Source organism: Cnephaeus nilssonii (genome assembly GCF_951640355.1).
Source record: "Cnephaeus nilssonii genome assembly, chromosome: 7".
NCBI lineage: Eukaryota > Metazoa > Chordata > Mammalia > Chiroptera > Vespertilionidae > Cnephaeus > Cnephaeus nilssonii.
The window spans coordinates 1967235-2193170 of NC_137078.1; the positions used below are offsets into that span (position 1 = coordinate 1967235).

General features: G+C 41.2%; 1 protein-coding gene across 5 annotated transcripts; it reads right to left on the reverse strand.

Moving 5' to 3' along the window:
* Window positions 1-767: 767 nt before the first annotated feature.
* PLS1 (plastin 1) lies at window positions 768-223512 on the reverse strand. Of its 5 annotated transcripts, XM_079777350.1 has the most exons (17): window positions 223441-223495; window positions 217414-217541; window positions 126635-126737; window positions 118047-118210; window positions 115922-116051; window positions 107152-107284; window positions 92363-92444; window positions 80525-80690; window positions 80301-80443; window positions 69173-69268; window positions 60924-61119; window positions 55875-55953; window positions 51689-51803; window positions 33204-33337; window positions 32631-32754; window positions 4009-4133; window positions 768-2498 (listed from the first exon to the last, which is right to left on the reverse strand). In XM_079777350.1, the coding sequence occupies exons 3-17, from the start codon at window positions 126702-126704 to the stop codon at window positions 2363-2365; spliced, it is 1893 nt and encodes a 630-aa protein (XP_079633476.1). In that variant the 5' UTR covers window positions 126705-126737; window positions 217414-217541; window positions 223441-223495; the 3' UTR covers window positions 768-2362. The 5 variants fall into 5 exon arrangements, with proteins under 5 accessions (XP_079633476.1, XP_079633475.1, XP_079633474.1 ...); XM_079777349.1 differs by lacking the exon at window positions 217414-217541 and having other exon boundaries at window positions 126635-126733; window positions 223437-223512; XM_079777348.1 differs by lacking the exons at window positions 217414-217541; window positions 223441-223495 and adding an exon at window positions 168822-168941.
* Between the last annotated feature and the right edge of the window lie 2424 nt (window positions 223513-225936).

The window sequence follows — 225936 nt, forward strand, 5'->3', positions numbered from 1 at the left end:
TATCCTTATTTTCCAGACTAGAGGCCCAGTGCTCAAAATTCATGCACAGGTAGGGTCCCTAGGCCTGGCCAGCGATCAGGGCCAATCAGGGCCTTCCAGCTGCCAACTGGGGCCTCCCTTCCCTGGCTGCCCAACTCCTAGACTCCCGGTCGAACTCTCAAGGGGACAATTTGTATATTAGGCTTTTGCTGGAAGCCACTACTTGCTGATAGTGTCACAAGAGTGCACCAAGGAATGCAGAAGGCCAATGGACCTTGGGTGTTAGCAGGACTGACACTAAGCACCTTGTCTGTTGAGATAGTGGTGGCTCAAGACAATTCCCTAACCTGATAATCCTCTTACTGTTTACCAAACTTTACCCTTGATATGCCTGTATGCATTGCTAAAGGGAAAATGTGTATTCAAGTAAATAAATAGCGGACTAGGCCAGAAGTCGGTGTTTCTCCTCAAGAAAGAGGTCTCCACCTGGCCCCCAATGCCTTTTTTGTGTGTGATATTCACTTTTTTTTATTATCTAAAGTTTTACATATGTCTTCTTTTTTCCCAATTGACCACCCCCCTAGCCATTCCCACCCTGGGCAAGCCCCCACCACCCCAGTGTCCAATGCCTTCTAAATTCATATGTCTTGTATAGCATTTTCATTTGTGTGTTGGCCCCTCCTTCAGATCCTGAACTCTGCTGCGAAGGTTGCGGCAGGCTTTTATATATATAAATTTTCAGGGTTATATATTTTTATGTAAATACAATAAATGCTGACACATTTGTACATACACAGAATTTTTATTAAATATACTTTGTGAGAAAAAGAACACCCTGAAGTGCTAACTTTCATGTAAATCAGATAACTTAGTAAATATATGGCGAAAAAAATCAAAAGGGGAAACATGATTTAAATAATCTCACAAAAGAGCAAGAACATATCTTAATCATCATATAGGAAAAAAACATCAAAATATAAAAGGAAAGGAAATCTCTCTTATAGAAGAATATACTTCATAGTTCCACCTGTTCATAATTCCAGTGAAAATCTTACCAATATGTATATTTTAATCAATGGTAAAAGGGAAGTTAGACTTCTCATTCATACTGACATAAAGTGACAGTATTTTTGTTGCACAGCAGTTTCACTGGTACTGACAGTGGAAGATGAAGAAAGCAGATTTCTGAATTCAACTGTTAGTAAAGAATCTTTCCACTCCTAAAAAATCAGACAAAAATAGGTCTCAGACTTAGTTGTTCCTAAGCAACACAAGCATTTACCAAACATTGCCAACTTGTAGGAGGCTGCAGAAAAAAACGTGAAAATGCTCTATGTTAAAAAATACTTTGTGTTACTTTCTGCTAAAGAGATTCAGTTGGCATGTTCTAGATTATTTAGGGCTTCAGTAGAGATCAAAATTAGCATCTGTAACATGAAGCTAACATTATAGCATCAACATATTTTGAAATCCTCTAGCCAAAGTTTGGCTCTAAATATCTGGAAGAAGTCAGTCACAAATATCCATATGCACATCAAAAATGAATATTTCTAAAAGAAATTTTCATGTACCAAATAGTTGCAAACTGAAAAGTACACACAGTGGGGGCACAATAAATACTTATTGGTTGGCTGACTCACCAATTATACATACCGTTTAAGAAAACCCAGATAATTCGGTGCAAAATATATACATACACAGACATATTTCCCTAATAACATTTTGCCAATATATATATGCTGCCTGTCATTACCTAACAAGCATATATAAAGTATCAATGGAGTTGAAATTAAGTTTTAAGTAAAAAGCTCTGGCTTCTTACATAAGAGAATGAACTTTGGGATTTCTTCAGGAGTTCTCATATATTAAAAAAAATTAATGTTGCTAGAACAATACTTGTCACTTAAAAGTTTTAGACAATATAGAAATTTACAGAAAAGTTAGTTTAGACCACTGCACATAGAGGGAAAAAACAAAGTGATGAAACTGAATTATGACTTTTAATGCAGTTATAATCAAATTTAACACAAATCAAAACACATTTCACAGGACTTGCAAAAAATTTTGTATTGATCTTTTAGAACCATTAAAAAGATTAAATTAGTCTTGTTTTAATGAGACTTTCCAGAAATGAAAATAATTTAATTGCGAAATATCAGCTTGATGATGAACATATTCTAAGTATCTACTAGTAAATTAATTGTGTTATCCAAAAAGGTTGACAAATTCTAATTAGTATGAATAGGATATTGAATTCATTAATGAATTTTACAATTGTTTTGAGCATATAAGTAATCTCTGCTTTTATACCTACTACATTTCAGAATTCTGTAAACTGTGAGGCATTCCATGTGTTAATGTGGCAGAAAATCATATTAAATGTTTATTTTATTCTGTTTAGTCCTTTTCCCATTAAGCATGCAAACACCGTCATGACCATCTTTGGCTTTACTTCTACAAGGTCGTCAGGTAAGGCATATATCCTGGCACCAATCTTTCGAGCAACTGAAATGGCATATCTTGAAAAAAACAAGAAAAATATATTGGTATTTGATATCTACTGTGTTTTCTTTATTATATATATATATATATGCCTAAGTGACTGGCTGGTAGCTATGACACACAATGACCACCAGGGGGCAAACGCTCAATGCATGAGCTGCCGAGCAACAGCAACTTTGCAGAGTGCCCTCTCTCACTCTGGGACCCTTTGGGTAAGGTGACCAGACGTCCCGCTTTTGACAGGACAGTCCCGATTTTTAACAATTTGTCCCGCGTCCCGCGGCGTTTTTAAAAAGTCCCGATTTTTGGAAAGAATGCACGACAAGCTAGGGAACGGCGGGAGAACGGGAAGGGAATATACGGTTTTCGGCGGCCATCTGGCTATTTAGCCAGGATATGAGTTTTATATTATTTTTGTTAATTTTATAATGTTAAACTGTAATAATAACAAATAATTGTTGAGAACTGATTATCGAGAACTGCTTATCAAAGTTCGCATTGTTGATCAGTTGTTAGAATTCGACCACCATTGTTTGGACTTAATGAACAATGGCATTTTGGGGGATTGGCAACGACGAAAACATTTTGTAACTGTCTCTCAGACGATACACATTGTACTGCGTGCTAGTAAGCTAGTTAAACAAGTGATGTCATTACAAATCAGCTATTCAGATAATTAGGGAAGTAATTTATTTATTTCATAAATACATAAATTTTCTCTAATTTAGCAGACAGTACTCGTATTATTTATATTTTATAGTGGCGGCAAAAAGTCTAGCGCCGGCCTTGAAAGTGACACTTACGGCAAATTCATGACCTTTTAAACAATGACAGCAATCTACTAAAAAAAATTCACTCAAATGAGAAATATGCCAAAGAATAAAATAATACTATACATAATTTTTTATTTATTATATTTGTAAATTGTACTTATGTTGAAATTTTAAAAAAATATATTACAATACTAATTTTGCATTCTATGAAAATTTTTGTTGCTCCATATAGACCAAATTTTTAATCAACCCCCCCCCCCACCACCACCACCACCACCACCACCAGTCAATGGTGTCCCGCTTTACCAATGTTAAAATCTGGTCACCTTAGACTGCCAGTTTTGGCCCTATCCCTGCAGACCAGGCCAAGCGCCCCCACCTGCCTGAGGGACCCCACTCACTCCACAGACGCCCTTTAAGCTCTGGCACTGCCCCAGGTGCGGCTGGCCAGAGAGGGACCATGGGAGGTTGGCTCCAGGGTGTGTCAGGCCCGTCTCACCGCCGGCCACCTTCTAATTAACTTTTTGTCAATGTGCACGAATCTATGCACATAGATATGCATATAGTATGTTAATAAAAGAACGAAATATTTTATGATTTAACTTTACAAAAAAGTTAAGTTTGAGTAGTTAAATCATATTACCTATACAAGTTGTATTTAAAAATGTGAATCTTAAAGATATATTAACCTTACCTGTATGGATTTAAGAATTTAAAGAGCCACTATGTTCTAATACAAACAATAAAAGCTTACTTAGCATTGTTCAGCTTGTCCTCATCAGAGAAGTCTTCTCTCTTTATCATTTCTTGCCGAACTGCATTTGGTGCAATGGCATCTATTAAGTCTAGGACAGGTAAACTAGTGCTAATAGATTTGTCCTAGAAAATAAAGAATAGATGAAAATTCGTATCAAACCAGAAGATCATGACCATAAAACTGAAAGCAATTTATAAACTTTCTTTACACTCAACATTCAGCTTCTCTGCAACCAGCACACATCACAAATCATTAAAAATACACTTTCCCTCCCATCTTTACAGAGCTTACATTGTAGAGAGCTATCATCTTCCTGAAGTTGTGGATGTGACAATTACAAAAGTATGCTAACTACAGTATTCATTCTGTATAAAATAAACAACATTTGAAATGAATGGAGATGAATTTTAAATAGTTTTGCAAATTCTAACAACCCTATATAATAAAGAGGTAATATGCAAATTAACCCACAAGCCATCACAAGATGGCTGCGCCCACAGCGGAGGTGGGGTTCCTGTAACCAGCAATCAGCAGGGACCTGAGGCTGCATGGCGCTGGGCCGGGGGACATGAGCCTGCGCCCCCACGCCCAGTGGGGCATGACTGGGGACCTCAGGCTGTGCCCCCCGCCCGGCAGGGCTTGACGGGGGACCTCAGGCCGTGGCCACTGCCCGGCAGGGCTTGATGGGGGACCTCAAGGCGTGCCCCCTGCCCTGGTGCCAGGCCAGGGGGGGACCTGAGGCTACACCCCCCGCCTCGGTGCCCAGCCGGGAGACCTAAGGAGACCTCAGGCCACTCCCCCTGCCTGGCGGGGCTTGACAGTTGACCTCAGGACATGCCCCCTGCCCAGCTGGGCTTGATGGGGGACCTCAGGCTGCGACCCCCGCCCAGCAGGGCTTGATGGGGGACCTCAGGCTGCGACCCCCGCCCAGCAGGGCTTGATGGGGGACCTCAGGCTGCGACCCCCGCCCTAGGCCAGGGGACCTGAGGCTGTACCCCTCGTCGGGCAGGGCTTGACAGGGTTGGGGCTGGCCGGGTATGGATCTCGCCCAATGGGGCGGGCGGGGGGGGGGCCGGCTGGGTCTGGGTCTCATGTAATTTTGAGGCAAGCACAGGTGGGTGGGAACTTGACTCCGGGTCCCGCAGCGCACCCCAGACTCTGACAGGAGGAAGGTTTTCATATACATTTTACTAATTTTCTTTCATCTCTGACACTTCTATTATAGAGAAAGGGCAAATAGCAATCCTATCTAATAATAGACAAATATGCAAATTGACCATACCTCCGACACACCCACAAGCCACACCCACCATCCAATCAGAACGAGTATGCAAATTAACCCAAACCAAGATGGCTACAGCCACAGAGAGCAAGGTTTCCTAGGTAACAGAGGAAGCCAAGCTTTCTGCCAGCCGATGCAGGCCTAAGCCTCCACTCAAGCTACAAAGTTTCAATTATAGAAGGTAAACAAATTCAAACAAATGGCGGCAGAATGGAGCTTGAGAGAGCAGGCCAGGGTTGCTGCCGGCAACAGGGGAAGCAAAGCTTTCTGCACACCCTGGCCGGGCTCACCCGCTTAGGGCAACAAAGTTTCAATTATAACCCCAACACAAATGGCTACCAGCCTCGGAGGGAGCCCCAGGCTTGGCTCCACTCCAGGCTACAAAGTTTCAATTGTAGAAGGAAAATAAATTCCAGATACCAGGGCCTCTGCTTGGGTTGCCAGGGGGCGTGGCCCGCCCGCAAACCACCACAGGCCCCTCGCTCAGGCCGCCCCACGCCCCAAGGGAACCCCACCCTGATCAGGGACATCCTTCAGGGCAAACCAACTGGCCCCCACCCCTGTACCAGGCCTCTATCCTATCTAATAAAAGAGTACTATACAGATTGATCACCACTGCAACACACAATATAGCTGCCCCCATGTGGTCAAAGATCCTGCCCCCATGTGGACACAAAATGGCCACCACAAGGTGGCCAGCAGGAGAGGGCAGTTGGGAGGCACCAGGCCTGCAAGAGAGGGCAGTTGGAGGTGATCAACCCTGCAGGAGAGGGCAGTTAGGGGTAACCAGGCCGGCAGAGGAGGGAAGTTGGGGGCAACCAGGCTGGCAGCAGAGTGGTTAGGGGGTGATCAGGCTGGCAGGCAGAAGCGGTTAGGGGCAATCAGGAAGGCAGGCAGGCAAGCAGTTGGGAGCCAGCAGTCCTGGATTGTGAGAGGGAGGGCCTAAACGGGCAGTCGGACATCCCTCCAGGAGTCCCATATTGGAGAGGGTACAGGCTGGGCTGAGGGACAACCCCCCTCTGTGCACGAATTTCGTGCACCGGGCCTCTAGTATTAAAATATTTCCTCTAATTAATTCCCTTTTAATGTGCACAAATTTCATGCACTGGGCCACTAGTAATATATATTTTTAGACAACAAAGGGCAACAAAGTTTCAATTATAACCCCAACACAAATGGCTACCAGCCTCGGAGGGAGCCCCAGGCTTGGCTCCACTCCAGGCTACAAAGTTTCAATTGTAGAAGGAAAATAAATTCCAGATACCAGGGCCTCTGCTTGGGTTGCCATGAATTCCTAAGCCTTCACTTAATTTTTTCAAAAGGAAAAATGATAATGGAAAGGAACTAACATTTACAAAAGCATTTTTCTTGTTGTTTTACATGTTTAGCTTATTTAATCCTTTTAACAAACTGGTATTCAAGAAATTATAATATCTCTTTTAAAGAGAAAGAATATAAAGTTCATAGAGCTCCAGTGACTTTTCCACATAACCAGTAAGTACAGAATTGCTATTTGAATCCATAACTGTCCCTCTCAAGATTCTCTTCATTGTTGACGTTACCTCCAAGACAAACTAAAAAGGGATAACTAAGTTTTAATGACTAGAGCATTGCAGTTGAAGTTAGAAATCCTGGTCTGAATTTATTTTACCACTTACCAATACAAATTATCTGTTCTGTCTCTCAGCTTGAATGGTGGCCACTGTTTTTTGCCTACCCAAAATCCATTCCTTACTACTTTCTCCATCCTAACAAAACTCACATTTTTGCTGTTACCTCCCACACATGGACATGTGCTCCAAGGAAGGCTGATCCCATCCACAGTTCCAGAGGTGTCCTGAATTAGTCTAGGCCATGCATTCTGAGGTTGGGGTGATCAAGTTACTCTTTTATGTATAAAGCAGACATACAGTAATATCTATGTTCTTAAAATGGGGAAGGGGTGTTTAGGAAGAAAATGTCTAAGAAGACTCCTTGAGTGAATAATAAAACACATTGAAAAATACTAGTCTAAGCCACATTGATTAATTTGGGTTTAATTTAATTTAATGTGAGGCCCTTACTATTCGGAGAGAATTATGAAAAGCCAGCAAACCCTCCTCCTGGATGTGAATGAGAGGATAACACCTCTGTAGCCAGAAGCTATCCTATAACCAAGAGGAGAACCAGCTTTAGGGTGAAGTTGGCACTTTAGATGGCAAAGAATGGATGGACAAAAACTTGAGTCCTGAATGACATTCTTCAGTGACTGGTTCAACCAACCTTGAAGTCAGTCCTACACCTCTGGATTTCTGCTCTTGTTCTGTATCTTTTCCTTTGGCTTAAATCACTTTAAACTTGATTTCTGTTACCTGAAGTCAAAATTATTCTTTCCAAATTACTACAATGGGAATGTCACAGGAATCCTAGGAATATTAAGATTATACGCATACGAGCCTAACCAATGGTTAAGTTCAACAGGGGGTGGGGGCATCCGTGGGGAGGGGTGTGGGATGGGAATGGGGGGATGAGGACAAATATGTGACATCTTAATCAATAAAGAAATTTAAAAAAAAGATTATATATGTGAAAGCCTCCAGTATAGTTTCTAGCCAAAAGTCATTCTTAATAAATGTTTCATAAAACAATTTGAAGCATGTGAAACAGAGTAACTGCCTGCTCTCTTTGGGTCATGATCTATGAGCCACTGCATTTATTAATTTTATAAAAGTTTATATTCTTCATTTTCAGGAATGCTTATTATATGAAACACTTCGGGGGGGGGGTAGAAGTAGAGGGATAAAAATAGAGTTCTTCAGTCTATTTCTTGGTGGTAACTTGGATCTGTTTTTGTCATCTTCTCTATTTCTGAAAAATTCTCACACCTGTTTTCTCAATGTGTATTCTGCAAACTACCTAGATAAACATCACCTGAGGTGCTTGTTAGAAGCACAAATTTATCCCTATCCTCAAATTAATGAGTCTGTAGATGGGGCGAGAAACCTACACTTTTTAAAAAAAATTTCTTTATTGATTAAGGTATCACATATTTGTCCTCATCCCTCCAGAAATCTACAATTTTAATAAGCTTTCTAGATGTACATTGTTCTACTTCCTAAAATTAAACTTAACACTTATATAACCCTATTACATAAAAAGCCAGGGTCTATCACTACCTAAACGACAGATGGATGACAAAACACCAGGCTAGGGTCCCAGCCGGCACAGCGGGCATCAGTCCTGGGTCCTGACTGGCGCAACGGGAGTCAGTCCTGGGTCCCAGCTGCCCATGGCATGGTGGCAGGAGGCAGCTATGGGTACCAGACACCCGCAGCACAGCAGTGGGATGGAGCTGTGGGAACAGGAGCATGCTACCATTGGACTGGCCTCTAGGTACCTCCCCCCGACCACAAGCTCCAGGGAACCAGAGCCATGCTGCCATCGGACTGGCCTCTTGGTTTATACCCTCAGCATGCAGGCTCTGGGTAACCAAATCCATGCTGCGATTTGGGAATCTTGGTCCCTCCCGCTGCCCACAGGCTCCGGTGAACCGGAGCCATGCTGCAATCAGACTGGCCTCTTAGTCCCACCGCCCCTCGGCCCGTAGGCCTGGGTAACCAGAGCCATGCTACAATGGGACTGGACCCTACCCGAGGGGTTGCGGATTGTGAGAGTATGCAGTCTGGGCTGAGAACTCCCTCTCCCCTCAAGTGCACAAATTTTCATGCATCGGGCCTCTAGTCCTATATAATAAAAGGCTAATATGCAAATCAACTCAATGGCAGAATGACTGGTCATTATGTTGTGCACTGACCACCAGAGGGCAGACGCTCAATGCAGGATCTGCCCCCTGGTGGTCAGTGCACCAGAAGCCAGGCTCATGGCAAGTGAGCACAGCAGTGTTGGCAGGAGCCTCTCCCACATCCATGACAGCACTAAGGATGTCCGACTGATGGGTGAGGCCTGCTCCCCCATGGAAGCAGGCCTCACCCATCAGTTGGACATCCCCCAAGGGATCCCGGACTGTGAGAGGGCACAGGCCAGGCTGAGGGATCCCCCTCACTGAGTGCACAAATTTTGTGTACCAGCCCTCTAGTTCTATAATAAAATTATAATTTCTATGTGCTTTCTTTTCATAATATTTCTGTGGTGATTCAAAAACAGACAAGTGGAGAGATCCAAGATGGCTGCCAATGGGATGGTTGGCTGCAAGATAGTGTGTGAGTGAGAGAACGAAGTAAGAGTGTGTGGATATGCGGGGGTGTCTGTATTTGTCAGTGAGGGACAGCTATAATTCACAGGCCTGGTGGGAACTGGAAGACCAAACTCCCCTGGCTGGGCAGCCTCTACTGTTGGTGAAATCTCTCCTGGAGTGGCTGGCTCTGCCACAGAGACCACACCATCTTGAAAGGGAGACTGGCTGTGATAGGGAGACCAGCTGTGATCAGAAGCCCAGCCTTACCTTCAACCGGGAGACCTCGGATACTTCCCAGGACCTTACAACCACAATGCCCAGGGACTAGCTGCCTCAGCTGCAAACCCACGAACACTGGAATTCCAACCTCCCCAACCGCGGGCTGTCCAGAGGGAGACAAAGTGGCGCCAAAAATGTGGACAGGCCCTGTGCCTTCTCACAGAGCAGATAGAACAACTGAATTCAACAACAACCACCTGGAACTGGCAAATTAAACACAGCTGGTGAGGCAACGCACGGACAGAAAGGTCAGATATCACCTAAAGAAAGGTGAGATTTGGGATCAAGGCGGGAGGGAGAAACACGTGCAGCGGGAACTAGAGTCTCAGAGGAAGGCTGTGCCCCACAAAGTCCGCAACCAATGGGATCGGTGTAGCCCTTGAATGTGGAAGGGGGTTCACAGGGCTGCTGGCAGAAGGGAACTCTAGATATTAAACCAAAGCTGGACTGGGCCCAGAAAGGCAGCGTGAAGGAAAAAAAGTCACGCATAGTGCAGGGGAAAAAGATGTGAGTCTGCATGCCTCTTCTGGCCATTTTTTTAAAAAATCCTTATTTTTGCTTGCTAAGTACAGTACATAGGATCTTCCAATTAAAAACACTCACCGAGAGAAGAGGAACCAAGATGGCGGCAAAGTTAAACAACTAAACTGCCGCCTCGCACAACAATTTCAAAAATACAACTAAAAAACAAAACGTCTACCACCCAGAACCACGGGAAAGCTGGCTGAGTGGTAGATTTACAACTAAGAAGAGAAGGGAGCACAAACGCTGGAGAGCTGAGGTACGGAGGCACGCGCGAAGCGGGCTGGCGGCGGGCGACTGGGCGCACGGCTTTTCTTCAAACCGAAGGGAGACAAACTCCCGATCACTCTGAACTCCAGTTTCTGGGGACACGCGGGGGACCCAGACACCTACGGGGAGAAGCTGGACTCTCGGCCATCGGTCGGAGAGTGAGAGTGACTTTTCTGCAGAGGTGCGCCCAGCAATCAGGGTTTGCTGCGCTGGAGCACAGGACACGGGGACTTGGAAATGCGGAAAGGCAGAGACGGCTGAAGGCAGCCATAGCCGTTGGCCACGCCCCAGCCTAGTGACATCCTGAGACCCTGCCCCGCCCTAAGACCCCGCCCCGCACATTCTACAAACCTGCCCAGGCTCCACACAGCGGCTTTTACATATAAATGGCCTGTTCTGTGGCAGCTTATCCAAATAAATTGCAGCTCCCATCAGACTGCTCCAAAACCGCCCAAGCAAAGAGGAGAAAACTGTAGCTCTTGCTGTTGCTCCTGCTGGGAGGCCTCAGACCTGCACCCCATTGGAGATCCAGACACTAGGGTATCTAGTGGTTGGTGTGGACGACACCAGATTTCAACCACTCTCATAAGGGACACATTCAAGAGGCAGACTCAGTGAGCACCAAAGCCCTACTGTGTCTCCAGAACAGCAATTCTTCCTTTATAGACACAGCAGGTCCTCACAGCCAATTGGCCTGGAGGTCAATTCCTCCCAGTGTACCAACAGCAATCAAGGCTTTTAACTACACCAAGACTTTCCACTCAGCCCACAAAGGGGTGTACCAAGAACGACCACCCAGGGTGATTGGGGAAGCTGAGCTACCGGCCCATATAGGTCACTGACCACACAAAGCCACTCCATCAACACAGGGAGGCAGCCAAAATGCGAAGACACCAAAGTATGTCATGAGTAGGCGAGATGGAGGAAAGCAAACTAATAGACGACATGGTGTTCAGAACCACATTTATAAGGTTACTCAAGAATCTTCTAAAAACCACTGAGAAACTTGAAGAGACCTTCAAGGACCTTAATGAGAATACCAAAAAAATGGAAAAGGACCAGTCAGAAATTATGCATACACTGTCTGAAATAAAGAATATACAGACACTCAACTGTAGACCACCATACCCGAAGAGTCAAACCAAAGATCTGGAATATGAGGAAGAAAAAAACACCCAACCAGAGAGGCGGAAAGAAAGAAGAATCCAAAAGTGTGAGGATAGCGTAAGGAGCCTCTGGGATGGCTTTAAGCGTACCAATATCCGAATTTTTGGGGTGCCAGAAGAAGAGAGAGAGCAAGATACTGAAAACCAATTTGAAGAAATAATGACTGAAAACTTCCCCCACCTGGTGAAAGAAATAGACTTACAAGTTCAGGAAGCACACAGAACCCCAAACAGAAGGAATCCACAGAGGACCACACCAAGACACATCATAATTAAAATGCCAAGGGCAAAAGACAAAGAGAGAATCTTACAAGCAGCAAGAGAAAAACAGTTAGTTACTTACAAGGGAGCACCCATACGATTATCAGCTGATATCTCAACAGAAACTATGCAGGCCAGACGGGAATGGCAAGAAATATTCAAAGTGATGAATAGCAAGAACCTACAACCAAGACTACTCTACCCAGCAAAGCTATCATTCAGAATTGAAGGTCAGATAAAGAGCTTCACAGATAAGAAAAAGCTAAAGGAGTTCATCACCACCAAACCAGTATTATATGAAATGCTGAAAGGTATTCTTTAAAAAGAGGAAAAAGAAGAAAATAGTAAAGATAAAAATTATGAACAACAAATATATATCTATCAACAAGTGATCCTAAAAATCAAGTGAATTAAAAATCTGAGGAACAGAATAAACTGGTGAACATAATAGAATCAGAGGCATAGAATGGGAGTGGATTGATAATTCTCAGGGGGAAAGGGGTGTCTGGGGCGGGTGTACAGGAAGAGACTGGACAAAATCATACACCTATGGATGAGGACAATGGGGGGGAGAGGTAAGGGCAGAAGGGGGGTGGGAACCGGGTGGCGGGGAGATATGGGGGGGAAAAAGGAGAAACAATTGTAATAATCTGAACAATAAAGATTTATTTAAAAAAAAGAACAGAGCTCAACACAGTAAATATTTTGTAAGTTTCTGTAGAAAGCATGAATAAATGAATAACAAAATGAAAAAAATAAATAAATAAAAATTAAAAAAAATAAAAACACTCACCGAGACTGCAGGGGAAAGTTGTTTTTGTGGAAACTGGGGATCAGAGTTAAGAGAGATGAACAGAAAACCAGCTCTGGGCCCTGGCCGGTTTGGCTCAGTGGATAGAGCGTCGGCCTGTGGACTGAAGGGTCCCAGGTTCGATTCCGGTCAAGGGCATGTACCTTGGTTGCGGGCACATCCCCCGTAGGGGGTGTGCAGGAGGCAGCTGATCGATGTTTCTCTCTCATCGATGTTTCTAACTCTCTATCCCTCTCCCTTCCTCTCTGTAAAAACATCAATAAAATATATTTAAAAAAATAAAAAGTAGGTTAAAAAAAAAAAAAAAGAAAGAAAACCAGCTCTGGGGCAGTCTGTCCTTCCAACCCAGTATTAAGTGCGGCAGGAAAACCAAAATCTAAATACGGGGTAGAGAGGCCTTTTAGCCCCATATATTAAGACAGAAACACTGCCACCCAGGGGTTGTATCAGAAATTGATTCTTGTGTGTAAATACAACTAACAGCAGGCTTAGAACCAAAGAGAACAGACAGATCCGCCTGGTTGAAAACAGGATTGTGGCTTATGACACAGAGGAGTGGTGAATCACAGGGAACTTCAATACTGTGCTGACTACCAGAAAGGAAAGACATGCCAAGCAGAATCATAGAGGAAGTAAATGACCTTCAGTACTTCACATTTTTATTTTACTTAACCCTTTGCACTCGCTTGCTTGTTCCTCGAGCTGCTACCGATGCTAACCGTGTCGAGTCACACTCGACATCCGAGTGCAAAAGATTAAGAAACTAAATTTCTTTTTCTCTCACTTGATTTTACCTTGTTTATTATATTGTTAATTTTAACTATTATTATTATTAATATTACTTTAACCTTTTTAAAATTTTATTTGATGTTTTTCTTTATTTTATTTTATTTTGGGATTAGTGTTCTACATTGTATTTTTATTTTCCCTTTAGCATTATTTTACTCTATCTCAAATTTTCCTTTATGCCAACACTCTCTTCCTCACTTTTCCTCTTTTTTTGTCCTGTTTCTCATACCCTTTTCCTGCTTTAGTTTTCCTCTATCCTTTCTTTTTACTCCTTGTGAAAAATTGATCTTATTCATATATCTAATTTCTTCTACCCTGCTCTAAGCCCATACACACTTGTCTCTTCTCTTTCTTTTTTTTTTTTTAATATATTTTATTGATTTTTTACAGAGAGGAAGAGAGAGGGATAGAGAGTTAGAAACATTGATCAGCTGCCTCCTGCACACCTCCTATTGGGGATGTGCCTGCAACCAAGGTACATGCCCTTGACCGGAATTGAACCCAGGACCTTTCAGTCCACAGGCTGACGCTCTATCCACTGAGCCAAACCAGTTAGGACATATTCTCTTTCTTCACTATCCAATATTTTTTGCCGTTTTCTTTCTGTATTGTTGCTGTTGTTTGCTTGATTGTTGGTTAGTTTTTGTTTGTTTGTTTTTGCTTCTGTTTTTCCTCTCCTCACTTGTTCTTTTCCTCTACTAATAACTAATTCCAATCACCAATCAATAGCTACTCTCTATTCTCCTTTTCCAATAGCAAATAAATACATAGATAGATAGATTAAAGGAGGTGGTGGATTCTACATATATACTACAGGCCCAGTGCATGAAATTCATGCACGGGGGAGGAGGTGTCCCTCAGCCCAGCCTGTACCCCCTCCAATCTGGGAACCCTTGAGGGATGTCCGACTGCCCGTTTAGGCCCGCCAGTGGGATCGGGCCTAAACGGGCAGTCAGACATCCCTCTCACAATCCAGGACTGCTGGTTCGCAATGGTTCACCTGCCTGCCTTCTGGTTGCCTCTAACTGCTTCTGCCTGCCAGCCTGATCACCCCCTAACCACTCCCCTGCCAGCCTGATTGATGTGTAACTGCTCCCTGCCAGCCTGATTGCCCCTAACTGCCCTCCCCGGCAGGCCTGGTCCCGCCAAACTGCTCTTCCCGGCAGGCCTCGGTCCCCCACAAATGCCCTTCCCTTCAGGTCCAGTCGCCCCCAATTTCCCACCTCTGCTGGCCTGGTCACCCTTAACTGCCCTTCCCTGCAGTCTTGATCACCACCAACTGCCCTCCCTTGAAGGCCTGGTCCCTCCCAACTGCCCTTCCCTGCTGGCCTGATCGCCCACAACTGCCCTCCCTTGCAGGCCTGGTCCCTCCCAACTGCCCTCCCCTGCTGGCCATCTCTGGCAGCCACTTTTGTCCACATGGGGGCAGCCACTTTTGACCACATGGGGGCAGCCATCTTGTGTGTTGGAGTGATGGTCAATTTGCATATTACTTTTATTATATAAGATAGAGGCCTGCCACATGGGAGGGGGCCAGCTGGTTTGCCCTGAAGGGTGTCCTGGATCAGGGTGGGAGTTCCCTTGAAGCATGGGGTGGCCTGGGCAATGGGCCTGTGGTGGTTTGCAGGCCAGCCACGTCCCCTGGAGACCCAAGCGGTGGCCCTGGTATCTGGGATTTATTTATCTTCTATAATTGAATCTTTGTAGCCTTGAGTAAAGGCCTGGGCCAGCGAGGGTGTGCAGGAAGCTTGGATTCCTCCATTGCCGGGGAAACCCAAGCCTCCTGTTCACTCCATGGACGCAGCCATTTTTGTTGGGATTTATCTTCTATAATTGAAACTTTGTAGCCTTGAGCGAAGGCCAGGGCTGCGGGAGCTCGGCTTCCTCCATTGCTGAGGAAACCCAAGCATCCTGCTCGCTCCATGGCCACAGCCATCTTGGTTGGGTTAATTTGCATACTCGCTCCTGATTGGCTGGTGGGCGTGGCTTGTGGGTATATTGGATGTACAGTCAATTTGTATATTACTCTTTTATTAGATAGGATATAGTGGCCCTGTGCACAAATACATGTGTGAGTAGCTTGCAGCCACTTGCTTCAGCTGGCCACCCTGCCCACTGCCACTGTAGCTCTCTGCTGCACGTAGCTCATTGCCCCACACTCCTGTAGCTCTCAGTGGCTTGTAGCTTGCTGCACCACCCTCCTGTAGCTCTTCCCTGCTTTTAGCTTGCTGTCCCACCCTCCTGGTGAACGCTCATTACGTGTCATGGCATAATGACCATTTGCATATTACCTATTTATTATATAGGATATATACTACATAAATATATACATATTTTTACTTTTGTACTTTGTTTTCTACTTATCTTCTTATATACTCATTTTCTTTCTACCTCCTCTATATTGAACTGTGGCTATTTCCCTATTCATTCAATTGCTTGACCTTACATTCTGGAAATAAATTCTGCCTCCTCAGATTCATCTGGGTGTTTGTTGTTTCCATTTCTTGGATTAGTTGTTTGTAGTTTGCATTAATCTCTGGGTGTTTGTTGTTTGCATTTTTTTATTAGTTGTTGTTTTATTGGAGTTTTCTCCCCATATACATATATTTTCCACCATCCTTTGTTCTTCTCTTTATTTTCTGACATTTTTTCCTTTTCTCAATATCATTTTTTCACTCTTCTATTGCCTAATTCTCTTTTCTTTGGTGGTCATTTTTATTTGGGGGCATTATTATCATGAAGACATTTCTGTTTAGTGCCCTGTGTGCTTTGTCTTGTTGTATTTTGTGCCATTAAGTCAACAGAGGAGAGAGAGAGCTACATAACCAGACATCCTGAGAGGAATGAAAATGTGGAGGCAAAGAAACAGCCCACATACGAAAGGGGCATCACCAGAAAAGGAAGTAAACAAAATGGAGGCAAGAAACATGACAGAGAAAGAATTCGGAGCAATGGTCATAAGGTTGCTGAAAAGGATGGAACACAAATTTAACAATATGTGTAAGAACCAAGATGAAATGAAGAAGAACCAAGAAGAAATGAAAAATGGCATTTCTGCAATTAAGAACTCACTAGAAAGCATCAACAGTAGACTAGAAGTGGAGGACTACATCAGTGAGCTAGAAGACAAGATAGGAAAAAATACCCAAGAAAAGCAGCATCTAGGAAAAAAAAAAAGCTTAAAAAGCAGGAGAGCCTAAAGAAACTTTGGGACAAGACAAAACGAAAAAACATCTGCATCTTAGGGGTGCCAGAAGGAGAGGAAACTGAGCAAGGATTAGAAAACCTGTTTAAGGAAATAATGACAGAAAACATCCCTGATATTGGGAAGAAAAAACACACACAAGTCCAAGAAGCTCAGAGTTACAAACAAGAAGAACCCCAAAAGACCGGCAACAAGACACATTTTAATTAAATTGGCAAACACCAACGACAAAGTAAGAATCTTAAAAGCAGCCAGAGAGAGACAGAAAGTTACCTACAAAGGATCTCCCATCAGACTATCGACTGATTTCTGAACAGAAACACATCAGGACAGAAGGGAATGGAATAAAATATACAAAGTCATGCAAAGGAAGGGTCTGAATCCAAGAATACTATACCTAGCAAGACTATCAGTCAAAATTGAGGGAGAAATTAGGAGCTTCACAGACAGAAAAGGACTAAGGGAGTTTATCATCACCAAACCAGCAATTCAAGAAATGCTAAAGGGTCTGCTGTAAAAAGAATAAATAGTAAATGAAGAAGAAACACAGGCATAAAGAATAAAAATAGCAACAAACAAGTGCCTATCAATAACTTCAAATGTAAATGCACTAAATGCCACAATCAAAAGTTATAGGGTAGCTGAGTGGGTAAGAAAACATGACTATATATCTTCTGTCTGTAGGAAACCCATCTCCGAACAAAGGACTCACACAGACTGATGGTGAAGGGATGGAAAAAGGTTTTTCAGACGAAATAAAAAAATAATAAAAAAGGTGGGGTAGCAATACTTATATTTCACAAATTAGATCTCAAAGTGAAGGTCATGACAAGAGATAAGAAGGCCACTGCATAATACTAAAGGGAGCAATTCAACAAGAAGATATAACTCTGGTAAATATATATGCACCCAATACAGGAGCACGCAAATAAGTTTTAAAAAAAAACTTATGGAGGATATCAAGGGAGGGATTGACAGCAATACAGTAATAGTAGGAGACTTTAATACCCCACTATCACCATGTGACAAATCCTCTAAACAAAAAATCAGCAAAGAAACATTAATCCTAAATGACTCACAATATCAGATGGAATTAATTGACATCTTCAGAACATTTCACCCCAAATCCATAGAATATACATTCTTCTCAAGTGCACAAGGGTCATTTTCAGAGATAGACCACATATTGGGACACAGGCAAAGACTCTTCAAATTTAAGAAGATAGAAATCATATGAAGCATCTTCTCAGATCACAATGACATAAAACTACAAATCAATTACAATAAAAACAATAAAAAATATCAAACACTTGGAGGCTAAATAGCATGCTATTAAACAATGATTTGGTTACCAAAAAGATCAAAGAAGAAATAAAAAGCATCATGGCAACAAATGACAATGAAAACATGACAACCCAAAATCTATTGAACACAGTGAAAGCAGTCTTCCAGGCCTATCTAAAAAAAAAAAAAAAAAAAGAAACTGTGGTAATAAATTATATAAGCCTACAACTCAAAGATGTGGAAAGAGAGCAACAAGAAAACTCCAGCATAAGCAAAAAGAAGGAAATAATAAAGAGCACAGATAAATGACATAGAGACCAAAAAAAAAAAAAAAAAAAAAAGATAAACAAAACCAAGAGTTGGTTCTTTGAAAGGATAAAGAAGATTTATCAAACTCTAGCCAGGCTCACCAAGAATCAAAGAGAGAGGACCCAAATAAACAAAATCCAAAATGAAAGAGGTGAGGTAACAACCAATCCCACAGAAATACAAACATTTATGAAAAAATAGTATGAACAACTCTATTCCAACAAGATGGACAACCTAGATGAAATAGACATATTCTTAGAAAAAAAATACAAACTCCAAAAACTCAATCAAGAAGGATAAAAAACAAACAAACAAACAAACAAAAAAAACATTGGAATAGGCCGATAACTACTGAAAAAATTGAAGTAGTGATAAAAAATCTGCGGCAAACAAAGCCCTGGTACAGACAGCTTCACAGGGGAGTTCTACGAAGCATTCAAAGAAGAACTAAAACCTATCCTCCTCAGACTATTCCAAAAAATTCAAGAGGCAGGTACACTTCCAATCTCTTTTTATGAAGCCAGCATTACCCTAATCCCAAATCCAGACAAAGACAACCCAAAAAGAGAGAGAGAGAGAGAATTACAGGGCAATATCCTTGATGATAATAGATGCTAAAATCCTCAACATAATTCTAGCAAATCAGATTCAGCAATACATTAGAAAGATCATACACCATGACCAAGTGGGGTTTACCCCAGGGATGCAAGGCTGGTACAATATCCACAAATCAATAAATGTGACACATCACATAAACAAACTGAGAGACAAAAATCACATAATCATATCAATCGATGCAGAAAAAGCTTTTGACAAAATCCAACATTCTTTCTGGGTAAAAACTCTCAGCAAAGTGGGAATAGAGGAATCAACTCCACATAATAACAGCCATAGATGACAAACCTACAGCCAAAAATGGGCAAAAACTAAACTCATTTCCCCTAAGAACGAGAACAAGATGAGGATGACCACTTTCACCACTCCTGTTCGATATAGTACTGGAAGTGCTAGCCATAGCTCTCAGACAAGAAGAAAAAATAAAAGGTATCCAAATTGGAAAAGAAGAAGTAAAATTGTCTTTATTCGCAGATGACATGATATTGTAAATAGAAAACTCTAAAGACTCCATAAAAAAAAAACCTAGATCTAATAAATGAATTTGGCAATGTAGCAGGATACAAAATTAATACCCAGAAATCTATGGCCTTTTTATACACCAATAATGAATTCACAGAAATAGAAGTGAGAAAAAAAATCCCATTTACCATTGCACCAAAAAATTTAAGATACATAGGAATAAACTTAACTAAGGACATAAAAGACCTGTACTCAGAAAACTACAGGACATTAAAAAAGAGATAGAGGAAGACATAAACAAGTGGAAGAACATACCATGTTCATGTTGGTAGAATCAACATCATTAAAATATCCATACTACCCAAAGCAATCTACAGATTCAATGCAATCCCTATTGGAAACCACCGGCGTATTGCAAAGATCTAGAACAAACTATCCAAAAACTTACCTGGAATAAAAAAAAAAAAAAGACTCGGAACAGCCGCAGCAATCCTGAGAAAGAATAACAAAGTTGGAGGGATCACAATATCAAGCTATATTACCAAGCCACAGTTCAAAAAACTGCCTGATACTGGCACAAGAACAGCTATATAGACCAATGGAACAGAACAGAGAGTCCAGAAATAGACCCAAGCCATTATGCTCAATTAATATTTGACAAAGGAAGCAAGAACATACAATGGAATCAAGACAGTGTATTCAATAAATTGTGCTGGATAATTTGGTTAGATACATGCAAAAAATGAAACTAGATCACGAACTTACACCATATACAAAAACAAACTTAAAATTGCTAAGGGACTTGAATGTAAGATGGGAAACCATAAAAATCCTACAAGACTCCATAGGCAACAAAATAGCAGACATATGTTGCAGCAATATCTTTACAGACACAGCTCCTAGGGCAATGAAGACTAAGGAGGAAATAAACAAATGGGACTACATCAAAATAAAAAGCTTCTGCACAGCAAAAGAAACCATCAACAAAACAACAAGAAAGCCCACTGCATGGGAGAACATATTTACCAATGATGTTTTGATAAGTGTTTAATCTCCAAAATTTACAGAGAACTCATACAACTTAACAAAAGGAAGATAAACTGTCCAATCAAAAAATGGGCAAAGGACCTAAATAGACACTTTTTGAAAGAGGACATACAGAAGGCCAAGAGACATATGAAAATATGCTCAAAGTCACGAATCATCCAAGAAATGCAAATAAAAACAATGCGGTACCATCTCACACCTGTCAGAATGGCTATCAGCAACAAATCAACAAATGACAAGTGCTGGCGAGGATGCAGAGAAAAAGAAACCCTCCTGCACTGCTGGTGGGAATGCAGACTGGTGCAGCCACTGTGGAAGACAGTATGGTGTTTCCTCAAAAAGTTAAAAATGGAACTCCCATTTGACCCAGTAATCCCACTTCTAGGACTATATCTTAAGAATCTAGAAACACCAAAAGAAATGATATATGCACACCTATGTTCATAGTAGCACAATTTACAAATCTTTACAAAGATTTGGAAACAGCTTAAATGCCCATCAGCAGATGAGTAGATTAAAAAACTGTGGTACATCTACACAATGGAATACTATCCTATCTAATAAAGACAGAATATGTCAACTGATCGTCACGCTGCGACAAAGATGGAGGCGCCCACAGCCAATAAGGAGGGGATATGCAAATTGACGTGACAAAGATGGTAGATGCCGGGCTGGAGCATTCCGCCCCACCCCAGCCACTCCAGGCCTCTGGGCAGTGCTTGCACAGGCACAGAGTGGCCGGGGCAGGCGGGATGCCTACTATGGAGGGTGGTGAGGGGTGGAGTGAGCCACAGGAGGGAGGCGGGGCTGGAGCATAGGCAAAAGGCAGCTCCGGCCAGAGCGAAGGTAGAAGGTGGTGGCCAGAGTGAAGACCTGGGTCCCGGGTGCTGGAGAGAAGCCAGTGCCAACAGCCAGGGGAAGGAAGGCCTATTCTTGCACGAATCTTCTTGCATTGGGCCTGTAGTACTGCTATAAAAAAGAAGGAACTTTTACCCTTTGCAAAAGCATGGATATAACTGGAAATCATTATGCTAAGTGAAATAAGCCAGTCAGAGAAAGATAAATATCATATGATCTCACTCATATGTGGGATATAATGATCAAAGAATAGATCCAGAGATAAAAGGTGTGGGGATGGTTAGAGAGCAATCAAAGGACTTGTATGCATGCATATTAGCATAACCAATGGACACAGGCACTGGGGTGGGGGGGCTTCCCCAGGGTGGGAATTGCTGGGGGGGGGTCAATTGGGATAAAAGAAGACATATGTAAAACTTTAGACAATAAAAAAATACAGGTAAAAAAAGAAATAAAAAAATAGACAAGTGGCTTAATTGTGCTATATTTTGATTACTTATTTACATATTTATGATTTTTTTTAGGTTTGGGAAAAATTGTTTTAATTTGTTTTTTAGCTTTCTGTGGTATAACTGACAAAGTTGTAAGATATTTAAAGTGTAAATCTTGATGATAAACATTGTGAAAGAATTCCTCCTACCTAGTTAATTAACACATCCAGTACCTCACATATTTCTCTCTCTCTCTCTCTCTCTCTCTCTCTCTCTCTCTCTCTCTCTCTCCACACACACTAATAAAAGAGAAAATGCAAATTGACTGTGCCTTCGCGATGCCCACCAGCCAATCAGGAGTATGCAAATCAACCCAACAAAGAAGGTGGGTTAATTTGCACACATAGGCGCTGAGTGGCCTGGGTGGGACATTTGCGTCATCGCCATGGCGACAATGCAGGCATTCCGTACTGCCTTGGTCACTCGGGGCCTCTGGGCAGCATGGGAAGGTGGAAAGGCGGCTCCAGGCTGGAGCGAAGGTGGTGCCGGCAGCCAGGGGAAGGAAGGCCCATTCTTGCATGAATCTTCATGTATCGGGCCTCATATATATATATATATATATATATATATATATATATATATATATGTGTGTGTGTGTGTGTGTGTGTGTGTGTGTGTGTGTATACATTATATACAGAGAATATAGGTACTATCTATCTAATAATAGAGTAATATGCAAATCATCACTCCGCTACACTCACAAGCCACGCCCACCAGCCACGCCCCAAACACGCCCACCATTCAATCTGAGTGAGTATGCAATTAAACTGAAAACATGGCGGCAGCCCCGCCCCCCAGCCTCTCCAGGTCTCTGGGAGTTGGAGAAGTCAGGCGCCAGCGCCTGAGGCTGGCTGCAGCCACAGAGACCAAGAAGCCGCCTGCCCCATGATCCCAGGCTGCAGCCAGCCTCAGAAGCCTCATGTCCACCTGCCCAACGTCCTGGGGAGACGGAGAAACTGGGCCCCAGCGCCTGAGGCTGGGTGCGGCCATGGAGACCAAGAAGCCACCTGCCCCATGATCCCAGGCCTCAGCCAGCCTCAGAAGCCTTAGGTCCGCCTGCCTCACATCCACCTGCCCCACGTCCTGGGAAGACGGAGAAACCGGGCCCTGCGCCTGAGGCTGGGTGCGGCTGGGAGACGAAGAAGCTGCCCGTCCCATGATCCTAGGCTGCAGCCAGCCTCAGAAGCCTCAGGTCCGCCTGCCCCATGTCCTGGGGAGACGGTTTGGAGAAACTGGGCCTCAGCGCCTGAGGCTGGCTGCAGCCACGGAGACCAAGAAGCTGCCTGCCCCGTGATCTCAGGCCTCAGCCAGCTGGAGAAGCGGTTCACCCCACGTCCTGGGGGAGACAAGAAACCAGGTGCCAGTGCCTGAGGCTGGCTGCAGCCCGGGAGATGAAGAAGCCGCCTGCCCTGTGATCCCAGGCTGCAGCCAGCAGCAGAAACCTCAGGTCCGCCTGCCCCACCTCCTGGGGGAGACTGAGAAACCCGGCCTCAGCGCCTGAGGCTGGCTGCGACCTAGGAGATAAAGAAGCCACCTGCCCCGTGATCCCAAGCTGCAGCCAGCTGGAGAAGCCGCCCTCCCCACGTCCTGGGGGAGACAAGAAACCGGGTGCCAGTACCTGAGGGTGGATGCGATCTGGGAGATGAAGAAGCCACTTGCCCTATGATCCCAGGCTACAGTCAGCTGGAGAAGCTGCCCACCCCATGTCCACCCGCCCCACGTCCTGGGAGAGATGGAGAAACCGGGCACCAGTACCTGAGGCTGGCTGCAGCCCGGGAGATGGAGAAGCCGCCCACCCTGCGGTCCTGGGCACCAGTACCTGTGGCTGGCTGCAGCCCGGGAGATGGAGAAGCCGCCCACCCTGCGGTCCTGGGCACCAGTACCTGTGGCTGGCTGTGGCCTGGGAGACAGTGAAGCTGCCCACCCTGCGGTCCTGGGCACCAGCACCTGCGGCTGGCTGCAGCCCGGGAGATGGAGAAGCCGCCCACCCTGTGGTCCTGGGCACCAGCACCTGCGGCTGGCTACAGCCTGGTAGATGGAGAAGCTGCCCACCCTGCAGTCCTGGGCGCCAGCACTTGCAGCTGCAGCACAGGCGAAGCCCCCTGTCCACCATCCCCTAAGGCTGCAGCCAGCCTGGGCGCCTATGGCTGACCAGAGGGAGGGAAGCCCGGATCCTGGGTGCCTGTGGTCAGCTGGAGTAGGGAATCCTGGGTACCAGGTGTGGGCCGAGGCAGAGGTAGTTAGGGGCAATCAAGCCAGCAGGGGAGCAGTTAGGGACAATCAGGCTGGTAGGCAGAAGCAGTTAGGGGCAATCAGGCAGGCAGGTGAGCAGTTAGGATTCAGCAGTTCTGAATTGTGAGAGGGATGTCCAACTGCTGGTTATCCCATGAGGGGTCCCAGATTGGAGAGGGTGCAGGCCAGGCTGAGGGACACACTCCCCGCTGCCCCCCCCCCGTGCACGAATTTCGTGCACCGGGCCTCTAGTTAATATATACACACATATATATGATGAAAACATGTAAGATCTACTCTCAGAAAATTTTAATTATACAATACTAGTGGCCCGGTGCATGAAATTTGTTCATGCACGGGGGAATGTCCCTCAGCCTGGCCTGCACCCTCTTCAATCTGGGACACCTCGAAGGATGTCCTACTGCCAGTTTACAAGCATCAGGCCTAAACCGGCAGTCAGACATCCCTCTCGCAATCTGGGACTGCTGGCTCCTAACCGCTCACCTGCCTGCCTGCCTGCCTGATTACCCCTAACCACTCTGCCTGCTGGCCTGCTCACCCCCAAATGTCCCCTCCATCAGCCTTATCACCCCCAACTTCCCCCCTGCCAGCCTGCTCACCCCCAAGTGCCCCCCTGCTGGCCTGCTTTCTCCCACCTTCCATCCCCACTGGCTTGCTTACCCCCAACTGCCCCCCTGCTGGCCTGCTCACTCCAAACTGCCCCCCCGCTGTCCTGATTACCTCCAAATGACCCCCACTGATGGCCTGCTAGTCCTCAACTGGCCCCCTGCTGATCTGCTTACCCCCAACCGTACCGCCCCCCACCAGCCTGATCACCCACAAATGCCATCCCATCCTGGCCTGATCACCCACAACTGCCCTCCCCTCTTGGCCTCTAACTGCCTCTACCTCAGCCCTGCCACCATGGCTTTGTCCAGAAGAACATCCAGAAGGTCTCCTGGATGGTCTCCCAGTTTAATTAGCGTATTACCCTTTTATTAGTATAGATAGAGGCTTGGTGCACGGGTGGGGGCCGGCTGGTTTGCCCTGATGGGTGTCCCGGATCAGGGTGGGGGTTCCCTTGGGGCATGGGGTGGCCTGAGTGAGGGGCCTGTGGTGGTTTGCAGGCCAGCCACGCCCCCATGGGGTGAGGGTCCCTGCTGGGGGGCATGGCCAGCCTAGGTGAGGGGCTGAAGGCTATTTTCAAGCTGGCCACACCCCCTTCAGGGTAGGGGGTCCCTCTGGGGTGCCTGGCCAGCCTGGGTGAAGGGCTGATGGCTATTTGCAGGCTGGCCAAGCCCCCCAGCGAGGACCCTCACCCCATGAGGGTGTGGCCAGCCTGGGTGAGGGGCTGATGGCTGTTTGCAGGCTGGCCAAGCCCCCCAGCAGGGACCCTCACCCTATGGGGGTGTGGCCAGCCTGGGTAAGGGGCTGAGGGCCATTTTCAGGCTGGCCACACCCCTCCACGACCCAGCCCGTCCTTTTTTTTTTTTTCAGTGCCTCCTTTAGTGGAGGCCAAAGCTGGCTGGAAACAGGTATCTGGGATTTATTTATCTTCTATAATTGAAACTTTGTAGCCTTGAGCAATGGCCAGGGCGGGCAGGAAGCTTGGCTTCCTCCATCGCCAGGGGAACCCAAGCCTCCTGCTCACTCCAGCTCTCTGGCCACCACCATCTTTGTTGGGTTAATTTGCATACTTGCTCCTGATTGGCTGGTGGGCGTAGTGGAGGTACGATCAATTTGCATCATTCTCTTTTATTAGTGTAGATAGTGTTAACTATAGTCACCATGCTATACATTAGATCCCCAGATTGTATTCATCTTATAACTGAAAGTTTACACTTTCTGTGGTATTTTAAATATTTCTTTACTTAGATATAGGAAGCAAGGATTTTTTCAACATATTTCCCTATGATTCTCCTTAGGAAAAAGTTTTATTGAATTGAATGAAAATTTAACTTTTGAAGATAGGCATATCAGATCCTTTACCTCCCTATTTCCAAGAAAACAGGTCTATCTTCAAACTCCTCTGATTTGTATATTACTAGTGAAAAACATTTTACTTTTGCAAAGGGAGTAGGGGTTATAGTAAAACCCTAAGTTTAGTATATAAATACATTCTCATAATTTTTCCTTCCATATTCCTTACCTTAATCATAAATAAGTTACTTAAACAAAAGTAATTTGTAGAATCTTAAAGATAACTAGCCTAGAGTTTGTCTTGATTTTCAAGATAATGAATTATACTGTCACTTTTTCTAATTTGATATACACTCCTATTAGGACAATTCCAGTCTATTGTTCTTCCTGTCATTTTTTTAAATAAAAGTGGAAAAAGAATGATGTGGCTACCAGAGTTCCCTGAAAAGCTCAACAGGAATCTTTCCACATGTGATACCCTTTATATGTTGGCAGTACTAATAGCCTAGTAATTCCCATTTACAGAGCCCTTACTATGTGCCACATACTACTGAGCACTTTACATTTGTTAACTTGTTTAGTTTGTCAACAAACTCAGAAGATAGGTACTATTAATATCTCCATTTTAAATATGGGAAAATTGAGGCATAGAGAAATTAATTATTTGCTGAAGGTCATGCAGATACCACATGGTAAGCAAGAAGTAAATTCAGCTTTATTCATCAAGAGATGTAGTCAGCTGCTAGTTTAAACTGCTAAGGTTTTCATAAAACACATGCCCTTCTCTGGTGCTCCCTATTTCACTTAGCTCATTTCTGCAGTATTAATGACACCTCATAGTATTTGAGTTTTCTTTTTTGCCTCTTTGCCTGAACAGTGAGCTCTTTGAGGACCACAGAAACTATGTAGTTACAGAGGCCACCTGACAGGGTAAGCTTTTTATTTTTAAATTTAATAAATCTTTATTGTTCAGATTATTACAATTGTTCCTCTTATTCCCCCATAGCTCCCCTCCACACTCTTCCCACCCTACCCTCTGCCTGTACCCTCCCATTGTCCTCATCCATAGGTGTACGCTTTTTGTCCAGTCTCTTCCCGCACCTCCCACATCCCTTTCCCCCTGAGAATTGTAAGTCCACTCCCTTTCTTTGCCCTTGATTCTATTATATTCACCAGTTATTCTGTTCATCAAATTTTTTATTCACTTGATTTTTAGATTCACTTGTTGATAGATAAGTATTTGTTGTTCATAATTTTTATCTTTACCTTTTTCTTCTTCTTCCTCTTCTTAAAGAATACCTTTCAGCATTTCATATAATACTGGTTTGGTGGTGATGAACTCCTTTAGCTTTTTCTTATCTGTGAAGCTCTTCATCTGCCCTTCAATTTTAAATGATAGCTTTACTCGGTAGAGTAATGTTGGTTGTAGGTTCTTGCTATTCATCACTTTGAATATTTCTTGCCACTCCCTTCTGGCCTGCATAGCTTCTGTTGAGAAGTCAGCTGACAGTTGTATGGGTGCTCCCTTGTAAGTAACTAACTGTTTTTCTCTTGCTGCTTGTAAGATTCTCTCTTTGTCTTTTGCCCTTGGCATTTTAATTATGATGTGTCTTGGTGTGGTCCTCTGTGGATTCCTTCTGTTTGGGGTTCTGTGTGCTTCCTGACTTGTAAGTCTATTTCTTTCACCAGGTGGGGGAAGTTTTCAGTCATTATTTCTTCAAATAAGTTTTCAGTATCTTGCTCTCTCTCTCTTCTTCTGGCACCCCCATAATTTGGATGTTGGTACGCTTGAAGTTGTCCCAGAGGCTCCTTACACTATCTTCATATTTTTGGATTCTTTTTGCTTTTTGCTTTTCCGGAGGAGTGTTTTTTTGCTTCTTTGTATTTCAAATATTTGACTTGGTTCTTGCGATCCTCTAGTCTGCTGTTAGATCTCTGTATAATATTTTTTTTTTCAGTCAGTGTATGTTTAATTTCTAGTTGGTCCTTTTTCATATCCTTGAGGGTCTCACTAAATTTATCGGCCTTTTCTAGAAAATTCTTGAAAAACCTTATAACCGTGGTTTTGAACTCTATTTCCAGTCATTTGATTTCCTCCATTTCTTTCATTTGTGATCTGTTTCTTTGTCTCCGCATTTTCGCTGCTTCCCTGAGTTGATAGAGTGGCTGTGTGTGCTAGGTGTCCTATAGGGCCCAGTGGCTCAGCCTCCCCAGTTACCTGAGGTAGACACTCTTGGTGCACCACATTGTGGGCTGTGTGTACAGTCTTGTTGTAGTTAAGCCTTGATTGTTGTTGGTGTCACTGGGAGGAATTGACCTTCAGGCCAATTGGCTGTGAGGATCAGCTGTGCCTACACTAGGAGAACTTTTGTGCTGGAGACACCCTTATGAGACAAGACTTGCAAAAGCCTCTGTGCTCAGCTTAGATGGGGCGGAGTCTGAGGGCGAAGCAGACAGCATTGGTTTCCCTGTCAGCCCTGCCCTAAGAGGCCTCTGGGTCTTAGAGTCACAAGGTAATCGCGGCAGAGAGAAAGCCGCCCTCGAGTTTCGCCTGCTGCCAGACAGTCCAGTTTTCCCCCAAATGAGTCTGGGTCCCCAGAGTCTAGCCCAGAACTGGAGTTCAGCGCAGTCGGGAGCTTTTGTCTCCCTCCCGCTTGAAAAAGCCAGCCGCGTACTCAGTTACCAGTCCTCTCTGTGCACGCGCATCTCCATACCTCAGCCTTTTGCAGTTCCTCTGAGTCTCAATTTGCTTTTCTCCTTCCTTCTAGTTGTAGAATTTGCACTCAGCCAGCTTTCCTGTGGTTCTGGATGATGTCCGTTTTGTCTTTTAGTTGTAGTTTTGAAATTGTTGTGCGAGGCAGCAGTTTAGGTGTTTACCTACGCCGCATTTGGTTTCTCTGACAGGGTAAGCTTTGAATACAGGGGTGGCCAAATGTAGGTGTACAGTTGTTATATAGACAAAGGCATGAAGGTTATGATTATTACCATAGATTTATTAACTCAAATGAATATCACAATGCAACTGTATAGCTACTTTTGCCCACCTCTGTATTTATGAAATGAATGAGCAGTATGTCACACAGCTAACTAGCTGAGCCAAAACTCCATAGCTTGGTTTTCGTCCTGCAGTTAGACATGTCTGGGTGTAAAATCCAGTTATTCATCTTTACTGCTGTACTAGAGGCTCAGTGCACAAATTCATCCACCAGTGGGGTCCTTCAGCCTGGCCTGTGGGACCAGGCCAAAACCAGCTCTCCAACATCCCCTGAGGGATCCTGGATTGCGAGAGGGCGCAGGCCAAGCCAAGGGACCCCACGGGTGCACGATCAGGGCTGAGGAGGGATGTGGGAGGTTGGCCAGCCGGGGAGGGACCGTGGAAGGGCTCCATGTCCAGCCCATCTCGCTCAGTCCCAATCAGCTGGACCCCAGCAGCAAGCTCACCTACATGTCGAAGCGCATGCCCCCTGGTGGTCAGTGCATGTCATAGTGACTGGTCGACCGGTTGACTGTCCCCTGGTGGTCAGTACATGTCATAGTGACTGGTCGACCGGTTGACTGTCCCCTGGTGGTCAGTACATGTCATAGTGACTGGTCGACCGGTTGACTGTCCCCTGGTGGTCAGTGCACGTCATAGCGAGCAGTTGAGTGGCCTTAGCATATCATTAGCATATTACACTTTCATTGGGTGAATGGACAAACAGACACTTAGAATATTAGGCTTTTACTATATAGGACGACAGTGGACAAGTTATTTAATTTTTCTAATGCTCATCATTTTGTTTATAGTTGTGAAAAAAAGAAATAATGTGTAAAGTGTTTAACATTATGACACCTAAGACTCAATAAGTGGCAATTATGATTATTATTATTGGCTAATATACCACCTCCTGATAATCTTTGTGAGGGAAAATTACTTAACTAAAAGGGTAAACTTGACTTTTCTGAAATTTCTAGGAATAGCACTGACTTAATTATGGTTCTTACTAGTACCACTTATGGCTTTCAATTATAATGCCTTCTACAGTTGGCAAAAACCTCTCCAATTCCAACTATTTTTAGCATTCACTATTGAATTTCTCAACTATTTACAATCTAGAGTTTTATGTTAAGCAGCTACTAAATGCCAGGCACTTTCACAGTATGTTTCTGCCACCTCAGTGTTAAGTAAAACCATACTCTGAAGTCGACTTTTCTCAATGAATTCTCTCCTTTAAAGAGTTTGTGTGCACCCATTCTCAACCATTTCTTCTATTCAACTGATCACCAAATATGTATTCCTGGTTGTTATTTTTTAAGTTTTTATTGATAGAGGAAGGGAAAGGAAGAGAGAGAGATAGAAACATCAATGATGACAGAGAATACCCCCTACTGGGAATTAAGCCCACAACCAGGGCATGTGCCCTGACCAGGAATGGAACCGTGACCTCCAGATTCGTAGGTCAATGCTCAACCACTGAGCAACACCGGCCAGGCTGTATTTACAGTTTTGACATCTCCTTTCATCCAGCTCCTCACTTCCTGAAAATTACCTCAAATTCAACAAGCTTAAAACTGAATTCATCTTCTTTTCCAGAAAGCAGCTGAACTTCATGACATCCCCATTTTTGTTATACTTTGTTTTCCATTTACCCAGGCCCCCAAATCAGGAGTTTTAACCTCTGTCTCTCTTCAGTGTTCTCCTAAATCAAGAAGCCAAATCATACCTGTTCTTTTACAATAGCAAACACTATTCATTCTTAACATTCCCAGTGACCCATCCTACCTCCAAATCCTTCACTCATACCTGAGTTCAGCCTCAGTTTCTTATATATTGTCCTTGGATTTAAACTATTCTTCCTCCAGTCATCTGCTCACCACATGCAGAACAGTATTCCTAAAATAGTCACTCTTCTTACATTACTGCCCTTACCAATATCCTTTATTAAGGCCAGATTCCTCCACAAAGTTAACCCAGACTATATCTTGCATTGTATCCCTTAGGAACCTTCTTCTCTAGCCAAATTATTTCTCCTAACCTTCTCAGACTTGTCTTTATTCAAGATGGACCTCTTCTAGCTTGTTACACCACTCTTGTTCTCCACCAATTCAAATCCCTCCTCTCCATGGTGCTAAAATCAAATCCAACTTTCTCCATCACTCTTCACTGACCATTCAGTTGGAAATGATCAGTTAGATTTATCCATAATAGTAGTTGCATTAATTAATGACTATAATATCATTACCTTCTCAGTTATACAAATTTGCCTTCCAAATAAATGGCAAACACTCTGAGGGCCAAATAATTTCTTATATTCTATATCTTCTTCTTTGCCTAGAAATGTTACTGGTAATAGCTCAATAAATATTTATTAATTTGTTGCTAAATGTTTCCTTACTGTATTTTATTTGGTTATACAAAAGCTTATTATTTTTCATAAATTAAAGTATAAAACATTAAGTTAGAGTATAACAATTTTAATGAGTGACTGTCAATTAGAGAATTTTACATGTCTCCTTTTCCTATTTTACATTTCTATGTCTAAAATATATAAAGACAAATCATGGATTGAAATTTTTTTTTTAAATAAGCAACAATAACAACTCAATGTCATTAGTTCCTTTCAAGATGGAAAAGAAAAAACACACTTGAACCACAGGACTCAGGCAACATCTCTGCCAACATCCAGCTATCCTATTAAAACCACTTTGGGGCTCAGTTTAGGTCAAGATGAGAAGATAGAATTTATCAATTTCTGACATTTCTTCTGTTCTACAATGTTGTTAAACATATAGAGCAAAGGCAAAGAATAGAATAAAGAAGGGTAGATAAGTCTTAGGAGAACTTAGGGATTCTTCTGTTTGTACTCTTTTTTTACTACTAAAATACAAATTGCTGATTTTTCACTTATAATGAAATCACAAACCCAAGGCTCACTGAATGAATGGGTACAAGCAGACAAGCTTAGTTGTAGCTAACATCAGGTTGCATGCAAAAGCAAAACAATGGAAATGCATGACAATTAGTGAGTATGCATGTGCAAATTACATTTTGAGTGCTTTATGAATCATCCACAAATGCTTGGAAGTGAGCAGTAAGTGCCATTATGAAGCCACATGGCAAGATTTTCTTTTCCTACCAGTTTTTTCAATTCCCACTTGAACTGGTTTGGCTGGCTCTGTTATGTCTTGGTAATGATGTCACTACAATTCTGAGACTGCTGCTAGGGAGCACAAAACATTACATATCCTATATAAACAATGGATTTTTAGCTTTCTTTTTCATCTGACAATTGGATTTTATTGCTCTATTCTATTTCTTTTTAAGATTAGATAATCAGAATTTGATAACATTAACCTGCATTTATACTCAATAGGACAACCAATCAAAAATATAAGAATTCAAACTGTATTAAAAATATAAGAATTCAAACTGTATAGCATAAGCTCCTTTATAAGGGCAAAAACTATAATGTGTACAAATCTGTAGCAAACTGCACAGTTTTGGTTTACACATGACAAATAATTAGTATGCCTAAGCTTACAAATTGTGATCCTGAGATATAACATTAATGTGATCCTGAAACTAAACCAATGTAATTCTCAATGAAGTTTCTTCCTACATTTAATTTCTTAGCAAAAATTTTAAAAATAGCTTTTGATTACCTTGAAGCTGGAAATAGAAGTATTTTTGTTTGCACTTTTAAGAGTCTGATTGACCCATTTAATTATAATTTCATCATTGACTTTTTCACCTTCTCCAAGATCTAATAACACATTCAATGTGTACCTGTAACAGAAAAGATGTATATTTGGGACTGAAAGTGGTGAAATTTGCTTCCATATCACTTATATAAATATTTAGATAAATATTTAAGAAATATTCAGTTCTAATAAGTATTTTTAATTTTAGTCTGGTTTTTGCACTTAATTACAATCCAAAGTTACAAAGCTCAGTAATGAGAAACAAAAACTACTATATGGTATTTAAAACACAATTAAAACAACTCCATACAAGGCACTTTTTAAGAGACATTAAGAATAGTGATTGTTTCTAGAGATTTATCCACTATTTTAAAAAAAGATTTACAAAGTATATAGTATCAATAGTAAATCATTTAAAAATTAATATTTTGTAGTATATTTATTCTGTTTATTCTTCCAAATGAACTAAAACTTTAGTTCAAAGGATTTTTTTAAAGAAATTCACAGTGTTGGTACAAACATTTCAATCTTTACCTTCTCATTAGCTGCCATACCAATGCCAGTGTCAGTGTTGAATTCCCTTCATTTAGGTCCTGCCCAGCAATACCAACCAAGGAGAATTTGGCCTTATTCTTCCCAAGTTCCACTGCATAGTTACAATTTTCAATCTATAAGTAAGTAAAAGTTTTGGTATAAAAACAAATTTTAAAGTCATCTGAAAGATAGCTATGATGACACCTTAAATTTATATTACAGACTTTCATCTCATAATAATGCAGTGAAATTAAGAAATTAATTATTCCAACTTTATAGTTGAAGATATCAAAAGCACTGAGGGGTTAATCTAGATAAACAACTGTCTAGAAAATTTTAAGATCCTCTCTTACCTTAAAAGTCTTGACTGTCCAAGATTATACAGCTTATTAATGGCAGATCTTTGACTAAAAACCTAGCTTTCCTGCATTCCATTAATAAAGGTAAAAAATATAGTTCTGCCTAAATTTAAAATCAAGGAAAAGAGAAGAAGAAATTGTTTCATTAGGAGTCTAAGTCATCTCCAATATTTTTAATCTAGATCTTTCTCATCCTCTGAAATTCCCCTTTAAGCCCACTTTCTTGAGCAAAAGCTTAACCTTAACTGTACCAGCTGATGATAATCTATCCCATGTTTAACTCCCAATACTTCTTATTTTGAAATGTTTATGTATCATCATATACTTATACTTAGCATTTGATGTACTTTCTTTGCTAACCATAGCATAAGCTCCTTTATAAGGGCAAAAACTATAATGTGTACAAATCTGTATCATACTCTTCCCTAACCCAGGCCAGGACCCAGCACAGTGCCCTGCCTACAGTAAGAATCTGATTAATGAACACCAAGTAAATTATTTACACACACACACACACACACACACACACACACACACACACACTAATAAAAGAGAAATATGCAAATTGACTGTCACTTCACAATGCCCACCAGCCAATCAAGAGTGGGTATGCAAATTAACCTGACAAATATGGTGGCGGGCCCGCCCCCCAGCTGCTCCAGGCCTCTAGGCAGCACACATGCAGGCGTGCAGCGGCCAGGCGGGGCAGGATGCCTGCTATGAGGGGGAGGGCAGGGAGCAGAGGGACCTACAGGAGCAGCGCTCCAGCTGGAGTGAAGACTGAAGGCTCCAGCCAGAGCGAAGACTGAAGACTCTGGCCAGAGCGAAGGCTTGGGTCCCAGGTGCTGGAGGAAAACTGGAGCCAGCAGCCAGGGGAAGGAAGGCCTATTGCATGAATCTTCACGCAACGGGCCTCTAGTCTTATCTAATAAAGACGAAATATGCAAATTGACCGTAACTCCATGACAAAGATGGGGGTGCCCACAGCCAATAAGGAGGGAATATGCAAATTGATGCAACAAGGCGAGAGGCGGAAGGCGGCTCTGGTGGAGCAAAGGTGGAAAGGCGGCTCCGGGTCAGAGCGAAGGCGGTGCCGGCAGCCAGGAGAAGGAAGGCCTATTCTTGCACGAATCTTCGTGCATTGGGCCTCTTGTATATAATAAAGAGCTAATATGTTAATTAGACTGAACGGCAGAACGACCATCTGGATGACCTTCTGGACAAAGCCAGGGCTGCGAGGGCCAAGCCCCTTGCTTGAATTTCGTGCATCGGGTCTCTAGTATATATCTATCTATGTAATAGAAGAAAATGCAAATTAGCCAGGACACCATAATGTCACGACCAAACAACAGGGACCTCAGGCTGCACCCCCAGCCCCGTGGGGCTTGACAGGGGACCTCAGGCTGTGCCCCTTGCCCAGCGGGGCTTGACAGGAGACCTGAGACTGTGCACTTCACCTGGCACCAGGCCGGGGGACTTGAGATTGTGCCCCCCACCCGGCAGGGCTTGACAGGAAACTCAGGTTGTGCCGAGTCTGTCTCCTGCATTTTCAAAGTGTGTGCGGGTGGTGGGTGGGGACTTGACTCTAGGTCCCACAGCACACACCAGACTCTGACAGGAGGGAGATTTTCATATACATTTTACTAATTTTCTTTCATCTCTGACACTTCTATTATAGAGAAAGGGCAAATAGCAATATTAAAATATTTCCTCTAATTAATTTCCTTTTAATGTACACAAATTTTGTGCACCAGGCCACTAGTATGTGTGAGTGTATATGTGTGTGTGTGTGTGTATGTAATACATGTAATATATATAGTAATATATATAGTAATATATATAGTAATATATATAGTAATATATATAGTAATATATATATAAAATAATTTATAGATATACAAATTCTTATGAAGTTGAGTCTTTATTCTCAAACCAAATTGTAAGCTCTTATAGTCTTACTAGAGGCCCAGTGCACAAAATTCGTGCATGGGGGGGTCCCCTCAGACCAGCCTGCACTCTCTCCAATCTAGGACACCCCTCTCACAATCCAGGACCACTGGCTCCTAACTGTTCACCTGCCTGCCTGCCTGATAACCCCTAATTGCCTCCCTGAGGGCTTGGTCACCCACAACTGCCCCTCCCTACTGGCCTGGTCACCCAAAACTGCCCCCTGCCGGCCTTGTTGCCCCTAACTCTACCCCCTGCCAGCCTGGTTGCCCCTTACTGCCGCCCCCTGCTGGCCTGGTCACCCCCAACTACCCCCCGCCAACCTGTTTGCCCCTCACTGCCCCCCCCCCACCAGCCAGGTCACCCACACAGCCTGCTGCTCAATCGTTTGGTCAATCTTCACTAACCCCCCTGTCGGCCTGGTTGCCCCATGCATCCTGCTGCTCAGTCGTTTGGTCAACACTCACTAACCCCCTGCTGGCCTGGTCACCTGACGCAGCCTGTTTGGTTGTCTTGGTTGTGATGGTCGCTTAGGCTTTTATATAGTATATAGACTTGAGGCCTGGTACACAAAAATTCGTGCACTCAGGGGGGTCCCTCAGCCCAGCCTGCACCCTCTCACAATTCGGAACCCTTCAGACAGGGTCCCTAGGCCTGGCCTGAGATCAGGGCCTATCGGGGCTTTCCTTCCCCAGGCTGCAGGCAGCTGGTCCCACCCCCGCCACTGCCACTGCTTGCCATCTGTGCAGCGCTGCCCCTCCTCCCCTGCCACTGGTGGCCTCCCTCTGCAGGCGACAGGCTGGGGTGCAATGGCTTGGTTGGCCTGGGCCTCCCTCTTTCTTTGCTGGAGGGCAGGTCCAGCCCTACGAGGGGCTGTCTGCCTACCTGATCACCCCTACACTCTGTCTTCCTGCCTGATTGCCCCTATCCATTTGCTTGGGGGCCATCTGCCTACCTGCTCACCCCTAACTGCTGGCCTGCCTACCTGATCTCCCCTAACCACTTGCCTGCCTACCTGATCACCCCTAAACCCTCTGCCTGCCTGCCTGATTGCCCCTTAATGCTTGCTTGGGGTGAGGCCAGCACTGACTTCCGGTTGGTCAGCCTCCGATAGTTACTGGTCATTACCACCCAGGGTTTTTATATATTAGGATAATGTATCACCAGTACTAAAAAAGTATGTACTAAATACTTTTCAGAATAAAGTAAACTTTAGTTAAGAAATATAGTATAACTGGCTTCTCCTGATTTTCTTTCCCAAATTAGTTGAAACCTCATTGGAAAACATTTCAACCTAAGACACACAGATGTTTTTTGTATGAATAAGAAAACATTTCCAGAAAAGATGAGAAAGGGACTGTAGGAAGTGGTTATAGGGTTAAGCCTCGGACTGACCTGCTGGCAAAGTCACAAACAAGTCCCAGCTTGGAGGGCTCAGTCCTCTAAGCATAATTAAGCTTGATCTTGTGACTGCTCCCTAGATCTTTCCTGGGTAGCTAGTGGGCTGTGGGAGGTGCAGCAAGTGCTGTCAAAACAAGTGAAACTTACAACAACATTGTAGATTACCTTGTTTGTCCCTGATTATAAATAAAGCACCAGCTTTGCAGTCTGGATTTGTTCTGTGGCCTCAGCCAGGCACAGAAAGATCCACCCAGGCTCCCAGCTTCATGAATCTATTTCTGTGTCTTGTTTTCTTTATTTCTATTATTTTCTCAATCCCTGGCCACCTCTATTTAGGACCAGTTCATTCATCTCTCTTTCTGCACGGGATGCGGAAAAGGGAGATCCCTGCCATGTCTGGCCCCCGCCACATCAGGCCCCCGCAAGGGACCACACAATAATAGAATTTGCACAAATAAATGGGTATTGTTCTTTAAAAAAGAGAATTTAAATTCCCAAAAGTCAGTGTGTTTTAAATAAAAATGCAAGAAGTTCTTTTGAACCTGCTGTAATATCTGCTTGGTTCCCTTAATAAGTTAAATAAAATAAAATCTTTGATATGTATTCATTTTTTGGAAATAAATAATATTCCAATATTCTTTATTTTTCCTACTAGTCATATTACATTATAAATTTAGTCTGCCTACTAGAAGTATATGCTATAGAAATGCACAGATTTTAAAAAATGAAACAGATTCCTAATTTAAGGAAAATAGCATCAGAGCTCTGATTATGTATCAGTGTGAACAAGGGAGATAAAAACCAGCATATTTTTTGACTGACACCCATTTCATTAGGAGACTTTTTCAGCAAATTGTAATAAGCACTTAAATATAAAATGTGTTTCAATGAAAAGCCATTTGTTTTATAGTTTGACCAAAATTCCTGAGAGGAATAAGGGTGAGAAAGAAGATCAGAATTACTAGTCTAGAGGTCTAAGAAACTGGATATGACTGACAATGAAAGGAAAACTAGAAATGGATGCCAGCATAAGGGAAAAGATCTGTTCTATTTTTGGGCAACATGTGATTTCAAATTTGGCAAAAAAACTTAATGTTTGAAAACAAAACTAAAGAAAGAATAAGAAATTAGATTCCTAGAGGTAAACCAGGTTTATGGTAGCCTTTAACACTCTAAAAATGAATCTGCTCTCTGACGATATAAATGTACAAAGTGCAGAGCACTGGGGAAGAACTGGGCCTTGGGAAACCACTAGAGCTGTCAGGCTAAAAGATGAAGACCCTGTTAAAGATAAGGATGAACAGAATAAATGATTACTAAGCAATTCAAATACTTTAGACAAAAATAAAGCTTAAATCATTTGGAAAATGAGAAAAGTTACACAATGGGATGCAGGATTCCAAGGAAAAAGAAACACTGAAGAAATAATGAAGGACTTATTTTTTAAACATACTAAATTTATTTCAAGCCTTATGCTTAATTCTATAAACAGCTAGTATTTGTTAAAATAAGCACCCCCACCCTGACCAGTTTGGCTCAGTGCATGGAGCATTGGCCTGCAGACTGAAGGGTCCCGGGTTCAATTCTGGTTGGGGGCATGTGCCTTGGTTGTGGGCACATCCCCAGTGGAGGGTGTGCAGGAGGCAGCTGGTCAATGTTTCTCTCTCATCGATGTCTCTAACACTATATCCCTCTCCCTTCCTCTCTGAAAAAAAATCAATAAAAATATATTTTTAAAAAAGAAGCACCCCACTTATGATTCATTTGTGACACTTTATGCTTAACTTAAAAAATTCCAGGTATAATGACTGGTTCAATTTTTGTTTTCCTGTTATATTTTGCATCTAAAAATTTTATTTAAGTGAAATAAGCCATTCAGAGAAAAATAAGTATCACATGATCTTACTCATATGTAGAATCTAATGAACAACGTAAACTCATGAACAAAAATAGATAAAGAGATATAGAAGCATCTAACAGACTGTCAAACCTCAGAGGGAAGGCAGAGGAAGGTGGGTAGTTGGGTAGAGATAAACCAATGAACTTGTATGCATATATGCATAATCCATGGGCACAGACAATCCTATATAATAAAAGAGCTAATATGCAAATTGACTGTCACTCCAACACACAAGATGGCCGCCCCATGTGGTCAAAGATGGCTGCCCTCATGTAGACACAAGATGGCTGCCACAAGATGGCCGGCAAGGGAGGGCAGTTGGGGGTGATTAGGGCTGCAGGGGAGTGCAGTTAGGGGTACCCAGGCCTGCAGGGGAGGACAGTTGGGGGGGACCAGGCTGGCAAGAGAGGGCAGTTAGGGGTGACCGGGGGCGACCAGGCCTGCAGGGGAGGACAGTTAGGGGCAATTGGGCCAGGAGGGGAGGGCAGTTAGGGGCGACCAGGCTGGCAAGGGAGGGCAGTTAGGGGTGACCAGGATGGCAGAGGACGGCAGTTGGGGGCAACCAGGCCTGCAGGGGAGGACAGTTAGGGGAGACCAGGCCTGCAGGTGAGGGTAGTTAGGGGTGACTAGGCCAGCAGGGGAGGGCAGTAAGGGGCAAATGGGCCAGGAGGGAAGCAGTTGGGTGTTGATCAGGCTGGCAGGAGAGTGGTTAGGGGGTGATCAGGCTGGCAGGCAGAAGCAGTTAGGGACAATCAGGCAGGCAGGCAGGAAGGCGAGTGGTTGAGAGCCAGCAGTCCTGGATTTTGAGCGGGATGTCCCAGATTGGAGAGGGTGCATGCTGGGCTGAGGGACACACACACTTCCCCCACCTCCCCCACCCCATTCACAAATTTTGTGCACCAGGCCTCTAGTAGGCTGATGAAGGTCAATGGAAGGGAAAGGGGGATATATGTAATACTTTCAACAATAAAGATTTTTTAAAAATACATGCAAAAAATAAAATAAAAATTTTACATAAAAAATCTTATGTAAAATTAGTTAACAAATTTTCTGAATTCTACTTCCATGATTAGAACCATGCACAAATCAAATAAAGTTTAAAATTTAGGCGAGTCAAACCACTAGAAATACTGAAAAATATGAATATATATCATTACCATTATGACACATTTCCTTTTTGTCTTATTTTTAAAAATAGTTTTTTAAAGTATAAAGACTATAAATACAGTATATATTGATTCTAGAAATCTCAAGAAGTCCTTTTTGAATGCATGTCTCTGTGTGTATTTTAAACAAATTTGATTCATACATATATATGCCATATTTTATCCTGCTCATTTCCATGTCACTATTAGTAAAATACTAAAAATGCTATTTAGAAAAAAAAATATTTTTTTTATTGATTTCAGAGAGGAAGGGAGAGGGAGAGAGAGTTAAACATCAATGATGATGAGAGAGAATCATTAATCCACTTCCTCCTGCAGGATCACCCCTGCTACCTGGGCATGTGCCCTTGATCAGAATCAAACCTGGGACCTTTCTGTCCACAAGCCAATGCTCTATCCACTGAGCCAAATTGGCTAAGGCCTAAAAATGCTCTTTTTAATGGTACATCTTACTTCATTTTACCCTAATTTATTAACCCATTATGGAACAATTACATTGTTTTCATTTTTTGCTCTGTAATATTGCTATGACGAATATTTTGGCACAAAACTTCTTGTCTTTCTGATTGTTTCATAATGATAGATAACAAATGAAATTGTTAAATTAAAGGACTTTTTGAAGATTACTGATGATGTATTACTAAACTGAATCCAGAAAGTTTATGCACTAACACTGGGTGCAGTGCATTCCAAATGTTTCTTATTTTAAATTGCATTTCTCTATTGTGGATGAAAAATATTGATGTGTATTACCCATCTTACTTCTTGTTTTGTAAATAGTTCACTCATATTCTTCACTATCCCATTTTGCTATTATAATTTTAGTAACAGCAATCAAGTTCTAGATATTGGTTTGTATTAACTATTTATATATTAATGACTAGAGGCACAGGTAGGGTTCCTAGGCCTGGCTGGTGATCAGGGCCAATCAGGTTTCTCACCTCCCCTCCTCCTCCTTCTCTCACTCCCTCAGCGCCCCGAAGCCTACGCTGGTCTCTGGCCATGTTCTGTGCCGCTGCCTAGTGGTCAACGCACATCATAGCAAGTGATCAAACTCAGTCTCCCGGTCGAACTCCCAAGGGGATACTTTGCATATTAGACTATATATATATATATATATATATATATATATATATATATATATATAAATATATTAACTATTTGTCATATTTGTTGCAAATATGTTTCCAAGTTTTATTTTTGCTTTTTAATTTTGCTTATGGTGTTCATTTTTATACTAGAGGCCAAGTGCATGAATTGGTGCACAGGTGGAGTCTGGCCGGCCCGCCCTGATGGGGGCCCATTGGGCTGGGCTGGTGGTGGGGAGCGGCCACGAACGGTTGGCCGGCAGCACCCCCACCCTGATTGGGGTGTTTGGGGCTGATTGGGTCCCGGATCAGGCTGGTTGGCTGCCATAGTGCACGTCATAGCCATTCCTGTCATTCTGGTCGTTCCGCCATTCTGGTCATTGGGTTTTTATAAATAGATATATAAGTTTAAAATTTATATGTAATCTAATCTACTATATATTTTTTCTTCAAAATGCCTTTATCATTCCAAGAGTAGATAATAATTCACCTTTTTTTATTTGTCTGTACATGTGGACTTTAATTATTTAAAAATGCACAAAAAATAGCACATTCCTTCGAGTCATAAATGTTAGGCACAACCTTCAATTATATTTTTATACTAAATTCTTCTTTCAAAGCTTTAATGAGATTTATTTTTTATATTCTAATTACATATACATTCAGTATTTTTAAATAGTTTCAGGTGTAGCCTGGTCAGTGTGGTTCAGTGATTGAGTGTCAAACTATGAATCAGGAAGTCATAGTTCAATTCCCAGTCAGGGCACATGCCTGTATTGGAGGCTTCATCCCCAGTAGCGGGTGTGCAGGAGGTAGTCAATCAATGATTCTCATCACTGATGTTTATACCTCTTTCCCTCTCCCATCCTCTCTGAAATCAATAAAAATATCCTACTCAAAAAGGCAAATAATCCTCTCCACTAATAATTACAGGGTAAAACATGATGGTTGTTAAGAGTATTAAATTTGACAGTAAAATAGTAGTCAAGTTTTCAGACTAATTTAAATTGGCCAATCAAAATAAGCAAATACTCTAGAAAAATCAATTGTACTGGACAAAAAAAGCTGTTCCTAACTAAAATTTTTATTGGTAGTTCATCTCATGGTAAAATTGCGTAACATATAATGAACCTAAAGCAGTCACATTTTAGTGCAAAAAAGTAAAATTTAAAAGCTATCAAGATTACAGCATAAAATTTCCAAAAGCTTCCCAATATTTAAACCAAAAAAGGGGGGATAGTAGAAGAATATCATGTAAGGAAAAATATCCTGTAAGTAAATTACATCTAGAAAATTTTTACTTTAGAAAATTAACTTTCATTTGTAATGCTAACAGCAAGACACCCAGGTAAAACATACATGGTGTCAAAACAAGCCAAAGGAAAATCGTTTGGGCAAAAAAATGAAAAAGGATCGCAAGTCAAATTTATAGAAAATATTTCTTTATTAACTTTTGGTCGAGAATATGTTTGTATATTTTCAGAAAACAATTCCAAGACCATGTGGATTCCTACAACAGAGAGGAATTGACAGGAGTGCTCCAGCCATGAAGACAGAAGAGAAGCAGTCCAGAGATGAAAGACGCTGACCATGCCTTGCCATACTAGCAGTAAGCAGATGTGCGTCACTGCAGATTGCCCAGGACCAAACCAGAGAGGGTCGGACCTGCATTACCACCATTTGTCCACCATCCAGAACTGAAATATCATTGCTGTTATGAACACATAAACAACTGTTGGACATAGAAATCGGGACTCAAAAGAACTGTTGGCCCAGAAAGAAACTCACTATAGACTGATTCATTTGCCTCTCAGCATAACCATTATTGCTTGTCTCATTTTCGGTTCCTATAAGTGTATTCCTAGTGTCACATGAGCTCACTCATCTAGGGGAAAAGATGAACAACATAGACTGAAGAACAAGAACAGCATTGATCAGACTGTCAGACCTCAGAGGGAAGGTAGGGGAGGGTGGGGACAAGAGAGATAGATCAACCAAAGGACTTGTGTGCTTGCATATGAGCCTAATCAGTGATCACGGACAACAGGGAAAGGGGGGCATGCATGTGGGGGGGGTTGGGTAGGAAATGGGGGGGGTTGGGTAGGAAATGGGGGGGGGGGGTTGATGACAAATATGTGATACCTTAATCAATAAAGTAATTTAAAAAATAAAATAAAAAATAAAAATAAATAAATAAAACTCAGGAGATTTCAATATATATATATTTCAAAAAATAGTTTCAAGTGTATAGCATATTTAATAACAATTTTTGACCATGTGTCTTATATATACCTCTTAAAAACATCAGTTTAACCACCACATAGCAGTTGGCTTAATCAAAAGAATTTGCCAACCCCTGCCAACTGTCCTACATCACGTCTAAGTAATTAAATTCTTTGACAATCATACACTTTACAGTGTCCCCCCTGATATTTGTATACTCAATGGGCACCATACATAGTTGTGGCAATATTTTTTATTATATTCTCTATGCTGTACTTTACATCCCTATTACTATTCTGTAACTACCAATTTCTATTTCTTAATCCTTTCACCTCTTTCACCCAGTCCTCAAATCCCCTTTCCCTCTGACAATCACTAGTCCAGTCTCTGTGTTTATGAGTCTGCTTCAACTTTGTTCATTTTTTTTGTTCTTTAATTTCTACATATAAGTGAACACATGTGGAACACATCTGACTGACTTAGTTCACTAAACATAATACCCTCTAGGTCCATCCATACTGTTCAAATGGTATAATTGCATTATTTTTTATGAATGAGTGGTAGTCCATTGCATAAATGTACCACATATTTTTTAACTATTTATATATTGATGGGCACTTGAGTTTCTTCCAAATCTTGGCTATTGTAAATAACACTTAAATGAACATAAGGGGGCATGTATTCTTTCAGATTAGTGTTTGGGGTTTCTTCAGATAAATACCCAGAAGTGGAATTGCTGGGTCATAAAGCAATTCCATTTTTAATTATTTGAGGACCCTCCATACTGTTTTCCATAGTGGCTGCACCAATCTGCATTCCCACCAACAGTGCACAAGGTTCCCTTTCCTCCATATCCTAACACTTGTTGTTTGTCTCATTCATCTGTTTTTAAGTGTTATTTATTATATTTAACCCTTTAAGTTTTTACTTTGAACATTTGGAATTTATTTTGGTGTATGATATATGGTGAAGATGAAATAATTAGTTGTCGTGGCATCATTTTTTGGATGATCCCTCCTTTCCCTACCGATTTTAGCCAGCACCGTATCATACATTAACTACATGTATTTTAGGATGGGTTTCTAAGCTACTCTAATCCATTCCATTCTTTTTTTGTATTTGCTCAATTAGGGTGGAAGATTTGTGGTTGTTTATTATATTATTCTCTGATTTTTGTTGTAGTTTTATTTTTCTTCTTTTGTTTAATTCATTCCATTCTTATATATGTATTAAATACTATTTCAATTACTTTAGCTTTATAATAATTTAAAAAATATTTTCTAAGAGCTCTTCCCTCAATATCCTTAAAAATATTTTTAAAAAGATTTAGGTCTTTTTTTTTATTAAATTGTTATTGTTGAAAGTATTACATATGTCCCCTTTTCCCCCATTGACCTCTTCTAGCCAACCCCTGTCCCCTGCCCCAGGAATTCACCACCTTATTGTCTGTGTCCATGTGTTATGCATACTTGCATACAAGTTCTTTGGTTAATCTCTTTCCACCCATCCACCCTCTGAGATTTCACAGATTGTTCCATGCTACTATGTCTCTAGATATATTTGTTCATTAGATTCCAGATATGAGTGAGATGTGACACTTATCTTTCTCTGACTGGCTTATTTTGCTCAGCATAATACTCTCCAGGTCTCTCCACACTGTTGCAAATGGTAAGAGTTCCTTCTTTTTTGCTGCTGCATAGTATTCCATGGTATAAATGTACCACAGCTTTTTTTTTATCAACTCATCTGCTGATGGGCACTTGCGCTGTTTGCAGATTTAGCTATTTTAAAATGTGCTGCTGTGAACATAGGGGTGCATACATTCTTTCTGATTGGTGTTTCAGGTCTCTTAGGTTATATTCCAAGAAGTGAGATCACTGGGTCAAATGGCAGTTCCATATTTAATTTTTGAAGAAACTCTATACTGTTTTCCACAGTGGCTGCAGCAGTCTGCATTCCCACCAGCAGTGCACTAGAGTTCCCTTTTCTCCACATCCTCTCCAGCACTTGTCATTTGTTGACTTCTTAGTGACAGCCATTCTAACAGGTGTGAGGTGATACTTCATTATCATTGTAATTTACAACTCTCTGATGATCACTGACTTGGAGCATTTTCATATGTCTCTTGGCCATCTGAAAGTCTGCTTTGGAGACTATTTAGGTCCTGTGCCCATTTTTAAATTGGATTGTTTGTCTTCTTTTTGTTAAGTTGTATGCGTTCTTTGTATATTTTGGATATTAAATTTTATCAAATGTATCATTGCCAAATAAGTTCTCCCATGGAGTGGGCTCCCTTTTCATTTTGTTGATGGTTTCTTTCGCTGTGCAGAAGCTTTTCATTTTGATGTAGTCCCATTTGTTTATTTTCTCCTTTGCCCTGGGAAATGTATCCATAAACATATTGCTAGGAAAGATGTCTGAAATTTTGCTGCCTATGGTTTCTTCTAGGATTTTTATGGTTTCATGACTTACATTTCAGTCTTTTATCCATTTGAGTTTATTCTTGTGTGTGGTGTTAAGTTGGTGGTCTAGTTTCCCTTTTGTGCATGTTTCTGTCCAATTTTTCCAACTTATTGAAGAGACTATCTTGACTCCACTGTATGTTCTTGCCTCCTTTGTTAAATATTAATTGAGCATAATGACTTGGGTTGATATCTGGGGTCTCTGTTCTCTTCCATTGATCTATATGCCTGTTCTTGTGCCAGTACCAGGCTGTTTTGAGTACAGTGGCTTTGAAGTATAACTTGATATCTGGTATTGTGATCCCTCCCACTTTGTTCTTCTTTCTCAAGATTACTGGAACTACTTGGGGTCTTTTTTGGTTCCATATAAATTTTTGGAGTATTTGTTATAGATCTGTGAAATATGCTGTTGGTATTTTAAAATGGATTGCACTGAATCTGTAGATTTCTTTGGGTAGTATGGACATTTTAATAATGATATTTCTACCAATCCATGAACACAGTATATTCTTCCACTTATTTAGTATCTTTCTCTATCTCTTTTCAACATCCTGTAGTTTCCCAAGTACAAGTCTTTTACCTCCTTGATTAAATTTATTTCTAAGTATTTTCATTTCTTTGTAACAATGGTAAATAGAATTGCTTGTTTAGCTTTTCTTTCTGGAAATTCATTATTGTTGCATAAAAATGCCATAGATTTCTGGATGGTAATTTTGTATCCTGCTACATTGCCAAATTCCTTTATTAAACCCAGTGGTATTTTGGTGTAGTCTTTAGGGTTTTCTACGTACAATATCATGTCATCTGTGAATAATGACAGTTTTACTTCCTCCTTTCCAATTTGAATGCCTTTTATTTCTTCTTCTTGTCTGAGAATATGCAATATGCAAATTGACCGTGCCTCCACTACACCCACAAGCCACGCCCACCAGCCAATCAGGAGCAAGTATGTAAATTAAGCCAACCAAGATGGCTACGGCCACAGAGAGAGCTGGAAGCTTGGGTTCTCCTGGCAATGGAGAAAGCCAAGCTTTCCACCTGCCCTGGCTTGCCTTGGCCTCTGCTTAAGGCTAAAAAGTTTCAATTATAGAAGATAAATAAATCCCAACAAAAATGGTGGCAGCCACGGAGCTGGAGAGAGCAGGAGGCTCGAGTTGCCGCCGGCGAAGGAGGAAGCCAAGTTTCTGCAGCCCTGGTATGCCTTGGCCTCCGCTTAAGGCTACAAAAGTTTCAATTATAGAAGATAAATAAATCCCAGATACCAGGGCCTCCGCTTGGATCACCAGGGGGACGTGGCTGACCTGAAACCACCACAGGCCCCTCGCCCAGGCCACCCCACATTCCAAGGGAACCCCCACTCTGATCTGGGACACCCTTCAGGGCAAACCAGCCAGCCTCCACCCATGCACCAGGCCTCTGTCCTATATAATCCTCCTATCTAATAAAAGAATAATATGCAAATTGACCATCACTCCAACACACAAGATGGCCAGCAGGGAAGGGCAGTTGGGAGGGACCAGGCCTGCAAGGGAGGGCAGTTGGGGGTGATCAAGCCTGCAGGGGAGGGTAGTTAGGGGTGACCCGGCCTTCAGGGGAGGGCAGTTAGGGGCAAACAGGCTGGCAGGGGAGCAGTTAGGCATCAATCAGGCTGGCAGGGGAATGGTTAGGGGGTGATCAGGCTGGCAGGCAGAAGCGGTTAGGGGCAATCAGGAAGGAAGGAAGGCGAACAATTGGGAGCCAGCAGTCCTGGATTGTAAAAGGGATGTCCATTATTGGAGAGGGTGCAGGCTGGGCTGAAGGACACCCCCCCATGCACAAATTTCGTGCACCGGGCCTCCAGTGTTAAATAAGAGTGGTGAAAGAGGACATCCCTGTCTTATTCCTGTTCTTAAGGGAAACACTTTTAGTTTTTGCCCATTGAATATGATGTTTACTGTAGGATTGTTATATATGCCTTTATTATGTTGAGGTATGATCCCTCTATTCCCACCTTGCTGAGAGTTTTTATCAAAAAAAGAGTGTTGGATTTTGTCAAATGCTTTTTCTGCGTCTATGAAAATGATCATGTGGTTTTCATCTTTCAATTTGTTTATGTGATGTATCACATTTATTGGTTTATGAATATTGTACCACCCTTGCATCCCTGGAATAAATCTCACTTGGTCATGGTGTATGATCTTGTTACTATATTGCTGGGTCTGATTAGCTAGAATTTTGTTGAGGATTTTAGCATCTATGTTTATCAGGGATATTGGCCTATTGTTCTCTTTCTTTGTAGTGAATTTATCTGGTTTTGGAATTAGGATAATGCTGGTTTCATAGAAAGAATTTGGAAGTGTTCCTTCCTCTTGGATTTTTGGAATAGTTTGAGGAGTATAGATGTTAGTTCTTCTTTGAAAGTTTGGTAAAACTCCCCTGGGAAGCCATCCGGAACAGGGCTTTTGTTTGCTTGGAGTTCTTTTTTTATTTTTATTACTGCTTCTATTTCATCAGTTGTTATTGGCCTATTTGGGCTTTCTGATTCTTCCCGATTCAGTTTTGGAAGATTGTATTTTTTTAGGAATTAATCCATTTCATCCACATTGTCCAGCTTATTGGTATATGGTTGTTCATAGTATTTTCTTACAATCCTTTGTATTCTGTGGTGTCAGTTGTTATTTCACTGCTTTTATTTCTGATTTTATTTGGGTCCTCTCTCTTTGTTTCTTGAGGAATAAGGCTATCAGTTCATCAATCTTATTTATCTTTTCAAAGAACCAACTCTTGGTTTCATTGATTTTTTTTAGTTTCTATATCATTTATATCTGCTCTAAACGTTACTTCCTTCCCTCTACTTAATCTGTTTTTTTTTTTCTTGTTGTTCTCTAATTCTTTAAGTTGTAGGGTTAAACAGTTTATTAATAATTTTTCTTGTTTTTTGAAGTAGGCCAGTAGTGCTATGAACTTCCCTCTCAGGACTGCTTTTACTGTGTCCCAGAAATTTGGGGTTATTGTGTTCTTTTCATTTATTTCCAGGAAGTTTTTTTATTTCTTTCTTGATCTCATTGGTAACCCATTCATTGTTTAATAACATGCTATTTAGCCTCCATGTGTTTGAATGTTTTTGTGTGTTTTTACTGTAGTTGATTTCTAATTTCATTCCATTGTGATCTGAGAAGATGCTTTATGTGATTCAATCTTCTTGAACTTGTAGAGACCTCTTTTGTGTTTTAACATGTGGCCTATCTTTGAAATGACACATGTGCACTTGAGAAGAATGTATATTCTGCAGCTTTGCCATGAGATGTTCTATAAATATCAATCAAATCATTGTGATCTAGTGTGTCATTTAAAGTCACTATTTCCTGCTGAAACTGGTTTGGCTCAGTGGATAGAGCGTCGGCCTGCGGACTCAAGGGTCCCAGGTTCGATTCCGGTCAAGGGTATGTACCTTGGTTGCGGGCACATCCCCAGTAGGGGGTGTGCAAAAGGCAGCTGATAGATGTTTCTCTCTCATCGATGTTTCTAACTCTCTATCCCTCTCTCTTCCTCTCTGTAAAAAATCAATAAAATACATTAAAAAAAATAAAAAATAAAAAAATAAAGTCACTATTTCCTTGTTAATTTTTTGTCTGGAAGATCTATCCAGTGAAGTCAGCGGGTGTTGAAGTCCCCTACTATGACTATATTGCTGTCCATCTCTTCCTTAATGTCCTCTAGAAGTTTTTATAATATATTTAGGTGCTCCTATAATAAGTGCATACATGTTTGCCATGGTTATATCCTCTTGTTGGATCGATCCCTTTAGTATTATGTAGTGACCTTTATTTTCTGTTATGCTGTAGGCCTGTTTATTCTTCTAGAGGAACTTTAGAATTACACTATAAATTGCATCCCCCAACACACGCATAATAATCTGGCCACTCAGTGTATATCCTATATAATAAAAGGCTAATATGCAAATTGTCCTCTCGACCAGGAGTTCGACGAGCAGGCAGGCTGGCCAACCGCCCATGTCCCCTACCTTTAGCCAGGCTGGCCAGACCCTCACCCATGCACAAATTCATGCACTGGGCCTCTAACATGCACACACACACACATACACACACTGAGTGGCCAGATTATTATGCTTTCAGAGATCATAATAATCTGGCCACTCAGTGTAAATGCACATGTATATACAAAAGGAGAATTCTTAAAATTCCAACTGGAATTATTTTCTACCTAAAATTTAAATTGAAAATATTTAATATCTTTATAATATTTATTCTTTCCAGCCAGGAATATGGTTATATTTCCATTTAGTCAGCTAGAGATAGTTTTTAAACCATAAGAAAGAAGATAAATTTCATAACAGCCATGTTGATAAGTTATAGCAATTTGAGTCCATTTATTATTTTTAGATATTTATAGTGTTCACACCATTTTAAGTGAAAGAATAAAGTGAAATGAAATTACAAACATTTAAAAATCTTAAAAGCAAATCAACCAACACAAGAACTGGCGAGGATGTGGAGAAAAGTGCACTGCTGGTGGGAATGCAGACTGGTGCAGTCACTGTGGAGAACAGGATGGAGTTTCCTCAAAAAAGTAAAAATAAAACTGCCAGTTGACCCAATGATCCCACTTCTGGGTATTTACCCAAAGAAACCCAAAACACTAATTCAAAGGAATATATGCACCTTTAAGGTCATTGCAGTGTTATTTACAATATCCAAGATTTGGAAGCTGCCCAGGTGCCCATCAGTAAATGAGTGGATAAAAAAGTTATGATATATTTACAGAATGGAATACTAATTGGCTATAAAAAACAAGGCAGTCTTACCCTTTATGACAGCATGGGTGGATTTGGAAAGTATGCAAAGTGAAATAAGCCAATCAGAGAAAGACAGGTACCATATGATTTCACTTTTATGTGGAATCCAATGAATAAAATAAACTAACAAATATTTTTAAAAGTCTTAAAAGCAAATGAGCCTGATACAGAAGATAGAAAGGAAAAGCAAAAACAAAACCAAAGCTGAATATTAAAGTAGCACTTCAACAGAACAAACAAGAACTTAGATCAAGGACCCCACACATCCCCCATTTGCGGAAGGAGAATAGTGGAGCTGAGCACTTCTCTTTATTATTCATCTGCCAGATATTCTCCTACCAACTGTAATCAAGTTATTGCCCTGCTCAAAAATATTCAATGGCTTCCCACTGCTTACAATTTAAAATTCAAACTCTTTAATCTGACATTCAAGGCTCTGGCTGCAATCCAAACTTTTAGTGTTCACATCCACTTCTCACCTATCAGAAGATGCCCAGAAATACTTTATACTTTTCCCATTTCTATTCCTCTTCCTAATACTCAGCCCCTGCTCCAGTCTCCTGACAAAATTCTGTCCTTTCTTCAAAGAATAACTCAAAAACCACCTTCTACATGAACCCTCACATGACATGTGCAGCCTGTAGTGCTTTATTCCTTAGAAATCATAACACTCACCTCTGTGTAGATTGTGCCATATCGTGGTTATTTGTGCACATATCTCCCTAACTTCCTTAAGGCTTCCTGAGGGCCTACTCCCTGCCTTGCACTATTTTATATCTTGCATTGCCCTGTACAAGTAATCAATAAATATATGTTGAAAAAATTTTACCAAAAAGCAGTAAAGATTTGGCAAGTTCTGGCGATTATAAAATAGAAATGCATTTATGATTGCTCTCAAAGAACATTAAGCACTACGACTTGCTGAAGACAAATGATCTATAAGGTGTCTCTGCATGGGGAAACTGCTTTCATCGTTCCAAACACTTATTAAAGCACCCTTGTGAAAACGCTTTTCAGCTTCATACATTTGGTTTGACTCAGAACTGTGGGAACAGATCATACTTTACTAAGCTTTGAAAAAGTTGAAATCCTCTGTTTTATATCAGGATAATAAAAACATATCCATGATCATTATTTCATTCACCTTCTTCATGTTCCCTCCAAGGGCAGGGTACGGAGGCTTGTTGACACGGCTCCAGTTGACTGGCACGCGAATCATTTCATAGAGCTGGAAGATCACTAGAGCATCTGCAAGATCACTAAAATAGGAGGAAAATAATATGAAGGAGGAGGAAATGCTGGTACTACCTAGTTTTATTAAGCACACTGAAGATGGGCTTATGTCTTTAAAAATACAACAGGCTCAATTAATGCTTAAAGAACAACAGGTTACATCATTTGACCCAGAACTTCTAATCTAGATATCTGTCCAAAATTTTTTCATTAATGTTTACAAACATAATATGCACAAGGACATTTATTGCCATAGCATTTATACATTTGGAAACAAATTTAATACCAGCCAGTAGAGGGCTGTTGAATAAACTATTCATATCATGGACTCCTGGGCTACCATAAGACATAATAAGGTAGATTTCTATGTACTCACATGAAAAGCTTTACAAGACATATTACATTAAAAAGCAAGTGGCAGAACACTGCATACTTTATTAGTTACTAAATTTATTTTAAAAATTAAGAGTATTTAAATACTTATATGTGCTATTGACTGTTAAAAGTGATTATCTCTGGGCAGGAAAGAAAGAATATGGAAAGGGAAAGGGACAGATGATCATGTTTTGTTTTATTCTACATATTTCCTGAAACTTGTTCAGTGGGAATGGAGTCCATATGTTGCTTATGTATTATGATTTTTTAAACTTTTAAAAATAATTACAGAAAAATCACAATAGCTACTCAGTAGGCAGTTGTTCATCTATATATATAAAAGTCTAAGTGACTGGACTGGCCAACCAGCTGGTAGCTATGACATGCATTGACCACCAGGGGGTAGATGCTCAACTCAGGAGCGGAAACCACAGGCATGGAAACATGGAACAGACTGATGAATCTGGCCTGGCCTGCATCCTCTCGCAATCCAGGACCCCTCGGGTGATGTCAGACTGCTGGTTTCAGGGTTTTAGCCTGATCCCCGCAGGCCAGGCAGAGGGACCCCACCAGTGCATGAATCCATGCACCAGGCCTCTAGTGTTAAATAATAAGGGTTAAGAGGAAGGAATTTGCCCTGGGCAGTGTTACTCAGTTGATTAGAGCAAGTTCAATTCCTGGTCAGGGCACATGCAGGAGGCAGCCGATCAATGTTTCTGTCTCACATCCATATTTCTCTCTCCTTTCCTCCCTCTAAAATAAATGAAAAAGCATGTCCTCAGATGAGGATTTAAAAAAAAAAAAAGGAACTTATGAGCAAGTAGGAGTTACTGAAGAATAGTACTACTTTAGATTCAGAAAAACATATTCTCCTCAGATGCTCAAAGTATGTTCATCAAGTCTGTTTTCAATTCTGTATGCTAAGGACACACACAAAAAAGCAATTGATCTTAAACTTGCTAGGTCTGTGATGTGTAATGTGGCTTTTCTCTCTCAATAGCTGTTCACTGAGATATGTTTAGCTAAGATTCATAATAAAGTTACTTTGCATCTGTGAGCACACATGCAATGCCTGTAAAGGGGCTTGGCCCTGTGCTGAGCAATGGAGGGAGTCTATGATGAAGGTAATTAAGAGTTGATTAGGTTACCTATTAGCACACGGAGAATTTTGCAATAAAAAAATCATTAAAGTTATTTGTATAACTTCTGGAATCTCACCTATTTCATGATTTTCCTTTTAACTTAAAATGAAATTCTTATTTCTATGTAGTATGGTATTATTATTATTCATATTTTGCAAATAGAGAAACTGAAACCCGAGGCATGTGGCCCACCGGCCACGAGTTTGACATGTTTGGTGTACACCCTTGGTCTCTCTCCAATAACTCACTTTAAAAACTTGGCACTGTCTGGGAAAAATAATTTGCTTTGGTAAATAACTTTAAGTGCTGTGTTATTACCATTGCTGTCAACTGGTTGATCAGCCTTTATATATATAAAAATATGTTACACAAACACACACAGCTCTCCTTTATAGCAGGAAGCAGTCTTTCCTTTATCTTCAAGGGAGGTGATACATGCATTATGGGGACAAAGTGGCATGGATGGTGTGCCTTAGTGGGATAGCTGCTTGTTGGCAGAGTGTTTGTGTGTGCATCTGTGTGTATATGTGTGTGAATGTGTGCGTGTATGTGTGTATATAGGTGTGCACTGCACCCATGATGGTGTGGGTTTTTCCCCCTTAATGTCACTGCTGAGAACACATCTGTATGGGTAGTTGCTACTATCCATTGTCAAGCTAGGAGTTTAGTGGTGTTTGGTATAATTTCTGGGCACAAATTTATCAGCACAGTGGGTGTTGGGGTTAGCTTTTCGGCAGGTGTCCATTAAGCAGATGGTGCTCCACTGCACTAAGGAAAGATGTAGTTTTGCCCAAGAAGAACTACTGCACTCTCAGCAGCAGATCAAAGGGATGTTCATTCCAAGCCACTCCAGACCAGAAACTGTAGTGGGGACAGTCTACAGGAGACCAGAGGGAGGGAGACCATGGAGAATCACCCTGTCACACTTGAGCCATTGGCTGGGTGCAGCCACTTGTCATGCCGATGTCCATCCAAATTGGGCCCACTCTGCATGTCGTCACCATAAAAGGTAGAGCATGTGACATGAATGCATTGTGGGTGGGAAGCTTGTTGTTACTGATCATCCCCCTGGCAGAGGAGTGAGTAGACCTCACAGGTTGGCATAAACACAAACCCCAGAGAGGGTCTTGAAAGGAAAGTAACTGTTTACTTCTCCCATCTTTTCTCCCTGTTACCTCCGGCTTCTGGCTGAGTGGTGTCCCTGTAGGAGCGCACTGACCACCAGGGGGCACTCCTGCGTTGAGCGTCTGCCCCCTGGTGGTCAGTGCGTGTCATTGCCACCGGTCGTTCTGCCATTTTGTTAACTTGCATATTAGGGTTTTATTACAGAGGATTCTGAACTGGAGATTAATGTCAAAAAGACCAAGATCACTGGCTGAGGATTTATGACTGAGTAATTTCTGCTTCTTGGTATATATTCAAAATATTATTTAAAATCTAAAACCATTAGTGCCTTATTATGGTAATGACTTTGATGTGATAGACTCACATTTGATAAACTCTTAAGTGCATGTAAATTCAGTTAAATTACAAGATATAAGCTATTTAGACCAGAACTCCTATAATAGTAGCAGGGCAGTGAAGGTCTCAAATACTGGAAGGGAGGAGCAGCTAGATCTTTATGGATATTCGAAGGAATGTCTATAGTATATAATTAAGAGAAAAGAATAATAGGTCTAGCCCTATGGTTAGAGCATTAGCCTACTGAAGGTCTCTGGTTCAATTCCCAGTCAAGGGCACGAATCTGGGTTGCAGGTTTCATCCCCAGTCAGGGTGTGTGTGGGTGGCAACCAACTGATGTGTTTCTCTCACATCGATATTTCTCTCTCTCTCTCTCTCTCTCTCTCTCTCTCTCTCTCTCTCTCTTCCCCCTCCCTCTCTTCCACTCTTCCTTCCACTCTTTCTAAAAATCAATGGGAAAAAATATCCTGTGATTATCCTAAATTTTTTTTAACTTAGCATATACATATTTGTATATGAATTTTTAAAAGTCTGGAGGAATGAATACCAAACTGTATGCAACCTTGGTAGGTAGGATGAGACTTTTATTTTTTATTTTAGTAACTTAAAATATGGTATTTTATTTTGTTTTTACAATGAGCATGTATTTCTATTTTAATTAAAAAGTAAATATAAAGCCCTAGCTCATTGGGCTCAGTGTACAGAGCATCGACCGACCAAAGGGTCTCGGGTTTGATTCCAATCAAGGGCACATACATTGGTTGCAGGCTCCTCCCCAGCCTGGGCCCTGGTCAGGGCACATACAGGAGGCAACTAATCAATGTGTTTCTCTCATACCAATGTTTCTCTGTCTTTCCTTCCCTCTAAAAATATCAATGGAAAAAAATCCTCAGGTGAGAATTAACAACAAAATTATAACTAATATTATATTATCTTTTAAAAAATACTATACTTTTCTTTTAAAATCCATTTCATTGCCAATTCCCAGCATTCTGAAACTCTAAACGTTGGCTAAAATTCTTGTGATTTTTATAAATGCTCTCATGTAAACATACCTAGAGCTTGAAACTAGAAAAATTGGACCCTTGCCATGAAGCTGAAACACAGTAAAATGTTTACCTGTACAAATGATTAATGTAAGGGGTTACCCCCAAGGAATTCATCCAGTTTCGAAATGTCCTTTCTTCCTTGCTCTCTCCTAGAGTAGACACAAGTTCACACTGATGATTCAGGACAAAAGGAATCAAGAACCACATTTTAAACCCTTCAAGCAGATATAAACTGGCCATACATACTTTGCCATGGTTCCTATGACACCACAAAATTTTTAGGCAAAAAAAATCTCTTATTGCCAAAGTCCCTTTTCTCTCTCTGTCTAGACAGCCTCTATTTGCTCTAAATTTTCCATCTAGTATTTTTTATTGATGTCTGTGAATTACTGAGCTGTGGGTTTCTCTGTCCAGAAAATTAATAAACTACAGATGTGTGGTCATATCCATGGTTAGAATTACATGCAACGTGATTGGCTAAAATTAAGAAAAGAAAATCTTTTAGCAGTCAGGGTAATATCAGCACATTAAACAGAAATAGAAAAGTTGTACTGTTTCCCAAGCTGTATTACTACATTTGTACAAATAGCGTTTTACACAGAAAAGTTACTGGGCATACAAACCTACATTTTAATTACACCAGATAGCAACGAAGGAGATGGGATTAGAGGTCATATAAAAACAAGCAACGAGGGGGATGTAACTGCTTTACAGGCTTCTTGAGTTTAGACTGTTCCTATTGAAAATACATAAGGGACACAGCCCCACACAGGGTGCTAAGAGAATGACACATTTCATCATAGTAAGTCCATAGACCTCAAAGATCACCTTGAGAAGCAACTCCTGCAGGCATTATTATTTAAGCTGTGATTACCTAAATTACCTGAGCATTCCCTTCACAGCAGTGTTTATATCATTTATAAGGAAAATGTGGGATATCATGTGACACAAAAGGAGCAGAGAGAGAAGTGTGCCCTCCTGGTCATTTTTGCCTTCTAGTCATCCCCTTAATGAAAATGGTCCTCAGTGACTTGAAAATTATTGTTTGTCTTTCAGCAAAGTTAGGGAGACAATGGAATAGTCTGGCCTGCATCTCACCACCAGACTCCTGAAAAACGAAACCTTTACAGTACGCCTCACATCACTTCTATACCAGAGACAAGTTCAAGCCACTCTCTAGACTTTGTCTCAGGTGAGATTCCCAGGACAATTTGGCCTATAAATCTACAACCATCTGAGTGAGCTCCAGGAGCCAATTTCTATAGAGCCAGCCCTGCAGTCATCTTCAGACTAAGTCACACAGACAGTAAAAACCTGCATATCCAGAGGAGAAATCAAAACCTTGTAAAGTCTAAAGCAGTCTGTTTTTTGTGCCAACTGTTCAGGAAATAATCTTCCTGCTGTACTTTCATGTGGTTTTCAATGCCATTACCTAACGGCTTTCCCAGAGTCTGTTTGAATTCTTGTTCTGTTAAATTATGTAACCATATAATTAGTTGTCTAAAATTTTCCCCCTCTTGTATGCATAAAAGGTAACTGATTATTCTGTTGTATCTGCCACTACAAATTTATAATAACCTATATGAGAACCTTTTTAAAAAGAACCAAGTTAATCTAAATATGTCTAGAAATTATGCTTGCCTTATTTTATAGGAGTTATTAAACAGTTGCAAATTACATATCTGAATTTTCCCCAAAGTAACATAAATACAAACAAATAATCAATAGCTTGATGCATGTGACTTGGGTTTATGTTTTAGTTTTTTCTCCATTACAATCTGTTATTTATCTGTATATAAATATTTTTCTAGTAGATAATTTTTATATTATTTCCACCTCTGAAAATCCAAGTTATGTTTTAAAATAAAACATTAGTAGTGTACCAATTGTTTAATTTTTAATTAGAATAATATCTAAATTTAGCTGAACCTGGTAATTTAGTGTATTCTATTTAAAAAGACACTAAGCTTGTATCTTGACTGAAAGTGTAAGTTTCAGAGGTTCACATTTCTTCCTATTATTCTCAACTAATTATATCATTATTATTTTAATTTTTGATACCTGGAAGGTAAAATAGATTTTTAAGAGAGCACTTATTTATCTAATACCATTTCAAGTTGTCTTGGTAAATAAATGCTCAAAGCCAGCAGTGCTATGCATTTGTGCAAGAGCCATAGTAAAGCATCACAAAAACATATGTATTCCAGATTGTAGATGACTAAAGCAATCTCAAAAGTAAAATCTTAATTGCTGATAGAAAAGATATAAAAAAAACTATAAAAAATTATTTTCATTTTCATAATCAAACTAACATCTGCAATTGAATTTTCATGAAAAATAACAAATATATTAAAAATAGTCTAGTAAGAGGAAAAGGAATTGATATATTTAACACTCACAAGCTGTGTAAGTGGTTTCTTTCTCTCTCTACCTGACCATTATTGAGTACATACTGTTTGCTAAATTCTTTCATGAAAAGTCATTTTTAATTATGTGATTCTTCACAATAAGTATTACTGGTCTTGTTTTATATGTGAGAAAACCAAGACTCACAGAGATCACTCAGATGTTTAATGGTGGAACTATGATTGAACAAAGTATAATTCTGTGGCCCTACGTATTTTCTATCATTACAAATGAGTTCTGACATGGTCTCTCTATACACAGCCTATGTATTTGGCACAATTTAATATGGAGATTTAATATTTAGTTGGCCTTTTAATTTTCTTTAATTCTATATAGATAAAATTCTTTGCCAATGAGGACATACTAATATATGAATATGGGATGTGATAAGGTCAAGCTTCAAACTTCATAAGGATCTATACACACAAATTTACAGAGAAAAAATTCCAATGACAGTAAAGTCAAATACATTTTGGCAGATGTATCAGGACATACATATATTCTAAGTAAAGATTATTGATAAATATTTCCCATGGTATCTTCTTATATAGTAAACTAGAGGCCTGGTGCATGAAATTCATGCACTCGGGGCGGGGGGGTGGAGAGTCCCCCTCAGCCCGGCCTGCACCCTCTCGCAGTCCGGGAGCCCTTGAGGGATGTCTGACTGATGGCTTAGGCCCGCTCCCCGCCTAAGCCGTCAGTTGGACATCCTTAGTGCTGCTGCGGAGGTGGGAAAGGTGTGCAGCAGTGAGCCAGGCTTCTGGCTGAGCAGCGCTCCCCCTGTGGGAGCGCACTGACCACCAGGGGGAAGCTCTGGTATTGAGCATCTGCCCCCTGGTGGTCAGTGCATGTCATAGTGACCAGTCGTCCTGCCGTTCGGTCGATTTGCATATTAGCATTTTATTATATAGGATACTAATGGAAATATTTAGCAATCTGATTCACACTGAAAAATTCCAAAAACATGCTGAACACTAGCAAAAGAATTCAAACATTACAAATAGGAGAACAAGCAAATTGGAAAAGATATCTAGCAAGAATTTGATGACTATAAAAAGCAGATCATTTTTAATATGCCACTCTAAACAATGCCTTCTAATGTAAGACACAAAGGAATTTTGAAATTTTCCAAACTCATAAAAACTTAGCAGTCTTCCTTTTTATTTAATTTTTTAAAATTCTAATTTATTATATATTCCTCTGCTGAAAATTCTATAGTTTAATCTATTTTCCCTCTTAGTTATGTAAGTAGAGAAGATAGTCATTTTATTTTACTGGACCTCAGGAAGAGTGAATTCAATTAATCATATTCTTCAAATAATATATTTGTTAACTCTGAAACTTCTCCCATTAATTAAAACAACTGTAATTATAAAGTGACAAAGACATTGGAACTCTGGTTGTGGCAGTCAAAGAGAAAAAGATCATGAAACTGATTTCTCCTTCTGTCTCAGGAAGGGAGAAGGAAGTAACATGGGTGCTGTGAGTGAATGAACACTGAATCATCAAATTCTCTCCACCAAGAATCCCTACTTGAGCACTACCTTCTCCAAAACAGGTCAACTAGTGGGAATATTTTAGGATTGGCCCTTCAGACAACTGCCACCACTTTTTTACTTTTTGTTGGTACTAAGGTGGGTTTTGGTATGCATGAGTGAGAGGGTGAAAATGGGAGAAGAAAAGAAGAGAGACTGGAAAACAGAAGAGGAGAAAGAACAAGATATTGATAATGTATTTGTCATTATGACAATTCATATATTATAAGCTTCAATGACATTCAGTAAATGAAACATAGCAAAATAATACAAAATAATCTGTTACAGAACCTAAATAGATCCTTTCAAAAATAACTTGTGATACAAGATGTTTGTTTATAGGAGAGAGATAAAGGCTTTGCATCAAGTCATGAAATCCAATTGTCAATATTGATTTCTAATGTGCTTACAACTATACTCCCACCATTACAGAGGGCAAATTAGGTGGAGAATTTACATAACCAACCCTTGCTCTGCCATTCAAATCAAGCTTCGTTTGTGTTTCTTGCTTATTATCATTCATTCTTTAGGCATATTAAGACTGAAAAAAACACAGCATGAACAATGCAAAAAAATAAATACCAACCCAGATAGAAAGAATAAATGGTATTAATAAAAAGAACATTCAGAATTCATATGTAGAGAGTATAGGAAAGTACTAAATACAGTACCTACATTAGGAGGAGTCAAATCTGCATTTCATGAAGCAAAACAGGAAAGTAATATAAATTATGAGACAGATAACAATAGCCTACACACAAGACAAGTAATGAATGATGTAAACTTTTTCATGTACAGTAAAAACATTAAAAAGAGAACAAAACTGTAGCTTTCAACGGAGAAAACAAGCTACAAATAATTATTTTTTTCCCATAGATAATTCAATGTTCATATTCACGGTGGAGTTATGTTATGTGGTCATTTAAGAAATATTTTTAATGTATGATAGTTTTCACTAACATCTTATAGAGAAATGACAGACAAATAAGATTTACCTCATACTTTCTTTTAACCAAAACCAACAACCACTTTCTTTAATTTTAACTTTTTAATGGATACACATGCCTATCAACAGTAAACTATGTCTCCCACCACACTCTCCTACCTCTGAGAGTGAAATAAGTCAATACCACAGGAAGATACATACAATGAATCAATTAAAGGCAGAAAGAACATACCTTCCAATAAATTCATATCGATGTCATTATTTTCAGGCTTGTGTAGGCATGGGTATGTGTTAAATAGATTAGCTACAAAAGCTAAATTAAGTTTAGGATTGCCTGAAACCACATCTGCAGGAGTAACAAACTGTCTGCAGCCCAGTTTATCTGCTTCTTGAAGCATGAATCCAGCACGCTTCATGTCATTTTTCTCCTAAACAATAAAATAAAATAAAAATGGTCAAGATTAAACTTTTTTTTATTGATTTTTTACAGAGAGGAAGGGAGAGGGATAGAGAGTAAAAACATTGATGAGAGAGAAACATCTATAAGCTGCCTCCTGCACACCCGCTACTGGGGATGTGCCTGCAACCAAGGTACATGCCCTTGACCAGAATCAAACCTAGGACCCTTCAGTCCACAGGCTGATGCTCTATCCACTGAGCCAAAACGGTTAGGGCAAGATTAAACTTTTAATTGGCATAACCTTTTATTATTATACATATTTATAGGCAATTACTTTTCTGGAAAATATTTATATATATAAAAGCCTAAACAACTGTCCCACAGTTTGACCATCTGACCAGAAGCTATGATGCTCAATGACCACACCACCAGGGGACAGACGCTCAATGCAGGAGCTGCTGAGCTGTGGTGACTTGGCAGCTGCAGTTCTCGTGTGTTGCACCTGGAACCAGAGAGGAGGGAGTCCGATTCCGGCGTGCATCACCCGAGAAACACCCTCTCACAATCCAGGACCCCTCGGGGGATGTTGGGCTTAGGGAATCTGTGCACTGGGCCTATAGTTGTAAATAAAGCTGCTATGAACATAGGGGTCATATAATCTTTTCGATTGGTGTTTTGAGATTCTTAGGATAAATACCCAGAAGTGGGACTGCTGGGTCAAAAGGCAGTTTCATTTTTCATTTTTTTGAAGAAATCCCATACTGTTTTCCAAAGTAGTTAAATTAGTCTGCTTTCCCAACAACAGTGAAATAGGGTTCTCTTTTCTCTACATCCTCGCCATCACTTGTTGTTTGTTGATTTGTTTTAATCAATCTGGCAGGATACCTCATTGTGGTTTTAATTTGTGTTTCTCTAATGACCTTGAGCATTTTTTCATGGCTGTTGGTCATCTGTATGTCCACTCTAGAGAAGTGTCTATTCAGATCCATTGTCCATTTTTAAAAAATATATTTTTTTATTGATTTCAGAGAGGAAGGGAGAGGGAGAGAGAAACATCAATGATGAGAGAAAATCACTGATTGCCTCCTACACACTCCCTACTGGGGATCGAGCCTACAACCCAGGCATGTGCCCTTGACCAGAATTGAACCCAGGATGCTGGGGTTAAGTACAGTAGTTAGCATAATAAATGTAAGAAGTTTGTCAGAAGGCTGATGGACAACTTCAGCAGGGCTGAAGACCTGCATATTATTACCTGCTGCCAAACAGCTGAGGGCAATTGCCCTAATCTGATGGTACTTTATTGTTTACCAAACCTTACCTTTGATATGTATATCTGCTTTGGTAAAGGGCAAAACAGGTTAATAAAAAGCCACGGGTCTGGAAATTCAGGGAGCTTAGTCACTAGAGCTGTTTCCGTCTGGATCCCCCCAAATGCCTTCCAAATTTATATTTCTTGTCTAGTCTCTATTCATTTATGTGCAGCCCTTCTCCATATTCCTGAACCCTTGCTGCTAAGAGACTGCAGCATTTATGGCGCCTCAATGAGGGACATCTGGAGAAGAAGATTATTTGCCTGAGCAAAGGAAGAGGACCGCTGGTAAAGGTGGGGGTCACCGAAAATTCGATGGGGAAATTCACTATGTGTAAAGCTTGTACCAGCTTTGGAATTCAAGATCCAAAGAGAGTAAGGACGTCTTTTTCCAGCCAGGCAATAATGGGGAAGAATTTGATTAAAAGGCAAAATTATAAAGAAATTAAAATGTCAAAAGGTATTCTTAAATCAGGCTCAAGGTAAAAGAGTGCTGTTGTCATCTTTAACTATATGGGGTCTTATTCAAATTGCAAAATATCCAATTTGTATTGGGGATCAAAAGTGTTTAAAACTAAAAAGGCCCCGGATCCTCAGCCTCTGATGTGGAGAGACTGGGCAGCTAGAGAGGGTAGACCTGTTAACACTCTCGCAAGGACACTCTGATGCTTTGTTTAAAAATTACCATATGATGCCTTGGGACAGGCAGAGTTTAGGTAAAATAACTTTAGAGGCCAATCAATGCTGTGAAAAGCAAGATAAGATAAGATCTGTGAACAATAAGCTGAGATCTAGGTTACATCCTGGCTGTAAGTACCAGGCAAATATAAAACATCTGAAAAGATTCAGGAAAAGAACTTTGATTTATTAAGTCTTGTCTATATGTTATCTGTTGAATGTAGTTTTTTCTGTCATTTTTGTTTGGTTTTAATGTGTTTATTGTTAGTTTATTAAGCATGCCTTTAATTTAATTCAGTAAGAAATGTAGCCAGACCATTTACTGAATTTCCCCAAAGCAAACAGGATGTGGGGGTGGGGAGAAAGAATATGAGCAGTACAAGTGGCTAAGGGTGTCCTAGTAGACAATGGAAGGTAGAGATAAAATTTAGCAGAATTCAAGGGAGATGTTTGAGATTTCTGTACTCATAAAGAGAAAAAGGTTGGTTTAAGAGAAAAGCATGATCCATCCAATCTTGGGTGGCTTATTAAACTGAGCTCAATTTCTTTGCAGAGGTTATAGAATAAACCCACACTACTTTTCTCAAAAAGATGGCAACAATGACCCATGAAAAAAATTATAGGCTGTGTTTAAGCAATAAGATTGGTGTTTCCATAATAAAGGGTAGTTTTTGAATAATAATAGACCAAATTTCTCACAGACAATAAGTTATCTCTGTTACAGAATTTGCCAAAGTAAATGCCTTAGATAATAACAATTGGCTTTAAAATATCAAAATTATTTAAACATCCTACCTAATAATAGACAAATATGCAAATTGACCATACCTCCAACACATCCACAAGCCACACCCACCATCCAATCAGAGCAAGTATGCAAATTAACCCAAACCAAGATGGCTACAGCCACAGAGAGCAAGGTTTCTTAGGTAACAGAGGAAGCCAAGCTTTCCGCCTGCCCTTGCCAGGCCTAAGCCTCCACTCAAGCTACAAAGTTTCAATTATAGAAGGTAAACAAATTCAAACAAATGGCGACAGAATGGAGCTTGAGAGAGCAGGCCAGGGTTGCTGCCAGCAACAGGGGAAGCAAAGCTTTCTGCACACCCTGGCCGGTCCCACCCGCTTAAGGCAACAAAGTTTCAATTATAACCCCAACGGAAATGGCTGCCAGCCCCGGAGGGAGCCCCAGGCTTGGCTGCGCTCCAGGCTACAAAGTTTCAATTGTAGAAGGAAAATAAATTCCAGATACCAGGGCCTCTGCTTGGGTTGCCAGGGGGCGTGGCCGGCCTGCAAACCACCACAGGCCTTTTGCTCAGGCCGCCCCATGCCCCAAGGGAACCCCCACCTGATCCGGGACACCCTTCAGGGTAAACCAGCTGGCCCCCACCCCTGTACCAGGCCTCTATCCTATCTAATAAAAGAGTAATATACAGATTGATCATCACTGCAACACACAATATAGCTGCCCCCATGTGGTCAAAGATCCTGCCCCCATGTGGACACAGATGGCCACCACAAGATGGCCAGCAGGAGAGGGCAGTTGGGAGGCACCTGGCCTGCAAGGGAGGGCAGTTGAGAAGGACCAGGCCTGCAATGGAGGGCAGTTGGAGGTGATCAACCCTGCAGGAGAGGGCAGTTAGGGGTGACCAGGCCAGCAGAGGGGGGAAGTTGGGGGCAAACAGGCTGGCAGCAGAGTGGTTAGGGGGTGATCAGGCTGGCAGGCAGAAGCGGTTAGGGGCAATCAGGAAGGCAGGCAGGCAAGCAGTTGGGAGCCAGCAGTCCTGGATTGTGAGAGGGATGTCCGATCCCACTGGGCCTAAACGGGCAGTCGGACATCCCTTGAGGGGTCCCATATTGGAGAGAGTTACAGGCTGGGCTGAGGGACAACCCCCCTCCGTGCATGAATTTTGTGCACCGGGCCTCTAGTGGATAAATAATGTTACTAAGATGAAGGATTTGTAGTGAAGCTTTTCAGTTATAATTATAGGTATATTGATAGTGGGGGTTCGCTCCTTGTTGAAGGAGGGGGCTGGTCCCAAGGCAGCAACCTCTAAGGAAAGAATGTGGCGATTTTACATTTAAATAGCAACAGGTTTGCTTCCAAAGTTGTTGGCAACTTAAAATTTTGGAGTTTACTAAATTAACCCTTTGCACTTGGATGTCGAGTGTGACTCGACACGGTTAGCAGAATAAAGGAATAAAAAAAAGCAAGCGAGTGCAAAGGGTTTAATAATAAAAACTTATTAAACATCTAGGTATTTTGAAAACACAAAATACTGAAATGTTAAAATATGAGTTTGCCTCATATGAAAAATCCAGAGGATAGAATTGAATCTATTAAATAAATATGTCTTGTATTTTATTTTATTTTTTAATAAATCCTTATTGTTCAGATTATTACAGGTATTCCTCTTTTTTCCCCCTCATAGCTCCCCTCCACCTGATTCCCCACCCCACTCCATGCCCTCACCCCCGACCACTGTCTTCATCCATAGGTGTAAAATTTTTGTCCAATCTGTTCCTGCACCCCTCAAACCCCCGTCCCTGTGAGAAATATCAGTCCACTCCCTTTCTATGTCCCTGATTCTCCAGCCCCAGATAGCAGTGGCCCCAAGCAACACGCTGATGAGACAGAGGAAAAACAGTCCAGAGATGGGGATGGTGAAAACGCCTTGCCATACTAGCAGTCATTAGTTGTGCATCACTGCAGGTTGCCCAGGACCAAGCCAAAAAAGGTCAGACCTGCATTGTCAATGCTAACCATCCAGAACTAGAGTATCATTGCTGTCATGTCACAGGGGACAGTGATTGAAAGGGAACCCATCTGTTTGACAGTCATTTGAAAGGGGACTCAAAGAACTGTTGGCCCAGAAAGAAACTTATTGCAGACTGATTCCTTTGATGCCTGTCAGCAATTTAAAAGGACATGAAAGAACTCAATCCTTCCCATTGAATATAAAAATCTTAAAAGGACCTGAGCTCTGTAAATGGCATACATTCTTGTTAAATTTATTAAACCAAAAAAGGGGGATATGCTGGAGGCTAAGTACAGTAGTCAGCATAATAAATGCGAGAAGTTCGTCAGAAGGCTGATGGACAGTTTCAGCAGGGCTGAAGATCTGCATATTATTACCTGCTGCCAAACAGCTGAGGGTAATTCCCCTAACCCAGTGGTCAGCAAACTGTGGCTTGCGAGCCACATGCGGCTCTTTGGCCCCTTGAGTGTGGCTCTTCCACAAAATACCACGTGCGGGCGCGCACGTACAGTGCAATTAAAACTTCGTGGCCCATGCGCAGAAGTCGGTTTTCGGCCTGAGCGAGTCTATTTTGAAGAAGTGGCATTAGAAGAAGTGGGGGTGTCGGTCACATGTGGCTCGCGAGCCGCAGTTTGCCGACCACTGCCCTAACCTAATGGTCCTTTATTGTTTACCAAACCTCACCTTTGATATGTATATCTGCTTTGCTAAAGGGCAAAACATTAATAAAAAGCCGTGGGTCTCGAGATTTGGGGAGCTTAGTCACTAGAGTTAAGTTTCCATCTGGCTCCCCCAAAATGCCTTCCAAATCTATATTTCTTATCTAGTCTCTATTCATTTATGTGCAGCCCTTCTCCAGATTCCTGAACCCTTGCTACAAAAAGACTGCAGCACCAGGACCCTTCAGTCTGTAAGTCGATGCTCTCTCCACTGAGCCAAACTGGCTAGGGCCCATTGCTCATTTTTAAATAGGATTGTTTGTCTTCCTTGTGTTGAGTTGTATAGATTCTTTATATATCATTGGCAAATATGCTCTCCCATACAATGGGCTCTCTCTTCATTTTGTTGATGGTTTCCTTTGTTGTGAAGAAAATTTTAGTCGGATGTCAATTCATTTGTTTATTTATTTTTTCCTGTGTTTCCCTTTCCCTTGGAGACATATCTAAGTGTCTTTATATTTTAGAAATACACGTTAAAATATTTATCGATGAAAAGATATGATATCCACTCTGGCTGGTTTGCTCAGTGGTTAGAGTGTCAGCCCAAGGATCGAAGGGTTGCAGGTTTGATTCTCAGTCAAGGGCACATACCTCAATTGCAGGTTTAATACCTGACCTGGGGAGGATACATGAGAGAGGCAACCAATCGATGTGTCTCTCTCACATCAATGTCTCTCTCACTTCCCTTCCTTCCCCTCTCTAAAAAATCAATGGAAAAATATTCTTAGGGGAGGATTAACATATAAATAAACAAACAAACAAATAAATAAATCCTATATAATAAAGAGGTAATATGCAAATTGACCATCATTCCAAAACACAAGATGGCCACCCCCATGTGGTCAAAGATGGCCACCCCGATGTGGACACAAGATGGCCTGCAGGGGAGGACAGTTGGGGGTACCCAGGCCTGCAGGGGAGGGCAGTTTATGGGTGACCAGGCCTGCAGGGGAGGGCAGTTAGGGGCGATCAGATCTTCAGGGGAGGGCAGTTTGGGGCAACCAGATCAGCAGGGGAGGGCAGTTAGGGGCGACCAGGATGGCAAGGGAGCAGTTATGCATCAATCAGGCTGGCAGGGGAGTGGTTAGGGGGTGATAAGGCTGGCAGGCAGAAGCGGTTAGGGGCAATCAGGAAGGCAGGCAGGCGAGCATTTGGGAGCCAGCAGTCCTGGATTGTGAGAGGGATGTCCGACTGCTCATTCAGGCCCAATACCAACAGGATAGGGCCTAAACAGGCAGTCAGACATCCCTAGAGGGGTCCCAGATTGGAGAGGGTGTAGGCTGGGCTGAGGCACATACTCCCTCCCGCCCCCCCTCCCTCCCCCCCCCCCCCCCCCGTGCACTGGGCCTCTAGTAAATAAATAAAATAAAGGACATAATGTCTAGGATTTGCTTCAAAATAATATGGGAGAGGAAGGAAATAGGCAGATGATAAAAGTGACAAAAGATTGACCATGAGCTGATAGTTGTGGAACTTTGGGGATGGACACAGGATAGATAGTTCAGTATACTCTGTTCACTTATGAATATGTTTGAAATTTTACATGCTTTTCTAAGTTCCTAATATTTTGACTCGAACTAATTTGCTAATTTGCATCCTATATAATAATAGTGTAGTATGCAAATTGTCCCCTCGACTGGAAGTTCTTCTGGGAGTTCGACCAGGGAGTGGGGCCAGCTGGGGGAAAGGAGGGAGGCCCCAGCTGGTGCCGCCAGCATCTAGGGACCCTATCAGTGCACAAATTTTGTGCACTGGGCTTCTAGTAGTTTTATAATACTAAGTTTCTTAGATGTTTCATTATAATAATGTGAAATATAATTAAGTGATGACTTAAGTTGCCTTTAAAACGACATATTGTGGATATTATACTTTAAATACTTAATAGATTTTCATACAAACTATAGTCTGATTTTAATGTTTAGATAGAACCATCTCTAGTATTTAAAACTTATGCTAAAAGAATGGGCTTCCTAGGAATTGTGTTAGATAGATCAGGGTCTGTATCAGCCCTTCCTATATCATAAATACTAGAACTGTCAACCTTTATTTTGTGTATTTACAAATATAAGTTGGAAGAATTGATAATCAATTAATTGATCAGTGATCTCAAAATGGCTTGTTGCTACCTTTCCTAGTGCACAGTGATAGTCACAAAAACACTCTGTGAGTTCCGGTTGTGTTGCACCAGGGAAAGTAGAAGTAGGATTGATTCCACACATACTCAAGGTTGGAATTATGCAATTCCCTTTCTTTATGACAACCAGATGACTTAGCATGGAGATTTGGAACTTATGGCATAAAAGAGTTCTGAAGATTAAGCTTTAATGTAGGGCTGAGGACTCCACATGGAATGTTGCCTATTGGGAATTGTACTCTAAATTTGACTATACTCACTCATCAAATTCAGGGACTCGGGGTGAGGAAAATGGGGAGTTATTATTGGGTACAGATTTCACTATGGGGTGATAAAAAAAGTTCTAGATATGGTTAGTGTTGATGATTGCACACCATGGGAACATACTTAATGTCACTGAATTGTACACTTAAAATGCTTAAAATGGTAAAATTTATCTTAAGCTTATTTAACCAAAATTTTAAAAATTAAAAACTACTCACATTAAATCCTGAAAGATCAATGGCAATGGCAGGTCCATCATCCCTGTCACCTTTAGGTGCAATCTGATTAAGTAGATGAAAATAGGCTCTTGAATCCTTCAAGAAAAGAAATGAAATAGAATTTTTAAAATGAATAAAATCATCGTTGGATTTAGGGAAAAGTGCTCAAACTGAAGAAATAGTCCTCATCTCAAAGAATGGAATAATAACTATTAACTTTACTTATTATTTTATACGTTCCTCAATCACTGCTATTTTGCACTTCAGAGCTTCTAGCAACAATATTCACTATACTGGAATACCCTTCCCCACCTTTTGCATTTGTTTACACCACCAAGCATCAGCATCAGTTAAGATCAGGGTTAAGTATTACCTTTCGGAAGGCTTCCCTAGATTCTCTTAGAATGTGACCACATTGTAATAAATTATCCAATGAAGTCATATCCAAAGATGGCTATTATAATTCTTCCCTGTGCATATATATAGCTCCTCCCATTAAAAGGCAGAGTCTATTTGCACTCCCCTTTTACTTAGTCTGTACTTGTGACTTGCTTTGACCAATAGAATGCAGTTAAAGTGGTGTGCTGGGGCTCCAAGCACAGCCTGAAGAGCTTCTGCGTGGGTCCTCTTGAACTCAGCTTCCACATAACAAGTCCAAAGACTGACAGCCAAGCAAGCCAGGTGAAAAGGCCTCTCAGAAAAGCAATGATTCACTAGACACGTGATTGGTGCCCTTGCCCCATTCTGGGCCAGCCCAACTCTCAGCTGAATGCAGTTAGTGATCCCAACCAGAACCATCTGAAGCAGAATCACCCAACCAAGCTGCATTAACCCACAGAATCCTGAGAAAAAACAGGTTGTTATTTAAGTTATTAAATTTCAAGTGCTTGTTATACAGCAGTATCTAGATCACTGAAAAATCCATCTACTAGATATTTCTCTCACTGTGTAATTGAGTAAACTTCAAGAGCTAGCTCTTTGCAACACCCCCTGCCTGGCATCATGTTCCACAGGAGGGGTTTAATAAATACCTGATTAACTAAGTTTTAAAAGAAAAGAGCCCCCTACAGCCAGGGGAATGGTGGAACTCCCCTGGGGAGCCCCAGTGCTTCTCCTCCAGCTGCTGTGATCTGCGGGACTGCAGCCTCCAGGACAGGAGCCCAGCACCCTCTGGCCAGGCCTGCACCCATGGAGGGCTGGCTTGCTGGGCAGATTGTTTTTAATCCTTTTGTAAAAACTCTGGGATTCCAGAGGGCGGTACGTATGCCTGCTCAGAATTTTGGCCCTACACAAAGTAACTGTGGCGAGCAGTGATGGTACAGGAGCATGGGCGCTGACCCTACAGTGCACCATGAGGAGTGTGTGGGGAACACAGCCAAAAGCAGGCCGCCTGAACTAGAGGGCAGGGACTGTCAGACCACGGCTATTACTGTACACTAGCACTTCCCAGAGAGGGGTGGCCTCCCTACCACAGAAAGGAATTCTTTGCAGCCACAGCTGACTTGGTGGTGGTAGTGGTAGGGGATTTTAAGAGTTAAGATGAGCAAGTTCCATTTCTGACGGTTGGTAATAAAACAAGAGCCCATCAGTGGAATGTTACATATGTGGAAATGCTAAAATGCGCTAATGTTGACTAAGTATTTTTTATTTAATGACGGAAATTCGAGCCAGAGAGATGGAAGACAGAAAAGAATAGAAAAAAGAAAAGGAAAAGTTTAGTCATGAGAATAAGAGAAAGATGCTACATTTTATAAGCATTTCCATTAATTGAGCATTTCCATTGAAGGCTCAATTGACTGAAAATATTTTAATATTTTGAAAACTGTTATGTGTCACTAAAAGTGTGAATTGGAACTAGACTAAAACTCAAATTCATTTAAAAAAATAAATTTATGTGGCTTCACCAAGAAGCAAAGCTCAACTAATTTCACAATCTCCTACATTTATCGTGGTCCTGAATTTAATACATAAGCTTGTGTTTTGAGGGCAGTCTTCCTTAAACTGTTAAAGAGGCGAGCTGTGTGGGGAATGGTAAGAAAGACTACTTCTTCTGGTTTATTAAAAGCTTTAATTTTACATCACTTAAAAATGTAGTTCTTCTACTATCTTGAAAATAACAATTGTGAACATGATAGTTAAACTGTATTTTTAACCATTATTATACAAAATATTGAAGAAAACTTATGAGCATGGTTGTTGCATATAGTTAAAGTGAGAGTAATTCATTGTTCACCTGTATTAATTACCTGGTGATTAACATAGAAAAGTGGTACAAACTTCTACATGGAAAATTTGATTATGCCTTAATTTAGAAACTGAAAAATACCAAGTTACTCATTCTAGGTATATCCTCATTGGTGCCATGGTCTCATTGCCCATGTGTCCTGGTGAGAGAATATATGCCTAGTATGAAGTACAACTTTTGTGTAGAAGATTCCTCAGAACTAACTGTCTGCTAGCAGTCTGTCCAACTTTAAAATATGTGCTGTACTGCCCTAACCGGTTTGGCTCAGTGGATAGAGCGTTGGCCTGCAGGCTGAAAGGTCCCAGGTTCAATTCCGGTCCTGGGCATGTACCTTGGTTGCAAGCACATCCCCAGTAGGAGGTGTGCAGGAGGCAGCTGATCGATGTTTCTCTCTTATCAATGTTTCTACCTCTCTATCCCTCTCCCTTCTTCTCTATAAAAAATCAATAGCATATATTTTTTTAAAATATGTTCTGTACTCCAGTTCCTACAAGTAAGGTTCCAGAGCTCCTGATTGCTTTTAATTAACTATACAACAGTTTAAAATAAAAGGCCAACATATACTTGTAATATAATTTTAGACTATGAGTATTCAACACCAGTTATGTGTCAGTGAACCCTCTCTTTTGTTAAGATGCTAGTCCCTGGAAATCCCTTTCTGCAAGTGATAAGCATGTGTGGGGGGTTTTTATCTCTTTGGAGCAGGCACAGGAAAAACATCAATAGTGTTAATGCATTTGGGGAACACTTTGGGAAAATATTCATGCTTGCCACCTGTTCATTTTTAAATTCATATGCAAGAGGTTACAGATTGGCAATACAAGAATTGTTAGGAGTATTTTCAGTCTGTGTTCATAATGAAGAAGAGTGTAGCTGCATTTTCCTAAAATTAACATCAAACAATCAAACCTGAGTGTCGTGCAGAAAACATGTTCAGTGTACACAAACCAAATATTAGGCTGTGTCATCTTGTGTGGTGCACCTACTGGGAGAATTCTAGGACAAAATTTGGGAACATAATTTCAGTGGAAAATCTGCCACTGTCAGATTTCTCTTCTTTGGAATGAAGCAAAGACAGTTGATTCACAGAGTTTTCTTTCTTTTTGTTCAGTTCCAATTTCAATAAGTCAAAGATGTGTTTGGGCATTCCAGGTAATAGATGTGTATATAAATATATAAAAGCATATATGCTTTTAAGAAACACAACTCTTTAGATATTATACCTAGCCTATAATGTTAAATATTTGTCCTTAAAGGGTTTGAGGTGTATGTCTTCCATTTCATATTTTTCACAGGCTATGGCATGTGCAGAATTAAAGTACCAATGTAAGACTGTCCCTGTGGACCCAGCGATTACATGTGAACTCATCCAATCTACTTTAACCAGGGCCCTACCACTAACATTATGATTTTGCTTTGAGACCTTTCCTCTCCTGGGCACTGAAGTGCTATAGAGCCAGCTGGCAAAGACACATCACATGTCTTATGCTGAAGCCACTACCTGATTGTTTATTTGCAATTTGAGCCAGTTAAAGAACAGTAAACTTCCTTTAAAAAAAAAAGAGAGAGCAATTCCAAAATGATGGCAGAATAAGTGGAAGCTACACTGACACTTTCCCAGAACCAAAATGGAAATACAACTAAAATACAGAAAAACGACACTGAAAAAATCAACTAGCTGGAGAGAACCCTGATGACCAAGGACAGAAAGTGGAGACCACATAGAGATTGGTAGGAAGTGCAGAGATGCAAAAAGACTGGCCGGGCTTCCATAGATAGCAGCTGAAGTCCTGGTGGAATATATCAGCTGTGGTGGGGAGAAGGGTGGGGTTCCCACTGAGAACTCTGGGGTATAAACCCCAAGCTGGGATCCCTAGCACAAAGCACCAGAACAGTAAGGTGCCCACAGAACATCTGGCTGTGAAAAGCAAAGGGTTGCTGTCTGCCAGCCAGAGATGGCTAAAAATGCAGGCACCTTCTTAAAGGGCCAATGCACAAAATTTCATGTGCAGCCACTCACCCTGTGCTCCAGCAGAGGGAGGGCAGAGTGGACTAGAGCTGTGTGAGGAGAGTCCAGGGTTGAGGGCTCTGGGGTGGGAGCTCAAAGAGCAACCACCCCAGTTTCCTGCGCTGAGTCATTCCCTCATGCTGCAGAGGACAACTTTCTCCCTCAGACCTTTGTTATACAGGTGGTTTTTGCCTGAGGGAAGGCAGTTGCCCCATCCTGTTGGAAGAACTCTCACCCCACCCTGTGGTTGATATCCCGAGACTAATCAAGGCTGATAACAATCAGACTGCAGTCAGAAGAGCCTCTCTGGAGGGTTGAGTCTTTGCCTGATCTTCTGGGTCTGGAGCTAGCAAAAGCAGACACTGGTGCACATCTTGGTCCTTTCCACAGTCACCCAGACCCAGCAGAGGGAGCCACAAGCTGTGGATTGCTGATAGGGTACTCAGGGCCAGTCACAAACAGCGTCTTTCACTGTCCTGAACTAGGGATTCAAAGTCATAGCAGATCTACCTAATACACAGACACAAACCCAAACAGGCAGCCAAAATGGGGAAATAAAAAAAGCCCGAAATGAAAGAACAAGAAAATTCTCCAGAAGAAGAGCTAAATGAAATGGAGATAAGATCAAACATAGAGTTCAGAATAATGATGTCAAATATACTCAACAGCATGAGAAAAGATACAGAAATTATGAAGAATGACATAGCCCTAACAAAGAACACAGTGGAAGGAATATCGAGCAGATTAGAAGCTGAGAATGGGATCAGTGAATTACAAGACAGGGTAGAAAAAATCAGTCAATCAGAGAACCAAAAAGAAAAAACAAGAGGACAGCATAAGGGAGCTGTGGGATAACATGAACATAACAATATTTGCATAAAAGTTGTGCCAGAAGTGAAAGAAAGAGACTAAGGGATAGAGAACGTGTTTGAAGAAATAATGGCAGAAAACTCACCTAACCTGGTGAAGGAAAAAGTCACACAAGTTCAGGAGGCACAGAGAACCCCAAGCAAGAAGAACCCAAACAGGCCCACACCCAGACACATCATAATTAAAATGCCAAAATTAAAGACAGAGAGGCTCTTAAAGGCAGCAAGAGAAAAGCAAACTGTTACCGACAAAGGGGCTCCCATAAGGCTGTCAGATGATTTCTCATCAGAAACTCTATAGGCCAGCCCAGCTGGCATGGCTCAGTGGTTGAGCATCCACTTATGAAGCAGGAGGTCATGGTTTGATTCCTGGTCAAAACACATGCCCAGGTTGTGGGCTCAATCCCTATTGCAGGGAGTGCAGGAGGAAGCTGGTCAATAATTCTATCTCATCATTGATGTTTCTATCTCTCTCCCCCTCTGCTTTCCATTCTGAAACCAATAAAAACATATTTTTTTAAATTAAAGAAAAAAACTGTACAGCCAGAGGGAATGGCATGAAGTATTCAAGGTAATAAACAGCAAGGATCTGAAACCAAGGTTACAATAACCAGCAAGGTTATCATTCAAAATAGACAGTGAAATATAGAGCTCCCAGACAAACAAAGGCTAACGGAGTTTATCACCATCAAACCAGCACTGCAAAAAAAAAAAAAAAATGCTAAAGGGACTACTGTAATGAGAAGGAGAGAGAAACATAGGCATAAAGAATTAAAATGACAATAAATAAGTATCTATCAATAATAACCTTAAATGTAAGTGTATTAAATATCTCAATAAAAAGATACTTGGTAACTGAATGATACAAACATAAGCCAATTATATCCTGTCAACAAGAAACCCAGCTCAGAACAAAAGACTCACATAGGATAAGAGTGAAGGGATGGAAAAAATGTTTCCATGCAAATGGAAAAGAAATAAAATCTGGGGTAGCAATACTCATATCTGACAAAATAGACTTCAAAATGAAGGCCATCACAAGAGACAATAAAGGTCACTAATTAATACTAAAGAGATCAACCCAACAAGAAGATATAACCGTGGTAACCATATATACACCTGATATAGGAGCACCTAAATATATATAAAAATCTTCTAAAGGACTTTAAGGAAGAGATCAGCAATAATACAATCATGGTAGAGAACTTTAACACCCCACTGACTTCACTGGATAGATCTTCCAGACAAAAAATTTACAAGGAAACAGTGACTCTAAAAGACACACTGGATCAGATGGATTTAATTGACATTTATGGAACATTTCACCCCAAAGCAGCAGAATATACATTCTTCTCAAGTGCACATGGATTATTCTCAAAGATAGACCACATGTTAGGACACAAAACAAGTCTCTACAAGTTCAAGAAGATTGAATCATATAAAGCATATTCTCAGATCACAATGGAATGAAATTAGAAATCAACTACAGTAAAAACACACAAAAACATTCAAACACATGGAGGCTAAATAGCATGTTATTAAACAATGAATGGGTTACCAATGAGATCAAGAAATAAATAAAAAAACTTCCTGGAAATAAATGAAAAGAACACAATAACCCCAAATTTCTGGGACACAGTAAAAGCAGTCCTGAGAGGGAAGTTCATAGCACTACTGGCCTACTTCAAAAAACAAGAAAAATTATTAATAAACTGTTTAACCCTACAACTTAAAGAATTAGAAAGAGAAAAACAAGAAAAGCCCAGAGAAAGTAGAGGAAGGAAATAATGATTAGAGCAAAAATAAATGACATAGAAACAAACAAAAATCAATGAAACCAAGAGTTGATTCTTTGAAAAGATAAAAAAGACTGATGAACCATTAGCCAGAATTACCAAGAAACAAAGAGAGAGGACCCAAATAAGTAAAATCAGAAATGAAAGTGGAGAAGTAACAACTGACACCAGAGAAATACAAAGGATTGTAAGAAAATACTATGAATATGCCAACAAGCTGGATGATGTGGATGAAATGGACAAATTCCTGAAAAAATACCAACTTCCAAAACTGAATCAGGAAGGACCAGAAAAACTGAATAGGCCAATAACAACTAATGAAATAGAAACACTAATAAAATAAAAAAAACTCCAAGCAAACAAAAGCCCTGGTCCAGATGGCTTCACAGGGAAGTTTTACCAATCATTCAAAGAAGAACTAACACCTATCTTCCTCAAACTATTCTAAAATATCCAAGAGAAAGGAACACTTCCAAGTTCTTTTTACTAAGCCAGCATTATCCTAATTCCAAAACCATATACAAGCACTACCAAAAATGAGAACTGCAGGCAAATATCCTGAATGAACATAGATGATAAAATCCTCAACAAAATATTAGCAAATCATATCCAGCAATATATTACAAATATCATACACCATGACCAAGTGGGATTTATTCCAGGGATGCAAGGGTGGTACAATATTCACAAATCAATAAACATGATATATCACATAAACAAATTGAAAGACAAAAATCACATGATCATATCAATAAACACAGAAAAAGCATTCGACAAAATCCAACACTCTTTTTTGATAAAAACTCTCAGAAAAGTGGGAATAGAGAGAGTATATCTCAACATAATAAATGCCATACATGACAATCCTACAGCGAACATCATATTCAATGGGCAAAAACTAGAAGTGTTTCCTTTAAGAACAGGAACAGGACAGGGGTGTCCGCTTTCAACACTCTTATTCAACACAGTACTGGAAGTGCTAGCCACAGTGACCAGACAAGAAAAAGAAACAAAAGGCATCCAAATTGGAAAGGAGGAAGTAAAACTGTCATTAATTGCAGATGACATCATATTGTACATAGAAAACCCCAAAGATTCTACCAAAAAATCTACTGGATTTAATAAAGAAATCTGGCAATGTAGCAGGATGCAAAATTACCATCTAGAAATCTATGGCATTTTTATACAACAATAATGAATTCTCAGAAAAAGAAACTAAACAAACAATCCATTTACCATTGCAACAACAAAATATTAAGATACTTAGGAATAAACTTAAATAAGGAAGTAAAAGACTTATATTCTGAAAACTACAGGATGTTGAAAAGAGAGAGAGAGGAAGTGGAAGAATATACTGTGTTCATGGATTCGTAGAAATATCAGTATTAAAATGTCCATACTACCCAAAGAAATCTATGGATTCAATGCAATCACTAAAATAGTAAAAGCACAATACACAGATCTATGACAAATACTCCAAAAATTTATATGGAACCAAAAAAGTCCCTGAATAGTTGCAGCAAACTTGAGAAAAAAGAACAAAGTGGGAGGGATCACAATACCAGATATCAAGTTATACTACAAAGTCACTGTACTCAAAACAGCCTGCTACTGTCACAAGAACAGGCATATAGATCAATGGAAGAGAACAGAGACCCCAGATATCAACCCAAGTCATTATGCTCAATTAATATTTAACAAAGGAGGCAAGAACATACAGTGGAGTCAAGATAGTCTCTTCAATAAGTGGTGTTGGGAAAATTGGACAGAAACATGCACAAAAGTGAAACTAGACCACCAACTTACACCATACACAAGAATAAACTCAAAATGGGTTAAAGACTTAAATATAAGTTGCAAAAGTATAAAAATCCTATAAGAAACCATAAGCAGCAAAATTTCAGACATTTTTCATAGCAATAAGTCTACCTATACATCTCCTAGGGCAAAGAAAACTATGGAGAAAATAAATAAATGGGACTACATCAAAATGAAAAGTTTTTGCACAGCAAAAGAAACCATCAACAACATGAAAAGGGAGCCCACTCTACGGGAGAACATATTTGGCAATGATACATCTGATAAAATTTAATATCCAAAATATATAAGGAACTCATACAACTTAACAATAGGAAGACAATCCAATTAAAAATGGGCAAAGGACCTAAATAGACATTTCTCCAAAGTGTACATACAGGTGGCCAATTGACATATGAAAAAATGCTCAAAGCCACTGATCATCAAAGAGATGGAAATTAAAACGATAATGAGGCATCATGTCACACCTCTCAGAATGGCTACCATCAACAAATCAACAAGTGGTTACAAGTGCTGGTGAGGATGTGGAGAAAAGGAACCCTAATTGACTACTGGTGGGAATGCAGACTGCTGCAGCCACTATGGAAAACAATATGGAGTTTCATCAAAAAATTAACTATGGAAATGCCATTTGACCCAGTGATCCCACTTCTAGGAGTATATGATAAGAGTCCCAAAACACCAATCAGAAAGAATGTATGCACCCCTATGTTCAGACCAGCACAATTTACAATAGCTAAGATCTGGAAACAGTCCAAGTGCCCATCAGTAGATGAGTGGATAAAAAAGCTGTGGTACATTTACACCATGGAATACTATGCTGCAGTAAAAAGCGAGAATCTTTTACCTTTGAGACAGTATGGAGGGACCTGGAGAGTATTATGCTAAATGAAATAAGCCATTCAGAGAAATACAAGTCTCACTTATATGTGAAATCTAATGAACAAAATAAATGGATGAATGGAGTGGATCCAGAGACATAGAAGCATGGAATAGACTATGGAATCTCAAAGGGAAGGAGGAGAAGGGCGGGTGGGTGGGAAGAGATCAACCAAAGAACTTGTATGCATATATGCATAACCCATGGACACAGACAATAGGGTGGTGAAAGCCTGTGGTAGGGGATGGGGATGGGCTAGAATGGGTCAATGGGGGAAAAACAGGGACATATGTAATATTTTCAACAATAAAGATTTAATTTAAAAATTATTAATATAATGACTAAATTGAAAAAAATTGTGACAAATATTTAAAAAGTATCACATTTGTATGTTAAAGACATGACATTAAATTGGGGTTAGACTTGCTGAACTAAGCTCACCTGTCATACAAAATAAAGTTTGTAGAAATACCAAAAGAAAAAGAGAGAGCCCCCCAAATAAAATTTTAAATGAGCATATTTTAGATGAAAGCAGAGAAACACAATGTCACTTCAAAGAGAGATTGTCATCTAGGCCATTATGGCAAAAACATAACCTGACTGAAGGTGTTAATAAATCTAAAGAGAAAATATGAGTTAATGTTAACACTGATTAGTCTTAAAAACTAACACAAAAAAAAGCATAGAGAAGAGTCATAGAGACCCAAGTTGGCAATGCCTGTCTAGGCAGTGACAATGAGAGTTATTATTTGGTAGATTGAATGTTACAGTTTCCTTGACAATGGTCTCCCAATAGGGAGGGAAGTGTTTCCAGCTACTGTGGTTGAGAGACCTACCTGAAGACCTCCTTTTGCCTACTGATTCTCTGTGCCCTCAGATAATTTGTTTTCCTATTAGCTGGGTATTGGCAAAGTGGCAGTAAGAGTGTTGAACTGGTTAGGCCCACAGGGGCCTCTAGTCCATCAAACAGATGTAATTCTCAGACTGACATTCACTTTATAATTTAGTCTATCTGTGTAATATAAAATAGAGAGAATGCTTTAATCTGCTAAGGAGTATCTCCTTCATTTCATAGCCAGTTTATTTATTATTAAAAGCCAATAAACCAATTATTTTGAAATATAAGATTTTGTGATTATAATTTTCAGAGAAATGCAAAATTTAATTTCTTAAACTGTGCCCTTGTGAATTAAATTTCAATTCAAATTTAAGTCCGTATTTCTCTTTTAAAAAATACAGTTTTATTGCTTTCAGAGAGGAAAGGAGAGAAAGAAAGATAGAAAAATCAATGATGAGAGAGAATCATTGATCGGCTACTTCCTGAGTGTCCTCTACTAGGAATGGAGCCCACAACCCAGGCATGTGCCCTACAGGGAATGGAACCGTGACCTCCTGGTTCATAGGTTGATGCTCAACCACCGAGACACACTGGCCAGGCAAGTCTGTATCTCTTTTGTTTTTACTTTCTGCATCCTTACTTTATGTTACAAATTTGAATATTAAAATATAAACCTTAATGTCTTGGCTGAAGTTGTTGATGGTATGCCATCCTGCATTGGTCAAATGGTAGTTCACCCATCGCAGCAATAACTCCTCTGGAGAAAGCTTCATCAGCTCTTCTAGTTCTTCACCTTCATTTAGCAATGCAATCAGAGCTTAGAGGAAAACAGAGAAATATAAATTCTTCTTGCAGCAAGTGTACGTAAATGAAAAGTAAATATTTTTGATAATCATACCTTCATTCCTGGAAATCTCAATATCAGCAAAAAGACCAACTTTGATGATCTGCCAGAGAAGTCCCAAGACCAAGTGAGGTTTTCCTTCTTTGAGATCCTGTGCACCAATATTAACCACTGTACATCCAATGGCTGAGGCAGAATTTAGGGCTAGGTTTAAATTTTCCTGAATTGCCACAAAGAAAAATACCCATGAGGAAGTATTTTCTAAGTTAAGAAGGTAAATAAGAAACAAAGAACTGTGAAATTTCAGATTTTTAAACATAATATTTAAATAGCAAAACACCACTATTCAAAAGAAAATTTCTATGGTTTTAACTATTACCTCTATATGCCAATGACTTTCAAATCCATATCTTCAGCCCACACTTTCTCCCAGTTCCCACTCTAAACTCTGTACCTATATACTCACTTGGTTAGGTCTATATGGGTGTTTCACAAGTATATCAAACTCAATATGTCCAAAACTAAAGCAATTTTCCTGCCATGCTTCCTTGGTCTTCCTCTAATTATCTATTAAAACTGGCTTTTCTTTATTTCCTGTCTTGGTTGATAGGACCAACATTCATTCTTGCATTCTTTCTTCCTAAGTCAGAAATATGAGCAGAATCCTTGTTCTTCCTTGATTACCATATCTAGTCACCAGTATCTGTTAATTCCACCTTCTAAATACCTGTGGAAATGGTCAGTGCCTTTCTTCGGGTTTCTTAGTTCCTTCCTAATACCCATCTCAAACTATCTACTATCCATCTTCCACAATACTGTGCATCAATGATCTTTTTTTAAAAAATTTATCTTTATTGTTAAAAGTATTACAGATGTCCCTTTTTTCCCCCATTGACCCCCTCCTCCCCACTTCCATCTCCTCCCCAGGCTTCACCGCACTATTGTCTGTGTCCATGGGTTTTGCATATATACATATAAATTCCTTGGTTAAATCTCTTCCTGCCACCCCGCTTCCCTCTGAGACTCATCAGTCTGTTGCACGCTTCCATGCTTCTGGATCTATTTTGTTTGTCAGTTTATTTTGTTCATTAGATTCCACATAAAGGGAGATCATATTTGTCTTTCTCTGACTGGCTTATTTTGCTTAGCATAATCATCTCCAGGTCCCTTTATGTGCTGTCTTAAAGGGTAATAGATACTTTTTATAGTTGCATAGTATTCCATTGTATCAATGTACCACAGCAGTTTTATTCATTCATCTACTGATGGGCACTTGGGCTGTTTCCAGATCTTAGCTATTGTACATAATGCTGCTATGAACATAGGGGTGCATATATTCTTTCTGATTGATGTTTCAGGCTTCTTAGGATATATTCCTAAAAGTGAGATCACTGGGTCAAATGGAAGTTCCATTTTTAATTTTTTGAGGGAACTCCACACTGTTTTCTATAGTGGTTGTACCAGCCTGAGTTCCCACCAGCAGTGTACGAGGGATCCTTTTTCTCCACATCCTTGCCAGCACTTGTTATTTGTTGATTTATTGATGGTAGCCATTCTTGCAGGTGTGAGGTGGTATTTTTAAATCCATGGCATGCAAGGAGTCATCAAGCTTCCCTTGAATTTTCCCAGAGGTGAGATCCTACCACATCATGAAGTTCAGATTGAGCTGAAACTCAACTTCTTACAATGTGCACCAATTAATCAAAGTCATCTCCTGTGAACTACATAAAAGCAGTTCTTTATACAAAAGTGAATCTATCAATAAGAGAATCCTTTAAACAGTGAGACAGTTATTAGATAACTATATAATTTACTATCCAAAATGGGGACAATTTTTTAAGTAAAATATGGTATCAAAATAATTTTTAATTATAATTTTAAAAATTTGTGTATATTATTTTAATGTTGGGTTTTAGTATATTGGGAGAGCTATAAAAATGTTCTAATCCCAAAGCATTTTCCAAAATATATATATATATATATCTTTCTCAAAATGTGAAAATAAACTATATGGGACAGATGCTAAGCCAGATGGGAAACTAAGAAACAGAAATAAACAGGGAATGACCCTGGTGAACCCAAACATATGGTCACCCTAGTTACAATGTCTCATCATGACTTCTCTTGTTCAGGTTAAACATCCCCAATTCTTTGAACTTGGTATTTCTTCAGTATCAAATTTTCTTCATCTGACAATATCCGCTTAAAATATGGCACCAAAAATAACACAATATTCCTGATGAGTTCTGACCAGTGCCCATTACAATGAAGCCATTGTCACCATAAATCCAACATCATATTCCCTTTTTTCCCATTTTTTTTATTAAGGTATTACATGTGTACATATCTTCCCATTGCCTCCCCCCCACCCTACTCCTATACATGCCCTCACCCCCCAGTGTCTTGCGTCCATTGTTTTACATCAATGATCTTAGTGAAATAGAAACTTGATGGTGTTCCCTCACTGGAAAACTCTTCAAGTTCCCTATCATTCCTACTATGTTTTCTCACTCACTATATAGGACCTCTGAACTGGCTATTCCCTCTGCCTGGAACATACTTCCCCCAAATAACCACAAGTCCTTTAATGTTGCTCAAATGCACCTAATGGCCTTCTCTCATTATCCTACACAAAATAGCAAGCATCACCACACCTCTGCTAGCACTCATTATTCTTGATTTTACTTTCTTAAAAAATATTATTTTATTGATTTTTTACAGAGAGGAAGGGAGAGGGATAGAGAGTTAGAAACATCGATGAGAGAGAACCATCGATCAGCTACTTCCTGCACACCCCCTACTGGGGATGTGCCCGCAACCAAGGTACATGTCCTTGACTGGAATCGAACCTGGGACCCTTCAGTCTGGAGGCTGACGCTCTATCCACTGAGCCAAACCAGTCAGGGCTTGATTTTACTTCTTAGCATTCTGTGACATATATATATATATATATATATATATATATATATATATATATATATATATATATGCCCAAGCGACTGTTCAACCTGTAGCTATGACAAACACTGACCACCAGAGGGCACATGCTCAACGCAGGAGCGAAAACCACAGTCATAGAAACATGGAACAGACTGATGAATCTCAGAGGGAAGGAGGTAGAGGGAAGGGCAGAAAGAGATTAATCAAAGATCTTATATGCATACTAGAGGCCCAGTGCATGAATTCGTGCACTGGTGGGATCCCTCAGCCTGGCCTGCGGGGACCTGGCTGAAACCAGCAGTCTGACATCCCCACAGGGGTCCTTGATTGCAAGATGGCACAGGCCAGGGCGAGGGACCCCACCAGTGCACGAATTTGTGCACTGGGCCTCTAGTATTATAAACTTACACTAGAGGTCCGGTGCACAAATTCGTGCACTGGCGGGGTATCCCTCAGCCCAGCCTGCACCCTCTCCAATCTGGGACCCCTCGAGGGATGTCCGATTCACAATCCGGGACTGCTGGCTCCTACCCACTTGCCTGCCTGCCTGCCTGATTGCCCCTAACCGCTTCTGCCTGCCAACCTGACCACCCCCTAACCACTCCCCTGCCAGCCTGATCGTCCCCAAGTGCCCTCCCCTTCACATCTGGTTGCCCTCCCTGCCAGCCAGGTCACCCTCAACTGCCCTCTCCTGCTGGCCTGGTTGCCCCCAACTGACCTCCCCTGCTGGCCTGGTCACCCCCAACTTCTCTCCCCTGCTGACCTGTTCACCTCCAACTGCCTTCCCCTGCCAGGCTGATTGCCCACAATTGCCTTCCCCTGCCAGCGATCTTGTGGTGGCCATCTTGTGGCAGCTATCTTGTGACGACTTGGGGGCAGACATCTTGTGACAACATGGGGGTGGCCATCTTGTGATGACATGAGGGCATCGCGCGAGGGCCGCCTAGGCTTTTATTAGTATAGATGTTTATTATTATGTATATCATATCTATATACACTGAGTGGCCAGATTATGATCTCTGAACGCATAATAATCTGGCCACTCAGTTTTGTGTGTGTGTGTATATATTAGAGGCCCAGTGCATGAATGTGTGCATGGGTGGGGTCCGGCCAGCCTGGCCATGGGGGGCGGGTCATGGGCAGTTGGCCAGCCTGCCTGCTGGTCAAACTCCTGGTCAAGGGGACAATTTGCATATTAGCCTTTTATTATAAGACTAGGGGCCCAGTGCATGAAATTCGTGCACGGGGGCGGGGGTGTCCTTCAGCCCGACCTGCACCCTCTCCAATTTGGAAGCCCGCAGGGGATGTCCTACTGATGGCTTAGGCTGGCTCCCCATGGTTCTCTGCTCTCTACAGACCTGCTTGCTTGACACCACCGCAGGCCCTGGTGTCTGCTCTCTGTGGGGGCCCTGCGGGGGACTGCTTGCCCCTCGCTGCCATGGCCAGGGGCAAGCAGGGCCCTACTGTCTGCTCGTTCGCTGCGGGGGACATTCCCACCCCGCCCCCAGCCACTTGCGCATGCGCCAGCTGGGAGTGCCTGGGATCCGGGGACATTCCCACCCCACCCCCGGCTGCTCTGCGCCTGTGTGCGTAAGCTCGGAGTGGCTGGGGGGTCGTTCTGGGACCCCAGCCACTCCAGGCCTATGCACAGATCTACAGGCTCAGAGTGGCCTGGCTCCCAAGGATGCCTGTCCCCAGGATGCAGGCTGCTTGGTGCCAGCATGCACGCAAGCGGCCACCCCACCCCCAGCCGCTCCGTGCCTGCATATGCAAATTAACCTTCCATCTTTGTTGGGTTAATTTGCATACTCACTCCTGATTGGCTTGTGGGCATCGCGGAGGTATGGTCAATTGCATACTTCTCTTTTATTAGTGTAGATATACACTGAGTGGCCAGATTATTATGCGTTCAGAGATCATACTTACCTGGCCACTCAGTGTATATAAAAGCCTAAGCAACCAGTCAACTGGTCAACCGCTCGACTAGTTGACTGGTTGTTATGATGCGCATTGGCCACCAGGGGGCAGTTCCACTCAGCTGACCAAGATGAGCTGGACTCCCAAGCAGGAGCCCTGCTCAGTTGACCTGGATGAGCAGGACAGGGAGTGGGAGCGGCTCCTCCCCAGATCCCCGCAGGTCATGCTGAGGGACCCCACCAGAGCACGTATCTGTGCACCAGGCCTCTAGTATATAACATAGTAACAGAGGTTGTTTATATGTGTGGGGCTGTTTCCCAGGTACTTAACACATGGTACATGCTCAATAAATATTTATTGAATAACTGGATGAATGGGTACGAGTAAAGGCAAAAAGGGAAAGGAGAGGGTCAAGTCCAAATTTGTAATATGGCAATCAAAAACACTTTGGTTTTGACTCTGGCCTCATCTCCTGACATTCTAATTTATATAGTCCATGCTTCATCCAAGTCAGAAGGTATGTTAGAGCTCCCAAGACACTGCCAGGAATTGCAGGTGGTTTTTTGTCTAACTGCAATAAGCAGTAAAACTCAGCTTTGTCTCATCAGCAGGTGTGTTGTTGATACATGATGAACCAGCTTTTGATGTTAATTTTATTTAAAACCATTGGCTCTACAAGTACAGCAAATAACTTATAAGTTATTAGCTAAAAAAAAAAAACAGATTGAAAGTTAGAAGCTAATTTTGCTTCATCAAATAAATGGCACTTTCTAATTGGTAAATACAACATTATTAGCCTACTAGTATGTAGGGAATAGGACAACCACTACTGTCTAAAGCTAATTTCAAATACTGTAAGACCAAGAAGTAATAGGAGAACTCCATAAAGAGGTTGTTCTCCAAGTCTTGAAATGGACAACCGCCCTGTGTGCTCAGCCTCCCTTCCTGAAGACCTGTGTTAGTGGGGAGAGACAAAGATAATAGGAAATTTCCACCAACTGGGTCATGAGAGAGGTGTTGTTTCCTTGAGTTTCATAAGACAGGATACCTTACAGAGATTCTAACAAAAGACACAAGCAAATATCAGTTTATCTTGGGTTATCCATCCATTCTCTCCCATCTTTTTTGTACATCACTGACTGTCTGTGCCTAAGATGTAACCCACTTTACCAGGCAGAAAAATTTATACTGCTGTTTCACATGGCTTCTCATGTCACTTCTATTTTGATTAACTATTCAATTCTTTACTAACAAGCTCATTCTTATATAAATAAAAATGCAAATGTTCGTTTGTTCAAAATCTTAAATCTCCAAAAGTTCTTCACCGATTGCTTTGAAATTTTGACACAACATTGCATTCGAATTTGCGCATGTTTTTATATACCTTATACCTACTATTATATAGATGTCACACCTGTGACAGGTAAAAACATGTTTTTTTAAAAAAACAGCGCCATCTGTTGAACATAAAAGCAACACATGCTATTACTAGATATTTTACGATTCTATTTCAATGTTTCCAATTTACGATCCATTTACAATTTCCAATTTTCCAATTTTACGATTCCATTTCAATGTTGATAATGATTGAAGATTTGTGCTTAGAAATTGCAAACAAAGTTCTCAATCAATTGGGACTGCCATCACCGAATCGATCTGCTGCTGCTTCGTTCAATGTAGAATTGCGTCGTGAACAAAATTACAACACGGGTGATCTTTTGTCGTATGTGCAATCAAATATTCCTAAGCTAACGCTTGAGCAAAAAGGCATTTACAATCAAATAACGCAAACTGTCAATAACGGGGCTGGAGAAATCTTAGATGCGCCAGGAGAGACTGGTTAAACGTTCCTAATTAGATTGATTCTGGCAGCAATTCAATCCCAAAATGACATAGCCTTAGCTCTTGTGTCGTCCGGAATAGTTGTGACATTGCTACCAGGTGGAAGAACTGCTCATTCCACTTTGAAATTGCCATTGAACATGCAATTCATTGAAACTCCCACGTGCAACATTTCCAAAGTATCCGGCATGGCAAAAGTATTACAGAAATGCAAACTTATTGTTAGGGATGAATGCACAACGGTGCACAAAAAATCGCTCGAGGCTCTTGATCGATCATTGCAAGATTTTCGTGGAAACATCAGACCATTTGGGAACACATTAATATTGCTTGCAGGAGATTTCAGGCAAACATTACCTGTAATTCCTCGATCGACACCAGCAGACGAAATAAATGCTTGCCTGAAATACTCTACTTTGTGGCAACACATAAAGATGTTAAAATTAACTACAAATATGTGTGTCCAGCTGCAAAATGATTGATCAGCTGAGATATTCTCACATCAATTGCTGGAAATTGGGAACGGAAAGGTGCCAGTTGATCTGACCTCAGGACGAATTTCATTGCCTCATAACGTCTACAATTTAGTGATGTCAAAAGAAGAATTGGTTGAAAAAGTATTTCCCAATATTCAAACCAATTATAAGAATCACGATTGGCTGAGTGAATAAGCTATTCTTGCAGCCAAGAACAAAAACGTCTACGAACTTAACAATATTATTCAGTCTAACATTCAAAGCGAGGCAGTCACATACAAGTCCGTCGACACTGTTGTAGAAGCAGATGAAGCGGTTAATTATCCAACAGAATTTTTGAATTCACTCAATCTGCCAGGTATGCCACCGCACGTACTGCAATTGAAAATCGGCATGCCAATTATCATGTTGCGAAATATCAACCAGCCAAAGCTTTGCAACGGCACGAGGCTTGCAGTATAAAAATTAATGAGCAACGTCATAGAAGCAACAATCTTGACAGGACCTTTCAAAGGTGAAGATGTCCTCATTCCTCGCATTCCTATGATTCCAACAGATATGTCATTTCAATTTAAGACATTGCAATTCCCATTCAATTGGTGTTTGCAATCACCATCAACAAAGCTCAGGGCCAATCTTTAGAATTGTGCAGTTTAGATCTAGACACGGATTGCTTCTCACATGGACAATTATATGTTGCGTGTTCTAGAGTTGGCAAACCAGACAATCTCTATATCTGCACAGACAATGGAACAACAAAAAATATTGTATACCCACAAGCATTGTGAAATTAAACATATTAGAAACGTGCGCTTATTCTTTTCTTTCTTTTCCATTTAACCAGACTGAGCCACAGCAATGCGTGGCTGGGTACAGCTAGTAGGTAATGAAATTCTTTTCATTCATACCACTTTGCAAATTTTCATTTTTTATAAAGTTCCAATTCCAGATGAGTTCACTTTTGTTAATAATTTTGAGAGGGATGTGCTAGACAATTATTGGGCCAATAAAAATAAAGGCATAATTTGTTACTCAGATTTCATAATTTTATATATCATCACTTCATTTGGAATGTCTAAATGGGCTCTATGATTTCCCTACTTTAACTGTAACTGTATGTAAAGTAAAATTAAGGTCATATTTTTATGTGTACATTTGTACATATGTGTACTAGTAAGTATAAACGATATATACTCTGTATGTATGTGAGTATATTATTTGCACTGGATTTCAATTTCCTATACCAACTCTTGTTAATTTCCAGACTTTTGTGTCCTTAAGTCACTAATATGCTTTTCAGTCTTATTTATATAATTCACTTTTATTTCAATAATGATAAATAAGAAAATGCAGCTCAGTAGTACACTGAGTAGGAGACAAGAAATTCTCTAAGATAAAAAAAAAAATTAGTCTTGCTATTAACCACCTGATGTGTCCCTTTCCCTTGCTTTCATAGTTATGGTATATCATTTTCGTCCTTTTTTATCTCTCTTCTTCTAAACATCATGATACTATGTAATCCTATTATTATAAAGTAAAAATCTGTATTATCACTATCTTTACAATCTTTTACAAATGAATTACACCTCTTTGGGATAAAGTTTCATGAAAAAACTGGTAGTTTTCTAGCAGACCTATTTCCAGAGCTTTAAAATTACTGAATAAACAAAACAGATTTAATATCCACAGTAATACTTTGCACCTTCCCAGAGGCCTGTCTTTTCTCATTCTACATTAGCACACTCTTTCAAGCATCCTTGAGACCTAGACTATTCCACATACTCTTATTGGAAGAATGCACTCTCTAAAAATAAAACTATAAAGGACTTAGCTCCTTGGACCCATCCTATGACTATTGAAAAATAGTTACAGAATATTTTTCCTTTATTTTCTTGAATACACTGCATATAAGTATTAAAAGTAAAATGAAATAAATTTATACAACAGTAAGAAATGCTGAATTTCAGATTCAGTGCCATAAAAAATTGTGTGACATGTATTCTAGAAATAAGACATAAATGTTTTCAATAATCATAGATATTAGATGAAGCATCCTGACATAAGATGAAAACAAAAACAAAACAAAAAACTCCCACAATCTGGCAATTATAATCAGAAATGGGCGTTTTTAAAGAATAGTAGCATCTGCTAGGGATATACAACAGTTTTGAAGGGGGACAAAAAGTTACATTGGTCAACATCTTACTCTATAATTCTCAAGGATGACCAGAAATGAGAGTAACCCTTGGATAGTCTGGAATTAACCATTTGCCACTGCCCTAAGGTCATAGTTTCCTTATAGGAGAGACTTAACAATTTCAGCAAAACCAAGGATTGTACTTGCCAACAAAAAAGAAGGAAACAGCTCAGCAGTAGCTCACTTCTAACAGCTGCAGTTGTGAATTGCACATGAAATAGTTGCTGCTGCTCCCACCATGTGAGAGGCAGTATGGTATGGCACTGAGATGAAAAGGCTGGGTTCTGGAGCCAGACCATTGGAACCACACCCTGACTTGGACACTGTGGACCCTCTCAGTGACACAGTTATCATCCTCTTTAAAGTCATAGTATCTTATTTTAAGGCTGTGGGGAGGAGTCAAAGGGATAATTCATGTAGTATGTTTAGAAGAGTGACTAGTACTTAGTACTTGGTAAATATTGATATCCACCTACTGATCTAGACATTTTGATGGAAAAGTGTGGCAACTATAAATTCCTGAACTTTAACAATATGTGAATGGGCAAGCTGACTACAGAAAGGTTTAGTACAAAAAGAATAGCTAAAGCCGGGCTGGCATAACTCAGTGGTTGAGCATCAACCTATGAACCAGGAGGTTACCCATCCCTCCCCATCAGAGCACGTGCCCGGGGTTGCAGGCTTGATCCCCAGTGTAGGGTGTGTAGGAGGCAACCAATCAGTGATTCTCTCTCATCACTGATGTTTCTATCTCCCTCTCCCTTCTTCTTTAAAATCAATCTACAAGAATAAAAGAGAAATATGCAAATTAACCATACCTCCGTGATGCCCACCAGCCAATCAGGAGCGAGTATGCAAATTAACCCAACAAAGATGTAGGTTGATTTGCATATGCAGGCGCAGAGCTGCCAGGCAGGGTGGGACGCCTGCTATGAGGCGGATGGTAGGGGACAGAGGGAGCTACTGGAATGGCATTCTGGCCAGAGCGGAGAAGACTGAAGGCTCCAAACACTGAAGGCTCCGGCCGGAGCAAAGACTCCAGCCAAACGAAGCAGAGACTCTGGCCAGAGCAAAGACAGAAGGCGGCAGCCAGAGCAAAGGCCTGGGTCCTGGGTGCTGGAGGAAAACCAGTGCCAGCAGCCAGGAGAAGGAAGGCCTATTGCACGAATCTTCGTGCAACAGGCCTCTAGTAAAAGCCAGAGGAAAATCATTTGGGCAAAAAATGAAATAGGATCCCAAGTCAAATTTATAGAAAATATTCTTTTATTAACTTTTGGTCGAGAATATGTTTGTATATTTTCAGAAAACAACTCGGAGACCATGTGGATTCCAGCAACAGAGAGGAATCGACAGGACTACTCCAGCCATGAAGACAGAAGAGAAGCAGTCCAGAGATGGAAGACGCTGACTTGGTCTTCCCATACTAGCAGTTAGCAGCTGTGCATCACTGCAGTTTGCCCAGGACCAAACCAGAGAGACTCGGACCTGCATTACCACCATTTCTCCACCATCCAGAACTGTAATGTCAGTGCTGGCATGTACACATAAGGAACTGTTGGACATTGTAATTGGGTCTCAAAAGAACTGTTGGCCCAGAAAGAAACTCACTACACACTGATTCATTTCCTGTCACCATAACCATTATTACTTGTCTCATTTTCGGTTCTTATAAGTGTATTTCTAATAGCACATGATCTCACTCATCTAGTGGAAATAATGAACAACATAGACTGATGAACAAGAACAGACCCAGAAATAAGGAGGCATCGATCGGACTGTCGGGCCTCAGAGGGAGGGTAAGGGAGGGTGGGGGTAAAGGGGAGAGATCAACCAAAGGACTTGTGTGCAAGCATATGCGCCTAACCAGCGGTTGGGGACAACAGGGGCGTGGGGGCATGTGTGGGGAGGGGTGTGGGATGGGAATGGGGGGATGAGGACAAATATGTGATACCTTCATCAATAAAGAAATTAAATTAATTAATTAATTAATTAATATAAATTAAAAAAAATTGTGAAATGGTAAAACTATGCACTCCCCCCCCCCCAACCAACCAATAAAAACACCGGCACCCAGCAAATATTCATTAATAAAAATGACAATAATTATAATAATATAACTTGAATACTATTAAATAAAGAAGTTAACTCCATTGATTACAAAATACAACTAAATATTTATTTAATAAAAACCTAGTTTTTATATGAAACTGAAATTATGTTAAATCATAGCTTTTACTTGGGCCCAAACATCCATTAAGAAAGGCCTTCCAGCCCTAGCCGGTTTGGCTCAGTGGATAAAGTGTCAGCCTGTGGACTGAAAGGTCCCAGGTTCGATTCTGGTCAAGGGCACATGCCCAGGTTGTGGGCTCGATCCCCAGTGGGAGGCAGCCAGTCAGTAATTCTCTGTCATCACTGATGTTTCTATCTCTCTCTCCCTCTCCCTACCTCTCTGAAATCAATAAAAATATATTTAAAAAAATAAAAGCCTTCCATTTTACATTTTATAGTATAAATACTTACAGAAACAGTGAAAGGAGTGAGCTTTTTCTTATTAATGGCTCTTTCATCAATTGTATCTGGTTCAGATAAGTTGATCATTTTGCTAAAGAGAAAATGGGAATAATTTAGTGAAAGATTCCCAGAAATGTTTTTAGTTCATTTTTGCAAGCAGATAAAAATAGTTAAGTTTTAAAAAGTAAAAATAATCTATTTCTTTACAATATTATACTGAATTCATGTCAGGGACTTAATTTTAAAAAATCTAAAAAATATTCCCTAACTTAAAACAAATACATCATTCACTCAATAGTAATCTTAGCGTTTCCTCCTAACTTTTCAAAACAGTCCTGCATTTCCCTTATGAGTCTTGTTTTGATTTTACTTACTGATTGTCAACATATAGCATTGTAAACAAAAAAAAAATGCTTGAGAAGCCATTTCATAAAGCAAAATCAATTATGTTAAAATTAGTGGACCAGTGCATGGATTTGTGCACATTGAAAGAAAATTAATTACAAGAAATATTTTAATATTGCTATTCACCCTTTTTCTATAATAAAAGTGTCAGAGATGAAAGAAAATTAGTAAAATGCATATAAAAATAATATATAAATTGATTAATAAATAAACAATAACAACATGATAGAACAACAAAGACATAATATAAAAACAACAAAAACATGATATAAAAACAACATTGATAAAAACAATGACTGATAAATTGATTAAACTTATTCTAATATCTCCCTGTATACCACATTAAGAGTAAAAACACTTTCAGGATGCTTGACTAATTTCCCTTGTGATGAAGTATTTACAACTTTAACTTTAACATCACACACTCTTCGAACTCGAGAGAAAGCAACATATAACTGACCACGTCTGAAAACAGGTTCAGGTAGGAATATTACTACTCTGTCTTGAGTTTGTCCTTGTGATTTATTAATAGTCATCGCAAATGCTGGCATCATGAAAAACTGTCTTCAAATTAATTTAAATGTGAGGCTAATGTCAGATAGGGACAGTTGTGCCAATAGTTGGTCTTCAGACATATTCTGTCGATGACTCAGCTTTATTTCAGCTTCAGAATGTCAACAAAAACAACCAAATTCATGATCAACAATGACAGATCAAAACACATGTTTGCGACTGGTGCCAGTGAGAGCTTTATATGGATCGCACATGCGGGAGTAAACGTTTATTTTTAAACTAGAGGCCCAGTGCACGAAATTCATATGGGGGGGTGTGTGTACCTCAGCCCAGCCTACACCCTCTCCAATCTGGGACCCCTCAAGGGATGTCCATCTGCCCTCTCACAATCCAGGACTGGTGGCTCCCAACAGCTCGCCTGCTTGCCTGCCTGCCTGCCTGATAGCCCTTAACTGCTTTTGCCTGCCAGCCTGATCACCCCCTAATCACTCCCATGCCAGCCTGATTGATGTCTAACTGCTCCCCTGCCAGCCTGTTTGCCCCCAACTTCCCTCCTCGGCTGGCCTAGTCACCCCTAAGTGCCCTCCCCTGCAGGGTTAATCTCCTCCAACTGCCCTTGCTTGCAGGCCTGGTGCCTCCCAACTGCCCTCCCCTGCTGGCCTGGTGCCTCCCAACTGCTCTCACCTGCTGGCCATCTTGTGGTGGCCATCTTGTGTCCACATGGGGGCAGGATCTTTGACCACATGGGGGCAGCCATATTGTGTGTTGGAGTGATGGTCAATCTGCATATTACTCTTTTATTAGATAGGATAGAGGCCTGGTACACGGGTGGGGGCCGGCTGGTTTGCCCTGAAGAGTGTCCCGGATCAGGGTGGGGTTCCTTTGGGGTGTGGGGCGGCCTGAGCGAGGGGCCTGTGGTGGTTTGCAGGCCAGCCATGCCCCCTAGCGACCCAGGCAAAGGCCCTGGTATCTGGAATTTATTTTCCTTCTACAATTGAAACTTTGTATCCTGGAGTGGAGCCAAGCTTCCTGCTCACTCTGTGGCCAGCAGCCATTTGTGTTTGGATTTGTTTACTTTCTATAATTGAAACTTTGTAGCTTGAGTGGAGGCTTAGGCTGGCCAGGGAAGGCAGAAAGCTTGGCTTCTTCTATCACCTTGGAAACCCAAGCCTCCCTCCTACTTTCTCCGTGGCTGTAGCCATCTTGGTTGGGTTAATTTGCATACTTGCTCTGATTGACTTGTGGGCATGGCTTGTGGGCATGGCTTGTGGTGTAGCGGAGTTAGGGTCAATTTGCATATTACTCTTTTATTATGGATGTAATGTCCTAAAAATGAATCCAGAAGGAAGAAGATGGCTGGCAGAATAACAGTGAGGGGGAGAGTGTGAGTGAGGGAAAAGGGTGTGTATGAGAGTGAGGGACAGTTAGATTCCACAGGACTTTTGGGGGCTGGCAGACAAAGTCCCCTAGCCAGGCAGCCTCTGCTACCACTGCATTCTCTCCTGGGGCAGCCGGCTCTGCTTCAGAGGATATGCCATCTTGAAGGGGAGAGCTGCTGTGACTGGGAGCCCAGCAAGAGGTCCCTTGGACACCACCCAGGAGCCTATAGCCACTCTGGTCAGGGACCTGCTGCCTAAGCTGTGGACCCATGAACACCAAGACTACAGCCTCCACAGCTGCAGGCTCCTGTGAGTTTTGGAGCATGCTCCTCTCCCTCTGACCAGATGCGTTAGCCCCAGGGGCTGCAACTGCACACAAACAGCCAAACTCTAAGCAGAAACCCTGGGCACCCCATCTGCATGCAAACAGCCAAGCCTTATGTAGCAACCCCAAGCTCTGTGACCGCGCACAAACAATCAAGCCTTACACAGCAACCCTAGGTTCCATGACCACATACAAACAGCCAAGCCTTATGCAGCAGCCCCGGACACCACAACAACACTAGCCACCGCCAAGCCTGACACAGCAACCCTGGGTTCTGCAAACAAGCATGAGCAGCCAAGCCCTACACAGCAACCCCAAATGCTCACGTAGCAACCCCAGGAGCTGCAACCGTGTGAATCGCTGCCAAACCCAACACATTGACCCCAGACCTGGTGAACAAGTGACCCACCACCAAGCCCATTTCAGCAGTCACAGGCCCAGTGCAACTAGATGACTAGATCCTTCAGTGAGAGCAAAAATTGGTAGACAAAGAAACAACCCCCAAAGGAAATAAAAAGGGGAAATCACAAGAAAAGGAACTAAATGAAACAGAGGCATGCAATTTGTCAGAAAAAGAATTCAAATTAAGGGTCATACAGCTCGTAAACTGGATAGATGAGAAAATCAACAACTTATGTAAGAATCAAGAGGCAAAAAAGAGTGATATAGCAACACTAAAAAACACTATGGCAGGTTTCAATAGTAGACTAGAACAGCAATTGCCAACCAGTGGTCCACAAACCTGTGGTGGTCTGTGAGGTCTAAAAGCTTGGCAACCACTGGTTTAAGGAAATCTTTGGAGCAGCAGTCGCCAACGGGTGGTCCACGGACCACTGGTGGTTCATGAAGTCCGAAAGGTTGGCAACCACTGGACTAGAAGAAGCAGAGGACCAAATTAGTGAATTAGAAGACAGGGCAGCAAAACACATCCAATCTGAACTACAATTGAAGAAAAATATTAAAAGGCAGTAGAAGAGTCTAAGAGAGCTTTGGAACAACATGAAACAAAGCAACATACGTATAATAGGGGTGCAAGAATGGCAACAAGAAGAGCAAGGCTTAGAAAACCTACTTGAAGAAATAATGTCAGAAAACTTCCCTGATTTGGGGGAAAAAGAAAGTCACACAGGCACAGAGAGTCCCAAACAAGAATAACCCAAAAAGACCCACACCAAGACACATCGTAAATGTAATGACAAACATTAATGACAAAGAGAGAATCTTAAAGGCTACAAGAGAGAGACAAAGAGTTACCTACAAGGGATTTCCAATTAGATGATCAAAAGACTTCTCAACTGAAACACATCAGGGTAAAAAGGGAAGGAAGGAAGTATATAAAGTGATGAAAAGCAAAGGAATGAATCCAAGAATACTCTATCCATCAGGACTATCAATAAAAATTGAAGGGGAAATCAGGAGCTTCACAGACAAAAAATGCTATGGGAGTTTATCACTACCAAGGCAGCAATGCAAGCAATGCTAAAGGGATTGTTGTAAAGAGAAGAAATAAAAAGGGAAGAAATAACACAAAAAATAAAAATGGCTACAAACAAGTAACTATCAATAATAACCTTGAATTTAAATGGACTGAATGCTCCAATCAAAAGACATTGAGTGGCTGAATGAATAAGAAAAAATGACCCGTGTACCAGGTGTACCGGTTAATAATGCAGATTTAGTAATCAAAGAAAACACGATAATTTTAAGAGAAACATCAAAAGTGCTTTATTCAAAGTTATGTCCATTGCTAGCTACACATTTCCCCATCTTTCAGGTAATTTGTGGATACTGTCCCAATAGAACTTTTCTTGTTTTGAGGCAAACAATTCAGAGACACAATTTTCCACTTCTTTGTGCGTTTTGAAGTGCTGCTCAGAAAGGGCATGTGCCCTCAATCAGAACAAGTGGTAATCTAAAGTAGCAAGGTCTGTTGAATACAGCAGGTGGGTTAATCCTTCCCAGGCAAGATCTTTTAATGTGTCTTTAACTTGTTTTGAAGTGTGTGATGGTGTGTCATCATGAAGCAAAATTACTTTGCCGTGTCTTCTGGCCCATTCTGGTCATTTCACAATCAAAGTGTGGTTCAAATTGATTATTTTCTGTTGGTAGCAATCAGTATTAAGTGTTTCAACTGGTTTTAGAAGCTAATAATACACCACACCTTCCTGATCCCACCAAACGCAGAGCATTGTCTTCTTTCCAAAGCGATTTGGCCTTGCAGTCGATGTTGATGGTTGACCTGGATCAACCCATGATTTTTTGCCTTTGGGATTCTCAAAATAAATCCACTTTTCATTGCCAGTCACAATTCGATGCAAAAAAGACTTTCTTTCATGCCACTGAAGCAACATTTTACTGATGACTTTTTGGTTTTCCATTTGTCTTTTGTTCAGTTATTGTGGCACCCATTTTCCTTCCTTTAAAATCTTTCCCATTGCTTGTAAACAATCGGAAATTGCTTGCTGAGCAACTGTTAATCTTTCTGCAAGTTGTTTTTGAGTTTGACATGCATCTTTATCCAATAATGCTTATAATTGTTGGTCTTCAAACTTTTTTGGTTGACTTGGACATTCTTTGTCTTTCACATCGAAAGCATCACTTTTAAAGCATTTAAACCAGTGTTCACAAGTATCTTGAGATGGAGTATGTTCACCATAAGCTTCCTGAAGTATTCAGCAGCACTTTTTTTTTTTTTTTAAAAAGTAATGAATTAAAACTTCCCACAAATGCTCTTTTTTTTTGCCGGGGGGGCGGGGGGGAAGGGCATGAAATTCGACATTTTTAAGCATAAAAATATCTATGATGTTAACCCAATCAGAAAATTTGACATATAAAGTTTTGAAGCTGGTTGTCAAAACAACAAAATAGAATACATATCAAATTGCATATATATCAACATATGTTTAACTCCATCTATTGAAAAAAATCTGCATTGGTAACTGGTACACCTAGTATATGCTGTCTGCAGGAGACCCACCTCACAACAAGGGATGCACACAAACTGAGAGTAAAGGGATGGAAAAATATTTTTCAGGCAAATGGAAATGAAAAAAAAGCTGGGGCAACAGTACTTATATTTGACAAAATAGACCTCTAAGTGAAGGCCATAACCAGAGAGAAGGAAGGCCACTTCATAATACTAAAGGGATCAATACAACAAGAAGATATGACTCTGGTAAACATATATGCACCTGATACAGGGGCACCCAAGTACATAAAAAAACTTCTGGAGGATATCAAGGGAGAGATTGACAACAATACAAGTATAGTAGGGGACTTTAATACCGACTGACATCACTGGATAAATCCTCTGGACAAAAAAATCAGCAAAGAAACAGAAATCCTAAATGACTCACTAGATCAGATGGACTTATTGACATCTTCAAACATTTCACCCCAAAGCCACAGAATATACATTCTTCTCAAGTGAACATGGGACATTTTCAAAGTGAGACCACATATTGGGTCACAAGCAAAGTCTCTCCAAATTAAAGAAGACTGAAATCATATCAAGCATCTTCTCAGACCACAACTGCATAATATTAGAAATAAACTACAATAAAAACAATTTAAAAAGTTTAAACACCTGGAGACTGAATAGCATACTATTATACAATGATTGGGTTACCAAAGTGATCAAAGAAGAAATAAAAAACATCCTGAAACCAAATGACAATGAAAACACAACAGTCCAAAATCTATGGGACACAATGAAAGCAATCCTGAGAGGGAAGTTCATGGCTCTACAGGCCTAACTCAGAAAACAAGAAAAAATGGTAATAAGTAATCTAACCCTGCAACTTAAAGAATTAGAAAGAGAGCAACAAGAAAAGCCCAGAATAAGCAGAAGGAAGGAAATAATTATGATCAGAGCAAAAATAAACAACATAGAGACAAAAAATAAATAAAAACATACAAAAGATCAATGAAACTAAGAGCTGGTTCTCTGAAAGGATAAACAAGATTAATGAACCTCTAGCCAGGCTCACAAAGAGGCAAAGAGAGAGGACCCAAATAAACAAAATCAGAAATGAAAGAGGTAAAGTAACAACTACCTCACAGACATACAAGGGATTGTAAAAATATATATATATATACTGCCGTAAGTGGTTTGGCTCAGTGGATAGATTGTTGGACTTCGGACTGAAAGGTCCCAGGTTCGATTCCAGTCAAGGGCAAGTACCTTGGTTGTGGGCACATCCCCAGTGGGAGGTGTGCAGGAGGCAGGCAGCTGATCGATGTTTCTCACTCATCAATGTTTCTAACTTTCTATCCTCTCCCTTCCTCTCTGTAAAAAATCAATAAAATAGAGGAGAAACCAAGATGGCAGCATAGGTAAACACCAGAAATTGCTGCCTTGCACAACCACTTCAAAATTACAACTAAAAGACAAAACAGACATCATCTAGAACCACAGGAAGGCTGGATGAGTGGAAATTCTACAACTAGAAGGGAAGAGAAAAGCACACTGAGACTCACAGGAACTGCAGAAGTAAAGTGCAGAGGTATGGAGGTGCGTGCAGAAAGGGGCTAGCAACTGAGTTCGCGGCTGGCTTTTTCAATCCAGAGGGAGACATAAGCTACCGACTGCTCTGAACTCCAGTTCCGGGCAAGACCCTGGGGTCCCAGACTCATAGGGGAGAAACTGGACTGTCTGGCAACAGGCGGAACTCAAGGGCGGCTTTCTCTCAGAGGTGCTTCCAGCGATTACCGAGGGACACTGAGACCAAAGGGCCTCTTAGGGCAGGGCTGATGGGAAGCCATTGCTGTTTGCTCTACCCTGAGACCCCGCCCCACCCAAGCTGTGCACAGAGGCTTTTGCATATATATGGCCTGGTCCTTTGAAATCTAAACTTACCTCACAAACTGCAGCTGAGTCAGAGAGACCCAGAACATCCAAAAGAAGGCCTCATCAGGGCACCTCCAAAACCCAAACAAAGAAGAGGAATCTGCAGATCTCTCCGTAGCTCCTGCTGGGTGGCCTCAGGCAGAGGCTAAATTTGCACCTCCTTGAATCTCCCAGTGGTCAGAGTAGGATCATCCAGATTACAACTCTTCAGATCCATAACAGACACATTCAAGCTGCAGACTCAGTGAGCACCAAAGCCCCACTGAAGCAAGTCTTGCCCCATAAGGGTGTCTCCAGCACAGAAGTTCTCTCATCGTAGACACAGCTGATCCTCACGGCCAATTGGCCTGGAGGTCAATTCCTCCCAGTGATACCAACAACAATCAAGGCTTAACTCCAACAAGACTGTGCACACAGTCCACAAAGGTGTGCAACAAGAGTGTCCACCTCAGGTAATTGGGGAGGCTGAGCCACTGCGCCTTATAGGACACCTAGCACACAAAGCCACTCTATCAACACAGGGAAGCAGCCAAAATGCGGAGACAAAGAAACAGGTCACAAATGACAGAAATGAAGGAAAACAAGCTACTGGATATAGAGTTTAAACCACGGTTATAAGGTTTTTCAAGAATCTTCTAGAAACCGCTGATAAATTTAGTGAGACCCTCGAGGATATGAAAAAGGATCAACTAGAAATTAAGCAAACACTGACTGAAATGAAGAATAATATACAGAGATCCAAGAGCAGACTAGAGCAGTGGTTCTCAACCTTTCGAATGCCGCGACCCTTTAATACAGTTCCTCATGTAGTGGTGACCCCCAACCATAAAATTATTTTCGTTGCTACTTCATAACTGTAATTTTGCTACTGTTAATGAATCGTAATGTAAATATCTGTGTTTTCCGACGGTCTTAGGCTCTACAGCAGCAGTTCTCAACCTGTGGGTCGTGACCCACAGGTTGAGAACTGCTAGCAGGATCGCCCTGATTATAATAATACAATTATAATAATCTGAACAATAAAGATTTATTTTTAAAAAAATCAATAAAATATATTTTAAAAATACTATGAATAACTCTACTCCAACAAACTTTTACTTTTTAAAATTTAATAAATCTTTATTGTTCAGATTATTACAATTGTTCCTCTTTTTTTTCCCCCATAGCTCCCCTCCAACTGGTTCCCACCCCACCCTCTGACCTTACCTCCCCTCCCACTGTCCTCATCCATAGGTGTACGTTTTTTGTCCAGTCTCTTCCTGCACCTCCCACACCCCTTTCCCCCCGAGGATTGTCAGTCCACTCCCTTTCTATGCCCCTGATTCTATTATATTCACCAGTTTATTCTGTTTTTCATATTTTTTATTCACTTGATTTTTAAGTTCACTTGTTGATAGATATGTATTTGTTGTTCATGATTTTTATCTTTACCTTTTTCTTCTTCTTCCTCTTCTTAAAGAATACCTTTCAGCATTTCATTTAATACTGGTTTGGTGGTGATGAACTCCTTTAGCTTTTTCTTATCTGTGAAGCTCTTTATCTGATCTTCAATTCTGAATGATAGCTTTGCTGGGTAGAGTAATCTTGGTTGTAGGTTCTTGCTATTCATCACTTTGAATATTTCTTGCCACTCCCATCTGGCCTGCATAGTTTCTGTTGAGAAATCAGCTGACAATTGTATGGGTGCTCCCTGGAGTTGACCTCCAGGCCAAATAGCCTGTGAGAATCAGGTAACTAACTTCTTTTCTCTTGCTGCCTTTAATATTCTCTCTTGGTTTTTTGCTCTTGGCATTTTAATTATGATGTGTCTTGGTATGGTCCTCTTTGGATTCCTTTTGTTTGGGGTTCTGTGCACTTCCTGGACTTGTAACTCTATTTCTTTCACCAGGTGGGGGAAGTTTTTGGTCACTATTTCTTCAAATAGGTTTTCAGTATCTTGCTCTCTCTTCTTCTGGGACCTCCATAATTCTGATGTTGGTACGCTTGACGTTGTCCCAGAGGCTTCTTACATGATCTTCAAATTTTTGGATTCTTTTTTCTTTTTGTTTCCTGATTGAGTATTTTTTGCTTCTTTGTATTTCAAATCTTTGACTTGGTTCTTGCAATCCTCTAGTCTGCTTTTAGGTCTCTGTATAATATTTTTTATTTCAGACAGTGCATGCTTAATTTCTAGTTGATCCTTTTTCATATCTTCTAGGGTCTTGTTAAATTTATCTACCTTTTCTAGGAAATTCTTGAAAAACCTTATAACTGTGGTTTTGAAACCTATATCCATTCATTTACTTTCCTCCATTTCCTTCATTTGTGACCTGCCTCTTTGTCTCGCATTTTGGCTGCTTCCCTGAGTTGATGGAGTGGCTTTGTGTGCTAGATGTCCTAGCAGGGCCCAGTGGCTCAGCCTCCCCAGTTACCTGAGGTGGACACTCTTGGTGTGCCCCTTTGTGTGCTGTGTGTGCAGTCTTGTTGTAGTTAAGCCTAGATTGTTGTTAGTATCACTGGGGGGAGTTGACCTCCAGGCCAATAGCCTGTGAGAATCAGCTGTGTCTCCACTGGGAGAGGTTCTGTGCTCTGCTTGGATGGGGCAGAGTCTCAGGGTGGAGTAGACAGCCTTTTTTTCCCATCAGCCCCGCCCTATGCAGCCCCTGTGTCTCAGAGTCCCATGGCAATGGCTGCACGCACCTCTGAGAAAAGGTTGCCCTGAGTTTGACCTGCTACCAGGCAGTCCAGTTTCTCCCCGAATGAGTCTGGGTATTCAAAGTCTCACCTGGAACTGGATTTCAGTGCAGTCGGGAGGTTTTGTTTCCCTCCCGAACAAGAAAGCTAGCCTTGTGTTTGCTGCCCACCCTCTCCCTGCACCGCAAGTAAGCCAGCTGCGTATTCAGCCACCCGCCCTTTCCATGCATGCGTGGGTCTCCGCACCTGTCCTCCACAGCTCCTCTAGGTGTCAGTGTCCTTTTATCTTTCCTTCTAGTTTTAGAATTTCCACCCAGCCAGCTTTCCAGTGGTTCTGGACGATGTTCGCTCTGTCTTCCAGTTGCAGTTTTAAAATTGTTGTGTGTGGCAGCAGTATAGGTGTTTACCTATGCCACCATCTTGATTTCTCTCTCTTTTAAAAATCTGTTCTCTTTCTTCTGGTCCTTTATGCTGGTAGCTAGGAACATCCTCCTCACTCAGAATCTGAAGTTCATCATTTAAGAGTGAGGCAGAGAGAGCAACAAGGAAGTGAAGGAACTACAGCTCCAGCTACTCTTTGCCTTACTTTGAAAGCTTTTCTTCACTTCTTCCAAGATCCTGAGACTTCTGAACACCTCCTCTCCCTGCCCTCTATTTCCATCTACTCCAACAAACTTTGATGTAATGGGCCTATTCCTAGAAAAATACAAGCTTCGAAAACTCAATCAGGAAAATAACTACTGAAGAAATTGAAAAAGTAGTAAAAATTTTCCAGCAAACAAAAGGCTTCACAGGGGAGTTTTATCAAACATTCAAAGAAGAACTAAAACCTATCCTTCTCAGACTATTCCAAAAAATAAAAAAGGAAGGCACACTTTCAAGCTCTTTCTATGAAGCCAGCATTGCCCTAATCCCAAAACCAAAGAAAGAGAATTGCAGGCCAATATACCTGATGAATATAGATGCTAAAATCCTCAACAAAATTCTAGCAAATCAGATCCAGTATTACTTTATAAAGGTCATACACCATGACTAAGTGGGATTTATTCTGGTGATGCAAGGATGGTACAATATCCACAAGTCAATAAATGTGATTCATCACATAAACAAATTGAGAGACAAAAATCACATAATCCTATCAATTGATTCAGAAAAAGCATTTGACAAAATCCAACAGCCGTTCTTAATAAAAACTCTCAGCAAAGTGGGAATAGAGGGATCATACTTCAACATAATAAAAGCCTTATATGACAAAACTACAGCCAACATCATACTCAATGGGCAAAAACTAAAACCATTTCCCCTAAGATCAGGAACAAGACAGGGATGCCCACTTTCACTATTCCTGTTAGACATAGTACTGGAAGTGCTAGCCACAGTGATCAGACAAGAAGAAGAAATAAAAAGCATCCAAATTGGAAAAGAAAAAGTAAAATTGTCATTATTCGCAGATGACATGATATTGTACATAGAAAACCATAAAGACTCCATCAAAAACTACTAAAATTAATAAATGAATTTGGCAATGTAGCAGGATACAAAATTAACACCCAGAAATCTATGGCTGTTTTATACACCACTTAGTGCCTGGTACATGGATTCGTGCACATGGACAGGAAATTAATTAGGATGTGGCTGGTGGTGAGGGACTGGATGAGATGGGCCAGTCACACCCTGGAGCCAACCTCCCACAGTCCCTCCCCAGCCGGCCACACCTGTGGTGGTGCCGTGTCTCGAACGGCGTCTGCTGAGTGAGCAGGATCCTTCCAGCAGGTAAGATACCTCAGCCTGGCCTGCAGAGATCTGGGCCTCATCCGAAGGCCCAGAACCAGCTCTGCGACATCCCCCGAGGGATTCCGGATTGCAAGAGGGCAGTTCTCGGGTGATGCACCCTGGAATCAGGCTCCCTATTCTCCGGTTCTGGGGTGCGTCACTCAAGAACCGCTGCTGCCAGGTCACCGCAGCTCGGCAGCTCCTGCATTGAGCATCTGCCCCCTGGTGGTCAGTGCATGTCATAGCTACCAGTTGGACAGTTGGGCAGTCGCTTAGCTTTTTATATATAAAGATAATGAACTCACAGAAAGAGAAACTAAAAGAAAACAAACTTCCATTTACCATTGCAACAAAAAAGTTAAGATACCAGGAAAAGATTTAACCAAGAAGGTAAAGGACCTGTACTCAGAAAATTACAGGATGCTGAAAAAAGAGATAGCAGAAGACATAAACAAATGGAAGAATATACTGTGTTCATGGATTGGTAGAATCAACATCATTAAAATATTCATACTACCCAAAGCAATCTACCAGTATACATTCAATGCAATCCCCATTAAAATACCAACGGCATATTTCAAAGACCTAGAACAAACTCTCCAAAAATTCATCTGGAATAAAAAAAAAGACCCGAATAGCTGCAGAAATCTTGAGAGAGAAGAACCATGTTGGAGGGATCACAACACCAGATATCAAGCTATACTACAAAGCCACTGTTCTCAATACTGCCTGGTACTGGCCCAAGAACAGACATATAGATCAATGGAATAGAATAGAGAAACCAGAAATCGACCCAAGCCATTATGCTCAATTAACATTTGATAAAGGAGGCAAGAGCATACAATGGAGTCAAGACAGTCTCTTCAATAAATGGTGTTTGGAAAATTGGATAGATACATGCAAAAAAAAAAAAAATGAAACTAGACCACCAACTCACACCATACACAAAAATAAACTGACAATGAATAAAGGACTTAAACATAACATGGTAAACCATAAAAATCTTAGAAGAAGCCAGAGGCAGCAAAATAGCAGACATGTGTCATAGCAATATCTTTACCAATACAGCTCCTAGGTCAATGGAAACTAAGGAGAAAATAAACAAATGGGACTACATAAAAAAAAAAAAAGCTTCCGCACAGCAAAAGAAACAATCAACAAAACAACAAGAAAGCCCACTACATGGGGAACATATTTGCCAACTTTATCTCTGATAAGGGTTTAATCTCCAAAATTTATAGGAAACTCACATCTTAACAAAAGGAAGATAAACAATCCAATCAAAAAACGGGCCAAGGACCTAAATACTTTTCAAAAGAGGGCATACAGATGGCCAAGAGATGTATGAAAACATGCTCAAAGTCACTAATCATCAGAGAGAAGCAAATCAAAACAACAATGAGGTATCAAATCACACACCTGTGAGAATGGCTATCAGCAACAAATCAACAAACAACATGCGCTGGCGAGCATGCGGAGAAAAAGGAACCCTCGTGCACTGCTGGTGGGAATGCAGACTGGTGCAGCCACTGTGGAGAACAGTGTGGCATTTCCTCAAAAAATTAATGGAAGTGCCATTTGACCCAGTGATCCCACTTCCAGGAATATATCCCAAGAAGCTAGAAACACCAATCAGAAAGGATGTATGCACTCCTATGTTCATAGCAGCACAATTCACCATAGTAAGATTTGGAAACAGCCTAAGTGCCCATCAGCAGAGGAGTAGATTAGAAAACTGTGGTACATCTACACAATGGAATACTACGCTGCTGTAAAAAAAGAAGGAATTCTTACCATTTGCAACAGCATGGATGGAGATGGAGAGCATTATGCTAAGTGAAATAAGCCAGTCAAAGAAGGATAAATATCACATGATCTCACTCATTTGTGGAATATAATGAACAACATAAACTGATGAACAAAAACAGAACCAGAGTCATAGAAGCACTGAACAGATTGTCCAACCTATGAGGGAAGACGGAAGGTGAGGGGGTAAGAGATCAACCAAAGGACTTGTATGCATTCATATGAGCATAATCAATGGACACAGACTGTAGGGGGTTGAGGGCAGGTGCTGGGGGTGGGAGCAGCCAGGGATAGGTCAATGAGGGAGAAAGGAGACTTATGTAATACTGTAAACATTAAGAAATTAATAAAAAAATAAAAATAAAATAAAAACATATCCAGTACTCATGAGTATGTGTTTCTTCTTTTCAAGTAAAAACACAGAAAACCAACTGGAGGAAATATTCCTGAATACTAATAATGGCTAAGTATGGGTGATAAGACTATTTGTGATGGTAAATATTCTGTATTTTTATAAACTTAAAAAAAAAAACCCACACTTGTTTTGTACCAAGAACTATGCTGGGACTATAGTACATGCAACAAAGTAAGACATGCCCTTTGAGAGTTTCCAAAGGAGTAAGCAGAAACAGTCTGCAAAGAATCAGGGAATAAACAAGGCTGAACTACAACATTAATGTCATTCAAGTACAAATGTGATACATCCTTCTTCTACATTAACTCATGTTCCTGTCCCCGTCAACAGTCAACACTCCCTTGTTGAAAAGTGAAAAGAGGAAACCCTGTGAACATTGTAAAATACATCAGAGGAAGAACTCAAAAGTGTCTGGATAAAAGTTTCTATTAAGGTAATAGAATAAAAAAGACATCAGAAAATTAAGAAATTACATTTGAAAGAAAATTCTAGAAAATATATAGATCTTAATTTTCTATGTGATATAAATTCTTCAAGACCTATGTAGCTACTCGTTAACTAGTTCCAAAAGACAATGGATTTGCTGATTATAATTTTCTTTGAGTGCTCGTCAATGGATACTGTGAGAACAGAGCTCCCTCATCCCAATGCTCAGCTTACCAAAGAAGGATGCCATCTTCAAGTGATTTGAAAAGACTTCCATCACTGGGATTCATGGGTATGAGATGCTTACAGTCAGGGTCATCCTCCAGGGCCTTGTTTATCCAGTTAACAAATGCCACTTTTTCTTCCTCTGAAAACAGAAAATTTTAGTAGCAAAGCTCATTTCACAAAATTCATTGCCCTATTAAAACATTTCTGTTCAAAGATTATAAATGCCAATTATTAAAACTCTACTAAAACACGAAAAGCTTTAAGAAAAGGAGGAGGAGGAATTCATTCCAGTTTTTCATCTGATATATTAGGGAGGAGTAAGGTATAAATCTTAAATGAGCTCAATAAACATTCAGTTTTATTCTGTAATATTTCCAAATATATATTGTTTCAAAGAGTGTATGGAGCAGAAGCCAACTATCAAAGGTCAGATACTCACACACATGCACACACACCAGGGGAAAAGTACAAGAAACAAATATCCACATCAATATAGTCCACCTGCCATCATCCCTAAAAAATTTAGAGTTGTTCTTTGGGGCTTACAACAGAAATACTGAATTTAATCAAGAATTATTCAAATGAATAAAATAGGTCAATTTTGTGAAATTTCTGAAAGAAATCTGATATAAATCTAATACCAATACTACTTCTAGCCACTTTCATTGTCATCTACTTAACATATGTCTTCTAGCATGAATAACTTGATCTTTAAACAGAATGTTGTGTTAATGCAGTGGGAAAAACAGGAAGGAACTTAAAGGAAAAGTGTTCTGTTGCTTTATTGTTATTATGTAAATATAAAAATCATTTAACAATATAGAACCTAAAAGGAAATAATTCCCATTTCCATCACTGGATAACATATAGTAAGCTGAACTTCCCCATTTTTGCCCTAGTTCCTAGAATTAGGCAGTTTTCCTAATTTTGGCAGGTAACCCCCAAATATAATCCAACACACACACACACACACACACACACACACACACACACACACACGGGGGTGGGGAGCATGGGCAGAGAAAATAAAAAAGACCCAAGCAATTACTAATATTTCTCTTTTGCACATATCATAATCTGCCTTCTTATCTCCTTACCTCAACATACCTCCCCAGGGACTTAGAGTCTAGGGCATAGGTGAACAATGTCCAGCCCACAGGCCATATAAGGCCCACAGAATTATTTGGTCTGGCCCTGCCATGGTATTAGGGGTGAGTTAATTAAATGTTTGAACAAATATAGGAGGCTAATTTTTAAATTGATAATTTTGTATGGCCCACAAATGATGCTATAAATACCCAAATGGCCCGTGGCAGAAAAAAGTTTCCCTATTCCTAGGTATTTAAAGATCACTAAGATATTATCTATAGTAATAATAGCCTAGAGCCGTCATGACCTAAACGACCAGATGGATGACTGGTCACCAGGAAGTACATGAAGCACCTCTCAGTCCCTCCCCTGCAGCCCACAGGCTCCTATCACAGCAAGGCTGGCAGCAGGTGAGGGGGTGGGCGGGGTGCGGTGGGCACAGCAGGTCGTTAGCCTCCAGCCCAGAATTAGGCAGTTTTCCTAATTTTGGCAGATCTGGATCAGGCCCAGAGAGAGGCCTGGAGGGAGAGGCAGGGCCTGATCCACAGACTTTGTGGATGCTGGTGAGGCCTGGAGAGAGAGTGAGGTGGGGCCTGATCAGCAGCTGCCATGGCTGCTGGTGAGGGACGGAGAAAGAGGGCGGGCAAGGCCTGATCAGCGGCTGCTGTGGAGGCTGCAGATCAGGCCCAGAGATAGGCCCAGAGAGAAAGGCAACTGTCAGTGGGCCGTTCTGGATTTCCCAGAAGAGCCAATGGCTGCCTAGGAGGTGGAGCTTTTGATGCTGACTGGCATAGAAAGTGACCAATCAGAACATAACCAGGGTGAATTGAGAAGGCAAAACCTAAGGTGGGGGCTGAGGAGGGGTTTTTAAGGGCAACAGCTGTTTTGTGTAAGACAGTGGTCAGCAAACTCATTAGTCAACAGAGCCAAATATCAACAGTACAACGATTGAAATTTCTTTTGAGAGACAAATTTTTTAAACTTAAACTCTATAGGTAGGTACACTGTTATTAACTTAATTAGGGTACTCCTAAGCTGGAGTGGAAGAGCCACACTCAAGGGGCCAAAGAGACGCATGTGGCTCGCGAGCCACGGTTTGCCGACCACTGGTGTAAGGTGTAAGAAAGCGCTTCAATATTTTAATGACCGGTTTGGCAGTGTAGTGCATATGGCTGGCTATCAGTCCAGATATAGAGATTATGTACTTTTGTCTGCAAAAAGCATCTTCTTCTGCTGAAAAAGGCTCCCCCCCTCCCCCGCGCATTTAAGCAATTCTATCCTATATAATCTATCTATACTAATAAAAGGGTAATATGCTAATTAGACCGAGTCGACCGGCCATCTTCCAGACATCTGACTTCCTTCCGGACAAAGCCATGTTGGTGAGGGTCAAGGCAGAGGCAGTTGGGGGCAATCAGGCCAGCATGGGAGGGTAGTTGGAGATGAGATCAGGCCAGCAGGGGAGGGCAGTTAGGGATGATCAGGCAGGCAGGGGAGAGCAGTTAGGGGCAATCAGACTGGCAGGGGAGAGCAGTTGGGGTCAATCAGGCCAGCAGGGGAGCAGTTATGGGTGATCAGGTAGGCAGTCAGAAGTGTTTAGGGCCAATCAGGCAGGCAGGCAGAGGCAGTTAGGGGTGATCAGGCAGGCAGGCAGAGGGGTTAGGGGCAACCAGGCAGGCAAGCAGAGTGGTTAGGGGTGATCAGGCAGGCAGGTGAGTGGTTAGGAGCCAGCAGTCCCAGATTGCAAAAGGGATGTCCAACTGCCAGTTTAGGCCCGATCCCTGTTGCAGTTGGACATCCCCCATGGGGTCCCCAATTGTAGAAGGTGCAGGCTGGGCTGAGGGAAACCACCCCCCCCCGACCCTGTGCATGAATTTCATGCACTGGGCCTCTAGACTATAATAATAAAAGCATAATATGCTAATTAGACCAGACATCCTTCTGGACGATCTTCTGGACAAAGCCGTGGCTGCGAGGGAAGCCTGGGTCCCAGAGTCTGCTGGTGGCTGGAGGGAAGCCCGGATCCCAAGTGCTGGAGGGAAGCCGGTGCCGGCAGCCTCGGGAAAGAAGGCCTACACTTGCACAAATTTTGTGCATCAAGCCTCTAGTAGATAATGATAAGATAAAACAGATATATAAGGAAATGTATCATAAGGGAAATAAACACATCACAAGAGAGATACAAGCAATGTTTGAAGAATTTTAAAAAAGAAATGATCACTTCTGGTTTGAGATGAATCAAGTAAATGTTTTATGGAGAAGGTACTATTTCAAAGACAGATTTTTAATATGTGAAGATAGGCAGGGAAAGGGAGGATGTTCCAGATATAGGAACCAGAAATGAGACACCATTTCATACCACAAACAATGGCTATAATAAAGAAAATGAACAAGTGTTGGAGAAAAGTGAAGACACTGGAACTCCCATACACTGCTTATGGGAATGTAAAATGCTTCAGATACTTTGGAAAACAGTTTGGAAGGAATTTTTTTATTTTTTGTAATGCTAAACACAGAGTTACCACATGACCTGGCAATTCCACCCCCAGGTATATATCTACAGAAAAGTGAAGACACAAACGTTCATACAGCATCATCATAAAAGCCAAAAAGTAGAAACAACCCAAATGTCTGTCAACTAATGAATGGATAAACAACATTCTCCACAGAATAGCAACAAAAAGGAATGAAGTACAATATATGCTACAACAATAGGAATGAAGTACAATATGAATGATCTTTGCAAATATTATGGCAATGAAGAAACCTGTCAAGTGAAAGGACACGACTGTATGATTCCATTTATATGAAATTTCCAGAATAGGCAAGTCTATAGAAATAAAAAGTTGATTTATGGCTACCAGAGGATGGGTGAGGAGAAATGGGGAGTGACTGCTAAAGAGCATGGAATTTCTCTTTTGGATAATTAAAGGATTATAGATTAGACAGTGAAGATCACTGAACAATTCTGAATATACTATTGAACTATATACTTCAAAAGGGCAAATTTCATGCTATCTCAATTATATCTCAAAACAGCTGTTCTTTTTTATTAAGCTATTAAATACTCCATATCTTGTTCTAGATAATGGTTACATGGATGTATTCATATGTAAAAAATTTCAAACCATATCCTTAAGTAAAGAACTTTTTGTTCTTTACTATGTGTATCTTATCCTACCTAATAAAAGGTAATATGCAAATTGACCGCATCTTCGCTACACCCAAGCCACACCCACCAGCCAATCAGGGCGAGTATGCAAATAAACCCAACCAAGATGGCTACAGCCACAGAGAGCAAGGTTTCCCAGGCAACAGAGGAAGCCAAGCTTTCCGCATGCCCCTTGCCAGGCCTAAGCCTCCACTCAAGCTACAAAGTTTCAATTATAGAAGGTAAACAAATTCAAACAGAATGGTGGCAGCCATGGAGCTGGAGAGACCAGGCTAGGGTTGCCCGCGGCAATGGAGAAAGCAAAGCTTTCCGCACACCCTGGCCGGGCCCAGGCCTCCGCTTAAGGCTACAAAGTTTCAATTATAGAAGATGAATTAACCCAAACAGAAATGGCTGCCGGCCGTGGAGCATGCAGGAGGCTTGGCTCCGCTCCAGGCTACAAAGTTTCAATTGTAGAAGGTAAATAAATTCCAGATACCAGGGCCTTCGCTTGGGTCACCAGGGGGTGTGGCCGGCCTGCAAACCACCACAGGCCCCTTGCTTAGGCCACCCCACACCCCAAGGGAACCCCCACCCTGATCCGGAACACTCGTCAGGGCAAACCAGCTGGCCCCCCACTCCTGCACCAGGCCTCTATCCTATCTAATAAAAGAGTAATATGCAGATTGACTATCACTCCAACACAAAATCTGGCTTCCCCCATGTGGTCAAAGATCCTGCCCCCATGTGGACACAAGATGGCCACCACAAGATGGCCAGCAGGGGAGGGCAGTTGGAGGCGATCAACCCTGCAGGGGAGGGCAGTTAGGGGTGACAGGGCCGGCAGAGGAAGGAAGTTGGGGGCAATCAGGCTGGCAGGGGAGCAGTTAGGCATTAATCAGGCTGGCAGGGGAGTGGTTCGGGGGTGATCAGGCTGGCAGGCAGAAGCGGTTAGGGGCAATCAGGAAGGCAGGCAGGCGAGCAGTTGGGAGCCAGCAGTCCTGGATTGTGAGAGGGATGTCCGACTGCCCTCAAGGGGTCCCAGATTGGAGAGGGTACAGGCTGGGCTGAGGGACAACCGCCCCCCCTCCATGCATGAATTTCGTGCATCGGGCCTCTAGTACCTTAATAAACAACTACAAAAAGGTACAGTGATAGAAATCAGAAAAGTGGTTACCTCTAGGGAAGACTAGACATGAGGAAACTACTCAGGAGATAGAAGTGTTCTATCTTTATCTGGCAGGCAGCTACATGGATTTTGCTACAGGATATATAGATACACATGTAAAAATTCATTTAAAGATTACAGCACTTTTCTAAATGTACATATTACCTCAATTAAAAGGTTTTTTTAAAAAGGAAGAAGCCTTTTTCTTAGAATGGACAGGCAGAAATAGCTTTAAAAAGCACATACCTTTTAAAAAATGGAGGTAACAATTATAGACCACTGCTTTCACCACTACACTACCACATTGGGAAAAGATTAGGAAAAAAATACAACAGGTGGGAGAAGTGCAAGTATATTATCAGAGGAAAATCCAGTTAGAAAGGAAGAGAACCAAGAGGATACTTAACAGATTTAGCTCTCAAAGAAAGAAAGGGAAAGAAGCTACAGTGAATTTTTGTAAAATATTTTAAAAGTATGTTCTAATTATGTCATGTTAATATGAACAAAAGAAACTTTGCTAAAGGTTCTTAAATGTCTTAACACTGAGAGGTAAGTTTAACATGGGGCAAGGCCTCTCATCTTAGGAGTTACTGCCACTATCGATTTTTCACTGGGCAACAGCTCAGTGAATCTATCAGATCAAACAATCAGGTACTGGGCTCTCCAGTCACTGGCTGCTTGATAAAAGGTGAATCAGGAATCTCAGCTCCTGGAAAATGGAAAGAGGAAGTCCTTCCAACACACCTCTTCCCATGTTCCTAGATCAGGTCTAAAGGAAAACTCACACCACCAGTCAAGATGAAAAAGCCATTCAAAGGTTATGATTAAACACAATCAGTGCTGAAAATAAATGATACTTTTACTGTTTCTAATCTCTTTGTTGTGCACTGCACCTGACACATAGTAAGAACTTACTGATTTCTAAGATTTTAGGATTTTTCATTCTGACATCTCTGAAATTAAGAGGCATTTCAAATTTGATGACATGTTATAATTTATTCTGATTTTCCCTCAATGGTACATAAAACAATGGTGTGAATTATAATAAACTAGAGGCCTGGTGCACAAAATTCATACACGGGGGGTTGGGGGAATCCCTCAGCCCGGCCTGCACCCTCTCACAATCTGAGACCTCTGGCTCCTAACCGCTCACCTGCCTGCAGGCCTGATCGCCTCTAACCGCCCTCCCCTATGGGCCTAATTGCCTCTAACCACCCTCACCTGCCAGCCTGATCGCCCCTAACCACCCTCCCCTGCTGGCCTCATCGCCCTAACTACCTCTGCCTCAGCCCCTGCCACTGTGGCTTTGTCCAGAAGGAGGACCAGACAACCAGAAGACGTCCAGTCAACCCGGTCTAATTAGCATATTACCCTTTTATTAGTATAGACTAGAGGCCCGGTGCACGAAATTCGTGCATGGGGGAGGGTGTCCCTCAGCCCAGCCTGCACCCTCTCCAATATGGGACCCCTCAGGGGATGTCCAACTGCAGGTTTAGGCCCGATCCCTGTGGAATCGGGCCTAAACCTGAAGTTGAACATCCCTCTCACAATCCGGGACTGCTGGCTCCTAACCACTCACCTGCCTGCCTGATTGCCCCCTAACTGCTCCCTTGCTGGCCTGATTGACACCTAACTGCTCCTCTGTGGGCCTGATTGCCCCCAAATACCCTCCCCTGCTGGCCTGATCACCCCCAAGGCTATTATTAGTATAGATATGACCCTGCACAGAAAATTTTACTAACCCTGCTGTACAATAAGGGCTTGACGATTGAATCATTAGAACCAGACACCAAGATTTCCTTTCTTTGAATAGTGGACAGAATAATTATCTTGTCTTTAAGTTGCCCGGAAATTAAAATGAGATAATGACTTAGAAAAGTATAAAAGTATAAAAGCACCATATAAAGACAACTGTCTTTTTAATGAAGTGGTAAAATAAAAAACACTATTTTTATTCTCCCCTTCCTTCCTTTACAGCTTTTATTTAAACTTTGAAATTTATAAAAATTTCACTCCAATTTTCATTTCTTTATATTCAATATTATTTTGTATTGGTTTCAGGTTTTATATTAGTTACAGAATAGTGGTTAGACAATCATATACTTTACAAAGTGTTCCCCAATATTTCTATTACCCACCTGGCATCATACCATCATTACAACACTATTGACTGTATTCCCTATTTAAGTGACAATGGGTTTACAGGTTCCTTTCAGTCTTTCTTTTGTGTTGCTCGTCCTTCCTTTTCTTTCTCATTTCTTCCCTCATTTTCTTTATATAGTATCTCAATTGGCCATCAAAGCTCAGTGAAGGCACTGGGACACGCTTCATCCATTTTACAGACCAGGAAACTGAGGCCAGTTCCAGTTGGCTGTGGAACTTGACTCAGCACACAGGAAGCCCTCAGAGCCATGCTCTTTGCGCTTCCTAAGCAAACAGAACAAACCTTCCAGTCAGGCTTCCAAGCCTCTTTTTAGAGCACCTCTTCATTGCGGATGCTCCACATTCTTTCCTCTCCCCCCATTCTTTACTGCCCTCGCTTCTCCGGAGCAGGTGGAAGGCTTTGCACTCACTGCCTAGGCATGCTCTGCCATGGGGCAGGGCACCGCGGGCTTGCTTTTGGGTCAAGGCAGGAGCAGGAGTCACTGCCTCTGAAGTGTGAAGGCCGCCTGAGAAAGGGCGGTTAGCACTGGGAGCTTCTCTGAATCACATCAGTCAGTCCAGTACCCTGCAGTGCAGCACCCCTCCACTGAGGTGGCACCGCCCCTCAACCCCCGCCTCAGGGGTGAGGGTCCTTGCCCCTTTGCCCGGAGTCCTTCCATGCCCCTTGATCCCTGGCTGGGCCCTCCCATGTCTTGGGGCCACTGCAGAACCTCTGTCTCTCTGAAGATGAGGCAGATCCCTGCCCTCGATCTCCCTGAAGCTATGAATCTGTGGCAAGAGGCCTGGTCTGTATCTCAGCAACCCCATGCCTGCGATGTTCCCAGGGACCCCAGTGAGCGGCTAGGCAGGCTGCTGCCCCTCCTGGGGCCTGCAATGAACCCGGACCCCTCCTGTGCCGTCTGGCGCTGCCCACCCCACCGCCTCCTCGGCCATGGACTGGTACCTTGTGGGTGGTGTCTGGCGCTGCCCACAGGGCCTCCTCCGCCCCCGATGGACCCGTACCCCCGGAAGCAGGCCATGGTGCTGCCCGCCCTGCCTTCGTATGCAAATTAATCGCCATCTTTGGTGGGTTAATTTGCATACTCACTCTGATTGGCTGTGGGCATAGCGAGGGTACGGTCAATTTACATATTTGTCTATTACTAGGTAAGATGGCAATTTAGATTTGATGAATATGAGACTTGTTGAATGGAGTGGGAAATTACCTGAATAGGAATGCTGTGTGCCCTCACTGGAAATGGATGAAGTTCCTCCAATAGCAGTAATCCCTTCCCTCTTGTTAATTATTTTTCGGAATGTTTTGCTGATGTCTTTGCTTTTTAACTCTTGCATTAGCTGGAATGGGATAAAAGTAAAATGAGTCTTCATCAAATAATCATAGAAAGCCTTGCAACATGAAGAAAAATTATTTAGACTTTATTTGGAATGACATCAAAATAAATACTAACAGATAACTCACAGGTCATTTTACCAATAACATAAAATGGACAAATGTTTGCATCCCAACCACTAGAAAAAAATTTTGTTATAATAAACTTTAAATTGAACACATTGAAATTATTCTTCTAGATTTGCCATGAAACTAAAGAATAACTACATGCTAGAGTTATATTTCCTTCTTTTTTTTTAAATCCTCACCCCAGGACATGCTTAGAGAGAGGAAGGAAGAGAGAGAGGGACAGAAAACAAAAAGAAAGAGGGAGGGAGAGGGATGGAGATAGAGAAAAACATCAGTCAGAGTTTCTGGATGCGGTCCAACTGGGGGCAAACCTGAAACCCAGGCATGTGCCCTGACTCAGAATGGAAATGTCAACCTTTTGGTGCATAGAAAGACACCAAACCAACTGAGCCACACCGGCTGGGCTACATGATAGAGTTTAAAATGCCTTAATGAAGGTGTTGTCTTGGCTGAACATCTCCAATGTACATATGTGTGTCAGTGTAAGTTAGCTCTTGTAGGAAATAACATAAGCTTAGAGAAACACACTCGCAACCACCCTCTCACTGGATTTTCTAGAGGTCAGTTAGACTGAATTCAACCAGTTCTTCAAGTAGCACCAGAATGAGTTTTTTAAAATGCAGACCTGATCATGTCACCTCCCATTCTATTATTCCCATATCACTGGCTTAATATTGCACTTAGGCTAAAAACACCCTGCAGGACCCTGCAGGACCTGACCCTGACTTACTTCTCTAGCGAATTCCTTTTCCCTAACCACCTCAGCTCCAGCCACTCAGCTCCTTTTCCCCAGGTGAGGAATAATTAGCATATTACCATCCCTAAAGCGACAGAGCCTCCGCACAGGATGTCACCTCTGCCTGCCTCACACATTATTCATTCCCCTCTCTGTCCCTTTTATCTGTTTAGCATTTTTCTTCAGATCTCTGCTTAGCCTTTATAGCATCTGGGACACCTTCCCTGAGTCCCTTAGTTCTCCAGCCTCCCCACCAAATTCAATTCCTTCTACTATAAACTCTCAAGGAGACCTGTACTGCTGTCATTGCAATTGTCACCGTTTTCTTCTATCCATTTTTGTGATTCTGTCTTCCCCACCACATGCAAACTCCACAAAAGCAGAGACCACATCTCATTGTTCAGCACATTATTCGCAGTGCCTAGCAGAGCTCCTGGCAAGAAAGGGGCTTGAATATTTGCTTAACCAATAAAAAATGAAAAAGCAGATAATTTACATTTCATAAGTATTTATTTAATTGTATTAACAGTTATATTTTTCATAAGAAAAATGTAGTCATGGTGGTAATGATGGGAAGAAGCAACAGCCCTTGCTCAACTGCCAATTGGCTGAGTCATATGTTATTTTTCATCTTGTTTAGTTCCTTGAGCCTTGAGGTAGTTTAACAATGAAACAATGCTCTCAGAGCTAGCATCAACATTTAACTGGCCCTACTGAAACTGAGGTCTAACTGACCAAAAGGAAACAACCAGTTTCTAGAAGATATAGCTTCCATGCCTTAGCTATTTCAGCTAAAAAAAAAATTCCATTTCTCAAGGCCAAATAATAGCATTAAATATTCTGCACACAGAGACAGTCATTGAACAATGAATGCAACTATAGTTTTACTAGGGTATAAAACTGTTAATTGTTCTCTAAGCTGGACTTCCATTTGAGAATGACTTTTTCTTTTGTTTTATTAATTATTTATTTTATTAATTATTTGTGGACCTCATCGTAGTTATCATCATCGTCAATTTTAAAGCAGCACCTTTTCCGGTCTCTGCAGCTATATTTAAGCAAAGAAACAATGACATTATTAAAATTTTCCTCAAAGCAATATATTCAGTAGCCAAGACAGGATTCAATTACTTACGGACACAAATTCTTCAAAACTGATTTTGCCATCTTTGTTGTTGTCAGCAACTGCTAGAATTTTCTCCACGATCTCTCGGACTTTGTAACCAGGCAGAGGAAGGCTTGCTTCCTTAAACAGGTCCTGAAGTTCATAGTCACTGACATACCCACTGTTGTCAATATCTGTAAGATAAATTATGAGCTGTCAAATATCAATTGTTCTCTGTTGGAGAGGTGCATTCAGATGGCTGTTTGGGAGATTCACAGACAGGCAGAACCTTTTAGGTTTGTTTTGCTAGTGGCAGTAATATTTTCTCCTGCACCTGAACTGTGCAATGCAAAAAAACTCATATTCAAATACACTTTTCCCCCATAGATTTAGGACTGCCATATATATTTTAAGTGCATAATATAGATACTGCCCCAATAGATGAAGTAGCACTCAGGTGTAGCACATGACTAAGCTTCAAAGAACTAAGTATTTGGAAGTCTCAGATATCTAGAAGAAATACAGCATCAATGGTCACAAGGGAAAACCCACCAGACTTTAACTTCTTTACAGAATTTACAGAAGGGGTCTGCGGGACCCACATTTCATACAAACTATGTATGTGTAAAATACACATAAGGCATTTCTGGCCTACATTTCTCTTGGTGGAGTCCTATTTCATGTGTTAATAATTCACTGCCTCTTCATAATGTATTGATGATACCATGATGTAGGCTGAATCATGTTGGATATGATTTTGAGTTTAAGTGTTCAAGAAATCATTTCACACCTATGTGGACTTTTGGAAACAAGTTCCCTTGGCATTCTCATATCATCAATGAAATACCCTTCCCTGGGCTTTCCCTAGAGACTGCATGTCACTTGTTGACACAGAACAAGTGACACAAAACACTTCTGCCAAGAGTTGGCAACAGAGCTCTGGAGTGTTTGGTTAGTTGCCTTGATATACCTTGCATAGGCTCTCGTGGCACATTTGGTGATAGTTGCTTTGGTTCATATAATTTTATTCCTTTCAGTAAAAGAGCTGCCCTCACTATAACTGAATTAATTATAAAGATAGAAACTTTTCAAGTCTCATGCATGAGTTTCCAGAATCAATACTCTATACTCTTCAGAACAATGAAAAATTTCTAAACTAGAACCTACCAATAATAACAATTTTACTGTTTCTCAGAAGTCAGTTAACAAGCTAAATTGCTTGCTATTGTAGTAATTACTACTGCTTTCTTTGAATTCAGATAGAAATTATTTACTATATCACCATATAATCATTATTTACTATATCACCATATACTCATTATTTAGTATATCATCAGTTCAGAACTGTTTCCTATAACTAGAGACGTAAAGAAGAAAGCACATTAAGACTGGTAGGAGGGGCAGAAGCACCAACAGGCTTGTGGCATTTATTTTAATCAGGAGGGATATCTCTGCTGTGGAGGCCACCTGTGAGGAGCAAGAGGTCCCAGCCCCACACCAGACCCCGGAGCACAGGGTTCCAGAGCGGGGAAGAGAAGCCCCTGTAACTTCAGGCTGTAAAAACCAGTGGGGATTGTGGCTGCGTGACAAAGAGGCTGCTGGAGACCCAGGCACGCCCTCTTAAAAGCTGGTGCACAGGCTTACTTGGACTCAATCCCTCTGGGCTCCAACACTGGGTTGGCCACTTAAAAGGAACCTGGGATATTCAGGAAGGAACTGGATTATCTAGCATCAGGGCAAGAACTCAGGGGGGTTTGTCCCAGATAGTGGTGCTCTCAGGGGTCACTGTTCCAGTGCTGGGACCTCCCCAGTTTCAGAGCTGACTTGCAGCCATATCTGAGTTTCCATCAGTACGGCCCACACTATTCACTTTGCCCTGGTGACTACTTGGGATCTTGGCCAATACAATTTGCAGCCCCACCCAAGCTGTTTGTTAGCAGCTTTTCCATATGAATGGCCATCTTGGTTCAGGCTTCAAACTTTTTAAAAATCTCACAAACAAGCAGCAGCTGGTGTCAAAATGAGCCATACCTATCAATAAAAGGCTTAAGACCTAGCACTAGCACCAGCCTGCCTTGCTTCACAGCTATGCCTTTCCTGGGCACTTCCAAGCCCAATACAAGTAGCAGCCATCTGCAGATCTCTCTGTAGCTCCTGCTGAGTGGCCCTAGGCAGTGGCTGACTTTGTACCTCCTAGGAGGACCCAGAGCCAGTGCACCTGATGAACAGCTTCACACCATATCAGATTACTACTCTACACATCCACAAGTAACACACTCAAGGGGCAGACTCAGTGAACACCAAAGCCCCACTGAAGCAAGTTCTGCTCCATAGAATAGTTGCAACTAGTCCTCACAGCCAATTTTCCTGGAGGTCAATTCATCCCAGTAATGCCAACAGCAATCAAGGCTCAAATACTACAAAACAGTGCACATAGGCCACAAAGGGGCTCACCTAGAGTGCCCAGCTCAGGTGACTACACAAGGTCACTACCAAATCCAGGGGGAAGTTTTTTTTATCATTATTTCTTCAAATAATGATTTCTATATGCAATTATTGATAGAAATAATACTACACAAGGCCACTACCAATTCCAGGAGACATAGCAGTCTACCTAATACATAGAAACAAACACAGGGAAGCTGCCAAAATGTATAGACAAAGAAACATGTCACAAATGAAAGAAATGGAAGCAAGGGAACTACTGGATACAGAGTTCAAAACAATGATTATAAGGTTGCTCAAGAATCTTAATGAGAGCTTCAAGGGACTTAGTAAGACTTTCAAGGATCTTAGTGAGAATGTCAAAGACATGAAAAAGGACTAATCAGAAATTAAGCATACACTAACTGAAATAATGAATAATTTACAGGGATTCAACAATAGAGTAGAGGATTCTGAGAATTATATCAATGATTTGAAATATGAGGAAGCAAAAAACACTTAGTCAGAAGAGCATAAAGAAAAATGAATCCAAAAATATGAAGATAGTATAAGGAGCCTCTGGGTCAACCTCAAGGGTACCAACATTTGCATTAAGGGGGTGTCAGAAGGAGAAGAGAGAGAACAAGATATTGAAAACCTATTTGAAGAAATAATGATAAAAAAAACTTCCCCCACCTGGTGAAAGAAATAGACTTACAAGTCCAGGAAGTGCAGAGACTCCCAAACAAGAGGAACCCAAAGAGGCACATACCAAGACACATCATAATTAAAATGCCAAGAGTTAAAGACAAAGAGAGAATATTAAAAGCATCAAAAGTAAAACAATTAGTTACATACAAGAGAGCACCCATACGACTGCCAGCTGATTCCTCACCAGAAACTTTGTAGACCAGAAGGGAGTGGCAAGAAATATTCAAAGTGATGAATATCAAGGAATACAACCAAGATTACTCTTTCCAGCAAAGATATAATTTAGAATTGAAGGTCAGATAAAGAGCTTCACAGACAAGAAAAAGCTAAAAGAGCTCATCACCACCAAACCAGTATTGCATAAAATGTTGAAGGGTATTCTTTAAGAAGAGAAAGAAGAAGATAAATAAAAAGATAAAAATATGAACAATAAAATGGCAATAAATACATATCTATCAATAATTGCATATAGAAATCAAAATAAACAGACAAGAAATCTAATGCACAAAATAAACTGGTGAATAAAATAGAATCAGAGGCATGGAAAATGGAACAGACTGATGAATCTCAGAGGGAAGGGGGTGAGGGGGCAGAGATTAAGAGATTAACTAAAGATCTTATAATGCATATATGCATTACCTATGGACAAAGACAATAGGGTGGTGAAGGCCTGGGGTGGGGTGGGTAATGGGTGGAAAAAGGGGGACATCTGTAATACTCTCAACAATAAAGATTTTAAAATAATCAAGTACAGCTCAGGGAATATAGTCAATAATATTGTAATAGCTATGTGTGGTGTCAGGTGGGCACTGGAAATATCCAGAGGAACACTTTGTAAAGTATATGACTATCTAATCACTATGTTGTATACCTGAAACTAATCTATACATATAAAGAGGTAATGTGCTAAAAGTCCATTACGGTGTCCCAGTAATGACCAATTTGCATATTGACAGACCAGCAGGAGGATGCTCACGCAGCAGGGGGCAGGCGGCCTGAGCCACGTTCCCTGGGGTCTGAGGAGAGCACCTGACAGGAGCCCGGACTGCAAAGAAGGAAGAGGAAGCGGCCACGGGAGCTCTTCCAACCCCCTGCACAGGCACCCTACCCCCGCCCCCGCACCCCCGGGGGGGATGGGGAGGCTGAACAGATGAGAAGACCCAGACTTAGGGGTAGCTGCAGCCCGAACCTCAACTCCTGATCTCTTCCCCCGCCACCCCTGCCTGGGGCACCCACAACAACAGCACACCAGCGACCACGGGTCAGAGCCCCGAGGCACCCAGGGCCCATGGCCTGCCGCTGCCAGGCCCCCTCCGCTGGGGCTCTGCACGCCTCTCCTCCCTACAACTCCAGACCCAGATGGAGGCAGGCTTGAGCAGCCCCCCAGGGTCAGACCCTTCCCCCTCCTGACACCAGCAGCTGTCTCCGCAGCTGAAGCGCACTGAACCTTACTGGAGACGGGCTAAAGCCGCCCTCCTAGCCCGCCTGGCTCAGCCCTGGCCCAGGCCCAGCCCGCTCCAGGAGATTGGATCCTGGCCCTGAGCACATACAGCTGCGTCCCAGGAAACAATCATGCCCTCCTCCCCTAATCTGCACCTGCTACCTGCGAGGGTACCTGTGGGCTTAAAAATAACAATCCCTTCCTGTTTAGACATCACTTACTTGATGAAACATTTCTAGGTTTATTAGTTCAGAACCTCCTCATGACAACCCAGTGAGGTAGGCGGAGAAGAGATTACAATTCCCATGGTATGTGCGTATGTATTCAGAAATGAAGCTCAGAGAGGAAGAGTGTCAAGACCAGTGGTTGCCAAGGTGCAGCACACGCCCCACAGGGGGGCAATTTGATTTTAAGTGGGGGCAATTCGAGAATGAGTTAACAGTGAATTTTTTGCATTTCTTATGGCTCTAGGGGGCCTCATCTATAGGTATCCTACATAATAAGAGGCTAATATGCAAATAACTGAATGGTGGAACGACTGGTCACTGTGATGCGCACTGACCACCAGGGGGCAGACAATCAATGCAGGAGCTGCACCCTGGTGGTCAGTGTGCTCCCACAGTGGGAGCGCTGCTCAGCCAGAAGCTGGGCTCATGGCTGGTGAGCACAGCAGCAGTGGTGGGAGTCTCTCCCACCTCCGTGACAATGCTAAGGATGTCCAACTGACAGCTTAGGCCCACTAAGCTTCAGTCAGACATCCCCCCCTCCCCCAGGGCTCCCAGACTGCGAGAGGGTGCAGGCCAGGCTGAGGGACCTCCCCCAAGTGCATGAATTCCGTGCACCAGGCCTCTAGTACAAAATAATAATGCATGTAAACTGTAATTAAAAAAAAAACAACTTGGAATTAAAAATATGGGCAAAGAACTTAGACATTTCTCCAAAAAAGATATACAAATGGCCAATAAGCACATGAAAAGATGCTCAACATGTCTAATTATTATGGAAAAGCAAATCAAACTCACCATGAGATCCCCCTACACACTCATGAGTATGACTATTATATTAAAAACAAAACAGAACAGAAAATAACAGTGTTGGTAAGGATTTGAAGAAATTGGAACCTTGTGCACGGCTGGTAGAAATATGAAATAGTGCAGCTACCATATAAAGCAGTATGGTGATTCCTTTAAAAATTCAACATAAAATTAGCATATGATTCAGTAATACTATGCTTAACTATACAATAATACCATTTCTCAGTATACTGAAAACAGAGACTTGAACAGATATTTGCATACCCATGTTCATAGCAACATTAGTCACAATAGCTAAAAGATAGAAACATTTCAAGTGGCCATCAACTAATGAACAGGTAAACAACATATGGTATAGACATACAATGGAATATTATTCAGCCTTGAAAAGTAAGGAAATTCAGCCCTGGCTGGGTAGCACACTTCGTTAGAGTATCGTCCCATACACCAAGGTTACAGATTTCATACCTGGCCAGGGCACATACAAGAATCAACCAATGAAGAAGAAATAAGTGGAACAACAAAGAGCGCCCCCTCTCTTAAAAAAAATTAAGGAAATTCTGACACATGATATGACATAAATGAACCTTGAAGACATATGCTAAGTGAAGTAAGCCAGTCACACACAAAAAAATATTTTATGACTGCACTTATAATAGGTTATTATAGAGTAGTCAAATTCATGGCAGTAGACCCAGTGGGGCTGGGCGTTAGTATTTAATGGACATAATGATAGTAGGGGAAGATGAAAACATTCTAGAGATGGATGGTGGTGATGACTGCATAACAATGTGAATGTACTTAATGCCACTGAACTGTACACTAAATGATAAATTTTATGTCTATCTTACCACAATTAAAAAATAAGACAAATATTTTAATCTCCCACTTCTCCCTAGAGAACCCAAAATATCCCATCTAGTTAGGTTGGATGACCTCTGAGAAAAGTTTGTTGGTACAACAAATAAACAGAGGGATCACTGAGTTTATGAGTAGCCATTTACCTTGTAAATAAAGTAACAAGTACATACATGCTCAGCTGCTGTCAGCACTTCTCTCACACAGCAAGTTATCTTGCTGTTAGAATTGTTCCATCAATGAATTATTTATTCAAAATATCATTACGTAAATAAGTACTACAGGATTGTATGTCCATGAGTCATAAAGGTTAAAGTGAGTGTGCTAAACAAAGAAAATTTATTACTAATTTATTTTACTAAGACCTAGCTTTTATGCAAGCTACCAAACTGCACCTATAAAATAACAGAAATGCCAAACTAAAGAGATACATTTTTAAAACATATATAATTTTATTGATTTCAGAGAGTAAGGGAGAGGGAGGGAGAGATAGAAACATGAATGATGAGAAAGAATCATTTATCAGCTGCCTCCTGCACACCCCCTACCAGGGACCTTAGGGTAAGAAAGGACTCCCATATCTAGGAAAGACCTCCCAGTCAAAAAGTACTATTGTTAATGACAAACACATAGGCCAGTGTTCAGTTTATAGACAAGGAAGTGTTTCTATATTTTTTTTCTCTGTAATGAGGATATCATAGTAAGCATATTCAATTACCCGGGCATGTGCCCCGACTGGGAATCAAATGATGACCTCCTGGTTCACAGGTCGACACTTAACCATTGAGCAACACTGGCAATACATTTTTATTACTTCCTCTATTTCAATGTTCAAAATAAGCAGAATATCCCAATAATTGCTTAATTTCTGTCTTGAAAAGACTCTAGGCACTGCTTACAAAACCCTATAAAAGTTATTTTTAACAGTGATGTTTTAGAAATCATAGCATCTTCATACAATGCCCAAATGACAAATATATGGTGCCCAAAATAAAGACAGGACCAAGATTAAGGCATGCCCTGGGAGCCTAATTCAGCCACCATGCAAACTGTATTCTGAAGGTTGGAGTTATTCTGGAGCCAGTTATACATGGAGAACAGGAGGGGTCCAGAGATTTGTAGAATTCATAGCAATGATTTGTAAGTCATAAGTTTCCTTTTTATTTGTAAGTCATAAGCTTTACTTTTTATTTTTGAAGAGCTTTACTTTTTAATCTTAAATCTTTTATCTTTGTATTGGTCTCTAAAACTCATTCCACATTGCATTTTACCTACATTAGTTTCCGTCATTATTCATTAGGTTTGTGAGCAGTATAGGCACAAAACTGCTTATTCTATCCTCCATGGTCTGCCACCTGACTGCTTTCCGTAGCCTACACTAAAGAAAGGCCTACTGAAGAAGGGCAAGAGTGCTGGTGTCAGCATCCCCCTGTCTACGGACTGCTCAGCTTGCATGTGCTTGCAGATTAGAGCCAAATATGGTATTTATATTCTCCTGGTTTGTCACGGTTTCTACGAGCAAAATGCAGAAGAAATGCAATCAGAGTATGAGGAAAATTTTGGGGTGAGAAAACTACAAAGCTGTTCAAATGATAATATCATAAAGACAAAACACTGAATGGCTTTAAAAAGTGAAAGTAGAAAAATAAGACATAACGACCTTTAAAAATGACACTAAGATTTTTAAATTATGCATAAGGGAGCAGGAAAATAGGCCCTATGACCTTTAAAAAGAATATTAAGATTTTAAAATACTCTAAACGAAGTCAAAAAGTGTTATTGTTAATGAAAAACACATAAAGGCCAAAGTTCAGTTAATAGACAAGGAAGTATTTCTCAATTTTTTCTTTGTAATGAGGATATCATGTTAAGCATATTCAATTACACTGTCATTCATTAACCTGGATTATTCTTTGCAAAGAAATGATCAAAGAATTGAAAGTACAATTGTCCTAGAAATTCAAGCCTAGTTTCAGTTTATCTTTGAGAAAGAAAGAAAGAATCCAGTGAAACCTAGATGAAAAGAAAAAAAAGGAATACGTCTCGGGGTAAATGGGTGATGGTAGAAGCAATAAAAGGTATTGTTCCATTCTTGGAAGTCTGATACCAAGCAGAAGAATAACATCACATGGAGTTTTTCTAAAGCATACCTATTTTATTAAATGCTTCTTGTAGTTCCTCCAGCTCCTCCCGAGAAATGGTAGTGGTACTATTTTCCATCTTGACAGGAAAGACTTCCTCAGGTCTTTCTACCTAAAAAAAAAAAGCAATGTTATAAAAAGAGCCTTTTGGACATTTATCTAAGCAGTAGAGTCCACAAGCAGTAAAATATCTAGAAGGAATTATCTGAGAGGTCTGGCTGACAAGGAAGAAATAGAAATCAATCCCAGGGTAACAAATACCTGTTTTTCACACCATGTGCTATTTCTTAATAGCCCACATTATTTTCATTTACATTTTACCCCACTATTTCAGTAAAATATGCACTTCAAGTTTGAGGGAAGTATAAGAATTGTTAACATAAAGAGATCAGAAAGCAAAATTTTAATACATGAGCCGCATCCACAAATAGAATTTTATAGTAAGAGGAGTCTGCGCGGCTGGAGATGGAGCTGTGGCTTTCATGGTCCGCTTGACAATATGCGTCCACTGCCACCAACTCTCCCTTCTCCCAGGGAGAGGTCTTTCCCAGATATGGGGGTCCTTTCTTACTCTGAGCAAGTGATACAAGCTAAAGGAAGAAAATTAAGTAAAACTGAGTTGCAACAAAAACAAACAGGTGGTAGTCATTGTAGAAAGTAATTGGTAATATATGACCCAAACAGAAAATAGCTTTGGTGGTAGTGATCACAGCTGCTTTCCAAAACATAATTAAAATTACCCATAACCCACTATCCAGAAACATCAACTGGTATCACTTTATTATCTACATCTATCTGTTCTACTTTCAAGTACATGAATACCTTTTTAAGGGGTGAAAAATGTTAGTATATTATATTTTTGCATGAATATGCTGTATGTTTCGATGTTACTTATCAATACAATATTTAATGGTCACATATTACTGTACCATAACATATTTGGTAAATCTCTTGTTTCAGGGTATTTCATTACTTCCAATATTTTGTTCTAAACAATGATGCAATGAAGATACTAATAGGTATATAATTGTACATATCCATGTTTATTTCTGTAAGATAAGTATCTCAAAGTGGAATTATTTTTTTTAAGTCTTAACCTGCTGATGTTTTTCTATTGATTTTTAGAGAGAGTAGAAGGGAGGATGAAAGACAGAGTGAGAGAGGGAAACATCGATGTGAGAGAGATATGTTGATTGGCTTCCACCCGCATGCGCCCTGACCAGGGCCTGGGATCAAAGTATTTTCTTAAAATTGTCGGTATTTCTATAGTGTCACTTGTCAATGCTCTCTTTGATATCTGATTTCATTTATTCAAGTTCTCTCTGGTTGTCTATGGAGAGGAAAGCCAGGAGTGCAGCTTGGGTTAGAGCTAGATCTATTACTTTTTTAAAAAAGACAGATTTTTAGCAATTACAGCAAAATTTTAACATCTGTTCCATCTGAGCATAAGTATATGGACATCAGTTAAAATTGCTATTGTACTTTTCATTATTTTTTTGTTTTAAATTATTCATAATATAAAAATTGTAAACTCAGAGAGTAAAAATAATAAAAATAATAAAGATAACAAAATAGGTTTTGAACAGGAGAAAATTTTATTTTCAGAACCTCAATCTTAATCAAAATAGTTAATATTATTTGGGCAGAATAATGTATTGAAATATCAAATTATGTTTATGAGAAAGCTAAAAGGCTAATTCCAATGTAACCCTGATGTTTAGGGGGCTAGCAATCTGAATCTGTGCAGTAACCTAATGTACATTCTTGGAAGGTTGTATTTGTCTAGGAATATGTCCATTTCCTCCAAGTTGTCCAGTTTGTTGGAATAGAGTTGTTCGTAGTATTTTGTAACAATCCTTTGTATTTCATCAGGCTCTGTTGTTATTTCACCTCTTTCATTTCTGATTTTGTTTATTTGAGTCCTCTCTCTTTGCTTCTTGGTGAGCCTGGCTAGAGGCTCATCAATCTTGTTTATCCTTTCAAAGAACCAGCTCTTGGTTTTGTTGATCTTTTGTATTGTTTCTTTGGTCTCTATGTCGTTTATCTCCGCTCTGATCTTTATTATTTCTTTCCTTCTGCTTACACTGGGATTTTCTTGTTGCTCTCTCTCTAACTCTTTGAGTTATTGGGTTAGGTAATTTATTACCATTGTTTCTTGTTTTTTGCAGTAGGCTTGTAGAGCTATGAACTTCCCTCTCAGGACTGCTTTCGCTGTGTCCCACAGATTTTGGATTGTTGTGTTTTCATTGTCATTTGTTGCCATGATGTTTTTTATTTCTTCCTTGATGTCTTTGGTAAGCCAGTCATGGTTTAATAGCATGTTGTTTAGTCTCCATGTGTTTGATTTCTTTGGGTTGTTTTTATTGTAGTTGATTTCCAGTTTTATGCCACTGTGATCTGAGAAGAAACTTGATATGATTTCTATCTTCTTGAATTTGGAGAGACTTTGCCTATGTCCTAACATATGGCCTATCTTTGAAAATGTCCCATGTGCACTTGAGAAGAATGTATATTCTGTGGCTTTGGGGTGAAATGTTCTGAAGATGTCGATTAATTCCATCTGGTCTAGTGAGTCATTTAGGATTGATGTTTCTTTGCTGATTTTTTGTTTAGAGGATTTGTCCAATGGTGATAGTGGGGTATTGAAGTCTCCTACTATAATTGTATTGCTGTCAATCTCTCCTTTGATATCTTCCAGGAGTTTTTTAATGTATCTTGGTGCTCCTGTGTTGGGTGCATATATGTTTACCAGAGTTATTTCTTCTTGTTGGATTTCTCCCTTTAGTATTATGAAGTGGCCTTCATTATCTCTTGTTATGTCCTTCACTTTGAGATCTAATTTGTCAGCTATAAGTATTGCTACCCCAGCTTTTTTTTCATTTCCATTCGCCTGGAATACCTTTTTCCATCCCTTTACTCTCAGTCTGTATGCGTCCTTTTTTTTGAGGTGGGTTTCCTGTAGACAGCAGATATATGGGTTTTGTTTTCTTATCCAATCTGTTACCCTATGTCTTTTGATTGGGGCATTCAATCCATTTACATTTAAAGTTATTATTGAGCTAGAAAAAAAAAATATGGCGACCGGCAGGAAGGTAGGGAGAGAGAGAGTGTGAGTGAGGAACCCATAGAGGAGAGTGTAGATGTGTGTGGTGTGTGTGTGTGTGTGTGTATGAGATAGGGTCAGTTAGATTCTGCAGGTCTTCCAAGGGGCTCCCGAACAGGGCAGCCCTAGACGGCGGAGCCCCGCGCACAAAGCGGACACTTCTCGGCGGTTGGTGCGGACGCAGAGACCACGCCATCTTGGGAAACAGAGCTGCCTGAGACTCGGATCCTGGCTTCTAACACAAACCAGGACCCTGCAGCCACTGGGGACAGAGAACTGCTATCACAGCTTCAGACAAACAACAAGAATCCAGACTTCCCGGCAGATTTCCGTGAGTCAAAGAGCCTATCCCCCTCCTCGCAGGCGCTGATAGCGCCATAGTAACTGATAGACCCGCCCCTCCCCCAAGCTGCTCACGGGCGCGCGCACAGACAGCGCCATAGTAACTGATAGACCCGCCCCTGGCCCAAGCTGCCGAGCTTTGCGCAGGGACGCGCTCCCTCTTAGGGAATTTGGCGCGCGCTCGCGCACGGGACAGAAGCAGCTCCCCGTCGGGGAAATCTGTCAGTGCGCACAGAGGGCTCCCCTTCGGGGAATTTGGGGGAATTTGGCTCGCGGGTCACAGCTCCCCCTTCGGAGATTCTTAAGAGGGGCTTCCCTTTGGGGAATTTGGCGCGCAGGACGGACTCCGCCCCCCTTCTGGGACTTTGGGAGAGTGCACTGAGCCGGCTCACCTTCAGGTTTTTAAGAATGTGCGCTCTAGCCGGTTTGGCTCAGTAGAGAGAGCACACACAGGACGCAGCCCCACTTCAGGGAATTTGGCACGCCGGACACAGCTGCCTGGGATCCCTGACTCACAGCGCATTCACACTAAGAGCCAGCGACCCCAATTGTTGGTGCGTGCACACACAGGGACCCTGATTCTCAACGAGAAACCGCACAAGGCAACAGAGACTTTGACACTCGAGTCTTGGTGCAGACACAGGGAAACTCTGACTCCTGGCACATGCTAAGGATCTCATTCTCGGCACATACCAACAGTGTGGTGCAGACAGGGCCCCTGATTCTAAATGTGCACACGAGACCACACGGAACACTGGGGACACTGATCCTGGGCAAGTCTGGTTCCCACCAACCAAAGACAGCCACACGTCCTAGTGTCAGTGCACTTCAGTGAAACTAGGGTGGAGCGAAGTCCCCACAGCACACGGCCCAGGTCCACGCAAACAGAAGCTTGAGCTTTCTGGTAATAGCCAGAATGGGGAAACGAAATAACTCACAGAGGAAAGAAAATGTGGAGTCGCCAAGAAAGGAAATTAGTGAAAATGAAGCTTGCAACATGACCGAAAAGGAGTTCAGAGTAATGGTCATGGAATTTATACATCGGATGGATGAGAAAATCAACAACTTATGCAAGAATCAGGAAGAAATGAAAAGTGATATAGCTACAATCAAAAACACCATGGAAAGTATCAACAGTAGATTACAAGAAGCAGAGGACCGAATTAGTGAGTTAGAAGATCAGGTACAGAAACAAGCTCAAGCTGAACAGCAATTGGAGAAAAAAATTAAAAAGCAGGAGGAAAGCCTAAGGGAGCTTCGGGACAACATGAAACGAAGTAACATGCGTATAATAGGGCTGCCAGAAGGACAAGAAGAGCAGCAGGGATTAGAAAATCTATTTGAAGAAATAATGACAGAAAACTTCCCGGATATGGGAAAGATAAAAGTTACGCAAGTAAAGAGAGTCCCAAGCAGGATCAACCCCAAAAGACCCACACCAAGACATGTCATAATTTCAATGGCAAATATAAATGATAAAGAGAGAATCCTAAAGGCGGCAAGAGAGAGACAGAGAGTTACCTACAAAGGAACACCCATCAGATTGTCAAATGATTACTCATCAGAAACACAACAAGCTAGAAGTGAATGGAAGGAGGTATACAAAGTGTTGCAAAGCAAAGGACTGAATCCAAGAATACTATATCCAGCAAGACTATCAATCAAAATTGAAGGGGAAATCAGGAGCTTTGCAGACAAAAAAAGCCTCAGGGAGTTTATCACCACCAAACCAGCAATGCAAGAATTGCTAAAGGGAATACTGTAAAAAGAAGAAATAAACAGGTAAGAAGGAATACAGACACAAAAATAGATATGACTGCAAACAAATACCTTTCAGTAATAACTTTAAATGTAAACAGACTAAATGCTCCAATCAAAAGACATCGAGTAGCTGAATGGATAAAAAAACACGACCCATATATATGCTGTCTACAAGAGACCCACCTCAGAACAAGAGACTCACACAGATTGAAAGTGAAGGGATGGAAAAATATCTTTCAGGCAAATGGAAATGAAAAAAAAGCTGGGGTAGCAATACTTATATCTGACAAAATAGACCTCAAAGTAAATGCCATAACAAGAGATAAGGAAGGCCACTTCATAATACTAAAGGGAGAAATCCAACAAGAAGAAATAATTCTGGTAAACATATACGCTCCCAATATAGGAGCACCCAAATACATAAAAAAACTCCTGGAGGATATCAAGGGAGAGATTAATAGCAACACAATCATAGTAGGAGACTTTAATACCCCACTATCACCACTGGACAAATCCTCTAAACAAAAAATCAGCAAAGAAACAGCAATCCTAAATGACTCACTAGACCAGATGGAATTAATTGACATCTTCAGAACATTTCACCCCAAAGCCACAGAATATACATTCTTCTCAAATGCACATGGGTCATTTTCAAAGATAGACCATATGCTGGGTCACAGGCAAAGTCTCTTCAAATTCAAGAAGATAGAAATTATATCAAGCATCTTCTCAGATCACAGTGGCATAAAACTGGAAATCAACTACAATAAATACAATCCAAAGAAATCAAACACATGGAGACTAAACAGCATGCTATTAAACAAGGACTGGGTCACCAGAGAGATCAAGAAAGAAATAAAAAACATCATGGCAACAAATGACAATGAAAACACAATAATCCAAAATCTATGGGACACAGCGAAAGCAGTCTTGAGAGGGAAGTTCATAGCTCTACAGGCCTATTGCAAAAAACAAGAAACAATGGTAATAAATTACTTAACCCTACAACTCAAAGAGCTAGAAAAAGAGCAGCAAGAAAAGCCCACTGTAACCAGAAGGAAGGAAATAACAAAGATCAGAGCGGAGATAAATGACATAGAGACCAAAGAAACAATACATAAGATCAACAAATCCAAGAGCTGGTTCTTTGAAAGGATAAACAAGATTGATGGACCTCTAGCCAGGCTCACCAAGAAGCAAAGAGAGAGGACCCAAATAAACAAAATCAGAAATGAAAGACGTGAAATAACAACAGACCCTGCTGAGATACAAAGGATTGTTACAAAATACTACGAACAACTCTATTCCAACAAACTAGACAATCTGGAGGAAATGGACATATTCCTAGAAAAATATAACCTTCCAAAAATCAATCAAGAAGAATCTAAACAGCTCAATAGGCCAATAACTATGGACGAAATTGAAGCAGTCATCAAAAAGCTTCCGGCAAACAAAAGCCCGGGGCCTGATGGCTTCACAGGAGAGTTTTACCAAACATTCAAGGAAGAACTAAAACCTATCCTCCTCAGACTATTCCAAAAAATTCAAGTGGAAGGAACACTTCCAAGCTCCTTCTATGAAGCCAGCATCACCCTAATACCAAAACCAGATAAAGACAACACAATGAAAGAGAATTACAGACCAATATCCCTCATGAACATAGATGCCAAAATCCTCAACAAAATTCTAGCAAATCGGCTCCAGCAGTACATCAGAAAGATCATACACCATGACCAAGTAGGATTTATCCCAGGAATGCAAGGATGGTACAATATCCGCAAATCAATAAACGTGATACATCACATAAACAAATTGAAAGATAAAAATCACATAGTCATATCAATTGATGCAGAAAAAGCATTTGACAAAATCCAACACCCTTTCTTGATAAAAGCTCTCAACAAGGTGGGAATAGATGGCTCATACCTCAACATAATAAAAGCTATATATGATAAACCCACAGCAAACATCATACTCAATGGACAAAAACTAAAGACATTTCCCCTAAGAACAGGAACAAGACAGGGATGCCCACTCTCACCACTCCTGTTTGACATAGTACTGGAAGTATTAGCCATTGCCATTAGACAAGAAGAAGAAATAAAAGGCATCCAGATTGGAAAAGAACAAGTAAAGCTGTCTTTATTTGCAGACGACATGATATTGTACATAAAAAATCCGAAAGACTCCGTCAAAAAACTAATAGACTTAATAAATGAATTCGGCAATGTAGCAGGATACAAAATTAACGCCAAGAAATCTATGGCCTTTCTATACACCAATAGTGAACTTACAGACAGAGAGACTAAAAAGGCAATCCCATTTACCATCGCACCAAAAAAATTAAGATACCTAGGAATAAACTTAACTAAGGAGGTAAAAGACCTATACACGGAAAACTACAGGACACTGAAAAAAGAGATAGAGGAAGACGTAAAAAGATGGAAGAACATACCATGTTCATGGATTGGTAGAATCAACATCATTAAAATGTCCATACTACCCAAAGCAATCTATAGATTCAATGCACTCCCCATTAAAATACCAACGGCATATTTTACAGACCTTGAAAGAACTCTCCAAAAATTCATCTGGAATAAAAAAAGACCCCGAATAGCCACAGCAATCCTGAGAAAGAAGAATAAAGTAGGAGGGATCTCAATACCAGATTTCAAGCTGTATTACAAAGCCACTGTTCTCAAAACAGCCTGGTACTGGCACAAGAACAGACATATAGATCAATGGAACAGAATAGAGAATCCAGATATTGACCCAAACCACTATGCTCAATTAATATTTGACAAAGGAGGCATGAACATACAATGGAATAAAGACAGTCTCTTCAATAAATGGTGTTGGGAAAATTGGACAGATACATGCAAAAAAATGAAGCTTGATCACCAACTTACGCCATACACAAAAATAAACTCAAAATGGATACAGGACTTAAACATAAGACGGGAAACCATAAAAATACTAGAGCAATCCACAGGCAGCAAAATGTCAGACATATGCCAAAAGAAATTCTTCACTGACACTGCCCCTAGGGCAATGGAAGCTAAAGAGAAAATTAACAAATGGGACTACATCAAAATAAAAAGCTTTTTCACAGCAAAAGAAACCATCAACAAAACAACAAGAAGGCCCACTGCATGGGAGAACATATTTGCAAATGGCATCACTGATAAAGGTTTAATCTCCAACATCTACAGGCAGCTTATACAACTTAATAAAAGGAAGATAAATGATCCAATAAAAAAATGGGCAACAGACCTAAATAGAATCTTTTCAAAAGAAGACAGAAGGAAGGCCAAGAGACACATGAAAACATGCTCAACGTCACTAATTATCCGAGAGATGCAAATCAAAACAACAATGCGGTACCATCTCACACCTGTCAGAATGGCTATCATCAACAAATCAACAAACGACAAGTGTTGGCGAGGATGCGGAGAAAAAGGAACCCTCGTGCACTGCTGGTGGGATTGCAGACTGGTGCAGCCACTGTGGAGAACAGTATGGAGTTTCCTCAAAAAACTGAAAATGGAACTCCCATTTGACCCAGTAATCCCACTCCTGGGAATATATCCGAAGAAACTAGAAACACCAATTAGAAAGGATATATGCACCCCTATGTTCATAGCAGCGCAATTCACCATAGCTAAGATTTGGAAACAGCCTAGGTGCCCGTCAGCAGATGACTGGATCAGAAAACTGTGGTACATCCACACAATGGAATACTATGCTGCCATAAAAAAGAAGGAATTCTCATCATTTGCAGCAACCTGGGAGGAATTGGAGAACATTATGTTAAGTGAAATAAGTCAGTCAATGAAAGAAAAATACCACATGATCTCACTCATTTATGGATAATAAAGAACATTATAAACTTGAACAAAAAGATAGATACAGAGACAGTAAAGCATCAAACAGACTGTCAAATTACAAGGGGAAGGTTAGGGAGAGGTGGGGGAGATAAGAGATCAATCAAAGGACTTGTATGCATGCATATAAGCATAACCAATGGATGCAAAACTCTGGGGGGTGGGGGCATATATGGGAGTGGGGTGTGGGGAGGGCAATGGTAAGATATGTACACATATAATACCTTAATAAAAAAATTGAAAATAAAAATAAAGTTATTATTGATAGGCAATTATTTGTCGCCATTTTTATTCTATACCCCTGTGTTCCTTCTTTGCTTCCTATTTCTTTATTTTTTTTTTTTACAGCAGACCCTTTAGCATTTCTTTCATTGCTGGTTTGGTGGTGATAAACTCCCTTAGCCCTTTTTTGTCTGTGAAGCTCCTGATTTCACCTTCAATTTTGATTGATAGCCTTGCTGGGTACAGTATTCTTGGATTGAGACCCTTCCTTTGCATGACTTTGTATATTTCATTCCATTCCCTTCTGGCTTGATGAGTTTCTGTTGAGAAATCAGTTGCTATTCTGATGGGGGTTCCTTTGTATGTAACTGTCTGTCTCTCTCTGGCCGCTTTTAAGATTCTTACTTTGTCGTTGGTGTTTGCCAACTTAATTATAATGTGCCTTGGCGTCGGTCTTTTGGGGTTCATTTTGCTTGGAACTCTGTGAGCTTCTTGGATTTGTGTGGGTTTTTTCTTCCCTATATCAGGGAAGTTTTCTGTTATTATTTCTTCTAACAGGTTTTCTATTCCTTGCTCCGTTTCCTTTCCTTCTGGTACCCCTATTATCCTGATGTTGCTTTGTTTTGTGTTGTCCCGAAGTTCCCTTAGGCTCTCCTCATGCTTTCTAATTTTTGTTTCTAGAAGCTGTTGTAATTGGGTATTTTTTTCCATCTTGTCTTCTAGCTCACTTATGCGGTCCTCTGCTTCTTCTAGTCTACTCTTGATGCTTTCTATTGAGTTCTTTACAGCAGCGATGTCATTTTTCATTTCTTCTTGGTTCTTCTTCATTTCCTCTTGGTTCTTACTCATATTGTCGAATTTGTCTTCCATCCTTTTCAGCCACCTTATGACCATTTCTCTGAATTCTTTCTCTGATAGGTTGTTTGCCTCTAGTTCGTTTACTTCCTTTTCTGGTGATGCCTGCTTCTCTTTTCTGTGGGGGCTAGTTTTTTGTCTCCCCATGGTCTTTCTTCTCTGGATGTCTGGTTATATAGTTCTCTCTCTCCGGCGTTGATTTAAAGGTACAAAATACAACACAACCAGGCACAACACACAAGGCACTGAACAGAATTGTATTCACGATATTAATAACCTCCAATAAAGGTAACCACCAGAGAAAGACAAATTAGGGAATAGGAGTGGAAGAGGGAGAGTAAAAAGATAGGACAAAAAAAAAAAAAGAGTGTGAATCTGAACTTGGGAGAAGAGCAGAAAAAAAAAAGAAAAGAAAAATAAGTAAGAGAGACAAGAACAATACTAAGAGAGAAAAGGGGAACAAACTATATATATGGGGAGTAGACTCCACTAGAACAACCACTAATCCCAGCAAATTCCAGCAACACGAGCCTGGAGATTAATACAAACTGCAACACCAACTAATATCAAGTGAGGCAAGGGAAAACAAAAGTAAAAAACAAACAAAAACAAAGCAAACAATAGAACCAACCAAACAAACAAAAAGAATAATCAAAACAGTCTCATAAAAAAAGCATAAAAATTCAATCTAATCAACATTCAAGCAAACAACAACAAAAGGCCAGAGAGAAAAATAATTTTTTTTTTAGGTAGCGTAGAGAGAGGTATGTATGGATTTGGAGCAGGGGGTTGGGAATTAGATATATAAGTAGGGTGAAATTTTAGCAGAGGGTAAACTGAAAAAGTAGGGAAAATCTAAAGCCAGAAAGAGTTAAGATAAGCAGAAGACCAAAAGGGGAAAGGTTAGGAGGAGAGTGATGGCAAAATGTTAGCGTTGAGATAGGGTAAGGGAAAGATGCAAATAGAATGTAGGACACTAATCCCAAAATAAAAGAAAGAGAAAGTCTAATGACATTTAAAAAAAAAAGTATAATAATAGTAATAATAATGCTGATTGAAAATAAAAATGTAATAATTAAAAAGGTGATAATCGAGTGAGGAAAAAGAAAAAAATTTTGTTTCTTAAGTAAAAGATGCAAAAAATGAAAATAAAAAAATTAGAATAAAAAAATTGAAAAAAAAATGAAAAAAGAATTAAAAATTAAAAAATAGGAAGACTAAAATGTGCAGTAGCGGCTGTCATTCACTTCCTCTATTATTCTTGTTGTTTCCCAGTCTGGGCGGTATTTCAGTTCAGCTTCGTTCCTCTGCTCCTCAGTGTTGTAGGCCAGTCCTGCTTTTTGAGCAGGCCGTGTCTTAATTTCTGGTATTTATTTTTGATTACACCAGAGACAATTAGCGTTTCAGCCCCTGGGTGGCAGTGTTTCTGAATTGACTTCCGGGCCTCTCTAGCTTTTTTTTTTTTTTTTCCCCTCTATGGCACTCACTACCAGTTTGTGGAGGTGTGTGCCTCACAGCTGCCTCTCCGATGGTCACACCCAGCTCTGTTCCCAGGTTCCGAAAAAACAACTTCCCCTGCAGTCTTTCAGGGTTTTTCCACCTGGGTTTTCCTCTGCGTTGGGCTTAGTAATCAGAGCCGGAAAGAGCCCAAGTGCGCGGACAGTGGGTCTGTGCGCCAGACTAAGAAGCCTGCACTCCTTTGAAAATTCTTAGTCTGATCCTCCTCGTCAGATTAAAATGAGTTGCTTTTAAGAGGTCACTTCTGTTAGCAGCTCAGAGGACCCCCTTCCACATTCACGGGTCACGGCAGCTCCAACTGCCGCCGATTTTTCTAGGCACAGACCTCCTGGTTCCCGCCGGTCCCACGGCTCGCGTGCTTCCCTCCCACCGCGGGGATTAGAAACCACACCTTATTTCAGGCGAAATCTGACCTTTCCGTGGTTCAGTGAAGGGTTCCTTTGAATCCGAATGTTTGCGCCGATAGGGGACCGGTGTTCTGGTGTTCGCAGCTGTTCAGTGTTTTGGGGATAGGCTCTTTGACTCACGGTAATCTGCCGGGAAGTCTGGATTCTTGTTGTTTGTTGGTCAGAAGCTGTGATAGCAGTTCTCTGTCCCCAGTGGCTGCAGGGTCCTGGTTTGTGTCAGAAGCCAGGATTCGAGTCTCAGGCAGCTCTGTTTCTCAAGATGGCGTGGTCTCCGCGTCCGCACCAGCCCCGAGAAGTGTCCGCTTTGTGCGCGGGGCTCCGCCGTCTAGGACTGCCCGGTTAGGCAGCCCCTTGGAAGACCTGCAGAATCTAACTGACCCTAGCTCATACACACACACACACACCACACACGTCTACACTCTCCTCTATGGGTTCCTCACTCACACTCTCTCTCTCCCTACCTTCCTGCCGGTCGCCATCTTTCTCCTGGGGGCTCAGATTTTAAAGAACAGAGCCTAACAGCCATTTCTGTACAGGGACCTCTCAGCAATCTGCACTTTTTGGAGAAGACTGTGCTGAGCCTCTGCACTTAACTGCTTGCCTGCACTGTCCTAATGTACATTCTTGATAACCTATAATTAAGTCACTGCCCCTTTCCTCACAATCTGGTCTTGCAAGACCTGATACCTAAATGCTCCCATTTTAGAGAGGCCATAAACCATGAATGCCCGGAGGGGGTTTATCAGCACTGGCACCAGGCCAGGCCCTTAGATATGATCTCAAGACCCCCATCCCAACCCACGGGGCTTTTTGCAAAGCCCACTAAAGGTACGGAAGTCCCCATCCATATTTGGGTGACAAAGAAACCAAAAGGGGATAAAAGAAGGGCTTCCACTATATTGGTTTGCTTAAACTCTGGAGACAATTCCTCTGAGCCCGCCGGGGTAATAAAACTGTGTAACTCCATTTCTCTGTGTCGCTTGTGTTTCTTCGGTCTTCTACATTTATTCTTTCCCCCGACCCCCAATCAATAAAAGTAATAACTACCTTTTATGTTAGGAATTCTGGCAGCACAGAAAGCAAAACCAGTCTGGAATCTGTGGGCCTTCTGTGTTTGGATAAAAGCACAGACCTTCTTAGGGCTTACTTAGGTTGGATATCTTGGGAATGGGGCAGCAGGAGGAGAGGCCTCTGGGAAGCCACAAATGAGAGAGACCCAGAGAAGGGAGAGATTATCGCAATGGGGAAGGAGGGAACTCACTAAATGACAGCAAGAAGATTGCTGCCCAGGGGTAGCAGAGACGAGGCACAGACAAGGTATAGACAAAGTGTAGTAGAACCTCTATGAGAGAAATCCACTAAGCCATGGGGTATTTCCCAGGCATCCACTGAGGATTGGTGACAGGATTGATGACTGAGGATAGGAGAACTTCCTCTATGTTTTTCTCCATTTAAGATCCCAGGATAACAGAGGCTAAGAGGCAAATTGCAGGTGTCTGAGAAAAATTTGACAGCATTCAAGCCGGATGAGGCATCTCAATAAAGTTGCTTTAAAGAACTCGGAGGAATGTGATATTTCCTTCATACCTGATTTTTATGGAAAAAGCCTTGATAGTGTTTCTCCAGAGAACTGGCTAGGGTAAGAGGTTCTGGAGCATGTCAGTATCTCCGGTGAGCAAAGCAGCAGTGCCATCAGGGTCCCATATACTCCTCTCTTCTTCACAAACTCTTCTCTCATCTCTCACCATAACCTTCCTTTTTTCCTATTACATCCTATTTTCAGCTTTCCATTACAAGTTTAAAGATCATAAGGTCACAGAAATAAATCACTATGTGAAGAAATAAGCAGCTAAGAAATGTAAGTTAATTGAAGTTTTCTTTCTATTTAAAGGAAACCTGAAAATATTTTTATTTATTTATATTTCCAGCAATGTACTTTTCAACCACAATTCACAAGAGGGAGCTGCATCACTGACTTTGCAAGAAGTAATCATGCATATTCCATATCAACCTGTTCTTTCTTTATCAGACTTTCTTTAGTTAACTAAAATGTCTACTGATGCCCTAACCAGTTTGGCTCAGTAAATAGAGTGTCAGCCTGCAGACTGAAGGGTCCCAGGTTCGATTCTGGTCAAGGGCACGTACCTTAGTTGCAGGCACATCCCCAGTGGTGGGTGTGCAGGAGGCAGCTGATCGATGTTTCTCTCTCATTGATGTTTCTAACTCTCTATCCCTTTCTGTAAAAATTCAATAAAATATATTTTAATAAAATAAAATGTCTACTGAGTCTGTCATCCTATATAATAAAAGCCTAATATGCTAAGTGTCTGGTTGTCCATTCAACCAATCAAAGCGTAATATGCTAATGATATGCTAGGGCTGCTCAACCACTCGCTATGACAAGCACTAACCACCAGGGGACAGACAGTTGACCGGTTGACCAGTCACATAACCTATTAATTATGTGCACTGACCACAAGGGGGCAGATGCTCCAACTGGTAGGTTAGCTTGCTGCTGGGGTTTGGCTGATTGGGACTGAGCGAGAAGGGCCAGACATGCCCTGGAGCCTTCCCACGGTCCCTCCCCAGCTGGCCAACCTCCCGCATCTCTCCCCAGCCCCGATCGTGCACTGGTAGGGTCCCTCAGCCTGGCCTGCAACCTCTGGCAGTCTGGGACCCCTCGGGGGATGTCGAAGAGCCAGTTTTGGCCTGATCCCACAGGCCAGGCTGAGGGACCCCACTGGTGCACAAATTTGTGCACTGGGCCTCTCGTCCACACTAATAAAACAGAAAAATGCTAATTGACCATACCTTTGCTACGCCAACAGCCAATCAGAGCGAGTATGCAAATTAACCCAACAAAAATGGCGGTTAATTTGCATACGCCGAGGGAGGGAGGAGTGAAGACTGAAGACAGCATAGAAGGAAGAGGGAGGGAAGGCAGAAAGCAAGGCGGCTGCCAGAGGGAAAGCGCGGGAGGAGGCGGCCGCAATGGCGGCGGGGGGCGGGGCGGGGCGGGCGGCGGCAGTGCGCGAGGCCGCAGCGGCCGCTTACAGGAATTTTCCTGCAACGGGCCACTAGTATAAATATAAATTGGAATACCACTGACTTTGTTAATCTCCTACTCTACATACTAGCTGGACTGCTCTTTGGACAGAGCAAGCTATTAAATGGGTACAATATAATTCACATTTTTTCTAAGCATATTTCTACACAAAAGAATTGAGCTCAAGTTTCTCATTTTCTCTACAAGGTAAATTTTCCTAAAAAGTGATCACTTTTATTGACAACAGCCTGGATTTACCAAACCCCAAGCTTTTTAAAACGGTAATTGATGAAAATTTAACTTTATTTTTAAGCAAAATAATCTTCTAAGTGCTTGCACAATCTCAGAAACCATAAGTAGGTACCATCACAAAGAGTTAAGGCAGTATAACACACCTGGGATGAAGTAACATTATTCCAAACTGCCTGACTCACTTGTGACCTCTTAAAAGAAGGCTAGCAATCTCTTGCAAAAACAAAGAAAATATCAATACAATTGACCCTTCAATGGCATGGGTCCACTGACATGCAGATTGTTTTCAATAAATATGTTGGGAAAAATTTAAGACATGCAACAGTTTGAAAAACCTCACAGTTGAACTACATAGCCTAGAAATATCAAAAATTAAGAAAAAGTTAGGTATGTCATTGAATGCATAAAATGTTACTATAAAATATATACAAATATATCATAAAATATTAAAATTTATAAAAACGTATACACAGAACACACATGGTGCCATTTGCAGTCTAGACACCTGTAAATAAACACAAAGATGCAGTATTAAATCATAGTTGCATAAAATTAACTGTAGTACATACTGCACTGCTGTATTAACTTCATAGCTACCCCACTCTGTTAGGTGCAAGTATTGCAAAAAAGTTACATGCACATTTTGGATTGCAGAGGGGTCGGTGTCCCTAAACTCTGAGTTGTGCAAAAGTCAACCTTATACTGTTATCTTGATGTTGGCGCTTTTTTATGCTTCTGTTTTCCCAAGTATTAACCATCTCATTACTTCCACACTACCTACATAATGTGCTCTCTGCACCCTTCTCTCAATTCAACCACTTGGACTTCCACACACCACTCCCTTTGTGTCCTTAACTTCTTCCCAACCGCATTAGACATGATCACCTCTGTCCATACCTGGCCTCTTAAGTATTTTTCAGTTCACTGTGATTAATTTATTCTTGTAGTAGAATATTTTGCTATTTTATTCTCATTAACCTTTCTAACTTCATTATTTGTTCTTTGCAGAGTTTCCCTCGCCCCTCTAATCTACCACCAATAGATTTCATGTAACCCCCTTACACCTCCTCCTTTGATTCTAATGTGTAAAATAAGATGCAAAATTGCCATTCTCCAGAGCATTTTCTCAAACCATTGAAATTTCGCTTCCCAGCGATTGTTGTCAGTTTGGCTCAAATGAACTCATAAAAATTCTCTACAGGTTTGGACATTTCTTATGTCAACACAAGGCGATTGCAGTATATGAAATGGCAATATGAGAAGTATGAGAAGGAAGGCTTAAAGGTGTGGGTATGTGAGGACATATGCATTTAAGAGAAAACAAGAATAAGACAGAGACCAAAGATTTTTTTGGGGGGGAAAAAACAACACAAAAAAACAGAAACAAAAATTCTTGTCAAAGTATTTAGCATGTGAAGAATTCCTTTTGTGGCCTAACTTGTTCATATTAAAGCAACTGCAGGCCAGAGGGGCACGGTCCAGATCAGACACCAGTGTAGAGGGGCACAGTCCAGGCCAGAACACCAGCGTAAAAGCATGGTGAATCAACAAGTATTTTGAGTCCAGAAACGGAGTCAGACAAAACAACAAAAAAAGATTATATTTAAAGGACTATGGAAAAAAAAGTAACTTTCCCAAGGAAAGAAAGACACCATATTGAAATGAAAGGTGCTAGTACCATAACTCTGACCTTCATTACTTTGAATGTGGGATCTGGTCATCCAAACACAGAGATTCAAAAGTTAATTCAGCCGAAACCGGTTTGGCTCAGTGGATAGAGTGTCGGTCTGCGGACTGGAGGGTCCCGGGTTCGATTCCAGTCGAGGGCATGTGCATTGGTTGCGGGCACATCCCCAGTGGGGGGCGTGCAGGAGGCAGCTGGTCAGTGTTTCTCTCTCATCGATGTTTCTAGCTCTCTGTCCCTCTCCCTTCCTCTCTGTAAAAAATCAATAAAATATATATTTTTTTAAAAAAGTTATTTTACTTCTTTTTTTCACCCAACTGAATGAATAGGTATGAAGAGTTAAGAGCTGCTGGATAGAGGGTAGTGGAGGTAAAAGAGAATAAATGGTGATGGAAGGAGACTTGACTTGGAGTGGTGAACACACAAATATACAGATGATGTATTATTGAATTGTACACCTGAAACCTATATACTTTATTAACCAATCTCACCCCAATAAATTCAATACAAATTTAAAAAATAGAGTTGCTCATAGACAATAGGGGAGTGAGGGCCTGTGCTGGGGAGGAGAGTGGGAGAAGCAGGCTGAGAGAGGTCAATGGGGCGGGGGAGGGGGGGTGGAGACATCTATAATACTTTCAACAATAAAGAATTTAATTTAAAAAGAGTTACTGAATAGTTGAATGATTAAATCAGCATGTGAAAATACACACACACACACACACACACACACACACACACACAAAACAACAACACAAAAAAGGTCTCTTCTCACAAAGCCTTTACCCAAAAGTTCTCCCCATTATCCCTGGCTAACACCAAACAGCTGCCTCCTCAGTTTTGAAACCAAAACACAGAGTTGCAAGTGTAGAAGTGATGAGAAAAAGGTGGTCTGGGCAGACAGGGATGAAGTATAAAGCTCACTTCACACTCTGTGCCCTCAGCTCCACTCAGCCAGGTGCAGTAATGGGTCTGTCACGCCTCCAATGGTATTGAGATAGGATATGTAGCAAAACAACTGTAACTAATAAGGGCTATTGGAACTGTCAAGGAGTTAATAAGACCAACCCCCAAAGGTTATATGGCTTTAAACCAGCAGAAAACCAGCTTGATCCAACATGGCGACTAATATCACCTTGCAGTAACCTCATTATATGCTCATTGTAACACATTAGCTTACTAAATGACAAACCTGATCCACCATATTTCCTAAGGACACAAAATGGCCCACAGTACTCTTCTGAGCAGTCTCCAGCCCTTTTCCAGAAAAATCCTGAATATTCCTCCCCTTATTGAATGCCCTGCCCCTCGATTAAATGAGCCTCAATAAAAAAGTATATCCCAGCCCGAGAAGTGTGGCTCAGTGGTTGAGCATCCACCCATGAACCAGGAGGTCACCAGTTCAATTCCTGGTAAGGGCATATGTGCAGGTTGTGAACTCGATCCCCAGGAGGGGGTATACAGGAGGCTGCCAATCAATGTTTCTCTCTCATCAATGTTTCTATCTTTCTGCTCTCTCTAAAATAATCAATAAAAACATAAAAATAAATTTAAAAAAATAGATATCCCAACAAATTCAGAGAGAACAGACTGACAGCTGTCAGAGGGCAGGGGTTTGAGACTGGGTGAAGATAAGGGGATTAAGCAAAAACAAAACACACACACACACAACTAATAGACACAGACAACAACTGTGGTGATTACCAGAGGGCAGAGGGAAAGGGGGGTTAGGGAGGTAGAAAAGGGTACAGGGGAATAAATGGTGATAAAGGAGACTTAACTTAGGGTGGTGAATACACAATGCAATATACAGATGATGTATTATTCAATTGTACACCTGAAACTTATGCAATTTTATTAACCAACTAGTGGCCCAGTACATGAAATTCATGCACGGGGGGGTGGGGGGATGTCCCTCAGCCCAGCCTGCACCCTCTCCAATCTGGGACCCCTCGGGGGATAACCGGCAGTCGGACATCCCTCTCGCAATCTGGGACCGCTGGCTCCTAACCACTCACCTGCCTGATCACCCCTAACCACTCTGCCTGCCAGCCTGCTCACCCCCAACTGCCCCCCTACCAGCCTTCTCACCCACAACTGCCCCCCTGCCGGCCTGCTCTCCCCCAACTTCCCTGTCTCCCGCCGGCCTGATTGTCCCCAATTGTCCCCCCTGCCATCCTGATCACCCCCAACTGTCCTCCCCCTTCTGGCCTGATTGCCCCTAACCACCTCTGCATCAGCCCTGCCACCATGGCTTTGACCAGAAGGACATCCAGAAGGTCTCCTGGTCTAATTAGCATATTATCCTTTTATTAGCATAGATGTAACCCCAATCCTTATATATAAAAACCCTGGGTCATAATGACCAGTAACGACCCAGGCTTGACCAACTGGAAGTCAGTCCTGCAGTCAGCGCTGACTGCTTCCACTGCAGACACAGTGCCCCAGCACTGACTGCTGAGGGAGCTGCAAATCAGGGCCAGAAAGAGGCCTGAAGAGAGAAGCAGGGACTGATCCATTGCCTCTGTGGCAGCTTTTTTTTTTTTTTTAATATATTTTATTGATTTTTTACAGAGAGGAAGGGAGAGGGATAGAAAGCTAGAAACATCGATGAGAGAGAAACATCGACCAGCTGCCTCCTGCACATCCCCCACTGGGGATGTGCCCGCAACCAATGTACATGCCCTTGACCGGAATCGAACCTGGGACCTTTCAGTCCGCAGACCAATGCTCTATCCACAGAGCCAAACCAATTTTGGCCTCTGTGGCAGCTTTTGATCAGCACTTGCCTCTCTCTTTCTCTCCCAGTCTGGCCAGCAGCCGCACCTCCATTTCTCTCCAGGCCTCCACCGGGAATGCTGATCAGCCCCGCCTTTCTGATCAGGCCCAGAGATGCTGACTGGCATAGAAACTGACCAATCAGAACCAAATGTGGGTCAACTGTGAGGAGCCAATGGCTGCCTAGGAGGCGGAGCTTTTGACACTGACTGGCATAGAAACTGACCAATCAGAACCAAATTGGCCAGCAGAGGAGAGCAGTTGGGGGCGAGATCGGGCTGGCAGAGGAGGGCAGGATACAGCTGTTGGGGACACGATCAGGCTAGCAGGGGAGGGCAGTTGGGGTGAGATCAGGCCAGCAGGGGAGGGCAGTTGGGGGCAACCAGGCCTACAGGGAGGGCATCTGGAGGCGAGATCAGGCTGGCAGAGGAGAGCAGTTAGGGGCGATCAGGCAGGCAGAGGCAGTTAGGGGCGATGAAGCAGGCAGGCAGGTGAGCGATTAGGAGCCAGCTGTCCCAAATTTTGAGAGGGATGTCTGACTGCTGGTTTAGGCCCGAGCCTAAACCGGCAGTTGGACATCCCCCAAGGGGTCCCTGATTGGAGAGGGTGCAGGCTGGGCTGAGGGGACCCCCACTCTATGCATGAATTTCATGCACTGGGCCACTAGTAAATTTAATAAAAAAGAAAAACAAAAAAAATGGGGGGGTGGGAGTAACTCCCACAGGGAGGAGCTGCTCTACCTATGGAGTTGCCCTCATTCTGCATCAGTCCTTCAGTAATAAACTCTCTTTCACTTTAAACTTTATGCTGGCTCATATTTTAATTCTTTCCTATGTGATGCCAAGAAGTGGGTGGCAGACCTTAAACACCTGCATACGTACAGGCATCACTCACCCACTGCAGTCTGTCTAGGGAGGAGGAAAATCAGTTTATGGTTGCCCTCAGAGCAATCAGTAGTGTTGAAGACTATATTCCTTGCCTAACAATTTTCAGGCCCATGGCTTCTTTGAACATTTTCCCCTTTTCCCTTTATCCACAAAGATTTTTCCCATTTTTCTCTCAATTCATCTGTAACTAAAGATGACAAACTGAGTAGTACTATATTATGAGAAATGGCAGGTCTTTCTGATTTGAGGCAAAGTAGGGTAATCTACCTGCAAAAATAAACATTCAAAGACGACAAATCATTAAAATCAGGAAGTTACTAGCATTGTGAGTAAAGGGGGAGAGAGTAATTTACCCAGTCTGTGAAAATGAAAAAAATATGCAGGGTGGGGCAAAAGTAGATTTACAGTTGTTCACATGGAAAATAAGACAATAATCCTCTCTAATAAAACGGTAATATGCAAATTAACCATCACTCCGCTACATAAGCCACGCCCACCAGCCAATCAGGGCGAGTATGCAAATTAACCCCAATCCAAGATGGCTACAGCCACAGAGAGCAAGGTTTCCCAGGTAACAGAGCAAGCCAAGCTTTCCATAGCTGTTGCAGGCCTAAGCCTCCACTCAAGCTACAAAGTTTCAATTATAGAAGGTAAACAAATTCAAACAAATGGCGGCAGAATGGAGCTTGAGAGAGCACGCCAGGGTTGCCGGCGGCAACAGGGGAAGCAAAGCTTTCCACACACCCTGGCCGGGCTCACCCGCTTAAGGCTACAAAGTTTCAATTGTAGAAGGTGAATTAACTGCCACAGAAATGGCTGCCGGAGCTCCAGGCTTGGCTCCGCTCCAGGCTACAAAGTTTCAATTGTAGAAGGAAAATAAATTCCAGATAACAGGGCCTCCCTTTGGGTTGCCAGGGGGTGTGGCCGGCCTGCAAACCACCACAGGCCCCTCGCTCAGGCCGCCCCACACCCCAAGGGAACCCCCACCCTTATCTGTGACACCCTTCAGGGCAAACCAGCTGGCCCCCACCCGTGCACCAGGCCTCTATCCTATCTAATAAAAAGGTAATATACAGATTGATCATCACTGCAACACACAATATAGCTGCCCCCATGTGGACACAAGATGGCCACTACAAGATGGCCAGCAGGGGAGGGCAGTTGGGAGGCACCCGGCCTGCAAGGGAGGGCAGTTGTGAGGGACCAGGCCTGCAAGGGAGGGCAGTTGAGAGGGACCAGGCTTGCAAGGGAGGGCAGTTGGAGGTGATCAACCCTGCAGGAGAGGGCAGTTAGGGGTGACCAGGCTGGCAGAGGAGGGAAGTTGGGGGCAAACAGGCTGGCAGGGGAGCAGTTAAGCATCAACCAGGCTGGCAGCAGAGTGGTTAGGGGGTGATCAGGCTGGCAGGCAGAAGCGGTTAGGGGCAATCAGGAAGGCAGGCAGGCAAGCAGTTGGGAGCCAGCAGTCCTGGATTGTGAGAGGGATATCCGACTGCCCGTTTAGGCCCGATCCCAGGATCGGGCCTAAACGGGCAGTCGGACATCCCTCCAGGAGTCCCAGATTGGAGAGGGTACAGGCTGGGCTGAGGGACAACCCCCTGCCGTGCACGAATTTCGTGCACCGGGCTTCTAGTTAATAAATAATACAAGAATAAACTCTCACGTGTTCACAACTGTAGACCTATTTTGCCCACCCTGTAAGTCAGATATGTTCTCGGGTTTATCACCAAGCAAGCTGGTTCAACTGCCAAAGAGCAGTTTGTTCTGCACTGATCAAGACCTCAGCAGGAGCCATCCTATATCACTGTGTGTCACTGTACTATATTTCCACAGTATAGAGGGAACAAGAAAAGTACAGCCAGACATTGAGTATGGCTGAAGAAATAAAACTCTCCATCTATTTTTATAATATCATTTTTATACATGATCAGATATCTAAGGTAGTTATATGGCTTCTCAAAGAAATCAGCCTGTAAGAAACTTCAAGTGGGCACATTAGAAATGACAAGCTTCTCTGTCACATCCATTTGCTGCTCTTATTGTTCTTTTGGACTTCCAGCTTACAGTAATTTCATGAGATGTCACTGTATCTCTGTCAAAAATTACAAGCTGTCTAGTTATTCTCTATTTAAATTCTAGAGGAGTATATTCCAAAAGCTGATGAACATTCTAAAACTGAATTTTCTCCTTTTTGTTGCCGTTCCTGCAAACTTTAATTCAAACCATTTCCTTCATCCAATTATGGCCTCACCAATTCAGCTAAGCCTGTGTCTCTGGACTCTAATCCTTTACCCATTAACAGTTTTTGTTTCCCCTTATGCCCTGACAAAGGCCTTCTCTTTCTCTGGGGGCCACTTCCTGATAACTTTCCTTCATGTAATTTCCTCTCCCTAGGATAGTCTCCCACATCCAAATCTTCACCTGTCCTTGAAGCACAGCTCAAATTTCACCATGAATTTCTTCACTGCCCTCATTTCATTTGAGCACATGTTTATTGTTAACACAGGGTGCCAGGTGTTAAAGGCAATCGAATGGTGACTAACACAGGGGCCTGGCTCTCAAGGAATCTGCAATCTACTAAGGGAGTCAATAAGCTGTAGATAACAGCAATGGCAAACACAGGAGACTCCCTCACCCATCACAGTTCTTTCATATTGAGACCCGAGTTGCTTCAGGATCCCCTTTTCAACATGGCCCCACACACAGGCCCTATCTAATGTCCAGCCCTCGGAGTGAACCAGAATGCCACCTCCAGAACCACAATACAAGTTGAGATGAAATACTAGGAAAGGAAAAAAATCTTCTCACTGGAAGATTTAATGAAGACCTTACAGAGTAGGTACCATAATGAGCAAAAATCTTGAAAAATAAACAGGCAAAGAGAGAAAGATACAAATACCAGCTAAGAGAGATTATTCTTAGCAGTCTCCCCATAGAGTGCTCAATGTGACAAAATGGGGTTTTGTTTGTTTGTTTTAAATATATTTTTATTGATTTCAGAGAGGAAGGGAGAGGGAGAAAGAAACACCAATGATGAGAATCACTGATCAGCTACCTCCTGCACACCCCCTACTGGGGATGGAGCCCGAAACCAGACATGTGCCCTTAATCAGAATCGAACCTGGGAGTCCTCAGGCTGATGTTCTACCCTCTGAGCCAAACTGACTAGGGCACAAAATGGGAGCTTTTAATTATCTATAGTGTGACCTTCTGGTCAAGTAGTGGAGTAGGTATACCATGTGCTTGCCTCCTCCCACAACCACATCAAAATTACACTTAAACTAGAGAACAACCATCACTGAGAAATGCCTGAAATTTAGCTGAATCCTATACCTAAGGTTAAAAGAAGCATAATGGAAACTGGTAGGAAAGGCAGAGACATGGAACAGGTTAATCCAATATCCACCCATGATGGTTAAGAATTGGGAGGGATAGCTAGACTGTGGAGATCCCCCTGAGGAGTGAGGGGTCCCAGCACCATACCAGGCCCCCAGCCAAGGGTTCCAGTGCTGGGAAGAGCAGTTTCTATAACTTCTGGCTGTGAAAACCAGTGGGGATTAAGGCTGAGAGAGATGAAAGGCTGATGGAGTCCCAGGAAGTTCCTCTTAAAGAGCCTGCAAATGGACTTACTTAGACTCACTAGCTCTGAGTTCCAGCACTGGGGCAGCAGCTCAAAAGGTGCAAGGACCATATGAGGAGGAAATAAACTGTCTGGTTTTAGGGTGAAGACAGAAATGCTGGCAGAGGCCATTGTTCCTTTGTTGAGCCCTTGTCCTACAGGTACAGGTGGGTGGTTCCATATCTGAGTCTCCATCAACCTGGCTCACACTGTTTTCCCTGCCATAGTGTTCCCCGAGACCTCAACTCACCCAACCTGCAGATCCATCCAAGCTGCTTCCAGTTTTTTCCCATACAAATGGCCTGTCTTGGCTCATGCTATAGACTTTCCCAAAGTTTCACAAACCTCAAACAAGCAGCAGCTAACACGTGTATCACATACCTCTTGCTAAGCAGCTCCAAGCCTGGCAATAGTGACAGATGGGCTAAATTTGCAGCTAAGCCTCTCCCATGTACCTCCAAGCCCAGCACAAGAAGCAACCATCCACAGATTGCTTAGTAGCTCATACCAAGTGACCCCGGGCAGGGCACAGGCAATGGCTGACTTTGGCCTGCATCTCCCAAGAGGTCCCAGAACCAGCACACATGATGGCTAGCTTCAGACCACACCAGAGCATCACCCAGCCACCTTCACAAAACATACACACCCAAAGGGCAGACTCAGCAGGCACCAGTGCCTCACTAAAGGGAATCCTGCTCTGTAGGTTCTGTCCCTGCAGAGCTCCTCCATGGCCAGTGCTCACAACCAATCAGTCTGAGGGTCAATCCCTTCCATTGTCATGCCAACAGCAATCAAGGCTCAACTACAACAGGAGGGCACACAAAACACACACAAGGGCATCGAGCTCAGGTGACCAGGGAGATTGCACCACTGGACCCCACAGGACACCTACTACATAAGTCCACTCTTCCAAAACCGGGAGACATAGCAACTCTAATACATAGAAACAAACACAGGGAGGCAGCCAAAATGGGGCAACAACAAAACATGTCCCAAATGAATGAACAGACCAAAAATCCAGAAAAAGAACTAAATAAAATGGAGACAAATAATCTACCAATGCAAAATTCAAAACACTGGTTATAAGAATGCTCAATAATCTCAGTGAGACTTTCAACGAAGAGATAGAAAATATAAAAATGGAGATAGAAAACATAAAAAAGAACCAGTCATAAATGAAGAATACAATCACTAAAATGAAAAATACATTAGAGGGAATCAACAGATTAGATGAAGCAGAGGATCACATGGGAAATTTGAAAGATAAGATAGCAAAAAACGCCCAATTAGAACAGCAAAAAGAAAAAAATGAGGATAGTTTAGGGCAGCAGTCGCCAAACTTTCGGACCTCACGGACCACCAGTGGTCTGCGGACCACTGGTTGGAGACCACTGGTTTAGGGGATCCTCTGGAACAGCAGCAAGCATAGCATAGGGGTACCAGAAGAAGAAAGAGAGCAAGGAATTAAAAACCTATATTAAGAAATAATGATGGAAAATTTCCCTAATCTGGTAAAAGAAATAGACATACAAGTCCAGGAAGTATTGAGTCCCAAACAAGATGAACCCAAAGAGGCCTACACCAAAACACATCATAATTAAAATGTCAAAAATTAAAGACAAAGAGAGAATCTTAACAGCAGCAAGAGAAAACAGTTCCCTAAAAGGGAGTTCCAAGAAGACTGTCAGCTGATTTCTCAACAGAAATTTTGCAAGCATGAAGGAATTGGCACAAAATATTCAAAGTGATGAAAACCAAGGACCTACAACCAACACTGCTCTCCCGTGCAAGGCTGTCATTTAGAATGGAAAGACAGACAGAGAGCTTCCAAGATTAAAAAAAAGGCTAAAGAAGTTCATTACCACCAAACCAGTGTTAAAAGAAATGTTAAAGGGATCTTTAAAAAGAAGTAGAAAAAAACTATGAATAATAAAATGGTAATAACTACAAACCTACCAATAACCTTTTTAAATGTAAATAGATTAAGTGCGCCAATCAAAAGACACAAGGTAGCTGAATGGATAAGAAAAGAAGATTCTTACATATGCTGTCTACAAGGGACTCACTTCAGATGGAAAGGCACACACAGACTGAAAGCAAGGGAATGGAAAAAGATAATTCATAAAAATAAAAAAAGCTGGGGTAGAAATACTTATAGACAAATACACTTTAAAACAAAAGCTATAGCAAAAGACAAAGAAGGACCCAGCAATTCCACTTCTGGGAATTTATCCAAAGAAACCCCAAACATTAATTTGAAAAGAAATAAGCTTCTGTATGGTCAATGCAGCATTATTTGCAAGAGCCAAGATATGGAAGCAACCTAAGTGTCCAACAATAGATGAATAGAAAAAGGAGAAATGGTACATATACTACAATGGACTATGACTCAGCCATAAAAGAGAAAGAAATCTTGCCATCTGCAATAACATGAGTTGACCTAGAGGGTACTGTGCTGAGTGAAATAAGTCAGACAGAGGAAGACAAATACCACATGATTTCACTTATATGTGGAATCTAAAGAACAATAAATGAACAAACAAAACAGAAACAAACTCATAGATAGAGAATATTTTGATGGATGCCAGAAGGGATGGGGTATTGGGGATAGATGAAAAAGGGGAAGATATTAAGAAGGATAAATTGGTAGTTACAAAATAGTCATGGGGATGTAAAGTAGAGCATAGGGAATATAATTATTAATATTGCAATAACTATATATGGTCAGATGGGTTCCAGATTTATCAGGTGATCACTTTGTTAGTTATGTGAATATCTTATCACTATGCTGTACACCTAGTAAAACTAATATAATATTGTATGTCAACTGTAATTGAAAAAATATAAATAAGAGAAAACCTTATTCCAGAAATGTCAAAATATCTATTGTATCTATATTGCATCTTCCATCTCTGACATATGAAAAATAACCCCCACCATCTCCAAAGACTCCTGCATGCTACAACTTGTAACAGACCATTGCTGGTCAGGTTATAGATTCCTTTTTCCACCCAAATAGGTCAACAATTCACTTCTTATACACCTCAGAAAACAAGTGTTATTCTCACTGCAAGCCATATTTTCTAAGGAGGGATTTTCTATAACTTCCAAGACTCTTCGGTTCATCTGTGCCCCTTACCCATTGACAATAGAAATATTTAATCCACTGGTATTTGTTCCAGCTAATGTATTTTTATTGTAAGCACAAAAAACTGACTCTGGCAATATTTGCCCAAAAAAGGAATACACTGGAAGGGCACTGAAGTTTGGCTAAAGAATCACAGAAGGCCTGAACAAGCAGGCTCTGGAAGGATAGGTGTCAGACAGCTCTATAAACTCCACAGTAGAGACTATGACATGCCATTGTAAGGCACTGTCTCTAGATGCCTCAGCCACCATCTGTGAATGACCGTCTAAATCCCAGGATGTTAGTCTGATTGTCATAGCTCAGGCCCCATGCCCATCTCTGTGGTCAGGAGATACTATAAAGACTATAGAGAATCTCTTTGTTTTAGGTTCACTTGCCTTCTGCAGTGTCTATGTTTGCATGAAACAAAGATAAAAGTCAAATCTGATTCCCAAGTAAATGCAAGTCTTCTATCCTACCAGTCTTCTGACCTAAACTCACTTCACCCAATCAAAACACCTGACATCACCCCAAAACTCTCCATCCAAAAAAGCACACAAAACACATACACAACGAGTAATCTAGGAAATCAAGGCCAAAAGCTTCACAATAAGTGGCAGAGCTGGGATCCAAACTCAGGGAGTTTGCCAAGTTCAGACCCTTAATTATATACTGCCTTCATAATAGTGGTTTCCACACATCCTTTCCCATCCCTGTATCTCAAGTAATAGACCCCATGACCATTTCCTGTTACAGCTGTCCTAGAACCCGAATTACCAACATAAAATAGTTAGTGTAGTGTGTGCACACAGTGAGATCTGTCCTCTTATCAGAAACTCAAGAAGTAGATAGAAGGATTTAAAATAAGATTTGTGAGAATGATATAAATTATTTTATATCACACTTCTGTTCTTCCTTTCTTTCTTTTTTTTGTTTGTTTGTTTGTTTGTTTGTTTTGTCTCTGGAAAAGTACCTTGTTACGATTTTCTGAGTATTATTTAGTCACAGGATATTATACATTAGGGTGGTAACTGTCCAGATTGTAACTAAGTTTAATGCCTAGTATCTCATTCAGAAAGAAGGCCTGGACACCAACACCAGAGAACTGATGCTGAGACTGACTTCCTAGTGCTCTGAACACCCAACATTACTACCTTGATTATCATCTGTGTTCCCCCATTTCCAGCCAAGAATTTCTATGTAAATGATTCACAGAACAAAGACATTCTGGTACAACTTGTATCCCGGTGAGCAGAGAATTCCTACCCAGTGTGTTTCTGTGTCTGGGTTTGAACTTTAACATCCAAATCACACATTGGTTTAAACTTGAAGGTTTTTACTTTTTACACAGATAAATTAAAACTATTTTCAGGAGGTGAAACTCTGAGTACTTTACTTAACAACTTGAAGAATGCAACTCTGACCCTCTTTATTAACTGGCAAAGTAAGGACTTGTCATACATATGTGTGTTTTCATTTTAAAATATGAATAGGAGATAATACATATAAAAATAGTAATAGAAGCCATTTTGGAAGTGAGGGTGATGAGATTACAGGTTACTTTTTTTCTACATATAGTTGCATATTTTCCACAAAGTCTATAAATTACTTTTATAACAGACAGATGAAAACAAGGAAGAAAAAAGTGAAAATTCACATTTAACTATCCCTACATAACAGTTATAAGAATTTTGAAAAAAAGATAGGGATAAACCTTGATATGCTACTAAAACAAGTCCAAACTGGTATCTAATGAAATGCCCAGCCATGTCGTCAAAAACTCACTTGCCTTTTCCTGGAATTACTTTCATCCTTTCCTAACCCTGGAAATTCCTACTGATTAGTACAGATCCAGGTTAAAGCCCACTGCCCAGCAAGCCCAGCCAGTGTGGCTCAGTGGTTGAGCAATGACCTATGAACCAGGAGGTCAAGATTTGATTCGAGGTCAAGGTTTGATTCCCGGTAAAGACACATGTCTAGGTTGCTGGTTCATTCACACTATAGATACTTAATTAAAAACTCCATTTTGTGCCCTAGTCAGTTTGGCTCAGTAGATAGAGTGTCAGCCTGCGGACTTAAGGGTCCTAAGTTCGATTCTGATCAAGGGCAAATGTCTGGGTTTCAGGCTCCATCCCCAGTAGGGAATATGCAGGAGGCAGCCAATCAATGATTCTCTCCCATCACTGATGTTTCTATCTCTTTCCCTCTCCTTTCCTCACTGAAATCAATAAAAAAATATATATATATATTTTTTTTTAAAATGAAGAAAAAAACCCACTGCTTGCTTACATTTACTTGAACAATGGCCACCACAAGACTACTGTTCAGGCCTTTTATCTTTCTGGCCTTGTATTGTTTCCTGTCTCTGACACACCATACATATGATCACACTCACTTTGTATTCTATAAAAACCTCCCGGCTAATTTTATTCCATATCTCACATCGTTTTCAATGGGCAGTCTATAGCAGCCATGGCTATTCTAGGCCTTCTTGTGCACCAGAAATACATGTAGAACTTCTCACATACAATGAGTCTTCAATCAAATTACGTAAATAGCTCATGACTGCTGAGTGTTTAGCACAATGTTAAGCATCACAGGAGATATAAAAGAAATATTGGATTTATTCTCTGCACTCAAAACATTTAAATTCATTCATTTATTCATTTAGAAGATCATCTAAATTTTTAATATCCGGTTTAGATGTCCTAGAAGTTTACAATCTAGTGTGTATTTGTGTGTGTGTAGGGGGGGGGGTGGGGTTGGGGAGAATGGTAAGATACACAAATAGAAAGTTAAATGGCAATGTTAGTGTTGTATGTGTAATTAATAATGTCCAGCAGAAAACAAATGTTAAAAGATGTTTAACATGATAAGATCATTTTTAAGGTGTCACAGGGTAGTGTGGCCTGGCCTAAAAGAATTAAGAGGAGGGCCCTAGCCAGTGTGGCTCAGGTGGTTGGGTATCATCCAGTGCACCAAAAGGTCACCAGCTTAATTCCCAGTCAGGGCACATGCCTGGGTTCGAATCCCCAATAGGGGGTGTGTTTCTCTCTCATATTGATGTTTCTCTCTCTCTCCCTTCCTCTCCAATATCAATAAAAACATATTTTAAATAAAAGAATTGCCCTGGCTGGTGTTGCTAAGTAATTAGAGCATTGGCCTGAGTACCAAAGAGCCACAGATTCAATTCCCAGTCAAGGGCATGTACCTGGGTTGCAGATTCAATTCCAGGCCTGAATGGGTTGGCAGTGGTGATAGCAGGAAGGTAGGAGAGGAAAAAAGAATGGAAAAAGATAGTTTTTTGGTTTTTTTTTTAATATATTTTACTGATTTTTTACAGAGAGGAAGAGAGAGGGATAGAGAGTTAGAAACATCGATGAGAGAGAAACATCAATCAGCTGCCTCCTGCACACCCCCCACTGGGGATGTGCCCGCAACCAAGGTACATGCCCTTGACCGGAATCGAACCTGGGACCCTTGAGTCCGCAGGCCGACGCTCTATCCACTGAGCCAAACCGGTGTCGGCGAAAAAGATAGAGTTTTGACAGTTAAAAGCAGTTTTATATTTTATATATGTAGAGATGTCTGGAATGTTTACCTATGGATAAAAATAGAAGTATTGGAATTTTGAATAACCTTTAACTTTCTGCTTTTTTTTTCTGTTTTTTTTAAATATTTTATTGATTTTTTACAGAGAGGAAGGGAGAGGGATAGAGAGTTAGAAACATCAATGAGAGAAACTTTGATCAGCTGCCTCCTACACACTCCCTACTGGGGATGTGCCCGCAACCAAGGTACAAGCCCTTGACTAGAATCGAACCTGGGACCAGATGGAATTAATTGACATCTTCAGAACATTTCACCCCAAAACCACAGAATATACATTATTCTCAAGTGCACATGGGTCATTTTCAAAGATAGACCATATGTTGGGACATAGGCAAAGTCTCTTCAAATTCAAGAAGATAGAAATCATATCAAGCATCTTCTCAGACCACAGTGGCATAAAACTGGAAATCAACTACAATAAAAACAATACAAAGAAATCAAACACATAGAGACTAAACAGCATGCTATTAAACAATGACTGGATTACCAGAGAGATCAAGGAAGAAATAAAAAAACATCATGGCAACAAATGACAATAAAAACACAACAATCCAAAATCTATGGGACTCAGCGAAAGCAGTCTTGAGAGGGAAGTTCATAGCTCTACAAGCCTACTACAAGCCTACTGCAAAAAACAAGAAACAATGGTAATAAATTACCTAACCCTACAACTCAAAAAGTTAGAAAAAGAGCAACAAGAAAAACCCAGTGTAAGCAGAAGAAAGGAAATAACAAAGATCAGAGCGGAGATAAACAACATAGAGACCAAAGAAACAATACAAAAGATCAACAAAACCACAAGCTGGTTCTTTGAAAGGATAAACAAGATTGATGAACCTCTAGCCAGGCTCACCAAGAAGCAAAGATAGAGGACCCAAATAAACAAAATCAGAAATGAAAGAGGTGAAACAAAATCAGAAATGAAAGAGGTGAAATAACAACAGACCCTGCTGAAATACAAAGGATTGTTAAAAAATACTATGCACAACTCTATTCAAACAAACTGGACAACCTGGAGGAAATGGACATATTCCTAGAAAAATATAACCTTCCAAAACTCAATCAGGAAGAATCTAAACAGCTCAATAGGCCAGTTACTATGGAAGAAATTGAAGCAGCAATCAAAAAGCTTCCGGCAAACAAAAGCCCGGGGCCTGATGGCTTCACAGGAGAGTTTTACCAAACATTCAAGGAAGAACTAAAACCTGTCCACCTCAGACTATTCCAAAAAATTCAAGTGGAAGGAACACTTCCAAGCTCCTTCTATGAAGCCAGCATCAACCTAATACCAAAACCAGATAAAGACAACACAATGAAAGAGAATTACAGGCCAATATCCCTCATGAACATAGATGCCAAAATCCTCAACAAAATTCTAGCAAATCGGATCCAGCAGTACATCAGAAAGATCATACACCATGACCAAGTAGGATTTATCCCAGGGATGCAAGGATGGTACAATATCCGCAAATCAATAAACGTGATACATCACATAAACAAATTGACAGATAAAAATCACATAGTCATATCAATTGATGAAGAAAAAGCATTTGACAAAATCCAATACCCTTTCTTGATAAAAACTCTCAACAAGGTGGGAACAGAAGGATCATACCTCAACATAATAAAAGCTATATGTGATAAACCCACAACTAACATCATACTCAATGGGAAAAAACTAAAACCATTTCCCCTAATAACAGGAACAAGACAAGGATGCCCACTCTCACCACTCCTGTTTCACATAGTACTGGAAGTATTAGCCATTGAAATTAGACAAAAAGAAGAAATAAAAGGCATCCAAATTGGAAAAGAAAAAGTAAAGCTGTCCTTATTTGCAGATGACATGATATTGTACATAAAAAACCCTAAAGACTCCATCAAAAAACTAATAGACTTAATAAATGAATTTGGCAATGAAGCAGGATACAAAATTAACACCAAAAAATCTATGGCCTTTCTATTCACCAATAGTGAACTTACAGAAAGAGGGACTAAAAAACAATCCCATTTACCATCGCACGAAAAAAATTAAGATATCTAGGAATAAACTTAACTAAGGAGGTAAAAGACCTCTACTCAGAAAACTACAGGACACTGAAAAAAGAGATAGAGGAAGACGTAAACAGGTAGAAGAACATACCATGTTCATGGATTGGTAGAATAAACATCATTAAAATGTCCATACTACCCAAAGCAATCTATAGATTAAACGCACTCCCCATTAAAATACCAACGGCATATTTCACAGACCTAGAAAGAACTCTCCAAAAATTCATCTGGAATAAAAAAAAGTCCCCGAATAGCTACAGCAATCCTGAGAAAGAACAACAGGTAGGTGGGATATCAATACCAGATTTCAAGCTGTATTACAAAGCCACTGTTCTCAAAACAGCCTGGTACTGGCACAAGAACAGCCATATAGATCGATGGAATAGAATAGAGAATCCAGATATCGACCCAAACCACAATGCTCTATTAATATTTGAAAAATGAGGCATGAACATACAATGGAGTCAAGACAGTCTCTTCAATAAATGGTGTTGGGAAAATTGGACAGATACATGCAAAAAAATGAAACTAGATCACCAACTTACACCATACACAAAAATAAACTCAAAATGGATATAGGACTTAAACATAAGATGGGAAACTATAAAAATACTAGAGGAATCCACAGGCAGCAAAATCTCAGACAGATGCTGAAAGAACTTCTTCACTGATACTGCTCCTAGGGCAATGGAAGCTAAAGAGAAAATAAACAAATGAGACTACATCAAAATAAAAAGCTTTTGCACAGCAAAAGAAACCATCAACAAAACAACAAGAAAGCCCACTGTCTGGGAGAACATATTTGCAAAAGTTATCACTGATAAAGGCTGAACCTCCAACATCTACAGGCAACTTATACAACTTAATAAAAGGAAGATAAATGATCCAATAAAAAAAATGGGCAATGGACTTAAATAGAATGTTTTCGAAAGAAGACAGAAGGAAGGCCAAGAGACACATGAAAACATGCTAAAAGTCACTAATTATCAGAGAGATGCAAATCAAAACGACAATGCGGTACCATCTCACACCTGGCAAGGATGTGGAGAAAAAGGAACCCTCGTGCACTGCTGGTGGGAATGCAGACTGGTGCAGCCACTGTGGAGAACAGTATGGAGTTTCCTCAAAAAACTGAAAATGGAACTCCCATTTGACCCAGTAATCCCACTCCTGGGAATATATCCTAAGAAACTAGAAACACCAATCAGAAAGGATATATGCACTCCTATATTCATTGCAGCACAATTTACAATAGCTAAGATTTGGAAACAGCCTAGGTGCCCATCAGCAGATGACTGGATCAGAAAACTGTGGTACATCTACACAATGGAATACTATGCTGCCATAAAAAAGAAGGAATTCTTACCATTTGCAGCAACCTGGATGGAATTGGAGAATATTATGCTAAGTGAAATAAGCCAGTCAATGAAAGAAAAATACCACATGATCTCACTCATTTGTGGATAATATAAAACATTATAAAAAAAAGGAACAAAAAGATAGATACAGAGGCAGTAAGGATAAAACAGACTGTCAAATTACATCGGGAAGGTTAGAGAGAGGTGGGGGAGATAAGAGATCAACCAAAGGACTTATATGCATGCATATAAGAATAACCAATGGATGCAAAACATTGGGGGGTGAGGGCATGTTATGGGAGTGAGGTGGGGGGGGGGCAATGGTAAGATATGTACACATATAATACCTTAATAAAAAAAAAAGTAAAAAAAGAATCCAAAAATATGAAGATAGTGTAAGGAGCCTCTGGGACAACTTCAAGCGTACCAACATCCGAATTATGGGGATGCCAGAAGAAGAGAGACAGCAAGATACTGAAAACCTATTTGAAGAAATAATGACTGAAAACTTCCCCCACCTGGTGAAAGAAATAGAGTTACAAGTCCAGGAAGCGCACAAAACCCCAAACAAAAGGAATCCAAAGAGGACCACACCACGACACATCATAATTAAAATGCCAAGAGCAAAAGACAAAGAGAGAATATTAAAAGCAGCAAGAGAAAAGCAGTTAATTACCTACAAGGGAGCACCCATACGGTTGTCAGCTGATTTCTCAACAGAAACTATGCAGGCCAGATGGGAATGGCAAGAAATATTCAAAATGATGAATAGGAAGAACCTACAACCAAGATTACTCTACCCAGCAAAGCTATCATTCAGAATTGAAGGTCAGATAAAGAGCTTCACAGATAAGAAAAAGCTAAAGGAGTTCATCACCACCAAACCAGTATTAAATGAAATGCTGAAAGGTATTCTTTAAGAAGAGGAAGAAGAAGAAAAAGGTAAAGATAAAAATTATGAATAACAAATACATATCTATCAACAAGTGAATTTAAAAATCAAGTGAATAAAAAAATCTGATGAACAGAATAATCTAGTGAATATAATAGAATCAGGGGCAAAGAAAGGGAGTGGACTGACAATCCTCAGGGGGAAAGGGGTGTGGGGGTGCGGGAAGAGACTGGACAAAAATCGTACACCTATGGATGAGGACAGTGGTCGGGGGGTGTAAGGGCATGGGGTGAGGTGGCAACCTGGTGGAGGGTAGCTATGGGGGGGGGGGGGAGGAACAACTGTAATAATCTGAAAAATAAAGATTTAAAAACATAAATTAATTTAAAGAAAAAAATTCAGAATTCTTGCTGCCATATTGCTCTCCAGAGTGGTATTTCTGGAAGAAGTGAAGTCCTGCATACTTAATGCCCTTAATTCCACTTCTGGGAATTTATTCTGGAGAAACTCCTATACAAGTACAGGGGTGGCAAAAGTAGGTTTACGGTTGTTCATATGAAAAATACATTCATTAGTTAATAAAAGAGTAAACTCTTGTGTTTTGTGTATTCACAACCATAAATACCAAAATGCAGGCAAAAAACAGAATACTATTTACGGGATCAAAAAGTTGTAAACAATCTGAATGTTCATTATCAGAAGACTAGATAATTACAGAATATTCATTCACTGAAACACTGAACAACAGTTAAAATAAAGTAGATATCTGTACTGACATGAGAAAATCTTGGAAATATGAGAACAATGTACAGCAGATATCATTCAAAAAATTTTAAAGGACTAAACTATCTCCCTGGGTTATTAATTGAAGTGTTAACGGAAATTATAGAAAAATGGATGGGAAGAATAGGACTGCTGGCAAGGGAAGGGGTTAAAATGGGGAAGGCCTTCAATCATATCTCATATTTTATTCCTTCCAGGATGCATTTTACTTAGCCATCCCTTCATTTGGTTGAAGAAAATAGAGCAGAAAATAGTTTTTAAAGCAAATTATGTAGTAACACCCCTAAGTTAACATTCAATTTGGAAATACAGAGGAAAGGCTTATGTGTGTCAGAATTTGTTTTTAGGCTTAAATAAAAAGCATCTGGAATTAAAAGCTAAATAATGAACAGGGGCTAACATAGCAAACCAGCCTGGACACAGAAATGCACACACCAGAAACAATAGCACTTTGTTTTACAGGTGGTGTGAATCTATGTGCCGAGCACTTCACATAATAAATTACTAGTAGCCCTGCACACGAATCCGTGCACCAGCAGCTCTCTGCGGGGCCTGGCCACTCTGCACCCACTGCCCAGAGGCTCTCCGCAGCCCAGAGGCCCATCCACAGCCGGGCGCGGAACGCTTGCCTCGTCACCATGGTGACGTAGCAAACATTCTGCCAGGCCGTTCATGCTGCCCACTCTCAGCGGCCACCCCCCTGGGATTGGGGGACTCCGGTGGGGCTGAGAGGACTGGGCGCCACCATCTTGTGGCTATGGGCACCGCCATCTTTGTGACGGAGTGATGGTTAATTTGCATATTACCCTTTTATTAGATAGGCTTTTAATCCTTATTACAATCCCTAAATGTAGTAGTTAAATCTATTCTCAGTGATAAAGAAACTTAAGCTCACTAAGGTTAAGGTACTTCCCCAACACCACCCAACTAATAAGTACTGGAGTCCCACAGTTCAAACAGTGCCAAGGTCCATGTTTCCACACCCCATACAAGGTTAGGCCTGAGGCACTCTGCACCTGCCACAACTGGGTTTAAGCATTCTGCTTTAGAATTAGTTTGGCCCTGTCTAACTTTTGTAATTCTAGAAAATTTTGCTGTAGTTTATTTCAGAATCTTAAAATAACATTAATTGGCTGATACAATTTTTTTTTATGTATTTCACTGTGATGGATTTTTCCTTTAAGTCTGTTCATTCAGTTAGTGTAAGTGTCTCAAGGCAAATTCACTAGAGATTTTGTTCTTAGTTAATAATAATGATTTAAAATTTGGGAAAGAAAAAATAAGTTTGAAATTGATTTTTCACAGAGGCCCAAACCAAGAGAGTAAGTTTCACACTTCAGTTCTTTCTAATGTACTAGTATAAAGCACTTCACCTATTTTATTCCATTTGGCTCTAACATCAAGTCAGTGAGTTAAGCAGCACAACATTTATATTATAACTAGAGGCCGGGTGCATGAATTCGTGCAAGGGTGGGGTCCCTCAGTCTGGCTGGTGATCAGGGCTGATCAGGGCTGTCTCGCCCAGTCCCAATAAGGCCGATTGGGCCAGCTGGCAGGGGAGGAGTGGCAGGGAGGGATGACCACGGGAGGTTGGCCAGCTGCAAGAGGTTGGCTGTGGGAGTGCACTAACCACCAAGGGACAGCTCCTGCATTGAGTGTCTGCCCCCTGGTGGTCAGTGCTCATTATAGCTACCAGCCAGTCATCAGGTTGTCTGGTCGTAACAGTTGCTTAGGCTTTTATATATATAGAAGATAGTATTATGTTTCCTCATATTAATTTATTCCCAGTTTACACATGAAGAAACAGAGAGGTCAACCTGAAAAGCCTAGGTTGTCCACTGGTGAATACTAAAGCTGTACTGTTTTCAGTGTGCCTGCATCCCATAGTTCCATGTGCCTTTCCGTAAGCCACACTGACTCCTGAATGTCCAAGAGCAATGAATACATGGAATAGGTTGTCAAGTAAACCAAGGAATCATCTTTCCATACGATATTTAAGAGATCTGAGTCTCTTTTATATAGATGACAAAATTAGATAACTTGAGGTTTACAAAACAATTCTGTACATGGTTTCTAACTTTCTCAAATCTAATTTAACTTCAAATTCTCCATTTTTCAAAAGTAAAATATTACTTATTATATTCAACAAGAATTAACATTCATAAGAAAGATAATTTAATGAGTATGTAAGCCAGTAGGAATAAAGCATAGGGTTTTCAAGGGTATAGTATTAAGCATTATTAATACTACTACTGATTTTCATAATAATAAATGTTGTAGGGATGAAAATATACAAAAATTAGGTTAGAAAATAAACATAAATTTATTTATTTATTTATTTTTTAAATTTTTTATTACAGAGAGGAGGAGAGAGGGATAGAGAGTTAGAAACATCGATGATAGAGAAACATCGATGATAGAGAAACATCGATCAGCTGCCTCTTGCACACCCCCTACTGGGGATGTGCCCGCAACCAAGGTACATGCCCTTGACCGGAATTGAACCTGGGACCTTTCAGTCCACAGGCTGACGCTCTATCCACTGAGCCAAACCGGTTTCGGCAATAAACATAAATTTAGATGAATAGGTTATATTTGAAATGCCTATATTTCCCGTATGGCATTGATACTTTTATTTATTTTATTTTATTTTATTTTATTTTATTTTATTTTATTGAGGTATTATATGTGTACATATCTTACCATTGCCTCCCCCCCCCCCCCCCGACCCGACACCCATGGCATTGATACTTTCAGCCTTTCAGTTTTTAGCCATTTTGATTAAAAGTTACAAACCCTCCACCCAGAAAAACTCACCAGATCTTAATTTTTCATGTGATTTCAGGGACTTGGTGGATGCACAACCCACCCTCAAGCCCACAGGACCTTCTAGAGGTCTACAGGCTCCAGGTTATGAACTCTAGCCCCAGGTTTTCCAAAAGTTCCCTTGCTAGAAAACATTTTAAAATAACTTCTTGGAGAATTTGTTCTCAACATCAGACTTCAACATTTTCAGTGGGAAACAGTTAACCATCAAGAATTGCTGATGTAAAACTGAGCAATAAAAAACAATGCCTCATGAAAGGCAAATATGTACACATATAACCATGACTCATGTCTCATAATTGTACAAACAGAACTATATGGAAGAAAAAAGAGGAAGCAAATACTTCAAAATGGGTCTGACAAAGATTTTCCCATCAGGGTAATTGTTTAAGCTGGTTGACAGTTGAAGCGTAAGGAGACTTCTACAGTGTGGTGTAGGTATAGCAGATATTTCTAAAATCTTGACTTAAAAGTATATCCTGCTTTGCCATGTGGCTAAGTGGTTGACCACTGACCTATGAACAGCAGGTCACCGGTTGATTCCCAGTCAGGGCAGATGCTGATTGTGGGCTCGATCCCCAGTGTGGATATATATCCTATCTAATAAAGAGGGAATATGCTCATTGACCGTCACACCCTCACAAAGATGGCCACACCCACAGCCACAAGATGGCAGCGCCTAGTCCCCTCAGCCCCGCCCATGAGGGCTCCCAGACTGTGAGAGGGGGCAGGCCGGGCTGAGAGACCCCCCCCCCCACCTCCAGTGCATGAATTTTCATGCGCCGGGCCTCTAGTAGATTTATAAATATCTATAACATATGCATTTTCACTAGCATTCCAACTTGGTCCTTTTGACAAATGATCCCATGTCACAAACAGTTCAAGCAAACTCCAGGGGAGAAGAGGACATGCCACAAGGCAGAGGCTGGACAGTGGCCTGTCACTCCTTTGATCATTACCAGTATTTGACAGCCTGCAGTTTATGCATACCTGACTGGGTAGATTAATGGATTATATCATTTAGCTGGTATCAAACCTCTCTTCACCAAATAGCCAAGTATCTTTAAAAGATGCCTGCAAAGAAACTGAGTACTGAAAATATATACAAGCAACAGAAAATAGCAGAGCTCTACTCTGGTATGAGTCTTCACCAGCTACATTAGAAAATAAAACAGAGGCAACGTGACCACAAGCTGGACATACAATTCAAAATTATCAAGACTATTGAGTTACATTTTACATAGTAATTGACGATAAACAGTACACTGTGTGTACATTGTCCCATGAGATATTAGTTAAGGATATATTAAATCGTTCTAACTAACAGCACATTTTACTGGTTGAATAACACCATCTCTTCTACCCTGCAAAACTTTGGGTTTGAAACATTTGGAAGGAAAGAGAGCAAAGGAACCCTAAAAACCTCCATTTCAATAGAAGGATGTGGTCAGAAAGGTCAATAAACTTTTATAATTTTTTAAGTAATTCAAGCCCAGACCTATTGAGCATTAGAGGTTAAAGCCAGCACTTAGAAGAAAAAGCAAGGTGTTCAATATATATGCGATTCCAGTGCACACCTAACCCCAGGGTGCTCAGTTCTCCACAGGCTTCCAGCGCTGGGTCCTCAGTGAGAGCGCTGAGACAGCACCCTCAGTCCGCATGAACATGGACTTTCCTAATGGCTAGAAAAGGCCACACCGCTAGTAACATTTGTAGCTATGCAAAGTAACATAATAAGGGTAATCGAATATCATGCTTTGGCTAGTAAGCTGATCTAAACTGGGCATCATAAAGGAATGCTATCCCCCTCCTCTGAAAGAACACAAGTGAGCATTTGGGCTGGTTCATTATCAAAGGACTTGCACAAGGCACAGCCTTTGTTTGATTCTGGACATAATACAGGAGTGGGAATTCTGGTTCCTAACAAAGTCATAAAGTGTTTGTTTGTTTTTAAGAACTATGTGAAATTTGTCCATAGCACTCACTTCCCAGAGTTTATTGGTCATGCTGTGTTCATTTCTCTAAGAGCCACAGTGTAACTATTCTGACACATATAAATTAATTTAAATGGCTGACTGCTTCCCAAAGCTGAGCAGGTCAGTCTTAACTTTCTACTTAGGTTTAAGAGCTCAGGTCGCTGCAAAGGGGGCATACTTAACTTTTTAAAAGCTGGCCTCTTTTAAGAAAACTCAGAATATTTAATTCGTTGGCACTAAAACCCATGCAAATTGCCAGCAGTATCAGTAACCAAGTTTCCTAGACATGCATCATTTAAGACCTTCTCAGCTTTACACAGGCTGGGAACTGCTTATTTTCTGTTTTACTAAGAAAAGAGCTAAAGTAAGACTCTGCAGCTCCAGGGTAAAGGTATACGATTCTCAATCAACTTCAGAAACCACTGAAAGTGCTCCAAGTGAAAGCTGCATGCTTATCTGTACACTATTTATAAGGGAATTATCTTTATGAAAGTCTTCAGCTTCTTCCCAAATTCAATAAAACACTGAAGAAATCTTTCAAGCAAAAGCACTATCTCCAGGTACTTAAAAACGGAAAGAGCAAAAGTAAAGATAAAGATAATTTATATATTTTCTGCAGACCAGATGCTTGCATAGAATCTTTCCATATCCCTTGTACTAGCAATATTCTCTATTACCATTTTTTGTTTTATGTATTGGTGGAATCCCTTTAGCAAAAAGAGTAGTTTTGCTTATTCATGATTAAACTATGGACTTGGAGAGCTGTTTCATCAACTGAAAGAATCAGGCTTGGAAGAAATAATACACATACAACCTAGATGGCGCAGAAAGAGTATATTCAGCCACTTCCTCGTTTTTCTAGGACTTGGTTTGTATATCTAAAGGGACATTAAAGCCAAATCAAAATTATAAATTAAAAAAATTTACCCACCCCTGAATAAACCCAAACAGTCCTTACTTACCTAACAAGTATTGCTTAAGGTGGTAGTTTTTTAAAACAGAAAAACTAAGAGAAAATTAAGAATTATGTGATCCTTTCACCATGTTTACTATTTGCATTGATTATGCAAAGTACAATCCCAAAAGCAAAAAATGCCCTAGAAAACAAACAAACAAACAAGCAATTTATCTCAATTTAACAATCATTAAATAAAAAGCAGCTCTAGAATCTGAGGCTAGATTATTGCTATTAACCTACGGAAAAATTCTGCATACCTGCTTCTGTTGGTCTTGTCACCTGAGATTTGGAGGTCCAAGAAAACAAATCCAGAAGATTTAAAACTCAGTCTTTCTAAACTATGTCTATTCTCAAATAATTCTCTGCCAAATTCAGCGTCTGACCAAAGAAAACAAGCAGCCCACACTGAAGTGTCCTGCCTACTACTTCAGATTTTAATCTTAAAAGAACTTGGTCTCAAGTACAAAGGCCAGTTTGCAACATGGGTGTGGTTTGAAATCAAGAGGCAAAATGTAGATGCCATCGACAATTTCTTTTGGATTAGGACTGTGCTTAAAATATATCAGTATATTCACACTGCCCCTTAGAGTCTACTCAAGTAGGTTTCCTTCCTACAGAATGGGACTGCTTTAGGAGGTCTTGTATTTTTATAAATATTCCTTTGCCATTTTAATTTTGAAATGGCAATTTGTTTTTCAGCATGTGAAAAATCATTTAGCAATTAAGCATACACTGAGATTCCTGTAAAGTATTAGAAACTTGTGTTAAATGTTAAAAAAAAAATACACCCTACTTTTTTTTTTTTACAGTCAATAGACTAATTTCAAGCAAATATACAAAATTACCTCTGAATGGTAACTGGAAACATAATATAGAATTATATAGTGTTAGAAGCAGGAAATGCCTTAAGGAGTGTAGTCCCATTCTCCTCTTTAAGTGAGGCAAGAACAAGTTCACTTAAAATCTATCATCTATTTTCACTAACTGGTTAATTCTCTGAAAAGGAAATCTGAAACACCATTTATGATGGCTCCATAAAAGTAAAGAATGGCTGTTATAAAACTGCTTCACAAAGTGAAAGAAAAAGTTAAGGATTTGTATGTTATAATCCAGTTAAAAGGAAAGTACATACTGTATAATTTCATTTATATGAAATTCTAGAATATGCAGTTTAATGTATGTCACATGCCCTTCATGCCTTTCTTGAGTGCCTACTATAAAACACAACCAAACTTCCAGAGAAAATATACTGGTTTGATCTCAATAATGATGGTAGAAAATGATGTGGTGCCGAGTTACTGATCAGGGCCAAGTACATGGTGCCGTCTTGACATCTTGTGAAGACAAAAGTACAGTTTAAGCTATTACGAGTGCTCAATAAACACGGAAAAACAATAATCAGATTCAGAGTTGCTTATGTAACTGAAACTATTTAATAAAACAAGAACATTTAGAAAATGTTCCGTGTCTGCACCTTTTGGGAATGAGCCACATTTTTTTCAATCTCTGTAAACACACACATACTTATTTGGAGATTTGCTAGTAACAAGTATTTCCACAATATTTAAAGAATTTTTTTCTGTACCTTAGAAATAGTCCATTTCTCAAACTTCTAAAACATCAGTTTAGAAGGAAGCAAGGAGGTTTCTGGTAATAATTTGATTTCTAGGTGTTGATTTCATGAAAATTCATCAAGTTATACACTTAGGATCTGTACATTTTTCTGCTTGTATACTATACATCAATTAAAGTATTCATTTTATTTTAATTGATGTATAGTATTCATTTTATTTAATTGATGTATATAATGTTCAAAAACACACACACACACACAAAAAGTCTACTCAGTAAAAGATGAATTGCAAACCTCATCTTTAAAATCCCATTTTTTACTCACTTTAAATTAAACATTCTTAGCAATGTTCTTCTATTAACAACACTGTGAGAAAACAATAAGTAGACATGCCTTGCAGAATTTGGGAACATAAATAACATACTCAAGTCACTTAAGTTTAGTCCTTGACACCAACTCAGTCGTTGGTGCTGAGCACCCCAGGTGCTGCAGGGCCTCCTTCATGCTCCACAGCCTTAGGGAGGGCATCACCGTGGAGAAGAACTCATGAACCACGTGGGAAGACCGGCAGATGGCATGGATGGACTCTCTCCACCACTTTAATTCAGCTACTCGTAAAAGTGAGTAGATGCCATACTTTAGCACCTTGGAAAATGTTTCCTAGAATAAGTAGGTGTCAAAACTTGTCATAAATATGTGTTGTTATAGATAAATGGACAGAAAGGGTGTGTGTTTTTTAATATTTTTTTTAAAGGGCAGACCAGGCAGTTGAAAGTATATGAACAAAGCTGTGCAAGCGAGAGCATGTGGCAGGCAATGGGTGAGGGAAGGGAAACAATCTGGCTGGAGGAGTGGGCCTATTTCACATCCTATGAGTTTTTTCCTGAATCTAAGTTACCGGAGAAGCGGGCACAACCCCAATCACCCCACTTTGAGACACAGAGGTAGTGCAGTTGGAGCTCTGCCTGACACACCCATGTTCAAAAATCCTGGCACCTTCTTTCCCTGGCCCTGAGCTGATTTCAGTTTAGAAAAATATCCGTTAAATCACATTTTCTCATACACATCAATATTAGTGCCTGGTGCCCTGCTGTCCTATTTGTCAACAAAGGCAGACAGTGTATGTGTGGCAGCAGAATAATTCCCCCTAAGCAGGCTCCAAGCCCCAAACCCCAGAACATGTTACCTTACATGCAAAAGGGATTAAAGGTTAGGGCCAGATGTGATTAAAGGTTAGGGCCTTGGAACAGGCAGATTACTTTGGGATATCTAGACAGGCCCAATCTAATCACATGGGTCAAAGAGCAAAGAACCTTTTCCTGCTGGGCGAGATGAAATAAAAGGAGGAGGAGGAAGGGAGATTCAAGATGTGAGGGCTGGACCCACCCTTGCTGGCTGTGAAGATGGAGGAAAGGGGCCATGAGCCAAGAAATGCAGGTGGGAATGGCCTTCAGTTTACATCTAGTGACAGAAGCGGGATCTTAGGCCTACCCCTTCAAGGAACTGAATTCTGCCAACCCAAATGAGCCATGAAAAAGGCCCTCCCCTAGGGCCTCCAGAGAGGAATGCAGCCCTGCCAACACCTTGCTTGCTTTTAGCCCCATGAGCCCTGTGTCGGACATCTGACCTACGGAACTGTCAGATAATCAATGTGCTATTTAAGTCACTAAATTTGTGGCATTTTGATATGGGATCAATAGAAAACTAACATAGGCTCAAACAGTTTTATTCAGACCAGGATGTTCTTATCACCTTGGCCTTACATTGCTCATTTGGGAGAAGAAGAGTGTGTTTGGGAGGAGGGGCCAATATTGGTTTACAGCTCTCCTCAAATAAATTTCCCTCTGATAGGATGTACTCACATATGAGAAGTCAAATATTCAGCTTAGCAGCTTAAAAAAATTACAAAAATTAAAATATTCAAGATTCCGCCAATAATGATGATCAGGGGTGCCTCCTTGTCTTAACCCTCCCTAGCACACCAGGGCCCAGAGATTACTACAATTGACACTAAATACTCCCCAGCAACTAGGTGCAGTGGTTCTCATTAGTAGTTCTAAGATCACCTTGTGTGGATTGTTTTAAATGCAGATTCCTGGGCCTAGTCCCCAAGGATTGTCATTCAGAAGTCTTAAGTGAAGTGTAGCCAAGGAATCAAAATAAGATCAAAATTAAGAATTTCTAAATTCTGAATGACTAATATTGCTGGAAGCATTGTCCACTTCTCCCACCAACCACCTGAGACCTCTCCTATTCTGACCAAGGCCTAAAATGCAATTCTTGTCAGGAGTTAGCCTAACAGCTAGCACACAGAACAGACTAGATGGTTAAGGGTATAGATCTGATATAAACAGACATGGATTTGTTTCTGCTACTTATCAACAGAGTGTTTTTAGCAAGTCACTTAAGTTCTCTGTACCTCACTTTCCTCATCTCTATAAAGGGAATGACAAGACCTACCTACCCATAGGGTTGCTATTGCAGATTTAGAAGTTCTTAAAACATAGTAACTGACCAGTTATTAATACCACCATAATTTCATTTTTGGATGAAGTCAGAGCAAAATATTTATAAACAGAAGTAGTTTGAATTCTTTAGCATTTTTCATTCCTGAAAACATTAAGTATTTAATAGAAACAAGCTTACATTCTGGACTGCATGGAATTGAGTATGTTTATAAGATGTTGTGTTGTGGGAAGTAAATAATGGGAACCATAATATTCCTGTCTCTTTGAGGTTATAATACCCAAGGAAGCATAATTTTATACCACACTTCTAAAATGTTGGATAAAGCAAAAATATATTTTTCCCCAACACAGGCATTTGGGAGATTTATCTCTTTTTTCACCTTAGATTATGAAATGGCAACTGTATAGATTGTTGAGACAACAGCTATCACTAAGTATTTAGTGACTAACCAGGCCTCCTTTCTGATTTGAAAACTGCTAAGAGTGAAACTGAAACACCTGCTCAAGGTTACAAATCAAGTTAAATAAGCTCCTCTGCCAAGTAGAAATGAAGGACATAAAAAATCATGTCCCTAAACAGTATATAGAAATCAATAACTTGAGCATGAATTGACAAACAGGAAGCAAACAGCAATACGGTTGAGTCCAGACATTATCACGGTAAAATGGCCAGTAGTTGGGGATACAACTAGAAAAATAAATCAAAGACTAAATTTTTATTTAATAAAACACAAAATAAATGATTAACTGTAAAGGATGATGTTGGAAGAAATACAATACCTATTTCATTATTTTTTCTATATCATTTAGTGTTCTTCCTGTCTCTGCTTGTGTTCATTCCTTCATCATTCCTTTTTGTCTCATTTACCTTTTATCGAAAAGGTAGGAAACATTAACCAATGAGAAAGGGGCATCTAAAGAATGTCTTCATGTTTTCACCTGTTGATTCTCAGACTATAGTGCTCTACACTAGAGTCTACAGAGAGCTGTGGGGGAAGACCATTCTCCTATCTTTATATTTCTCTCAGGGCCTATTGCGAAAGCAGCACTCTGGCCTCTTTCTCTACACTCCTTTCTCACTCTCCCCCAAAGAAGGGGAACTGATTCATCTTACTGGTAAGAGGATAAGTGTCTTTGTCCACAGGAACCTCATTCCTGTACTGCAATGATTCTCAACCTTTAACTGCAACAAAATCATAGACAGGGTTTGTTAAAACATAGACTAGATTAGAGACCACAAATCTGCATTTCTAACAAGTTATATAAAGTGTTGCTGACACTGCTTGTCTGGGGAATCACACTATGAGAAACACAACTTTACTGAATGTGGCAAAATGTTCAAGGTCATTGTCCACACAAGGCTTGCCCCTCCCTCTTTAGCAGTAGCTTGTCTTCAGAACACAAGAACTCTCCATTTCTTTTCTTTTCTTTTTTTAAATATATTTTATTGATTTTTTTTACAGAGAGGAAGGGAGAGGGATAGAGAGTTAGAAACATCGATTAGCTGCCTCCTTCACACCTTCTACTGGGGATGTGCCCGCAACCAAGGTACATGCCCTTGACCGGAATCAAACCTGGGACCCTTCAGTCCGCAGGCCGACGCTCTTTCCACTGAGCCAAACCGGTTAGGGCAGAGGCTCCATTTCTTCTATATAGAAAGTAACCCAGAGGCAACTGTCCAGCAGGTATGCCTGGGATGGGATAGGTAGAAGCTAAAATTCTGGGAAGAAAGGTCTGAGGAAGACCATTTGCCACACAGGACCCAGCTACAATCCTGGTTCAGCTGAAACAGGAATAAAGTCATTATTTTGAACTCTGTCTGAAAGGCCTCTATTTCTTAATCATTTCAGAGAATAAAGAAAAGAAGAGAATGAATTATCAGCTCCTTCAATACAAGAGCATCCAGCATAATGACTGTGGGAATGATAGGGAATAAGACTAGGAATTCCAAAGGTGTGACCTCATTCTGGAAGCACTGTGACCCTGTCTTGTCTAAGCCGTAGAGCTGAAGCCAGATGTCATCAGCTGTGCTACTGAATGGTGTCCCTACTCCTGAAGAACATGCAGTTACCACCCAAATGGTCTAAGTGGAGAGAAGATCCAGGGCCTTCAGAAAATGCAGCCTACATGACTTACTAGTACCTGGGTTAATCATCAACCATCCAGATCAGGCTGGCTGGCTCAACAGCTCCCTCCCACCCACAGCGAAGCAGAGCCCTCCCAGTTCTTCAGGGCTGCAGACACCTCTTGACCACGCCTCCTATGCCTGCTTTCCATCCTTGAGTCTGTGCCATATTCTGCCCACCTATCCACATCCTGTGCATGGTGATTTTGATGGGTCTCAAATGACCCATCAAACCCTGCAGTGGAGCCAGTTTTACCCGACCTCTGCTCAGTCCCACTAATCTCCTGCAGCCCTCAACCGGGTTCAACATCCCAGCCCCTCCTTCTCCAGGAGATTAATCTAATTAGCAAAAGGTTTTCCTTAAGAAGAGCAACAAAATTAAAACACAGTCTCATCAGCCAAACAAAAGAAGAGGGTGGAAACCCAGGCCCGGTTTTGCATTCTACCGCCTCCATGCTCCTGGGGCCCCATCTTTTTTCCATCTCAGGGCTCTTATAACTTCTTCACCAAACCAAGAGCTTCTCCTGTCTGTCAAAGGGACCAAATCCTGAGCACATGTCTTCTGTGGCTCACTAAGTGTTTTTAAATGTTGAAGCCAAAAAATAACAATTAGAAAATGAACATAAAATTCACATTTATATTTTCTCTTTGAAAGTCCAAAGGTATGGCAACACCAAGCCCACATCCCCACATGACCACAGGGGGCTCGGTCAGTGGCTGTCACACCCTTTAGCTAAGGTGTAAACAAGCTTGCCACAATCCTTCTGATCCCCTGCCATCCTCATTCTCCCACTGCCTTTCCTCCACAGAGCATCCATGAAGAAACATTAGGTAAGCACAAGCTCTGCTTCCTGACAGTGTTTATCTCCTGAGATGTCTCTGAACTCAAATTATAGTATTGTGAGGTGGAAATAAAGAAATGTATTTTATTTTCTCTGCAGCTGATTGTTGCTTCCATTATCAGCCATGAAGCCATAATTGTAGGGATCATGAACAAATGGGGAAATGTTTACCCCAAAGTGGCCCAGATCCTAGAGAAAGAGGTAAGAGAGGGTAAAGGGACTCAATAGAAAAAGCAATCTTCTTTTTAACATCCATAGTCTCTTAAAAGGTCAGGACTCATGAAAGAAGAAACAGCCATTATCTTGTGTTTTTATAGGACAAAAATTCCATAATCCAAAGTTACCAAACATAGAATTTCATGGCACACTTAATATTTTAAAATTACATATAAAGCAAATTAATATTTATCGTTTTTGGAAAGATCCTATTGCCTGCTAGCCCTTTTAATTTAGCAATAAACTAGATTACAAGAAAACTTTGAGAATTATTAACTAATTAGGAACTGATTACTGTGCAATAAAAGTATATAATGATCTTTTCTTGTCTCAAATCATCTTTTATTGGCATGTACAATAACTATCCAGTGACCGCAATGTCACACTGCGGTCACTGGATAGTTATTGTACATGCTCCAAAGGGGTACAAGTTTGTGGACCTCTTGAATTCCTGCTGTTTGCCCACAAGATTAGACTAGTTAGTAGTGTCGAGAGGTAAATATTTGATTTTCAAAATTCCTCTTTCTCTTTCTCACATCTTTCTTTCCAAAGTCAGCACTTAAGTGGAAAATAAAATATATCACACTTACTTGCCTTTCTTCTTCTCAGAGACTTCCTAGGACAAGAATGGATTCTGTAGTCCTTGTCCTCGTGGTTCAACATAGAACAGGTCCAAAAGCAAATTAGGGGAAATTTTAAATATTCCACCAGGAATCTTTCAAAGGTGTGTTCACTTAAGATCTAACCTTTTCTACTGATTAAACTACTGACAGCTGTGTAAGTCAAACCACAGCCTCTGAGCCACAGTTCCACCTTCTTCAAGAGGCATCTCTCAAGGTTAGTGGAACTGATGGAGGTGGAAGTACTCACTGTATATTGACTCTTGCTGCCTTTTATGCCATGGAATTCTTAACATTAATCTGAATTTCTATTAACTTTATGTCTTATTACAAGCAAAACAATATTCTCAGTTACATGTACAGCAGTGAAAAATACACCCTTGGCTTTACCCTTAGATTAGATGCTATTTAATGACAGTCTCAAAAATAAATTCTATTATTTAATCTGATCCTCTCTAATGCGATCAAGTCCTCTCTATGAAAATATATCTTGAGTTACATTTCTGGTTGTCTTCCAGGAGCAGCTGATTGTTTAAATTCCTAAGAATTTCTTAACTATACTTCCACTAGTTTCCAATTCTGTGATTGTATATTTTTACTAGAGGCCCGGTGCACGAAATTCGTGCACGGAGGGGGGTTGTCCCTCAGCCCAGCCTGTACCCTCTCACAATCCAGGACTGCTGGCTCCCAACTGCTTGCCTGCCTGCCTTCCTGATTGCCCCTAACCACTTCTGCCTGCCAGCCTGATCACCCCCTAACCACTCTGCTGCCAGCCTGTTTGCCCCCAACTTCCCTCCTCTGTCGGCCTGGTTACCCCTAACTGCCCTCTCCTGCAGGGTTGATCACCTCCAACTGCCCTCCCTTGCAGGCCTGGTCCTTCTCAACTGCCCTCCCTTGCAGGCCTGGTCCTTCTCAACTGCCCTCCCTTGCAGGCTGGGTGCCTCCCAACTGCCCTCTCCTGCTGGCCATCTTGTGGTTGCCATCTTGTGTCCACATGGGGGCAGGATCTTTGACCACATGGGGGCAGCTATATTGTGTGTTGCAGTGATGATCAATCTGCATAGTACTCTTTTATTAGATAGGATGACATTTCTTTCTTTCTTTTTTTTTATCCTCACCTGAGTATATGTTTCCATTGACTTTTAGAGAATGTGAAAGAGAAAGGGAAAGACAGAGAGAAACATCAAAGTGAGAGGAATACTTAGATTGCTTGCCTCCTTCCTGAGCCCTGACCTGGGCCCCAGCCAGGGAGGAGCCTGCAACTTAGGTACATGCCCTTGATCAGAATCTAACCTGGACTCTGCAGTTGGCAAACCTAGACATTATCCACTGAGCCAAACCGTGTAGGGCAGGTTATGACATTTCTTAGCCCTCCAGCAGCGGACCTTCATTTTTTTCTCCAGGAGTGTGGTGGAAAAGCCCTAGATCAACTTTTTGGATTCTTATACCCAAGTTACTAAGAATATTACCAGTGGCATACAGGGAGCTTAGCCAATGAGTGGTCAGAAAAGGTATTTCCTCTGTAGTTCACACTTATCTCCTGTGATCTCCGGCTCCACCCCTGCCAAGGCCTAAAGCCTCCAGCCCTGGGCAGGGACCCCCAGCTGGCTCTGATCGCCCTGCTCTACCCCCAGCCAAGACCGCAAGCCTCTGTTTGAGGCTCGGGCCCTGGGCAGGGACCCCCAGCTGGTTCCAATTGCCCACAGACACCCACAGCTGGCTCTATCACCCGGCTCCACCCACAGCCAAGGCTGCAAGCCTCTAGGCTTGGGCTCTGGGCAGGGACCCCCAGCTGGCTCCGATCGCCCACAGGGGACCCCAGCTTGCTCTGATTGCCAGGCTCTGCCCCAGCGGCCAAGGCCGCAAGCCTCTGGCAGAGGCTTGGGCTCTGGGCAGGGACCCCCAGCTGGCTCGGATCACCTGCAAGGGACCCCAGCTGGCTCCGCTGGAGGGCTCCACCCCAAGCCAAGGCCTAAAGCCTCTGGCTGAGGCTTGGGCCCTGGGCAGGGACCCCCAGCTGGCTCCAATCACCGCAGGGGACCCCAGCTGGTTCCAGTGGCCCAGCTCCACCCCCAGCCAATGCCGCAAGCCTCTGGCTGAGGCTCGGGCCCTGGACAGGGACCCCAGCTGGCTCTGATCACCTGTGGGGGACCCCCGCTGGCTCTGATATTCCCCTCTGATCTTCGGCTCCAATATCCCAGTTCCAACAACTGCTCTCAGAGGCTGCAGCCATCTTGGTTAGGTGTATTTGCATATTCCCTTTCTGATTGGCCGGTGGGCGTGGCCGGTGGGCGTGGCTTGTGAGTGTAGCAGAGTGATGATTTGCATATTACTGTTTTATAGATAGGATACTTCAAGTAAATTGCTTTTTTTTTTCATATGAAAAACCAATGCCATCACAATCCACTCATTAAAAAAAAGAGAAAGATAAATTCCAACAGAGGGGCATCTTACATTGTATCTAATATAAGGACCACTACTCCTCAAAACTCTCCCGGTCATAAAAAAATCAACAACAACAACAAAAAAAACAACAATAAAAGTCTGAGAACTGTCACAGCCAAGAGGAACCTACGGAGAAACGAAAGTAAATGTAATATGATATCATACATGGGATCTTGGAACAGAAAAGGGACTTTAAATTAAAAAACTAAGAAAATATGAATAAACTATGCATTTTAGTTAAGAACAATATAACATGCCCTGGCCAGTGTGACTCAGTAGTTGAGTGTTGACCCAGGAACCAGGAGGTCATGTTTCAATTCCTGGTCAGGGCACATGCCCAGTTTGCGGGCTTGATCCCCAATGGGGGGCATGCAGGAGGCGGCCAATCAGTAATTCTCTCTCATCATTGATGTTGCTATCTCTCTCTCCCTTTCCCTTCCTCTCTAAAAACAAACAACAAAGAAAACCTAAGAAAATATGAATAAACTATGCACTTTAGTTAAGAATCATACAATAATCCCTGGCCAGTGTGGCTCAGTGGGAGAGTGTTGTCCTATGCACCAAAGTGGGTTAGACTCCCAGTCAAGGCCATGTACCTCAGTTGCAGGTTTTTCTGGCCCTGGTCAGGGTACATGAAGGAGGCAACCAATCCATGTGTCTCTTCTCACATAGATGTTTCTTTCTCTTTCTCTCCCCCTCCCTCCCTTCCACTCTCTCTAAAAATCAATGGTAAAAATATCCTCCAGTGAGGATTAACAACATCAAAAGAATAATATAACAATATTGGTTCATTAATTATAACAAATACTAGAGGCCCAGTGCATGAAATTCCTGCACTGGGTGGTGGGGGAGGGTCCCTCAGCCTGGCCTGCGCCCTCTCACAGTCCAGGACCCCTCACTCCTTACCGCCCACCTACTCACAGCTCCTTACCTCTTGGCTCGCTGCTCCTCAGCACAGCCAGAGAGGCAGGAGAGGCTCCTGCCACTGCACTCGCCAGCCATGAGCCCGGCTTCTGGCTGAGCGGCGCTCACCCTGTGGGAGCACACTAACCACCAGGGGGCAGCTCCTGCTTTGAATGTCTACCCCCTGTTGGTCAGTGTGCATCATAGCAACCAGTCATTCTGCCATTTGGTTGATTGGCATATTAGAGTTTTATTATATAGGATACCATACTAATATAAATCATCAATAATAGGGTAAACTGTGTGTTCATGTGGGGCACACAAGAACCCTCTGTACTATCTGCTTAATTTCTCTGTAAATCAAAGTGATTCTAAAATGTAAAGTTTAATACAGAAAGAAATGTCACCACACAATGAGACACCACTTCCCACCCACTAAGACGGCCTTAACAAAAAACACAGATAATAATAAGTGCTGATGAGGATGTGGAGAAATTGGAACCTTCAAACATGGCTGGTGAGATGTAAAATGGTATAACATTTTGAAAAACAGTCTGGCAGTTCCACAAGACGTTAAACGTTGAGTTAACATATGACTTAGCAATTCTACTTCAAGGTATATGCACAAGAGAATAAAAACTAGTTCACAAATGTTCATAGCAGCATTATTCATAATAGCCAAAATGTGGAAACAACTCAAATCTCCATCAACTGATGAATGGATAAATAAAATGTGGTAGATCCACACAATAGAATTTTATTTAGCCATAAAGAGCGAAGTATTGACACTACAAAATCAATGAATCTTGAAAACATTCTGCTAAATAAGTAAGCCAGACACAAAAGGTCATATATTTTATGATCCATATGTAGTGTATGAAATTTCAAGAATATGGTAATTTATATACAGAAATTAGATTGTCATTGCCTATATAGGGTGAAGGAGGGGTGCAGTAAGAAGTGAGGAATAAGTGCTAATGGATACAGGGCAATGAAAATATTCTAAACTGACTGTAACTTTAAATGAGTGAATTAGACCTCAATAAAGTAGTGGTTTAAAAAAAAAAGTAACATAATGTGCCTCAAGAACACTGCTGGAACACCATTTAATACTATTCAAGGTAAAGATTTTGACAATGTCTGGTTGATATGAAACCTTTAATTTCCCTGAGGAATCTGGCTGTTTGAGTTTGTAATACCCTTAGTATAGTGTCTAAGGGCATAATATAGTGGAAAAAACCTATGCACATAGAAGGTCTGAATGAGCCATGGTATCCAATTTAGATTAAAATAAGCAACATCTGTAACATAATGCCTCCCTACATTATACCCAAGACGTGAAACAGGATTCAAAAGACTATTCCCACTTATATTTAATAAATTAATTTGCAAAAATGTGTATCATTATGTACCCTTTCAGTACACCATCTCAGAATGTAGTCATTTCCTCTGAATTACTAGAAAATTACAATGTTTTCACTTCTAGTATTTACTGTTCTAGTGCTATGAGAAACATAATACTTACCTTGCAGAAATATGTCAATAAAGATTTAATGTCCCACAGCACAATACACATAAGTAGAATCCATCAGTAAAAATTTAGAAAGCTTAATCTTTTTATCCTACATATTCCAGATGCATATTAGTAGGAAATAAAATTTTAAAAATCAAACTACTTTGTTCAAAATGGAAGAGATGAACTAATCAAGTCTAATTCAAGTAATCAAGAACTAAGTTACTATTAACATTAAAGAAACTAAGGTAGAATAAAGTAACTTCTGGTTTTTGTTTCATTAAACTGCTGAAAAAATATATATATATTCAAGCTTCTAGCCAACCAGTGTATTCATACACATTGCTATGTTACTCTACTACTTTTAATTTGATTTATCTTAATAAAAAATACTTTGAAACAGAAACTCAGTTTATTTTAAAGGTGAAATCAGTTTTACATACAAGGATTTATATGTAAAGCATTATATACATTATTTAATTTATTTCTGGAATAGTTTAGAATGCATATGAATCTTACAAAGATACGTATACTTTGAATTCAAGTTATGCAACAGTTTCTTGGATAAGGCTGGAGTATCTCTCAAGATTTACTGTCAGTAAAACACAGAAAGAGGTTAATAGTCTAAATATAATGATCTTAAGTCTCTATAAGCAAGTAGAAGCTAGAAAGTATTAGGTATGTGGGTGAGGAAGGGATTGGCATAGTTCCACACATTCATTCATTCCTTTTTATTTTCCATTCCTTCAGCAACCATGCAGCAGACAAAGAGGATTCAAAGTGGAAAAGACATTATCCTACCCTATGTGGCCACAGATATAGACAGAAAAACTTACAACAGAATAAATCTTAGTATTAGAAATTTTTATCTAAAATGTGTATGGTACTTACACATTTTATCTTATTTAATCCATACAAAATAGAACAACCAACCACCTCCAAGGTTCAGACAGGCTGAATGACCTGAGGTTCTCCCACATGTTGGAACACTCAGCTATGGATCTTGGGGAAAGGGAGTCAGTCAGTCAGCTCTGTCCCACTCACTCACTAAGCGGCTGCTTCTATCAGTCAGCTAGTGAGTGTCAGCACCAGGGTGACAACTTCTACTTAGAAATCCACCATTTTTGCTTTTCTCACCACAGCGTAGTTCTCAGCACAGGATACTTTTTAAAGAAATTTATATTTGCTTTTTTTAGGAACTCATCAGCACCACCAACCAGACAGGCATTGGAACTGCCCTGCAACCCAGCAGCCACTCCAGCCAAAATCCTGCTGCCCCACCTACAGACCCGCGGACCCTGGGACCTCCACCTCCAAAGGTGCACTGCTCGGCAGCAATAAGTGCAACCTCCCCCTCCCCAGTGGCAGAACTCCAGACAACACATTAGCGTGGGCGTTTCCAGCGCACAGGCATCCAGGGCACAGCAATCCATAGGCAGTGCCTGGGAGCCACTGGGAGCCCCCGCGGGTTAGATTTTGTACAGACAAGGGTGGGCTGCTCCACAGTAGAAATTCTGAACTCCCTCTTCCTGAATAACTGCCCACAGACACCCCAGCTGTGCAACTTCAGTGCCAGGACCCCTCATAGTGCGTCAGAGCTCTGCACAGGCAAACGCACCTCCACAGATGTGAATTTCCAACAAGCAGGCACCTTGAGCCCATCTACCCACAGGACGCTCCTGGGAACCACTGTGAGCTCTCCCTGGATGTGACTGTGGACAAACAGGGGCGCACTCCCCCCACCCTCGGCAGTAGAAATCCTGAATTCACTCATCCTGGATACCTGCCCACAGACTCCTCAATTACGCGGCTACACTGCCAGGGCCCTTCAGAGTGCTTCAGCATGCCTCACAGGCAAACGTACTATGGGTGCTCCTGTGAGCCGCCACTGGGAGTGAGCGCCTATCCACCACAGGTACAGCAGCAAAAGCTGAGTCTGCCCAACCCACAACTACAGAACTCTGGACACCACAGTCACGCCTTTCCAGAGTGCAGGCCCTTGAGCCCCTTCACCCCAACACACGGTTCCTGGGTGCCACTGTGAGTCTCCGCTGGGCACACACGATTCCGATCAAGGGTGCAAGACAGCAAAAATTGGGACACTTCCTCCACGGATGCTGACTTCTAGATACTGCAGTTGTGCCTCTCAAGCTCGCAGGCCTACATCAAAAGAACCCAAATAGCTCAAGTAGGGAGCTACAATAGATTACCAAGCCCAGAACTGAGAGATTACACCAGTAGCACCATCCCCAAAAGAACCTGGGGAGCAAAGCAACTGGATCTACAATTAAAACATTACAGGAAAACAAAAAAGCAATCCACAAAATAAAGAAAAAGAGGAATCACTAGAAAGGGAGTTAAATGAAATTGAGGCTAGCAGCTTATCAGAGAAAGAATTCAGAGTAATGGTTATAAGGATGTTTTAATGGCTGGATTGGGGGAGACAAAATGGCAGCAGAATAGACAGACGTGTCCTGAGCCTTATCCTGGAGCAAATAGAGTGAGCTGCGGAAACAAGTGGAATTCAGCCCGAATTGGCGAAGGAGACGCAGCTGCCCAGGGCACTGCAACCACATGAACAGAAGACACATGAGCTGTCCAAGGAGCAGCAGCCCCGCGAGCAACCTGCCACAGGCCTAAGAGCAGCAGCTTCACGTGGCCTGCCCCCCTCCAAGGAGCAGCAGCTGTGTGAGTAGACCGTCACTTTCCGAGGAGCAGCAGCCGCATGAACCACCTGACCCCATCTGAGGAGCAGCAGCTGTGTAAGCAGCCCACCCACATCTGAGGAGCAGCAGCTGTGTGAGCACCTTCCACCCTTCTGAGGAGCAGTAGCCACGCGAGCAGCCTCCCCCCATCGGAGGAGTAGCAGCCACATAAGCAATAAGTGATATAAGCTGCAATAAAAAACACCATGGAAAGTTTCAACAGTAGACTAGGAGAAGGGGAGGACCGAATTAGCGAACTAGAAGACAGGGAAGCAAAACACAGCCAAACTAAATTGCAACTGGAGAAAAAAATTAAAAGACAGGAGGAGAGCCTAAGGGAGCTAGGGGACAACATGAAATGAAGCAACATACAAATAATAGGGGTGTCAGAGCAACAGGAAGAGGAACAAGGGTTAGAAGAACTATTTGAAGAAATAATGTCAGAAAACTTCCCTGATGTGGCAAAGAAAAAAGTCACACAATGACAGAGAGTCCCAAACAGGATGAACCCAAAAAGACCCACACCAAGACACATCATAATTACGATGGCAAATATTCAAGACAAAGAAAAAATCTTAAAGGCTGAAAGAGAGAGACAGAAAGTTACATACAAGGGAGCTCCAATTCGATTATCAAATGATTTCTCAACAGAAACACATCAGGCCAGAAACAAATGGAAGGAAATTTACAAATTGATGCAAACCAAGGGACTTAATTTAAGAAGACTCTATCCAGCAAGGCTATCATTCAGAATTGAAGGAGAAATAAGGAGCTTCACTGACAACAAAAAAAAAAAGGCTAAGGGAATTTATCACTACCAAGCCAGCAATGCAAGAAATACTAAAGGGACTAGTGTAAAAAGAAGAAATAAAAAGGTAAGAAGGAACACAGACACAGAAAATAAAAATGGCTACAAATAAATACCTTTCAATAATAACTTCAAAAATAAATGGATTAAATGCTCCAATCAAAAGAAATTGAGTGGCTGAATGGATAAAATAAAAATAAAAAAGACCCATATATATGCTGTCTACAAGAGACCCACTTCAGAAAAAGGGACTCACACAGACTGAAAGTAAAGGGATGGAAAAACATATTTCAGGCAAATGGAAATGAAAAAAAAAGCTGGGGTAGCAGTACTTATTTCTGACAAAATAGACCTCAAAGTAAAGATAATAACAAGAGATAAGGAAGGCCACTTCATAATAATTAAGGGATTGATACAAGAAGAGAATATAACCCTGATAAACATATATGCAACCAATGAAGGAGCAATCAAATACATAAAAAAAAAAAAAAACTCCTGAGAGAAAAAAAGATGGCGACCGGCAGGAAGGTAGGGAGAGAGAGAGTGTGAGTGAGGAACCCATAGAGGAGAGTGTAGATGTGTGTGGTGTGTGTGTGTGTATGAGATAGGGTCAGTTAGATTCTGCAGGTCTTCCAAGGGGCTCCCGAACAGGGCAGCCCCAGACGGCGGAGCCCCGCGCACAAAGAGGACACTTCTCGGCGGTTGGTGCGGACGCAGAGACCACGCCATCTTGGGAAACAGAGCTGCCTGAGACTCGGATCCTGGCTTCTAACACAAACCAGGACCCTGCAGCCACTGGGGACAGAGAACTGCTATCACAGCTTCAGACAAACAAACAAGAATCCAGACTTCCCGGCAGATTTCCGTGAGTCAAAGAGCCTATCCCCCTCCTCGCAGGCGCTGATAGCGCCATAGTAACTGATAGACCCGCCCCTCCCCCAAGCTGCTGAGCGCCCACAGGCGTGCAGAAAGCGCCATAGTAACTGATAGACGCGCCCCTCACCCAAGCTGCTCACGGGCGCGCGCACAGACAGCGCCATAGTAACTGATAGACCCGCCCCTGGCCCAAGCTGCCGAGCTTTGCGCGGGGACACGCTCCCTCTTAGGGAATTTGGCGCGCGCTCGCGCACGGGACAGAAGCAGCTCCCCGTCAGGGAAATCTGTCAGTGCGCACAGAGGGCTCCCCTTCGGGGAATTTGGGGGAATTTGGCTCGCGGGTCACAGCTCCCCCTTCGGAGATTCTTAAGAGGGGCTTCCCTTTGGGGAATTTGGTGCGCAGGACGGACTCCGCCCCCCTTCTGGGACTTTGGGAGAGTGCACTGAGCCGGCTCACCTTCAGGTTTTTAAGAATGTGCGCTCTAGCCGGTTTGGCTCAGTAGAGAGAGCACACACAGGACGCAGCCCCACTTCAGGGAATTTGGCACGCCGGACACAGCTGCCTGGGATCCCTGACTCACAGCGCATTCACACTAAGAGCCAGCGACCCCAATTGTTGGTGCGTGCACACACAGGGACCCTGATTCTCAACGAGAAACCGCACAAGGCAACAGAGACTTTGACACTCGAGTCTTGGTGCAGACACAGGGAAACTCTGACTCCTGGCACATGCTAAGGATCTCATTCTCGGCACATACCAACAGTGTGGTGCAGACAGGGCCCCTGATTCTAAATGTGCACACGAGACCACACGGAACACTGGGGACACTGATCCTGGGCAAGTCTGGTTCCCACCAACCAAAGACAGCCACACGTCCTAGTGTCAGTGCACTTCAGTGAAACTAGGGTGGAGCGAAGTCCCCACAGCACACGGCCCAGGTCCACGCAAACAGAAGCTTGAGCTTTCTGGTAATAGCCAGAATGGGGAAACGAAATAACTCACAGAGGAAAGAAAATGTGGAGTCGCCAAGAAAGGAAATTAGTGAAAATGAAGCTTGCAACATGACCGAAAAGGAGTTCAGAGTAATGGTCATGGAATTTATACATCGGATGGATGAGAAAATCAACAACTTATGCAAGAATCAGGAAGAAATGAAAAGTGATATAGCTACAATCAAAAACACCATGGAAAGTTTCAACAGTAGATTACAAGAAGCAGAGGACCGAATTAGTGAGTTAGAAGATCAGGTACAGAAACAAGCTCAAGCTGAACAGCAATTGGAGAAAAAAATTAAAAAGCAGGAGGAAAGCCTAAGGGAGCTTCGGGACAACATGAAACGAAGTAACATGCGTATAATAGGGCTGCCAGAAGGACAAGAAGAGGAGCAGGGATTAGAAAATCTATTTGAAGAAATAATGACAGAAAACTTCCCGGATATGGGAAAGATAAAAGTTACGCAAGTAAAGAGAGTCCCAAGCAGGATCAACCCCAAAAGACCCACACCAAGACATGTCATAATTTCAATGGCAAATATAAATGATAAAGAGAGAATCCTAAAGGCGGCAAGAGAGAGACAGAGAGTACCTACAAAGGAACACCCATCAGATTGTCAAATGATTACTCATCAGAAACACAACAAGCTAGAAGTGAATGGAAGGAGGTATACAAAGTGTTGCAAAGCAAAGGACTGAATCCAAGAATACTATATCCAGCAAGACTATCAATCAAAATTGAAGGGGAAATCAGGAGCTTTGCAGACAAAAAAAAGCCTCAGGGAGTTTATCACCACCAAACCAGCAATGCAAGAATTGCTAAAGGGAATACTGTAAAAAGAAGAAATAAACAGGTAAGAAGGAATACAGACACAAAAATAGATATGACTGCAAACAAATACCTTTCAGTAATAACTTTAAATGTAAACAGACTAAATGCTCCAATCAAAAGACATCGAGTAGCTGAATGGATAAAAAAACACGACCCATATATATGCTGTCTACAAGAGACCCACCTCAGAACAAGAGACTCACACAGATTGAAAGTGAAGGGATGGAAAAATATCTTTCAGGCAAATGGAAATGAAAAAAAAGCCGGGGTAGCAATACTTATATCTGACAAAATAGACCTCAAAGTAAATGCCATAACAAGAGATAAGGAAGGCCACTTCATAATACTAAAGGGAGAAATCCAACAAGAAGAAATAATTCTGGTAAACATATACGCTCCCAATATAGGAGCACCCAAATACATAAAAAAACTCCTGGATGATATCAAGGGAGAGATTAATAGCAACACAATCATAGTAGGAGACTTTAATACCCCACTATCACCACTGGACAAATCCTCTAAACAAAAAATCAGCAAAGAAACAGCAATCCTAAATGACTCACTAGACCAGATGGAATTAATTGACATCTTCAGAACATTTCACCCCAAAGCCACAGAATATACATTCTTCTCAAGTGCACATGGGTCATTTTCAAAGATAGACCATATGCTGGGTCACAGGCAAAGTCTCTTCAAATTCAAGAAGATAGAAATTATATCAAGCATCTTCTCAGATCACAGTGGCATAAAACTGGAAATCAACTACAATAAATACAATCCAAAGAAATCAAACATATGGAGACTAAACAGCATGCTATTAAACAAGGACTGGGTCACCAGAGAGATCAAGGAAGAAATAAAAAACATCATGGCAACAAATGACAATGAAAACACAACAATCCAAAATCTATGGGACACAGCGAAAGCAGTCTTGAGAGGGAAGTTCATAGCTCTACAGGCCTATTGCAAAAAACAAGAAACAATGGTAATAAATTACTTAACCCTACAACTCAAAGAGCTAGAAAAAGAGCAGCAAGAAAAGCCCACTGTAACCAGAAGGAAGGAAATAACAAAGATCAGAGCGGAGATAAATGACATAGAGACCAAAGAAACAATACATAAGATCAACAAAACCAAGAGCTGGTTCTTTGAAAGGATAAACAAGATTGATGGACCTCTAGCCAGGCTCACCAAGAAGCAAAGAGAGAGGACCCAAATAAACAAAATCAGAAATGAAAGAGGTGAAATAACAACAGACCCTGCTGAGATACAAAGGATTGTTACAAAATACTACGAACAACTCTATTCCAACAAACTGGACAATCTGGAGGAAATGGACATATTCCTAGAAAAATATAACCTTCCAAAAATCAATCAAGAAGAATCTAAACAGCTCAATAGGCCAATAACTATGGACGAAATTGAAGCAGTCATCAAAAAGCTTCCGGCAAACAAAAGCCCGGGGCCTGATGGCTTCACAGGAGAGTTTTACCAAACATTCAAGGAAGAACTAAAACCTATCCTCCTCAGACTATTCCAAAAAATTCAAGTGGAAGGAACACTTCCAAGCTCCTTCTATGAAGCCAGCATCACCCTAATACCAAAACCAGATAAAGACAACACAATGAAAGAGAATTACAGACCAATATCCCTCATGAACATAGATGCCAAAATCCTCAACAAAATTCTAGCAAATCGGCTCCAGCAGTACATCAGAAAGATCATACACCATGACCAAGTAGGATTTATCCCAGGAATGCAAGGATGGTACAATATCCTCAAATCAATAAACGTGATACATCACATAAACAAATTGAAAGATAAAAATCACATAGTCATATCAATTGATGCAGAAAAAGCATTTGACAAAATCCAACACCCTTTCTTGATAAAAGCTCTCAACAAGGTGGGAATAGATGGCTCATACCTCAACATAATAAAAGCTATATATGATAAACCCACAGCAAACATCATACTCAATGGACAAAAACTAAAGACATTTCCCCTAAGAACAGGAACAAGACAGGGATGCCCACTCTCACCACTCCTGTTTGACATAGTACTGGAAGTATTAGCCATTGCAATTAGACAAGAAGAAGAAATAAAAGGCATCCAGATTGGAAAAGAACAAGTAAAGCTGTCTTTATTTGCAGACGACATGATATTGTACATAAAAAATCCGAAAGACTCCGTCAAAAAACTAGTAGACTTAATAAATGAATTCGGCAATGTAGCAGGATACAAAATTAACGCCAAGAAATCTATGGCCTTTCTATACACCAATAGTGAACTTACAGACAGAGAGACTAAAAAGGCAATCCCATTTACCATCGCACCAAAAAAATTAAGATACCTAGGAATAAACTTAACTAAGGAGGTAAAAGACCTATACACGGAAAACTACAGGACACTGGAAAAAGAGATAGAGGAAGACGTAAACAGATGGAAGAACATACCATGTTCATGGATTGGTAGAATCAACATCATTAAAATGTCCATACTACCCAAAGCAATCTATAGATTCAATGCACTCCCCATTAAAATACCAACGGCATATTTCACAGACCTTGAAAGAACTCTCCAAAAATTCATCTGGAATAAAAAAAGACCCCGAATAGCCACAGCAATCCTGAGAAAGAAGAATAAAGTAGGAGGGATCTCAATACCAGATTTCAAGCTGTATTACAAAGCCACTGTTCTCAAAACAGCCTGGTACTGGCACAAGAACAGACATATAGATCAATGGAACAGAATAGAGAATCCAGATATTGACCCAAACCACTATGCTCAATTAATATTTGACAAAGGAGGCATGAACATACAATGGAATAAAGACAGTCTCTTCAATAAATGGTGTTGGGAAAATTGGACAGATACATGCAAAAAAATGAAGCTTGATCACCAACTTACACCATACACAAAAATAAACTCAAAATGGATACAGGACTTAAACATAAGACGGGAAACCATAAAAATACTAGAGCAATCCACAGGCAGCAAAATGTCAGACATATGCCAAAAGAAATTCTTCACTGACACTGCCCCTAGGGCAATTGAAGCTAAAGAGAAAATTAACAAATGGGACTACATCAAAATAAAAAGCTTTTTCACAGCAAAAGAAACCATCAACAAAACAACAAGAAAGCCCACTGCATGGGAGAACATATTTGCAAATGCTAGCACTGATAAAGGTTTAATCTCCAACATCTACAGGCAGCTTATGCAACTTAATAAAAGGAAGATAAATGATCCAATAAAAAAATGGGCAACAGACCTAAATAGAATCTTTTCAAAAGAAGACAGAAGGAAGGCCAAGAGACACATGAAAACATGCTCAACGTCACTAATTATCCGAGAGATGCAAATCAAAACCACAATGCGGTACCATCTCACACCTGTCAGAATGGCTATCATCAACAAATCAACAAACGACAAGTGTTGGCGAGGATGCGGAGAAAAAGGAACCCTCGTGCACTGCTGGTGGGATTGCAGACTGGTGCAGCCACTGTGGAGAACAGTATGGAGTTTCCTCAAAAAACTGAAAATGGAACTCCCATTTGACCCAGTAATCCCACTCCTGGGAATATATCCGAAGAAACTAGAAACACCAATTAGAAAGGATATATGCACCCATATGTTCATAGCAGCGCAATTCACCATAGCTAAGATTTGGAAACAGCCTAGGTGCCCGTCAGCAGATGACTGGATCAGAAAACTGTGGTACATCTACACAATGGAATACTATGCTGCCATAAAAAAGAAGGAATTCTCATCATTTGCAGCAACCTGGGAGGAATTGGAGAACATTATGTTAAGTGAAATAAGTCAGTCAATGAAAGAAAAATACCACATGATCTCACTCATTTATGGATAATAAAGAACATTATAAACTTGAACAAAAAGATAGATACAGAGACAGTAAAGCATCAAACAGACTGTCAAATTACAAGGGGAAGGTTAGGGAGAGGTGGGGGAGATAAGAGATCAATCAAAGGACTTGTATGCATGCATATAAGCATAACCAATGGATGCAAAACTCTGGGGGGTGGGGGCATATATGGGAGTGGGGTGTGGGGAGGGCAATGGTAAGATATGTACACATATAATACCTTAATAAAAAAATTGGAAAAAAAAAATTAAAAAAAAATAATAAAAAAAAAAGACACACACACAAAAAAAAAAACCTCCTGGAAGATATCAAGGGAGCGATCGACAACAATACAATCAGAGTAGGAGACTTTAATACACCACTGACATCACTAGATAAATCCTCTAGACAAAAAATCAGCAAAGAAACAGCAATTCTAAATGACTCACTAGATCAGATGGACCTAATTGACATCTTCAGAGAATTTCACCCAAAAGCCATGGAATATACGTTCTTCTCAAGTACACATGGTACATTTTCAAAAATAGACCACATATTGGGCCACAAACAAATTCTCCCCAAATTCAAAAAGATTGAAATCATATCAAGCATTTTCTCAGTCCACAATGCATAATATTAGAAATAAACTACAATAAAAACATTCTAAAAATATCAAAACTTGGAAGCTGAATAACATGCTATTAAATAATGACTGGGTTATCAATGAGATTAAAGAAGAAATTAAAAACATCCTGGAGATTAATGACAATAAAAACACAAAAAGGCAAATACTATGGGACACAATGAAAGCAGTCCTGAGAGGGAAGTTTATAGCTAAAGGGAAGGGAAGGGAAGGGAAGGGAAGGGAAGGGAAGGGAAGGGAAGGGAAGGGAAGGGAAGAGAAGGGAAGGGAAGGGGAGAAAAAAAAGAAAAGAAAAGAAAAGGAGAGAGAGAAAAAGAAAGAAAGAAAGAAAGAAAGAGAGAGAGAGAGAGAGAGAGAGAGAGAGAGAGAGAGAGAGAGAGAAGGAAAGGAAAGGAAAGGAAAGGAAAGGAAAGGAAAGGAAAGGAAAGGAAAGGAAAGGAAAGGAAAGGAAAGGAAAGGAAAGGAAAGGAAAGGAAAAATGGTAATAAATCATCTAACTCAACAACTCAAAGAATTAGAAAGAGAGCAACAAGAAAACCCCAAAGTGAGCAGAAGGAAGATAATAAAAAAGATCAGAGCAGAAATGAATGACATAGAGACCAAAGAAACAATAAAAAGTACAATAAAACCAAGAGCTGGTTCTTTGAAAGGATAAACAAGATTGATGAACCGCTAGCCAGGCTCACCAAGAAGCAAAGAGAGAGGACCCAAATAAACAAAATCAGAAATGAAAGAAGAGAAACAACAACAGACCCCACATAAATACAAAAGATTATTTAAAAATACTATGAAAAACTCTATTCTAAAAAACTATACAACCTGGAGGAAATGGACACATTCCTACAAAAATACAACCTTCCAACACTTACACAGGAAGATTCTAAAAATCTTAATAGGCTGATACCAATGGAAGAAATTGAAGCAGTCATGAAAAAGCTTCCAGCAAACAAAAGCCTGGGGCCAAATGGCTTCACAGGGGAGTTTTACCAAACATTCAAGGAAGAATTAAAACATATCCTCCTCAGACTATTCCAGAAAATTCAAGAGAAAGGAACACTTCCAATCTCCTTCTATTAAGCCAGCATCACCATAATACCAAAACCAGATAAAGATAACACAATGAAAGAGAATTACAGACCAATATCCCTCATGAACATAGATGCCAAAATCCTCAACAAAATTCTAGCAAATCAGATCCAGCAGTACATCAGAAAGATCATACACCATGACCAAGTAGGATTTATCCCAGGGATACAAGGATGGTACAATATTCACAAATCAATAAACATGATACATCACACAAACAAATTGAGGGAGAAAAATCATATAGTCATATCAATTGATGCAGAAAAAGCATGTGACAAAATCCTACACCCATTTTTTATTAAAAAAAACTCTCAGCAAGGTGGGAATAGAAGGATCATACCTCAACATAATAAAAGTCATATATGACAAACCCACAGCCAACATCATACTCAATGGGCAAAAACTAAAACCATTTCCCCTAAGAACAGGAACAAGACAGGGATGCCCATTCTAACCACTCCTGTTCAACATAGTGTGGAAGTATTAGCCATTGCAATCAGACAAGAAGAAGAAATAAAAGGCATCCAAATTGGAAAAGAAGTAAACTGTCCTTATTTGCAGATGACATGATACTGTATATAGAAAACCCTAAAGACTAAATAAAAAATTAGACTTAATAAATGAATTCGGCATTGTATCAGGATACAAAATTAATGCCAATAAATCTATGGCATTTCTATACATCAATAGTGAACTTACAGAAAGAGAGACTAAAAAAGCAATCCCATTTACCATCGCACCAAAAAAATTAAGATACCTAGGAATAAACTTAACTAAGGAGGTAAAAGACCTATATGTGGAAAACTACACGACACAGAAAAAAGAGATAGAGGAAGACATAAACAGATGGAAGAACATACCATGTTCATGGATTGGTAGAATCAACATCATCAAAAATGTCCACACTACCCAAAGCAATCTATAAATTCAATGCACTTCCCATTAAAATACCAATGCCATATTTCACAGACCTAGAAAGAACTCTCCAAAAATTCATCTGGAATAAAAAAAATAAAGGCACCGAATAGTTACAACAATCCTGAGAAAGAAGAACAAAGTAGGTGGGAACTCAATACCAGATATCAAACTGTATTACAAAGCCATGGTTCTCAAAACTGTCTGGTATTGGCACAAAAACAGACATATAGTTAAATGGAATAGAATAGAGAACCCACAAACCGACCCAAATCACTATGCTCAATTAATATTTGACAAAGGAGGCATGAACATACAAGAAAATCATGACAGTCTCTTCAACAAATGGTGTTGGGAAAATTGGACAGACACATGCAAAAAAATGAAACTAGACCATCAACTTACACCATACAAAAAATAAAATCAAAATGGATCAAGGACTTAAACATAGGACGAGAAACCATAAAAATAGTAGAGGAATTCACAGGCAGAAACATCTCTGGCATACGCCGAAGCAATTTATTCACCGATACCAATCCCAGGGCAATGGAAACTACAGAGAAAATGAACAAAAGGGACTACATCAAAATAAAAAGCTTTTGCACAGCAAAAAAAAAATAAAAAAAAATCCATTAACAAAACGATCCATTAACAAAACAACAAGAAAGCCCACTGCATGGGAGAACATATTTGCCAGTGATATCAATGATAAGGGTTTAATCTCCAACATTTACAGGGAACTCATGCAGTTCCTTTTTATCTTCTTTAACAAAAAGAAGATAAACAACCCAATCAAAAAATGAGCAACTGATCTAAATAGACTCTTTTCGAAAGAGGACAGAAGGAAGGCCAAGAGACATATGAAAACATGCTCAAAGTCATTAATTATCCGAGAGATGCAAATCAAAACGACAATGTGGTACCATCTCACACTTGTCAGAATGGCTATTATCAACAAATGACAAGTGCTGGGGAGGATGCGGAGAAAAAGGAACCCTCGTTCACTGCTGGTGGGAATGAAGACTGGTGCAGCCACTGTGGAGAACAGTATGGAGTTTCCTCAAAAAACTAAAAATGGAACTGACATTTGACCCAGTGATCCCACTTCTAGGAATATATCCCAAGAAACTAGAAACACCAGTCAAAAAGGATATATGCAACCCTATGATCATAGCAGCACAATTCACCATAGCTAAGATTTGGGAACAGCCTAAGTACCCATCAGCAAATGACTGGATCAGAAAACTGTGGTACATCTACACAATGGAATACTACGCTGTGGTAAAAAAGGAGTTCTTACCATTTGCAACAACATGGATGGAACTGGAGAGAATTATGCTAAGTGAAATAAGCCAGGCAGCCCTCACCCCTTCTGAGGGAAGTCTCCTGCCCCATGGCTGCTTAACTTCCCATATCCAGCTCAAATCGGGACCTGGGTAACAGACAGAGACTTGGCCGATAGCAGCTGCCCTCTCACTGCAACAAGACTTGTTTGAGTTGTCTTGTACCCATGGTGTGGGGAAGTGGGTTTTTCATATCTAAATCCAGCATACCACCAGGAATGCTCAGGGCCTACTCAAGAAGGCAAATAATCCTTTCCACTAATATTTACAGGGTAAAATAAGATTGTTGTTAGAGTAATAAATTTCACAGTAAAATAGTAATCAAGTTTTCAGGCTAATTTAAATTGGCTAATTGAAATAAGCGAATATTCTAGAAAAATTAATTGTACTGGACAAAAAGCAGTTCCTAAAGTGTTAACTAAAATTTTTATTGGTAGTTCATCTCATGATAAAATTGCATAACATGTAATGAACCTAAAGCAGTCATATTATAGTACAAAAAATTAAAATTTAAAAGCTATCAAGACTACATTATAAAATTTTCAAAAGCCTCCTAATATTTAAATTAAAAAGGGGGCATAGTAGAAGAATATCATGTAAGGAAAAATATCCTGTAAGTAAATTACATCTAGAAAATTTTTACATTAGAAAATTAACTTTCATTTGTAATGCTAACAGCAAGACACCCATGAAAAACACACATGGTGTCAAAACAAGCCAAAGGAAAATCGTTTGGGCAAAAAATGAAAAAGGATCACAAGTCAATTTATAGAAAATATTCCTTTATTAACTTTTGGTCGAGAATATGTTTGTATATTTTCAGAAAACAACTCCAAGACCATGTGGATTCCTACAACAGAGAGGAATTGACAGGACTACTCCAGCCATGAAGACAGAAGAGAAGCAGTCCAGAGATGAAAGACGCTGACATCGCCTTGCCATACTAGCAGTCAGCAGCTGTGCATCACTGCAGGTTGCCCAGGACCAAAACAGAGAGGGTCGGACCTGCATTACCACCATTTGTTCACCATCCAGAACTGAAATATCATTGCTGACATGTACACAAAAGGAACTGTTTGACATTGAAATTGGGACTCAAAAGAACTATTGGCCCAGAAAGAAACTCACTACAGACTGATTCATTTGGCTTTCAGCATAATCATTATTGCTTGTCTCATTTTCGGTTCCTATAAGTTTATTTCTAGTAGCACATGATCTCACTCATCTAGGAGAAATGATGAACAACATAGACTGATGAACAAGAACAGACCCAGAGACAAGGAGGCATGGATTAGACTGTCAGACCTCAGAGGGAGGGTAGAGGAGGGTGGGGATAAAGGGGAGAGATCAACCAAAGGACTTGTGTGCATACATATGAGCCTAACCAGTGGTCAAGGACAACAGGGGGGTGGGGGCATGCGTGGGGAGGGGATTGGGATGGGAATGGGGGGATGAGGACAAATATGTGATACCTTAATCAATAAAAAGTTTAAACAAAAACAAAAAAAAGAAATAAGCCAGGCAGAGAAAGATAAATATCACACGATCTCACTCATTTGTGAAATATAATGAAAAACATAAACTGAAGAACAAAAATAGATGCAGAGACAGAGAAACATCAATCAGAACATCAAACCTCAGGGAAGGTAGGGGACAGTGGGGTAAGGGGGAGAGATCACCAAAGGGCTTATATGCATGCATATAAGTCTAATCATTGGACACAGACAACAGGGGGGTGGGGGCATGAATGGGAGGTGGGGGTAATGGGGGAATAAGGACACATATGTAATACCTTACTCAATAAAGAAATAAAATAAATAAATAAATAAATAAATAAATAAATAAATAAATAAATAAAAATGGCTGGATGACAAATACACACAACTCAATGAGAATTATAAGGAGCTGAATGGGAATGTCACCAACATGAAAAGGAACCAAGAGGAGATGAAGAACGACATAGCTGCAATAAAGAACACAATGGTCCCCTGACCTGGCAGCCCACACTACCGCTGGGTCCCCTCTCGGAGCTATGGGCTCGGACAAAGAAACTGCACCATCTTAATAGAGAAAGTGTACCTTATAGGAAGCCTGAAAATCCACAACTACGGGGACCACCGAACAGCTGTGAGCCCCAGAACACCGGTCCCCAATTGGCGCAAACATGTGGATTTAAAGGAGCTCTTCACTCCACCACGGAAAGGTCAGATTTTGCCTGGGATAAGGTGAGGTCTCTGGTCCTGGCAGGAGAGAGAAACGCACGCTTTGCGGGAGCTGGAGGACCATCTGGGGAAGTCTGTGCCTAGAAAAATCCGTGGCTATTGGGGCTGGCATGATCCATGAATATGGAAGGGGGTCCTCAGAGCTGCTAACAGAAGGGATCTCTTAAAAGCAACCCATTTTGATCTGATGCAAAGGGACAGCCTAAGAATTTCAGGGGAGTGCAGGCTGCTTAGATTTGCGTGGACCCACTGTCCGCACACTTGGGCTTTTTCCGCTTCTGATTACTAAGCCCAATACATAGGATAACCCAGTTGGGGATACACTGGGAGAATGCAGGGGGAAGTTGTTTTTCTGGAACCTGGGGATCATAACAGGGAGTGACCATCGGAGAGCCAGCTCTGAGGCAGCCCACCTCCACAAACCAGTATTGAGTGCCACAGGGAAAGAAGGATAGAGAGGCCATAGATTGACTCGGAAGTCAATCCAGAAACACAGCCACCCAGGGGCTGCATCACAAATTGACTCTTGTGTAATCAAAAATGAAGTAATACGAGAAATTAAGACACCGCCTGCTTAAAACTCAGGACTGGCTTACAACACTGAGGAGCAGTGAAACGCAGGGAACTGCAATACTATCCAGACTGGGAAACAGGCATGCCAAACAGAACAATAGAGGAAGTGAATAACCTTCACTACTGCACATTTTATTTTTATTTTTTTTATTTCTTTATTTTCATTTTTTGCATCGTTTACTTAAGAAACTAATTTTTTTTCTTTTTTCCTCACTTGATTTTACCTTTTTAATAATTACATTTTTATTTTCAATCATTATTATTACTACTACTATTTTACCTTTTTTTTTTTAAGTGTCATTTTATTTTCTCTTTATTTTACTTTGGGATTAGTGTTCTACATTCTATTTTCATCTTTCCTTTAGCATCGTTTTACCCTATCTCAACTCTACCTTTATGCCATAACTCTCTTCCTAACCTTTCCCCTTTTGGTGTCCTGTTTCTCTTAACCCTTTCTTGCTTTAGATTTTCCCTATTCTTTCTGTTTACTCCCTGCTAAAATTTCACTTACGTTTATATCTAATTTCCAATCCCCTGCTCCAAGTCCATACACACCTCTCTCTTCGCTGTCTTAACTATCCAACAATTGTTTTCCTCTCTGTCCTCTTGTTGTTGTTTGCTTGAATGTTGACTATATCGAATTTTTATGCTTTTTTGTGAGATTGTTTTGCTTATTCTTTTTTTGGTTTTTTTTTTGTTTGCTTTGTTTTTGTTTGTTTTTTGCTTCTGTTTTCCCTTACCTCGCTTAATATTAGTTGGTGTTGTAGGTTGTATTAATCTCCAGGTACTTGTTGCTGGCATTTGCTGGGATTAGTGGTTGTTCCATTGGAGTTTTCTACCCATATATATAGTTGGTTCCTCTTTTCTCTCTCAGTCTCGTTCTTGTCTCTCTTACTTTTTTTTTCCTTTCCCAATTTCATTTTGACAATCCTTTTTCTTTCTTTCTTTCTTTCTTTCTTTCTTTCTTTCTTTCTTTCTTTCTTTCTTTTTACTCTTCTTCTTTCTCTCCTATCCCCTAATTTGCCTTTCTCTGGTGGTCACCTTTATTGGAGGTTTTTAATATCGTGAATACATTTCTGTTCAGTGCCTTGTGTGTTGAACCTGATTGTGTTGTATTTTGTGCTTTTAAATCAACACAGGAGAGAGAGAACTACATAACCAGACATCCTGAGAAGAGAGACAATGGGGAGACAAAGAAATAGCCCACATATGAAAGAAAAGCAGGCATCACCAGAAAAGGAAGTAAACGAATTAGAGGCAAGCAACCTACCAGAGAAAGAATTCAGAGAAATGGTCATAAGGTGGCTGAAAAAGAATGGAAGACAAATTCGACAATATGAGTAAGAACCAAGAAGAAATGAAGAACCAAGAAGAAATGAAAAATAACATCGGTGCAGTAAAGAACTTAATAGAAAGCATCAAGAGTAGACTAGAAGAAGCAGAGGACCGCATCAGTGAGCTAGAAGACAAGATGGAAAAAAATACCCAAGTAGAGCAGCTTCTAGAAAAATAAATTAAAAGCAGGAGGAGAGCCTAAGGGAACTTTGGGACAACACGAAACAAAACAACATCCGCATAATAGAGGATCCAGAAGAAAAGGAAACTGAGCAAGGAATAGAAAACCTATTTGAAGAAATAATGACAGAAAACTTCCCTGATATAGGGAAGAAAAAATCCACACAAATCCAAGAAGCTCACAGAGTCCCAAGCACAATGAACCCCAAAAGACTGACTCCAAGGCAATTTATAATTAAATTGGCAAACACTAACGACAAAGTAAGAATCTTAAAAGCGGTCATAGAGAGACAGAAAGTTACATACAAAGGAACCCCCATCAGACTAGCAACTGATTTCTCAACAGAAACTCATCAGGCCAGAAGGCAATGGAATGAAATATATAAAGTCATACAAAGGAAGGGTCTGAATCCAAGAATACTGTACCCAGCAAGGCTCTCAATGAAAATTGAAGGTGAAATCAGGAGCTTCACAGACAAAAAAACAACAACAAAAAACTAAGGGAATTTATCACCACCAAACCAGCAATGCAAGAAATGCTAAAGTGTCTGCCGTAAAAAAAAAAAAGAAGAAGAAAGAAAGAAGAAAGAAAGAAAGAAAGAAAGAAAGAAAGAAAGAAAGAAAGAAAGAAAGAAAGAAAGAAAGAGGAAGGGAAGAAGAACACAGGGGTAAAGAACAAAAATGGCGACAAGTACCTATCAATAATAACTTTAAATGTAAATGGATTAAATGCCCCAATCAAAAGACATTGGGTAACGGATTGGATAAGAAAACAAGACCCATATATCTGCTGTCTACAAGAAACCCACCTCAGAAAAAAAGACGCACACAGACTGAGGGTGAAGGGATGGAAAAAGGTTTTCCAGGTGAACAGAAATAAAAAAAATAAAAGCTGGGGTACCAATACTTATTATCTGACAAATTAGATCTCCAAGTGAAGGCCATTACAAGAGATAAGGAAGGACACTTCATAATACTAAAGGGAACAATCCAACAAGAACAAATAACTCTGGTAAACATATACGCACCCAATACAGGAGCACCCAAATACATAAAAAAAACTCCTGGAGGAGCCGGGACCGGTTTGGCTCAGTGGATAGAGCGTCAGCCTGCGGACTGAAGGGTCCCGGGTTCGATTCCGGTCAAGGGAATATACCTTGGTTGCGGGCACATCCCCAGTGGGGGGTGTGCAGGAGGCAGCTGGTCGATGTTTCTCTCCCATCGATGTTTCTAGCTCTCTGTCTCTCTCCCTTCCTCTCTGTAAAAAATCAATAAAATATATTTTAAAAAAAAACTCCTGGAGGATATCAAGGGAGAGATTGACAGCAATACAATCATAGTAGGAGATTTTAATACCCCACTATCATCATGGGAGAAATCATCTAAACAAAAAATCAGCAAAGAAACATCAATCCTAAAAGACTCACTAGACCAGATGAAATTAATTGACATCTTCAGAACATTTCACCCCAAAGCCACAGAATATGAATTCTTCTCAAGTGCACGTGGGTCATTTTCAAAGATAGACCATATGTTGGGACATAGGCAAAGTCTCTCCAAATTCAAAAAGATAGAAATCACCAAGCATCTTCTCAGATCACAGTGGCATAAAACTGGAAATCAACTACAATAAAAACAATCCAAAGAAATCAAACACATGGAGACTAAACTGCATGCTATTAAACAATGACTGGGTTACCAAAGAGATCAAGGAACAAATAAAAAACATCATGGCAACAAACGACAATGAAAACACAACAAGCCAAAATCTATGGAACACAGTGAAAGCAGTCTTGAGAGGGAAGTTCATAGCTCTACAAGCCTACTGCAAAAAAAACAAGAAACAATGGTAATAAATTACCTAACCCTACAACTCAAAGAGTTAGAAAAAGAGCAAGAAGAAAAACCAGTGTAAGCACAAGGAAGAAAATAATAAAAATCAGAGCGGAGATAACAACATAGAGACCAAAGAAACAATACAACAGATCAACAAAACCAAGAGCTGGTTCTTTGAAAGGATAAACAAGATTGATGAACCTCTAGCCAGGCTCACCAAGAACCAAAGAGAGGACCCACATAAACAAAATCAGAAATGAAAGAGGTGAAATAACAACAGACCCCGCTGAAATAAAAAGGATAGTTAAAAAATACTACGAACAACTCTATCCCAACAAACTGGACAACCTGGAGGAAATGGACATATTCCTAGAAAAATATAACCTTCCAAAACTCAATCAGGAAGAATCTAAACAGCTCAATAGGCCAGTAACTATGGAAAGAATTGAAGCAGTCATCAAAAAGCTTCTGGCAAACATAAGCGCGGGGCCAGCTTCACAGGAGAGTTTTACCAAACATTCAAGGAAGAACTAAAACCTGTCCACCTCAGACTATTCCAAAAAATTCAAGGGGAAGGAACACTTCCAAGCTCCTTCTATGAAGCCAGCATCACCCTAATACCAAAACCAGATAAAGACAACACAATGAAAGAGAATTACAGGCCAATATCCCTCATGAACATAGATGCCAAAATCCTCAACAAAATTCTAGCAAATCGGATCCAGCAGTACATCAGAAAGATCATACACCATGACCAAGTAGGATTAATCCCAGGAATGCAAGGATGGTACAATATCCGCAAATCAATAAATGTGATACATCATATAAACAAAGTGACAGATAAAAATCACATAGTCATATCAATAGATGTAGAAAAAGCATTTGAAAAATCCAACACCCTTTCTTGATAAAAACTCTCAACAAGGTGGGAATAGAAGGATCATACCCCAACATAACAAAAGCTATATATGATAAACCCACAGCAAACATCATACTCAATGGGCAAAATCTAAAAACATTTCCCCTATGAACAAGAACAAGACAGAGATGCCCACTCTCACCACTCCTGTTTGACATAGTACTGGAAGTATTAGCCTTTGAAATTAGACAAGAAGAAGTAATAAAAGGCATCCAAATTGGAAAAGAGAAAGTAAAGCTGTCCTTATTTGCAGATGACATGATATTGTACATAAAAAACACGAAAGACTCCATCAAAAAACTAATAGACTTAATAAATGAATTTGGCAATGTAGGAGGATACAAAATTAACACCAAGAAATCTATGGCATTTCTATACACCAATAGTGAACTTACAGAAAGAGAGACTAAGAAAACAATCCCATTTACCATCGCACCAACAAAATTAAGATATCTAGGAATAAACTTAACTAAGGAGGTTAAAGGCCTATACGTGGAAAACTACAGGACACTAAAAAACGAGATAGAGGAAGATGTAAACAGATGGAAGAACATATCATGTTCATGGATTGGTAGAATCAACATCATTAAAATGTCCATACTACCCAAAGCAATCTACAGATTCAATGCACTCCCCATCAAAATACCAACGGCATATTTCACAGACCTAGAAAGAACTCTCCAAAAATTCATCTGAAATAAAAAAAGACCCCGAATAGCTACAGCAATCCTGAGAAAGAAGAATAAAGTAGGAGGGATCTCAATACAAGATTTCAAGCTGCATTACAAAGCCACTGTTCTCAAAACAGCCTGGTACTGGCACAAGAACAGACATATAGATGAATGGAACAGAATAGAGAATCCAGATATTGACCCAAACCACTATGCTCAATTAATATTTGACAAAGGAGGCATGAACATACAATGGAGTCAAGACAGTCTCTTCAATAAATGGTGTTGGGAAAATTGGACACACACATGCAAAAAAATGAAACTAGATCACCAACTTACACCATACACAAAAATAAACTCAAAATGGATACAGGACTTAAACATAAGACGGGAAACCATAAAAATACTAGAGGATTCCACAGGCAACAAAATCTCAGACATATGCCAAAAGAACTTCTTCACTGACACTGCCCCTAGGGCAATGGAAGCTAAAGAGAAAATTAACAAATGGGACTACATCAAAATAAAAAGCTTTTTTACAGCAAAAGAAACCATCAACAAAACAACAAGAAAGCCCACTGCATGGGAGAACATATTTGCAAATGCTATCACTGATAAAGGTTTAATCTCCAACATCTACAGGCAGCTTATGCAACTTAATAAAAGGAAGATAAATGATCCAATAAAAAAATGGGCAACGGACCTAAACAGAATATTTTCAAAAGAAGACAGAAGGAAGGCCAAGAGACACATGAAAACATGCTCAAAGTCACTTATTATCCGAGAGATGCAAATCAAAACAACAATGAGGTACCATCTCACACCTGTCAGAATGGCTATCATCAACAAATCAACAAACGACAAGTGTTGGCGAGGATGCGGAGAAAAAGGAACCCTCGTGCACTGCTGGTGGGAATGCAGACTGGTGCAGCCACTGTGGAGAACAGTATGGAGTTTCCTCAAAAAACTGAAAATGGAACTCCCATTTGACCCAGTAATCCCACTCCTGGGAATATATCCGAAGAAACTAGAAACACCAATCAGAAAGGATATATGCACCCCTATGTTCATAGCAGCACAATTTACAATAGCTAAGATTTGGAAACAGCCTAGGTGCCCATCAGCAGATGACTGGATCAGAAAACTGTGGTACATCTACACAATGGAATACTACGCTGCTATAAAAAAGAAGGAATTCTCATCATTTGCAGCAACCTGGATGGAATTGGAGAATATTATACTAAATGAAATAAGCCAGTCAATGAAAGAAAAATACCACATGATCTCACTCATTTATGGATAATAAAGAATACAGGGGGAAAGTTAGGGAGAGGTGGAGGAGATAAGAAATCAAACGAAGGACTTGTATGTATGCATATAAGCATAAACAATGGACGCAAATCTCTGGGGGGTGAGGGCATGTATGGGTGTGGGGTGGGGGGAGGGTAATGGTAAGATATGTACACATATAATACCTCAATAAAAAATGCAAAAAAAAAAAGAACAACTCTATTGCAACAAACTGGACAACCTGGAGGAAATGGACATATTCCTAGAAAAATATAACCTTCCAAAACTCAATCAGGAAAAAGCTAATCATCTCAATAGGCCAATAACTATGGAAGAAATTGAAGCAGTCATCAAAAAGCTTCCAGCAAACAAAAGCCCAGGGCCAGACGGTTTCACAGGAGAGTTTTACCAAACATTCAAGGAAGAACTGAAACCTATCCTCCTCAGACTATTTCAAAAAATTCAAGAGGAAGGAACACTTCCAAGCTCCTTCTATGAAGCCAGCATCACCCTAATACCAAAACCAGATAAAGACAACACAATGAAAGAATTACAGGCCAATATCCCTCATGAACATAGATGCCAAAATCCTCAACAAAATTCTAGCAAATTGGATCCAGCAGTACATCAGAAAGATGATACACCATGACCAAGTAGGATTTATCCCAGGGATACAAGGATGGTACAATATCCACAAATCAATAAGTGTGATACACCACATAAACAAATTGAGAGATAAAAATCAGATAGTCATATCAATTGATACAGAAAAAGCATTTGACAAAATCTAACACCCATTTTTGACAAAAACTCTCAGCAAGGTGGGAATAGAAGGACCATACCTCAACATAATAAAAGCCATATATGACAACCCACAGCCAACATCATACTCAATGGGCAAAACCTAAAACCATTTCCCCTAAGAACAGGAACAAGACAGGGATGCCCGCTTTCACCACTCCTATTCAACATATTACTGAAAGTACTAGCCATTGCGATTAGACAAGAAGAAGAAATAAAAGGCATCCAAATTGGAAAAGTAAAAGTAAAACTGTCCTTATTTGCAGATGACATGATACTGTACATAGAAAACCCTAAAGACCCCATAAAAAATTTAGACTTAATAAATGAATTTGGCAATGTAGCAGGATACAAAATTAATGCCAAGAAATCTAAGGCATTTCTATACACCAACAGTTAACTTACAGAAAGAGAGACTAAGAAAACAATCCCATTTACCATCATACCAAAAAAATTAAGATACCTAGGAATAAACTTAACTAAGGAGGTAAAAGACCTCTACTCAGAAAACTACAGGATATTGAAAAAAGAGATAGAGGAAGACATAAATAGATGGAAGAGCATACCATGTTCATGGATTGGTAGAATCAACATCATTAAAATGTGCATACTACCCAAAGCAATCTATAGATTCAATGCACTCCCCATTAAAATACCAACAGCATATTTCAAAGACCTAGAAAGAATTCTCCAAAAATTCATCTGGAATAAATAAAGACCCCGAATAGCCACAGGAATCCTGATAAAGAAGAACAAGTAGGTCGGATCTCAATACCAGATTTCAAGCTGTATTACAAAGCCACTGTTCTCAAAACAGCCTGGTACTGTCACAAGAACAGACATATAGACCAATGGAATAGAATAGAGAACCCAGATATCGACCCAAACCACTATGCTCAATTAATATTTGACAAAGGCATGAACATACAATGGAGTCAAGCCCGTCTCTTCAATAAATGGTGTTGTGAAAATTGGACAGATACATGCAAAAAAATGAAACTAGACCACCAACTTACACCATACACAAAAATAAACTCAAAATGGATAAAGGATTAAACATAAGATGGGAAACCACAAAAATACTAGAAGAATCCACAGGCAGAGAAATCTCAGAGATATGCGGAAATAATTTCTTCACCGATACCAATCCTAGAGCAATGAAAACTGAAGAGAAAATAAACAAATAGGACTACATCAAAATAAAAAGCTTTTGCACAGCAAAGGAGACCATCAACAAAACAACAAGAAAGCCCACTACATGGGAGAACATATTTGCAAATGTTATCATTGATAAAGGTTTAATCTCCAACATTTACAGGGAACTCATATAACTTAATAAAAGGAAGATAAATGATCCAATAAAAAATTGGGCAACGGACCTAAATAGATACTTTTCTAAAGAAGACAGAAGGAAGGCCAAGAGACATATGAAAACATGCTCAAAGTCAGTAATTATCAGAGAGATGCAAATCAAAATGACAATGTGGTACCATCTCACACCTGTCAGAATGGCAATGAACAAATCAACAAATGACAAGTGCTGGCGAGGATGCGGAGAAAAAGGAACCCTCGTGCACTGCTGGTGGGAATGCAGACTGGTGCAGTCACTGTGGAGAACAGTATGGAGTTTCCTCAAAAACCTAAAAATGGTACTCCCATTTGACCCAGTAATCCCACTCCTAGGAATATATCCTAAGAAACTAGAAACACCAATCCGAAAGGATATATGCATCCCTATGTTCATAGCAGCATAATTTACAATAGCTAAGATTTGGAAACATCCTAGGTGCCCGTCAGCAGATGAGTGGATCAGAAAACTGTGGTACATCTACACAATGGAATACTACGCTGCTATAAAAAAAAGAAGGAATTCTTACCATTTGCAGCAGCCTGGATGGAACTGGAGAGCATTATGCTAAGTGAAATAAGCCAGTCCATGAATGAAAAATACCACATGATCTCACTCATTCATGTATAATAAAGAACATTATAACCTGATGAACAAAAAGATAGATACAGAGACAGTAAAGCATCAAACAGACTGTCAAATTATAGCGGGAAGGTTAGGGAGGGGGAGGGGAGATAAGAGATCAACCGAAGGATTTGTATGCATGCATATAAGCATAACCAATGGACGCAAGACACTTGGGGGTGAGGGCATGTATGGGAGTGGAGTGGGGGGGGGGCAATGGGAAGATATGTACACATGTAATACCTTTATCAATAAAAAATAAAAAATGATAAACAAAAGAAATACCTTTAAGACAAAAAAAATAGAACTTTATATTTGCTGTTGAAAGTATTACAGATGTCCCCCTTCCCCCCACCATTGACACCTGCTCCCACTCCCTCTCCAGGACTTCACTGAATTATTTATTGTCTGTGTCCATGGGATACACATATATGTACCCAGGCTGCAGGGTACACCTGCACAGCTATACCAGTTAATAATGTGGATTTTTTTTCAATAGGTGGAGTTACACATATGTTGATATAGATGTGATTTGATATGTATGCTATTTTGTTGTATTGACAGCAAGCTTCAAAACTTCATATGTCAAATTTTCTGAACTTGTTAACATCATAGATATTTTTAAGCTTAGAAGTGTTGAATTCTATGCCAAAAAAAGTGCATTTGCGGGAAGTTTTAATTCATTGCTTTATTTTGAAGAAAAGTGCTACTGAAAGTTATGGTGTATTTCGAGAAGCTTATGGTGAACATGCTCCATCTCAAGAAATTTGTGAACGCTGGTTTAAACCCTTTAAAAGTGATGATTTTGATGTAAAAGACAAAGAACAACCATGTCAACCGAAAAAGTTTGAAGACCAACAATTACAAGCATTATTGGATGAAGATGCACGTCAAACTCAAAAACAACTTGCAGAAAGATTAACCGTTGCTCAGCAAACAATTTTCGATTGTTTACAAGCAATGGGAAAGATTTTAAAGGAAGGAAAATGGGTGCCACATCAACTGAACGAAAGACAAATGGAAAACCTAAATGTCATCAGTAAAATGTTGCTTCAACGGCATGAAAGAAAGTCTTTTTTGCATCGAATTATGACTGGTGATGAAAAGTGGATTTATTTGAGAATCCCAAATGCACAAAACCATGGGTTGATCCAGGCCAACCATCAACATCGATTGCAAGGCCAAATCGCTTCAGAAAGAAGACAATGCTCTGCATTTGGTGGGATCAGGAAGGTGTGGTATATTATGAGCTTCTAAAACCAGGTGAAACTGTTGATACTGATCACTACTGACAACAAATAATCAATTTGAACTATGCTTTGATCATGAAACACCAGAATGGGCTAGAAGACAAGGCAAAGTAACTTTGCTTCATGATAACACACCATCAGATGTGGAGAGAGACTACAGTGTTTGGACAGGTTCAAACCTCAGATTAATGAGAGGGCACAGTCCTCTCATGGCAAAGTCACATGCAAGTCCCAGCTTGGAGGGCAAAGCCCTCCTAGCACAATTATAGCCAAAAGCTATAGTTGTAAGTTTGAACCTATGGTCCGAACACGTGGCACTACGTGCCTGAGTGATGTGGGCTTGATAGAGTTCAGGTGCATGTAATTGAGTAGATTGGAAACCCACGAGAACGTTGTAACCACACCCTTACTTTGCTTCATGGAATCTGGCTATAAAATAAAGAGAGCTTACAGGCTGTGGCACTGTCTCTCTCCATTAGAGAGGGAAGCGTTCCACTCAGACCCAGCTTTCTTCTCTTATCTGTCTTTTCTAACTTCTTCATCACCTCCACTCAGGTTCATCCTTGGCCATGTTGGTGAGGCACAATCACAAACTTCAAAACCAGTTAAAGACATGTTAAAAGATCTTGCCTGGGAAGTATTAACCCTTTGCACTCACTTGCTTTTTTCTCAATTCCTTTATTCTACTCAGGATTTAATTTTTTTAATACCCCAGATTTTACAAAGCGCGGCAGTAGAATAAAAAACTGGAGTTTCTTTTCATACAAACTTATTTATTTGGATTTTTTTATATTTCAAATTATTGATACATTCAGCCGAAACCGGTTTGGCTCAGTGGATAGAGCGTCGGTCTTCGGAATGAAAGGTCCCAGGTTCGATTCCGGTCCAGGGCATGTACCTTGGTTGCGGGCACATCCCCAGTAGGGGGTGTGCAGGAGGCAGCTGGTCGATGTTTCTCTCTCATCAATGTTTCAAGCTTTCTATCCCTCTCCCTTCCTCTCTGTAAAAAAAAAAAATTATTGATACATTCAAAGAGTAATTTTAATCTCGACATCCGAGTGCAAAAGGTTAACCCACCCGCGGTATTCACCAAACCTTGCTCCTTCAGATTACCACTTGTTCCAATCAATGGCACACGCACTTTCTGAGCAGCACTTCAAAACGTACAAAGAAGTGGGAAATTGGGTCTCTGAATGGTTTTCCTCAAAACAAGAAAATTTCTATTGGGACGGTATCCATAAATTACCTGAAAGATGGGGGAAATGTGTAGCTAGCGAAGGACATTACTCTGAATAAAGCACTTTTGATGTTTCTCTTGAAATTGTTTTCTTCTATTACAAAATCCGCATTAGTAACCAGTACACATGGTACAAAGATGCATAAAACAACAGTTTTCAATCAATGTACCACATAATTTTTAAAACATGCAATACCTGACTATTTATAGTCAGGGGCACTGACCTCTTTTCCCTTAGACTGTCAAATAAAAATATGACAACAGCCAACACAATAGCCATCCAGTGTGAATGAATCAAAAGTATACCTTTTTTTTTGTCAGATAGGCAAAAAATGTAATATGTTTTTTGGTGTGTGGCAGAATTAGTTTATGTGTACCATGAGATGGAAAGTTTGAAAATCGATGCATAAAACATCAGAAGACAGCATAAATCATCATCTCAACTCTGCCCTAATTGTCCCACTGGAAAGTGAACCATCCTTCTCAGTTCTGACGCAGTTGGTTTCTTTCTTTTTTTTCTCATTCCTTTTATTTTTTACTTTTTAAAAAAAAATCTTTATTTTTGAAAGTATTACATGCCCCTTTTCCCCCCGCCATTGACATCTTCTAGGCCCCCCCCCCCCCCCATCCCTGTCCTACATCCCAGGTCTTTACCAACCTATTGTCTGTGTCCATAGGTTATACATATATGCATACAAGTTCTTTGGTTGATCTCTTAACACCCACACACCCTTCCCCACCTTCCCTCCTAGCACAGTTGGTTTCTATCATTCTTACTGCTCTCAGCACCAGCTGCCCTGTACTAGAATCATGAATTCATACATGTTTAACCTTCCTACAAGACTACATGTTTTTTGATGCCAGGGAAGGAACTTTATGCAATGGTTTAAGTTCTAGCTATTCCAAACATACTTGTTGAAAAAGTTTAACATTATGCTCAAATTAACATAATAAAACCCCAATACATACTCCTTGAGTACACCAGTTATTCATAATTGGTTTAGGTCACCCCCTAACATCATCCAACTGAAGTTGGTTGCTCAGCTTTCCATGAGTGGAATGGTCACTGGCTGAACAGCAGTTACTTTAAAACATGGAACAAAAGAAAAGGGCTGGTTTCTTGGGGAAACTGGCCAGGAAGGGATGTGTGGGGGGAGGAGGAGTGTAGATAGAACCAGATAAGAAACTTCCAGACTGCAACAAGTGGCACAAGAAGCAACCACTTGGTAAATTATACTAATTAAACAAACAATAGCAACAAAACCACCCTGAACCATCAATTTTGTGATAGTAAAGTTTCAAGAAAACAATTTTTTTCTAGATCATCTATCCCCTATACTCTATCCAGGTGGTTCCCAGATGATAAACCACAGCATCACCTGGGAACTGGCTGAAATGAAATTCTCTGGCCTCACCCCAGACCTAAAGAATGAGAAATTCTGGAGTTGGAACCCAGCAATCTGTTCTTTAACAATATCTCCAGGTGATTCTTATCATGCTCAGGTTTTAAAACACATTAAAGTGCCTGCAGTCTTCTGAAGGGGCCAGCTCTTTCCTGTCTCCTCCATTTTGCTCATGATGTCTCTTCCCCCAGGGAATGCTCCTTCTCTAGTCTCTACATGAACTTATACTTTCCTTTCACGGCTCGGCTCAAAAGTCCAAACACCTTGCTCAACCCACTGAACAGAATTAACTACTCTCCATTTATGCTCCCCCAAAGCTTCTTCCATGCTTCCCCCTGCTGCCCATTCATGTCATAGGCTCTCCCTGTGTCCTCCATCTGACTGAGAACCCATGGGTGCAAGGACTGTCTCACTCATATCCCTGCCAAGCCCAGTTCCCTTTACTCAATCATATCCCTTCGATTCTGTAGAGGAGAGAAAATGCTCTTCTGGAACAAGACTCTGATGAACAAAAAGAATGCTGAGAGAGATAAACTAAGATGGCGGCATAGGTAAACACCTGAACTTGCTGCCTAGCACAACCACTTCAAAACTACTACTAAAAGACAAAACGGACATCATCCAGAACCACAGGAAGGCTGGCTGAGTGGAAATTCTACAACTAGAAGGGAAGAGAAAAGAACACTGAGACTCAGAGGAACTGCGGAAGTAAAGGCAGAGATGCAGAGGCACGTGCGCGGAGAAGGGCTGGCAACTGAGTACGTGGCTGGCTTTTTCAATCCGCAGGGAGACACAAGCTCCCGACTGCTCTGAACTCCAGTTCTGGGTGAGACTCTGGGGACCCAGACTCATACGGGGAGAAACTAAAATGTCTGGCAGCAGGCAGAACTCGAGGGCGGCTTTCTCTCAGAGGTGCTTGCAGCGATTTCTGAGGGACACTGAGACCTGGGGTACCTCTTAGAGCAGGGCTGATGGGAAGCCATTGCTATTTGCTCCGCCCTGAGACTCTGCCCCATCCAAGCTGTGTACAGAGGCTTTTGCATGTGAATGGCCTGGTCCTTTGAAATCTAAACTTACCTCACAAACTGCAGCTAAGTCAGAGAAACCAAGAACATCCAAAAGAAGGCCCAAGGCCCCACAGCAGCTTGCATTGCTTCACAGCTGGGCCTCATCTGGGCACCACCAAAACCCAAACAAAGAAGAGGAATCTGCAGATCTCTCCTTAGCTCCTGCTGGGTGGCCTCAGGCAGAGGCTAAATTAGCACCTCCTTGGAGATCCAAGAGCCAGTGTACCCAGGAGTCAGAGTAGGACCATCCAGATTACAACTCCTCGGATACATAAGGGACATACTCAGGGGGCAGACTCAGTGAGCACCAAACCCCCACTGAAGCAAGTCTTGCCTCATAAGGGTGTCTCCAGCACAGAAGTTCTCCCATCGTAGACACAGCTGATCCTCACAGCCAATTGGCCTAGAGGTCAATTCCTCCCAGTGATACCAACAACAATCAAGGCTTAACTCCAACAAGACTGTGCACACAGTCCACAAAGGTATGCACCAAGAGTGTCCACCTCAGGTAACTGGGGTGGCTGAGCCACTGGGCCCAATAGGACACCTAGCACACAAAGCCACGCTGTCAACTCAGGGAAGAAGACAAAATGCAGAGACAAAGAAACAGGTCACAAATGAAAGAAATGGAGGAAAGCAAACTACTGGATATAGAGTTCAAAACCACGGTTATAAGGTTTTTCATGAATTTTCTAGAAAAGGCCGATAAAGTTAGTGAGACCCTCGAGGATATGAAAAAGGACCAACTAGAAATTAAGCATACACTGACTGAAAAGAATAATATACAGAGATCCAAACAGCAGACTAGAGGATCCCAAGAATCAAGTCAAAGATTTGAAATACAAAGAAGCAAAAAATACCCAACCAGAAAAGCAAAAAGAAAAAAGAATCCAAAAATATGAAGATAGTGTAAGAAGCCTCTGGGACAACTTCAAGCATACCAACATCCAAATTATGGGGGTGCCAGAAGAAGAGAGAGAGCAAGATATTGAAAACCTATTTGAAGAAATAATGACTGAAAACTTCCCTCACCTGGTGAAAGAAATAGACTTACAAGTCCAGGAAGCATAGAGAACCCCAAACTAAAGGAATCCAAAGAGGACCACACCATGACACATCATAATTAAAATGCCAAGAGCAGCCGAAACCGGTTTGGCTCAGTGGATAGAGCCTCGGCCTGCGGACTGAAAGGTCCCAGGTTCGATTCCGGTCAAGGGCATGTACCTTGGTTGCGGGCACATCCCCAGTAGGGGTTGTGCAAGAGGCAGCTGATCGATGTTTCTCTATCATCGATGTTTCTAACTCTCTATCCCTCTCCCTTCCTCTCTGTAAAAAATCAATAAATATATTTAAAAAAATAAAAAAATAAAATGCCAAGAGCAAAAGACAAAGAGAGAATATTAAAAGCAGCAAGAGAAAAACAGTTAATTACCTACAAGGGAGCACCCATACGATTGTCAGGTGATTTCTCAACAGAAACTATGCAGGCCAGATGGGAGTGGCAAGAAATATTCAAAGTGATGAATAACAAGAATCTACAACCAAGATTACTCTACCCAGCAAAGTTATCATTCAGAATTGAAGGTCAGATAAAGAGTTTCACAGATAAGAAAAAGCTAAAGGAGTTCATCACCACCGAACAAGTATTATATGAAATGCTGAAAGGCATTCTTTAAGAAGAGGAAGAAGAAGAAAAAGGTAAACATAAAAATTATAAACAACAAATACATATCTATCAACAATATCTAAAAATCAAGTGAATAAAAAATCTGATGAACAGAATAAACTGGTGAATATAATAGAATCAGGGGCATAGAAAGGGAGTGGATTGACAATCCTCGGGGGGAAAAGGGGTGTGGGGGTGCGGGAAGACTGGACAAAAATCGTACACCTATGGATCAGGAGAGTGGGGGGGGAGGGTAAGGGCATGCGGTGGGGTGGGAACCGGGTGGAGGGGAGCTATGGGGGGGGGGGAAAGAGGAACAACTGTAATAATCTGAACAATAAAGATTTTAAAAAAAAAAAAGAATGCTGATAGGCATCCAACCCCTCTCTCCACAGTGGAAATTAGTAAATATCCTGTCGAGTGAAATCTGAAGTTTAGGGAGCAATCATTGGAGGCACCTATGGCAACAGAGACATCACTTAAAGAGCTCCACAGTCAAAAACACATATAGGATTTTATAAAAACCAAATATAAATTTCAAAAAATTATTCCCTTTGGTCAGTAAAAGCAAAAATGTAGATTAATTGGAAGGCACTAGATTTGGGACTAGACTGAAGTTCCATGAGGATAGATAGGGACCCTAGATCTGTCTAGGAGGCCTTCACTGTGGTCCCAATGCCGAGCCCTGACATTCTGTCAAATTAAAAGACACAGATGTGAGTACCATCTCTGCCACTTCCAAGCCAAGTAACATCAAACAGGCAAGTCATTCTCAAAGTCTTGGCCACTTATCAGTGAAAAACAGCAAAGTCAGACATTTATTATAACTATATTAAATACCTTACTTCCTAATCTTACAGTTTACTAATTGCTTTTACATCCAATGTCTTGTTTAATCATCAAACCTGCAGTTAGAGAAGGCCTCCCTTCTCATGGGGTCAGAAACACAATCCCAGACTTTGACTTTCCATCCATAGCCCTGATCATAGGCCAACTGACCTCAGATCTCTGAACTGTAAATTATCAGAAGCAGTTCATTTTGATTGACCACTAAACATTCAAAGATTCTTAGGTTACTTCTTTCCACTAATGGTGATCCTGCTTTAATGTGGCCTGTTTGAGGCTAAAAAAAAAGGGGGATCAAGCAAATTATTTTTCTAAAATTAATTCGTTAACATTACTTTTGCTAAAAAACATTGGGTTTTTGTGAACTGAGTTTCACAGTTGACTCCTCACTGACCTGATAATACTTTTCTTAAAAAAAGTATTAGTCCTTTTGATTAGTCCTGTTAATTACACCTTGGGAACTGAGTTTCACAGTTGACTCCTCACTGACCTGATAATAATACTTAAAAAAAAAAGTATTAGCTCTGTTAATCCATACCTGAGGATATGGCTTTTTAAAATGATTTTAGAGAGAGGAAAGGGGGGAGGGGGAGAAAGAAACATCGATGTCAGAGAGAAACATCATTCAATTGCCTCCCGGGGATCGAACCTGTAACTTTTTGGTGTACAGGATGATGCTCCAACTAACTGAACCACCGGGCCAGGGCAATATTCTTAAACTCTTTAAGAACTGGGCCACTCTTAGAAACACTCCCCTGGACCAAAAGAGTGACCCAATGAACCTAAAGCTGAGGAAAGAGGAAAGAAAGGGAGACGTCACAATAACAGAATGCTGACAGGCTGTTCAGGTGAAAAAACACAGGAGTCTTTGAGAATTGTTGGTTTGTTCTCAAAGGTTATAAGTACTAACTTGATATCTAGCTAAAGGTTCAATTATGTACTAACTTGATATTGTCTTTCCACCAAATTATTGACGAGTAGCATTAAAACCATAAGCAGAGATTCATTTATCAAACCTCAAAACTCTAGTTTGCATTGATTTTTTTTCTATAAAAGTACACAATGAGTATATATTATTGTGGGAAGAAAGGAAGGAAGGAAGGAAGGAAGGAAGGAAGGAAGGAAGGAAGGAAGGAAGGAAGGAAGGACCAATATAGCCAAAATGAATGAAAGAAAGAAAGAAAGAAAGAAAGAAAGAAAGAAAGAAAGAAAGAAAGAAAGAAAGAAGAACCAATATAGCCAAAAAGGATACCTTTAAGATGACAAAGTTAATGAGACAGAAAGTCTACTTGTTTGTGCCTTTGATCATTCACTATGAGTGAGTCAGTTCTGAACCTGCTTCTCTTTTACTTCAACAATTTAACCTAGAGTCTGAGCACCAGCTTTGGAAACAATGTGAATAAAGCTGGAACTTTCTAAGGCATTCAAATTGCTTGATCAACACCAGTTTTAGACTGTCATGCATTACTTTGGATTTTATAATTGTGATCCATGGGGATAGGTTTACTCATATTCATCAGTCCAGAGGGTGCCACATGGGAATTCATTGTTGAGGTGAAGCTTTAGAAAAGTAGACCTTGACCCAAGGTGTAATTAACAGGACTAATCTTCCTATACATATTTACCAATGTTTTAAACTCAAATTCAATCCAAATTCTATTTTGACAGCACTGGTAAGCTCTTGTGTTTCTTGGTTCTCCAAGAAATTGAAGAGGCTTTTGTCATTTTTTAAATAAAAAATGTGTTATTTCCTGGGACTGTACCTTTAAACAATTTATTGAGTTTCTCAATAATAAAGTAAATCTAATTCCCTCTAATATTTTGAGTCTCTATGGTCAATCATCCCCCAAACCTTTTACTTTTTAACACAAAGAAGCCCCCCCCCCCAAAAAAAAAAAACTTTTTCCACCTTACTAAGACATTCATCTATCTTACTATCAGAAAAGACAGTTTCTCATGTTTCCTCTGTGCAGCATATCTGTATGCATTCAGTTATCCCAATATTCTTATAGTTTTATAGATCTGGACTGCTCAAAAGAGTAAGCCATACAAATTAAGCTTATTATAAAGTCCCCTTCACCACTGGACTTTATGAGCAAGCTATCTGTAAGTCTACTAGAAAATAAAATACTTTCTCATTAAACAAGCATTTAAATAAAAAGCTCTTTCAATCACCATTCTAATTCCCACCCTTTCTGTGTGCACGGTATTACTTAAAAGCAGCTTGTTTTTACAGAACCCATGCTGTATTTCTCACGAAAAAAAAAAAAGGCAAAAGGAACTTTCAGACACAGCAGTACTGAAAAGAAATAAGATGATTAAAGTTAACACAGCCTTAAATCTCAAGTGATTTATATGTCAGCAAAATTTCCAGCAATCAAATTGTATAACCATTTTATCACCAATAAACCTATATGGAGCACAAAGGCCTCTTTCTCCTTCTCCCTGATTTTATCATGATCCAAAATAAAATGTTGATTCACACCTTTGATCGGGGAAAGAGCTGGGTGATGTGATGAGTTCTTGGATGTTGAGGTGAGTAATGGGTAGAGGTCAGAAGCGGGCAGCCTTTCCTTTCACATCTGAACACAGGCCCTGCCCAGGAGAAGATGAAGCCGAAGCAGGAAATGGAAAGAAGGCTCACCTAGCACAGGGAGGGGGAGAAGCTTTCAGCTGGATTCCTTTTGAAACTCTCAGGAGAGATTAACCAGGTTCCTGTGGGAAGGGCGAGGTGAGCATTTTCTCACAGCCAATTTCACTGGTCAAATTTGGGGCCTGATAGTCCTGTCTCTGAACAGGGGCCTTACCTGAGGTATCTACACACACTTCCAGCTGCAACAAGTCCACACTGACTCCAGAACTCCCGATCTCGAGGCTCCCAGGAGAAGGTGCTCAGGTCTGGATTCTCCCTGGGGATTCTGACCAGTTCACAGTCCTGAGATGAGGGCAAGGGTCAAGACTCACAGATATGCCAAGGCTTCCAGCAGTGGATCCCGCCACCCCAGGGGCACGTCCTTACAAACAGGGCCGCTCTGCAGTCCTCAGGCTCCTGCGCAGGGTTTCCCACGTGCTGTCAAGCCCTGACGTATCTCCTGGATCACTATCAACTAACCTCTATCACCCCAGTTCCTCCTGAAAGAAGGAGGGAGCAGAATAGAAATAGCTTTATGGTGCTCTCTGCCTCTAGGAATGCTCCAAGAGTATAAAGGCGATAAAGACTACTAAGAATAATAAAAATAAAAATAAAACAGAAAGATTCATCACTGTTGTTTGTTCCTCAAAGTCTGGCTCATAGAATGTTGACAGTTCCACCAGCTAAAATCTGTGACTATTCTCAATGGGTGCAGCCTAAGCATCTGTTAGGGTTGCCACCGATAAAGTTTTACATTTTAAGATATTTGATTAAGTTATTTAAGCTCTCAGTGCCTGAAGTCAGGCAAGGTTGGGATTAAAGCTCAACTCAGCCACTTGTCAACTGTGTGACCTCAGAAATGCGATTTTTATCTAGGCCCCCGTTTTCTCATCTGTAAAACAGGAATAATAATTGCACCAATTTCACAAGAGGATTTGTAAAGCCTAAATGGCATATTGCTTATAAAGTATTCAGTACACTGGTAATGGGAAACATTCTATAATACTAATTACTAATATTACCTTTATTATTTTGAGAAAGTTACATAATATAATCATTTTATATAGGATTATAGTATATAACTCTAGATTTCAATATTTGGGCATTTTTAAATGTATGCGACATTAACCTCAACATACCACCTGATTTTGCATTTGGCTGTCCAATCAATTTTGACTAAAGTCATAATTTTTAAAAAAGTAATCCCGCTATACCTGCCCAACCCTTCACTTCCCCTCAGGAAGCTGTGTCTCTCCCCTCAATTGCTCTCTCCTCTTAATATTTTTATGAGAAGCACAACACTGGCAGTTGAAGACAGTGATCAACTTGCCTGTGAAGGTGCTAACAGCTCCTTTAATGCTGTATGTAGCTCAATGGAAAGGCTGTGTTTTGATTTGCAAAATGGCTATTTGCAACATTTGTTCCTACTAAACAAGTATTCCAAACTGGAATTGGGAATTCTGAAGGACTACCTTCTGTCTTGATCACAATTCTCTCTCTCTCGACCTTATCCCCACTTTCCTGGGTCATAAACAACATGGCTATCACTCACCACTTCCTAGTAGTATGGAATATTTCTCCCAAATACACTCTCAATCTAAGGACTTTGGGAAGATCTGTTTATGTCTTCTGTCCTTACAAATTAAGCTACACTGACCTTTCCAGACTCCTCAACTCAGCCTCAGCCCCCTCCTCACTCTGTACACTCAACCTTGAATTGGCCAGTCACCCCTTATCTCATCTCTTCCAGTGACAAGACATCCACCCCTTGGCCACCAAGTTCCCCCCTTTATATTGGTTTTCAAGGGCTTTAGATCCACAAAACATTTCAAGCTAGAGTGTCCTGCTGCCATTTCAACTTCATCTTGGGGCCAACAACCTTGGAAAGGAAGGGTCAACAAAACAAGCCTGGTGCTGGTAATGAGGAAACTTGAGTAGAAGCTCCAGTTACACCACTAACTAGCTTAGTTAGTGGTTTGGATAAAGTGATACTTCACAGCTCTAAGATCCTAAATGCCCACCCTCCCCATGTCAAAATACACTATTTATTTCTTCATTTATTTATTAATGCAATAATTAGTGAGTATCTAATACTGCAAAGCTACTGTGCCTGGCATTATGAGGGGTTAAAGATCATCCCCCCAAAGAACTTATCATCTAGAATGGGAAATAGGACAATCACACCAGTAACTGTAAGAAACAAAAGGAATGTAATGATTGGAGGGACTTATAAAAAGAACATTACAACCCTATTACCAACATACCAAGCCTGAAAATAAAGTAATTTTCAAGATGTCTTTCCTTTTCTGCCTCCAGTCTTTCACCAAATGCTTTTTCCTTTGCACCATTTCTTAAATTTGTGCTCTCCACTCTGAACTTGGAGTGACATGCTTAAATCCAGGCCTTGGGCAACACTCCCCTCTTATGATTTTACCTCTGTCCCCTACACTTCTCTGATGTGTGATTTCCCATCAAAATAGGAGAATCACCCCATCAAGCTGTTTTGACTTGACAACTCTCTTGCTAGAGCTCTAAGGTGGTCTTCCCATGTTACACAACATCCACATCAAATCCCTTTAAAGCCTGTCCGTGCTTTACTTCCTCCCTCTCGCAAACAGAGGCTGAGAACAAACTTTGTACTTTGTGCTGGGTGGGATAGCTAAGTCACAGACTTTAACCTCCAAGAGCTTACACACTGGTCAAGAGTTGGGACTGTACTAAAATTCAAAAATTCAGAAATCTAAAGATGAGTCGCCTTCTAGCAGCACAGAAAACAGTAATAAATGCTAGAGGATTAAGAACATGGAGAGCTACTTTCTGGCCACAGTAATCAAGGGAAGCTTCTAAGAAGAGTTCACACCTGAGCTATTCCGGCAGCGTGGGCAGGACTTCGGGGAGGGAAGTAAACAGGTGGCCCAACGTGACTGAGACAGGAAAGGAGGGCAGGTTAAAGACCAGCAAATAGTTAGGTGGGACTTGGGTGAAAGGATATATATATATGTGTGTGTGTATATATATATTTACTAGTGGCCAGGCGCATGAAATTCGTGCACATTAAAGGGGGATTAATTAGAGGAAATAATTTAATATTGCTATTTGCCCTTTCTCTATAATAGAGGTGTCAGAGATGAAAGAAAATTAGTAAAATGTATATGAAAACCTTCCCTCCTGTCAGAGTCTGGGGCGCACCATGGGACCCAGAGTCAAGTCCCCGTCCACCCACATGTGCCTCAAAATCGCGTGAGACCCAGACCCGGCCGCCCCCCCCCCCCCCGCCCTTTGGGCTAGATCCAGACCTGGCCAGTCCCACCCTTGTCAAGCCTCACCAGGCAGGGAACATAGCCTCAGGTCCCCTGGCCCAGTGCCAGGATGGGGGGTATGCCTTGAGGTCCCCCGTCAAGCCCCACCATGTGGGGGACATGGCCTGAGGTCCCCCGTCAAGCCTCACCAGGCAGGGGGGCACAGCCTCAGGTCCCCCATCAAAACCCGCTGGGCGGGGGGCGCGGCCTGAGTTCCCCTGACCCAGCACTGAGGGTGCACCTTGGGGTCCTCCGTCAAGCTTCACTGGGTGGGGAGCATGGCCTGAGGTCCCCTGTCAAGCCCCACCTGGTGGGGGGCACAGCCTGAGGTCCCCCAGCCTGGCACTGGGGCGGTGGGGAGCAGCCTGAGGTCCCTTAGCCCAGCACTAGGACAGGAAGCGCACCTTGAGGTCCCCCATCAAGCCCCGCCGGGTGGGGGCATGGCCTGAGGTCCCCTGGCCTGGTGCCAAGGCGGGAGGTGCAGCCTGAGGTCCCCTGTCAAGCCCAGCCAGGCAGAGGGGCGCAGCCTCAGGTCCCCTGGCCCAGTGCTGGGGTGGGGGGCATGGCCTGAGTTCCCCTGACCCAGCACTGGGGGTGCACCTTGAGGTCCCTGTCAAGCCCCGCTGGGCAGGGGGTGCAGTCTGAGGTCCCCAGGCCTGGTGCCGTGGTGGGGGGCGTGGCCTGAAGTCCCCTGTCAAGCCCCACCTGGTGGGGGCACAGCCTGAGGTCCCCCTGCCTGGCGCTGGGGCGGGGGGAGCAGCCTGAGGTGCCCTAGCCCAGCACCAGGACGGGAAGCGCACCTTGAGGTCCCCTGTCAAGCCCTGCCGGGTGGGGGGCATGGCCTGAGGTCCCCTGTCAAGCCTTTCGAGGTGGCGGACACAGCCTGAGGTCCCCTGTTAAGCCCCATGGGGGCGGGGGAGGGCGTAGCCTCAGATCCCTGCTGATTGCTTGTTAAGGCTCCTTATGGGAACTTGGCTTCAGCTGTGGGTGCAGCCATCTTTGTGATGGAGTGATGGTCAATTAGCATATTCCCTCTTTATTAGATAGGATATGTATTTATATATTTATATGTATTTATATATTTTAAAGAGAGGATACTTTTTGAAAGAACTTGAAAAGGTACTAGCAAGTTGAGTAGCAGGAATAACTAATTATCTGGTTAAGCAAGACTCTGCAGTATAAAGATGTAGATGTTTAACAATCTGAACTGTGAGGCAGTTATCGGCGGGGGGGGGGGGGGGGGGGGGGGGGAGGGCGGGGGGTGGTAAAAATGCCCTGAGAATCCGAAAACCTGGCCGGGCCCAGCTTCGCCCAGGAAGGGCTCCAGCAGCCACCGAACGTCATTGAACCTCGTTGGTCTCAGTTCCCTCATTTGTAACCTGAAGCCACTGAACTGGCTGACCGGGAAGGTCTCTGCATTCCAAAACTAAACCAACTGTATATTATTTCTGCCATTAAAACATTCATTGTGGGGGTGAAGGGAAAGGTAGGTATCTGTATTTCCTTTCCACAGAGGTTTCCCTTTCAGAACTAAAAATTTTTTTTTCCTAAACTTATTAATTCTATGTATATGCCCCCCACATCATAAATTTAACCATCTAAATAATATTCAGTGTGTGTGTGTGCCCCATCGTCTAAAATTTTGTTTTTGGCTCATAGGTTATCCAAGAAATTTGTGCAGCAAGCCTTAGCCTTGTAGGAGTGTAACCAATACCGCAGCCCCCGTGTAAAATATCTCTGTATGAAACACAAAATGTGACAAGGTAAAGAAAAGGAAGAAAGGTGAGAGCTGTTACTCACCTAAAAGACCACTTCCTGCCTGGTCGAGTGCCTCAGTGACTGAGCCTGGACATAGCAGGAGGCAGCCTATCCATGATTCTCTCTCATCATTGATCTTTCTATCTCTCTCTCCCTCTCCCTTCCTCTTTGAAATCAATAAAAATATATTTTTAAAAGCATTTTTAAAAAAAGATTAAATATTTCTTTTTTCAAAAGACCACTTCCTTTTAATAGCACCAAATAAGGCCTGAAATAGCAGCAATGTAAAAAAAAGTAAGGTGGTGGGGTTTTAATGTCGTAAATTTTGGAGTCTCCGCTTAAAAATACAGCTAGCCCTGGCCAAGCAGCTCAGCTGGTTAGTGTCCTGGGATATGCTAAGGTTGTGGCACATACACGAATCAACCAATGAATGCATAAATAATCTCTCCCTTCCTCTCTCTAAAATCAATAAATAAAAAATGTTGCTAAAATACAGAACGTTTTGGCTCTGAAATTCGCTGGAAGTTTACTTTTTAAAAATATATATGTTGATTTTTAAGAGAGTTAGAAACATCGATGAGAGAGAAACATCGATCAGCTGCCTCCTGCACTCCCCCCACTGGGGATGTGCCCGCAACCAAGGCACATGCCCCTGACCGGAATCGAACCTGGGACCCTTCAGTCGCAGGCCGACGCTCTATCCACTGAGCCACACCGGTCAGGGCGCAAGCTTCCTGTTGAGAGGCGCACCGAGGCGCCCCGCTCCAGGAAAGGCACCAGCACCAGACGCCGCGGAGCGATTTCCCTCCAGCCTGTGGGTCCCGCGCCCCAAAGCCCAAGGCACCGAAACCCGGCACGGAATTCGCGCGGCACGGGCTGAAGCCGAAAGCCCGGCAGCAGCCACGCCCCAGAGTTAGAGAGAGGCAAACAGCGAAGTGGACAAACGCCAGCCTTCGGCGGAGAGCCCTCCGTCCCGGCCGGCCGACAGCGGGCGCACAGGGCGGCACCTGCGGCCGCGGCTGCCCCGGGCGGACCGGGAAAGCCGCGGAGACCCCGCCGGGCTCTGAGCCAGCGACGCGGTGAGGCTCGGCCTTCTGCCCACGTGCCGGCCCCCCGGTGTCCCACCACCGCGCACCCAAACCTACCGCGGAGGTCCCGCCGCCCGCCCGCACGTCCGCTCGGCCGCTGCCTCCCTGCGCTCGCCCGGCGGCTGCGCTCGCCCGTCTGCGCATGCCCGTCGGGCACCCAGGCCAGCCACGTCGGAATCCACTTACGGGGTTTGGCCGGGCTCCCAGGGAAAGGCACCCCAGTCCGAGAGCTGGGGCTCGGCGGGGGGCGCTGGGAGAGGTGAGGGGGGAGCTGGCCTGGCCGCTGCTGCCCAGCTGCGCAGGACTTAAGCGTCTCTCATACCAAAGAAGACCACCTACATCGCTGGGATGAGCTTAGCACCCTGGTTCTCACACTTGAGCTTCGGTCAGAATCACCTGGACGGCTTGTTAAAACACGGATCCTGCCCTCGCTGGTTTGGGTCAGTGGAGAGACGCAGGCCTGTGGACTGCAGGGTTCCAGGTTTGATCCCGGTCAAGGGCACAAGCCTGGGTTGCAGGCTCCATCCCCCGTGCAGGAGGCAACCAATCCACGTGTTTCTCTCACATTGATATTTCACTCTGTCTTTCCCCTCTCTTCTACACTCTCTGAAAATCAATGGAAAAATATACTTGAAAAATATACTTGGATGAGGACAAAAAAAAAAACAAACCCACACCCAGAGTTTCACTCAGCAGGCGTCCTCAAACTACAGCCCGCGGGCCACATGCGGATGTTCTTGCCGTTTTGTTTTTTTACTTCAAAATAAGATATGTGCAGTGTGCATAGGAATGTGTTCATAGTTTTTTTAAACTATAGTCCGGCCCTCCAACGGTCTGAGGGACAGTGAACTGGCCCCCTGTTTAAAAAGTTTGAGGACCCCCTGAGAGGCCCAACAATTTGCATTTCTAACGTTTTTTGAAACTCTTGCTACTGGTCCCCCTACCACGCTTTGCAAACTACTAGTATAAAGAAAAGGGGAAAGTTTTCTTTCTCTCTCCCCTTTTTGAGATTTCACAAAACATTTCCTCTTCATTTAACAGCCACACCTGTTTTAAAAATAAGTAAATAGCTACACCTAGCACTCAAACAAAGGTGGAATATTTCCTCTAGCATGTGAATCAAGTAAATGGAATGCAGGCCCAAGACTTCTCACAGAGTTTGCCCAGCATAATCTTTCTTTGTGGTCACTTCAGCTCTGTCTCCAGAGGCAACAGGAGGGGTCCCTATTTTGCTGCCCCTTTAACTCAAAGTCCTGTGTGCCCTCTCATGACCTAGCACAGTACTGGGTACAAAATAGATACCCAATAAATCCTGACATGGTATCAGTAGGGCTGGAGAGATGGAAAGAAAGATGTTGAAATTATTTTAGGAACCCAAAGGAATTGATAAGCAATTAAATATGGAAGTATGTGAGCCAGGTTTGGGGAGGATAAGGATTTTTTTCCTGCCTTTTACCTAGAGAAATTGATGGATTTAGTATACTTATCTGAGCCCAGATATACAGAAGGAGTTGAATATGTAAGTTCTCACAAAATATTTCTTAAAAAAGTTAAACACACCTCTGCCACACAAGCCAGCCATTCCATCTGTGAATGATAAAGGGTTTCTGTAATAAAACTGATAAGTCCAGGGGCAGAAAGTAACCCCACAGGGTGATCTGATCATAAACTCCTAAATGGGCATGTCATGGTGGGTAGTCACCCCAGGCATATCATTTTTTTAGAAAAAGTTTATTTCACCTTAAGCAAGCCCTGTCCAATTGTTCTTAGGAATCTAAATTAACACATTTGAAATGCCAGAGTATTTATCTTTTTACAAATCCCTCTGAAGCAACCACCCTCTAGAAAGCCCATAATCTTGATAACTATCCTGTAATCAAATTCCTGCTTTGCTTTCTCCCACCTCCATGTAAGCTTTCTTACCCCATCCCCCTATTCCAAATGTATAAAAGAAACTGCAAAACTATCGTTCTCCAGAACAGTTGAGATCTTGCTTCCCTGCAATTGTCCTAAGTTTGGCTCAAATAAATTCATATATAGATTCTCTACAAGTTTGGACATTTCTTATTTTTAAAATTGTTTTATTTTATTTTTATTGTTGACACTATTACAGATGTCCCCTATGGACATTTCTTACATTGACATATTTTTACTTATTATCCAAGATAAATTAAAACATATATGTTCACACAAAGACTTGAACACGAATGTCTATAGCAGCTTGTTTTCACAATTGCACCAAACAGAAGAAATTCAATGTCAATCAATAGGTTCATGGGTAAACAAATTGTTTAATCTATGCAATGGAAATAATTACACGTACAGGCTTCAACATGAATAAATCCAAAAATCATTATGCTGACTGGCAGGTGCCAGAGAAAAATGTACGATTCCATATATACTAATAAAAGGGTAATATGCTAATTAGACCAGGTTGACCAGACATCTTCCAGTCATACTGCCTTCCTTCCAGACAAAGCCATGGTGGCGGAGGCCGAGGCAGAGGCGGTTAGGGGCGATCAGGCCAGCAGGGGAGAGCAGTTAAGGACGATC

What these genes read in the sequence shown, in the direction of transcription:
- PLS1 (XM_079777349.1), bottom strand. Translation starts at nt 126,704, where the DNA reads ATGGAAAATAGTACCACTACCATTTCTCGGGAGGAGCTGGAGGAACTA. An exon ending in GTTTTGAAGAATTTGTGTCC is followed by an intron (nt 116,052 to 118,046) that starts GTAAGTAATTGA and finishes ATCCCATTCCAG; the next exon opens with CTAATGCAAGAGTTAAAAAG. An exon ending in CGATATGAATTTATTGGAAG is followed by an intron (nt 55,954 to 60,923) that starts GTATGTTCTTTC and finishes TGTCTACTCTAG; the next exon opens with GAGAGAGCAAGGAAGAAAGG.